The sequence below is a fragment of the Esox lucius genome, chromosome 12, assembly GCF_011004845.1.
Source record: "Esox lucius isolate fEsoLuc1 chromosome 12, fEsoLuc1.pri, whole genome shotgun sequence".
Classification (NCBI taxonomy): domain Eukaryota; kingdom Metazoa; phylum Chordata; class Actinopteri; order Esociformes; family Esocidae; genus Esox; species Esox lucius.
The window spans coordinates 1,131,931-1,384,207 of NC_047580.1; the positions used below are offsets into that span (position 1 = coordinate 1,131,931).

General features: G+C 41.8%; 2 protein-coding genes and 1 long non-coding RNA gene across 3 annotated transcripts; 1 reads left to right on the forward strand and 2 right to left on the reverse strand.

The window, feature by feature from the left end:
- The first annotated feature begins 10,486 nt into the window (after positions 1–10,486).
- Positions 10,487–183,084, forward strand: grm6a (glutamate receptor, metabotropic 6a). The gene is made up of 12 exons (XM_029124342.2): positions 10,487–10,792; positions 26,610–27,221; positions 73,915–74,131; positions 74,423–74,558; positions 102,000–102,154; positions 102,255–102,395; positions 102,534–102,734; positions 152,357–152,496; positions 152,750–153,373; positions 156,324–156,635; positions 157,455–157,696; positions 180,660–183,084. The coding sequence occupies exons 2-12, from the start codon at positions 26,658–26,660 to the stop codon at positions 180,661–180,663; spliced, it is 2,736 nt and encodes a 911-aa protein (XP_028980175.2). The 5' UTR covers positions 10,487–10,792; positions 26,610–26,657; the 3' UTR covers positions 180,664–183,084.
- On the reverse strand, positions 170,552–170,876 carry LOC114840512. Its single transcript, XR_003782705.1, has 3 exons — positions 170,855–170,876; positions 170,675–170,752; positions 170,552–170,583 (listed from the first exon to the last, which is right to left on the reverse strand). It is a non-coding gene; the product is annotated as an uncharacterized LOC114840512 (long non-coding RNA).
- An 11,508-nt stretch (positions 183,085–194,592) lies between the features above and the next one.
- Positions 194,593–202,028, reverse strand: pim2 (Pim-2 proto-oncogene, serine/threonine kinase). Its single transcript, XM_010904764.5, has 7 exons — positions 201,650–202,028; positions 197,477–197,577; positions 197,288–197,338; positions 196,630–196,844; positions 196,016–196,185; positions 195,717–195,893; positions 194,593–195,619 (listed from the first exon to the last, which is right to left on the reverse strand). The coding sequence occupies exons 1-7, from the start codon at positions 201,705–201,707 to the stop codon at positions 195,474–195,476; spliced, it is 918 nt and encodes a 305-aa protein (XP_010903066.1). The 5' UTR covers positions 201,708–202,028; the 3' UTR covers positions 194,593–195,473.
- Positions 202,029–252,277: the final 50,249 nt, after the last annotated feature.

Genomic DNA, 252,277 nt, shown 5'->3' on the forward strand with positions numbered 1-252,277 from the left:
GTTATCTACAAACTCTACCTCCTGCGACGGGCAGAACTCCGTTTTCAGCCAGCGATTGAGTTGCGCAAGTCTGCTGTAGAGCTCGTCACCACCCCTAGCTGGGAGGGGGCCAGAGACAATTACTCGATGCCGACACATCTTTCTAGCTAATTTACACGCTGATGCTATGTTCTGCTTCGTAACCTCTGACTGTTTCATCCTAACATCGTTGGTGCCAACGTGGATAACAATATCTCTGTACTCTCTATACTTGCCAGTTTTAGACTTCGCTAGCACCAACCCCAGATTTGCGGCTACGTCGGTGGCTCTGCCCCCCGGTAAACAATGTACGATCGCCGGCTGATTCTTTAGTCTAATACTGCGTGTGATGGAATCGCCAATGACTAAAGTTTTCAGTTTTTCAAGTCCACCGGTAGAACATGCCTGCCGACCATTACCCTCCGAAGACGGCTCGGGCCTTGACTCCGACTCCAGTGGGGAAAACCTGTTCAAAGTCTCAGTTGGTTTTAGCAACGATTCAGGTTTAACTGGTCGACGGCATTTCTTCCCAGTGACCAAGATAAAGTTATTGCCCGGCTGCAGGAGCTGTGCCGGGGGGCTAACAAAACTATCGTTTCTACCTGGTGGCACTGATGCAGATTTTTCTATTTCTACACTAGCATAATCCTTGCCTGGCATTTGCGTCAGAAGCCGAGCCTCTAACTCTGCTATCTTTAACTTAAGACGAACATTCTCCTCCGTGTTGTTGCTACAACAATTACAGTGAAAAGGCATTGTAATGATACTTAGCCTCGGGTGTTCAGGGGTGAGTAGTTCTGTTAATTATGTCCAAAAAGAGTCCCGATATAGAAAAGTTGGGTAAGAGGTCAACAGATAAATATTGTAAAATAGAATTTTGACCAATTAGTTTATATCGAGTAAATTCGAAAAAGTTTGGCAGGTAGCCAGGTAGGTAACAGCAGGCAGGGTACAGCACGTCAACTAAATATTTCTGTACGAAGGACACTAGGTATGAAATGTGATGCCCCATTGCTGATGGGTCCCAAACACCCTGTCGATACCACCTGTTAGGAACTGTTGTATGTGACTGTCATAGGTTGGAATACAACATACAAGGGTATTTTGTAGGATAAATCTTATGTCTGTTTAGTGGTTGGATATGAACACTGACCACCTCCTATGTGTCCTGGCATAAAAAACTGTGTTAACTTTGTAATCATTGGAGAACATGTAAGAACTATGGAAGATCAACATTTTGGACTCATGCTCATTAAAGATTCTTGTTTAAAGGCTTGGTTCATGGATCAAAGGTGGACAGAAGCTAACAGTGTTGACTCTGTTCATTCCTTTCCTCTCAACTTTTTACTTTTTTGATTGAACCAATCTGCCTCTACTTCCTCCTTTCCTGCCTCCCTCTGACGACTCTTCTCTTTCTCCTGTCTGGATTCCAGCATCTCAAGACATCCTCTGTAATAATCCGCTTTTAATCCAGGTTTCCCCTTCTCCATTTTGTCCTTTGCTGGGGTGGAAATCCCTACAAGCCTCTTTCCCTTGTCTTTTTCCACTTCTCCTTCAACTCTTACTGTCTCTGTCACCATTGTTCATTGTATCCCTTTGTGTGGTGGAGGCTTATCTGCCCATTTCACCTCTAGCTTAATCACCCCCCTCTCCTTTTCTCATTTCCAGTTCCGCTTTTCTGTTTGGTTTCCTGTCTTGTAGTTCTTTATGATGGTGTCCAACATCCTCACATAATGAGACATCAAATGTCCCCTCTTTTGGCCATTTTGTTGTAATTTTCCTAGTCCTTTTCTCTAAGGCCCCAGTAATGGCTGTAATCTCTTCTCTACAGGCTGCTCAGGAAAAATATGGTTTGGTTGTTTCAAGGAGCACAATATGATGAAACTTGAACAAACATGAGCTGCATGGTCGAGTTGCCAGAAAGAAGCCTTTACTGTGCCAATGCCACAAAAAGGCCTGATTACAATATGCCCGACAATACCTTGACACACCTGTAATTTGGAGTGAAGAGACCAAAATAGAGCTTTATGGTCACAACCATAAGCACTTTGTTTAGAGAGGGGTCAACGAGGCCTATAGTGAACAGAATACCATCCCCACTGTGAAGCATGGTGGTGGCACACTGATGTTTTTGGTGTGTGTGAGCTCTAAAGGCACGGGAAATCTTGTGAAAATTGATGGCAAGATGAATGCGGCATGTTATCAGAAAATATTGGCAGATAATTTGCATTCTTCTGTACGAAAGCTGTGCATGGGACGCTCTTGGAATTTCCAGCATGACAATGACCCTAAGCACAAGGCCAAGTTGACAATCCAGTGGTTACAGCAGAAAAATTTGAAGGTTCTGGAGTGGCCATCACAGTCTCCTGACCTTAATATCATCAAGCCACTCTGGGGAGATCTCAAACTTGCGGTTCAGGCAAGACGACCGAAGACTTTGCATGACATGGAGGCATTTTGCCAAGACAAATGGGCAGCTATACCACCTTCAAGAATTTGGGCCCTCATAGACAACTATTACAAAAGTTTGCACGTGGTCATTGATGCTAAAGGGGGAAATACACAGTATTAAGAACTAAGGGTTGCCATGATTTGTTTTATGATTGTGCCATTCTATTATGACTTACAGTTGAATGTGAATCCCATAAGAAAAAAAGAGTGTTTTGCCTGCTCACTCAATGATATAATTGTATATATACATATTATTTGATATTTGAAGCCAATACGCTTACCTCAGATACAACGTGGTGCTCACATGAACTGGCAAAATGGAGGGATACCCTTCCTTCTTCAAGATCCTTTTTACCCCATACAAAAATCTCAAATTTGTACACACCTGAAGCATCCCAAGACCATCACATTGCCACAACCATGCTTGACAGATGGTTTCACACACTCCTCTAACATCTTTTCATTTGGTCAGCGTCTCACTAATGTTTCCAGCTACAATAGTTATTTACAACATTAACAATATGTATAACTGCCATACATACATATTATTTCAGTTACTTTGTAACATGTTTTTTGTAACATTTAGTTCATCATTCATGAATACTGAGTGACAATGTTAATTAGGAACTAAAGTAAATTTTGCGTTGCACACGGACACTTTTTAGGTGCAATAGGGGAAACACACATGGAGTGAGAAGTTATTCTCCGTGTGTGATGACAAAAGTTACTCATGTTTTGAGCAGAGAAGTAAAGAAGATATTTTTAGTTTTAGTTTTTTTAACCGGTTATTTGCAAGTGAACTCATTCTCGAACCTGCTCGTGCCCGGCCCGGAAACGTAAGTGATAACTTGAAAAAGGGAGAATTATTTATGCACATTTAAGCAACCCAATACCTTTTCAGTTTTTATTTTTTATTTTATGCATGTTAACTTAAATGTGGCCATAAGCATCTTGTCAAGTGTAATTGACCATGCAATATTACCAAGCCTTTACAATGTTTGCTTTAATTGAAGGGTTGATCTAAAGGACTCTGACCTAATTTTATTAGATTTTTCACTTCAGTTTGAAAAATAAAACAAATTCTGCTGTTAACTACACAGCTAAATAAAGTGTGTACAGGCAATTCCCAGATAATGTAAGATGTCACAAACAAGTGAACAAGAACAAGTGTCAGAGAAGTCCATCATTGTACAACAAGCAGTACAGCCTGCAGAGCTTCGTAGAAGTGAAAGAGATCGAACATTAACAGAAAAGGGAAAGGAATTTCAGAAGGAAAAAGTGAAAGGATTATTACTTTGCTTTGACAGCATTTATGAACGCTGGAAAGTTTTGACTAAGGTGGCTAAAAAATCTGTAATCAAACAAGATCCTAGTGATATCCTCCAAGAACAAATTAAAGGTATTCAAAGAGAAGAATCTGAGCTGAACAGTGTTTATAATTTTTTTACCTTTTATGCAGTTGTGAGAACTTTCTATGGCTAACAATGACAGTCTCCATGTTCTCAATGATGGAATTGAGAATCAAAAACGTACTGCCAAGTTGCCTGACTGGGTAAACTCCGGATGGAACCGAAAAGCCACACACTATCAACTTGAACACGGAAGGTTCCCAAACTTCAGGTATTTTGTGATGTTCCTTTCAATGGAGGCTAGCATCGCTTGCAACCCCATTACCTCCTTCCATGCATTACAGCAAAGTGAGTCTGATAGAGCAAAGATCAAGAGCCAGAACATTATGATCTCCAAGAACCAAACCGTAGGTGCCAAGATCTTCACAACAAACACTAGTGAAAGGAAAATAGTCACGTGTGTGTTTTGAAAAATATCAGGACACAGCTTACCCAAGTGCTACAAATTAAGTGAGAAGCCAGTTGCTGACCGCGTAAAATTGACTGTGCTTCAGCTGTTTGAACCCTGGCCACCAGTCTAAGAGCTGCAGTAACCGGATGGTCTGCAATACATGCTCAAAGAGGAACCCCACATGCCTGCATGAAGAACGTTCAAAAAGGGACCAAGAACTAAAGAAAGAACAATCTAAGGAAAGAACTCAACCACAAGACATCACAAAGGAAACAACCTCTAACAGAGTTGTACAAGATAGTAATAGTACACAGACGTCGGCAATAGCTCCTGTCTATGTGTCAACGCAAAGTGATCCAGACAAGGACGTTCTCGTCTATGCTCTGCTAGATTCACAGAGTGACTTTTCATTCATTTTTGATGAAGTGGCAGATGTTCTTGATACAAACACAGAACTAGTGAAGTTAAAACTATCTACGATGTCGTCAAAGGGGAAAATCATTCACAGTAAAATACTACAAATAAGGGGCCTATTTCCCTCCAACAGTGTCAACAGTTTACACTTGTGACTTCATCCCTGCTAATCGCACACACATCCCAGTGCCTGAGACAGCAAGGGCATGGCCTCATTTGGAGCATCTTGCTGACCACATCGCCCCTCAAAAGGATTGCGAAATTGGTCTGTTGATCGGGTACAATTGCCCACAAGCTCTAATGCCACGAGAAGTTGTTTGTGGAGAAGAAAGCCAGCCATTTGCTCAGAAGACAGATTTAGGTAGGAGCATATTGAGTTATGGTGACCCAGGTGAACACTACGGTGATGCAATCGGAGTAAGTCACCGCATTATCATAAAACAAGTCATGCCTGAAGTGAATGCAATGGTCAAGCTTAAAGGAGAAGTCCACTATGTTTGCAATACCCAAGTTAGTGAAATGGTCCCTCCAGATTACATACTTAAGATGTTGGAATCTGATTTCAGTGAGAGAGGTGGAGAAGAGACAACCTTCTCTCAAGAAGATCTTCACTTCTTGGCTAAACTGAAAGACGGAATCAGACAGAAGCAAGACGGTCATTTTGAAATGCCCTTACCTTTCAAAAAAGACAGACCAAATCTAACAAATAATAAATCATGTGCTGTTCAACGCCTAATGTCCTTGGAATGAAAGCTCAGGAGAGAACAGCAATACTGCACTAACTACTTGGGGTTTATGAACGAAATTATTGCTTGTGGCGATGCAGAAAAGGTCCTGGAAGAAGAGCTTGACAATGAACCAGTCTGGTATATTCCCCACCATGGCGTATACCACCCCCAAAAGCCTGGGAAGATACGAGTGGTCTTCGATTGCTCAGCAAGGTTCCAAGAAACGTCACTGAATAACCACCTTCTTACTGGTCCAGAGCTCACAAACACCTTGGTGGGAGTCCTTTGTAGGTTTCGCAAAGGTACGATTGCCATCATGTGTGACGTGGATTTTTCCCCCCACCAATTCCAAGGAAGGCCTGAGCACCAAGTGCCACGGCTTGAGTTGTCGGCTGCAGTTGAAGCAGCAAGAATAAGTGTTATGCTCAGAAATGAGCTTGAAATAGAGGGTCTTCAAGAACATTTTTGGACCGACTGAAAGGTCGTCCTCGGCTATATAAACAATGATGCCAGGCAGTTTCATGTGTATGTAGCTAACAGAGTCCAAAGAATCAAGTCCACTACAGATCCCAAACAATGGCACTTTGTAAAGTCTGAAGATAATCCTGTGGATCATGTGTCGAGAGGTCTCTCCGCAGATCAGCTTGTTGCTACAAATTGGTTCACTGGCCCAGATTTTTTATGGGAAAGAGAGCTACCCAGAGGAGATGTTATGGTGGGAGAAGTCTATGTCCTTTTCGGAACTTCGAAAGGCCCTGGTGCTCAACAACAAAGCGAGGAAGGAGAGGTCATTGTTAGACCGCCTAACAAAGTTCTCTGACTGGAAAAGAGCTGTCAAGGCTATTGCTCTTCTAAAGCGCCATGCTAAGCAGATCAAGGGCATCAAAGATAAAGTGGAGATACAAGTATTGAGGAAAGACAGGAAGCAGAGCTGTTTATAATCAAGTTGGTTCAGAGGAAAGCATTCAGCAATGAAATCAGATGTATAAAGCAAGGCAAGGAAGTAAAACCCAAAGACAAAGTAAAAAAACTACAAAAAACTAAGTCCGTTTGTAGATGAGCATGGTGCGCTTAGAGTTGGAGGACGTTTATACAGGATCTGTTCTTCATCTGCATGTCAAGCATGCTGCCATTGTGCCAAATAAGAGTCATGTATCATTGTTGCTTATTAAGCACTACCATGAAAAGGTGCATCATCAAGGAAGAGGAATAACTGCCAACGAATTGCGATCCAATGGGGTATGGGTCATAGGATGCAGCAGTGCAGTTGCCTCACATATTTACAAGTGTACAACATGCAGAAAGTACAGAAGGAACACACAAGATCCAAAACCTCTGACAATAGAGAATTAAATGTCCCAACAAGCCTTGAACCTCCCACGCCCAATCACATTTTTATGTTGAAGTCTAACATAATATTCCCACCTCCAGGTGAGTTTGTGAGTCAGGATCTATACTTGCGCAAGATATGGTGCCAGGTGCAGTTTTTGGCATACGAATTTTGGACAAGGTGGAAGAAGGAGTATCTCAATCTTCAGCAAAGACAAATATGGCAGAAAGAGAAGAGAAATACGAAGGTTAACGACATTATCATCCTGCAGGAGGACAGTTCTCCACGTAACCAATAGAAATCGGCAAGGGTGACAGAGGTGTATCCGAGCACTGATGGAAAGGTTCGAAAGGTGAAACTGTTAATTAGTGACTCGAACTTAGACAGCCAGGGAAGATGCATTTCCAAACCAGTTTTCCTTGATAGGCCTGTACAAAAGACAGTTTTACTGCTTGAAGCAGAATAAAGGTTATGGTTGTCATTTCATGAATACAGTATTTTGTGTTACTGTAAGGCTTAAGGCATACTGTATGGTTGAAATTAAGGTGTTTAACCCTTTGGCGCGTACCAGTGTGATCAAGCTAGAGTGGTCCCTGAAGCGTACGATCACACTGGTGTGATTAGAACTGATGTTCAGAACGCACCATTAGCATGCCTAGCTACAAGTAATGTAACAATGGCTGGTCAGACCGCGCTGTTATTTACTCACATTTAGCTCAAACAGTGTTTATTTCCTGATTGTAATTGTTTCAAGACCATACTCTGATATTAACCAGGTAGAAAGCATTCAAATCGGGACAAGAAGTGTTACTTACGTACCAACAGACAGCCAACACTAATACACAAAAACGAATTATATTAGCGACTACTACCGATCAAAACCATTGCAAAAACTTTCTAGAAGTTACGTTACCCGTTGTATGCATTTTATATAGATTATTCATTTTCACTGCACTGAATTACTGGTCACGATTTGTTAGCTAGTGGGCAGCTGACGTTTGCTAGCGGTTAGCTGACGTTTTCTAGCTAGCTACAGTTATAAATCAACCAACTTTTGCAGCTCTTAGAATTCGAGTCAACGAGAGAAGCTTGCAATGCAATGCATGTAGTGTTCCTTACCTAGCAAGGTGACTGTTCAAATGCTGGCGTGAGTTCAAATGCTGGACAGTACTGAAGTCACATGCAAAAAAACTCACGCTGGGGGGTCGGTAAGGAATATTTGAAACTCACGCGTGAAAAGGTTAAAGTGTGAAGTGAAATGGCAAAATAGTCATTTGGTGGGATTATATATTTGTGGAGGCAAAAACTCGGGCCTGGGAGGAGTTCGGTGAGGCCATGGAGAAGGACTATCGGCTGGCCTCGAAGAGATTCTGGCAAACCGTCCGGCGCCTCAGGAGAGGGAATCAGTGCCCTACCAACGCTGTTTACAGTAGAGGTGGGCAGCTGTTGACCTCAATTGGGGATGTCGTTGGGCGGTGGAAGGAGTACTTCGAGGATCTCCTCAATCCCGCCGTCACGTCTTCCATTGAGGAAGCAGAGGATGAGGGCTCAGAGATGGATGTTGTGGGGCTGTCTTGGTTGACACGCCTGTGCAACATTGCGTGGCGGTCGGGGACAGTGCCTCTGGGATGGCAGACCGGGGTGGTGGTCCCTCTTATTAAGAAGGGGGACTGGAGGGTGTGTTTCAACTACAGGGGGATCACACTTCTCAGCCTCCCCGGGAAAGTCTATGCCAGGGTACTGGAGAGGAGAATACGGCCAATAGTAGAATCTCGGATTCAGGAGGAACAGTGTGGTTTTCGTCCGGGCCACTGGAACACTGGACCAGCTCTATACCCTCTACGGGGTGCTGGAGGGTCCATGGGAGTTTGCCCAACCAGTCCACATGTGTTTTGTGGATTTGGAGAAGGCAATCGACTGTGTCCCTCGTGACATCCTGTGGAGGGTGCTTCGGGAATATGGGGTCCTGGGTCCTTTGCTAAGGGCTGTCAGGTCCCTGTACGATTGAAGCAGGAGCTTGGTCCGCATTGCCGGCAGTAAGTCAGACTTGTTCCCAGTGCATGTTGGACTCCGGCAGGGCTGCCCTTTGACGCCGGTTCTGTTCGTAATTTTTATGGACAGAATTTCTAGGTGCAGCCAGGGGCCGGAGGGTGTCAGGTTTGGGGACCACACAATTTCGTCTTTGCTCTTTGCGGATGATGTTGTCGTGTTGGCCCCTTCAAACCAGGACCTTCAGCATGCACTGGGACGGTTTGCATCCGAGTGTGAAGCGGTGGGGATGAGAATCAGTACCTCCAAATCCGAGGCCATGGTCCTCAGTGGGAAAAGGGTGGCTTGCCCACTTCAGGTTGGTGGAGAGTGCCTGCCTCAAGTGGAGGAGTTTAAGTATCTAGGGGTCTTGTTCACGAGTGAGGGAAGGATGGAACGGGAGATTGACAGACGGATCGGTGCAGCTTCTGCAGTAATGCGGTCGATGTATCGGTCTGTCGTAGTGCCGCAAGGCGAAGCTCTCGATTTACCGGTCAATCTACGATCCTACTCTCACCTATGGTCATGAGCTTTGGGTCATGACCGAAAGGACAAGATCCCGGATACAGGCGGCCGAAATGAGCTTTCTCCGCAGGGTGGCTGGGCGATCCCTTAGAGATAGGGTGAGAAGCTCGGTCACCCGGGAGGAGCTCAGAGTAGAGCCGCTGCTCCTCCACATCGAGAGGGGTCAGCTGAGGTGGCTTGGGCATCTGTTTCGGATGCCTCCGGAAAGCCTTCCTGGGAAGGTGTTCCGGTCCCGTCTCACCGGGAGGAGACCCCGGGGAAGACCTAGAACACGCTGGAAAGACTATGTCTCCCGGCTGGCCTGGGAACGCCTCGGTGTCCCCCAGAAGAGCTGGAGGAAGTGTCTGGGGAGAGGGAAGTCTGGGCATCTCTGCTTAGACTGCTGCCCCCGCGACCCAGCCCCGGATGAAGCGGAGGAAGATGTATGTATGTATGTGGGAGTATAACTGCCATACATATTATTTCTGTTATTATGTAACATGTTTTTTGTTAAATTTATTTAATCATTCATGAATACTGAGTGATGATGTTAATTAGGAACTAAAGTAAATGTTGCGGGACATTTTTTAGGTGCAATAGGAGAAACACACATGGAGTGAGAAGTTGTTCTCCGTGTGTGATGACAAGAGTTACTCATGTTATGAGCAGAGAAGAAGATATTATTTGTTTTTGTTTTTTGAACCGTGTATTTGCAAGTTAACTAATTCCCTCTTGGTTATATGCAGTCAGCGATGTTTCTGTATTACGTTTGTATTTGCCGAGTGTATTTGTATTTACCTCTTTATAGTGTATGTGAACGTGTTTATCTTTTATATTGTCATACTGTAGATTGACGGTGGATTTCATTGACGGTGAATTGCCAATGACGCTGGATGTGATGGCGGAGAAAAGGATAAGAAGTGCAATAAATCCATTAGTAACCAGAACCATGGCGTTGTTTATTTCCCGGAGCGAGTCTCCACTGTATTTTTGATCACGTTATATTATTTTTATGGTCGAAACATTTGCTTTTCTTTTCGAAAAAAACAGTGACCCCAAACATTTGAACGGTACTAGTGTACTATATTTATAACCCTGGGACGGACGGGGAGACACACACACACAAACACACACACACAAACACACACACGTAATACACATATGCAACCATTAGTGTGTAGCTGAGGGAGAGCGACAGGGCGAGATGGGGAAATCCAGGCTTTTAAAAATATTTGATAGTGATTTGAAGTGTCAGTTGTAGGGAATGCTGCACATTCGAGCGCGAGACGATTTCGAAAGACTCAAAAACAAGTTATAAAACTTGAATTCAATGCCAAGTGTTTTCATAAAGTACATTCGTCTAAAGCAATTCTCGTTACGTTTTTTTAATAATGTCTTACAGATACTTCCATAACAACAGATACTTGCTTTTGTTGTAGAGGCGAGTTGCGTTTAAAGATGTTTCAATGACCGCGTGTATTTAGGAGCAAGTTTAAGAACATCAGGATGAAAATGACAGGTAAGTGATTACAGCCTACAATCACCGTCTTTGCCAGAATCATGTACATTTAATTATGTTAAAATATTACGGTGGGCGACTGTCAAAATTCTTTAGGGTGTGATTTGTAATTATGTGATGTTCATTTTCGCTTGTAAACAACATTTTCTGTCAGTATCGGTCACCCAGAGTAGTTTATTCAAATAGGCTACATCTAAGTGTTACCTAAAGTAAAAGTTCCAGTTTACAGAGATGCATATAAAACTGCTCCTATTACATGAATAGGTTACACTGCTGTGTCGTTTTGCAAGTTTTTCAAGGGTTTCAGTCAGCTTATCAAACTAATGTTTCTTCAGTTTGACAGTGTTTGCGTATTTAAATATGTTTTAGATAAAGCTACGGTACGCGACACTAACAGCCGTTTCAATTGTGGATAATTATCTTGCTCACATTGTGTACGATAGTAGCCTACTGCCTATTCAGTAAAATGTGCGGTTTTGGTTTAGATACAGGTGCATATTATCGCGCATGGTTGCTATTTATGCTGATAGCGCTAAGAAAATGGGTTCCAAAATTATTCATTGGTAGTCTATAGGATAATCTCGTGTGTGTGTATTGTGGGGGAGGAGGTTTTCAGAGATAATCTACCTGGAACCTACCATTTCTTCCTGGAAGAATCTGGGTTCCCATACGGAAAATAAATATATTTTTGCAATTCAAAATGTATGTAGAATATATGATGAATATATGTCGAATACATTTAACTTAATTAAAAATACATTTCAGCTCTCAAAATATATTTCAGCGTTTATTCCGAAATGTATTTGAGAATGTATAAATACTTTTCAGTTTTGTCCAAATGTATTTCACCGTCAACAATGCTCTCATTACAATTGTAATGTATTATAGAAAATACATTACAAAATGTATTTTGAAGCCCATATTAAAATGCATTTTTCAGATCCTGTGAAAGTAAAAAGATTAAATGTAATTACCGACGTATTGATTATATCACATTTAGGTGAAACACATTTTATAGATATACATTACCAAAACTCATTTCATTTTATAGTCACAAATATAGTCTTAACGTACTAAGGCAAACTTGGTAAGACCACTACTTGCCTCCTCTACAGGTATAATCTTGCTTGTAGTGGTTGTGCGTCTGACTGTGGAAGATCAGGTTGCAGTTTTGAAACACCTAGCTGATACTGCATTATATTTAGACATGCATTTTAAAAATGCGTTAAATAGATTTTAGCGGCCAATTTGAAAAATGTTGACATATATTTACCTATTGTATTCAGGAATATATTTTCCAAATGTGTTCGGAAATATATTTTCCAAATGTATTCATAAATACATTTAAAATACATTTATTTTCCGTATGGGTTCCAAGTCAAACCAAACAATGGATAGCGATGGTAGTCTAAATGAATCGAACCTGAGTCTTGATTTTGGTCAAACATTTGGTCACACTTACTCAATTCAAGGGTATTTCTTTACTATTTTCCAAATTGTAGAATAATAGTGAAGACACAAAAGTAGTCAAAGTATTTTATTTGTCAAGTGCACTGAATAACGTGCATCATTCTGAACAATGAAATTATTGTGACATGGCACATGACATCTATAGTAATTAAGAAATATTTAAAGCAAAAATAATGACAGAAAATACAAAATATACATTACAATTGTGACTATAAGCAATTTCAAATAATGTAGAAATGGCAATATGGAAAGTATTAATATCAATCTTTAATATTATAAATGTTAGTGGTGTAGTGCCTATAAATACAGTGACATGTGGTAATGTACATAGATAGTGACCAGAGCATATCAAGTGTACAACTGATCAATAGATCTGTGTTGCTGGTTGAAGAGCCTTATGGTCTTGGGGTAAAAACTGTGCGTCTGAAAGTGCGTGTCCTGATGCTCTGGTAATGTCTACCAGACATCAGCAGTGTGAACAGACCATAGCCTGAGTGGCTGTAATCTTTTATGATGTTCCGTGCTTCATGTATGGTACAGTATATGCCTTGCACCGAAGGGAAATGGCAGCCGATAATTCGCTCCACTGACTTCACCCTCTGGAGGTTCTTCTGATCAGCAGTGGAGCAGCAGCCGTACCTGGCAGTAATGCAGGCTGAGAGGATGCTCTCAATGATGCACCTCTAAAAGTGGGCAAGAGGTTTTGCAGACATGCCAAACATCTTGAGTCTCCTCAGAAAGTATAGCACTTTTTACAGTCAAGGCTGCTTGCCTGGACCAGGTGAGGTCCAGATCTTTGATGAACACACAGAAAAACATGAAGTCACAGGCTCTGTCTATTTCAGCTCCATCAATGTGGACCGGGCGTGTTTCAAACCCACAACCTTATGCTCCCCAGTCAGGCACAATAACCACTACTCCAAACAGAATTACCCCTTTTAGAGGGGCGATTAGGGGCCTAACCAATGTCGCTATAGAACATTAGAATATATTTGTGACCGTAAGATGAAATGTATTTTGTTTATGTATATCTATAAAATATTTCAACACCTAAAGGTGATATCATCAATATGTCAGTAATTACATTTAATCTTTTTACTTTTACAAGATCTAAAAAAATAATTTTAATATAGGCCTCAAAATACATTTTAATGTATATTCTATACAGAGGTACCTCTTGGCAACTTTGCCTAGTGTAGGAAAGTTCACACATTGAATTTTACACCATTACAGAGAATCATCCTTTCTGTCTAACACAGGGGACACCATATAGCATCTTTACATCTTGTGCTTTCTGGAGTGACACAGTGGGAGCAAATAGGGCTGAGTTTCAGTGTGCTTTCTGGAGTGACACAGTAGGAGCAAATTGGGCAGATTCTGAAAAGCTCCCCAGAGATCTTCTATAGTTCTTCCCCTCTTGTCCACTTGTGTCTTGGGATCCTGTATATAATAAAGCACAAACAATGTGCTTGCCTAATCAATGGTAATATAGTGCCAATCTATTTTTGCTGTACAGTCAGGGCATATGGAAATCAAATAAATAGATGAGTATGAGGCAAAAGTACATACAGTGGGGAGAACAAGTATTTGATACACTGCCGATTTTGCAGGTTTTCCCACTTACAAAGCATGTGGAAGTCTGTAAACATTGTATGATTTTTAAGTAATTAATTAGCATTTTATTGCATTACATAAGTATTTGATACATCAGAAAAGCAGAACTTAATATTTGGTACAGAAACCTTTGTTTGCAATTACAGAGATCATACGTTTCCTGTAGTTCTTGACCAGGTTTGCACACACAGCAGCAGAGATTTTGGCCCACTCCTCCATACAGACCTTCTCCAGATCCTTCAGGTTTCGGGGATGTCTAAGGGCAATACAGACTTTCAGCTCCCTCCAAAGATTTTCTATTGGGTTCAGGTCTGGAGACAGGCTAGGCCACTCCAGGACCTTGACATGCTTCTTACGGAGCCACTCCTTAATTGCCCTGTCTGTGTGTTTAGGGTAGTTGTCATGCTGGAAGACCCAGCCACGACCCATCTTCAATGCTCTTACTGAGGGAAGGAGGTTGTTGGCCAAGATCTCGCGATACATGGCCCCATCCATCCTCCCCTTAATTACTGTGCAGTCGTCCTGTCCCCTTTGCAGAAAAGCATCCCCAAAGAATTATGTTTCCACCTCCATGCTTCATGGTTGGGATGGTGTTCTTGGGGTTTTACTCATCCTTCTTCTTCCTCCAAACACAGCGAGTGGAGTTTAGACCAAAAAGCTCTATTTTTGGCTCATCAGACCACATGACCTTCTCCCATTCCTCCTCTGGATCATCCAGATGGTCAGTGTCCAACTTCAGACGGGCCTGGACATGCGCTGGCTTGATCAGGGGGATCTTGCATGCGCTGCAGGATTTTATTCCATGACGGCGAAGCTCTCTTCAGGTCATTGACCAGGTCCTGTCGTGTAGTTCTGGGCTGATCCCTCACCTTCCTCATGATCATTGATGCCCCACGAGGTGAGATCTTGCATGGAGCCCCAGACCGAGGGAGATTGACCGTCAAGTTCTTCCATTTTCTAATAATTGCGCCAACAGTTGTTGCCTTCTCACCAAGTTGCTTGCCTATTGTCCTGTAGCCCATCCCAGCCTTGTGCAGGTCTACAATTTTATCTCTGATGTCCTTACACAGCTCTCTGGTCTTGGCCATTGTGGAGAGGTTGGAGTCTGTTTGATTGAGTGTGTGGACAGGTGTCTTTTATACAGGTAACAAGTTCAATCAGGTGCAGTTAATACAGGTAATGAGTGGAGAACAGGGGGGCTTCTTAAAGAACAGCTAACAGGTCTGTGAGAGCCAGATTTCTTACTGGTTGGTAGGTGATCAAATACAAATACTGTCATGCAATAAAATGCAAATTAATTATTTAAAATATTTGAAAGAATCCTGATTAAAAATCAGACTAAGAGCGGTTCAAAACACCCCTTAATGATGAATATTTTCTTGAGTTCTGTGACGTCGCCCAGTATGGCGCAGCCGGGGCCCCACCCTGGAGCCAGGCCCGGGGTTGGGGCTCGTACGCGAGCGCCTGGTGGCCGGGCCTTTCGCTCGTTCGGGCTGAGCTCGGCCGGGCCCCATGGGGCCGCCTTCCTGTGGGCTCACCACCCACAGGAGGGACCATAAGGGGTCAGTGCAGAGAGGATCGGGCGGCAGTCGAAGGCGGGGGCCTAGACAACCCGATCCCTGGACACGGAAACTAGCTCTAGGGACGTGGAACGTCACTTTTTACAGTCAAAGCTGCTTGCCTGGACCAGGTGAGGTCCAGATCTTTGATGAACACACAGACCGAATGGACAAGATCCCGGATACAGGCGGCCGAAATGAGCTTTCTCCGCATGGGTGGCTGGGCGATCCCTTAGAGATAGGGTGAGAAGCTCGGTCACCCGGGAGGAGCTCGGAGTAGAGCCGCTGCTCCTCCACATCGAGAGGGGTCAGCTGAGGTGGCTTGGGCATCTGTTTCGGATGCCTCCGGAACGCCTTCCTGGGAAGGTGTTCCGGTCCCGTCCCACCGGGAGGAGACCCCGGGGAAGACCTAGGACACGCTGGAGGGATTATGTCTCCCGGCTGGCCTGGGAACGCCTCGGTGTCCCCCCGTAAGAGCAGGAGGAAGTGTCTGGGGAGAAGGAAGTCTGGGTATCTCTGCTTAGACTGCTGCCCCCGCGACCTGGCCCCGGATGAAGTGGAAGAAGATGAATGAATGATTAAAAATGTACAATTCTACAATTGATTTTTAAGTTTAATTAATTAATGCAATCCTTCTATTTTAAATACAATCGATGAAATACTGGCAAATATATCAATAAATGTGAATACAACCGTTGAAAAGTTTGCCATGCCAGCACAAAAAAGTGTTGCCATGTCTCTCTTAAATGTAGTGGATTTTTTTCAGTTAATGACCTGCAGAGCCATACTGCCACTTGATTGGTTGATAAGCGTCCAATCGCATGGACTGCAGGCTTTAAATGAGGTGAAATACTCCAGAAGCAAAAAAATGGGGCTACCATGTGATGTCCATTACAATGGGTGCAGGGTCTGAAGGGGTTTTATTATGCATTTGAGAATCCATCGCTGGTGGCCCTAATAATCACAGGTTACGTTTGTGCGGGTGTTTGTTCATGATTGCAAATGTACATTTGTGTGCCTGGGGTTTCTGCAAGATTTTGACAATGTTGGTGGTTGTGGAGCAAAACATCAGACTACTACAGATTCAGTGTAAGCGCAAAAAGTTACGTATATCTTGATTTTTATTGACAATAATGTCAATACCCTTTGAGAAATTGTGCAATACAAATCATTGATGAAACACAAATAACAGAATAGGTAAACGCATCCTTTGATTTTGGGTTATGTTCAGATTAAAAGTCCGATTCTGGAAGATCATGGGTTATTGGATTAATTGGAATGACTGAATATCTGACAGACATTTAGCTTGTATTCTAGAAATGTAGCACAATCACATTGAAGTAGAAAACAATGGTTTAATCAATCAATAAAATTTATTTATATAGCCCTTTTCACATCAGCAGTTGTCACAAAGTGCTTTTACAAAACACCCGGCCTCAAACCCCAAGGAGCAAACAACAATAGTGTTTAATTTCAGTGGTTAGGAAAAACGTACTAAGAAGGCTGAAATTTAGGAAGAAACCTAGAGAGGAATCAGGCTCAGAGGGGTGACCAGTCCTCTTTTGGCTGTGCCGGGTGAACATAATAAGAGTACAAATTGTAATAATTAATAAATGCATGTGGGCGGAGTCCAGAGTCTATTTAAGCCTAGTCCAGGTCGGAAGCATGACCAGATGGACAAGGACAGTGACAATGCTGGGGGGGTCAGCAAAGTGGCAGCTGAAATCGTTAGGTATCGTCTTGATCTGCAACACAACCAGGAGGACTTTGGACAAGGACAGCAATGAGTCTTTCAAGCCTGGTACTCTGGAGGTGTGGGCCAAGACCTCATGTCCTCCTAAGTTTAAAACAGGGCAGGAGACAGAGACATTTTAGAAAATGCATTCCTTAGATCTAAAATGATTTATAGTGGAGAAGGAGAATACGTTGCACAATAATATAGCATCGTAAAACCTTGGGGCTGAGACGGGGTCCAGTGACACTGTGGCCCTATCCGGGAAAGGCCCCGGACAGGGCCCAACAGGCAGGAAATCAATCCACTCACATTGCCAAGCATCAACCAAAGGGACACCCACCAACTGGAACCACCCTGAAATGAGGGCCAAGTATTGCCAGCAGAGTTCAGCCCCATTGCACGATGTGCGCAACAGAGACAACAACAAGCCAGTGACTCCACCCCCGAATGGCATTGGAGGGAGGGCATCCCAGTGGCGATGAGAGCCCACCTGGCAAGACAGCAAGGGTGGAGCCCACCTGGCAAGACCGCCTTTCTGGTCACCTTCACACCCCTGGGCCAGGCTACACTTAATCATAGACCATGCTAAAGAGATGAGTCTTTAGTAGACACTTGAAATTTTGTCTGCATTTCTAACCTTAATTTTCAAATTATTCCACAGTAGTGGAGCTCTATGAGAGAAAGCCCTACCTCTGGCTGTTTGTTTGTTTCTTGAGTCCTAAAACGAGCATTTCTGTTTTTCTTGAGTTCAAAAGTTCTGTCATCCACTTCCTAATATCTGAAACGCAGATTATTTTTGGGGCTTCTCCATGCTTCATCGAAATATCGAAAGATATAACCCTTTCCAACATAAGGCCTGCTGTGTAAACTCTAACATTGATTGATCCCGCGAAAGGTGTTCAGTTGGTTATAGGCTATTCCTATTTGTCTTCTAATGCTTCTTAATATTAAAGTAATCAAAAAGTAATTAAAATAATCATATTACGTTACTGAGTTTGAGTAATCAAAAAGTTACGTTACTGATTACAAATCTGGACAAGTAACTGTAACAGATTACATTTAAAAAGTAATCTACCCAACCCTGATTGTCAATATGCAACAAGAGGACCGCATTAATTTCGTACATAGGAGCATGTCTTTTCTTTTGCTTGCACCGGCAGCTTAACTCACTGAAAAGAGAAAATCTAAGTGAATGAAGCATATCGGTGGCACAAATAGCAGACAATTAAAAGCTAAATCTTTCTCAATCTTCTCAGGCTGAGGCTAAAACAAGGGGCTACAGGAATAATCAGCTTTATAAAGTCTTTATGAAATAATTTTTTGTAGAATTAACAGCGCACACAGTGATGAAAAAAGAGAAACAATGCGTGACATATTCCACAACTCTGAGAGGTGCAAAATCTGAGAGGTCTTATCCTCACCTGTGTTTCTGATCAACGTTATTATTTCCGTTTCTTCTTTCTGGTGTGCTGTCAGTCATTGTTTGAATTTCTGTTTTCTAGTTCTGTTTCGTGTCAAATACGGCCAGACCTGGATTGACAGATATTAAAGTTGGGTGAATTCAAATGTTGCATTGAGTTGTTAATAATTAGTTAACAAGTCTGAAATACATTTTTGTGAGATTTATTTGAGACTTGGCAATGGAACATAAAAACTGTATGTACTGTACTTCAAAACTCTTAAAGGAGTCTCTCATAGTGCAATCTACCAGTAGCTCGAGATTAAACAGTTTGAGATCATCGGTTTCCAGAGGTCAAGGCTTTACAGAAAGTAAATGAAAACCGCATACTGATTGTTTTATGAAGTAGATATGATGATTGATTTAGACCTTACACCCATTGCCAGCACTGGCAAGAAAAAAACACAGAAGAATAACAAACAGACTATTAACAGACAGATATTTTTCATCCTCTGTTGTACGTTTCCTTCTTTGGCACAGAGTACTTAGATTTAGCAGACACTGTTAACATGGGAGAACTTTCCTCTGTGATGATTTATATTTGTCTCTGTGACATTTCAAACTGTTGCAGTATTTCTAAGGCTTGCAAGTGCATACAGGCACATGCGGGCCATGCACACTACTGAGTCACATTAGGAGTTGCTGTGATTAAATTCATACAACAGCCTGTGATTTCAATTATTTACTTTTATTTTCCATTTGAGTTTGAATCCAGCTCTCAATCGGTTGGTGATTTTGGTTTCCATTGACTGTTGTTACGACATCAGTGAGCCAACACCATGCTTCACAGTGGGGATGGTATTTTGTTCACTATAGGCCTTGTTAACCCCTCTCCAAACATAGCGCTTATGGTTGTGACCATAAAATTATATTTTGCTCCAAATTAGAGTGTTCCAGAAGCTGTGAGGCCTGTCAAGGTGTATTGTAACCAGGCTTTTTAGTGGCATTGGGCAGTAAAGGCCTCTTTCTGGCAACTCATCAATGCAGCTTATTTTTGTTAAAATCTTGTTGTATTGTGCTCCTTGAAACAATTACACCGTTTTTTTTCATGTCAGTTTATGTTTTCGTATTCGGTGTTCATTTCAATTAAAAAATTACAATCGAACGCAAGCAAGCCTGTGCCTGGTTCCTCCACACATAAGTAATTGAACAGTACTGAATGGCATTTGCAAAGCTTTGGATATCTTTCTATATCCCTTTCCATATTTATAAAGTTCCATTACCTTGTTACGCAGGTCTTTCAACAGTTCTTTTCTGCTCCCCATGGCTCAGTATCTAGCCTGCTCAGTGCATCCATGTGAGAGGTAACAAACTCTTTGACTATTTATACACAGACACTAATTGCAATTTAAAAAGCCACAGATGTGGTTATCACCTTGTGTGTCAGTAACAAGGCCAAACATTCAAGGTTATGTAAACTTTTGATCAAGGCCATTTGAGTGATTTCTGTCATCATTATGATTTAAAAAGGAGACAAACAACTTTGTTATAATTTTTGGCTTCGTATGATCAATTCTATTCTTAAATAAAATACAGTTTTTTGCATGATCAGTCATATTTTCAAAATCAATGCCAGAATTTCACAGTTTCTGCGGGGTATGCACATTTTTGAGCACAACTGTATTCTGTTCCCGATGTGTGATTCCCTTAATTTTTTGGAGCAGTGTACATATCAGGGCTTGCTAACCCTTTTCCTAGAGTTACTGCCCAGTAGGTTCTCTCTCTAAACCCAGATGGGATTAACCTGATTAACTTTTCATCCTGCTAGGTCAGTTGTGCGACATAAGGGTTGAATATAACCTACAAGATGGTAGCTCTACATGAACAGGGTTGGGCAGACCTGCATAAGTGTCAATAGTGTTAAAAAGTATGCATAGGTTACATTGAATTAATGCAATTTTTTAAAGAAAACAATGACAATGTGCTTGGTATTGTGGAAATGTAAGTATATAAGGAACAAACATTAATATTTTACAGAGTAAGTATGTCAGCCCTTTTAGTGACATGTCTTGCTGCATGTGTCTAATATTTTTATGGTGTAGAAAAACTGTCCAAATACAGTTATGAAGGCATTGTTACAAAATGCACTGTGGGGCATCTCTACTCCACTGCACTCTTGGCCATCTACATGTAGTCATTGGTTTCAAATTCATGCCATGTAGGGTCTTTTTATTTTTAATTGGTGACTTGACAACCAGTTTACCAGAGTTCCTAACAAATTAGTGACTTTAATATTCAACCAGGTACAAGGTAGGAGTGAAAACCTGCAGACACTCAGCCCTTTACTGAATGAGTTTGACACCAATGAGTAGGTAATACAAGTGTTTATTTTCCTTCAAATGCTGGGCCTCAAGTGTTTCCAGGTACATGGCATCGGTTTGCCTCATGAACTTAAGGTACCGGCTGGTGCCCTCAGTATTGCTGGGGAAAATATAGTATACTAGACATGAGAAGGTACATGTTACAAAATGAGAAGGTACATAAAAAGTATGAAAAAAAGAGATTCATGCACATTGTTGATGCCTGACAAAGGTCTTTGTTTGAAACATTGCATTTTTCATTAAATAATAACACTTTTAAGCATCACCTATGTGCAAGATTATCTAAATGTTTCATTTCATTCCACATTGTTGTGAGTTCACCAGACCATGTAGCCTCTTCAGGCTGTAGGTTCAGGAAATACATCTGAAAAGTAAGATTATGTTAAGATAATTGGTATTCTGACTAATGCATGTTACTATGACATTGACCAGTTGTCATATGAGAATTAACCCTGAGTGGGGGTTAGCGGGGGGTTAGCCTACCTTGGTATAGTCCACAAATGCTGTGCAAAAGGTTTTAGCCTACGTGGTTAGCCCATTTTTGTGCAAAAAGACCATGGCTCATGTTTCTACCGGATCCATTTCCATACGGTACAGCTAGTTAAGTAGAATAAACTGATATCAAATCACTTGATTTGTGCTGTAGTGGTCAAGAGCGCTTTACACAAGCTTTTCATAGTATTACAATATAGAGTAGACTATGCATTTATTTATTTATCATTGTCTTTGAATCCTGACATTAATACCGAGTTTGAAAAGTTTCAAAATAAGAGCCACCTCCAAAGTGTACTACTTGCACTACTTAAATAGTAAGGGTACTACTTAAGTGTATTACTATTGTACTACAACTTTGTCTGAAAGCACTTACTAAAGTTAACTTTAGAATGTCTATCTTTTATTTTTTGTTGTTGTTTGCACATAAAATTTAGTCACTGAAAAATAAAACCGATTTTATAGGGCCTTACATATCTGATCCTCATTAATGTTTGTGGATAAACATCTCTGGCTACCTTCTCTACCTTATGCCTTTGCCTATTTAAGTTATCTACCATTTGGAAATAATTTAATAAAGACACGTATTTGGCTGTGGCCAAATATCTATCAAAAAAGCTACTTGTCAGTAGGACCTGATCTGAACCCCATTCTAACTACTTGTACTACTTGGCTATCCAGCTTGATAACATATTTAGCCTAATAATCAAATGACAATACTTTGAAAGGCATAGGTGTGATTCAGTGTTGGATAACATGCTTGCAGCCTTCCAGAGAGAGGGGCTGATGGGTATTTTAAACAGAATTCTAACAATTATTATTGTTCTTGGAGCCTTGGTTAAGAGCACAATGGTTGAAGATATAAATGACATTCCTTGACATCAGTGTTTCCCAATCCTGGTCCTCGGAACCAAAGGGGGCTCATTTCCTGCCTACATACAACCGCAACAGAATGACCGACTGAACCAGGACCAAGCAGGGCTGGACCATGTGGGAGCTCCTCAGCGGTAAAGAGCTGGTCACCGATGAGGAGTACCTCCATGGTCTAGCCTGGACCAAGCCAGGGATCCAGGGAAGCGGCAACGCCAGTGGGATCAACGTTGGCGTTCCCTGAGGCAGGCCCAGCTGAGAACAATTGTTTTGGGGGGGCTATGGAGGCTTTCGGGGGGAATGCCACCATTCTCATGGGGGCTCAGGAGAGAGACCCTGCAGCATTGGGAGCAGGAGTACACAGAGTCATCGGAGGAGGAAGACATGATACTCCTGCCACTACACTCGTGAAGTATGAGAGCCCCTGCAGCCTTGGGAGGAGGAAGGAGAGCCTCTTCTGCCTCCCACACTTGGGGACTGGGTGCCACCGATACCAGCACCAGTTCAACGCACCAGGGCTCCAGTGCCGGTCCCCTGCCCGGAGCCCCCTGCAACGTTTCCCTGTCTGGCACCCCAATGCCGTGCCCCCGCACCAGAACCCCTGTGGCGGTCCCCTGCCCTGAGCCTCCAGTGCCACCCTTGGAGGGGTGAGATGACATATTGCTGTCCATGGTCTACATCTTTGGAGTCCAACTAAAACTGTAGCCTTCTCTACCCAGCACAACGTCAACTGCAGATGCTGTCGAACAGTGTTTTCCATTCTTTTCAAATTTTGTAGTTTTGGGCCCGCTTTCCCGATAATGTGTAATTGATGACAGTTTAACGAGGCATGTATCCCTAAGATAGACTTTATTACGACGGATTTACACTTGTATCCCAAACCATCATGTATGTCGCTTTTTATAAAGTGCATTGTAAGTGCTAAATTAGGGCTGTTTGGAATGGAATTAGGCCATGAATATGTTTTAAAATATAGCCTATTGCATTTCGATAGAGCTTGATTACTTATCAGCAGCATATAATATCACTGTCGATGTATTTTGCTGCTACTTAGGCATCAATCGGAAAATGTAAAGCTCAAAGTAGTAGTGAAATTTAGCATGGACATTAGCCTACAATGCAGGGTTTCAGACCAGTGAACGTTAATTTTGAAAAACATTTCTTAATTTTAAGCATGTTTTTTTTTATCGTCATTATAACTCATTATATAATTGTTCTAAATAAAATTGTCTAAATTAAAGCTGTTGTGATAATTTTTCTATTGCCCTGTTTGCGATCACTCCTTGCATGTTGTGGGGGGCACTATTTCACAAAAACAGTGAAGTGCCTGTTACGATGGACTAACTAGTGGTCTGGCGCACTTGTCAATTAACGAGAGATGTTACGTGCCACTTAAGTAACAATGCTTTCGGGAAATGCACTGATAAGACATCTTGTAATCAGCTTTGGGAAACCAGACCCAGGTTTTTAGTTTTTGCTCTAGCGTTAAAGTTTAAAGTAATTCTGAAAAAACCTATTTACCTAACTTCTAAATAAAGAAAAATAAGTGGCAGCGTAGGAGATGGAATTGAGTTTCTACTCAGTATCAGCTTCAAACTGGGTCAGAAAATGATGACAGGCTGTAGTTCATGCCGGCTGTGAGCAAATGGAAGGATTTATGGAACTGTGAATTTCACAAAAGGAACCAGCACGTACCTACAGTGGAAAAGTGGGAAAAGTAGCCATGATCAGGGAGGTGAACAAAAACACAATGATCACTCCAATAGAGCTTGAGATATTCTCTGCAGAGATGGCACTCCATCAATCAGGCTTTTGAGGCTAGATGGAAACCACTAAAAAGTATATTAAAAGGAAAAATAATATTTGGTCTAATGAGCCCAACAAGTAATTAAACTAATAATAATAATAATAGTAGTAATAATAATAATAACACATGGGAATTAAAGCACCTCTCAAGAAATTCAAGGATGCTGTACAACAATACAAAACAAAAAGATACAGTGATAAAAATTCAACAAATAACTCAAGCTATATAGTTGTGACTGAGAACCAAGATACGCTGAGGGGAAAGACTGGCTGAACATTTTTGAGCCTTTTTCTTGAAGGTAGTTTCTGATTTGCAGGAGGGTGAAGGGACATACTGGAGCCTATCCAGGGTTTTGCCTGACACCTTGAATAGTACTCCACTGTAGTTGTCCAGACGCTACCTGATCAGTGAGTGATACAGAAAATATTACAGAGGTGGAAGAAGGCAGATTTGGTAACATTATTGATGGGACTCAAAGGGGAGAGTGGGTCTAAGATGACAAACTGATTCCATACCTCGGAAGATGGGCAAATGGGGCAGACATCAATAGATATCACAAGGTCACCTCCTTTCTAGAGAAAAGCCATGGGAGCCACCAACATGACCTCAGTTTTATTGCTGTTGAAATTGAGTAGATTAGAAGTCATGCAGTTTTTGATGTCCTCCAAACAGTAAATCAGAGATAGGGGAGGGTGGTACAAGGTGGGTTTGCTGTCGATGTAAACCTTTATGTCATTTGCATAACAGTGGATATGACCATGGTGGAGGATGATCTGGCCCAGGCATAGCATGTAGATGATGAACAGCAGGGGTCCAAGCATGAAATCTAAGGGCACACCTTGGTTGACAGGGGCTTTCAGGGATTCACAATATCCAAATGACACAAAAGCTGCTGTGAAACACTATAGCTCCAAGCATACGCTTTTTAGTTTTTTTCAACCTGGTATTTGAGGAATACATTGGAAGTCGGGCACTCTTTTATGTATGCATGTTGAAGTCAGTTGTTAACATGTTATTTGAAAAATATTGTATTTGTCATTTAATCAATGAAGTCCAAAAAAAGATTAAGCAGCTGCAGACCTTTTAAAGACATGGTGAATAAGGTTGGCCATACAGTCTGCTACCATTCTCAATAGTTTCATAGGTTACTGCATCTGGATTTCAAGTCCCGCATCTGGATTTTTCTATTTATACAGACCTTTAACTACACAGTAATCAAAAAATATTTCAAAATGACATCTTTAGTATTTACCCTTTAGTTGTTTGGCTTTTCTTATTGCTAGAATTCAATCGTCACTAAAGCAAATGGGAACTAATAATGCTTTATGGGAACTAATAATATGATCAAAACAAGGAAATGAAATGCTATACACAATCTAATAGGTCAAGTGATAACCTGGGTCTTTTAACAGGCTATTATAGGTACTGTGACAGTTAATAGTTGCAAAGTTACAGTACTGGTGGAGTGGGCTGCTAAGTATTGCAACTTAACGTAAGTAATTGTGGTTTTGAAATGTTAGTTTTGGTTTTATGTTGCAATTATAGCTGGTGGCCACTGTTGGAGGTGGCACTGCACCTATCCCGGTTCAGGGGGAGAACACACTGTTTGTGGTGGCCGACCTCTGAACTGGGAGAGGAAGTAGGCCATCTTTAAAGAGGACAGGGGTTTTGCTGAGCACATCGGTGGTGGTAGAAAGGGTGTGAGTTTGAGAAGTCTGACAGGTGTTGTAGTGTGAATCAGAAAATAAATTAGTTAATGATCAAAAAAGTGTATCTGTAGAGAACCGAACGTAAAGCTGACGGGCTACGGGCTCAGCAATCAAATTAAAGTTAATCCAAAATTAGAATTCTAGTGGATGTTGGAGTTCTTGAATGCACCCTCAACCATCTTGTCACAGTACCTAGTCAATGTTCAGGCCAACAAGAATGTTAAGTGTTAGAAGTGAAATTCTCCTTTAATCAATGCTGTCAAATAGTCAAAGCTGTTAATTGTGTATCCATTCTAATGCTGCAGCTACTGTACTATCTACTGTATACAAAGCTTAAAGTCTGTTGGGCCAGAGATTGTCACAGTCACACCAGCCGGTAATAACTAGTCAAATCCAATTTCAACAATGAAAACAAGCTACATATCTATTACACATTCTATTTTTTCTTTTACACCAAGAGGATTACTGTACTAGCTTGTATCAGGAATGTGCCCTCAGCTATTTACTGAATGGAAACTCTGCTCTGTTGAAAAGAAAACAATATTTCCTTGAGAAATATTTTATTTGCCCTTTAAAGCCATCTCACAAATAATGGCATCTCACAAATTTGTATTCAGATGTAAATCCTGGCTTGAAAGATCCTCCACTTACCTTGAATATTGTCAGCTTGAGAATAGCACAGAGTGGTCTGTGCTATTTATGTTTCAGTAATATGTTTTAACCTTGTCATAAAAATCTGAAATGTAATCCCCTAACTTCTCTCCTCCTTCTATTTTAACAGGTCCCTCAAGTAGATGTTGAAAACTTGTGCCAGTCAAGTCATTGGACCATGACATCTAAATCCCCCCCCTCTCAACTGTACCAACAGCAGTATGGCATGGTGTGGGCATTTGGAAGTGGTCGCTGTCACTCCACCACATGGTTTCACTTTCTATGGATGTTGTGGGTGGGGATGAGTCCTGGCTCCTGGGCCTCACACCAGAACTTCCATCCCCACTCCATTAAAATACCTGGAGACATCACCCTGGGGGGCCTGTTCCCCATCCATGCCAGAGGCCCTCATGGTCTGCCCTGTGGGGAGATTAAGAAGGAGAAAGGCATTCACCGCATGGAGGCCATGCTCTACGCACTGGACCAGATCAACAGTGACCCTGAGCTGCTGCCTAACATTACTCTGGGGGCTAGGATCTTGGACACCTGCTCCAGAGACACCTATGCACTGGAACAATCCCTCACCTTCGTCCAAGCCCTCATTCAGAAGGATACCTCAGACATACGATGCTCAAATGGAGAGCCACCAATCATCCGCAAGCCTGAGCGCATTGTAGGGGTAATTGGGGCTTCAGCCAGCTCTGTGTCCATAATGGTTGCCAATGTGCTGCGTCTATTTGAGGTGAGATCAATCTTAAAATGTTGTTAAACGTGAGTTGTTTGTTTCTGGTTGTATGTTATTTGTTGCTTTGGTTAGATACTAGACCAGATCAAATTAAATCAGATGTTACACTGCAAAACATTTTGCCAATAGAACAAGACAATTTAAAAAAATGTGAGGAGATATTTGCTTGAAGCATGTGAAGCGGTATATTCTAACTTGTTAAGAAAAATTTACCTTATTTTAAGGATTATTTTACCTGAAAACATGTTAAATATACAGGTGCTGGTCATAAAATTTGAATATCATCAAAAAGTTTATTTCAGTAATTCCATTCAAAAAGTGAAACTTGTATATTATATTCATTCATTACACACAGACTGATATATTTCAAATGTTTATTTCTTTTAATTGTGATGATTATAACTGACAACTAATGAAAATCCCAAATTCAGTATCTCAGAAAATTTGAATATTACTTAAGACCAATACAAAAAAAGGATTTTTAGAAATGTTGGCCAACTGAAAAGTATGAACATGAAAAGTATGAGCATGTACAGCACTCAATACTTAGTTGGGGCTACTTTTGCCTGAATTACTGCAGCAATGCGGCGTGGCATGGAGTCGATCAGTCTGTGGCACTGCTCAGGTGTTATGAGAGCCCAGGTTGCTCTGATAGTGGCCTTCAGCTCTTCTGCATTGTTGGGTCTGGCATATCGCATCTTCCTCTTCACAATACCCCATAGAATTTCTATAGGGTTAAGGACAGGCAAGTTTGCTGGCCAATTAAGAACAGGGATACCATGTTCCTTAAACCAGGTACTGGTGGCTTTGGCACTGTGTGCAAGTGCCAAGTCCTGTTGGAAAATGAAATCTGCATCTCCATAAAGTTGGTCAGCATCTGGTAGATGGCTGCGTTGACCTTGGACCTCAGAAAAAGTAAAAATGTATAGATTCATTCCACGCAGACTGATATATTTCAAGTGTTTATTTCTTTTCATTTTGATGATTATAACTGACAACTAATGAAAACCCCAAATTCAGTATCAGAATATTAGAATATTGTGAAAAGGTTCAATACTCTAATCAGCTAATTAATCCAAAACACCTGCAAAGGCCTTTAAATGGTCTCTCAGTCTAGTTCTGTAGGCAACACAATCATGGGAAGACTGCTGACTTGACAGCTGTCCAAAAGATGACCATTGACACCTTGCACAAGGAGGGCAAGACACAAAAGGTCATAGCTAAAGAGGCTGGCTGTTCACAGAGCTCTGTGTCCAAGCTCATTAATAGAGAGGCGAAGGGAAGGAAAAGATGTGGTAGAAAAAAGTGTACAAGCAATAGGGATAACCGCACCCTGGAGAGGATTGTGAAACAAAACCCATTCAAAAATGTGGGGGAGATTCACAAAGAGTGGACTGCAGCTGGAGTCAGTGCATCAACAACCACCACGCACAGACATATGCAAGACATGGGTTTCAGCTGTCGCATTCCTTGTGTCAAGCCACTCTTGAACAAGACACAGCGTCAGAAGCGTCTCGCCTGGGCTAAAGACAAAAAGGACTGGACTGCTGCTGTGTTATGTTCTCTGATGAAAGTACATTTTGTCAGTGATGGTTTGGGGTGCCATGTCATCTGCTGGTGTTGGTCCACTGTGTTTTCTGAGGTCCAAGGTCAACGCAGCCATCTACTAGGAAGTTTTAGAGCACTTCATGCTTCCTGCTGCTGACCAACTTTATGGAGATGCAGATTTCATTTTCCAACAGGACTTGGCACCTGCACACAGTGCCAAAGCTACCAGTACCTGGTTTAAGGACCATGGTATCCCTGTTCTTAATTGGCCAGCAAACTCGCCTGTCATTAACCTTATAGAAAATCTATGGGGTATTGTGAAGAGGAAGATGCAATACGCCAGACCCAACAATGCAGAAGAGCTGAAGGCCACTATCAGAGCAACCTGGGCTCTCATAACACCTGAGCAGTGCCACAGACTGATCGACTCCATGCCACGCCGCATTGCTGCAGTAATTCAGGCAAAAGTAGCCCCAACTAAGTATTGAGTGCTGTAAATGCTCATACTTTTCATGTTCATACTTTTCAGTTGGCCAACATTTCTAAAAATCCTTTTTTTGCATTGGTCTTAAGTAATATTCAAATTTTCTGAGATACTGAATTTGGGATTTTCATTAGTTGTCAGTTATAATCATTACAATTAAAAGAAATAAACATTTGAAATATATCAGTATGTGTGTAATGAATGAATATAATATACAAGTTTCACTTTTTGAATGGAATTACTGAAATAAACTTTTTGATGATATTCAAATTTTATGACCAGCACCTGTACATGGAAGCAGGGAGACCCTGATTCTTCACATGAGAAGTCTACTGATTGTACATGGTCTCCCAAAATCCCCACAGTGGGGTGGTTACATGGTTTTGCTCTGATACTGTCCATTCAGCTGACTTCTAGTTCCAGTTAATTGACAATAAGGATTTAGACAGTGGGGCTAATCATGTTTATAGCTTTGAGAAACTTAAAGGTTCTGGTATTGTATTCTCTGGAATGGATTGAGCCTACTAGAAACATTCAGGGTGGGAGATGAGCAACAACAAACTTTCCATGAAATAAAAAATAACTATTATCTATTTGCATTTCATGTCAAGGAAAGGGTAATGAATGCCAATATTCTACACACTGTAATAGTAGGACACTGAGTTTGATTAGTTTTGATTAGCAAATTGTTTAAAGCTAGAATCCTTCACTGAAGCAACAATGATCAAAATGGGCACCCCACTAACCCTTGCTCAGTTTTAGTTATAAGTATAGAGATGGGACTGCACAGATATAACCACATACATTTATAAATAAAACTATGGATGCACAGACTCCAAGATAATAGTTTGAACAGGGCCTTTTTAAATGTATATAACAACCTGGACATGAGAGTTGAAGTCTAGAGATTGTATTCTTTAAGAATAACTTGTAGCAACCGGAGTTAACCATACAAAGGTCTAACAACTGAACGCTCAGCCTATGATATTAAAAAGTTTTCATTGATCCTAAGATTGTGGTTTCTTCCTTCATTTTATTCATGAATTCTTTAAAAGTCTAGATGGCGTTACTAAGGATTAGTAATAGGTCATTTGGGAGGCTGTTAGGAACATCTGTGAAAGAGAATTTCAGTTGGCGCCCTAATTTAGAGGGCAACTACTCAAGTTTGAAAATTAAGAACTGTCGAGATGCTGGAGATGCTAAAAACTTAAACAAATATAACAAAAACCAAACAATGTGTCATTGTAATATTTATGGCATGCAGTGTACTGTAGCACAGCATGCCATGCAATCTGTATTATGTCCTCTTTGTTGGCAGTAAAGCTCAAGAGCTCTTTACTCCAGTTATATTTTGTGCCAGAAAATATGGAATCTCTGTGACTAATTGTAAGATTTCCACCTCACTGTATTTCCCTCTTTCCCTTGGCTCTAGATGTGAGAATAAAATCCCATCCTACATGGGTCTTATATAAGAAAGTGAATTGTAAAATGAAAAAAAAATGTGGGGTCCTTGTAACATTTTCAGTGCTTTTAATCTGGCAAGAGGGACATTTATTGTATGATATCTATTCATCTGTACCTAAGTAAATTTCTTTTAAGTTTTATTGTTAGTCAAGTTCATAGATTAGCTGACCTTTCAAATCCTTGTGGGACAATTGTTAGTAGATAAAATAAAAATGAAACTCTCCAAATTCAGCATATGCCAAGAAAACATTATTATATTTGTTATTTTTTAAAAGTTAAGATTGAGTGAAAACTCTGAATTTACACCAACAATAAATCGAATAAAGACATTTTAGCCAGAAAACACCATGTATTAGTAAAAAAATGTATTAGAAACATGGACAACAATCATTTTTATAGATCTTGATGTTAGGTTCTGCTCATCTGGGGTAACTCCCTGTCAACACATGATCGTGTACACAATAATACTAATAGTTCAAGTTCCAAGTTTATTTATCAAATGCACCGAATAACACAGCGTATTTCTGTACAATGAAATTCTTGTAATGTGGCACATGACATCTACATAGTGGTCACAGGTTGCGGGAGTAAGGAACCAGGCGCAGGCGGAATGCGGTCGGTTTTGGCTTTTAACAAACAAATAGCAAGCACGACCAAACAACAAAAGAAAAGGGCTGTCTAAAGCATCAGAAACAACTGTACACAATGGTTCTACGACAAATTACACGTAACGGCAACACACACGATGACATCAAACACAACATTGATCCACAAATGCGGGGAGCAGAGGGGAAACATTTAAACACTTACAAACGAGATGATAGGGACCTGGTATGCATGATTAAAGACGTGACTCAAAAGTCCGGGATGCGTTCATGAGTGAAGGGAACTGAGGGCGCTGCTGCTCACCGTACCGTGACAATAGTAAGTATTAAGAAATATATAAAGTAAAAATACAGTAATAAAATACATAAACAATTCAAACTATCAGCAATTTTAAAGAGTGTAGAATGGGGAATGTGAAAAATCGGTTTAGAAGTATTGAATATTATAAATATAACATTATGAGTGTGATATGCCTGTGAATGGTACATACAAAAGAATATTCTGATGTACATTGTACAAGGAAAGACAGAGCATTTGGAATGTTTGTGTGATCAATATGATCATAGTCAGTGTTGCTGGTTGAGGAGCCTTATCTTGTCCCTGATCCTTATGGAGTCTGGAAGATGCATGCCCCGATGCTCTGGTAGTGCCTACCAGATGGCAGCATTGTGAACAGACCATAGCCGGGGTGTCTGTAGTCTTTGATGATGTTAAGTGCTTTCCTAAGGCATTGTGTATGGTAGATGCCTTGCACAGCTGATGACGTGGCAGTTGATGATGTGTTCCACAGACTTCACCACCCTCTGGAGGGATGTGCAATACAAAGCGGAGCAGAAATGCAGCCTGAGAGGATGCTCTCAATGGTGCACCTGTAGAAGTTGGTGAGAGTGTTTTTAGACATGCCAAACTTGAGTCTCCTCAAGAAGTATATTCATTTTAGGGCAGTTTTCACTGCCAAGTTTTCTTGCCTGGACCAAGTGAAGTCATCTTTGATGAACACACAGAGGAACTTGAAATTGGAGCCTCTCTGCACTTCAGCTCCATCAATGTGTATGGGGGCATGATACAGAGCGGTAGCCATTCAGGCAAGTGATGGAAAGTTTGTTACAGGGACAATGGTGGTCTGTTTGAAGCAGTTAGGGACTAAAGATGGAGTCAGGGAGAGGTTGAATATAGAGGTGAAAACCTCCGCTAGCTGGTCTGCGCACCTCTTGAGGACACAGCCTGGAATGCCATCTGGTCCTGGTGACTTCCAAGGGTTCACCCTTTCAATAGCTCTCCTCATGTCAACTGTAGTTAGGGGGAGTGCAGCTGGCCAGGGCCTCAGCAAGCCTTTAATAGCTCCCCTTGGCTTAAACCTTGCAAAAAAGATGTTGAGCTCATTGGGGAGAGGTGGCAGGCTGGGCATCATTGCTGTTTCTTCCTTTATAGTCTGTAATGTGCCGCAGTCCACAGCACATGTGTCTCGGGTCAGAGCTGTGGTAGTTAGACTCCAATTTATCCCTGTAGTCGCTTTTGGCATCTCTGATGGCCTTTCTGGGCCTCCTCAGAGTCTCCATGTCCCCAGAACTGTAGGCAGAGGACTGTGCTCTGAGCATAGCATGGACATTGCCATTAACACATTGCCATGGGCTTTTGGTTGGGGAAACATTTACCCCCGGGTATGACATCATCGATGCACTTGGAGATATATGCTGAGACAGAGTCTGTGTATTCATCAATGTCCCCATTGGCTGCAGCACAGAACATCTGCCAAAACTCCTGGAGACTGGAATGGATTGCTCATTCCAACGTTGAACTGATTTAGGTATTTTCTATAGGATGGGAGGAGCAAAATCAATGTGTGATCCGCCTTACCAAAAGCTGGGCTGGGGAAGGGTTTGTAGCTGTTTTATATATGTGAATTGCAATGGCTGAGAGTGTGATCTCCACGGAAAAGAAAGTGAATGTGCTAGTTAATGTGCCAACAACAGTAAGGGTGAGCCTCTGTGGGAGCGCCCTCTAGTCCAGTGGTTCCCAACCAGGGGTACTTGAAAACACTCATGACACCATAGACTTACTAGTGAAATGAACATGAGGGGGTAATTCAGGGGTACTCCAAGCAGTGCAAATGATTTTTGGGGGTACAGTAACTGAAAAAGGTTGGGAGCCACTGCTCTAGTCCATTTATTACTCTGTATAGGTTCCTCCAGCATACGAATTGAATCCGCCTGTGGGGGTATGTAGACTGCTGTGATTATAGCAGAGCTGAATTCATGTGGAAGGTAGAAGGGCCATACTATTACAGTTAGTAGCTCCAGGTTTAGCATTCAATTTGCAGTGGTCTCTTAATTTTAACCCTTCTGTTCCTCACTCACAATCTTCCTTTTCAACTTTTTTGGAAAGGAAAGAAAAAGGTGCAGTGGTCTCTTAATTTTTTTCATAGCTGTGTTAGAATGTTTTGAATAGACACCGAATCATAGGAGCTAACTAGCTATGTAGAAGTTAGACCGAAGAACACCCAGTGCTGCTTACCCGAGATACCATCATCACACAGGCAGAATCTCAGATCACATACATGCAAACTACTGTATACAATGGATGTAAAATTGAAATTGAAAAACAAACTGAAATCATTGAGGGGGAAAAATTAAAAACTCTCAATAACCTGGTTGCATAAGTGTGCACACCCTCAAACTAATAATTTGTTGAAGCACCTTTTGATTTTATTACAGCACTCAGTCTTTTTGGGTAGGAGTCTTTAAGCATGGCACATCTTGACGTGGCAATATTTGCCCAATCTTCTTTACAAAAGTGCTCCAAATCTCTCAGATTGCATGGACATCTCCTGTGCACAGCCCTCTTCAGATCACCCCACAGATTTTTAATTGGATTCAGGTCTGGGCTCAGGCTGGGCCATTCCAAAACATTAATCTTCTTCTGCTGAAGCCATGCTTTTGTGGATTTGTATGTGTGCTTTGGGCCATTGTCGTGCTGAAAGGTGAACTTCCTCTTAATATTCAGCTTTCTAATGAACGCATTAATATTTTTTGCCAAAAAATTCCCTCCACCCTGACTAAGCTCCCGGTTCCAGCTGAAGAAAAACAGCCCCAAAGCATGATGCTGCCACCACCATGCTTCACTGTGTGTATGGTGTTCTTTGAGTGATGTACAGTGTTGTTTTTGCACCAAACATACCTTTTGGAATTATAGCCGAAAAGTTCAACCTTGGTTTCATCAGACCATAACACATTTTCCCACATGGTTTTGGGATACTTGATGTTTGTTTTTGCAAACTTCAGCTGTTCTTGGATGTTTTTCTTTGTAAGAAAAGGCTTCCATCTTGCCACCCTACCCCATAGCCCATTCATATGAAGAATACAGGAGATTGTTGGCACATGTAGCACACAGCCAGTACTTGCCAGAAATTCCTGCAGTTCATTTAATGTTGCTGTAGACCTCTTGGAAGCCTCCCTGACCAGTTTTCTTCTCCTCTTTTCATCAATTTTGGAGGGACGTCCAGTTCTTGGTAATGTCTCTGTTGTGCCATATTTTCTCCACTTGATGATGACTGTCTTCACTGTGTTGCATGGTATTTCTAATGCTTTGGAAATTATTTTGTTCCCTTCTCCTGACTGATATCTTTCAACAATGAGATCACTCTGATGCTTTAGAAGCTCTCTGCAGACCATGGCTTTTGCTCTGAGATGCAACTAAGAAAATGACAGGAACATCCTACAAGAACAGCTGAATTGTATTTGTTATTAATCACAGTCACTTTATATGAAGGCAGGTGTGTAATGACTTCTATTTAACATGAGTTTGAATGTGATTGGTTAATTCTGAACAAAGCAACATCCCCAGTTATAAGGGGGTGTGCACACTTATGCAACCAGGTTATTGTAAGGTTTTTATGTTTCATTTTTCCCCCTTGAAGATTTCAGTTTGTTTTTCAATTGAATTGTTCACATTATGAGTCACATTAAAAGTGGAAAAAGTTCAGACATGATTTATCTTTGACTCATTCTTTTACATCACAAGAGGTCTCTAAATGTTAACATAGGTACACTTCAACTGTGAAAGTCGGAATCTAAAACAAAAATCCAGAAAATCACATTGTATGATTTTTAAATAATGAATTTGCATTTTATTGCATGACATAAGTATTTGATCACATACCAACCAGTAAGAAATCCGGCTCTCACAGACCTGTTAGTTTTTCTTTAAGAAGCCCTCCTGTTCTCCACTCATTACCTGTATTAACTGTACCTGTTTGAACTCGTTACCTGTATAAAAGACACTTGTCCACACATTAAATTGAACAAACTCAAATCTCTCCACAATGGCCAAGACCAAAGAGCTGTGTAAGGAATTCAGGGATAAAATTGTAGACCTGCACATGGCTGGGATGGGCTACCGGACAATAAGCAAGCAGCTTGGTGAGAAGGCAACAACTGTTGGCGCAATTATTAGAAAATGGAAGAAGTTCAAGATGAAGGTCAATCTCTCTCGGTCTGGGGCTCCATGCAAGTTCTCACCTCGGGGGGCATCAATGATCATGAGGAAGGTGAGGGATCAGCCCAGAACTACACAGCAGGTCCTGGTCAATGACCTGAAGAGAGCTGGGACCACAGTCTCAAAGAAAACCATTAGTAACACACTACACCGTCACAGATTAAAATCCTGCAGTGCACGCAAGGTCCCCCTGATCAAGCCAGCGCATGTCCAGGCCTGTCTGAAGTTTGCCAATGACCATCTGAATGATCCAGAGGAGGAAATGGAGAAGGTCATGTGGTCTGATGAGACAAAAATGTAGCTTTTTGGTCTAAACTCCACTAGCCGTGTTTGGAGGAAGAAGAAGGATGAGTACAACCCCAAGAACACCATCCCAACCGTGAAGCATGGAGGTGGAAACATCATTCTTTGAGGATGCTTTTCTGCAAAGGGGACAGGACGACTGCACCGTATTGAGGGGAGGATGGATGGGCCATGTATCGCGAGATCTTGGCAAATAACCTCCTTCCCACAGTAAGAGCATTGAAGATGGGTCGTGGCTGGGTCTTCTAGCATGACAACGACCCGAAACACACTGCCAGGGCAACTAAGGAGGAGCTCCGTAAGAAGCATCTCAAGGTCCTGGAGTGGCCTAGCCAGTCTCCAGACCTGAACCCAATAGAAAATCTTTGGAGGGAGCTGAAAGTCTGTATTGCCCAGCAACAGCCCCGAAACCTGAAGGATCTGGAGAACGTCTGTATGGAGGAGTGGGCCAAAATCCCTGCTGCAGTGTGTGCAAACCTGGTCAAGAACTACATGAAACGTATGATTTCTGCAATTGCAAAAAAAGTTTCTGTACCAAATATTAAGTTCTATTTTCTGATGTATCAAATACTTATGTCATGCAATAAAATGCTAATTAATTATTTAAAAATCACACAGTGTGATTTTCTGGATTTTTGTTTTAGATTCCATCACTCACAGTTGAAGAGTACCTATGATAAAAATGACAGACATCTACATGCTTCAGTGGGAAAACCTGCAAAATCGGCAGTGTATCAAATACTTGTTCTCCCCACTATAGTTAACTATTTAATTTGTACATTTTAAGAAAATCTGAGTGCTGCCTGCATAATATCCCGTTGCTAAAAAATGCTAATGAAGCCTCGAATGGCCATCACTAATGTTCCTGATATGTTATTTTTGAATTGTGTCACTATTTGCCAGTGCAGTCTTTCATAGAGTGGTTGAACCCCTCCCCGTCATTCTGACTGCCCCATCCTCTCTGGAATGATATTTTAATAGCCAATCATGTTACTGATCTGTTGCCAATTGGCCTAATTAGATGGGTGATATTCCACCAGTTTTTTCTTTTTTTTTTGTATTACACAATGTTTCCAGTCTTTTGGTGCCTCTATCTATTTTTTTTACATTTGTTGCTGGCATCAAATTCAAAGTGAGCATGTATTTTCCAAGAAACAATAACATTTCTCAGTGCAACATTTAATGTAGGGTTTAAATGACTTGCATATCATTGCATTCTGTTTTTCATTTTTTTTCCTAACTGTTTTGGAAACAGCGTTGTATATTCAAAGTGTACATTTGATTTAACAAACAGTATCAGTTCAGGAAGATATGAATCAGGCGTCAGTGGTCTTAAGTCATGTAAGAATTGCATACACTACTTACACTTTGATCTAACTGAACATTGGCCTGTCCAGCTTCTTTTTTTCAGAGATATTAGATTGGGATAAAGCATTATGTGGGTGGTTAAACTATTGTCACTCAGCTAGGTCAGTTCAGTGACTGTCTGACAAGCTTTAGCTACCAGAGTTCCCCAGATGCACTGTCTCAGTCCCCTGTCCTTTTTTTAAACAGTAGGTTTGGTTTTTAGCAATGACTTGAGAAGGTACAACAACAATTAAAATATAGATATTTTCCGTTATACAACATACAGTACAACATTAGAATCACATTTTTAATTAACAAAAAGAAACAAAGAAATACAACATTATAAATCACCCTATCATTTATTAAAATTATTATTTTTGTATCGTTTATTTGGCTCTAATCTATCAAAGAGCCAGATAAAGAGAAGCAGACAGGTACAGCCATAGTCACTGTCATCCGCACTTACTTTGATTACACACAGTTCATTGAGTGACAGAAAAGCCTAGAAACGGTACTGTCAATTCCACTTACGCTGCTGCCGCAGTACTTCGGAGATCTGCATTACCCAAATGCAATGCTTTTCTTATGGAGATGTACAGTATCTCACAAAAGTAAGTACCCCCTTCACATTTTTGCAAATATTTGATTATATCTTTTCATGTAACAACACTGAAGAAATGACACTTTGCTACAATGTAAAGTAGTGAGTATACAGCTTGTATAACAGTGTAAATTTGCGGTCCCCTCAAAATAAGTCAACACACAGCCAATAATGTCTAAACTGCTGACATGAAAATTGAGTACACCCCTAAGTGAAAATGTCCAAATTGGGCCCAATTAGCCATTTTCCCTCCCCGGTGTCATGTGACTCATTAGTGTTACAAGGTCTCAGGTGTGAATGGTGAGCAGGTGTGTTAAATTTGTTGTTATCGCTCTCACACTCCCTCATATTGGTCCCTGGAAGTTCATGGCAAAGAACTCTCCGAGGTGCTGAAAAAGATTATTGTTGCTCTACATAAAGGCCTAGAATATAAGAAGATTGCCAAGACCCTGAAACTGAGCTGCAGCACGGTGGCCAAGACCATACAGCGGTTTAACAGAACAGGTTCCACTCAGAACAGGCCTCGCTATGGTCGACCAAAGAAGTTGAGTGCACATACTGAGCGTCATATCCAGAGGTTGTCTTTGGGAAATAGACATATAAGTGCTGCCACTATTGCTGCAGAGGTTGAAGGGGTGGGGGGTCAGCCTGTCAGTGCTCAGACCATACGCCGCACACTGCATCAAATTGTTCTGAATGGATGTCGTCCCAGAATGAAGCCTCTTCTAAAGATGATGCACAAGAAAGCCTGCAAACAGTTTGCTGAAGACACGCAGACTATGGACATGAATTACTGGAACCATGTCCTGTGGTCTGATGAGACCAAGATAAATGTATTTGGGTCAGATGGTGTCAAGCGTGTGTGGCGGCAACCAGATGAGGATTGCAAAGACAAGTGTGTCTTGTCTACAGTCAAGCATGGTGGTGGGAGTATCATGGTCTGGAGCGGCATGAGTGTTGCCGGCACTGGGTAGCTGTCACGTACGAGGTTGTGGTAGGACACAGGCGCAGAGTTGAAGTTGTTCAAATAATCCATGTTTAATAACAGAAAGAATAAAAAAAAACAAAAAGCAGCAACCAGTGACGTGGGTTATCTACAACAGGGAAAAAACCAAAATGAACCACATCAGCATGGCCAACTCAATGAACTTAAATAGGGTCCCCAATTGGAGGCAATGACCAATACCTGCCTCCAATTGGGGAGACCAAAAAGGATTAGAGGTGGCTAGATGCCACCTCCTGTCCTATCCTGGCTATGCCCCGAGCCCAGCGCAGAAATGGCTAGGGGCACAGCCAGGACGTGACAGGAGCTACAGTTCATTGAGGGAACCATGGATGCCAACATGTACTGTGAGTGGAAGAGGACTACAGTGGCAACCTGTGAAGCTCTGGTGAACTCCATGCCCAAGAGGGTTAAGTCAGTGCTGGAAAAAAATGGTGGCCACACAAAATATTGACACTTTGGGCCCGATTTGGACATTTTCACGTAGGGGTGTACTCACTTTTGTTGCCAGCGGTTTAGACATTAATGGCTATGTGTTGACTTATTTTGAGGGGACAGCAAATATACACTGTTATACAAGCTGTACACTCACTACTTTACATTGTCGCAAAGTGTCATTTCTTCAGTGTTGTCACATGAAAAGATATAATCAAATATTTGCAAAAATGTGAGGGGTGTACTCACATTTGTGAGATACTGTATTTCTGAATGGGATATAAAGGCATTTTATGTAATAGTTAAAGAGACATAGCATTTTAGTTAAAAAAAACTCTATATTCTGTACTGTCACATGGCCATGCCATATATATTGCTTTTGGACACTGGTTAAGAGAACACTTAAATCACAAGGTCTCGATGAATGAAATATATTAAAGACCAAAATCTTTACTAAACATTGTGTAATTCATTGAGAACAAAATGACATAACAACAGTCAATGGAAACCAAAATCAGCAACCGTTTGAGGGCTGGATTCAAACTCACACCAAAAAAAAAACTATTGAAATCACAGGTTGTTCCAACTTGTGTGAATTTCATCTCGGCAACTCATAATGTCACTCAGTAGTGTGTATGGCCCCCACGTGCCTGTATGCACTCTTGACAACGTCTGGGCATGCTCCAGATGAGACGATGGATGGTGTCCTGGGGGATCTCCTCCCAGAGCTGGATCAGGGCCTCAGTGAGCTCTTGGACAGTCTGTGGCACTACTTGGCAGCGTCGGATGCACCAATACATAACGTCCCAGAGGTTCTCAATTGGATTCATGTCTGGGGAATGTGAGGGCCAGTCAATGGCATCAATGCCTTCATCATCCAGGAATTGCCTACATACTCTAGCCACAAGAGGACAGGCATTGTCCTGCACCAGGAGGAACCCAGGGCCCACTGCACCAGCGTAAGGTCTGACAATGTGTCTGAGGATTTCATCCCGGTACCTAACAGCAGCCAGGGTACCGTTGGCTAGCACGTGGAGGACTGTGTGACCCTCCAAGGAAATGCCTGCCCAGACCATCACTGACCCACCGCCAAATCAGTCATGCTGGATGATTGTGCAGACAGCATCACATTCACTACGGAGTCTCCTGACTGTCTGTTTCGTGCTCAGTGTGAACCTGCTCTCATCTACGAATAGACCGGGGCGCCAATGGTGGACCTGCCAATTCTGGTGTTCTCTAGCGAATGCCAGTTGAGCTGCACGGTGCTGGGCTGTGAGCACATGTCTCAATAGAGGACTTGAGCCCTTATGCCACCCTCAAGTCTGTTTTTGACAGTTTGGTCAGAAACATGCACACCAGTAGCCCACTGGAGGTCATTTTGTGGGGTTCTGGCAGTGCTCCTCCTGTTCCACCTCACACAAAGGAGCAGATACCATATTTCAATGAAATAGAAAGATGTTCTAAAAGAAATTGCAGTATCCTTAGCTGAACTGTATGTCACAGATACATGAATGTCTACAGTGTATGCTTCTAAATGAACTTCAGAATATCTTTGTCACAAATTTACCAGAGGACCTTTTTGTCCTCCACAATCTCCCACAATATAAGCCTCTGATCCTCCCTTTCTTTATCTCCAGTAAACGGACAGTTCTAATTTCCCACTCCTTTTGGGTGCTGAGTTGATTTAGTAATTTCTGTGTCTCGGAATATCCTCACTGACTGCTTGTCACACATTGAACAGCTTAATGGCACTTTCTTCACAATAAGCCATTTAACATGAACTGAGGAGTGAGAACTCATTTGACAGTTGTTACCCTGTAAATTAGGCAAGCCTTCTGGGACAATAAGCCCTTGGCAGCCACTCAGACCCTAGGCTATATATAGAGCATGTGATGGTAATTCCATCGATCGACACTCTTTAATAAGGAATTACAGAGACGAAATTCTCTGGCCACAATTAACAGTTTTATTAATCATTTGCAAATAAGAGAGACGCGTCAAATGCTTACCAACATAATCGTCCGAGGAGTCTCTGACTCCGTACATGCACAATCCGTATTTATTACAGTGAAAAGGGTTGTGGTAAGTTGTTGCCCATCTGTCTTGTGTCACAAAGGCTTTACCCAAAGGGTGGGCTGTCCCCCCACCTTATCCTTCCTGCCATAATATTTACTGTTGTGTTTACCTAAAGGGGCCAACTAATCTTACTTCCCCCCAGAGAGGACTGACACCCTTCTTTGTCTAGGCAGGAGGACATGGCCCAAATACCTAATAATCCTCTGATATTATACAGACATGTGTCACAATCAAAGTAAAGATCTACATACCAGCCAATGGAAAGACAGACATTTCTCAAATGCACCTTAGTTAAAAAGTTCCATAACAAGCAATAGGTGGGAAGAGAAAAATACAAATTACAAAGAACTGTAGGAAGTGTTTTAACTGTGGAATTTACACAACTTTAAATGTATGGAATGTTGGCTATCAATACAAAAGATAATGTTTACCATGCTGCAGAGATTCAGATGAGCAGAGAACAGGCTCACATCAGGCACAGATTCACATACATTCTAGATGCAGGAAGACTGTATTGTACTCACTTTTGTGAGATACTGTATATATATATATAGTCTGGGTAATGATAGGCAGGTGTGAAGTTGATTAGTTCAAGTCTGTGCGTTTGCAGGACTGCATCATTGCATATCGTTGGTAGGTACCCCGGCGACATAGAACGCAGGAGAGCCTGACTATTGGTACAGCTGGAGACATTACCAGAGATGTCAAACCGGTTCCACGGAGGGCCGAGCGTCTGCAGGTCTTCGCTCTCATCTTGTACTTGATTGATTTATAAGGTTACTAATTGGTTAGGTTCTACCCTCACCTGATTGTTTAGGTCTGAACTGGGAACCAATTTAAAGGAAAGAACTAAAACCTTTAGATACTCGGCCCTCCATGGAAACAGTTTGACCCCTCTACTTTTTACAAACAAGAAGTATTCACCACTCCAAAATGTTGTATCTGTTCCGAAGTTCTTAGTGGTGTTACATGGGAAAAAATATGTACATATATCAAATAGGTGCCGTGGTCAAACAAGCATGTTTCCATGTATTTGTTGTGTGAATTGCGACCATGTTGGGATAGAAAGACGCATTGATAGAAATAGAACTGCTATGTTCATGGTTACCTGATGTAGATCTGCAAAAAAGTAAAAATGTGAGGACCTCCAATTCAAACCCCTGCATGATAAGTAGTCCATAGAGATGATAAACACGCCTTTGTTTACAAGAAACTTATGTTAGGAGAGCCTGCATGAATTTTGTTATGTTTATCTTTAGTCTACATTAATGGAACAATGCAAATAATGAAGTGTCAAAAAGTAAATATCCAATCCTACTTTCTACTTTCCTGTTGTATCTAAAATGTAAAACTGCTGGCCAGTGGATGTACAGGAGCTCAGCTCTCCCTTGGTCTAATTTCGACCATTAGAGCAGTAGCTCAGCTCCAGCTGGCTCCCACCAAATTTAAAGCCTGCCAAAATTCTGTAGTTGCAGTCGAGGCTAATGGCACGTCTATGATTCTCATTTGCTTTTTGCATAAATAATTCTTACACATTCTAGAGGCGGCACCGAATTTTAGCGAATGAATTCATGGCCTCAAGTGTTTTGTTGACAGGAAACATTTACACTACCATTCAAAACGTAGGGCCACTTAGAAATGTCCTTGTTTTTTTTTTTGATAATATAATTTTCTGTTCTTTAAAATGATATCTGATTGATCCGAAATACAGTGTTAATGTTGTAAATGACTATTGTAGCTGGAAACGGCTGATTTTTAATGCTACAGCTCTGGTGAAATTAAGAGACCAATGCACCTTTTTATTTCCTTTCCAAAGAAGTCGAAAAGGAGGGTTTTGAGTGAGAAACAGAAGGGTTAAAATTAAGAGACTGCAAATTTAACGCCTCTGTTCCTCACTCAAAACTTTCCTTTTAAACCTTTTTTCAAAGAAAAGGTGCAGTGGTCCCTTCATTTTTTCCGGAGCTGTACATAGGCATACAGATGTCAACAGTGAAGAGGCAACTCTGGGATGCTGGCCTTCTTTCCTATCTTCTGTCCAGGATCTATGTTTTTTGCCCATCTTAATCTTTTATTTTCTTTGGCCAGTCTGAGATGTTTTTTTCTTTGCCACTCTGCCTAGAAGGCCAGCATCCCAGAGTCGCCTCTTTACTGTTGATGTTGAGACTGGTGTTTTGTGGGTACTATTTAATGAAGCTGCCAGTTGAGGACCTGTACATTGGTTTCTTAAATTAGACACTCCAATGTATTTGTACTTTTGCTCAGTTGTGCACCAGGGCCTCCCACTCCTCTTTCTATTCTGGTTAGAGCCAGTTTGCCCTGTTCTGTGAAGGGAGTACTAGACATTGTTGTATGAGATCTTCAGGAGAGGAACTTCAAAAGAGGAGATGGGTGGACCTTCCAATGCCAAGTCAGAGGATGGTGTGAAGGAAAGGGCTGCTCGTGCCCCCTTCACATTCCCCCGATTCGACCCTTTGTCTTCCCCTTTTGGTTGGTCAGATGGTTGGTCAGATGGGTGCACTAGATTGAAACTGAGGCTGGCTCGTTTGGAGATGGAGCTAAAAGAGAAAAAGGTATTACATAGAGGAGTTTGATCTAGAAATCAAATGCTGCCTGTAGCTTATGGACAGCGCTTCAGGAACCACAAAAAGACCTCTCACCGTATATTTGTTGAGTTTGCAAGAGACAAAGAGTCTTGTTTGATCGGTGGTGTTCAGCCAGCAAAGCTAACACTTTTGCTGATTTTCAGAAGTTGATACTGTTTGAGGATTTAAAAAACCATCTACCTGACAGGTTTGTAGTTAATCTAAATTAACAGAAGGTTGTGACGTTGGCCCAAGCAGCCATGTTGGTAGACAAGTATGCCCCACATTTTGAAGGCCAAACGACTATACCTTCAATGCCTCGTTCGGGTCGATTTTCCACCGATGTCTCTAAGCCTTCACATGAACTTCGTGAGCGTTTTGACTGCCACAGAGTGGGTAACCTGATTGCAGATTATCTGCTTCTAAAAAGCAGAAAAGCTTCTGTAACCACCCCCTGAATCAAAAAGCATGGGTTTAGTCAACTCTATGGCTAGTTCTTTGGACCAACTTTTTGATCCAGAATTAGTGAAACCAGATTCTGTCCATGACCTGTTTGTCTGCTGGTTGTGTTTCCTTAACTGCGGAACAAGCTGATTAAAAGGTCATATCTTATGAGACACTGGGGTGGCGCAGTTAGTGATCGTTACTGATGTTTTACCCTGGTCCAATGAATTGTACAGGGGCTCGCAGGTTATATTACAGGGTATTTAAAAACTAAATTGCACCTGTACCATTACACTGGGTCCACTTAGTGTCAAACTTGGTTTCAGGATGTTTCCGGGTAGGTGTTGTGCAAATGTGGCCAGTAAAATGAGTCACATTGGAACTAGGGAATGATATCGCTGGTGGTAACGTGACAACCCAAAAACCGGTAGTAGACATCCCAAAAAACGAAACAGCAGATGAAAAATTGGTTCAAGCATTTCCCCAAGTTTCTTCTCCTTGTATGTTAACAAGGGCACAATCTCACAAGTTTGGAGCTGTGTTGGATTTGTCTAATTCAATGTTTGAGCATATTGAGAAAGAGGCAAACAAACCATTTTTCTTCTACAAAGCCCACAGTTTCTACCCCCATTGAATTGAAAGTGCACCATTTACATGAGATTCTTTTGTCAGTCACCCCCAAGAAGGTGATTAAATGTCAACAGGAAGACCCCAGTCTCCGTAAATGTTTTGCTTCAGTAATTTCTGCTGAGGAAGGTAAAGCTTGATTCAGTAATTTCCGCCTACTTATGGAAAGCGGGTGTTTTGATGCATAAGTGGGCAATGCTTAAAACAAATAGCGACTGGAGTGCAGTTTTGCAAATGATTGTTCCTACCCAGTTCTGACAGCAGGTGCTGTCACTCGCCCCAGGACCCGGAGTGTTCCAGATATCTAGGGATCACGAAGACTGTGTCCTTCAACATTTCTTCTGGCCAGGTTCCAATTTTGTAAAACATGTATTATAAATCATGTATGTCAAATCACTGGCAAAGCAAATCAAACCGTTCCTCGTGCAACGCTCTGTCCAATTCCGGTGGTGGGGGAACTTTTCGAACAAGTGGTAATTGATTGTGTGGATCCACCACCCGAAAACAAGGTCAAGTAACCAGTTTTTACCCAGAATCAAGTGCAGTGCTATTGGATACCCAGAGGATATCCCCTCTCCATACCATAATGGCTAAGACCGCAGTAAAGGCACTAGTTATGTTCTTCTCAACATTTGAGCACCCTAAAGTAATCCAAACTGATCAGGGAACCAACATTATGTCTAAACTTGGGCGACACAATATATCGTTTCAGAATCAATATTGCGATGTACAGAACGTGCCATTTAATAAGGTAAACATATCAGTCTACAATATATATTTTTTTAAAATGCAAAAACAGCATAATATCTGTCTGATATCAAGTAATTTACTCTGATTTATGGGTTATTGGTTACACAGTTCATTATTATTATTATTATTTGTTCGTTGCTGCACTTAGTTGACATGCAGTCTTGGCTTGCGTGTGACGAAATAACGAGCCAGGAACAAGCAAAAAAGACCGAAATTGAGAATTTGGTTGCAAAAAGAAATGCATCGTCAATTACATGGAAATATTTCGGCGACAGACAGGATGATGTTGACCAAAAACAGGTACTTTGTCGAGAGTCCCTGGCAATTGTTGCCACAACACAACCAATTAATCAGGACTTAATGAGGACTTCCACCAGAAAAGTTGCTGTTTGCAAACTGCATTTTACCAGAGGATCATACGTTACTATGTCCTTTGAGAACATCACAACAGGGATGAGACAAGCTTTAGGGGATTGGGGCCTAGATAAGAGTTGTCTAGTCTGTTTAACATCAGACAATGCCGTGAACATGGTGAAGGCTGCACCTGAACAAGTGGACCAGATTGCAGTGCTTTGGTCACAGACTGCATCTTGCAGTTGGTAAGTTATGCCAAATTGTGCATTCTATTTTACTACTGTTGCTATTGCAATACTATTACTGTTACATATTATTACCTAGCAACCTGTTCTGAAATATAACAATTTTCATGAGTTTCATAAATATTAATTGTAGAGGATGGGGCTGGGGGAAAATGAAGGATACATATGGGTCAGGTTGATAGCCAAAGCTCTTTCTGAAGACATCCTGTATTTTTTCATATTGCAATATAAAACAAAATAATAACAAAATATTGCAATGTCAGTTATTTCCAATATCGTGCAACCCTAGTTTAAACTGTTCTCAAATGTGTTAAAGGCCCTGTCTATTTCCAGTTATGGAACAGCATTCTTTGGACAGATGAAAGTAAGATCAACCTGTAACAGAATGATACAGGTTGAAAAAAATATGGAAAATGAAAAAGGTATGGAGAAGGCTTTGAACGGCTTATGATACAAAGCATAACACATCATCTGTAAAACACTGTTGAGGCAGTGTGATTGCAAGGCCAAGCATGACTTCCAATGGCACTGGGTCATTAGTGTTTATTGATGATGTGACAGAAGAAATAAGCAGCCGGATTAATTCTGAAGTGTATAGGGATATATTGTGCTCAGATTCAGCCATATTCAGTGAAGTTGATTGTACGGCGCTTCCCTTTACAGATGGACAATGACCCAAAACATACTACGCAAGCAACCAAGGAGTTTTTTAGGGCAAGGAAGTGGAATACTCTGCAATGTTCTATCACATGATCTCAAACTGATCAAGCATGCATTTCACTTGCTGAAGACAAAACTTAAGGCAAAAATACCCAAGAACCAACAGCGACTGAAGACAGCTGCAGTAAAGGCCTGGCAAAGCCTCACAAAAGAGGAAACCCAGCGTTGATGTCCATTTGTTCCAGACTTCAAGCAGTCATAGCCTGCAAAGGATTCTCCACAAAGTATAAAAAATTTGCATATTTTTCTATGATAGGGTTAATTCATCCAATTACATTTGAGCCCCTGAATGTGTATGAAAATGGTTGCAATTCCTAAACGTTTCGTATATTTTGTTCAACCCTTAGAATGAAAGCTGAATGTTTGCACTTCAACTGCATCTCGGTTGTTTCATTTTAAATCCCTTGTGATGGCATACGGACCTAACTGTACGTTGCAGCAGTGTGAAAGCTTGTATAATTACGAGATAAAAAAAAGTGATAAACAGTTTTTTCTAAGTGTTTTAGGCCATTCCTAGTCGCACATCCATCTTGGAACATGACGTGGATGTGGGGAACACTTTTTTTGCGCTCTCTTGACGCTCTCTGGTTGTGCTATGTTGAGTGTTGTTGCTGCCTGTGAGTAGTTTGTTTTAGGTGTCATTTCATTTGTGTATGTATACGACAGTTGGAGTGTAGTGTTGTTTGTGGTATTGGACTTACCTTCCAGCATTTTGTTACCTGTAACCTTTGTCATTTGTTCTCAGGGAAGAAGGGAAACACACCTTGGGAGTGTGTAGGCAAGAGGCCCGTGGGCATTCATTACCCATAGTTTACTTTGTCTATGCACACTATGTAAGGCCTGGGCAGACCACCCCCTGTATTTTGGTTAGTGTGCCATTTGGTGCTTGAAATTAGGTGAGTACTAGATAGGCACAAAAGATAGGACAGGGGTTCCTTTACCTACGACCCAATACCTTTTTCCTACTCCACGGGGAGCTTACGTGTAGCGTTCCCTCTTCCAAGAAGCATATGTAACATGTTGCTTCATTTGATGCCATAACTCGCAGTATTTTCTAAATTGAAAAGGTAAATACATAAGGTTTACTTTGAATATTGGGTGTTTCAGGCTCATACTCGCTTTGGGCAATAACCTTTTGACAGGTTAATCAGAGCTTAATAGTCTCCATATCTGAGGTCAACCTGATTCAACTAACCTTTTAAAGATTTGACAGCCAATTAGGATGTGTGGAGTAGGGGGTGAACTGCCGCCTGCCTTTAGGAAAAATGCCAATTTCATGAAAACGATCATCTGACTAATCGATGTAGATGTACAAAGTGTCACTCAAACCTTCAGGTCTTTAGATGCTGTTATGCATGTGTTTAGTGGGTGTGTTTATGTATAGCTGTATTGTCCATCAGGGCTGCCCCAGTTGGCTGAATTCCAGGGAGGAGGATGGAGTAAGAAACACTGTAGGCCTTCTTATGTCTGGGGTAACTCCTCACACAGAGGGCCACTCAACTGCTCCCACTAAATCATACATGACTCTTGACCTCTTTAAATAGAGCTGTATTCCATTTAGAAATCATGAGCAGCTGGCTTGTTATTTCCAAAACAGAATGGTAAGAGTCTCCAAGTTCAGAAAAACTGTTATGTCCTGACAGCAATTTAAATCTAACTAGATGTCAAATGATGTTTGAATAAAGGGTTGGTGCGGTCCAGCCAACAAAGAATGACAAGCCTACTACTTCTGTACCCCCAAGTGAACAGAAGTAAGTAGTTAGTGTAGGGTATAATGTGTCAGAATGGTGATTTATGGCCCTGGGTGGCGGGACTTCCATATTGATGTGACAGGTGGGCGGGACATCTGGTTTGTAGGGTGGGACTTCCGGTATGACGTATGTTAGGGTGGGACTTCCTGTATGACGTATGTTAGGGTGGGACTTCAGGAGTGACGTATGCATGTCCGGTGACTTTGTGATTTATGATTACATTGATGTGTCAGTGTTTGATGTTTTACAACGCCTGATGAGCAAACCAGACTAGTGTTATAACAGGTGGGTTATGTTTGATGATTAACAAATGGGTCTTAGGGTTCCGGAATGTTAAATTCCCAGGCAGTAAATAAGTGTTGTGACAGCGGTAAGGTGTTTGGTGTACAGCAAATGGTGTTCGACAAATATAAAACCCGGGTGTTTTATCTTCTGACAAGTGGTGCAACAGCTGGCATACAAACGGTGGTTGTTAACCTTTCATGTTTTATGCGTTGACTGGCTTGGTATGTGTATTTAAACCACGCAGACATCGGTGATGGTCATTCAGTCTTGCCTGAGCGAACTTACCTACACATTACAAAACATGGAGGATTGTGCTGCAATCAATGTTTTGGGTGAAACAACGGTGAAAGCTAACAGCTTAAATGCAGCTCAGCGATTTGGTAAGAAATTGCAAATGGACCGCAGAGATGCAATCAACATGCCAGCCCCGAAGAAACCGATGCAGAGTTTAACCCGAATCCATCAATTACACCAGGATATGTTGGTACAGGAGTGGAAATTGGACGATGGTCGGGGGGATACATCTTCAACCCAGAGCTACCGGAGGTTGCATTTTATGAATTACCCGAAGGCCAAGTGTTAAGGCTGGTGTGACTGATCAAATGGTTTTTAATGCCAGTTTATGGGTCACCTTTTGAAAAGTGTTTTATTTGGGGCCAAAACAAGGCCCACATAATACAGTAGATGTATTGTTTAAAGTTGTCGAGGGGCTGAAAGAGTATGACTCTGTCAGATTGGAGTTATTTCCGGAAAATATCAGCGTGTTAGTTTGTGACTGCGGACTGACGACTGACGTAAGACCCTGAAGACCCGCCTTAACCTAACACCGTCATCAGCACAGCATAAAAACCGACAGACCACCGGTGACAATCAAGCAGTCGGAAGAATTTACAAAACATGTCTCAAGATTACAACCAAGCGGTGATTGAAGAACCCAAGGCTGAGGACTGGCTGTGTGACGCCTGGGATGACAACGCTGAAGCCTTCTATGGAACCCCAGACCCAGACAGCTCGATTCCACCGGCATACCCATCAAGAAACTACCATTGGATTGACATGTTTGATGATCAACTAGGTCCTCTTAACCGGTCATACCTTTCAAGTGCTAACAAGAGTTATCACAAAATGGACAAACACCTTGCACCAAAAATTTTAAAGATCATCAAAGCAACAATGGGTATGATTCTGGAAAACGTTGTTGGGGCTATTCTACACAAAGCATGCATCGGATGCAAAGTGGACCACCCGAGCCAGACAAGACATTCATGTCTCGAACCGCCTGAGTATTTTTTTGAGGCCCATTATGATGACATTGTGGCGACAGTTTTAACACCACAACTGAAACATGTGTTGTTCAAGGCTTTGAACGCATCTGGTTTTCACGCACCGATGACTGATGTTCACGAGGCCGCTGAGAACTTTCTGCACGAGCTCAAGTTGGAGCCGAACATCACACAGAGACTGGGTGAGAACAGGGATGAGTACATGGACACATTTAATGAGGATGTTGTATGCGACGCAGCGGGTTCAAGGTGTGATGAAAGCAAAGAGTCTGTGGTCTAAGGCCCGGGTAGCTTCAGTTCTCATGTTAACATGAATATAAACAAAGACTATGAGAAATCTGAATGTTTGTGTAACTTTTCTGAATATCTTGGTTGTGTAATTTCGAAAACTCAAATAAAACATTGTTAAACATGTATTAATTCTCATTATTGCTCGAACACTCTACGATGTCTGAACAGGTTATGAAAAGTATTTGCTATGACCCGGCAAACCCTGGTGCTTATGTGGGTAGAGAGGGTTTGAAAAGGGCATACTTGGAAAAAACCGGGGAGATCCTCAAAAATGGTGAGGCCGATGACTGGCTGCTCGCCAAGGATACATACACGCTACACAGGCCTGTAGCTATACATTTTAAAAGAAATAGAGTTATTGTTCATAATATAAATTCACAATTTCAGCTGGATTTGGTTGACATGAGTGCTTACAGTGTGGAAAACGATAACATGGAATTTATGTTAACATACATAGATGTATTAAGCAAATACGCATGGATTCGCGTGCTGAGAAATAAAAGCGCTATAGAGGTAAAGCCAGCATTTGAAGACATATTAAAAGAAGGAAGAACACCACAAAAAGTCCAAACGGACAAGGGGAAGGAGTTTTTTAATTAACATTTTGAAATGTTGATGAAGAAGTACAATATAAAACATTTTGCTACAGGAAATGATGTCAAAGCGAGTATCGTTGAGAGGTTTAATAAAACAATTAAATCACGAATGTGGAGGTATCTGACAGCAGCCAACACTCACCGCTATGTTGAGGTTATTCAAGATTTAGTTTGTGGGTACAACCATAGCTACCATCGGTCTATTAAGATGAAGCCTGCTGACGTTTGTGAAGAAAATGTTAGATTAGTTCTCAATAACCTGTATGGCACAACATTAACGAGAAATGGTAATCAAAGCTACAAGTTCCAGGTTGGGGATACTGTGAGACTCTCAAAGCTGAGAGGTGCGTTTACAAAAGGCTATGAAAAAGGGTACACAGATGAATATTTTACAATAACAGAATGCATTCCTCGGGTACCTCCTGTATATAGAATAAAAGATTGCGATGGTGATGAGATAGTTGGGACCTTTTATGAACAGGAATTGCTGAAAATATTCGTGGCTAAGGATAAAACTTTTAAAGTGGAAGCAGTTTTGAATGAGAAAGTACAGAAAGGGAGGAAAATGTGTCTTTTGAAATGGCTTGGTTAGCCTGAGAAATTCAACAGCTGGATACCATCGGAACAAGTGGTTGACCTAGAAACTGGATAAAACTCCAGGATTTACAGGATCACGTCATTTACATTGACTGCGATCAGCATGGGTGACGGTGGCTTCTACATAACGCTGCCCAGTAACTCATCGAGACATGTCTATCCAAGCAACACGAGTTCGTGCTATACCACTAAATTTGCCAAAGGTATAGATTTGAAAGGCGATTGGGAAGTATCTTTGATAGAGTTCCAATACCCGCATACGTGGAAAACTTTTACACGGGGCGAAAACGCATTTGAACTACATGACTTGAAAAATGACAAAACTTGGAAATATGAACTTGACACCGGTTATTACAGCAGCATATTAAAACTAGTGATAGAGCTCAACAGTCATATAAAAACATATGGTATATCGGTGGGGTACGATATAGAGTGTTTCTAAAAGGTGAGCCCCAGTTTAGTTTGAACTTTAGTGCAAAACTGGAACAGATATTGGGGTTAAAACCAGGCGAGCGGTGGTCCGCCACATGGTATGGAACATACCCCACAGATATTCTGGCGGGGTTTAACACCCTATACATCTACACAGATATAATTGATTATCAGTGTGTTGGTGACAGTCGTGTCCCACTGCTGCGAACTGTACATATTACAGGGAGAAAGAACGAAGTTGTCACAGTGACGTACGACAAGCCACACTAAATACCTCTTTGTAAGAGACAATTTGATGAGATCTGTATTGAAGTAAAATCTGATCAAAACCAGCTGGTTTCATTTGTAGTGGGGAAGGTGATTGCAAAATTACACTTCAGACCCGTCAAACAATCTTTTAGAGTTTAAGATGCAGCCGCAGAAGCTCTATGATGATCCTCAAAGGTATGTTGAATACTACACAACACAGGCCGGTAACGGTTTACCAGGGTATCATGGTAGCTCAGCAATGTATGGGGCCGGTCTAGGGGGCCTTTTCCGAGGGCAATACCTTTGTTGAAGCGCGGGTTCTCCATAGCAAAACCACATCTGAAGAGTGCGGCTAGGAATATAGTCAGCGATGTTGTCAACAGTGTTATGTCACGACAAACAAAACAGCAGGACGGTTCTGGATTGATGGTTATGTCTCGAGGTGTTAGAAAGAGACCACCTGGTAGGCGGAGCCTACCCAAGAGTAAAAAACGGTAAGAATGAGACAAAAACAAGAGCCAAGGTTAAAAGAGGACATACACCCCGGAGGACACACAAAGGGAACACGACAAAGCTGATTAAGAATATATTTTAGAAAGATGGCACTCCTACACCGTATGTCTGGCGAATGTATGAAGACAGAGTTGGATTTATTCACAGTTCCATTCACACAGACATCTATTGAGAAAAATACATGCATTGAAATACCGACCCTATCAGCAATATCAGACGCAGCCCCTCTGGAGTTCTTTATTGCCGGGAATGGGCGAAGACTACGTTGATCTAAACAATACTTTGCTGTACCTACGTGTAAAAGTCACTAAACCGGACGGAACTAATATTGATGCCGGAGTACGTGTTGGGGTTATCAACTATCCGATAGCCACCCTATTTTCACAAGTGGATGTCTCCTTGGGTGATCGTTTAATTAGCCAGAGTAGCCGTTATAGAGAGCATTCTGAATTATGGATGTGATACATTAAAGACACAGTTTTCAGCTGGGTTGTTTTACAAGGACGCCGCAGATCACATGGATGTTACAGACCCTGCAGGCGAGAATGATGGACTTACGAAAAGGGCAGCCTATTCGGCGGATAGCACAACATTTGAAATGATCGGCCCTGTTCATAGCGATATCTTCTTTCAAGAGAAACGGCGTTGACATAAAGGTTAGGATGGTGCGCGGTAAAGATGAGTTCTGCCTTATGGGGGTCGGGGATGTGCGTTATCATTTGCATATACTATCAGCATCACTATTTGTCAAGAAAGTGTCTGTTTCGCCAGCTGTGAAACTTGGACACGCTCAAGCGCTACTCTCAACCAATGCCAATTACCCAATTGAAAGAGTGTGTATGAAGACATTTAGTTTACCGGCTGGGGGTCGTGTTTGCAACCAGGAAAACCTATTTTTAGGACCTCTGCCAAAATGTATTGTAATCAGATTGGTGGACAATGACAGTTTTACCGGAAGTTACACAAAAAATCCATTTAATTTCAAACATTATAATTTGGAGTTTATGGCTATGTATGTAGATGGTCAGCAATTTCCTAGCAAACCATTCCAACCAAATTACACAACAGGGTCAGCAGTGTGTGAATTTTACCAATTGGCCTTAGCTTCAGGAAAACACCTAAAGGACCAAGCCTTGGCTATTGACAGGTCGGACTTCTTACACGGCTATGCCCTTTATGCATTCAACTGCGCGCCAGACAAGGAATGTGGTCAGCACATATCCTTGATCAAGTCAGGGAATGTACGACTTGAGATGAGGTTCAGACAACCACTACCCCACACAATTAATTTAGTTGTTTATTCAATCTTTGACTCCATTATCGAAGTGTCAAACCGGCGACAAGTCATGGTTGACTACTATTAGGAGAACTGTGTGGAAATGAATACCGCAGAGTTGACCAGTGTGGTGAACCAATTTTCATCTAGGACCCATTTCTATGGTGTGCTGGCAAGTGACCAACACACCCAATCAATCACCCTGGGGAGCACTGGCTGGCTATTTACATAACGGATGATGGCATTGGAAGGTTTTAGGACAGTTTTGGAAACCCCCCGGATTTTACATATTTTCCCAAGTCAATCAATGGCTTTCTGAAAACCTGTGAGAATGTGGAATACAGTTCAAAACAAGTACAGGACCTGGTTTCAACCACGTGTGGACAGCATTGTGTGTTCTTTCTCTTTCTAATGACAAAAGGTCTGAGTTATAAAGATTTTATGTCTTTTTATGCTGATGATTTACGAGAAAACAATGCCCTAGTCTCAAAGTTTGTAGCTAAGATGTACCAGAGTAAGCGTGATAAGCAAATGTTTAATTGCATACAACATGCTCAATCTTGTGAAACGTTTAATTTGTGCCATGGTTGTTGAAGAAATAGAAAAGCCAATCACGTGTATGTCAACTTTATTATTCAAAAATAAAAACATTTGTAAAACCACATCAATGTTTACATATTATTTTTCATACAACATTTATTCAAGATAAAACAAACATACAATGTATCACAAATGAAATAAAAACACATTAAAATGGAAGCCATTTTGTGGGGTCCGTGGTATGAGGTTCAAAGAAAGCTTTGGTTGGTTGAAAACCAGTTGCTGGTAGTGTGGCTAAATAATCCATTGTGTCACCAGACGTTTGTTTATACAAATTGATTTTACGTCTTACATGCGCATTTGAAATAGTTGAGACACGCCATGGCCTCTAAAAACACACCCCACCCCAACGGTCTTTTATCATCAGCAATTTTATTGGTTGCTGTCACACTTTTAACAAGATCCAATAGGTGCGAGCCCTTGATTATCTCTCCTTTGAAAACAAATTCACCATTTGAATTCCATGAAGTCAAATCTTTAGACCTGTGCATTCTATTAAGATTATATTCAACATTCTTTCTACGCCTCGCAGGCACATTATCCAAAATTTCACCAACAAGGTCAACACTTCAGTCAACAGTTTGCTTATTCTCAGTCACGTTTACTACATCAGACCCTGTCTCAGACCCGGGTAGACTTAAAGTCAGTGTGTTTGTATCAAGCTCCCCCTGGCGCACAACAGTCAAAAATCTTTGTAAAATAGCAGAGTATCTTTTAGGTTTCTCATGTAAATCCATATCAGGCTTCAACAGTATATTGCGAATCGATGAGTCCAAATCATTTTCAACAGACTGTCTTACATCGGTGCTAGTCGTTTTGGATTCTCGCAGTTTTTCTAACTGATGTTGTGGCACCAGAAACATTTTCTGAGCATGCTCCATGTTGTTTAACCCTGTCTCGATGCAATTAGACTGGTTAAGAATGGAACTGCAACGCTTAGTAACGGCAGTAGAAAACCTCCAGATTGGTTGGTGGTTTTTCTTTTCCGTGCAACTGAAGTGTTCTTTCTAGACATGTATATAATTTTGGCTTTTTGTCTCTTTACTTTTCGGAGCTGCGACTCGGTTAAGGGTATATTACCGCGCCTTAGATTAAGCGCTATTTCACCGAGTGATAGAATGAGGTCGGTGGATGCTGATTCTAAAATAACTTTTCGTTGACTTGCCGGTGCCTTAAATATCATTTTCAAAAGTGGTAAATTTCTACGAATGCGTTTAGACATGGTCAAACTTTCTTAGGAACATACACGACAGGCCAATCCCCTGAAAATAACCCTGTTCTCAGACGGTAGTCTTCTGGTGTTGTAGCTTTAAAGTCAATAAGTAAATAACCAAAAGGCGGATGTGTTGCATCTTTAAAACTCTCCATGAAGAATCGAGAAAGACCGGGGTATATCTGTCTGCCTAAAATACTAATCTGCTGATTGTCGCGGGGGTTTTTAAACAAGATGAGGTAGTTTGTGTTCAAGTTAATAGTTCTACTACATTTGCCTTTAACAAACATGTTTTGGACAAGGTAAATTGCACTCAGGTTACGGTGGTGTGAATATTGTGTGAAAACTCTCTCTATCTCCAAACTCTCTGATGCACTTTTCATTAAATCGTCAATAATTAAAAGGTTGTTTTTCTGAATCGGTAACAGATTGTCATCACACAGCGATGTTGGTAGACCTTCAATAAAAGTAATCTCCCTTACCTTCAACATTTCGTCATACAGCGGTTGCCAACATGAATAAACCCAGACGATATTTTGAATTTCTTTGGAGAATACAAACTCAGCATTATCCAACAACATCTTCACAAAATGTTTTACCAGAGTTACTGGGGCCACTAATGACACAACTGAACGGGTGTTGTAGTCGCGGGTCAAAACTGCTATCCATCCTAGACTGTGGTTTAGTACCCGTAAGGCCTTGTGCTGTAATCTGGGAGCAGTACACGCTTGTTGTACACAACTCTGAAACGCTTAGACACTACTCGGTTTTTCAACGTGAATGTTCTTTTATCTCTAGCAATTGTGTCTGCATTAGCAAGGACATGATCATCATCACCTCCCTCACCCCGTACAAAGTTATCAACCAGTCGTGTCAGCGTCTCCAAATTAACAATGGTTGTGTTGTAGCTGTTGAGCGTAGCATAAGCGTTTGTGAACGCTGCAATAAAAATGTTGCCGTTATGTGGCTTGATTGGTGTATGTTTTGTGTAAGGCCACTGCACCATCACAACAGTGTCTGAGATGAACGAGAAATAACCAACATCTATTTCACTGGAAAAAAGATAGTGGCTAAACTCCTCCGGATCTGTAATTAACATTGTGTTCATAAGGTTAGTCCGCTCACCCATCTTACCCCAAAGACTATTCATTGCCAATTTAGCTAAAGATCGCCTAGCACTGTTTACAACAATGTTTTCCTTGTCAAGCTGCACACCCTCCTTTTCATGATATTCACGGTGTGATGGCAATTTCTAAAGTCCAAATAGTTCTATGAAAATGGTAGGTAAGACAGGAGAAATCAATTGCGCAATAAACAGTTTTAATTTACTTGCAAGGAGAAAGTATACAGGTTACAAGGTAACAGTGGATAGTCTCTAACTCAATATAGCTAATTCAACTGTATATATCACATAGGAAAAAGGGGTGTGGTAAGATGCTGCCATCTGTCTCATGTCAATCAAACACATTCCCTTTGTTCTATCACACAAGTCAAATGCTATCTTTCCCCACCTTATCCTTCCTGCCATAATGTTTACTGCTGTGTTTACCCAAAGGGGCCAACTGACCTTACTGCCCCCTGTTGTATCTTCTCCCATCCTGTCCTAAAACCCATTGATCTGCATCTGGACAGACAATAGATGCCCCCTATGCAAATACCAGATCCCCCACATTCATCTACCTATCTAAACAGTGGGACTCAGTCTTTTACTCAGTGAGAATACATTGTATAAAGAAATTTCCACAACAACGGATATACCGGTCTTTAGCTTCATCGTCAACCACAGATGGTGGGAAGCCACTAGCTTCCTGCTTGTGCTTCAGGAATGTTCTCATGTAATCTGCAAAAAGATCATCTGATGTCCTGGTGAAATCCCAGACAGAAACCCAGGTACCGGTTAAAGATCTTTCTGAATCAGTATGTGAACAATCAGTTACCTGATTTTCAGACTCTGCACATAATCTACACAATGGAAAGAACAGCTTACCGCCAACCCTGTGTGGTAAAACGGGGTGATAAAGGCCTTTTGGTGGACACACTGTAGCCTTAACAATACCAAAGTAGGTGTCTAGTGGTTTGAAATCTCGAAAGATTATGTCTGGATGCCCAATCGGATAAGTCTTTGTGTTGTTGCAGAATGGGTAAAGACTACAGACATCGTTATACTGAATAGTCTCCCCTTCTCGAGCCGTAAACTTCAGATGAATCGCATTAGTATGACCACCAAAAAGAGCATCCCGAGGGTCAAGGCGCTCTGGAGCACCAAAGGTCTTCAAGAAAGCTTTGACATCTGCGGATGTGTTTTTAAGCTGGTTCCACTCACACTCCCATATGTATTGAAAATGTACGTTGTGTTGTTCTTTCAAAGCCTCTAGCTTTGTCAACCATTGCTGGTGCATCAACCCATACTGAATCTTTGTCATTGGATTGATGCTTGTTGAACAATGACACTTTGGGTGACCGTGCCAGAAACAACATAGAAATTCATAGACCGTGCTAAAACCATCGCGTTCAGCATATCCATCAACGTAGTAGGCACCGATTTTCACTTCACCACTGTTCAGGGCGTGCTGTATTGATATATTCTCATCGGAGGCCACATATTCAAGCCACTGGATTGAGCTGTTTGAGAATGTCTTCTGACAACGGTTGTAGTTGTCTGAGGGGACCAATGCAATGGTGTCCTTGGTGAGGAATCTGTTGCAAAAGACTTTCATGCAAGCCGAAGCAATCGTAATTGACCGGAATGGGTCAACACCACCACACTCCAGGAACTCGAGTCTGTAGCACATACAAACCTCTCTCAAGATGACCACATCATTCACGCAGTAAGCCTTTATTTCATCCTGCATGACAAAGGGGTCTGCGGAAACAGTTGCATACCATTGCAGAAACTCATCTTTTTCTTTAGCCATCATGGTATTCACACCATAGTAATGCGGTTCCGGATGGGGGCCAACATAGTTCTCATTCTCCTTGATGTTAAACTTGTAAGGAAAGTAGCCTTTTTTAGAATCCTTAAAACCCATAGCACGTGGCAAGGCTGACAGCTTCATAGGCAGAAAGCAATGACTATCAATGTATCTCTGATTGAATGTGCTGTCTGTAAAAATCATGAGCTTGCTACCATTAGCAATAAGTGTCGTGCCAATACCATTGTTAGCAAGGTACTGCATCAAGATGTAACCATCGAAACCTTTAGAGTTGTGTGCTATAAATGTGTAGTCATTATATTTCGGTTGCCTAAACTTTTGAAAAAAAGCAGTGACACAACCATCTCCGGCTGAACACCACGTCTTGTTATCAAAGCTTATTGCACACACAACATTTGCAGTGTGTACACCATTCACCGGATTGGCAATAGTCTCAAAATCATAAAATATGTAGCGCTCACTGGGGTCCTCGGGCTTGGAGGGTTTTATAAAACACTGATGATTATTTTCAAAAGCCAGATCCACGTTACAATTGGGGCACATGTTAGCAATGCACCTGTGTGCTTTATAGTTGGTAATACTGACATTGTAATAGCGACCACAATCGACACAGTATTTCTTCTGGTCACACCTGCTAACCCAACGATCCACACTTTTGTGGTGCTTCAAGCGTTTATGCTGGCTATAACAAAAATCAGAATAACATATCCGTTTACAGTCAGGGCACTGCTTTGTGTTACGGGATTGGGTATGACAGTCTTCATGAAGACAGACACTACAGCTATGTTTACAGCCATGATCACAGAGGGTATTAAAACCTGTATAACACCAGTCACAGACATAAGACACACCCAGAAAACCCTTCAGATTTGTGATACCGTAGAAATGGTTATCGTGTAAGTACATAAAGACAGTTCTAGGGTGGATGTCCTCGCTGTTTTGAAACTTGGTAAAGTGACCATCCCTTGTTCGATGAAAGACAACAATTTTACACCCTTTTTTTTATTTCTTCAAACCTAACGATATCTGTGAATGACACACATTCATCTAACGCTAAACCAGCCCCCTTATGTAACTCACGACCACTAACCAGGGCCTCAGGATATGTGTACTGCGGGTTCAACATACCCATCAAACAAACAGAAAAACACGTAGAATCATTATTCACAGCCACATATAAATGTCTTCTTTTTTTATTGATAATCTGATCTATCAACAATGTTTGAGCTTTACGTCGCGGGGCACCACCCTCACGGTTTTTGACAATTTGTACCACCAGTTCTAGTGATTCATCAATCATAATCTCAGCATTACTCTGCATAACACTTTCAAGTAAATTACCAAACGTGCGTTCATTATATTCATCCGCTCTCATGGTCACATGTACGGGATCTATCAGAGATTCACCAATCAACTCAATCTGCAGAAGATCACCAGGCCCGTGTACAAAGTCTGAGGCTCTAACAATCAAAGTATCCAAGCCTGCCATAATACTTGCGTAGAATGTGCCAAAATCACCAACTTCACCAGTATTTTGTAAATTTATCAACTGTCGTAATTCAACATTGTCAAACGCATTACGTTGTATAACTCTAACACCGCCATCACTGCACTGAGTTTGCATCAAAGAGCTCGAAGGAGTGTCAACTAGATTGTGTGAAAAATGGGGGTTACTAAGCTCGGTTAACAAGCCTTGTATCTGGGGATTATTGTGTGCATCGCTGTGTTACAAAGTAATGGTTGGTTCATTGGTATTTTGGGGTGTGGTCGATTGATTATGTGTAGAGGTTGTTGGCTGTTCCGTGTCTGGTCTGTTGTTAGCATTATCTTTCACCATTTCTCTGGTTTAACGTGTAAATAACAATCCACTTTTCAGATTTAAATATTCTAACTCAAACATACATTTACATACAGCGCAGTTTTGAAGAGTTGGCTGTATTACCTTCAGCTTTCAAGCCTGAAAGAAAACAAAAATCCCCTCACGCAGTGCAGCCACAAGGAAGGGTGTCCGTAACTGACCCCATTGTGGTAATGTACTTTGTATCATCACCCGGCTGTCCTCAATCTGTTGGAATATAGAATGTTGTACCAAGGGTCAGTATGCATAGTCATAATTGTTAATCACACTTTAGAACAAGACTAAAAATGTCTGTAAATAATTAAACTTACACAAAGTATCTGCTCAGGTTGTGTAAGATCACAGTCTGACTGACGCAGGTGCCGGTGACTTGAACTAAATACAAATAGGATTAACAAGCGTATACAGGTAATTAAAGCTGATTAACAATAATGTCAAAAGTCTACTTACCAAGATTTGGAGGTCCAAAAAATGTGTTTACCAAACACGGTCGGTGTTCAATTCCGCTCAACCTTAACCGGAGATTTAAACAGGCAATATGAAAGACAGCTAAAAATTAATGGATCGCACAATCGTAAAATTGATTTACAAATTCTTAAAAAGTTGCATCACAATTCAAATAAATTAATTCAAATAAAATAACTTGTACTTACAACAGAAACGATATACACCACGTTTGAAACAACAGCTGACTTTTGTGGATGCTGCAGGGTTTAATTTCTGTCTTCACATCGCAGCCGGGGCGCCTCCAGCAAGTCACGCCTCTTAACTTTGTCATTGGTTACATGTCATCGTTCTTCGCTTTAGATTCAAATTGTGTTAGAAGTATACATGCTGCAATGATACAAATTCAGGATAAAACGTAACTATTTAGTTCTGATTATTGTAGCCGTTTGGCAACCAAATATATTGATACACCCTGTCTGGTAGAACCACCGTTCTCGTTAATGTTCGCAGCTCAGCCATGACATCACGTCATATAATTGTATATATTAACGATTAACTCATCTGCTTACATATAAACGCTTGCTATTGTCACCATATCGACATTAATCAGTTCAACATTTAACAAACACAGGACCATAATACAGCAATACAAAATCAGATTTCACGAGTTGGTCATTAAGAGAATGCAACACATCTTCACCCGGAAGTGACAGCATAAGCCCATACTAACACACATACTATAGTATTTTTTTTAACCAATGTTGCCTATTATTAAAAATGTCTACCAATGTGTGGAAAACAATCTTGCGTTGATCTCTGTTGTACAATTTCAAAAGACGCCTTTACGAATGTTTTAATTACCTGAAATAACCTATCCTTACCTGTCAACGATTCGCCAGTGTTCATGCAAATTTATATGCGACCTTGCTGGTAACTTTGTAACATTTTGCCTTATAATGCAACTTAGAAGTTAATGCTGACTTAAACAACAATTTTTATAACAAAACTCAACATTGCTCATACATACACTTGTTTTTATTTATAACAATATTTTAAAACCCCAACCGCGACACAATCTACCTTTGCGAAATGTGTGGTTGGCCCTGGGCCATGCATACTCCTTCAAAATAATAGCATTGCTCATGCGATTTTAGTTTGCTGTAATGCTGTGTTGGACTACAAACCGTGAGACCCGGGAATGTTTTTGTAACCTGCATGTACTACAGTTTGTATTAGTGGTTATTTAAGGACCATTACTAATGGGCAGATATAACCTTGAAGCCCATCTCTTGTTAAAATGAATGTTGGGCTGAAACTATCCAAAATCATAAGTCCCTTCCCATCCCCTTCTTTATATCTTACAGAAAAACATGTCTCTCACGTGTAACCCTGTGCTTGTGGAAAAACAACATGTTACAACCACATTGTAAAACATGGAAGTTTACATCTGTACCACATGGCATTGGAACCCTGGCACCCTTTTGTTTAACACCGCTGACACAACACTTATTTACTGCCTGGGAATTTAACATTCCGGAACCCTAAGACCCATTTGTTAATCATCAAACATAACCCACCTGTTATAACACTAGTCTGGTTTGCTCATCAGGCGTTGTAAAACATCAAACACTGACACATCAATGTAATCATAAATCACAAAGTCACCGGACATGCATACGTCACTCCTGAAGTCCCACCCTAACATACGTCATACAGGAAGTCCCACCCTAACATACGTCATACAGGAAGTCCCACCCTACAAACCGGATGTCCCGCCCACCTGTCACATCAATATGGAAGTCCCGCCCCCCAGGGCCATAAATCACCATTCTGACACATTATACCCTACACTAACTACTGAAGTATCAGCAGGTTTTGGGGCAATAAAAGCAGCCATCCAGACAACGTCTTTTTCAGGCATTGTCTTGCTGAAATGAGCAAGAAATGCCAAACCACATTCTGCACATACTGTTAGGTCCGGAAATAATTGGACAATGGTTTATTGTGTGTTTGGTTATTGTGTGTTTACCAAAACATATTCAAGTTACAGTTCAATAATGAATATGGGCTTACAGTGCAGTCTCTCAGTTTCTGTGTTCACATCTAAATTGGAGGAAGGGTTTAGGAATTATAACCCTTTAATATGTAACCCCCTCTTTTTCAAAGGACCAAAAGCAATTGGACAATTGACTCAAAAGCTGTTTCATGGACAGGTGTGGGCTATATAACCTTTGTTATTTCTTAATCAATTAAGCAGGTAAAAGTTCTGGAGTTCATTCCAGCTGTGGCATTCACATTTGCAAGTCAAAAGACATACGGTCAAAGGAGTTCTCAATGCAAGTGAGAGCATATCATTATCCAAGTCTACCATAAAGATAAGACTTCACAAGAGTAAATACAAAGGGTTCACCACAAGGTGCAAACCATTCATAAGCCTCAAGAATAGAAAGGCCAGCCCAGTTCTGGAACAGCATTCTTTGGACAGAAGAAACTCAGATCAACCTGTACCAAAATGATGGAAAGAAAAAAGTATGGAGAAGGCTTGGAACGGCTCATGATCCGAAGCATACCACACCATCTGTAAAACATGGTGAAGGTAGTGTGATGGCATGGGCATGCATGGCTTCCAATTGCACTGGGTCACTAGCAAGCAAGTTTATTTATATAGCACAATTAATACATAGAAGCAATTCAATGTGCTTTACAGTGAAAATAAAAATACAAAGTGCATTGGAGTTAAAACAGTCAGATTGTTACAATTCTCTAGCTAAGCTGTCTCCAGGGGAACTGCATGAACTTCAACACTACGGTATCTCAATCCTTGCATTCCAATGCTAGGATGAACCCGTCAGTCCCTATGTGAAATAATTATTGGACAATGTCTTACTTGTCACTCTCCAGGGGGACATTTATGCCAAGTCTGTACATGCATTTTATATTCATCCTCAATGAATTACAGTTACCATAACTGTTTACTGTACCACCCCGGTATCTCAATCCTCACACTCAACTCTTGGATAAACACGTCAGTCCTTTTGTGAGAAAATACTCTACATCGATGTCTAAACAGCAGCACAAGGTCTAGCATTATCCGTCATCCCCAGATTATGAGGGGCCGTATAAGACATTATTCATTCTGGTACTCTCACATACATACATTCTCCTTTCACATACATATATTTTCACTCTCACATCCATACATTTTCCTTTCACATACATATATTTTTACTCTCACATATATACATTCTCCTTTCACATACATATATTTTCACTCTCACACAAACATATATTGTCCTTTCACATACATATATTTTCACTCTCACATTAATACATTCTCCTTTCACATGCATATATTTTCACTCTCACAAACATACATACATTTTCCTTTTACATACATACATTTTCACCCTCACATATATACATTCTCCTTTCACATACATATATTTTCACTCTAACATACATACAGTTTTTTCTCTCATAAGAATATATTTTTAACTCACACATTCATACAGTTTACTCTTATATTTCTATATTTTAACTCACACACAAATATATATTTTTCTCATATTTCTATATTTAACATACATATTCATACATTTTTGATCTCATGCACATGCAGTCACAATTTTTTATAATATATGTATATAAGCAGAAAATGTATGCATGTTTAAAGAAAATATATGTATGTGAGAGAAGAATGTGTGTGTGTGAGAGAGAAAATTTAGTGGAAATGGAAGGAGTATAGTAGAAACGGATGGCAGAACATTTCTCACGCTGTGATTGGCTGTCAATCTCACCCTCTGATTGGCTGAGAAACTCGAGCAGGGTCATGTTCAGGTCGTGATCAGCATGGACAGAGATGAGACTAACGCTTTGCAGCAAGCCATTGGAGTTTTAAGAACTATTTTAACATCCTCTGATACTATTTCTTCAATTGAGCAGCATTTCAGGTATCAAAATGTATTTCACTTTTTATTCTGAAATGTACTTAAAAATCTATAAATATATTTAACTTTATTCAAAATACATTTCCGCTTTTATTCTAAAATGTATTTGAAAATGTATAAATACATTTAAGTTTCGTCCAAATGTATTTCACCGTCAACAATGCTCTCATTACAATTGTAATGTATTATAGAAAATGGATTTTGAAGCCCATATTAAAATGCATTTTTCAGGTCCTGTGAAAGTAAAAAGATGAAATGTAATTACCGAAGTATTGATTATATCACATTTAGGTGTTGAAACACATTTTATAGATGTGTTCATTACCAAAATAAATTAAATCTTAGTCACAAATATAGTCTAACGTACTAAGAAAAACTACTAAGAAGTTGTTGCTAAAGATTAAAGAATGTATTTCGAATAAAAAACTGTATGGATGTTAGAGGGAAAATATATATATATGTGAAAGGAGAATGTATGTATGTTTGTGAGTGTGAAAATACATGCATGTGAAAGGAGAATGTATGTATGTGTGAGAGTGAAAATATATGTATGTGAAAGGAGAATGTATGTATATGAGAGTGAAAATATATGTATGTGAAAGGAGAATGTATGTATGTGAGAATACCAGAATGAATAATGTCTTATATGGCCCCTCATACCAGATTGTTACTTTTACACAGAGGTTATTCCTCTGATAGCACCAGAACTTGCATTATGATTGGTAAAAGATAGCAAAATATAAATTTAATAACAAAATAAATCAAAAAGAGAAATATAAAATACAGCATAATAAGAAAACATAGAATAAGAAAACAGAAATAGAATAAAACAAAATAAAATGTGATAAAAACATAGGAAGCTATAAAAGCTGCAAGACTAAACAGTGCAGTTATGTTTAAGTGATAAAAACATAGGAAGCTATAAAGGCTAAACAGTGTGGTTAAGTTTAAGAGCACTAGTGTTTATTGATGACGTGACAGAAGACAGAAGCAGCCAGATGAATTCTGAAGTGTATAGGGAGGGATATATTGTCTGCTCAGATTCAGCCAAATTCAGCTAGGTTGATTGGACGGCACTTCACATTACACATAGACAATGACAATGTGACGCAAAACTCCATGAGGGTGGCTTGGAGGCCCAACGTCCTCTAGTGGGACCACATGCTCACAGCCCAGCACTGTGCAGCTCAATTGGTATTCGGCAGAGAACACCATAATGGGCAGGTCCGCCATTGGTGTCCCGTTCTCTTCACATATGAGAGCAGGTTCACACTGAGAACATGTTAATGGTGTGAAAGAATCTGGAGATGCCACAGTGAATGTTATGCTGCCTCAACATCATCCAGCATAACTGGTTTGGTGGTGGGTCAGTGATGGTCTGAGGAGGCATTTCTTTGGAGGGTCACACAGACCTCCACATGCCACCTTAGAAATCTGTATAGTGGTTGAAATGATGATTGCGTACCCGGTCGTCAAGGGAGAGAGTAAATCAGTTATTTATATCAGCATTTGATAATCTATTGTTCATGATATTACAGACTGTCTTCATACTCGGTCTTACAAACTCATCTCATCTCACTCAATATCAACTTCTGGTCTTACCTCTACTTCATAGACATTGCAACCAGAATGCACATCACAGTACTGTAAACCCACTGGCTAATTACTGTCTCGCTTGGAATTAATGTGACGTCCTGTGTACAGATAAAAATATGTTCTGTTGTAAACTAAACAAACATCAACATAGCCAACAGTACCCTGACTGCTGTTAGTTTCCTGGGATGAAATCCTCAGACCCATCTTCAGACCTTACACTGGTGCAGTGGGCCCTGGGTTCCTCCTGGTGCAGGACAATGCCCGGCCAAATGTGGACAGAGTGTGTAGGCAGTTCCTGGATGACAAAGGCATTGATGCTGTTGACTGGCCCTCACATTCCCCAGACCTAATCCAATTGAACACCTCTGGGCCCTGATCAAAAGTTTACATTCCCTTGAATGTTTGGCCTTGTTACAGACACACAAGGTGACACACACAGGTGAAAATGGCAATTAAAGGTGAATTTCCCACACATGGGGCTTTTTAAATTGCAATTAGTGTCTGTGTATAGTCAAAGACTATAGTGCACGTGGATTCACTGAGCAGACTAGATACTGAGCCATGGGGAGCAGAAAAGAACTGTCAAAAGACCTGTGTAACAAGGTAATGGAACTTTACAAAGATGGAAAAGGATATCAAAAAAATATCAAAAGCCTTGCAAATGCCAGTCAGTACTGTTCAATCACTTATTAAAAAGCGGAACATTTGGGGATCTCTTGATACCAAGTCAGGTAGACCAAGAAAGATTTCAGCCAAAACTGCCAGAAGAGTTGTTCGGAATACAAAGAAAAATCCACAGGTAACCTCAGGAGAAACATAGGCTGCTCTGGAGAAAGACAGTGTGGTTGTTTCAAGGAGCACAATACAGAAATACTTGAACAAAAATTAGCTGCATGGTTGGGTTGCCAGAAAGAAGCTATTACTGCACCAATGCCACAAAAAAAGCATTACAACATGCCCGACAATACCTTGACACACCTCAAAGAGTGACAAGACCAAAATAGAGCTTTATGGTCACAACCATAAGCGCTATGTTTGGAGAGGGGTCAACAAGGCCTATAGTGAACAATACCATCCCCACTGTGAAGCATGGTGGTGGTTCACTGATGTTTTGGGGGTGTGTGAGCTCTAAAGGCATGGGGAATATTTTGAAAATTGATTCCAAGATGAATGCAGCTTGTTATCAGAAAATACTGGCAGACAATTTGCATTCTTCTGCACGAAAGCTGTGCATGGGATACTCTTGGACTTTCCAGCAAAACAAGAATTAAAAGATGTGTTTTGCCTACTCACTCATGTTTTCTTTACAAATGGTACATATATTACCAATTCTCCAAAGGTATGCAAACTTATGAGCACAACTGTAAATGATAATCATTAACTTAGCATTTGATCTACTTTATGTAGGCCTTCGGGTTTTTAAAATATGAATGACAGTTCAGGGACGGCTGTAGCAAGCGTAACAACCGTCCCAGTATCACAGTCATGTTTTCACCTCATATGTACTAGCCAGACTTCTAGCTTGACACATGTTAGTCATCTCTATTTTTAGCTTACAAAATACTGATTCAAATAATATATGTTTGATAGATATTTGATCTCAGGACAGTATACAAAAAATACATCTGACAGAAAAGTTACATTTTGACCTAGAAAAAACACTTGGCTGGTAACATTCTCTGGGAGTTTCAAATGTCACTTTTTTGTAAGCAAGAAGACAGTCTAACTGAACATATTCAGAGTGAGTGTAATCACTCTAGCTTGGTTCTGATTGTAGGAATTAAATGTGTTACATCCGTACCATGTTACAACTGTCCCTGGTCTCCCCTACACTCGCACACTCATATGGTATGCTTAGTAAGAGGCGCGAAAATAGACAATTTGTGGTGGACAACTAGTTATTAGCAAGTAGATAGGATCGAAATGTTAAGTAACTACTCCACACTGCACTCCTGTTTTTTGTCGAGTATTGAGATAAACTGGTTGAGGTGTTGCACTTGCCATTATAATGGTGACTGGTTCAGTAAATGTTTTGACTTGTGTAATTATTCTCCAGTACAATCGATACTACCAAATGACAGAAAAATAGAGGTCAGATTTTCTTTTTTTTTACTTGGTATCGAATTGGAATTGAAGTGTCAAATCTCGTGATTTTGCAGGTTTTCCCTCTTACAAAGCATGTAGAAGTCTTTTTATCATAGGTACTCTTCAACTGTGAGTGACGGAATCTAAAACAAAAATCCAGAAAATCACATTGTATGATTTTTAAGTAATTAATTTGCATTTTATTGCATGACATAATTATTTGATACATCAGAAAAGCAGAACTTAATATTTGGTACAGATTCCTTTATTTGCAATTACAGACATCATACGTTTCCTGTAGTTCTTGACCAGGTTTGCACACACTGCAGCAGGGATTTTGGCCCACTCCTCCATACAGACCTTCTCCAGATCCTTCAGGTTTTGCGGCTGTCGCTGGCCAATACAGACTTTCAGCTCCCTCCAAAGATGTTCTATTGGGTTCAGGTCTGGAGACTGGCTAGGCCACTCCAGGACCTTGTGATGCTTCTTACGGAGCCACTCCTTAGTTGCCCTGGCTGTGTGTTTCGGGTCGTTGTCATGCTGGAAGACCCAGCCACGACCCATCTTCAATGCTCTTACTGAGGGAAGGAGGTTGTTGGCCAAGATCTCGCGATACATGGCCTCATCTATCCTCCCCTCAATACGGTGCAGTCATCCTGTCCCCTTCGCAGAAAAGCATCCCCAAAGAATGATGTTTCCACCTGCATGCTTCACGGTTGGGATAATGTTCTTGGGGTTGTACTCATCCTTCTTCTTCCTCCAAACACGGCTAGTGGAGTTTAGACCAAAAAGCTCTATTTTTGTCTCATCAGACCACTTGACCTTCTCCCATTCCTCCTCTGGATCATCCAGATGGTCATTGGCAAACTTCAGATGGGAGACCGAGGGAGATTGACCGTCATCTTGAACTTCTTCCATTTTCTAATAATTGCGCCAACAGTTGTTGCCTTCTCACCAATCAATCAAATGTATTTATAAAGCCCTTTTTACAACAGCAGTTGTTACAAAGTGCTTTACAGAGACACCCAGCCTTAAACCCCAAGGAGCAAACAACAGTAGTGTTGAATTTCAGTGGCTAGGAAAAACTCCCTAAGAAGGTTGAATTTTAGGAAGAAACCTAGAGAGGACCCAGGTTCAGAGAGGTGACCAGTCCTCTTCTGGCTGTGCCAGGTGAGATATTAAAGAGTCCAAGCCGCTTGCCTATTGTCCTGTAGCCCATCCCAGCCTTGTGCAGGTCTACAATTTTATCCCTGATGTCCCTACATAGCTCTCTGGTCTTGGCCATTGTGGAGAGGTTGGTGTCTGTTTGATTGAGTGTGTGGACAGGTGTCTTTTATACAGGAAACAAGTTCAAACAGATGCAGTTAATACAGGTATTGATTATTAGGTGATCAAATACTTGTCATGCAATAAAATGCAAATTAATTACTTAAAAATCATACAATGTGATTTTCTGGATTTTTGTTTTAGATTCCGTCTCTCACAGTTGAAGTGTACCTATGATAAAAAATTACAGACCTCTACATGCTTTAGGAAAGCCTGCAAAATCAGCAGTGTATCAAAGACTTGTTCTCCCCAATGTACATTATACAACAAGTAAAAACAATGAAAACATATCCTCCTGAAGACATTTGTGAATATAATTATCCAAAGTACACTGTAAACTGAATAACTTCCCTGAACTCAAATGTATTTTGCCTTAATATACACTCACCTAAAGGATTATTAGGAACATCTGCTCAATTTCTCATTAATGCAATTATCTAATCAACCGATCAAATGGCAGTTGCTTCAATGCATTTAGGGTTGTAGTCCTGGTCAAGACAATCTCCTGAACTCCAAACTGAATGTCAGAATGGGAAAGAAAGGTGATTTAAGCAATTTTGAGCGTGGCATGGTTGTTGGTGCCAGACGGGCCGGTCTGAGTATTTCACAATCTGCTCAGTAACTGGGATTTTCACGCACAACCATTTCTAGGGTTTACAAAGAATGTTGTGAAAAGGGAAAAACATCCAGTATGCGGCAGTCCTGTGGGCGAAAATGCCTTGTTGATGCTAGAGGACAGAGGAGAATGGGCCGACTGATTCAAGCTGATAGAAGAGCAACTTTGACTGAAATAACCACTCGTTACAACCGAGGTATGCAGCAAAGCATTTGTGAAGCCACAACACGCACAACCTTGAGGCGGATGGGCTACAACAGCAGAAGACCCCACCGGGTACCACTCATCTCCACTACAAATAGGAAGAAGAGGCTACAATTTGCACGAGCTCACCAAAATTGGACAGTTGAAGACTGGAAGAATGTTGCCTGGTCTGATGAGTCTTAATTTCTGTTGAGACATTCAGATGGTAGAGTCAGAATTTGGCGTAAACAGAATGAGAACATGGATCTATCATGCCTTGTTACTACTGTGCAGGCTGGTGGTGGTGGTGTAATGGTGTGGGGGATGTTTTCTTTGCACACTTTAGGCCCCTTAGTGCCAATTGGGCATCGTTTAAATGCCACGGCCTACCTGAGCATTGTTACTGACCATGTCCATCCCTTTAGGACCACCATGTACCCATCCTTTGATGGCTACTTCCAGCAGGATAATGCACCATGTCACAAAGCTCGAATCATTTCAAATTGGTTTCTTGAACATGACAATGAGTTCACTGTACTGAAATGGCCCCCACAGTCACCAGATCTTAACCCAAGAGAGCATCTTTGGGATGTGGTGGAATGGGAGCTTCGTGCCCTGGATGTGCATCCCACAAATCTCCATCAACTGCAAGATGCTATCCTATCAATATGGGCCAACATTTCTAAAGAATGCTTTCAACACCTTGTTGATTCAATGCCACTTAGAATTAAGGCAGTTCTGAAGGCGAAAGGGTTCAAACACAGTATTAGTATGGTGTTCCTAATAATCCTTTAGGAGAGTGTATTTAAGTTTATAAAGGTTTGCAGAACTTATATGTTTAGGGTTAGTTAAACGTATCTTTTCATTGCATAATTCTTAAATTATTGAGAAAGCACACACAAATATTTTCAGTTTATAAAACCTAAACAGTGTTTTAGATTTGAGTTGTATTTGCTTAAGGGAACTGTATAATCTACTAAACCACATCCCAATATGCATTGCCCTTTTAAAGTGTACTATAGAGTTACCACTGATGACAGTATTTGTTAACGACAGAGACATGGTTATTGAACACATTAATTTCCTATAATGTCTATTAATTGACAACTGTTGGCTCGTAGATTACTATTTTCCGAACCTCAAAATAAAATAATCCTTGCACAGCTGCCAGAAAATGTCCATGTTTTCAAAAATTAAATCAAATCTTTTCTGCTGAGATTGCTGGAAACCTGGGAATTTCATCAGAATTTTACATTACTAGCCATAAGGAAATGCATATTTCCTGTTGGAATCCATCCTAAGTTTTGACAGGAAGATTGTTACAATAATTTCAGTAGTGGGTGCAAAATATTTGTTTTACTACATGATTGGATTACTTTAGACAAATTTATGTTTTTGATGTTTGTGTAGCTAAGATTACTTAATAAGTCAGTGTAAATGCAAAAAAAGGATAATAAAACAATTGCAAAAATATCAACCTGAAGCTGAGCATGCTAGGAACATTATAATTTGAAACATAGTTTTATTTTGTAAAAGTCTGTATAACATCAATGTTTTAAGTCATTAGGAATATTTCTCTAACTGTGAGTTACACCACCTAAAGCACAGTAGAAACATTTGAGTAAAAAATAGGGTTTACAGTATACTTAGTCACAAAGCAACCACAGTAGGTTCCAGAAACCATTATGTTGATTAAAATATTGGATTTGGATCGTGGTCTCTGATGAATGAGAGTGAAATTCTCTGTCTGGTTGGCCCGTCGGTATTTCATCTGTGTGCTAGGCTGATCCCATGTGATATCATTTAGGAATTAATCTAGTTGGTTCTTACCCCTGTAGGTAATCATAGCTTTTTATTGTCGAATGAAATGTACTTTTATTTGTCCTATTGTTTATATGCCTTAATTTTGAGAGAGGGCACCCATACACGTTTTATAATAATGTGTAGAATGAGTTGAGGCTTGGGTTGGCTACAAAGCACATGTTATAGGCATTGTGTGAGGTAAAGCTGAGAAACAGCCTCTACATCTCTGTCCCTCTGTGTTTAACTTAATTTGACTAAAAACCCCTCTAATCCCAAACAGATAATCTGTCCAATGTTTACTCGCTCTTTTTCTCTCCTTCTCTTTTACATCCCTCCATCTCTGTCTACAATTTCTCTCATTTGACAGATCAACCCCTAAACCTATTTTCAGAATAACTAAAGCCTAGAAAGCACTGAAGTGAGTGACCATATACATTATCCAGTGACGTTATAGAAGCAAAGAGCCATGGGAAATAAATGAAGTAGCAATTTGTGCATTGACAGCCAAAGTTCTATTAAATTGATATGTTGAATAAAGCATTAGATTGAAAAGATTTAATGGTTGCAAAACACCTGGGGGAAAACAGGTACATATTGCAAATTATTTTAGATTTAAGAAGCATTTTGCACTCATACAGCGGATCAAATTGTGTTTTATTAGTAGTCTGTAGTATATATTTATGATAAGGAGTCTGGCTGGTTTACCATATTCTTTGTTTTGCTTCAGATTCCCCAGATCAGCTATGCATCCACTGCCCCAGAATTAAGTGACAATAACCGGTACGACTTCTTCTCTCGTGTGGTTCCACCTGATTCATACCAAGCCCAGGCTATGGTGGACATAGTCAAAGCTATGGGCTGGAACTATGTGTCTACATTGGCATCAGAGGGAAGCTATGGTGAAAGCGGAGTTGATTCCTTTCAGCAGATCTCCCGAGAGGCAGGTACAGTCATGCTACTCTCCTCTCATCTTGATACAATGGTTATTAATTATATATGTCAGTTTATATTTATAATAAACCTATAATCTGTTCTAGCTAAAAACATGAATTCTGATGTCTATTGCCTCCACTCACTGTGGTCTGAAAGTTCTTGGCACTGGCTATCACAATTTAATCACACCATCTCAGAGAACCTAAACATAGATTATTGTTGGTACTCACATGTTCTACTGTCAAATATAATTTTCAGTCAAACGGTGCAAACTTTAATGGCCATGTCTTCTCTACCAAAAGGAGGTCTGTGCATTGCACAGTCTATCAAGATACCACGGGAACCAAAGCCGGGGGAGTTTGACAAAATCATTAACAGATTGATGGAGACTTCCAATGCGCGGGGGGTCATCATCTTTGCAAATGAAGATGACATCAAGTAAGTGATAGAGAAGTTAGTCACACAGTTAGATTTAACACTGTATAAAAGTGCCACTCTAGCACTCTCAGACAACTTCTACTTATCTACCTTAAAACCATTTTCTTGCTCTCCTTTGTTAGATTCTGTCCATTTGTGATCCATGAACAAAATGAATGCAACCGGAAGTCAGGGGAGAGCCTTTATTCAGCATGAGGTTTACGATGATAACCTTCCATAGTTCTTTCCTTGTTCTCTCCAAATGCTTACAACTTAAACACAGTCATTTATACCAGGACACATAGGAGGTGGTCAGTATTCATAGCCAACCATTACACAGACTATTATAAGAAATAGTTTGTCCTACAAAATACCCTTGTATGGCGTATTCCAACCTATGACCCAAGGGTCTATTCAGAGAGTCCTATGACAGTCACATACACAGTTCCTAACAGGTGGTATGGACAGGGTGTTTGGGACCCATCAGTAATGGGACATCACATTTCCTACCTAGTGTCCTCCATACAGAGATAGTTAGTACTCTCATACATTGTGTCAAGCTTAATTCAATTACATTCATGCTCAATATCTATCACCTTGGTGCAACTGTCTTTTCATTAGTTCTACTTAACCTCTCTAGTTATATTAAAGATTGTAATGGCATTCCTTCTGGATGTCAACATAAGCCAAGAATATGCTGTAGGCACAATTACTTTAGTCTGATGCGAATGACAGGAGATGTAATTCAGTTTAACAACATTTCCTGACAAGAAGGTTTTATATTACATTGTATCACACATTAAAAAAACGATATGCTTTCGAGCCTAACGCAGCTCTCCCTCTTCCTCTCACTATCTATTGTCATTTATTACATTCTCACATTATGGCTCTTACATACAAAATCATAATATCATGAATTTGCTCCCCTCTAAAGGATGTTACCAGAATGATATGCTTAACTTTTCATCTTCATCCGCTTATCCGGTATCGGGTCACGGGGGCAGCAGCTCCAGCAGGGGACCCCAAACGTCCCTTTCCCGAGCCACATTTGCCAGCTCTGACTGGGGGATCCCGAGGCGTTCCCAAGCCAGTGTCAAAATAAAATCTCTCCACCTAGTCCTGGGCCTACCCCGAGGTCTCCTCCCAACTGGACGTGCCTGGAACACCTCCCTAGGGAGACGTCCTGGGGGCATCCTAACCAGATGCCCGAACCACCTCAACTGGCTCCTTTCGATGCTATGGAGCAGCGGCTCTACTCCGAGTTCCCTATCCCTAAGGGAGAAGCCAGCCACCCTTCTGAGAAAACCCATTTCAGCCGCTTGTAATCGCGATCTTGTTCTTTCGGTCATGACCCAGCCTTCATGACCATAGGTGAGGGTAGGAAGGAAAATTGACCGGTATATTGAGAGCTTTGCCTTTCGGCTCAGCTCTCTTTTCGTCACAACGGTGCGGTAAAGCGAATGCAATACCACCCCCGCTACTCCGATTCTCCGGCCAATCTCCCGCTCCATTGTCCCCTCACTCGCGAACAAGACTCCGAGATACTTGAACTCCTTTACTTGGGGTAACGCCTCATCCCCTACCCGGAGTTGGCACTCCATCGGTTTCCTGCTGAGAACCATTGCCTCAGATTTAGAGGTGCTCATCCCAACCGCTTCGCTCTCAGCTTCAAACCGGTCCAGTGAGTGCTGAAGTTCACAGACCGTTGGCCACATCATCCGCAAAAAGCAGCAATGAGATCCCCAGCCCACCGAACTGCAATCCCTCCCCACCCCGACTACGCCTCGATATCCTGTCCATAAAAGTTACAAACAGGATTGGTGACAAAGCGCAGCCCTGGCGGAGGCCAACCCCCACCTGGAACCAGTCTGACTTACTACCGAGTACCCCGAACACAGCTCTCACTTTGGACGTATTGGGATTGGATAGCCCTCAGAAGGGACCTCCTCACCCCATACTCCCGCAGCACCTCCCACGGGGGACCCGGTCATACGTCTTCTCCAGATCCACACAACACATGTAGACAAGATGAGCATATTCCCAGGCCCCCTCCAAGATCCTTGCAAGAGTAAAGAGCTGGTCGGTTGTTCCGCGACCAGGAAAGAATCTGCATTGATCCTCTTCAATCTGAGGTTCGACTATCTGCCGAACCCTCCTTTCCAGTACCTTTGAGTAGACTTTCCCAGGGAGGCTGAGAAGTGTGATACCCCTGTAATTGGCACACACACTCTGGTCCCCCTTTTTGAACAGGGGAACCACCACCCCGGTCTGCCACTCCTTAGGCACTTTCCCCAACTCCCACGCAATGTTAAAGAGGTGTACCAAGACATCCCTTCCACACCCAAAGCTTTCAACATTTTTGGACGGATCTCATCAATCCCCGGAGCTTTGCCACTGTGGAGTTGTTTGACTACCTCAGTGACTTCTGCCATGGAGATTGACGAAGCTTCCCCATCAGCCTCCAGCTCTGCCTCCACTATAGAGGGCGTGTTAGTGGGATTTAGGAGTTCCTCAAAGTGTTCCTTCCATTGCCCAATTACCACCTCAGTTGAGGTCAACAGTGTCCCATCCTTACTGTACACAGCTTGGATAGTTCCCCGTTTTCCCCTCCTGAGGTGGCGGACGGTTTTCCAGAAACACCTTGGTCCCGACCGAAAGTCCTTCTCCATGGCTTCCCCAAACTCCTCCCACACCTTCTGTTTTGCCTCTTTCACAGCAGAGGTCACAGCCCTTCGGGTCTGTCGGTACACTGCAACCGTCTCCGGAGTCCTCCGGGATAACATATCCCGGAAGGCCTCCTTCTTCAGTCGGACGGCTTCCCTGACCACCGGTGTCCACCAGGGTGTTCGAGGGTTACCGCCCCTTGATGCACCTAAGACTTTTAGACCACAGCTCCCCGCCGCAGCTACAGCAATGGAGGCTTTGAACATCGACCACTCAGGTTCAATGCCTCCAACCTACACAGGGATGCCAGAAAAGCTCCGCCGGAGGTGTGAGTTGAAGATCTTTCGGACAGGGGCCTCCTCCAGACGTTCCCAGTTTACCCGCACTACCCATTTGGGTTTTCCCGGTCAACCCGTAGGCGTAGGGAGGCGACCCTCTCATCCACTGGGGTAAACTCCAACATAGTGGCACTCAGCCGGGGGCTTGTGAGTATCCCAACCCCTGACCGGCGCCTCACACCCTGGTCAACTCCAGAGAAGAATGAAGTCCATCCCCTATCCAGGAGTACGGTTCCAGAACCGAGACTGTGAGTGGATGTAAGCCCCACCAGATCTAACTGATAGCGCTCATAACTTTTAGATGAACAACTAAAAAAAGCTGTAAGGGGTGCAGCATTTCCATTTGCCAACAGAGGTCAGAGCTATTTCCGTTGGCCAAAAGAATTCAGCAATTTAAGATGCACTTTTTTATGTCCCTAAAATAATTTTGGTATAGGAAATGTTGTGAAATACTACAACTACTATTATTGCAGTTATATTATTTCAAGTTGATCCAACATGCTGTAAATTTATAAAATAATGCTACCAGCAACCAGGAAAAAATTTTCATGCAGAAAAACAGTTTCTACCTTTAGGCAGACATGGGATTAAAAAAAAGTTAGTTAGGGTTAAATCAGTACCTCCAAATCCGAGGCCATGATCCTCAGTCGGAAAAGGGTGGCTTGCCCACTTCAGGTTGGTGGAGAGTGCCTGCCTCAAGTGGAGGAGTTTAAGTATCTAGGGGTCTTGTTCACGAGTGAGGGAAGGATGGAACGGGAGATTGACAGACGGATCGGTGCAGCTTCTGCAGTAATGCAGTCGATGTATCGGTCTGTCGTGGTGAAGAAAGAGCTGAGCCGCAAGGCGAAGCTCTCGATTTACCAGTCAATCTACGTTCCTACTCTCACCTATGGTCATGAGCTTTGGGTCATGACCGAAAGGACAAGATCCCGGATACAGGCGGCCGAAATGAGCTTTCTCCACAGGGTGGCCGGGCGATCCCTTAGAGATAGGGTGAGAAGCTTGGTCACCCGGGAGGAGCTCAGAGTAGAGCCGCTGCTCCTCCACATCGAGAGGGGTCAGCTGAGGTGGCTTGGGCATCTTTTTCAGGATGCCTCCGGAACGCCTTCCTGGGAAGGTGTTCCGGTCCCGTCCCACCGGGAGGAGACCCCGGGGAAGACCTAGGACACGCTGGAGGGACTATGTCTCCCGGCTGGCCTGGGAACGCCTCGGTGTCCCCCCGGAAGAGCTGGAGGAAGTGTCTGGGGAGAGGGAAGTCTGGGCATCCCTGCTTAGACTGCTGCCCCCGCGACCCGGCCCCGGATAAGCGGAAGAAGATGGTATGGTATGGTAGTTAGGGTTAGGATTAATAACAAAGTACAAATAGAAAAGTTATAATAATACATTTACCCAGTACCCTGAAGACCAATGTATTAAAACAAAATTCAATATACATTTGAACATTTTATAAATAGATACTGTATTTCCTAAATACATTTTGAAAGAAATCCATAACTCTGCAATGTGGTTGTTGCTCTACTTTAGTTAGACAAACTGGAAGTCACTCTGGGTACTAAATAAGGAAACTACAAATATAAATGTGAAAAGCATGCTGTATATAATTAGATTTACACTACAGGTCAAACGTTTGGGGTCACTTAGGCATGTTCTTGATTTCCATGAAAACATATATGAAATGACTTTGCATATGAAATGTAGCAAAATGAATAGGAATAGTAATTAACAAGGTTATACGATTATTTTTTATTGAAATAATTGTTCAAACTGTGCTTCTGTTAAAGAATCCTCCAATTACAGCCATGCAGATTTTTTGTCATTCTAGTCGTCAACTTGAGGTAATCTGAAGAGGTACCTGAAGTACCTCCTGCAAGTTAGACTGTACCAATCTACCACTGCACCCAGTACAAATCCCCACTTCATCACCAGAGGTGGAAAGTAACGAATTACATTTACTCGCGTTACTGTAATTTAGTAGTTTTTTAGTGTACTTCTACTTTTTAAAGTATTTTTTTAAATCTGTAATTTTACTTTTACTTAAGTATTTTTTGTTTGAAGTATTGTACTTCGCTACGTTTTAAATCATATCCGTTACTGAGTAAAAAAAAAATGCTAAGGAATAAAAAATGCTACTGCACTGGTTGATTGATGGGCGGGAGAACGAACGCGCTAAACAAGAATGATGGAGACGGACAAAACAGAAGCAAACCCAGCTAAAATCGAAATACCATCAACTTCTTTTGAAGCAAACCCCTGGCCATATTTTAGCGACCACTTTGACTTCAAGTGCAAGAAAGGTGACAGCTTTATCATGCAGTGTAAACTGTGTTTGCCCAAGTCGACTGAACTGGCAGCTTATAAAAACTCTACTTCAAACCTCCGTAAGCATGTTGTGGTAAGTTAATATTACTTGTATACTTGCATAATATTACTTTGTACTTTAGTTAGTTTACATAATTGTTGTAGCATACTCTTGCGTTGCATCAGTGCGTGACCTTGTTATCATGAGAGTCGGTGATTAGCTGGTGCAAAATTTTCAATGTACAATTAAGCTAGCTCTATTTCCAGTGTCATGATTTAACTGTCATATAAAATGAATTGAAGTGTTATTTGGTGTAACGTTAGATCTGCTGATTTTGCATTTTAAGCATTGCTGTAGACTATAACGTGATAACTAGCTCAAAATAAGCGCTTTAACGCAGGCGATTTATTCAATACATTTATATAGTGGTGGGCATAGATGCATTTTTTAAATCTAGATTAATCTAACTGTAATCTTGGAATTCATCTAGATTAATCTAGATTAAAATGGCTCATTTGAATTCTGCCGAAGGCATTCAGAATTATGTGTGAAGTACATGATAAGTTTTCTTCTTCAGACAAAAATGCTTATTGGTCTTAGTCACAATTCAGTCATTTTGTCTTTCATAGTTATATTCTAGTTTTAGTAGACGAAAAGTCATTGAATTTTTAGTCAAACTGCAGTTACAGAGTACCTATTTTGGTAGTCTTTAGACAAAAAATGTCTTTATAATTTTACTCTCTAGGCCAATTCAATTAAGATTATGAGAAATGAAAATGAAACAGGCTTGACATTGCAGTCTTAGCAGTAGCTTTGTGCAATTTGTGGTATTCATTTTCCTTAGTTCAGTAGTTCTCCAATTATTTAGTGCCGTACCCCCTTTCTTCTACTTAGACTGCAGTCACACCTTTTCCATTAAGGGACAATATTTTCCCCCTTTAAACAATTTTTCCAGTTCAGTTTATACCTTTATAAAATAAATAATGCTTTAAATAAAACAATGTTCAATAAATATGCAATGATAATAAAAACGGAGTGATACTAATGTTACCCTTTAGTTTGTTGAACTGTTAAAATCAATGTCACATTTGAAATCGTGTTTCATATTCAAGAAACATTGCATTCTTGCTCGTATAATAAGATAAATATTAAAAACACTGCTGGATATCAGCCTGCATTTTGATCGCAGATTTAGAAGTACAAACAGCGCAAGCGGCTCGTGACAGAACACAGACCGACTGAATGACACTTTAGTTTAAGTAGAAAATCTCAAATGAGATGGCTGAACTCCAGTTTACCGGTACTTGTCTGTGTTTTCAGATCATCCGCGATTCTTCAGCAGTGTAGAGAACGCGCGCGCGCATGGTTGCCAGATACTATTAAAAAGACCGGGTAGAAAACGTGTTCTTTTAACAGAAAAGCTCTGACTAGGGGATTAAAATATTGAAATCTGGCAACCGTAAGCATGACGGAGACCCAGCTCCCAAACCCTGGGCTAGGGGTGGGCCTATATATATAACACAATTAACCCAGCATCCGATTTTTTTTATATCATCCTTTGTCTAGCGTTATATTATGATCACGCTCCTATTCATGCAATGCTTTAAAAAACATTTCAGCGCGACAAGACGAAAGAGAACCCGCTGTCTCTTAATAATGTCCTGGTTGCGTCTCAATCAGCCCCTAGTTAACTAGGTGGTGAATCAGTATGCTATATCGTGTACATGAATGTGGCAAATCCATGATCAGTGCTTTCACTACTGCACTAGGAGGAGGTGATTGAGACGCAGACCTTGTCTGAAAGACGCGCCAGAATCGAGTTCTCTTCGCGTACAATAAAACACAGAATTATGCCAAAATGCCCATTTTGTCGAGTATTGTCTTAAATGAGTAAAAAAACAACAAAAAAACATCTTAAATGAACTTAAAAGGTGCGCGTGACAGGGCGCAGATCTTAAAGTGACAGCAGACAGACACTAACGATTTATGTAATTAAAGTTAATCAAAGAACAAAGGTAACGGAGAAAAGTGTAGCTTTAATAAGAAGTTATTCCATATTTAATTTATTATTTATAATGCAGCGCAGACAGTTTATATTTCTGTATATCCTGTTAGACTGGTAGGAACGCCACAGGGACATTTCTACTGTACTACTGTACTATCCCTTCCCTTTTAATTTAGACATTTTTTTTCATAGTCATATTCTTATCTTAAGGTTCAGTGAGCGAGAATTGTGCACTATGAAATATAAAGACAAAATGTAATGTGTGTAGAAAACCTTTTATCAATGAATGTAAATATTTAAAATTCAGCATGTTTAATGAACATGACATTGATTTAAATGATGAACATTTTTTGGTTACAGAGAAAACATCCATGAAAGCTGAAGGCCTTCAGTGACTTTGTGGCAACACGGAAGCGAACCCTGGAACCACCAGAAATCCCAGCCAAGCAAGCAAAAATAAGTGACGTATTTGCACTGGGTGCAAACAAATGTGTGTCACAGGCAAAGGTTGATAAGCTCATGATCAACTTTATTTGTGATGGTCTTCATCCATTTTCTTTGGTTGAACAACCTGCTTTTAAAGAACTTTTACTTGCACTGAATCAACAGTGCAAAGTCATATCCAGACCCACTCTCCGGACCAGAATTGATGATGCTGCCATTCAGTTGAAGAAGACTTTGCTGTCACACCCCACGACTACTGATTGCTGGACTGCGCACCAGCAAAGTTTCATAGGGGTGACAGCTCATTGGATTGATGAGGAAACCTTGGAGAGGAGATCCGCCGCACTTGCTTGCCAGAGATTGAGATGGTCACACACCTTTGATGTCCTGGCAGGCACTCTTGATGACATTCATTGTCAGTACAGAATAAAGGGAGAAGTGGTAAGAACCACAACAGACAGCGGCTCAAACTTTATCAAGGCATTTAGTGTTTTTGGTGAGAAAAGCCAAACTGAGGAAGCAGAGTCCGAATCAGAACAAGACTCTTCTGAAGAGCCCAAAGCTGAGTACCTGGACACATTTGACATCCTGGAACAAGACAGTGGTCTTGAGTACCAGCTTCCTCCACATCAAAGGTGTGCATGCCACTTGTTAAATTTAGTCGCCACAACAGATGCTGCCTTGGCAGAAAAGAACAATGACACATACAAACGGCTATCACGAGCTGCCTTTGGGAAATGCCAAGTAATGTGGAACAAGACAGGTCGGTCATACATGGCAGCAGAAACTGTTGAAGATAAATGCAAGCTCCAGCTCATCCGGCCAAATCAGACTAGGTGGAACTCTACATACATGGCTGTGGAGAGAATCTTAAGGATCATACAAGACAAAGGCGAAGACGCTATCAGAAATGTCTGTGAAGAATTCAAAGTGAAAATGTGAGTTTTTTTAATATAATTTAAACAATATAATAAAATAAGTATAAAATAACACAAATGAAAATAATTTCCCAAAGTTCCCCTTCTTATATTTTTTAAAATATTTAATCCACACCTATTCCTGCAAGAAATGTCTAAAAATTTGCATTTGTTGTATGTCCTACTGGCTGAGTCCAGCTGAAATTGTTTTCCTGACTGAGTATTGCACTGTTATGAAACCTGTTGTGAAGGCATTGAACATTCTTCAGTCTGAGACCAACACACACATGGGGTGGCTCCTGCCGGTGATCTTCCAGTTACAAGCAAAATTCAGCAGATTGGAGACATCCTCCAAAATGTGTCTGCCCCTTATATCAGAGCAGTTCAGGATGGTGTCCAAAAGCGTTTTGGTGGGATGATGCAAGACCCTGAACTGATTGCTGCAGCAATCCTTCTGCCAAAGTTCCAGAACACCTGGACTGAGAGGACTGAAATCATAGAAGCAGGAATGATTTCATTGTTTTATATCATAGTGTAATCAGTTGCTAATTATCAATCCCAGTTTTGTCTATTTTGTTACTACTCAATAATCCAGTGTTGTGTAAGTACAGTAAAATGAATCTTTGCAGTTTCTGCATTGACAGAAATATTAAATATGCATTGTTGTGTTGTCGTTCAACAGGTCTGGTCTATGTGAGACAACACATTGACCAGATGGCAGAGGCAGAAGTGGAGCAAGTTGGGCAACATTCATCAGATGAAGAAGATTTCTTCTCCTCAATGAAGGCCAGAAGGTCACAAGGGACAGGGGAGCTAGATGGGTACCTTGCTTGTATCTCAAACAAAATGGATCTGTTGAACTCATTTCCACACATCAAAAACCTCTCTCTCAAACTCAACACTGGTCTTCCTGCCTCAGCTGCCTGTGAGCATCTATTCAGCAGTGCTGGAATGTTATTCACTGCGAAGTGGGCAAGGATGAAATCCTAACTTTGAAAACCAACTGCTACTCAAACTTAACAAAAAGTTCATAGTGTAAAGATATACAGAGAAGAATAGACCACGTTGTTCATTTGATGTTTTGTTATTCGACAGGTCTGTTATCTGACAATGGCACAGTTTGGTCTTTAAATTCTTGAAGGTCCCTGACCGAATTTAGATTTAATGTTTTGTAGTCTGTCTTTTCTGTTTAAGAAAAGGATGCTCTACTGAATCCACAGTTCATGCCATATTTAGTGATTGTAGTAATGTTTAAAATGTTTTATTGGATGATCTGCACTAAAATAGACTGGTAACTTTACTTGTACTTCAGTAAAATGTCAATTAAGTAACAGTACTTTTACTTGAGTACAACATTTTGTTACTCTTTCCACCTCTGTTTACCACCCCCAACGCCCCCCCGACCATCACATTGCCTCCATCATGCTTGACAGATGGCGTGAAGAATGCTTCCAGCATCTTTTCATTTGGTCTGCATCTCACAAATATTCTTCTTTGTAATCTGAATATCTCAAATTTAGATTTTTCTGTCCATAAAACTTTCTCTAATCTTCCTCTATCCAGTGTCTGTGTTGTTTTTACCACCTTAATCATTTATTTTTATTGTCCAGTCTGAGATATGGCTTTTTCTTTACAACTCTGCCTAGAAGGCCAGCATCTCTGAGTCCTCTTTTCATTGTCAACATGGAGACTGGTGTTTTTCAGGTACTATTTAATAAAGCTGCCAGTTGGAGACCTGTGAGGCGTCTGTTTCTCATTAAACTAGACACTCAAATGTATTTGTATACAGTGTTGTACAAGATCTTTAGTTTCTTGGCAATATCTTGCATGGAATAGCCTTCAATTCTCAGAACAAAAATAGACTGATGAGTTTCAGGAGAATGTAATCGAACCCGCAATTGCTGATACTTCATACACTCAACTAGACTAAAGGAGGCCAGTTTTATTGCTTCGTTGTTCAGCACAACATAATTGCAAAAGAGTTTTCTAATAATCAATTAGCTTTTTAAAATGATATATTTGGATTAGCAAACATTCTGCCATTTGAACAAAGGACTGTTGGTTGCCGATAATGGGCCTCTGTACTTGTAAATACTTGTACATTTTCTGCCCTGTTCAATTTGCATTTCTGGTTAGATGCTAATTGCATTTCGCTGTACTCTACTTGTACTTTTTCAGTGACAATGAAGTTGAATGTAATCAAATCTAAACTATGTAGATATCCTATAAAAAATCTGCCATTTCCAGCTACAAACATCAATTTGATATTTTGTGGACAACAAATTTGCTCTCTTTTAAAAACATGTGACCTTTGAACATTTCGATTATTAAAAATAAACTAAGCATTGAGCATATGAAATTTCAATTGTTAAAATAAAGTTTGGCACTGTGTAAAACACCAATAAAAGATCTATGTTTTTGTTCCATCTTGTAAAAATGTTTAGATTTTAAATTACATTAAGCTCATTAAATTAATAAAACCAATTAAGATTTAGCAGCTCATTACGGAATGGGCAAGCTAGGTAGTGGTTTATATGTTTGACAGGTTCAGGGCCGAGATCTGACTGAAATTTTGCATGCAAGGAGGTGAGAGAGTATGAAGTAGGCTTGAAGCACTGGGCACTATGGTTTCATGCATGGTTATGTTAAGGCTATTAGTTTATATAATTGCTTCCAGAATTATACAAAACACCTACAAATAAGTGACTTCTCTGAAGGGACTTTGAACATCCTTTCAATGTCAGAGACTTAGCTCAAAGCCCTGCCTGGATCAGCTATAGCTAGGTAACACAAATTTGACAGCTAAGAAGCTTGTGCATCCGAACCAGAAAAGTCACCAGAACCAGAACACTAGAGATAATGTTACTTCCTTGTTCTCTTTCTGTTCCTTGAAAATTTCTTTTTTGGTTTTCGGTCCTGTTTTGTGAACCAGTTCTAACCCAATCTTAATTTAAAATGACAAAATACTCAAAAGTAATTACGATACGTAATACAACTAAATTAAAAGGAATACTGCACATCTCTGCCTTTCTGTGTCCATTTATGCTAGCCTGACTCAGATAACCCATTCTGCAATGGTTCATTTGGCTTGAAAATCGCAAATGGCTTGAAGATTCTCACAATACAATGCATTTCTCTCAAAATAATGTTCACTGCTGGGGCATTAAACTGTGAAGACTGTGCCACAAGGTAACAATCATTGGATCATATTTTCTGATACGTTTAATCAGTGGCTTATTTCTGGAGCCAAGCCCAGCAAGACCAATGCAAGACCACAAATAGTAAATCAGAAACATGTCTCTTTGGAAATGAATTTACATTACATATTTCTTTAACCACATTTTCTCCCATAGAAATGTATTTTTCTTGCATTTCTATGTTCAGTGTCTTTAGTTCTATTTAGTCTGTTTCTCGGTTCTGTTGTGTCAATCCCACATATTCATTGCTATTAGCGGTTTCTCGTTTTTCTCTTGATCACTTCTGTATTTAGTCTCCCCAGTTCCTTGTTCCTTTGTTGTTCATTGTGTTTCATGTGACGTCCATTTCCCATGTTGTCAAAGCATTGTTTCAAGTAAGTCTTCGTAATTAAATAAACTTTTGTTTATCCTGCCACCACAAAGACGTGACAAAGGCTTTACACTTCTCTATCACTTGAGTATTTTGTGCTTTTGAAATTCGATTTTGTCCAACAGACTTAGCTTCTGTATTTAACACTGCCACAATGAGCATGCGGCGAGCAACTTGGCTAACTGCCTTGCTGAAGGACAGACTGACAGCTGTTTTTCATCTAGCTGGCTCTGGGTTATGATCTAGCAATTGTTTTTACTGGTCAGATGCTTTTACCTCTTGGTCACCTTTGTCAACTGTATGTGTTTTCTATCCTGGTTTGATCCTTTCCCTGAAGTTTTTACAGATTTTATCCATGGATGGAACACACAAAGCCGATGCATCGAGGCTCACTTCAAAATTTCAACCCAGTTTACTCAAATCACAAGGTCAGAGGTTTGCATGGAGCAACGATTGATGACCTTTGAAGCTTCGGAAATCATGCAACCATCTGATAGAGTTTTGAATGACATGGCACATTCCAACCATTGCTTATATACATATGAAACTAGATTTGTCTACAGCCTAATTATCAAGTCTTAAATTAATGAAATTCCCAAATTAACTGGTTAATGTCAATTTGTTTGTGCTGCACGTCAATTATTATCAATAACAGGCTGTTATTAAAATACTGTAGACTATTGATAGAACTGTCTTACAACTTTTTCAAAGATACCTACTGGCTGATGACTCAACGTGTAGAGCTGTGTATACATAATAACATAATAGCTTTAGAAAGCCTGGCTCGAGTCCTAATGTTTACTTTCTTATATAATATTTGTTGAAAAACTGGGAACACAGCATTTATAATTTCTACTTCAGAATTATTTGCTTTTTAATATCACTTTTATAACAAGCATTGGAACCACCGTATGATTGTTGAACACCAGCATTTCCCTCAGAGATTTATCACTCAGATGATCAACACGGGATGAATGGTGTCCGATGCTTCATTTGAACACATGACTAGAGATGTGAAACTCCACTGACTGGCACTGGGGCTTTTGTCCATGCCAAGTTATTTACACATGGGCTCCCAATATATTGCACATAAACAATAGCTAAGTAGGTGAAGTTGGTAATTGGATAATAATCTGACATCACTGACACAGTGTTAAATCCAATCTTAGTTTGTTTTATGTTAAAGCAGACTTGTTGAAATAACATATATGAAAATAAATATAGTTATGTTCATATTTTGTCTGCTGCAGCCTCAATACCAAGGATGTAACATTTTCAATAAATCTGGAGATCTGGAGATCGAACGAGGCTTGCTTATATAAATTTCATCCCAGTCTGATCCATGTGAAAGGGCCACGGCCGGCCGAGGCTTGCGTCAGTGTAACAATACTGATTGATGATGTTTGAGGCCTTGTTTGATCACATGCTTTTTCCAAAGCAACTTGTGGAATGCAGGCTTCTATGGTTGTTCGATGCCTGAGACTTTCTAACACCGACCTCTAATGGTCACCCTGTTTAGTGTTTTAGGGTGAAAGAGTTGTTAACACTTCAATCCAGCAATGGTGCAATGGGTAGCGTCGTGGCCTCATAATCATTAATGTAGTGGTGTGAAATCAAGTCCAGATGAACTGTAGCAAACTGAGTTCTAATCTTACTGTTTTTTGTTGTTCATATAATTTGCTTTATTTAGTCTCTTATGACACTATTGCCTTTAATTCAAAACATTAGAACAGATGCACTGTTTAAAAAATGCTATCTGGAAAGGCAAGAAGAACATGGGATACGAACCCCCATTTTATTTCCTTTTAACAATGCGCACTCTTAACCATTGCACCACAAAGTCTTGAATAATTTAACGAAAGTCTTGAATTCTTCAGAAAGCCTTGATTTCCCATCACTACTGCCCACACAACCCATGAAAAATTCCAGGTCTCCATCAGCTCACAACATTTGGCTAACCACTCATTTAACTGGGCAACTTCACCCAACATGTGCCCACAATACATCCCATCTCTTTCTTTCACTCTTTCCCCCTTTTTACCTCCCCCTTTATCTCCTAAATACAACACAAGGAATGTGCCTGACCTTGTCTTCACTGAATGATGTTTATTAACTAATTTTATTGCAACCACCCACAATGTCTCCGATCACAATTTTGTCTCCATCTCTATTTTCCCCCAATTCTCTTTTCCCAATCCCTATATATAGGGATCCACATGCACCTTTGCAAACTTTGTTCTCAATCCCCTACCACTACCTCCTCTTCTATTACATCACCTTTCCCTTCTACAAAATCCCTCATACTGTTTTCCTTCTGATTCTGCCTTTTAACCCAACTCTCCTGGCTCTTCAAATCCTATGACTCTCATGCTCTCCTATTTTCCTGGCCAGCTTTCCCCTCCTACTCTGCAATTGACTCACTGCAAGCTCAAAGAACAAGGCTGTGGCCATTTGTGTGAAAATGGAGGAAAATTAAACTCCCAGAATACCTATCATTCTTTTACTTCTTCCTCGCTCTTTTCCCTTCCTCTCGGTCTGCTACTAAAGCCACTTTCAAGCATGCAAAATGTAAAGCTTCTAACCCACACATTTTTTTTCTCCACTTCTCACTCCATAATTCTCCACTTCTTCCCTCTCTATTTTTTCCCTGTCGGCAGATTACTTTTTCAACCACTATGAAAGCAAGGTTGATGAAATCAGCGTCTCATACACTCAGTGTGTGTGGGAGTCCAGTGGTCCTATTAAAGAGTATCTAAAGTAATTCCAATAATTATTAATTTTGTACTTATGTATGCGCCCGCAAAACATTAGCTTGGGAACAGCTGGATGGAGTTGAATAAGTTACAGGAAGCAAGCTCCTCGTTCATTGTCTTCCTTAGACAAATAAAAAAACATGGTTCGGCTAATAACTTGCAACATTTCATATAGAAACCTTCTAATACATTCAATACTAATAAAACCTCTTCTTCTATTCAACATGCAAGTGACAAGTTGTCACGGTCGTGGGATGAGAAGGACACAGGCGCAGAGTAAAGGTATTGAAGATAATCCATGATTTATTTGAAACAAAAAGGACTCCAACAAAACAAAAGGCAGCAACCAGTGACGTGGGTATTCCTTACACAGGAAAAACCAAAATGAACCACACCACTCTGGGCCTACAAACTGAACTTAAATAGGGTCCCCAATTGGAGGCAATAACTAACACCTGCCTCCAATTGGGGAAACCAAAAAAAGGATTAGAGGTGGCTAAAGGCCACCTCCTGTCCTGTCCTGGCAATGCCCCGAGCCCAGCGCAGAGATGGCTAGGGGCACAGCCAGGACGTGACAGTACCCCCCCCAAAGGCGCGGGCTCCCGACCGCAAGACCGGGACGACCACACCCGGACCGGCGGAGGCTCAGCGCCCGGAGCTGCCGGCACAGGCCGGGGAGGCAGAGCCACAGGGACAGGCCGGTGAGGCAGAGGGCCAGGAGACGGGAGAGCCGGCGGAGGGACAGGAGCCGGCGGGAGAGCCGACAACCGGCGGGTCGACAACCGGCGGAGGAGCAGGAGCCGGGGGAGCCGGCGGAGGGTTGACAACCGGCGGAGGAGCAGGAGCCGGGGGAGCCGGCGGAGGGTCGACAGCCGGCGGAGGAGCAGGAGCCGGGGGAGCCGGCGGAGGGTCGACAACCAGCGGAGGAGCAGGAGCCGGGGGAGCCGGCGGAGGGTCGACAGCCGGCAGCAAGGGGCGCTGGCTGCGGCTCCCGGGCAGCAGGGGGCGCTGGCGGCGCTGGCTGCGGCTCTCAGGCAGCGGGGGGCGCTGGCTGCGAGAACCGGTACGGCGGGTCCCGAAAGCCCCACCAGTCCTCACTCCGCCCTACATCTGGGAAAGCCCTCATAGGCCCCACCGGCGTTGTTGCCCGACACCTAGGAGCTGGTACCCGGCAGGGCTGGGGCACCTGGACCACCCCGCACATGAGCATGGGTGGCACGGCTGCGTCCTTCCACTCCGCTTGCCCCCACAGCACCCCCCCAAGAAATTCTTGGGGCGGACACACGGAGGTTTGCTTCCGTCGCCTCTGTCGACGTTTCCTCCGGGGTGGACGCTGTGTTGGCCCGGAGTGCCGCAGGGGACAGTTCTCCTCCTCCTCAGTGTCGCTGTCAGGCCAACCGAGGAGTTCCCCTACTGTCCATTTCTGCTGTGTCTCTTTGTGGTGGTTCATTCTGTCACGGTCGTGGGATGAGAAGCTCCTGGGCAGGTGAAGGCGCCGCGAGACGGGGCGGCGGCACCTGGGCAGGAGAAGGCGCTGCGGGACAAGGCGGCCAGTCATCCGCGGGCTCGGGCGGCGGCGGCCAGTCATCCGCGGGCTCGGGCGGCGGCGGCCAGTCATCCGCGGGCTCGGGCGGCGGCGGCCAGTCATCCGCGGCCTCGGGCGGCGGTGGCCAGTCCACGGCGGGTCCTGGCGGCGGCGAAAACAGGGCAGCGGGAGGAGCTGGCGGCTGAGGCCACTGGGCAGCGGGAGGAGCTGGCGGCTGAGGCCACTGGGCAGCGGGAGGAGCTGGCGGCTGAGGCCACTGGGCAGCGGGAGGAGCTGGCGGCTGCGGCCACTGGGCAGCGGGAGGAGCTGGCGGCGCTGGCGGCGGCGCTGGCTGCAGCTCCCAGGCCGCAGGGAGCGCTGGCGGCGCTGGCTGCGGCTCCCAGGCAGCAGGGAGCGCTGGCGGCGCTGGGGGCGCTGGCGGCGCTGGCTGCGGCTCCCAGGCAGCAGGGGGTGCTGGCTGCGGCTCCCGGGCAGCAGGGGGCGCTGGCTGCGGCTCCCGGGCAGCAGGGGGCGCTGGCTGCGGCTCCTGGGCAGCGCGGGGCGCTGGCTGCGGCTCCCGGGCAGCAGGGGGCGCTGGCGGCGCTGGCTGCGGCTCCCAGGCAGCGGGGGGCACTGGCTGCGAGAACCGGTACGGCGGGTCCCGAAAGCCCCACCAGTCCTCACTCCGCCCTACATCTGGGAAAGCACTCATAGGCCCCACCGGCGTTGTTGCCCAACACCTAGGAGCTGGTACCTGGCAGGGCTGGGGCACCTGGACCACCCCGCACGTGAGCATGGGTGGCACAGCTGCGTCCTTCCACTCCGCTTGCCCCCACAGCACCCCCCCAAGAAATTCTTGGGGCGGACACACAGAGGTTTGCTTCCGTCGCCTCTGTCGACGTTTCCTCCGGGGTGGACGCTGTGTTGGCCCGGAGTGCCGCAGGGGACAGTTCTCCTCCTCCTCAGTGACGCTGTCAGACCAGCCGAGGAGTTCCCCTACCGTCCATTTCTGCTGTGTCTCTTTGTGGTGGTTCATTCTGTCACGGCCGTGGGATGAGAAGGACACAGGCGCAGAGTAAAGGTATTGAAGATAATCCATGATTTATTTGAAACAAAAAGGACTCCAACAAAACAAAAGGCAGCAACCAGTGACGTGGGTATTCCTTACACAGGAAAAACAAAACCAAAATGAACCACACCTCTGGGCCTACAAACTGAACTTAAATAGGGTCCCCAATTGGAGGCAATAACTAACACCTGCCTCCAATTGGGGAAACCAAAAAAAGGATTAGAGGTGGCTAAAGGCCACCTCCTGTCCTGTCCTGGCTATGCCCCGAGCCCAGCGCAGAGATGGCTAGGGGCACAGCCAGGACGTGACACAAGTACTTTTTTTAAGTATAAAAAGTATCATTTTTAAGTATAATAATTCAATCAATCAATCAAATTTGTTTATAAAGCCTTTTTTACATCAGGCACAAGTCCATGTATTGCTTTATAGGTTAACAATAAAACCTTGGAATCAGCCCTAAACCTAACAGGCAGCTAGTGTAAAGAGGCTAGTACTGGAGTAATGTGTTCAATTTTTTGGGTTCTAGTTAAGATTCTAGCAGCCGTGTGCAGCACTAATTGAAGTTTATTTATTGATTTATCAGGGTAACCGGAAAGAAGAGCATTGCAGTAATCTAATCTAGAAGTAACAAAAGCATGGAATCTATGAAAATAAGCAACTCTTGTGATATATTTTATATGTTCATCAAAAGAGAGGTCAGGGTCAAGGGTAACGCTGAGGTTTCTTACAGTTTTTTGTGATACGACCATGCAGCCGTCAAGGTTCAGTGAGATCTGCCAACAAAGCTCTTTGTTTCTTGGGTCCTAAAAAGAGCATTACTGTTTTTCTTGAGTTTAAAAGCAGTAAGTTCTCTATCATCCACTTCCTAATATCTGAAATCCATACTTCCAAAGTAGCTAATTTTGGTGCTTCCCCATGCTTCATCGAAATATATAACTGTGGGTCGTCAGCATAACAGTGAAAATTGACATTGTGATTCCAGATTACATTTCCCAGAGGCAGCATATATAGTGAGAACAATAATGGGCCCAGAACTGAACCTTGAGGAACACCAAAACATACCTTTGATTTGTCAGAGGATATGCCATCCACACATACGAACTGATATCTTTCAGATAAATAAGATTTAAACCATGCTAGAACATGTCCACGTAGCCCAATATGGGTTTCCAGTCTCTCTAAGAGAAGGGAGTGATCTAGTGTCAAAAGTAGCACTAAAATCCAGAAGCAACAAGACGAATGCGGAACATGGCAACAAAGATAAAAATGACCTAACCCCTGTTCAATAGTCTGCATACCCTTAGTTCTCAATATTGTGTATTGCCCCCTTTAGCGTCAATGACAGCGTGCAGTATTTTCTAATAGTTTTCTGTGAGACCCCAAATTATTGCAGGTGGGATCTGCCCATTCGTCTTGGCAAAATGCCACCAGGTCATGCAAAGTCTTTGGTCGTCTTGTATGTTGGAGATCTCTCCAGAGTGGCTCAAAGAAATTAAGGTCAGGAGATTGTTAATGACCACTCCAGTACCTTCACTTTTTTGTGCTGTATCCAGTGGAGGGTCAACTTGGCCTTGTGCTTAGGGTCATTGTCGTGCTGGAATGTCCAAGAGCGTCCCATGAGCAGCTTTCGTGCAGAAGAATGTAAATTGTTTGCCAGTAATTTCTGATAACATGCTGCATTCAACTTGCCATTAATTTTCACAAGATTTCCTGTGCCATTAGAGCTCACACACCTCCAAAATATCAGTGAGCCTCCACCATGCTTCAGTAGGGATGTAGGGATGTTATTCTGTTCACCATAGGCCTTCTCTCCAAACATAGCACTTATGTGACCATGAAACTCTATTTTGGTCTCGTCACTCCAAATCGCAGCATGCAAGAAGCTGTGAGGTATGTCAAGGTGTTGTCAGGCATAATGTAACCAGGCTTTTTTTGCCAATGCCAAAATTCCACAATTTCTGCCAGGGTATGCAAACCTGATCACAATTGTATATTTATAGTTACCAATTACATATGTTGATTTAGAGCAAATCATGCGCATGGTAAAAAATAAAAATAAATTAGTGGTGGTGCAAAAATAAGTGAACCCCAAGTTGCATTGGTTAAATTGAATCTGTAAGAAGAACCTTGTGGGTAAATAAATGGGAATTGGCTACCAAATTAACCAATCAAGGAAAGAGACTTTAGGAAAGAGTTTGGGCGGTACTCGGATGAATCGAGACCAGAAACCTGAGGGTTGTGCTATGAAGGGTGGTCAACATACTCAGATTTAACTCTGGGTACTCAAGGAAAGTCAGGGTTGACAAACTCTGATTGCCTAAATTGGTGTTATACGGTACTACAAAGGTGATTAAGATGTTTGTTAGTTGACTGTTTGTTAACTGAATTGGAGTTTGTGCACGTTCGCCTAAAAGGGGCGCTTTCAGCAACACAGGCTGTTTTTGCACATTTTACACATTTATAATGTCAGTATATTAGGAGTTTAAAGAACGGTTAACAGCTAAATCTAACACCATGGCAGCCAACAATGCCAGGGAGATGTAAGGACAAGTAAAATATGTGAAAATATGTGAAAACAATTATGGCCAACACATGGCTACATTTCTGAAATTGACCCATTACTCATTGTTCATGTTTTAAGATCTACACCATAAAGCACCTAGGTTGTAGGGCTACCTGTATTAATTTAATGATCAAATATCTGAACATTAATGCTATGAAATTACTTCCTATTCTCATAAATCCCCTTGTTCTCCTGGGGGTGCTTTAATGGGGATATGCAGTCGATCGCACCAGTCACCCTCTGGATTCCTATGGAAAAACATTAATTCATTCATTCATCTTCTTCCGCTTCATCTGGGGCCGGGTCGCGGGGGCAGCAGTCTAAGCAGAGATGCCCAGACTTCCCTCTCCCCAGACACTTCCTCCAGCTCTTCCGGGGGGACACCGAGGCGTTCCCAGGCCAGCCGGGAGACATAGTCCCTCCAGCGTGTCCTAGGTCTTCCCCGGGGTCTCCTCCCGGTGGGACGGGACCGGAACACCTTCCCAGGAAGGCGTTCCGGAGGCATCCGAAAAAGATGCCCAAGCCACCTCAGCTGACCCCTCTCGATGTGGAGGAGCAGCGGCTCTACTCCGAGCTCCTCCCGGGTGACCAAGCTTCTCACCCTATCTCTAAGGGATCGCCCAGCCACCCTGCGGAGAAAGCTCATTTCGGCCGCCTGTATCCGGGATCTTGTCCTTTCGATCATGACCCAAAGCTCATGACCATAGGTGAGAGTAGGAACGTAGATTGACCGGTAAATCGAGAGCTTCGCCTTATGGCTCAGCTCTTTCTTCACCACGACAGACCGATACATCGACCGCATTACTGCAGAAGCTGCACCGATCCGTCTGTCAATCTCCCGTTCCATCCTTCCCTCACTCGTGAACAAGACCCCTAGATACTTAAACTCCTCCACTTGAGGCAAGCACTCTTCACCAACCTGAAGTGGGCAAGCCACCCTTTTCCGACTGAGGACCATGGCCTCGGATTTGGAGGTGCTGATTCTCATCCCCACCGCTTCACACTCGGCTGCAAACCGTCCCAGCGCATGCTGAAGGTCCTGGTTTGAAGGGGCCAACATGACAACATCATCCGCAAAGAGCAAAGACGAAATCGTGTGGTCACCAAACCTGACACCCTCCGGTCCCTGGCTGCGCCTAGAAATTCTGTCCATAAAAATTATGAACAGAACCGGTGACAAAGGGCAGCCCTGCCGGAGTCCAACATGCACTGGGAACAAGTCTGACTTACTGCCGGCAATGCGGACCAAGCTCCTACTTCGGTCGTATAGGGACCTGACAGCCCTTAGCAAAGGACCCAGGACCCCATATTCCCGAAGCACCCTCCACAGGACACCGCGAGGGACACAGTCGAATGCCTTCTCCAAATAAACAAAACACATGTGGACTGGTTGGGCAAACTCCCATGAACCCTCCAACACCCCGTAGAGGGTATAGAGCTGGTCTAGTGTTCCATGGCCCGGACGAAAACCACACTGTTCCTCCTGAATCCGAGGTTCTACTATCGGCCGTATTCTCCTCTCCAGAACCCTGGCATAGACTTTCCCGGGGAGGCTGAGAAGTGTGATCCCCCTATAGTTGGAACACACCCTCCGGTCCCCCTTCTTATAAAGAGGGACCACCACCCCGGTCTGCCATCCCAGAGGCACTGTCCCTGACCGCCACGCGATGTTGCACAGGCGTGTCAACCAAGACAGCCCCACAACATCCAGAGACTTGAGGTACTCAGGGCGGATCTCACCCACCCCCGGTGCCTTGCCACCGAGGAGTTTCTTGACCACCTCAGTGACTTCAGCCCGGGTGATGGACGAGTCCACCTCTGAGTCCTCATCCTCTGCTTCCTCAGTGGAAGACGTGACAGCGGGATTGAGGAGATCCTCGAAGTACTCCTTCCACCGCCCGACGACACCCCCTGTTGAGGTCAACAGCTGCCCACCTCTACTGTAAACAGCGAAGGGCACTGTTTCCCTCTCCTGAGGCGCCGGACGGTTTGCCAGAATCTCTTCGAGGCCAGCCGATAGTCCTTCTCCATGGCCTCACCGAACTCCTCCCAAGCCCGAGTTTTTGCCTCCACAACCACCCGGGCTGCAGTCCGCTTGGCCTGTCGGTACCACAAGCCAACCAGGCCTGATAGGACTCCTTCTTCAGCTTGACGGCATCCCTTACTTCCGGTGTCCACCACCGGGTTCGGGGATTGCCGCCTCGACAGGCACCAGAGACCTTACGGCCACAGCTCCGAGCGGCCGCTTCGACAATGGCGGTGGAGAACATGGTCCACTCGGACTCAATATCTCCAGCCTCCCTCGGGATCCAGTCGAAGCTCTATATGTGTTCTGTATATAGCCTAGACCCAGCCTATGCATATTAGAAATTGACCAAGTATTTTTTGCGAATGACTTGCGGATCGCATAAAAAGCGTATTTGATCTGTAGAACGGCTTAAATGGCCAAGGAACACAACAAATGCTTCAAGCAGTTTAGTGAGAGCGAGTACCATCTTGAGAACAGTATACTTGTTCAGATGTTCAGCCTCACCGATTGAATACATTAAATTTTCATTGGCAAAACATTGCAAAGCAAGACACTTGTTGGTTCAACAGTGAGGGCATTACTCCGGCAAGTAGCATTGGAGACGTCTGGCTCTAGAAGCCAGCAAAGATACGGAATTCTCTCAGATGAGAATCTATATATTTATTAGAGAACATCATCGGGGAAAACTAGTGTTACATGGTCTCTAAAAACCCTCAACCTTTGGAGTGAGCCTCACACAATCCGTGCACCAATGTCAATTGGGGCTTCCAAATGTGCCTGCATTTTTGTGGGCTGAGGGGCAGTGCTTATGTAGGATTACATTGAGTTAACCACGAAGATAAGTTGCAGCATTAATTGCAATGACAGCATACCTCGGGTAAAACGTATTCACCTTTCGTATTACGGGTTAACTGGGAAGTTACAACCAACGTCGCTAAGTTACTCCTGAAGTCACCTCGATAAGCCAGTTGCCTCGCTTTGTAGTACACCCCTCTGGTTAGTTTGGTGTTACACATACAGGTGAGCATTTATCATGACAGCAACTCGGTCCAGAAGAGGACGGTCTTTTAAAACATCCCCATGAGCCACAATTTTTTTTTTGTAAATGCCAGGGGCGTCACCAGAGCTTCAGGGGATTTTGGGGCTCTAGCCTGCGTCACCAGCGAGATTTTGGGGCTATAGTCCTAGATGTTTTTTGGTCAGCCTCGAGTGTTCTGTGAGCTGACATAAACACAGCGATGGAATAAACATTCACAATGCGAGCCGACAAGTGCTTCATGAATCGTGACTTCTGCATGCGCTGTGTATCATTTGCGCAGGCTAGCAGGAACGAATGCCCCCCAATCAATGAATCTCAAGAGGCACTGTTTTGTTAAAACCAGTGTTGCCTGATTTCACAAGAGAAACAAGCAACCAGGACTGTCAAAAGAAACAACTTGGAGCTGCAGACGAACCCCACAAAACCAAGCCTTTTTACAAACTATGTAACATTTCAGTCATGCCTCGGCCATATCAAATCCGCCATGCATATGAGTAACCACAGAAGTTCAGTCATTTCCAATGAACAGGTGTGTTATGATGCAAAGACGTATAGCACTATGCATACCCTTTCCGGATGCATTGCGTTTGGGGTGTTGAATGCGTTGGATTGTTCCTGCTCATGCTCCAAGATGTGTGCGTTAATCAAATTAGAATAAGTTATGCAACTAATCTTATGGAAAAATCATTGTCAGAACAGAATTGAGTGAATGTTTGTAAATATTTAAAATATTATTTGTAAAAAGTATGGCCTACATAATTATAATGTCTAAAACAAAAAAAAATGCACTGCTCTATACACACTCAAACTACCTATGCAGCTCTGGTAGCTAGAACAGACAGTTTGTAGGTAGCTAGCAAGTTATCCCCAAGTGGCAAACGTGTGAGCTGACAAAGGTACAGTTTCTAGCTTAACAAAATGTTCAGAACTTTTGTATAGCCAACAAGTTAAAGTTACTGACCTGGGGAGTATTCCATCAACTCCGCTAATGAAATGTGCGCTTAATTGAAAACACCTGGTTTGAATGAACGCCAACTTCCACTTTAGGCTCAAGCCATTCCATTGACACAATCTAGCCCTGTCACACATTGGCATGGGGAGTAGGACACAGGTGCAGAGATTTCTAAAGCAAAAGGTAATTTAATTAACTCAAAAACGAAAGGCTCAAAATGACAGGAAAAGGCACCGTCAACAGCAAACAGCAAAAAATTATCAACCAGAAACACTGGGGCAGGAGGAACATATATAGGGACACAGCAGGGGGGGCAAACAAGACAAAGGTGTAAGCAATATGGACAAGGACAGGCTGTGTGTAAGAACAAAAAAGATTACATAATGGGCTACGTTCACAAACCAAAACCAAACAGAAACTCACAAGCCCACAGAATTAGAAAATGTAATTACGCACACGCAATCCACCCAGCCCTGGGTCATCTGTCTGAGCCGAGTGTTTAGAAAGTCTGGTGATGCACCTGGTAAATGCCAACCCAAACATAGCATTTGCAGACCTCTCTTTCTGCATCTCAGATTACTGAAAAACACTAAATCGAAAATGCATTCATGAGAGGGCTGCTAGGAATAAGCCTCTGCTGACAAAAAAGAACCAAACTGCCCATCTTAACCTTGCCAGATACAATCTGGACAAACCTGAAGGTTCCTGGAAGTCCATTCGGTGGACAGGTAAGTCTAAAATTGACAGTTATGGTCACAATCAATCGTTATGTTTGGTGAAAACCCAACATTTCCTGCCGCCAAAAGAACCGGATCCCTACAGTCAAGCATGGTGCTGGGAATGGCTATATCTGGGCCTGCTTTTCTTCATCTAGACCTGGTTGACTGAATCTCATTAAGGGAACCATAATTATTGAACAGTAGGTCAGGTTATCAGGTAATCAAGGAGCAAAAGCTGAAAATGGGTAATCCAACGAGACAATGACCCAAAAAATTTAAGAGAATCAGAAAGCATCATATATGTCAAAAGTAAACTAAGGGATTGAATCCATTTTTTACCATTATGTTTTTATGAGAATGTGTATCAGCAATGGAATTGAAAACACTAGTTATTATTTATTATTTATCTTTCACTTTTTTCCATATATATAATCAATAAGTAATAGACTGCTTTAGATTAGACTGTGTTAGCTGATTTTCTGAATCATGTGGTCTAGACCAGGTTACAATCTGCAAGGATAATCATGTCCAATAAAAGTGGCTAAAACTGTATTTTGGCTACCTGGTTTAGGATACCTTTCTTAGCAGAAGGTGTATATTCACCTGTAAAGTTGTTTCCTAAGTTACAGCATAATGTTAGCAATTCAAATTGTTTTAATATAATGGAGATTTTTTTATGGAGATTTTTTTGTAAAAGGCAACACCTCCACCTTTACACACACTATCTGATCTAAATACTTTGTAACCATCAAGAGCCATATCTGCATCAACTGATGTTTTGACTACCTTTCAGAAAAGTTTAAAATATCTGGATTTGACTGAGATGCTCAAATGTTATTGAAATCCTACTTAGACAATAGACAATGTATACACGGTTCCAAAAGATTTAGGGAACACGTAATCATCACTATATAACGCCAAGTCAAGTTAAACTTCAGGGATATTAATTTTTCCAGCATAAGCGATTGTGAATCAATGTCACCTGTTTTGGTGCCAATGAAAGTGACAACAGGTGCACTGGAGAGGCAACAGCAAGACAACCCGCCAAAAGGGGAATGTTTTTGCAGTTGGTGGCCACAGACTGTTGCTCTCTCTAATCCTACGGATTCTTCTATAGTTTGGCATTTTGCTAGTGTCCTTGTCACTACTTATAGCAATATGACGGTACCTGCAGCCCATTCAGGTTGAACAGGTAGTCCAGCTCCTCAAGAATGGCATATCCATACGTACTGTTGCAAGAAGGTTTGCTATGTCTCCCAGTATAGTCTCGAGAGCATGGAGGAGATACCAGGAGATGGGCCGTTACAAGAGGAAAGCTGGGAAGGGCTGTAGAAGGCCATCAGCCCAGCAGAATGAACGGTATCTGCTCCTTTGTGTGAGGAGGAACAGGAGGAGCACTGCCAGAGCCCGACAAAATTACCTCCAACGGGCTACTGGTGTGCATGTTTCTGACCAAACTGTCAAAAACAGACTCCACAAGGGTGGCATGGGGGCCCAACATCCTCTAGTGGTACCTGTGCTCACACCCCAGCACCGTGCAGCTCGATTGGCATTCGCCAGAGAACACCAGAACTGGGAGGTCCGCCATCTCTTCACAGATGAGAGAAGGTTCACACTTGTGACAGACGTGAAATGAGACAGACGTGAAAGAGTCAGGACATGCCGTGGTGAACGTTACGCTGCCTGCAACCTCATCCAGCATGAACGGTTTTGCGGTGGGTCAGTGATGGTCTGGGGAGGCATTTCCTTGGAGGTTCGCACAGACTTCCCTGTGCTAGCCATCAGTACCTTGACTGGAATGAAATCCTCAGACCCATCATCAGACCTTATGCTGGTGCAGTGGGCCCTGGGTTCCTCCTGGTGCAGGACAATGCCAGGCCTCATGTGGCCAGAGTGTGTCGGCTGTTCCTGTATGGCGAAGGCATTGATGCCATTGACTGGCCCTCATGTTCCTCAGACCTGATCCAATTGAGAACCTCTAGGACGTTATGTATCGGTTCATCCGACACCGTCAAATAGTGCCACAGACTGTTCAGGAGCTCCCTGATGCCCTGATCCAGGTCTGGGAGGAGATCCCCCAGGGCACCATCCGCCGTCTCATCAGGAGCTTGCCCAGGTCCTGTCAGGAGTGCATACAGGCATTTGGGGGCCATACACACTACTGACTGACATTATGAGTTGCCGTGATGGAATTTACACAAATTGAAACAGCCTGTGATTTAAATGTTGTACTTTTGATTTGCATTTTGCGTTGTTATGTCATTTTGTTCTCAACGAATTACACAATGTACAGTAAAGTTTTTGGTCTTTAATATATTTTGTTCATCAAAACCCAATGTATGATTTAGGTGTTTCCTTAATTTTTTGGAGCGGTGTATTTAGGTGTAAAAACCCAAGACCCTTACCATTCTTAAAAACAAATTTACAGTTTTACAACTAATTTAATATAGGGCAAATGCAAATATTTCTTTGTGTGCAGCAATAACAAGTAGTGAAGTGTCCAGGACTAGGATTAAGAAACACTATAGCAGACCCCTTTGACAGACTAGAGTTTTACCCATATTTCTTCACATGTGCAGACGGGTTCTGGAGGCAGCGAAGAGGGCCAACCTCACAGGTCACTTCCTGTTTGTGGGTTCTGACAGCTGGGGTGCCAAGAGTTCCCCTATTGTAGACCAGGAGGACGTGGCAGAGGGCGCCGTCACCATCCTGCCCAAGAGAGCCTCTATTGAAGGTATGTCCAACATCACAACTCATCAACTCTTTCAAAAGCCATTTATTTGCAAGTAGTTTCCATTAACCTTTTTTCTTGTTGTTTTGTTTCAATTTCTCAGGCTTTGACCAGTACTTCACCTCCAGATCTTTAGAGAACAACCGCAGAAATATTTGGTTCGCTGAATTCTGGGAGGACGATTTCCGGTGTAAACTGACAAGACCAGGGATCAAAATAGACAGCGAAAAGAAAAAATGTACAGGTAAGACACACAGAATTGACTGAAACCTCAAAGATAGTTATTCTATTTTGCTGCTACAAGGACCCTGAAAATAGTGTATTTGTGTGCTTTTCAATATTGATTTACTAAACATTATAACTTCCTCCCGCCATGGGACAGGAGAGGAAAGGATAAGTCGTGATACTCCTTATGAGCAGGAGGGGAAGGTGCAGTTTGTGATCGATGCTGTCTACGCCATGGCCCATGCCTTACACAGCATGCACTTGGACCTGTGCCCTGGTGCCAAGGGGGTCTGTGACAAGATGGATCCTGTGGAGGGCAGAATGCTGCTCAACTATATTCGTTCTGTGAATTTTAATGGTGGGTTATTATGAATTACTGACAGAGCAGATGTTTGTTTTTAACTTGATTAGGAGGATTGAGCATAGCAATCTACTCAGGAGGATCTGGCTTGCTGGCCCGGTGGTTGTATATTTGATGGCAATACACTATGCCCATTTTTTGCCTCCATGCAAGCTTTTTGTCGTTCAGGTTATACATATTTTTATGATCCTGTCATCCAATGCCACTATAATTTAAACTAAAAAGGCCAGGCCTTGTTTGACCCCTTGTCCTGCCAATAAAGAGCATTTTTTATTAAAACATTCAAACTGTCTAATTAATGTTAAAAAAAAAAAATATGGAAGACTAGGGTATCATTAGAAGACAAAAAATATTATTTAAAACACCTTTCATCTCCTGATGTTTTCCGGCAGTTAATCTATTGCCCCATGCTCATGTGAAGGAGTAGTTATTCTTGCAAAAAGTGAAATCTTGAAATAGAGTTGATCTAGTACATTTTGAAAAGTATTTACAGGTTTATTTCTGCCAAAGCAGACACACACAAGAACACCATTGCACCAGATATATGAAGGATGTAGCTGCACTTTCATATTAGTTGTGCTCAAAGTTGGAATAATTAGATCTTTGACTCCTAAAGTTTCTAGCTGAGTTCCCACAACTCTATACTGAATGCATACAAGGACCTTACTAACATAGATCAGGGGGGAAATTAGCACTCAGATAAGGGCTGTCACAATATCAGATTTTCACTACATGATAACCATGGGCAAAAGAAATCACAATTATGATTATATTATGATATTAAAGTCTGAAGAAAAAAATGACAAGGCTATCAGTCAAATTCATCTTCAACATTGTTTATTGTGGGTTTTATCTCTTTTTTTGGAAATTAATTACGTACAAGAACAATCCAGATTAACTGATAAACAAAAGATCCACAAGGCCTAATTCCGAGATGAGTTTTTAGTAAATTTCTCAAAGTGAAAAGGCTACAAAACAGACCGTTTTGTGGATCTCTCCCGGGGGTTCCAGTGGGGCTAACGAGAAAAATGGATAGTTCATCCAAAATTCATATTTTGATCTACTTACCAAAAGTTATTCCTGAAGGCACATAGAGTAATTTTTTCAAACAATCTATTATTCCGCTCTGTCCCAGTCTGTAATTAGCCTTATTAGCATTGTCCAAATTCATGAATGGAAATGGTTCGTACCACTATCACAAAGCTGCTATGATGCAGAAAATTACTTCAAAACACTTCAAACTACATTCAGTAATATGTTGCAGTTTTTTAAACTTAAAATTAAAACTGGCACTAGTGAACTATTTCCTATAGCCACCATACACAGCTTCTGTTCTTCAGCAGTGATGTCATCGAGGTGAGCATGAACTTTAACCTCAACAAGCTATGTGAAAATAGGTTGCTTCGCCTAGCTGGCAGTGGACATGAGAATAATATTTGTAATTGTAGAAAATGCAGTGGTCATAAGAAAGGGACATGGGAGAGGAGACTTGAGGTTTCGCTCAATGCCATATCTGTAAGGTCTGTTCACAGTTCCATCTCTCAACCACATCACCAAGACGACATATAGCCTCCAGATCCCAAGATCATCCAGATCCCAATCACAACTAATGCAGCACTCCTCCCAGCTCCCAATCACTGAAATACTAAGCCCATTCAAGAGTTTACGATATCTTACTAACGTTCTTTGATCCTAGCATGCCTTCTGTGTTTACCATTCAGCTTATCCTAGTTTGTACCTTCACCTGAGCCTTTTTGCTATATCTATAATATTCAAAACGTCAACCCATATTGTTCATATTCCCCATCCTACTTTTTAAAATTGCTACTTGTTTACACTGTTATGCTTTATATATTTTTTAATTCTTACTGCGTAGTTGTTGTGTGCCATGTCACAAGAATTTCATTGTGCAGGAGGATGCTGTGTTATTCGGTACATTTGATGAAAACAATTTGAACTTTTTCCTTTGTTTACACTGACTTCTGCCTGTTCACGTCTGACCACACTGTTTGCCTTCTCCTGGGGTTTTGGTTGAAAATAAATTCTACCCGCTCTGCATTGGGAAAATACCTCTGCCTCTCCTGAGTTGTATTGTGGGAGAATCAATGGAGCAATGCCAATGAGACATACAAAGTTTGTGAGTAACATTTTACAGAGGATCGTGAACCACCTTCACTTAGAAGAAGACTAAAGGCGAATGCAATTTTACCAAGTTGCCCAGTTCAACCCGTGGAGACAAGACAGATTGTAAGTACTTCTTTTCCTTTCTCTCAAGCAAATAAAGTTTGACTGTCTGAGGTGAATATCAAAAACGAAATAGGTAACTTGCTTTCTAGCTAGCAAATACTAACTTTAGTTTACTGTGATGCATACACCTACTCTTCCCGAAAGAATGTATGGATTGCTACTATTGTGAAAGAAACTGACCAGTAAACACAGGAGTGATAGCTAGCTCAATTTGCCGTCACTAGCAATAAAAGTTTATTTTTTCATATAGTTGATTCCCTCGCTAGCCGCAGCTACAGGCTTCATATTCTGCCTCAGCTCCACCTACAGTCCACATCTTTTATCCGGGAGTAGCCAGTCAGAGCTGGCCAGTTGGAGCTTCACAATTGCTTTTCAGAAAGCTATAGTCGTCCTGATTTCTGCTGATCAGGGTCTGAAAAAAAATTTGTCAAGATTTTAAAAATAAAGGGGGCACCATCCTAAATATTGTTCCCCTAATGTAATCATGCTTTAAACTGCAGTCTTTTATTTGAGTGAGTAAAGTATTTTGTCATTGCATTTTAAATTAAAAAATTAAAATATGGCTACCACCAATTTCTTTCCTTAGCACTGCAATATAACAGACTGTAATACAAATAAAATATTATAAATAATCAAAGAAATGTTGAAAAAAAAATGAAGAAATAGGGTCATGAAAATGCTACCAAGTGTTCATTCATTCATTCATCTTCTTCCGCTTCATCCGGGGCCGGGTTGCGGGGGCAGCAGTCTAAGCAGAGATGCCCAGACTTCCCTCTCCCCAGACACTTCCTCCAGCTCTTCCGGGGGGACACCAAGGCGTTCCCAGGCCAGCCGGGAGACATAGTCCCTCCAGCGTGTCCTAGGTCTTCCCCGGGGTCTCCTCCCGGTGGGACAGGGAGACAGATGCCCAAGCCACCTCAGCTGACCCCTCTCGATGTGGAGGAGCAGCGGCTCTACTCCGAGCTCCTCCCAGGTGACCGAGCTTCTCACTCTATCTCTAAGGGATCGCCCAGCCACCCTGCGGAGAAAGCTCATTTCGGCCGCCTGTATCCGGGATCTTGTACTTTCGGTCATGACCCAAAGCTCATGACTATAGGTGAGAGTAGGAACGTAGATTGACCGGTAAATCGAGAGCTTCGCCTTGCGGCTCAGCTCTTTCTTCACCACGACAGACCGATACATTGAGCGCATTACTGCAGAAGCTGCACCGATCCGTCTGTCAATCTCCCGTTCCATCCTTCCCTCACTCGTGAACAAGACCCTTAGATACTTAAACTCCTCCACTTGAGGCAAGCACTCTCCACCAACCTGAAGTGGGCAAGCCACCCTTTTCCGACTGAGGACCATGGCCTCGGATTTGGAGGTACTGATTCTCATCCCCACTGCTTCACACTCGCCTGCAAACCGTCCCAGCGCATGCTGAAGGTCCTGGTTTGAAGGGGCCAACACAACAACATCATCCGCAAAGACGAAATCGTGTGGTCCCCAAACCTGACACCCTCCGGCCTCTGGCTGCGCCTAGAAATTCTGTCCATAAAAATTATGAACAGAACCGGCGACAAAGGGCAGCCCTGCCGGAGTCCAACAGGGCACTGGGAACAAGTCTGACTTACTGCCGGCAATGCGGACCAAGCTCCTGCTTCGGTCGTAAAGGGACCTGACAGCCCTTAGCAAAGGACCCAGGACCCCATATTCCCGAAGCACCCTCCACAGGATGCTACCAAGTGTAATAATGGCAAATGTTAACATTTATAAACTATAAGGTATCTCACTATCAAATGCTACAAACACCAGCAGTTGCAGTCGGATATACTCTTTCCTCTACAGTACGACAGGCTACTGGTTTGGTTGTATATGTTGAGTAGTGGGTGATTTCGGACACAGCCCTTGTTTGCCACCGTTCTATCCCATAATCGGTCGAGTAAATTTGTGGCATCTCAGGCTGCCACCAGAAATACCATATAAACGGCGAAAGATGCCGTGGCATCTCAGGAAAAATCGTTGGCATCTCAACCTGCCACCGGCATCTCAACCTGCCACTATAAATGCCACTGCTAACGGGGAAGATGCCGTGGCATCTCAACATGCCACTGCTAATTCAACCTGCCAAAATTGAGCTAGCCCCTGCTGAAACACAGGAAGTACCCGTCTATTTGAAATGAGAATTATAACGTGAAAATGGAAATTTTATTTCTAGGAATAAAACATTGTCATATTATTTGAGGTAAACAACACCACTTAGTTTGGAGTGTTTTAGAATAGTTTTCCGCTTACAATGCAGCTTTGCGATAGCGATAAAAGTCTATATGTGCCTAAAGGACAGGAACAGGGTAAGGTGATCCCTTTAATTTCAATGCCAGTGTATAGGCCCAGCCTCGTAGTTCAATCTCATGCATCGTTTGTCTACAGGTGACATGAATAAGCTATAGAAAAACTGAGAGGTGTTTTGAGAAAAATACATCGCCATTTTCGCTTAGTGAATTCAGTATTATCATATCTGTATTATTAACATGATATCAATATTTATCACTTATCATGAATACTATTATATCGCGACACCCCTAGCTTATATATGACTGCAAGTGAATTAATGAATAGCATTGATTGAATTTTAAGTTATTAATTTGTTGCTCACTTATACCTAGCCCCATTAGTTACAAAATGATGGCTGGTAAAGTTGCTGTCTAACATCATGTCCTGCCTTAACTAGCATTTGCGCCCAACCTTCCTTTCGGCACAGTGCGTACCGCAGATCGTGCCACAGGTATTACATTGTAATTACAATAGATAGCAGAGGTGGGGGACTCGAGTCACATGACTTGACTCGAGTCTGACTCGAGTCACAATTTTCAGGACTTGTGACTTGCTTGATTAAAGTATGAAAATGACTTGACCTGACTTTGACTTGAGAACAAGTTACTTGAGACTTGACTTGACTTGAAGTGGAAGACTCGACAATGACTTGAACTTATAATAAACAAACAGCAATAAAATTATTTTATATGTTGTGACATCAGCACCACTTATCAGCGTATGTGCCTTTAACGCTGCACAATTCAAACCGCGCCAAACATGGCAGACCAAGCGTGCCGCACAAGCCCTGAAAAGTGAAGCCAAAACGTCTCGATCGCCCCCTGGTGAGTGGTCCCAGTATAGGTCATAAACCCCGCCCTCCCCATGTTATTCAATGGGACGCGAGACCAACTAAACAATTAAATTACCCTTCAAATATATTTTTTCCGAAGCTGGTTTCTGTCATTTACTGTAGTTTGTATCACGCTAATGTAAATTCAAGAGTTTGTTTTTAAAATAAGTTTGTTTTTAGTTAGTTATTTAATGCTCTAAAAACGGTGGTGTGACGTCGTGATTCACAGCTGTGATTGACAGCTATCTGAGCCGAGGAGCCACTGAATCTTCGGAGGACTGAGGAGATTGGAACTTTACATTTAATCTCTAAATTTCTATAATTTCACACGGACATAATGGGTTGTTCTGCAGTACATTGTGCTAACCGATCTGGCATTTCCAATCGATCTTTGAATTTTTTTCGGTAAGTTAAATGTATAAGCTATTTAATTAGTAAATACATGTAATGGGCTAGCTAACGTTAGCTAAAAGACAACAAGCCTCGTTAATAGCCATGTTAATAGCTAGCAGGTGATCGTTAGCTAGAAGTTACCAATTATTTTTGTATTAGGCCTATTCTAAATTAAGGTTAAACATGATGTAAGTTAGGCTATAACATATCGTCTAGGTTTAACAAGCAAAGGTTGTACTGTACTTGGACTTGCGATTGATTACGGTATGCGCATTCTGCGAGGGAGAGTGAGGGCGGGGCACAGGGGTGGGGCCGTTGATTTCGCGGCTTTAGGGCTTTACTTCCTTCTCGCTACTGCGCATAACTACTGCGCAGAACTGGTCCCAAGATCGCTATCTGCGCAGACGCAAGTCCAAGATGTCAGCGTCGTATCAGGACACTGGTGGCTTCATTTTTCACCAATGGAAAAGAGCGAAAGGGCGTCGTCCATTATATATACAGTCTATGTGGCAGACAGTAACGTTAGTCGAGCTCCACAAATAGTATATTTTGGATACAAGGACTTTGAACTGGACCGTGTGAATAAAAAAAGATTTGCCAGATGCAAAATATGCAACAACGTCAAATTTCATTCGTTATTTTAAGAACCACAAGGAAAGGTAAGAATGTAATCTCTTTATATTCAGTTTCACTAAGATCTATAACGATTAAGTTACTAATGTAATGAATTAATCTTTTGTTTGTCATAATTTGGCCTTGGTTGCATTTTATATATTTTTTTTTTTCTTGTTAGAAATGTGACCATAATCATTACTGAATACGTCTGGTAAATAGATGTAAGGGAATTTGACTATAACAGTGGCATAGCCTGAATTTTAATGTTGATGGGCATCTTTAAATGAGCGGGCATGTATATTATTACACGTAGGCTATAATGTCTGTATTAAATGTGGGCATTTTCAAGTGTTTGTGGACTGCGTGTGGAAACTAAAAAGCATTGTGCTTACTCCATAACAGTTAACTTGAAAGGCTATCATGGAGGCGCCGATGTGATTACTAGCACCTAAACATTTCGAATAGTACAGCGTAATTACATATTAGGCAGTTTTTCAGTCACAATAATTAGTTTATAAGGTTGTTATTATTAGCCCTTATTACATGGATTGGCTGAATTCCAGTGCAGAATGCGTGTAATTTCTTGATAACAGACCGTTGCCATGAAAAACAGCGCGTTGCTATGGACGCAGCAGGATTCTAACCAGAGACGGAACGGACTATTTTCTTTAGAGGAAGCAATACAATCGTTTTTAAATCAATAAATTCCTTTTGAAATCAATATTTTGTGTCAAATTATAGATTTATTTGGTAGGTAGCCATGTAATAAGCGGGATAAGGTATAGCGAGGCGGTTGTTATAGCGAATACAACCCCTTCAGGCTGATTCAAGATCCCTCCGCTTCGTCCCCCCAAAAAATTGTACCGCGGAGGAGAAAAATGTTTGATTTTCAAATCGAGCTTCGCACCGAGCACACGTCAGAAACAGATGTGTGACTTGTCTCCATCTCTGATAGATAGGATTGTGTAAATCCTGCATTTGGTTATTTGTCAAAATAAATGCTAGTTTACACTTACCCTTGCCCTGACAAGCGACAACGAACAAATTACAAACATTTTCTATCGGGCTGAAATCTTGGCTTTGACTCAGACTTGATTTGCTTCAGTCAAGGTCTTGAATTGGTCTTGCTTCAGGTGGTGCTGAACACAGCTCTTGCTGTTTTTACAGGCCTATGCAATCAAAATCTCAATGTCCAATGTTATTCATTTAACTAGCATAGACGTGTTTTTGAAATCAAATTGCTTCACAATAATAGAAAAATATACAAATCTAACAACCATGCTGTACCATTGGTTTTTAAGTACGGTAGAAACACACAGATCTTAAACATCTCAAAGTAGTCCAGAAATGCTGGCCAGGTATTGGTACGCAGGCAGGTGCTAATCACTCTGAATTTTATCTGAATCCCAGAAGATTGTGCTCCTTGTTGTTGAATGTGAGTTAACTTAATGAGATGAAGGTATTGATTTATTTATTTTGATGACATAGTTGATCAGTGTTGATCACATGCAGCAGGACAAAATCTATACCTCTAAACTTAATATTGCATTCTTATTCATGAAAGTCCTTTTTATATTAGGATAGAAACAAAATATGAAACATATCAGTCTGAATATATGACATTTTGCTGATATTTTATATAACTATGAAGAAGATCAATAGATGTAATAGCCTACATGTGTGTAGACCTATACATAAATATACATTCTCAGAAATAGCATTTAATCTCTTCAAATTAAAACAATTACAAACCTGATTCCAAATCTCATAAAATATATTTAATTCACAATATAATATAGTTAACACATCAAATGTTGAAAGTGAGACATTTTGTAATGTCATGCCAAATATTGGCTCATTTTGGATTTTATGAGAGCTACAAATCCCAAAAAAGTTGGGACAGTTAGCAATAAGAGGCCGTAAAAGATAAATGTACAGATAAGGAACAGCTGGAGGACCAATTTGCAACTTATTATGTCAATTGGCAACATGATTGGGTATAAAAAGTGCCTCTCAGAGTGGCAGTGTCTCTCAGAAGTCAAGATGGGCAGAGGATCACCAATTCCCCCAATGCTGCGGCAATAAATTGTGGAGCAATATCAGAAAGGAGTTTCTCAGAGAAAAATTGCAAAGAGTTTGAAGTTATCATCATCTACAGTGCATAATATCATCCAAAGATTCAGAGAATCTGGAACAATCTCTGTGCGTAAGGGTCAAGGCCGGAAAACCATACTAGATGCCCGTGATCTTCGGGCCCTCAGACGGCAATGCATCACATACAGGAATGATACTGTAATGGAAATCACAACATGGGCTCAGGAATACTTCCAGAAAACATTGTCGGTGAACACAATCCACCGTGCCATTCGCCGTTGCCGGCTAAAACTCTATAGGTCAAAAAAGAAGCCGTATCTAAAAAAAGAAGCGTTTTCTCTGGGCCAAGGATAATTTAAAATGGACGGCAAAGTGGAAAAGTGTTCTGTGGTCAGACAAATCAAAATTTGAAGTTCATTTTGGAAAACTGGGACGCCATGTCATCCAGACTAAAGAGGACAAGGACAACCCAAGTTGTTATCAGCGCTCAGTTCAGAAGCCTGCATCTCTGATGGTATAGGGTTGCATGAGTGCGTGTGGCATGGGCAGCCTACACATCTGGAAAGGCACCATCAATGCTCACAGTTATATCCAAGTTCTAGAACAACATATGCTCCCATCCAGACATCTCTTTCAGGGAAGACCTTGCATTTTCCAACATGACAATGCCAGACCACATACTGCATCAATTAGAATGTCATGGCTGCATAGAAGAAGGATCCAGGTACTGAAATGGCCAGCCTGCAGTCCAGATCTTTCACCCATAGAAAACATTTGGCGCATCATAAAGAGGAAGGTGCGACAAAGAAGACCTAAGACAGTATTAGACATTCCTATTCATAAACTTGAGCAACTTGTCTCCTCAGACCCCAGACGTTTGCAGTCTGTTATAAAAAGAAGAGGGGATGCCACACAATGGTAAACATGGCCTTGTCCCAACTTTCTTGAGATGTGTTGATGCCACGAAATTTGATATCAACTTATTTTTCCCTTAAAGTGATACATTTTCTCAGTTTAAACATTTTATATGTTGTATTCTGAATAAAACATTGAAATTTGAAACTTCCACATTATTGCATTCTGTTTTTATTCACAATTGTACAGTGTCCCAACACTTTTGGAATCAGGTTTGTATTAAAACTTATTGCAACATTGTTTTGCCTGTGGAAATAAAATTAAAGATTAAATAATGTCTGAGGTTGCGTGACAGTTGGGAGTTTATGCAATCAAACCCAGCAACATAGCAGTCCGTGAATAGGATTATAGTAAACAATTTCCCACCGATTTTAATGTTTTATTCTGGCCATATAAAAACAAACAAAGATATAAAGAGTACAGTACATTGTTTCAATAACAGCAGTTTCAGGCAGGTGTCCACATTCTCACAGATGCCCCATCACAGATCGCCCCTTTGGAGCTGGAATTAGATGACCGAAATTTGTAGGTATAGATTATTACACATGGGGAAAAACAAGAGGTAATTACAAAACATCCTGTGGGACGTTATTCTAAGTGTGCAATTAAACATTATTTTGGTTTTATTAGGTAATATCTTGTTGCACAAGCAATGTTAAAAAGAGAGAGGGGCTTGTGTAATGTAATTCATGTAGTTCACAAACCTGTAAAACAAGACAAACAATATGACAAAACGATTGTGCCTGTTTGTTGTGGTTTGGCTTTTCCATAAGATTAGAGAAGATCGCCTGAGCCCACTCCCCAAACATAGCCGTCCTGTGCTAAGTAAAATTACTCTTACAGTAACTCCAAAATCTGGATGGCAGGCTATGTTTGAGGATCAGCATCTAGTAGTAGGAGAGGCACTTACTTTAGGATCAAACGGAAGGAGCGACAACTATGTTAGCTACAGAGACAACATCTTCAGTGTTGTTAATCATAAGGTGCAACAGAGGTGCAACTGCAAAAGTGTAATTCCAATTCGGAACAACAGGTCCTGTGTTCGACTCCCGTAACTGTCAAAACGCATTAAGCCTGAGGTTCAGGACAGACAAAAACATTGCTGGTTACAACCCTATATAGCTACATAATAGGAAGCCCAAAATAAAACAGTTCGGGTGGATATTAGGATTTGTACAGGATAGACAAACACTTCCCTGGCTACACAATTCTCTCATCTTTTCCCTTAACGAAAAATACAGTTATCGTCACCTATATTGATACAGTAGTTATTGTATCAATGTCATTCACGAATGGCTAATAAACTGTTAAAACGGCCAGTGGCAAAAGCCATAAGTTAATTGATGCTATTTGTGGTGGAGGTAAACTTAATAAGAAACGTTACTCAGTTTAACACAATGCTTAATGGCGTCTAGCGACATATTGCTAATAAGCTTTTAAAACGGCCAGTGGCAAAAGTCATACAGTTCATAGATACTATTTGTGGTGCAGGTAAACTTAATAAGAAACTTTACTCAATTTTAACACAATGGTTAATGGATGACAAAATAATTCATGACAAAATTATATAATGTCAAGAGGCTATACTGACACCCAGTAAATGTACAGCTCTGTGGCGTAGTGGTTAAAGAAATTCACATGGACAACCCGGGTTTGATTCTCGAGAAGGCAGCCATGGTTAACTAATTTTTTTGCAGGCCAGCTGAACTTGGCTTGCCTGGTTTCTTGTTTATTTACATGTGTAACAGAACATTATGTAATTACTTAAACAAATATAGTTGCAAGCAACAATGGGAGGGGGTCCTCCTATATGGCAAGGATAGTGAAATAGGTCACCAGTTATGAGATGGAACAGTCAGATATGGCCAGACACTTTGACAATAAGTATGAACACTTTATATGGATTATTCCCTAGTGAGACCACCTCACAACGTCTAGTTGATTTTGTTATATGGCAATTGGCATAGGCCAAATTCAGGTTGGAGCCAATGGAGTGGGGGGCTAAGAAAGTGCTGCTATTATAAATTATGTAGAGACAGACAGCATAGAAGTTGGTCAATAGGCTAAGCACAGGAAAATAGTCTGGCAGGAGGCATTTGTGTCTGTATGTGTGTGGTCATACAGACTTCTGACACAACAGGCCATAGACAAAAACACTGGCAATGGTGTTTGTGTATGTGTGTGTGTGTGTCTGTGTGTGTTTGTGTGTGTGACAAAGAGATACAGAGAGCATAGACGTTGGTTACTTCATTGTATCACATACCTTCTATTGTCCAATGGACTTATATTAAGTACCTTTTTACTTAGGTCATTGTTCTGCCATCTTGCAATTTTTCTCTTACTCCTTACAACTTATAGGGAGGCACATATGAGACACGTGTACACCAAAAGTCAGGTCAATCATGTCACGGGCTGTCACGTTTGTTCTGGTCTTCCTCACTCCTAGGTGTTCCCGGTTCTTTTGATTGCCTTCTGTGTATTTAACCCAAGTCCTCTGTTTGTTCTGTGCCAGTTCGTCTTGTGTTCCTATGCCAAGCGTTCCCGCATCTTCTCCCCTAGAGTTCCCCTCTTCTGTCCCTGCTCGCCTTCCCATGTCCTGATCTTTGGTCCCGATGGCATCCCCGGGCATGTGCTCAGAGCATTTGCTGGGCAGCTGGCCGAGGTCTTTCCCAACATATTCAACATGTCACTGGCCCAGACGGTTTCCTACCTTAGTATGAAATGTTTTTTGGGCAATTTCAAGAATTGTATAGCCTTAATTTCTCAAAACAATGGTTGACAGAACCGACAATGTTAAGCTTAATTAAACAAACCAAATAGCTTTCAGCTGTGTTTGATGTAATGGGAAGGGTGGCTGCTGGAAATGGGGCCTGTCTGTGATTTGATCCAAAAAAATCAAAAAAATCAGTTTTTTACATCAGTAATAATTTGACAATAGTTTGTTCAGTTGAATGCCACTTTGATGAATAAAAGTCCCAATTTCCTTCCAAAAAGCGCCTCAAGTCGATGATGGAGCGGATGGAGTACGCCGGGGCCCCATACCTCACACCCCTGAAGGCGACCAGCCACCACTGGCCTGAGGAGAGACACATGAAACGAGGGGTTAATACGGTAGTCGGGGGAAGGCGTAAGCGATATGTCACCTCGTTGACTGTCCTCAGGACTTTAAAGTGTCCCACAAACCCCGGGCCCAGCTTCCGGCAGGGCAGGTGGAGGGGCAGGTCCTTGGTCGAGAGCCAGACCCAGTCGGCCAGACGATACACCAGGGCCTCCCTGCAGTGGCGGTCCGCGAAGGTCTTCTGGCGGCAGACAGCGAGCCGGAGGCTGGGGATGGTAGCCCGAGGTCAGGCTGACCCCCAGGTGCTGCATAAACGCCTTCCACACCCTGGACGTAAACTGGGGACCCAGGTCAGACACAATGTCCTCGGGCACCCCATAGTGCTGGAAAACGTGTGTAAACAGGGCCTCCGCGGCCTGTAGGGCAGTGGGAAGGCCGGGCAGTGGCAAGAGGCAGCAGGATTTCGAGAATCAGTCCACAACGACCAGGATGGTGGTATGGCCCTGTGAAGGGGAGAGATCAGTGAGGAAATCAACAGACAGGTGGGACCATGGTCGTTGTGGAATGGGTAAGGTGTGCAACTCGGAGTGCCTTACTCTGGGCGCACACCGAGCAGGAAGAGACGTACATCTGCACGTCCTTGGCTAAAGTGGGCCACCAGTACTTACCGGCCAGGGCACGCTCCGTCGGCCCGATACCAGGATGACCGGAGGAAGGAGATGTATGCGTCCAGTAGATGAGTCGGTCATGGACTGACGGCGGCACATATGTACGAACCTCAGGGCATGCGGTCGGCTTCTCCTCCGTGTCATGCTGTTGGGACAGCACGTCGGCCCTGACGTTCTTGCTCCCCGGCCTGTATGTGAGAGCAAAAACAAACTGGGTATAGAACATAGCCCACCTTGCCTGGCGAGGGGTCAGCCTCTTCACTGCCCGCATGTACTCCAGGTTTCGGTGGTCCGTCCAGATGAGGAAAGGGTGTTTAGCCCCCTCTAACCAGTGCCACCACACCGACAGGGCTCGAACCACGGCCAACAGCTCACGATCACCTACGTTGTAGTTCCGCTCCGCCGCACTGAGCTTCTGAGAGAAGAAGGCACAGGGACGGAGCGTGTTACGACTCCCCGCCGTAGATGGAAAAGCCATTCACCTGCCTCTCTCCCCTCGTGGGTGCCCTGGGTGGGACCCTCGATGTTCCATATGGCGGTGGCCCTCTCCAGGGCTTTCCCGGACAGGCAGGAGACGAGCGAGGAGATCTTCTGGGCGTCTGTCGGCGCAGGATGGATTGCCTGGAGTGCGATGTCGACCTGCAGCAGGAAACCTTGGCAGCGGTCCGCCATCCCGTTGTAATCCCGCCCCCACACCGGGCGACACAGCCTGAGGGGGCGGCAACACGACTGGTGTTGCAGAGCTCTGCTGGCTCAGTTTTAGGCGCTGTACTGCTTTTAAAACGGTGTCCATCGTGGTGCCTAGGCTGGCCAGCAGTGTTCCTTTACTAACTCCGCAACACCGGCCTTGCCTTCGGCTCCTTGATGCTCCATATTTTCAGAAGGTGTGTTATTCTGTCAGGCTTCGAAGTGATGAGGAGCAGGAAACGTGGAGTCGTGTAGTTTAATGTCTTTTAATGACGGCGTAGCTCAAACAATTCTCACATTGGTGAGACAATAACACACAAAGACAGGGGAAGCAGAGGGAACATATATACTGGGGGGAATGATTAGAATGAGAACCAGGTGTGCTAAACAAGACAACAGGTGAAATGCATGAATGAGATGGGCGGTGGTGTCAGAAGGCCGGTGACGTCGAACGCTGGAGCCTGTCTGCTGCAGGGGGAGGAGAGGCAGCAGAGGGCGCAGTTGTCACAATTCCAAACATTTGGCCGCCAGTGTACTTTTGAGAACATTCTATTCTTGCATTGCTGTGTTGGAACTTGCAAGCAAGCATTATCACTTTAAATGTAACTATCTTCAATTGCATTCCTGTTTTTAGTAATCTGTCCCAATATTTATTTGATTTGATGGTGAGGGTGAGGATCAGTACGGTGAGGAATTTAAAAGAATATGTCACATATATTAATACAAATCATCTAAACGTTAGGAAACATTACTTAAAACAGTATTATGACTAAAGATAGTGCAAACAATCAACTTCTAAGTAAAAATTCTTACTTGCAATTTCCTGCACAGTGAAGTAACAATAGAAAATAAATAGTCAAAGTGGATAAAACCTTTACGCAATACTAACCTCACAGCAATACTAACCTCACAGCAAAAATTTTATGTAATGGACTACAAATAACTACACCCCAATTTTTTTTTTTACATTTTAAACTATATAATGTAAAGTGGAGTCTGGTAGCAGCAACTGAGACTTTAGTTGTGTGTGTGTGTGTGTGCGCACGCAAAGTAAGTCCAGTTCAAGTGTCCTACGCTGGTCAGCCAATTTGATGAGGAAACCAAAAATCCAGTTTCCACATCAGACATCATGTCCTCAGTTGCCCCAGTAAACCACAGCTTCTCTTCTCTTCTCTTTCTGAGCAATCAGTGTCCAGGGTAGGGCTGTGTAATCAGGTGTCCAGGGTAGGGCTGTAGTGGTTGTGACCAAGCAGAACGGTTTTCGTTTTGGCGACACCTCTTCTTCCCATAAGAGTGGTTGGCTCTCCTTCATCAGCTGTTTTGATAAAGTACTCAAACTCAGCAGAGCACCAGCTCTGAGTGGAAACCAAAAATCCACAGGGGTCAGTCTCCATATCAGACATCATGTCCTCAGTTGCCCCAGTATACTGAAGAATATCTTCAGCTGACAGTTCTTTCAGCCAACTAGCCAAAGCCTGTGAAAGTACAGTAGACAATAAATTAACAAAGTCAAAGTGGTACAATGTCAAACAAAAAATCTAGAGCGGTCCAAACATTACAGCAAGTCATACTCTTCACATTTAAGGAGCATGAAGGTGTTAGGATAAATTAAAATACATGTGGTCTTGTTTAATTAAATTATATAAGAAAAATGTGTCATCACTTCCAATCTAATATAAAACAAAGGTTCTTAAAACTTATTTTTTTCTTTCTACACATTTATAAGCAAACCTGTCTCTGGCGGCGCATTCTCCGCTTTTAGCTGCTCTGTCCAGGTGGTCCAGCAAACACTGTTTCTCAATGTGTCCAGTATTAGCTTGAAGCTGCATCTGAGAAGTCAAGTGTGGTGTTTTAGCAATTATAATGTGCTTTATAATCCTTAATTCAGTGTTAGAGTTTGCAGTCAGGCTGTTTCTCAACTGCAAAGTCAGTCCTGCTCCATTCTTCATCAATACATTTGAGACAAATCTGATTTACTACTAATCCAAGCACACCAGTGTTGTGTGGACTGTTCTTCCTGAGAAAAGAAAGACAAAACATTCCTATTTCAGTACAGTATTGGAGCCATCTATTGCAGTTGATGTACATATTCAACCAATGCAGTAAATGAATAAATGTGAAAATCTTTTCTTGCCATCCCCTTTCTACGCATAATAAATAAATGTGTCTACAGATAAATGGTCATTAAAAAGCTATTAACAAAGTTAAACTCCGTAACAAGGGGTTAACCAATTTATATAACTAGGTATAGTGTTTATGGCATAGTGTTATTCCCACCAAATTATTCCTGCCCCAATTATTCCTTCCCATATAATCTTGTTTAATACATTTGTATGATAAACATAGGTATGCGCATTCTCAGCATACCTTTTTAGCATACCTAGCAAATTAACTATTTCACACAGCCACCAAACACTTATTGATTTATTTGTATTTTAAATTGTATTTTTTTAAGTAATATAAATTCACATTCACCTTTCATGTGGCCTATATACTTTTCATCCTCACCACCAGTATTGTGTAGGTCCTAATCCTGAATCTAATTACAAACCGCACAAATCTAACATAGGTACTGTAGTTAAATTTTCAACTTACAGATAATATATTTTGTCTTGCTCGACAAGCAAGTTGGAATATATAGTCAATATTCTGGTTAATTTGCTAGGTATGTACTGTATGTGTATAAATATACAGTTCCGGAAAAAATTAAGAGATCACTGTACCTTTTTCTTTCCTTTCCAAAAAAGTTGAAAAGGAAAGTTTTGAATGAGGGACAATGCTGCATAGCGTACAGAAAGTGTACATAGTGCAAGGACATCTGTGGACATAAGCTAAGACAAAAGCAGAGAGGCAATCAATATAGACTGAAACTGGAGCCAGATTCTCAGAGCTATTTAAAAGAGTGAGAATAACCATCTGACCAGTGTTTAATTTGCTATTACTTCTGATATTATTTGCCCTCCCCCCTAAACGCTGTTTGTCATATTAAATGAAGTTAGATGATGGAGAGGATCTGTATATGGTTTTCAAATTATTATATGCAAACAAGGATCATCCCATTGTTCAGCTGACATTGTTTCTTGAACATTGCAACATAACATCAAACTTCTTGTGAATCTGAATCCTCAACCTGCCTTTTTAAAAAGCCTTTATTCAGTGACTTTATTTTACCTTTGTGTTCATTTTATTTATTTTATTGTTTACAAGTGTGTGGCCGTGTCAGAGAACCCAAGTTCCGAACCCAAACTCAGACCCAGACAAGGTAGGTGGTTAGGAAAATCAGTATTCATTGAGCACAGTCCGGTGATGAAGTGGGTTATGGCTGGCGTGCAGAATGGTGAGAACGGGTGGCTTGATGGAGTGGTAGCGTGTTCCAACAAGGGGTGTAGAGGGTTCCAGTAGTCCGGCAGGAGGGAAGTCCAGGTTGTGGATCCTGAAAGCAGAGGGAGACGGGAGTCAGACGAGCAGACAAAGGAAGAAACACCAAGCATATAGGCATAAACGGAGTATTCAGTCAGAAGCATGAGCACAACATACGAGTGTGGACTAACGATGTGACAGGGACTGGCTGTCAGGTCTCAGCTTAAGTGGTGGTGTAAGGCTGATCAGGAACAGATGTGCTGATTCCTAACAAGGAACAGGTGAGGGCTGACTGAGGTGCTCCTGGATTTCCCGCCTTGCACTTGTTGCCTGGCAACCAGAACGGGGCTTTGTTTTTAGATGTCATAGTGAATTTGAATTTTAGTTTTCCTCCACTTACGTTCCGCTTTCCTATATTCTCTTTTCAGGGCGCTTACCATCATGGTGGTTCTCCATAGTTTTCTTTACCTTTACCGCTGCAACACGATCCATGACATTTAATATTTGGCATTGAAATTATCCAGGAGTACAATAATTGACTCAGCACTTATTGTTGGAGAGATAGCTATGGCTTCAATAAACTGAGCATTAGTACTCTCATTAATGTACCTTTTCTTAACAGAAACAGAGTTTACTGGAACATTTGGGGTGATAAGTGAATAAAAAAAAAACACTGAAATGATCAGACAGGACCAATTCTTTAACCATGACAGAGGAAATATCAAGACCAGATCTAGAATGTGGCCTTGAGTGTGTGTACGCTCTTTCACATTTTGAGTGAGATCAAAAGTGTCAAGTAGTGAAAAAGGTTATTTGGCATTTTTGTCTGTACTATTATCTATGTTGATGTTAAAATCCCCTGTAATAATAAACAAGTTATAATCAACTGATATAACAGAGTTAAGCCAAATAATCAATAAAATCTGCAGAATATTGTGGAGGTCTGTAAATGGTTAAAAACAAAATGTTGGGGGTACCCTTTAATGTAAAACAGAGGTATTCAAAATAAAATTACCTAGTGTATTTTCTTTGCACTGGAGGCTCTAAGGCAGCCACTCCTCCTCCTTGTTGTTGTGCCCTCATTTGGGACAAGGACAACTTCTGGAAGCATTGGGTGATTTTAGTTAGAGGCTCAGGAGAGGGGTGGTGAATACTCTGCCTATGAGTACTGTCCTTCATGCGTATTTTGTTTGGGAATGGCATTCAAAGAGCGTGACGTATGTTGGCACCAAGCAGCCAGCATCCCATGATGTTTGGATGAACCCCATCAGGTCTAAAGTGGTTTTTACAGTTCAAAAAATATTGAAATTGTCAATAAACCTTATCCTGTGGTTGAGGCATGCTGATGTCAGCCATGTATTCAGCCCAAGGAGTCTGCTAAAAGATTACATTCCTTTCCCCAAGGTTGGAATGGGGCCTGAGATGCAAAGATTTTGTTGAAAGTTGTTTATTTTCTCCAGTAGCATAGACAAATCTTTTTTCAGGATCTCAGAGCCAGTTTTCCTTTGTGGAATGTATAAAGACCCAGTGTGGATAATAATCTGCATGTTGCTTGGATGTGTAGAGAGAATAACTGAGGGACCTGGGTAGGGGCACTTTGATGGTTCAGGTTCATAGATGGGGCCTGCTTGCCCTGGTGTATAGTGTGGATGACCATACTAAATCATTCTCCAGCCAACCAGAAAAAAAGGCAGGGATTAAGGATGGCACCGAGAACTTGTACCAGTAGATTCAGGAGCTAAGAGAAATCCCAAGAGGTTTTCCTTTATCTCTGGTGTTTTGCTAAGACTTACTGTGTGCACAACAGCGGACATCTGTTCTTGGTGACTGACATCAGGGGTGCAATCCAATACTATGGCATAATATTTTAGAATTTGTGATATGCTGTGCTCCACTGTCAATTCATCTCACGTGATCTCTCAAAACAGAATCAAATTAAGCCATTAGTTCCACTTCTTTTAGAAAGTTCCCATTGTTGTCCTGATGTAATGTATCAACAGATCCCCTGAGTGCCAGATTCCTTTCTGCAGAGGACTGAAAAATACTGATCAAGCGCGTGAGAACATCTCTCCAAGGATTCTTTTCTGCTTCCAGGAGGGCCAATTATGTCACATCGATAGTTTTCCCCTTTGAAAGACAAAGTGCAAAATCCTTCCATTTCACCATGTTGATGCAATGATCAAGGCTATTTTCTATATTAACCCAATACCTTTGTTTTGTGGACTTCTTGGAGAACATTTGCCGCATAAGTAGTAGACTGCATCATTTACTTTTTGTTAGATTCTGTCCAAGTTTGATCCATGAACAAAATTAATGCAACCGGAAGTCAGGGGAGAGCCATCTGTATTCAGCATGAGTCTATGATGTTGACCTTCCATTTCTCATTTCTATCTCTCCCATATTTACAGAGGCAACACAGTCTTTCATGCCAGGATACATAAGAGGTGGCCAGTGGTCATAACCAACCATTACACATTCCAATAACCCTCCAATAAGAAAGGTTTATCCTATAACAGACCCTTGTATGGTATGTTCCAACCTATGGTCAATGGACCTATCCATATAGCCTATGTCTGTCACATGGGCAACTCCTAGCAGGAAGTATGGACAGAATGTATGGACTGGATGTGTGGGGCCCATCAATAACAGGTCCTTTGTTCAGAGTTAGTCAGCACATCTGTGTTGTCTTAAGTTTCTCATGCCCATTTCCTATCATTTTGAAAAGTGAGCCAGCTCTGCTTGATTTTTTTCACCATTAATCAATTGTCTGTAGGTGTAGAGGTAGCGGAAACTTCAACCATCAGGTTTTTTATGTGAAATGTTCCTTTATTGGCAGTGGACCTCTGCTTACCAGATCAGTCCGTCATCTTGAACTTCTTCCATTTTCTAATAATTGCGCCAACAGTTGCCTTCTCACCAAGCTGCTTGCCTATTGTCCTGTAGCCCATACCAGCCTTGTGCAGGTCTACAATTTTATCCCTGATGTCCTTACACAGCTCTCTGGTCTTGGCCATTGTGGAGAGGTTGGAGTCTGAGGGTGTGGACAGGAAACGAGTTCAAACAGGTGCAGTTAATACAGGTAATGAGTGGAGAACAGGAGGGCTTCTTAAAGAAAAACTAACAGGTCTGTGAGAGAAGGAATTCTTACTGGTTGGTAGGTGATCAAATACTTATGTCATGAAATAAAATGCAAATTAATTATTTATTGATTTAGATTCCGTCTCTCACAGTTGAGTGTACCTATAATAAAAATAACAGATGCTTTGTAAGTGGGAAAACCAGCAAAATCGGCAGTGTATCAAATACTTGTTCTCCCCACTGTAGGTTTGTTGTTTTATTACTGTTTAAATGTAGGCTTTTATGTGGCTATTTAAAACATATGTCATACAATGGGTTTTTCTGGATTTCAAATTCTGTCTCTCACAGTTGAAGTGTACCTATGATAAAAACTACAGAATAACTACAAGTTGAATGGTTTTGAAAATATAAATGAATAAAATAAACATGCCATCTGTTTCTTCTCTGAAAATCACTCAAAATGACCATAATATCTGTTCCCTGAATATATTACGTTATAGTAGACATACAAAATCCACCACTAGAAGCAGCCTTCCCTTATTTTTTTAACTGAGGATTTTTTTTATGGGGTGCCTTGAATAGGGGGTGCCTTTACTGCACAAATCTTAACAACAACACATGTTTGTGAATGTTTTCATTTGAAATTTGCATCATAAAGGGAATAAACAACAAATAGCAACATAAACAACTTCTCCCTATTTGCTCACTCAAAGACCACCATAAGTGGTCATTATTGCTGAAAGTGCAATAATAGTATGCTGCAGTAAACTTCCACTATGAAATTCAATCTACATAATTTAGAGGAAATAATTTAAATACCACATTGGCTGCTGCCTAATACTCTGAAACAAAATAAAATGTACCATTATTATTTGCACATTGATCAATTAGTTTGGGCTGGTGCTGAAATCACTGGGATATAGGTCTGTTATGTCTCTGACCCACACTCCAGTACAGTAGGTGGCGTGGCAGTAGGTGGTGGATGCTAACTCCCGCTTAACACCAATGAAGAAAAAGAAGAAAACTACAAACACGCTGCCGTATTTGTCTGGTGTTCCTCCTTTGTCTCGCTCTGAAGGAATCAGCTAGTTTCCTCATACTAAAAGGTGAGTTTTGCAAGATTATGATTTGGCCAAGTATTTTAGATTATTATCTGGTGGATAAACACAAACTTACCTTTGTCATAGCGCTGACGTTAGCAACGTTGATACATTAACTCTTTGACGTTAGTTTGCACTATGTACAATAACCGACTAGCTAGCTAGTTATCACAACTTTAGGTGACCTGCGTTCGGTTTAAAACCGTTAAGAACGCTAGTTGGCGTGTGTCAAGACTCGAGTCTATGTTAAGTTTTTGTTAACATTGGATGTCAATTTTTCAGAAAAATGTCAATAAATAATTGTACCTTTATGTGTTTTAAATGGGGGGGAACACGTACAGAATTAGGCAAAAAAGCCAAAAAAAGCAGGTACTGTGGTAGCTAGCAAAGTGAATGACTATCAACACTAAAATATACAAGATCTACACTCACCTAAAGGAGTATTAGGAACACCTGTTCAATTTCTCATTAATGCAATTATCTAATCAACCAATCACATGGCAGTTGCTTCAATGCATTTAGGGGTGTGGTCCTGGTCAAGACAATCTCCTGAACTCCAAAATGAATGTCAGAATGGCAAAGAAAGGTGATTTCAGCAATTTTGAGCGTGGCATGGTTGTTGGTGCCAGACGGGCCGGTCTGAGTATTTCACAATCTGCTCAATTACTGGGATTTTCACGCACAACCATTTCTAGGGTTTACAAAGAATGGTGTGAAAAGGGAAAAACATCCAGTATGCGGCAGTCCTGTGGGCGAAAATGCCTTGTTGATGCTAGAGGTCAGAGGAGAATGGGCCGACTGATTTAAGCTGATAGAAGAGCAACTTTGACTGAAATAACCACTCGTTACAACCGAGGTATGCAGCAAAGCATTTGTGAAGCCACAACACGCACAACCTTGAGGCGGATGGGCTACAACAGCAGAAGACCCCACCGGGTACCACTCATCTCCACTACAAATAGGAAAAAGAGGCTACAATTTGCACAAGCTCACCAAAATTGGACATTTGAAGACTGGAAGAATGTTGCCTGGTCTGATGAGTCTCGATTTCTGTTGAGACATTCAGATGGTAGAGTCAGAATTTGGCGTAAACAGAATGAGAACATGGATCCATCATGCCTTGTTACCACTGTGCAGGGTGGTGGTGGTGGTGTAATGGTGTGGGGGATGTTTTCTTGGCACACTTTAGGCCCCTTAGTGCCAATTGGGCATTGTTTAAATGCCATGGCCTACCTGAGCATTGTTTCTGACCATGTCCATCCCTTTATGACCACCATGTACCAAGGTTATAATCGTTAATGAAAACAAATGAAAAAACAAAAACTAGGTGGGAAAAAACATTGTCGCTAACTGAAATAAAAATAAAAACGAGGCATTACAAAAAAACGATAACTAACTAAAACTGTAATGTGTGGTTGACAAAACTAACTAAAATAAAATAAAATTATAGAGTAAATGTTCTTAGTTTTCGTCTTTGTCAATGTCTTTCCTTTTTTAACGCTATTTAAAACACGCAGAGTATTCGCTCAGCTGTGTTTCCTTTCCCTGCTCTCCCTCCGTCTCTCTGTCACTCACATACACACACACTCACACACACACCCCTCCCCTCCGTGCACACCGCGTCTCCATGAGAGCGAGTGTTCGACGTTGAAGCAGAAAGGTTGGTATCTCGTGAACACCTTTACACAATCACACATTAAAAAGTGGTTTAAAAATATTTGTAATTCTGAATATAATTTTGTCAGTGTGTTAATGTCAACCCGAGAAGCGATTGCGCCTTCTTTAGAAAGTTAACTAGTCGCAAGTTTGAGGTAAAATGCACTTGGGTTGTCGATGTCAAAACACTATAAGCTGTGATTCAAATATTAAATAATGTTATGTCATTTTTACTTTTACACTGATTGTTTGCTGCTTCAATCCAGATAAGTAGGCAGAAGGCTATTGTATACATTTAGAATAGGTTACGAAAATTGTACAGCTGTGGTATTTGTATAGAGTGTGAATTCTGTTTAGAAGATGTGTAACGTTAGATTTTTGGTACGGCGTGTGGATTTTGTAAGAGGTAACGTTAACGTAAAAGGAATTTCCATGGGGTGTGAATTTGCGAGGCCTCTAGGGTGTTAAATGTGTATATTTTGTGAAAGTGTGAACCATATTTAATATAATAAAGTTCTGTGTAACATTATTAACAAAGGAATTATTTTAACTATCCCTTTCAGATACTTTTTTCAAAACATTAAAGCAAATCTACTAAATAGCGATCAGATGGCTAAAAACGTAATCTGCATTTTGAGTTTTATCAATTTATGCTCTTGGCAAAGGTCATAACAAAACTAGTGCTAGACATATAAATGTATGATGATTCATGGTCATCACAGGTTCTAAACAACATAGTTTTTGTTGTTATTATTACACAATACTTTTTCTGACTTTTTTGAATCTTGCCCCTGACAAATAGCCCATATTACAAAAAAAGACTAAAACTTACACTAAAACTAATAAAAACTAAACTAAAACTAAGCATTTTCAAAAATCAAAAAATAAACTAAACTAGCAAACCCACTTTAAAAACTAATTAAAACTAAACTGAATTTGAAAACAAAAAGTCAAAACTAATAAAAAATGCAAAACTATAATAACCTTGCCATGTACCCATCCTCTGATGGCTACTTCCAGCAGGATAATGCACCATGTCACAAAGCTCGAATCATTTCAAATTGTTTTCTTGAACATGACAATTTGTTCACTGTACTGAAATGGCCCCCACAGTCACCAGATCTCAACCCAATAAAGCATCTTTGGGATGTGGTGGAACGGGAGCTTCGTGCCCTGGATGTGCATCCCACAAGTCTCCATCAACTGCAAGATGCTATCCTATCATTATTGGTCATGGATCATGGATGCATATTAGTATGGTGTTCCTAACAATCCTTTAGGTGAGTGTATATAAACCATTAACTAATTTGCTATATACAGCTATTTACAAAATTATTAGTTTTAATTAATAAATATCACTGTATACTAGTTACTCTCATTCAAGATGCTTCAATGTTTTCCAAAAGTAAAAGGCTCACTAAACAAACTGTTGGAGATTGTGCTCAAGACACTATGCAGATCTCTCAAATGAACCATTCAGTCCCTAATTACACTGTTGATTTAGTAAATTGCAATACATATTTATTTTATTTGTCTAGACAGACTGTCAGTATGAGAAACACTAGAGAGAAACAATCAAAATAAGACTGTTCAGGTTATTCGTAAGTACAGTTGTTGTTGTTGTTGGCGTTGTGGTAACTGTTATTCACCTTGTGTCAAACAGATGGCTACATCTAGCTTTGGTACTCTTACCTCCCAGAGATCAGCTGTTCTGCTGGTCTCATCTTCACTGAGGACTACTTTGAGGTAAGAACTCATTGTCCTTTGTCGTAAAGATCAGATACATTTTCTCCACTTTATCTTGATCTCCAGTTGTGCTGGAGAGTTGTGCCTCTTCTTGCGAGCCAACCAAAAGACTTGCTGATTTGACATCAATATTAAGGTTACAATTGCAGAGAAGGCATATTGATCTACACTATATGAAACATCTTATGTGTTTACATTGTACAGACTTCTGTGGGTGCTGCTAACTTTTCAAAGTGTTGATGGGGAGGGGTTCAACACTCTGAAAGACTGCACGGACAAATAGGGCAACAATAGTTATCCGCGGACAGTGCAAAAGCCAGCATCCATGATGGTATGGGGGTGCATTAGTGCACATGGCATGGGTGACTGGCACTTCTGTGAAGGCAGCATTAATGCTGAACAATACAGCTCTGGAGAGACCGCTGTACCTTTTTCTTTCCTTTCCATAAACGTTGAAAAGAAAAGTTCTGTGTGAGGAACAAAAGTGTTCAATTTGCAGTGGTCTCTTCATTTTAACCCTTCTGTTCCGCACTCAAAAACCTTTTTTGGAAAGGAAAGAAAAAGGTGCAATGGTTTTGGAGTAGTGATGTGCAAATCATGAACCCAGTGAACTTGGTGTATTGAATCACTCTAGAAGATTTGTTCAATCAGTGAATCACTTTTGCGCAAGAGAATCTGAGAGCTTTAGTCTGCTGTGAAGTTGGAATGGAAACCCTTTAATCAGCAATGCTTAACACTTAGATGTCACAATCCACTGAAAAACTATAATTTCAAAAATAATTGTGGAGGCCAATTTATTAGCCTCATCTTAGGGGTCTTTATCAGATCTGAAATGTAGCCTATATCCGAGACGACCTGTATGCCTATCCCTGAACTTCCTATCCAAATCACCCACAGGATCCGACAGTTAATGTTTACTTTTGACATGCTTATGATATAGTTCGTCCAGCCCTGTAAGGACAGCTTGCACCCTGGCGTCAACACGCCACGCCAGTGTCCATAACTACAACTTTAGCCAATTCTGAAACCGGTGGAGTTCCTGTAGTAAGAATCAGACTGCCTCTGACTCCGACTTTTTCATTGCAGCCTAAGATGTGCATGCTCCTTAATTAACTACAGAAACCAAAAATGCACAGTGAATTTGATAACTTTTTTTATTACTGTTGTTCATGGCGGCATACTACATTTACTTATGATATTATTTTCTGTAGACTGAATAATTTGGGAACTGTTGAATAAAAAAGTTAATTTTGCTACATTACTATTTTTGTGCATCATTAAACAAGAGTGCTATAACAGTAAACAATAAGGTCCCATCATGATATAGAGATGGAATTATGAGTATGGGCAAAAAGATTAATTGAATGAATCAGTGATTGATTGATTCAGTTCACGTTAGTGATTCGGAATGCCCATCACTATTTTGGAGCAACATATGCTGCCATCCAGACTTCTTTTCCAGGGAAGGTCATGCTTATGTCAACATGACAATGCGAAACCACATGCAATATTCGATTTAACTCAAAATATTTTTCATCTAGACATCGTATTTTATGTTTAATAAAATTAATTACAATTATTTGTAATTATATTAGTAAGAAACTGGACAGGCTCAGAATGCCTTTATGTATGAAACAAAGACAAATAAGAGGAAGTAAGAGATGTTGTGACTTGTGTCTAATTTGAAACAAAACCTGTGACATGCAGGTAGTGCTTGAACACAAGACAGTATTGCATAACTATAGAAAATACCATTATCTAATAAATGTAAAAAAAAAGCATTTTATCCCTTTACCATGCCCAGTCAGAAAAGTAGAATTTTAGATTTTTTGATTGTGCTAATAATAATTTAAATATTAATTTTGCTCCTGCTCAGCAGTGCCCCACCACCAGTCAATGAATTTCACAGCGGCCAGCCACAGCGGACAGCCATGGCCATCATTGCCCTTCACTCTGGTCGTGATGCCCCGAAAATCATTGAATGCCCTACGGCCACTATGGCCTTTGTGCCCCAGCCACTGTGAAAAACCTGCGGTCAGCAGTTTGTTCGAAAGTTTGTTTGTAGTCCGCCATTGAGAACAACCACAAGAATGGACTACATGCAGGTAAGCGAGCAAGCTAGCTAGTTATGGATAAATAGCTGACTAATTTAGTTATTACCTGAATGAAACCTCTGTTTTGCAAGGTACGTTCATGAGCAACTGGGAGGTGGGAAAGATCTGACCTCAGAGTGTGAGAATACACCTGCACACTTTTTGGAAACTGTTGTTTTGGAAACGCATGTTTTCCTATCAACAAGTTGTTTATTTGTAAGCTCCAAATCCTCTCATTTCATTCAATGGCCTTTGTGCCTTGGCATGTCGCCTTTGTGCCTTAAAATTTTTTGTGAAACCAAAGGCTAAATGGCCTTGCCCCGGAAATGATGAAATTCCAATCCGGCCCACCACCCTCTTTCAAGCGGAAATTAAAAATGACGATTAAGAGGACATCAAGTGCGTTGTTCCTGGCTGTCAGGCAGAAAAGGTGTGCACACTGCATCCCCAAGTAACACATTTATATTACAAATGTGTTCCAAAGGTAGTAAATACATGAATAAATTGTAGAATGCCTATCCTGGTCCAGCTTATTTAGGGGAAATACTATTTGTAATGCTAGAAATTGTATAACTCAATACATGCACTTATATACCTGAGGTTTATCACTCGCTTGTTGTGGAGTTAAGACTGGAACAGAGGGTTGTGACCAGGCTGCGGTATCATACCCACAATAATCTGTTGACTTTCAGCATGGATTTGAGTGGGGAGACTGTGACCTGTAGGATGAGATTGGTGTATTAATATATTTATAAGCGACAATATTTTCCTTTAGTGCATTGATAGTGTGTAGGCTATACCCTGTGTATACGGAATGTTTACTTGCAACCATTTTCCAGACTCATAGAATAGCCTACATGTTGTGATCATGGATGCATAATAAGCGGTTATGGTAGGATGAGAGAACCATTCCAGAGCTGAGACGTCCAATCCCTAGCATGCACTATGTTGACCTAGTCTTGTTTCTATGTGGGTCACATTTTCGAAATATTGTTTCTAACCATCTTATTTTTTTTCTGTAGATCATTCTCAATTAATTCTCTCCCTCTGTTTCTCCCTTATTCTAAGTGCTCCTACCAGGGCCAGGTAGATGTTTGTGAGGTGGACTCTCCTCGTAATCGGAAGTGGGACTTTGCCCCAGCTGCTAGGTCTGAAAGGTCCCTTCCCCCGAAAGGATCTACCCAGGAAGGCATGGGACAAGAGGAAAGAAAATGATGGGACAAGAGGAAAGGACAGGAGAGGGATCTCCTGACATTGTTAGATTTGCAGACCATCTTCAGTTGTCACAGAAAGTTCTCGAATGGGAAGCATGAGATGTTATCCAGGGCACAATACGTTTGAGCATCATCACAGAGGTGGAGTAAGCCATGCATGTTATAAGTAATGTACTCTCTGCTGTACAATTTCCCAAAGAGGTCCACAAATAAAACTAGCAGGCTGTGATGGTAGTGGATGTTCACAGAGAGAAACTCTCCAGAGGATGGTCATAGCTGCACTTCGGAGCATGAAGTTTTGATATCATGGCAACTTGAACGTCTTCTTGATGAACACATCAATCAATCAAATGTATTTATAAAGCCCTTTTTACAACAGCAGTTGTCACAAAGTGCTTTACAGAGACACCCGGCCTTAAACCCCAAGGAGCAAACAACAGTAGTGTTGGATTTCAGTGGCTAGGAAAAACTCCCTAAGAAGGCCAAATTTTAGGAAGAAACCTAGAGAGGACCCAGGCTCAGAAAGGTGACCAGTCCTCTTTTGGCTGTGCCGGGTGAGATATTAAGAGTCCAATTGGAATAATTTAGAAATTTCTCTAGGCTAAATCCAGAGTCTATTTGATTTTAGACTAGGTCAAAGGTATGACCAGGTGGACAAGGACAGGGACAGCAACGGGCCCCCCAAACCAGGTACTCCGCAGGTGTGGACCAGGACCTCATCTCCTCCTAAAATGTAAAACTGGAGGAGACTGAGAAAAGTTAGAAAGTGCATTCCTCATATCCCCCAGCACAATAATATAGCAGTGTAACACCTTGGAACTGAGATGGGGGGGTCCGGCGACACTGTGGCCCTATCCGGGGGAGACCCCCCTGAATGAGGACCGAGTATTGCCAGCAGCGTACAGCCCAATTGCACAAGTGCGCAACAGAGAGTCAACAAAAGCCAGTGACTCTTCCCCCGAAAGGCATTGGAGGGAGGGCATCCCAGTGGCGACGAGAGCCCATCTGGCAAGACTGCAAGGGTGGACAGTATCAAGCCTACTGGTCACCTTCACGCCCCCGGGCCAGACTACACCTAATTATAAACCGTGCTGTAGAGATTAGTTTTTAGTAGACACTTGAAAGTTTGCACTGAGTTTGCATTTCTAACCTAAATTGGCAGATCATTCCACAGTAGTGGAGCTCTATGAGAAAAGGCCCTGCCGCCAGCTGTTTAGAAATTCTAGGTACAATTAAAAGGCCTGCATCTTGCGATCGTAGGTTACGTGTAGGTATGTATGGCTGGATCATTTCAGCAAGGTAAGTAGGAGCAAGTCCATGTATTGATTTATAGGTTAAGAGTAAAACCTTAAAATCAGCCCTAACCCTAACAGGCAGCCAGTGTAAGGACGCTAGGACAGGAGTAATGTGATAAAAAAAAAATTCTAGTTAGGATTCTAGCAGCCGTGTGCAGCACTAATTGAAGTTTATTAATTAATTTGTCTGGATCACCAGAGAGAAGAGCATTGCAGTAATCTAGTCTAGAAGTAACAAAAGCATGGATAAATGTTTCTGCATCCGTTTTTGATAAAGTTTCAAATTTTTTGCAATGTTTCGAAGATGAAAATAAGCAACTCTTGAGACATTTGATATGTTCTTCAAAGGAGAGGTCAGCGCCAAGGTTTTTTACAGTTTTTTGGGATATGACCATGCAGCCGTCGAGGTTCACAGTGATATCTGCTAACAACGCTCTTTGTTTCTTGGGTCCTAAAACGAGCATTTCTGTTTTCCTTGAGTTTAAGAGCAAGAAATTCTCTGTCATCCACTTCCTAATATCTGAAACGCATGCTTCCAAAGTAACTAATTTAGGAGCTTCTCCGTGCTTCATTGAAATATATAACTGTGTGTCATCAGCGTAACAGTGAAAGTTTACATTGTGATTTCAGATTACATCGCCCAGAGGGAGCATATATAGTGAGAACAATAATGGGCCCAGAACCGAGCCTTGAGGAACACCAAAGCATACCTTTGACTTGTCAGAGGATATGCCATCCACACTAACAAACTGATATCTTTCAGATAAATAAGATTTAAACCAGGCTAGAACATGTCCACGTAGCCCAATATGGGTTTCCAGTCTCTAAGAGAAGGTAGTGCTCAATAGTGTCAAAAGCAGCACTAAGATCAAGAAGCAACAGGACGGATGCGGAACCTTTGTCTGAGGCCATTAGAAGGTAATTTGTTACCTTCACGAGTGCAGTCTCAGTACTATGATGGGATCTGAAACCGGACTGGAGTATTTCATAAATGTTATTTGTCTTTAGGAAGGCATTCAGTTGTTGGGAAACAAATTTTTCTAAGATTGGCTTATAATTGTTTAATATGTCGGGATCCAGATTCTATTTTTTTTAGAAGAGGATTAATTTCCGCTATTTTTAGAGCGTTTGGTACACATCCGGAAGAAAGGGAACAATTTATTATGTTCAGCATTGGCTGACCTAGCACAGGAAATAGCTCCTTAAGTAATTTTGTTGGAATTGGGTCTAGCTGAGAGTTTGTGAGTTTAGACCTCATTACAAATTTAGTAAATGTGTCGAGCGATACGGTATCAAAAAATTCAAGTGTCCCCATTGACACATGGTATGGGAGGTTCAGGACATTTTTAGTTCATGTATTCATTACAACTAAAGTGAAGACCCACTTCACTTGCTAAGCTTTGCTTTTTTGTTAACTTTGCAACTGTATCAAAGAGACATTTTTAATTGTTTTTGTACACCTCAATCAGGTTGGAGAAATAAGCTGATCGAGCACATACATTTTTTTTTAAACTTGAAGCACATACATTTTTTTTTTCCACATCTCGGAGCTGCTGTACCTTAAAGGCACCTTATCCACACCAAATAATGCACCTCCCTCGGTATGACACTTACGGCAGCAGTGGAAGCCACTGTGACCTTTTTGCTTTTCTTACAAATGCATGGACTGGGGCATTGCACACAATAGCAGAAATTGCCACAGGCAGGTGTGGGTCTTGGTAATGAATGCTTTCTTTTTCCAGCTGAAGATCTTTATAATAATGTAGAAAATGAAAATAATATCCCATTGTAAAAAATTAACAAAGATTTTGCACCTTTCAAGTTTGTACCTCCATGCGTTTTGTTCAATATAAAAAAATATTTCTAAATGTTCATTTCAATATGCTATGAAAAAATTGATGGGACTAAAATGATTTCAGTAAGCTTGACTACACAATTTACAAGTCGCAATACGATTAACTTACACAGGAAAAACAAGCTTAATTTTCTGTGATGAGAGGAATTGAATGAATATATGCTTAACAAAATAGGAAGTGTTTCTGTAGCCTATTTGGTTGGATTACCATTGACAAAACTACCTGAGGTACTCAGACAAACGGGGCTGGTTGGTCAGCCGATCAGCCTCAAAGATCCATATTTTGCCCATAAGCCGTTTAAGAGCTTTCATCTCGCAGTCCGGCGCTGGACCGATAGCTATAACATAAGAGCAGTTTTGCCGCCCGTGTGTCGCTGGAGTACTCGTAACAAAACGACTGGAGGCATGCCGCTCTTCCATAGCCAGCGGACCGATAACAGTGTGCAATTTGGGATATAGCATTAACGAAAATATATATATACAATTATATATAAATAAATAAAAATATTCTGACATCACTAGGCCAGCAAAAAAGGCCTCTGGTCAGCAGCAGTTTTGAAAAATATCTTCTTGTACCAAAGAATAATTTGATCAAGTCATCAATGTTTTGTGATTATTAGCCACATACAATTTTAACTAGCGTGTCATTAATGACCATTTCTGAAATTTCCAACGTAGTTGAAAAGTAAGACCCAGTTTCCTATTGACCTCTCGCCAGCCCCTCCCGCAAAACGGACGTTGTCCAATCACACATCATAGCAACCGTTACTATGTGAGTAGGTCCGACAAACATTGACTCCAAGCAAGATGGTGAATCGGTGCGCCCATCGCGTTTGTAAATCGGACACTAGATTCCCAGAGAGATTGTCTGGAGGAGTTGTGTTTTTTCCATTCCCAAAGCCGAAAACATAACGTGAGCGGTGCTTAAAATGGATAAAACAGTGTGGACGCCCCCATTCCCAGTTAAATGTGTCGAACATTATGAAGCATACATAGGTCTGCTCAAAGGTAAGGCTAACAGCTAACTAGTTACTGTGTTGTCTAGATCTACTAACTAGAGGCAAGAACGCAAATTGGCCCAAAGTTATGATTACCATGGATATTATTACCAGAATGTTAACCTACTCTCTAAGCTAAGTTTAACGAGCCCTTTAGCTTTAGCCAACATTAGGTAACGTGTTAGCTAACGCTAGCTACATTAGCTGCTGTTGTGTTGGGTCTTTGAGCTCCCCAGCTTTATTTTTCGTCAGTTTACAACAAAGTTGAACATAGCGCCCCAACAAGCAACTTTAAATAATTTTGTTTTTATCTTTCATGTAGCATTTTATGAACGGAAAACGGCTATTCTCAAAACAACAGAGAAATGTTAGTTAGCTTTGAACGGCTTTGACGCACATGTAGATTTAGCTAGCTAACATTTCAGCTAAAGGGTTTCAAAATATAATTTTAACCAGTTGAAATCAGAATACAGCTACATATCTAAAAAGCCACATGATGTTTTAGGGGCTGCTGTAGTGGCTATTTTTGTTATGTCATGATATACAATTCTGGAATTGTCAGTGCATACTGAAATAATGTGCATTAAGAAATCATGCTGAGTGGCCTTTGGTGATATTTAAAAACGTACTTGTGAAAAGGTTTAAATCTGGCATTGGTGGTATAGAAATTGCGTTTGAAGCGTTTTTCACAAATTCTGAATTTCTGAAAAACTTTTACGCGTGACATAATGGGTCCCAATTACAAATATGTTTCTTGGGAGGAGAGACATATATACCTCTTTTCAAGATTTTATTTTGGACATGGTGAATGTGGTGTGCTTGCAAATGTGGGAAACCTCAGGACCGACATGCATGCCACTGCACCAGAATTTGCGGCCCTTGGCCCTTTACTGCCATAAACATTTTGCCACCTTTAGGCCATTTTATCTAACGGGAATTTGCAAAAAACGCCCTTTTTTGCCCTAATAATGAATCAGAAATAACACGATAGGGTTTCACCAATAATAATCTAATGAAAATAAAGGGCTCCTGAACCCCTTCGGGGTCAAGGACCCTTAACACTAGAAGCACCGGAAGGGGTCATTTTGACCCAGAGGTTCCTAAAAAAATATTGTAATAATATTTGCGGAAAACTATAAACTTACAGGAAGCTCCTTTTAGGAATGCTCTTAGATATGCATGCTTTATTTTAATGTAAAAATAACAAATGGAAAAGTGAATTTAAAGCCATTTCTGCCCGATTCATGATTACCAATGGTGACAAAGTAATGATAAAGCTGTTACTTTGTCACCAAATGTAAAATGTTTACACAATCATGCAATAGATGCATATAGAAATAGGCCTAAAAAATTATGTGTAAGTGAAATAAATGTTATGGGTAACCTTACAATATTAATATGGCGGTAACAAGATCAATTGATCCATTTGTAAATTAATGCACCTTGTGAAATCAGATTTGTTTGGTATATTTTGTTACCACTATTGCTGTCTATTAAAATATTTTGATGTATTTCTGAGGAGAAAAGATGGTTCTATATAATAACTATTATTATTATTATTAGAAGAAACAGTATAACCAACAAACTTTTTTTTCTGCAAAAACGTACTCACACAGATGTATCTAGTGAAAAACATGCATTTTACTGCATAAAACTAAAAAATAGAATTTGCCATTTATTAAAAGTGAATTCATTCATCTTCTTCCGCTTATCCGGGGCCGGGTCGCGGGGGCAGCAGTCTAAGCAGAGCCCCCTGTAGTTGGAACACACCATCCGGTCCCCCTTCTTAAAAAGAGGGACCACCACCCCGGTCTGCCATCCCAGAGGCACTGTCCCCGACCGCCACGCAATGCTGCAGAGGCGTGTCAACCAAGACAGCCCCACAACATCCAGAGACTTGAGGTACTCAGGGCGGATCTCATCCACCCCCGGTGCCTTGCCACCGAGGAGTTTCTTGACTACCTCAGTGACTTGAGCCCGGGTGATGGACGAGTCCACCTCTGAGCCCTCAGCCTCTGCTTCCTCAATGGAAGACGTGACGGCGGGATTGAGGAGATCCTTGAAGTACTCCTTCCACCGTCCGACAACATCCCCAGTTGAGGTCTACAGCTGCCCAGCTCCACTGTAAACAGCGTTGGTAGGGCACTCTTTCCCTCTCCTGAGGTGCCGGACGGTTTCCCAGAATCTCTTCGAGGCCAGCCGATAGTCCTTCTCCATGGCCTCACCGAACTCCTCCCAGGCCCAAGTTTTTGCCTCCACAACCACCCGGGCTGCAGTCCGCTTGGCCTGCCGGTACCCGTCAGCTGCCTCAGGAGTCCCACAAGCCAACCAGGCCTGATAGGACTCGTTCTTCAGCTTGACGGCATCCCTTACTTCCGGTGTCCACCACCGGGTTCGGGGATTGCCGCCTCGACAGGCACCGGAGACCTTACGGCCACAGCGCCGAGCGGCCGCTTCGACAATGGAGGTGGAGAACATGGTCCACTCGGTCTCAATATCTCCAGCCTCCCTCGGGATCCGGTCGAAGCTCTGCCAGAGGTGGGAGTTAAAGATCTCTCTGACAGGAGACTCGGCCAGACGTTCCCAGCAGACCCTTACAGTATGCTTGGGTCTGCCGAGTCTGTCCAGCTTCCTCCCCCGCCATCGGATCCAACTCACCACCAGGTGGTGATCAGTTGACAGCTCCGCCCCTCTCTTCACCCGAGTGTCCAAGACATACGGCCGCAGGTCAGATGAAACGACAACAAAGACGATCATCGACCTACGGCCTAGGGTGTCCTGGTGCCACGTGCACTGATGGACACCCTAACATGGTGTTCGTTATGGACAAACTGTGACTAGCACAGAAGTCCAATAACTGAACACCACTCTGGTTCAGATCAGGGGGGCCGTTCCTCCCAATCACGGCCCTCCAGGTGTCACTGTCGTTGCCCACGTGGGCATTGAAGTCCCCTAGTAGAACGATAGAGTCCCTAGTCGGAGCACTTTCCAGCACCCCTCCCAGAGACTCTAAGAAGGTCGGGTACTCTGCACTGCCGTTCGGCCCGTAGGCACAAACAACAGTGAGAGACCTATCCCCAACCCGTAGGCGCAGGGAAACGACCCTCTCGTTCACCGGGGTAAACACATGGCGGCAGAGCAAGGGGGAGCTATAAGCAAATCCACACCAGCCCGCCGCCTCTCACCATGGGCAACTCCAGAGTGGTGAAGAGTCCATCCTCTCTCAAGGAGTGTGGTTCCAGAGCCCAAGCCGTGCGTAGAGTTGATCCCGACTATCTCTAGTCGGAACCTCTCAACCTCACGCACAATCTCAGGCTCCTTCCCTTTTATCAACATCTCAGATATAATGTTAAATGGGATGCTTCAAGTTTCATATGGGCAAACTATTATTCTTTACAGACATTGTGAAGTGGCCATCGAGGCAAACATTAGGCAATCAATTGGATTGTACTGGCAGCAATTCTCCGTAACCCCTACTAATGACCATACATACATACATACATCTTCTTCCACTTCATCCGGGGCCGGGTCGCGGGGGCAGCAGTCTAAGCAGAGATGCCCAGACTTCCCTCTCCCCAGACACTTCCTCCAGCTCTTCTGGGGGGACACCGAGGCGTTCCCAGGCCAGCCCGGAGACATAGTCTTTCCAGCGTGTTCTAGGTCTTCCCCGGGGTCTCCTCCCGGTGGGACGGGACCGGAACACCTTCCCAGGAAGGCGTTCCGGAGGCATCCAAAACAGATGCCCAAGCCACCTCAGCTGACCCCTCTCGATGTGGAGGAGCAGCGGCTTTACTCTGAGCTCCTCCCGGGTGACCGAGCTCCTCACCCTATCTCTAAGGGATCGCCCAGCCACCCTGCGGAGAAAGTTCATTTCGGCCGCCTGTATCCGGGATCTTGTCCTTTCGGTCATGACCATAGGTAAGAGTAGGAACGTAGATTGACTGGTAAATCGAGAGCTTCGCCTTGCGGCTCAGCTCTTTCTTCACCACGACAGACCGATACATCGACCGCATTACTGCAGAAGTTGCACCGATCCGTCTGTCAATCTCCCGTTCCATCCTTCCCTCACTCGTGAACAAGACCCCTAGATACTTAAACTCCTCCACTTGAGAGGCACTCTCCACCAACCGAGGACCATGGCCTCGGATTTGGAGGTACTGATTCTCACCCTACCGCTTCACACTCGGCTGCAAACCGTCCCAGTGCATGCTGAAGGTCCTGGTTTGAAGGGGCCAACACGACAACATCATCCACAAAGAGCAGAGACGAAATTGTGTGGTCCCCACACCTGACACCCTCCGGCCCCTGGCTGCGCCTAGAAATTCTGTCCATAAAAATTACAAACAGAACCGGCGACAAAGGGCAGCCCTGCCGGAGTCCAACATCCAGTGGGAACAAGTCTGACTTACTGCCGGCAATGCGGACCAAGCTCCTGCTTCGGTCGTACAGGGACCTGACAGCCCTTAGCAAAGGACCCAGGACCCCATATTCCCGAAGCACCCTCCACAGGACTAATGACCATGCCACTAAAATAGCTCAGTCCACACTGAATGCCAGTAAACAATCCCAACCCCCAAATACCACGGTACATTGTAAGCAGTTTGTGTAGGCTTACAAGAAATACACCAGAGGTTTACTTTAAGACTTTTAATTCCTCATCTGTCAGTTCAAATCATTCCGCAATATTTAATTCCACAATACTTTAGCAAGAGTGTGGGCTAGAATCTTTTGTAAAATGTCTGTGTCAATCAAACACAGAAAAAGTGCTCAAAGGACTTTTAATATTTTTCTTTGCACTTGGTATGGGCCCACAGATTTCGGTAATGATACTGCATTGTTTAATTTTCACCAGCGGGTTCCCAGCAGTTTTTTAAACTCTGAATCCGATTCAATTTTAATGTCATCTCCTCAATCTACCCCTCACAATCCACACATGGTTCGCCCACTCCGATTCCAATTAGTCAATATTTTGTTTAATGTCTATAACTTGCTGGGCTGTATATTGTACCCTTCGGGACATTTTAAGGAAATACGCTACTGACCGAACCATGTAACTCACTGTGTAGCAGCCATCTTCACAGTGAACTATAGCCACACACTCGCTACTTTATAGCACTAAATGCAAAATAAATTGTACTGTGAATAACATTTTCCTAACAGCTCCGCCCATTCAATTGATCAATAAACTTGTCAATTTCTCTCTGTGGTTTCGATAGGCCATTGTAGCCTATTAAATAGCGTACTCAAATATTTGAAAGATAATGAATAGTTTGTTCTGCTGACTAATTAAAAAAAGAAACATTTGTTGGAAAAGTGAAAGACGAAATGAATATAGATGGCCTAACTGTATATAGTCTCCCAGCATTTTGACTGTTACAATAACTTAATTAAATAAACTAGATAAAACAAATGGGATCTTCAGAACAGTTTAGGATTACACGCATGTTGCTCTATTTTCTTCCATATATATCACTCAGTCTCTTATGTGTGGGACGAAGGCGTCCATTCAATTTCCAATCAAACACAAAGAAATGTTGTAACGCAAAAAAAGAGTAGAGTACCACATCCCAGTAAATACATGGATGGAGTATAAACATTTAACCAATTTGTTTTATTGTTCACATCTGAAGACACAAAAGCTGACACGTTTCGGCTATAAGGAGCCTTCTTCGGAGCAATTATGCTAAGCAAGGTCTAAATCTATGTTCACACATACAGTGGGGAGAACAAGTATTTGATACACTGCCGATTTTGCAGGTTTTCCTACTTACAAAGCTTGTAGAGATCTGTAATTTTTTTTCACAGGTACACGCCAACTGTGAGAGACGGAATCTAAAACAAAAATCCATTGTATGATTTTTAAATAATTAATTTGCATTTTATTGCATGACATAAGTATTTGGTCACCTACCAACCCGTAAGAATTCCGTCTCTCACAGACCTGTAAGTTTTTCTTTAAGAATCCCTCCTGTTCTCCACTCATTACCTGTATTAACTGCAAGATGACGGTCAATCTCCCTCGTTCTGGGGCTCCATGTAAAGCCTGGAGGTGGAAACATCATTCTTTGGGGATGCTTTTCTGCAAATGGGACAGGACGACTGCACCGTATTGAGGGGAGGATTGATGGGGCCATGTATCGCGAGATCTTGGCCAACAACCTCCTTCCCTCAGTAAGAGCACAGCCAGAGCAACTAAGGAGTGGCTCCGTAAGAAGCATCTTAATGTCCTGGAGTAGCCTAGCCAGTCTCCAGACATGAACCCAATAGAAAATCTTTGGAGGGAGTTGAAAGTCTGTATTGCCCAGCGACAGCCCTGAAACCTGAAGGATCTGGAGACGGTCTGTATGGAGGAGTGGGCCAAAATCCCTGCTGCAGTGTGTGCAAACCTGGTCAAGAACTATAGGAAACGTATGATCTCTGTAATTGCAAACAAAGGTTTCTGTACCAAATATTGAGTTCTGCTTTTCTGATGTATCAAATACTTGTCATGCAATAAAATGCAACTTATTTACTTAAAAATCATACAATGTGATTTTCTGGATTTTTGTTTTAGATTCACTAGAGTCACTCACATTTGAAGTGTACCTATGATAAAAATTACAGACATGCTTTGTAAGTGGGAAAACCTGTAAAATTGGCAGTGTATCAAATACTTGTTCTCACCACTGTATACAGCTACAGCTGAAATCAAATGAAGTTCATCAAGGCATCACATGTTCCCGATCAATTATAAAATCATAGAGACATAGATATAGAGAACCAGAGTTTTGTATATACTATTGTAAGTAGTAAAGAACACAGTATGCCTACAGCTTTAATAATTTTCTAGTGTTAAGCACTCATTTTGAAAATTGCTAATGTTTTTATAAATACGATTTTAGTGTGAAATCATTATTTATACCATTGGGGATCATAGTGTTCATATGGTCAATCCGGTACATCTCTCTTTGCGCCAGTCTTCTCGATGTTGCCACCCCTGTTTGAAGGGATTATCCTGTCTATGCCCATGAATCTGAGATCAAACCAGTCCAATCAAACCCTTTATCAACATCTCAGATATAATGGAAAAATTGCAGTTCTTCAAGTTAGTAAACTAATAGTCTTTGCAGACAATGTGAAAAGGCAATCAAGCTATTATAGAAACAAATTGTCCTGCCAGCAATTGGCTGTAACCCCCACCCTCCTACTAATTACCATGCCACACGTCCACACTTTTGGTGCGTTTCAAGTAAAACTGGTAAACGATCCCAACCCCCAAATACCACGGTCCAGTGTCAATGAGGAGAAGACATTTTTAGACTTTAGGCTGCATTTCTCTGTTCGCATAACCACAATATCATAAGTCCTATGTGTGCGTCACATGAATGAAAGACAAATGTGGTCTGCTTCTTTCATTGTCAATGCCCACATACAATGCAAAATGTAATGGCCATTCGAGTGCATTTACCACAAACAAGTCGCTTACATGTTTGGCAGATATAATTAGTTTTGTTCCCTGTGCATCTGGACAACGTCTCCTTTTCATTGGTGGGGAAGGAGTGTCTGTCAAAAGTCTCTTATGTGCTTCTGGACCGGCAGTCTTGCTCATTATTTGATTCGCACACTGCTCCTTAGCCAACTCAAGAATTAACCTCTTTCTGCTTATAGTTATATTAATGTACTGATTGTACAAAGTATGTGCATTGATGCCAGCCAGGTCTAAGATGTTGTAAAACACTGCAACAGGCCACTGGCGACTCCCTGCCTTTACCGAATACAACCCTGCTGTCATCTGGTCCATAACATCAATGACACACCTTTTGCTGTTGTAGTGGGCAACAGTTTCAGGCAGTTTCTTTGCGCCACTGTCAATTCCAACTGTCCGAAGCATTGTGCTCAAAATGCATGCATTTTTCTTTGCTTGGTAAATTGTAAGTGTAACGTTCCCAGCCTTCAGAACCTTTGTTTAATATTTTTCAGACTGTGCTTGTGTACAGGGTAGCATCTTTCATCTGATTTTATTCATTGTACCAACAGTTGTGGTCAATTGTGTATTTGCCAAAAGATTGCTTGCCAGTGGCAAGGAGGTGAAGAAATTGTCAGTGGTTACATTTCTTCTTTTTCCCAAGAAAGGTTCCATCAGACGCATTACAACATTGTTGGATAAACGCTGCCCAGCCAGCCTGGTATTGTCTTTTGCAAGATAGGCCAGTGCTTTCAACATATATTTAGTTTCGACCTCAGCGGCAATCCAGAACTTTATCCCAAATTTGGTTTATTAGCCATGTACTGTGGGAATTGACAGCTTGCTTCGGTAGGGAATAGCTGATCATCAACAGTTATGTTCGGACTTGCCTTGTAAGAAGCAACACTGTTTTTCACAAATGTATTTCAAATATCTCAGATATCATGGCAAACTTGTCAGTCTCAATACAGGCAGCTCTTGTGCTTTTGTCATCAAAACGCAAATAGCGCATGATATCTCTGAATTGTTGTCTAGACATTTTGTCTTTGAAAATCAAATTGCCCAAATCAGCAGACCAATAGTCTTCAAGATTCATGCTTTTGCCTCCTGTAATTCCTCTAATATAAAGCACGCTGGTGAATGCTTTTATCTGTCAGTTCAAACCTTTCCGCACAATTTCGCTCGGCTTCTGCAAGAGCGTGGGTTGGAATCTTTTGCAACATTTCTGTGTCAATCAAACACAGGAAACTGCTCAAAAGATTTTCCTTTGCATATGAAGAGGGTCCGGGGGTTTCTCTAATGATATTGCATTGTTGAATTGTCACCCGTGGGTTCCCAGCAGTATGTTGAACCCATACTGTGCCATCTCTTGTGGGCTCATGCAATGAGTCACAAGCAGGCTCGATTTAAGACTCTAACTCTGAATCAGATTAAATTTGAATGTAACCCCCGCCCGCGTCCTCATTCTCTACCTCAATATCCACACATTGTTCACCCTCCAATTCCAATTCATCAATATTTTGTATAATGTCTATAACTTGCTGAGCTGTATATTGTACCCTTCAGGACATTGTAAGGATTTACGCTACCGAACAAACCTTGCGACCACTCTTACTGTGTAGCAGCCGTCTACACAGTGAACTACAGCCTCGCTACTTTATAGCACTAAATGCTAAAGAGATTTTACTGTGAATTACATTTTCATAACCGCTCAGCCAATTTAATTGATTGATATAATTGTAAATTTCTCTCTGTGGTTTGGATATGCCATTATAACCTATTGAATAGAAAATGATTGTTGGCTTTTTCGCCCCTTCGCCTTATACAATGTTAATTTGCTTTTAGGAAAAACAATATCATGATAGAAAATGACCATATAGAACAGCTATTGGACATATTTTTTAAATAGCCACATAAAAGCCTACATTTAAACAGTAATAAAACAAAAAACCTACAGTGGGGAGAACAAGTATTTGATACACTGCCGATTTTGCTGGTTTTCCCACTTACAAAGCATCTGTTATTTTTATTATAGGTACACTCAACTGTGAGAGACGGAATCTAAATCATTAAATAATTAATTTGCATTGTATTGCATGACACAAGTATTTGATCACCTACCAACCAGTAAGAATTCCGGCTCTCACAGACCTGTTAGTTTTTCTTTAAGAAGCCCTCCTGTTCTCCACTCATTACCTGTATTAACTGCACCTGTTTGAACTTGTTACCTGTATAAGAGACACCTGTCCACACACTCAATCAAACAGACTCCAACCTCTCCACAATGGCCAAGACCAGAGAGCTGTGTAAGGACATCAGGGATAAAATTGTAGACCTGCACAAGGCTGGGATGGGCTACAGGACAATAGGCAAGCAACTTGGTGAGAAGGTGACAACTGTTGGCGCAATTATTAGAAAATGGAAGAAGTTCAAGATGACGGTCAATCTCGGTCTGGGGCTCCATCTCACCTCGTGGGGCATCAATGATCATGAAGTAGGTGAGGGATCAGCCCAGAACTACACGGCAGGACCTGGTCAATGACCTGAAGAGAGTTGGGACCACAGTCTCAAAGAAAACCATTAGTAACACACTACGCGGTCATGGATTAAAATCCTGCAGCGCACGTAAGGTCCCCCTGCTCAAGCCAGCGTATGTCCAGGCCCGTCTGAAGTTTGCCAATGACCATCTGGATGATCCAGAGGAGGAATGGGAGAAGGTCATGGCCTGATGAGACAAAAATAGAGCTTTTTTGTCTAAACTCCACTCGCCGTGGAGGAAGAAGGATGAGTACAACCCCAAGAACACCATCCCAACCACGAAGCATGGAGGTGGAAACATCATTCTTTGGGGATGCTTTTCTGCAAAGGGGACAGAACGACTGCGCCGTATTGAGGGGAGGATGGATGGGGCAAAATCGGTAGTGTATCAATTACTTGTTCTCCCCACTGTATTTTTATTTAAATAAGAAAATGTAGCCTAAAGAAGCCTAAGGAATAAAATGTAAAATGGCAAACAGTGTAAGAAAACAAAAACATAGGGATTGGGTGTAATTGGCATGATAAATTTGTCTTGATAAAAAAATTTTATTGGAATAAATACGTTTTACTTGAAAGGTTTGCCCTGGTGTGGACGGAGATATTTTGTCCACTGGGGGCTACGGCCAATTGGCAATTAGTTTGCTGACATGAAACGCAAAGCATGTCATTTTTCCATTATATCTGAGATGTTGATAAGGGTTTGATTGGAATTAAAGATATAATAATTCAAAGCATGTTTTCCGCTAGAAAATAAATCAGTGTGAGGTCTTTTTGGGGTAAAACTTTCCAGGGGTTTGTGGCTACACATTCACACATTTGAAAATATTTTAAGAGTAACATAACCTTTATTTCACTTAGGACTAAAAAACAATGTGTATCTCTATATGCACTTATTACATGATAATGTAAACATGTTACTTTTATGCCTTCTATATGCATTTGCAAGGCTATAATTCATCTTTCACTTTTCCGTTTCACTTTGCGGTGGTCTCTAATCTGCCACAGCAGTGCAATTATTAAAGCCAGATCGCAATTATTTTGATAGACAACGATCTTCTTGCACAATATTATGATTCTGAATTCAAATGTCCGTTTCCATGTTTAGCCCATGTTTGCAGAAGGGTGTTTGACATGCTCTGCGGAAAGTTATAGGCTCAGATCATTTGATTCTTAAGTTGAATTAAAACCTTGTTTACAATTGTTTTGCAATGCACTTTAATGTAGCCTAATTTCCAACATTATTATTAGACAAACACATTTGTTATTTGCCGCATCAACTCTGATCGACAAAAGAAAAACAATCAAGCCGGTTTAAAATATTTTGGCTAATATTGTAAGTTGAATTTTGTCATTTCAAACCATATTTCCTGATGCCCATTAAAATGTATGGATATAAATATGTTGTCCCATTGCATAAACAATGAAATACATCATGGTGTGAACATGTTATTTAATCTTTTAGGCCATCCACAGCTCTGGAAATAATTAAGAGACCACTGCACCTTTTTCTTTCCTTTCCAAAAATTTTTGAGTGAGGAACAGAAGCGTTCAATTTGCAGTGGTCTCTTAATGAGGCATTGTCCCTCATTCAAAACTTTCCTTTTCAACTTTTTTGGAAAGGAAAGAAAAAGGTGCAGTGGTCTCTCAATTTATTCTGGAGCTGTATATGCATTTGCAAGGTTATTATTCGCATCACGATTTTAAACAGTGGCTTGGTGCCTAACCTGACTGTGCAAATGTGCGCAAACACACCTGCACCATTTTTTTAAAAGTCTCTCTTAGTCAAATGTCCTTCTTCCGGCGCTAAGTGTCATTGGCATTGGTTAAATGCGCAGGATGCGCCATCTACCGATCTTTGTGTGTCAGAAACACCCTCCAATTCAAAACACGCATGGGTCAAAATAACCCTTGAGGGGGCTTCTAGTGTTAATAATCCTAACAAAATAATCGGGCTCCTGAGCCCCTTCGGGACAAGGAGCCCTAAATATATTTGCAAGCAGAAATTGTGGGATAATTTCGTTCCAGGACCACCATGGCACCCATTTATTCTTCATTCACTGACATTCTTTCCCCACTGACTTGCATTAATTCCCCATAGACTCCTATTGAATAACCTGACTCCCATTCATTCACCGTTGACCTCCATTAATTCTCCATTTATCTCAATTAATTCCCCATTGCCCGCCATACATTCCACATTGTGGAATGTACGGCAGTCAATGTGGAATGTATGGCAGTCATTGACCTCCCTTCAATCTCCATTTACTTCCATTTATTACCCATTGACACCTATGCATTTCCCATAGAAAGAAACTGGATCCCTTGACTTCCATTCATTCCCCATTGACCTAAATTCATTCCACATTGACCTCCATTCATTCACCATTGACCTCCATACTTTCCACATTGACCTCCATACATTCCACATTGACCTCCATACATTCCACATTGTCCTCCATTCATTCCCCATTGACATCTCTGCATTTCCCTTAGACACCAACTGGATCCCTTGACTTCCATTAATTCTCCATTGACCTCAATTAATTCCCAGCTGACCTCAATTAATTCCATATTGACTTCAATTCATTGCCCATTGACCTCAATTCCTTCCCCATTGACCTCAATTAATTTGCCAATGACCTCAATTAATTCGCCAATGACCTCAATTAATTTGCCAATGACCTCAATTAATTTGCCAATGACCTCAATTAATTTGCCAATGACCTCAATTAATTCGCCAATGACCTCAATTCATTGCCCATTGACCTCCAGTTCATTCCACATTGACTTCTATGCATTCCCCATAGACTCCCATTGAATCATCATTGACCTCCAATAATTCCCGATTGACCTCCTTTCATTCCCCATTGACTTCCTTGCGTTTACCTTAGACTCCCTTGTAATCACTACTGACTCCCATTCACTCCCCATTGCCCTCCATGTGTTTACCTTAGACTCCCATTGAATCACTACTGACTCTCATTCATTCTCCATTGCCTCCCATTCATTCTCTATAGACTTCCATTAATTTTCTTTGGGGCCCCATGCATTTGTTGATAATAGCAACACCATCAGGCCGATCAGCTTGAAATGTTGTGGAGGCCTTCCTGCCATAGGCCTGAACCCGTATATGGTTGCAGTAAGCCTCCCAATCTTGAATAAATAAGCATTTGAAGTGAACATCACATCCAAAATAATGTTAATTGGCTCATATCAGCCATTCCTTATACTGAGTCTTTAGATACTTGTCCCAAGATGACATGTACCGAGCAGCGTGAAGATCGGTGCAGAGCTCTAGTTGAAGATGTGTTTTAGACAAATATCAAAATGAAAATGGCAGACTCTAGGTCATATGGGGTGGATATGCCAGTGGAGCTTTTGGAGTGACTTAGATTGCTTATTATAGCGCCACCTAGGGTTCAATTGGACCCATAGTTTAATAGATTAATTTGGCAGATGGTATACACCTGTGGGCAAAGTGGCGTGCCTGTAGCTCATTCCATCTGTCCAAAGAAATGAATAATAATAATATTATCCTCCTACCAGAGGACCCCTAACATTAATAATACCCACAATTAGAATAGGGTTCCTTCTATCGGGGGACCTCTAAGAATGTCTATTTACAGACTTGGAATAACATCCGACAGGATGTTTTGTAATTACCTCATTTTTCCACAAGTGTAATAACCTATACCAATAAATTGTTATTCTGTTGTAATGACAATGTAATACTTGTGGTATTAGTGTTGTTAATACAGTTGTTAATATGTTTTTACATAGCAGTTACTTAGTAATAAGTGTCAACGTAAGGGAAAGTGCTACTCTGATGACTTTAAAGCAGTTTTGATCAGCATATTTCAATGATGAATAAGCCTACAGTATGTTTGAAATCAACTCAGGCATTTTTCCACTAGTCTGAATAAGAGCATCTGTTAAATTACTTGTAAATATAAATTATATCATAGTAAATTGATATCTGTAATATATCCAAAACAGTGTGACTATATTTTGCTGATGGGCTATTGTCATTTTGTTCTGTAACAATAAATACATAGGATAGCTCTCTTCTAAAATACTGAATGTGAGCAATGTTTGCATTGCCATGGTTCTCCGTATCGCCATGCTTCATGGCATGCCCCTGACCAAACCCCACACTTTGAACCTGTTTTTGATCCACAAAAATCTTATATTTTGCTCAATTCTTTTTTGGGAAACCGAATCATTTTGTTCTGAAACTGTGTAAACATCCAAACGTATCTCCTTCATGTGACTGTAGGAGGATCTGAAAAAAATCACAATAGACGTTTTTGTGAAATCTAAATCTAAGAACATCCAAGTTAAATTGACTTATATGGAAGGGGGCAAGATTGGCCTTGGTAGTGTTAATCCACTGTCAGTCCCCAAAGCCACTACCATTCTCTGGGCTCACACCCCACTGTTCATCCCTGCAGTTATCATCTGGGCTTTTCGTCTCAGAAAAGGAAATTGTATTCCGCTGCTTTGGTGGCCAGAAAGCTTTACCCCTCTGTGCCCATCTTTGTGGTCTGAAAACACTGTGAATGTAATGCCTGAAGGGACATTCCAAACAAGCAATATAAATGTGTCCAGAGAAGCTGCTAAATTCTTATTTCAGTGCAGGGATTTCAAATTTGGCTGCCCTTATCTATGAGGAGGAAGATAACTTCTTATTCACAGTTCATCTACATTTATTAAGAATGGTTTGGTACTGGTCAGAAAGCGATGCCAGAAGGGCATTTTCTTTTTCATCAGCAAACTAATGAAAATGAAACAGCTGCTCATCGTTTGGAGATAAAAGACTGCTTGGCTAATGTATCAATTGATTTTGCCACAATTTTCTAATTTACCTGCCTTTGATTCCCCAAAATTAGGGATTGTCCTTTTTGCATAGTGAGAACCCATCTGTGTTTGTATTGTTCTTATAGAATTGAAAGGAAATGTGCCTCTGTGTAATATTTGAGGGAAGGGAAGTGTTTGAATGAATAATTAATCCGTAACAGCTGGTTGGGTTGAAATACAGGACTGAAAAACCTCATAGGAATTTATAATGTGGTATAAAGTGGTTATAAGGATTTAGACAACCACCTTGGTTTTGGTCTATCCTCAATAATAAAAGGAAATTAAATATTTTATATACATTTATTCTTTGGTTGCAATTTAAGATTCATGTGAACATATTTTCTACCTTTAATGCAACTGTAGTAAATATATTTGGAACACACATTTGTTTAAAATTTTTCACATATGCTTATTGTTCTTACAATAACATCCAATTTTTTTTAAATCATCCAAGTAACACGTTTACATCAAAACCTACCACTGTATATCCACTAGTTAATTTCCTGAAATCCTATTTTCATCACCATCACTAAGACTCTTCTCCAGTCATCCATTTATATGATTAGTTGTTGTAATGGTAAAAGGCAATATGCAATATTTTTGAACCAATGATGATATGTTCAATACCTAATGTTTATGTCAGGTGGACTGGAGGCATTTATGTACAGTGACATTTATGTACAGTGAGGGGAAAAAAGTATTTGATCCCCTGCTTTTGTAAGTTTGCCCACTGACAAAGAAATTATCAGTCTATAATTTTAATTCTAGGTTTATTTGCACAATAAGAGACAGAATAACAACAAAGAAATCCAGAAAAACACATGCCAATTTTTTTTTAAATTGATTTGCAGTTTAATGAGTGAAAAAAATATTTGAACCCCTCTCAATCTGAAAGATTTCTGGCTCCCAGGTATCTTTTATTCAGGTAACGAGCTGAGATTAGGAGCACTCTCTTAAAGGGAGTGCTCCTAATCTCAGTTTGTTACCTGTATAAAAGACAATTGTCCACAGAATCAATCAATCAATCAGATTCCAAACTCTCCACCTTGGCCAAGACCAAAGAGTTGTCCAAGGATGTCAGGGACAAGCTTTTAGACCTACACAAGGCTGGGATGGGCTACAAGACCATCGCCAAGCAGCTTGGTGAGAATGTGACAACAGTTGGTGCGATTATTCGCAAATGGAAGAAACACAAAAGAACTGTCAATCGCCCTCTGTCTGGGGCTCCATGCAAGATCTCCCCTAGTGGAGTTGAAATGATCATGAGAACGGTGAGGAATCAGCCCAGAACTACACGGGAGGATCTTGTCAATGATCTCAAGGGGCCATAGTCACCAAGAAAACAATTGGTAACACACTACGCTGTGAAGGACTGAAATCCTGCAGTGGCCGCAATGTCCCCCTGCTCAAGAAAGCACATGTACAGGCCCATCTGAAGTTGGCCAATGAACATCTGAATGATTCAGAGGAGAACTGGGTGAAAATATCAGATGAGACCAAAATCGAGCTCTTTGGCATCAACTCAACTCGCCGTGTTTGTAGGAGGAGGTATGCTGCCTATGACCCCAAGAACACCATCCCCGCCGTCAAACATGGAGGTGGAAACATTATGCTTTGGGGGAGTTTTCCTGCTAAGGGGACAGGACAACTACACCGCATCAAAGGGACGATGGATGGGGCCATGTACCGTCATATCTTTGGTGAGAACCTCGTTCCCTCAGCCAGATCATTGAAAATGATGGGTATTCCAGCATGACAATGACACAAAACACACGGCCAAGGCAACAAAGGAGTGGCTCCTGAAGAAGCACATTAAGGTCCTGGAGTGGCCTAGCCAGTCTCCAGACCTCAATCCCATAGAAAATCTGTGGAGAGAGCTGAAGGTTCGAGTTGCCCAACGTCAGCCTCAAACCAAGAGGAGTGGGACAAAATCCGTCCTCAGATGTGTGCAAACCTGGTGTCCAACTACAAGAAATGTCTGACCTCTGTAATTGCTACCAAGTGATAAGTCATGTTTTGCGAGGGGTCGAATACTTATTTCACTCATTAAAATGCAAATCAATTTATAACATTTTTGACATGCGTTTTTCTGGATTTTTTTGTTGTTATTCTGTCTCTGTTCAAATAAACCAACCGTTAAAATGATAGACAATTTCATTGTCTGTGGGCAAACGTACAAAATCAGCAGGGGATCACATTTTTCCCTCACTTAGTGTTCTAATAATGCTGGATTGTATACATTGAGTGTTTTCTGTTGGCATCCTGATCATAAATGTCCTAGTACAGCTTTTGGGTAGGCCTGGACCAATGATCATAGATAAAAATCAATCATTTCACTATTAAATTACTTTGCAGACAGTACCAAACAACAATCTTACACAATCATAAAATATCAAAGTGACTTTTACATGAATCATGCATTCATGTTTCTTATGTCTGATGGACAACATGTTACTTCTCATGGTTTTTCAGCATATTCCTTACCTTCGTGTTGTTCTTTCCTTCAATAGTTTGTGTTCTGCTTTAACTTGTCACTTAATAGTATTCTGTTGTATGGATACAGGCAGTGCAGGAACAGGAGTTCTATTCAACGAGAATGGAGATGCACCAGGGCGTTACGACATCTTCCAGTATCAGATGTCAAACACTACCAGTCCTGGATACAGAGTCATAGGTCAATGGACAAACAATCTGCGACTCAATGTAACGCAACACATTTTTTATACCTTACATCAGGGCAATTCAAATCTGGTCCTAGAGGACTAAAACATTTCTGGTTTTAGGTTCACTCCCATATTAATAGTAGAGGATAAAAGCCAGAAATGTTTCAGCCCTCGAGGACCGGAATTGAATAGCCCTGCCTTACATTTTCTGCACATGTTGTTACACTATTGATGAGCAACTGCACTACAATATTTCTCTGTTTTCTTATTATCTCCATCACTGTTTCTTTCAGGTGGAGGAGATGTATTGGTCAGGTGGAGAACGACAAATCCCTGACTCAGTGTGTAGTTTTCCCTGTAACCCTGGAGAGAGGAAGAAAATGGTAAAGGGTGTACCATGCTGCTGGCACTGTGAGCTGTGTGATGGCTACCAGTACCAGCTGGATGAGATGACATGCGAGACCTGCCCCTTCGACATGCGTCCCACACCTAACCGGACAAGTTGCCTGCCCACGCCCATCATCAAGCTGGAGTGGCACTCCCCCTGGGCCATAATCCCTGTGTTCCTGGCCATTTTTGGCATCCTGGCCACTTCCTCTGTGGTCATCACCTTCATCCGCTTCAATGACACTCCCATTGTCCGGGCCTCTGGTAGAGAGCTCAGCTACGTCCTCCTGACAGGCATCTTTCTCATCTACCTCATCACCTTTCTCATGATTGCAGAACCAGGAGCCATAGTGTGTGCCTTTAGGCGGCTGTTGTTAGGCCTGGGTATGGCAATCACTTACTCTGCCATGCTCACCAAGACGAACCGCATCTATCGCATCTTTGAGCAGGGCAAGAAGTCTGTGTCGCCACCCAAGTTTATCAGCCCCACCTCCCAACTGGCAATCACATTCATCCTGATCTCTGTACAGGTGAGGGTAAGACTTATTGTACAGTAATACAATGCTAGTTTATTCGCTCAATGTAACACAAGCTCTATGTTCTCATCAAGATTCAAGACGGTCTTTCATGCTTTGCTATTAATTAGTGTGTACGGATGTTTAGAAATATGTCAAATACGGTATATCCTTTAAACTACAACATCAAGGTATCCTTTGCGCAGTTTACTAATGTATGTTCATAATGGAGCAGTAAATTCTGCAAAATTAAAACAAAATAGATAGATTGAGAGAAAGGAATGTCCATTTACTTTCTTGTCAATCAAAATTGGAATCAGAGACATTTTAAATATGTATTTTTGCTTGAAGGCCAAAAAAGTGATTAATTTATGTATCTACGTACATGCTCATAGGGTTGAAAACCAATGGTTACTCAGTGAAATCTAGTTGCATGTAATGTGCGTGCAGATGTCATTAAGGTGAGTGCTTAAAATCTCAGCTTGTTCATCATAAATTTCAGTATTTAGAACATAGTTCCCGAAACGGGATACCAAGAAGATTGCAACACATTAATTAAAAACAGTAAATACACTAGGTCACTGTTCTACACAGTTGCTATATTATGTCTATTGTTTTTCATTGCACAGACATACAGTGGATATAAAAAGTCTACACAGCCCTGTTAAAATGCCAGGTTCTTGTGATGTAAAAGAATGAGTCAAAGATAAATCAGGTCAGAACTTTTTCCACTTTTAATGTGACCCATAATGTGAACAATTCAATTGAAAAACAAACTCAAATCTTCAAGGGGGAAACATTTTAAATAAAAACCTTACAATAACCTGGTTGCATAAGTGTGCACACCCTCTTATAACTGGGGATGTGGCTGTGTTGAGAATTTACCAATATCATTCAAACTCATGTTAAATAGAAGTCATTACACATCTGCCATCATTTAAAGTGACTCTGATTAATCACAATGTTCAGCTGTTCTAGTAGGATTTTCCTGACATTTTCTTAGTTGCATCTCAGAACAAAAGCCATGGTCCGCAGAGAGATTCCAATGCATCAGAGGGATCTCATTGTTGAAAGATATCAGTCAGGAGAAGGGTACAAAATAATTTCAAAAGCATTAGATATACCATGGAACACAGTGAATTCAGTCATCATCAAGTGGAGAAAATATGGCACAACAGAGACATTACCTGGACGTCCCTCCAAAATTGATGAAAAGAGGAGAAGAAAACTGGTCAGGGAGGCTTCCAAGAGGCCTACGGCAACATTAAAGGAACTGCCGGAAGTTCTGGCAAGTACTGGCTGTGTGCTACATGTGACAACAATCTCCTGTATTCTTCATATGAATGGGCTATGTGGTAGGGTGGCAAGAAAAACATCCAAGCCCGGCTGAAGTTTGCAAAAACAAACATCAAGTCTCCCAAAACATGTGGCACAATGTGTTATGGTCTGATGAAACCAAGGTTGAACGTTTTGGCCATAATTGTAAAAGGTATGTTTGGCGCAAAAACAACACTGCACATCACCCAAACAACACCATACCCACGTTGACGCATGGTGGTGGTAGCATCATGCTTTGGGGCTGTTTTTTTCAGCAGGAACCGGGGCCTTAGTCAGGGTGGAGGGAATTATGAACAGTTTCAAATACCAGGCAATTTTGGCACAAAACCTTCAGGCGTCCATTAGACAGCTGAAGATGAAGAGGAAGTTCACCTTTCAGCACGAAAACGACTCAAAGCACACATCCAAATCCACAAAAGCATGGCCATTCCAAAATGTTAATCCAGAAGAGGATTAACATTTTGGAATGGCCCAGTCAGAGCCAAGACCTGATTCCAATTGAACATCTGTGGTTTGATCAGAAGAGGGCTGTGCACAGGAGATCTGACAGATTTCGAGCACTTTTGCAAAGAAGAGTGGACAAATATTGCCATGTCAAGATGTGCCATGCTAATAGACTCCTACCCAAAAAGACTGAGTGCTGTAATAAAATCAAAAGGTTCTTCAACAAAGTATTAGTTTTAGGGTGTTCACACTTATGCAACCAGGTTATTGTAAGGTTTTTATTTTTCCCCCTCGAAGATTTGTTTGTTTATCAATTGAATTATGATTCAGAGGAGAACTGGATGAAAGTGTTGTGGTCAGATGAGACCAAAATCAAGTTCTTTGCCATCAACTCAACTCGCCGTGTTTGGAGGAGGAGGAATGCTGCCTATGACCCCAAGAACACCCTCCCCACCGTCAAACATGGAGGTGGAAACATTATGCTTTGGGGGTGTTTTTCTGCTAAGGGGACAGGACAACTACACCGCATCAAAGGGACGATGGACGGAGCCATGTACTGTCAAATCTGGGGTGAGAACCTCGTTCCCTCAGCCAGGAGATTGAAAATGGGTCGTGGATGGGTATTCCAGCATGACAATGACGTAAAACACACAGCCAAGGCAACAAAGGAGTGGCTCAAGAAGAAGCACATTAAGGTCCTGGTGTGGCCTAGCCAGTCTCCAGACCTTAATCCCATAGAAAATCTGTGGAGGGAGCTGAAGGTTCGAGACCCATAATTAAATTATTCACAGTATGGGTCACATTAAAGGTGGAAAAAGTTCTGACATGATTTCTCTTTGTCTCATTCTTTTGCATCACAAGAACCTGGCATTTTAACAGGGGTGTGTAGACTTTTTATATCCACTCTAAATTACTCCACTTACATTGTTGGTTGTTTGAGTTTAGTGCCACCATAGTTGAATTAGTCAATTAGAATGTTGGACTGATCAAAAACATATTAGGAGTGCTGACAGCCTGGTGGAGATTGAAAGGCATTGGTGTCTCAAATAAATGAGTATCATTGCAGACTGAGACTGAGATAACTCTTATAGCACACATCTGATCTCTCTCTCTCTCTCTTTGTGTTTTAAGAGGCATTCATTATTGTGTGGCTCTATATGTGTTTGTCTGTGTGTTCTTGAAGTTGCTAGGGGTGTTTGTCTGGTTTGCTGTGGTTCCACCCCATACCATCATAGACTACGAGGAGCAGAGGCCTCCCAACCCGGAGATGGCCCGGGGGGTCCTCAAGTGTGACATGTCAGACCTGTCTTTGATCTGCTGTCTGAGCTACAGCATTGTCCTCATGGTGACCTGCACCGTCTACGCAGTCAAGAGCAGAGGGGTGCCGGAGACCTTCAACGAGGCCAAGCCCATAGGCTTCACCATGTACACCACATGTATCGTTTGGCTGGCATTTGTGCCCATCTTTTTTGGCACGGCACAGTCTACCGAGAAGGTTTATAAGATTCTACAATGACTGTAGCTTTATTAAATTGGTAGTTTTGCTAATTGATAAAATTATTAATTAATAATTAAAATCTTTAATTAATAGTTTCTTATATTCATCACTTAGGTACCCTGACTCATATACCATTTTCCTTACTAGGAAGGTATGCAGAATTAACTATTGACTAAATGAATATATTAAAGTGAAAAACAACCTGCACAGCACTTGATAACATTTTGTAGTTTCGAAGAGACAGTGTTTCTTTGGAAAGCAGCCTTTGATATGGGAATGAGCTAGAAACATACTGGGGGATGAAAAGCCAGGATTGCTACTTTATCATAAGATGACACAAACAATGGCAGGTCTTACCAAATCATGCTTTGAGGGAGTATTATGGTAGCAGTTTTTCCTAGCCACTGAAATTCAACACTACTGTTGTTTGCTCCTTGGCGTTTAAGGCCGGGTGTTTTGTAAAAGCACTTTGTGACAACTGCTGTTGTTAATAAATAAATGTGATTGATTGATTGACTGTTTGCCTAGATATGGTGGCAATTAGGAATTACTACAATAGCATGTATTACCACCTTTCAGCCATCGGAGGCATTCCACAATAGACAGATGTGTGGGGGCGGGGGTAAAAGATACATTTTTAAATGTCTAGGTATTATGAAACTATAATTAATTAGTTGTGGCAGAAGATACATTAAACCCTGTCCTGAAATTGAATAGCTAGCATTTCAAAATTTATGGTTATGTTAGTTCCAGGTTTAGTGTTACCATGTGAATAAGCAGTCTCTCAGACTTTTCACGTTTCTTTTTGTTATCTAGATGTTTATCCAGACCACCACATTGACGGTCTCAATGAGTCTGAGTGCTTCTGTGTCTCTGGGGATGCTCTACGTACCTAAGGTTTATGTCATCCTCTTTCACCCGGAGCAAAATATCCAGAAGAGAAAGCGAAGCTTCAAGGCAGTCGTGCAGGCAGCCACCATGTCAACTAGGCTCTCCCAGAAGTCCAATGACAAGCAGAATGGAGAGACGCAGAACAAGATTGAGCCAGACAGAACACAGTAAGTCACATTGGATGATTTGGTTGTTGTCCACATCGAAATGGGCTATTGAGCTTCAGTCCTGGATGGCAAAACGTTTCTTTTTTTTTTGGTAGTTAAGTGAATGGAAGGAGATTATGAAAGACTGATGTTTTTAAACCTACCAAGACCATCTAAATCTCTGTAAAACCCTTAAGGGTTTATTTTTCCCTATCACAGTAGAGCACACACCCCTTACTAAAGGACAATTCCGGAAGTTTCAGACTGCTCATCTAATCATAATTGGTTCTTTGGAACAAAATATTATGAAGTTATGAGCATGACAATATTTATAATGACAATTATTCATATGGATATTCCAGTTGTCGCAAGTATTTTCAGTGTTTTCTACATTTAACAGTTCATTGGTTAAACTGCAGCTAAATCAAGAAAATCTATTAATTTTCATTCACTTACCATTAAGTGAGGTACTTCATTCAGTTATTGTGGTGGTAAATTGGAACACTAAGTGATGTTTAGGGGTATGTCACTTAGCTTGTTGCATGTTTTTTTTTACGTTTAGCTGTAGGCATGTAGCTGTAGTAGTTAGTTATTTAACGAAAGTTGACAAAGTTCCTACTTTTTCAAAGTTCGAAATTATTCTGTATATTGTTTTGAAACTATTTACAAATATTAAGCAATGTCTGGCCCTTCTAGAGGTCAATTAGATTAGATTAAACTTTATTGTCATTGAACAGTGTATGTACAGTACAACAAAATGCAGTTAGCGTCTAACCAGAAGTGCAAATAAAAGAGGGCAGAAAATGTACTAAGTATTAAGTACATGTATATTACAAGTGAAATGTATAGATGTGCAGTGAAGGCAAATGCAGTACAAATGGCAATACAAAAGGTCCATAAGTCCCATCCAACTGATGTAAATAAAATGATGACCAGAGATTGAAAGCAAGGCTGGATAATATACTGCATCTAGAGGTTTTAGGACTGACACTGATGGATGAATGCATGTATAGCATATCACCATAGTCTAGCTGCTCCAATGCAGACTGCAAGTCCTTCCAGAAGGTGATAAAGTCTGCGGGGTGCGTCATTGGCTGCCATCTTCCCTCCGTACAAAGCACCTACTTTCTGGTTGATGCTACCGGAGCATTGGGCATGCATTTCCAGACTCATTTTTTTCCCCCTCCGGCCATAAGGTTCTTCAACCAGCAACACGGATCCATGATCATACTGATCACACTTGAACTTTCCAGTTGCTCTGATGTCCTTTCATGTACATTTAATGGGCATTAGAATACTCCTTTGCATGTACCAGTCATAAGCATATTAACACTCATATGCATGTATAATTTTCAATACTTCTACCATACTGTTCATACACCCCACCCTACTCTTTCTAAAATTGTTGCTAGTTTACATTATGTATATTATTGTCATACTTGCCATATATATAATATTCAATACAACTAACAATCTTGTTGCTAGTTTACAGTACTCTTTTAGTGCTGCTAGTGTACAGTGTTATATACATGATTGCTTTATTTTTTTGCTATATTTTTGCCGGATCGCGTAAGCGGAGCTGGCCAAAAAGAGGGAATGTATCTTACTGACTGAGTACTCCTTGTTAAATAGCATAGGGGTTAGAGAAGCGGACCTGCAAACTACAGGTCCTGTGTTCGTATCTCCTCACAGACAAAACAAAGTATGCGTTATGAATAATTGTGTAGATGAAAACTTTGCTGGCTATAACCTTCAATATCTACATTATAGTAAGCCTGAAATGAAACAGTTTACGGTTATATTGCGACTGTTCCTTTCATTTGGAATCTAGTTTGAATATAGTAAGAACAACAACTTTTATACATTTTAGTTGCAGGCCGCAATAAAACTGTATATGGTTATATTGCGACTATTTCTTCTGGATTTTCAAAGTACACATCTGGGCATGCTTTTTGGGTCAGGACAGACAGAAACTTAGCTGGCTACAACATTCAGGGTAAGTCTAAACTAAAACTGTTTATGGTTATAGAGTATTGCTAATATTTCTGGTAGATTCCACAATTCTCTCATCTTTTCACTTGATGAAAAAGTTTATTGTTATTGATAGTTATTTTGTATCAATATAATTTACAAATGAAAGAAAAAAGTATGTTGTTATGCCATGAAATGAAATACCAATTGCTAGCAATTTCCCAATTCTTATGACTATTCCAGTAAGTTAGTTGATACTGGTAAAGCCTATTACTGTCTAATACGTTGTTAAAACAGCCAGTGGCAAACACCATAGATGCTTGTGGTGAAGGTATACTTAGTAGGAAACGTTAGTTTAACAAAATGCTTAATGGTGTCTAGCCAGGTACACATCTAGTGCTGTGGCATAGTGGTAAAGACTGTGCCTCTCATGTAGGGGACCCAGGTTCAAATCTGGTGAGGGTAACAGTATTTATATATTTTTAATTGCAGGCCGGCTGAACTAGGCTTGCCTGGTTCCTTTTCTGGTTTCTGTATATGTGACAGAATTCCTCAACAGGGTCCTACTGCAACATTTTTATTTTATAAAGGTCCAGAATCATGGCTTTGTATTGGTATATAATACAATACTGTTTGACAAAGTTATGGGAAAGATATGCTGCTTGGAAGTTGATAATCTGCTCTACTTACTTCTGAGAAAGGAGGCTTGAAAGGTTCACACTTGCCAGAGAGTTGGTTCACAGTTCACATCCTCTTAGGCCTTAACCCCACCCAGCTATTTTTATTCAAATGCAGACAATCTGGCCTTGTGCTAAACTGGTCTGGTTAGTCTCTAATAAACACACACTATATCAAACCAAATAAAATTCAAGTTTTTTCAAATAGACTTGATACATCAGGTATAAACGGTACAGTGAAATGTAAAGTAGCTAAGCAGCAGGATTCATAAAACATTAACAACAATGAAGTGCAGATAGTTTGAGTGCAGGTGGACAGCCACTGAGCTGTTATAGATTAGGCATAATCCCTCACACCTGGATGAATGACCGATCAATCACATAGCTTATGTTAGAATATGCTCATGTCCTCAGTTGTGTATTATGAATATAATGTGGTACTATTTTGTATTGTAAATGTGTACGCCTCAAGGTGGCGCTAATATGCAGGCTATGTTCCAGTGAATCACCTGAATTCAATTGAGTGCTGTCTGACCGTGAGACGGATGTGTCGCAGCTAAAGAATAAATATGCCAAGAACGGCTAAAGGTGTCTCATCTCCATCGTCTAGTCTTTTCCTCCGAATGCAACGCTAGCTACAATAATAGTGCGACATATCTCAACAGGTTATGGGCCCAGGAGTTGTTTGGAAGATAAGTTTTGTAAGTTCCACCGTTTAGAAGTCGCAACGGACCGCGTGCAAGCGGACTTGCTAGCTAAGGAAAAAAAAAAAAGTAAGCTAACATAATGGAACAACAAAGAACGTGCAGGTTACCTCGGCTGACGTTCGACAGAGATGAAGCTAAGTATAAGCTTTGGGAGACCAAAATGTTGGGACATTTTCATTTATCAGGGCTAAAGAACATGGTGCTGGAAGAACCGGTGTCAGAAGCCGAGATAGCGGCAGATGCAAAGAAAAACACTGACGCATATGCAGAGTTAATTTTACTATTAGACGATAAAAGCCTCTCATTAGTTATGAGAGGTGCGCCCAACAATGGAAGAAGAGCTTTGAAAATATTAAGAGAGTATTATGCCGGGAGGGGAAAGCCCCGTATAATAAACTTGTACACCACGTTAACATCACTTTAGAAGGCAAACGATGAAGGTGTAATGGACTATATAATCAGAGCAGAAACCGCCATCACAGCACTGCGGAGCGCAGGTGAAACTTTAGGAGACGGCCTGCTAGTGGCTATGGTTTTGAAGGGATTGCCTGAGAGTTTTAAGCCATTTGCAATACACGTGGCACATACAGACGATAACATCACGTTTGCAGAATTCAAGACTACACTGCGTAATTTTGAAGAGACAGAGAAAATAAAAGCAGCAGAGTCGAGCAACAGTGTGATGAAGACTCAAGGAAAAATCTGGCGGCGGCCTACTAAGACCAGCGCACGTGGCTGGAACAAAGACGACACAGGGGTGGTGTGTTTCAAGTGTGGCACAAAAGGCCACAGAGCGAAAGGATGTTGACAGAAAACATGGTGTAACTTTTGCAGAAGTGACACACACAAAGATGTCACGTGTAGGCGTAAAGACAAAGACATTAAGGACAAAAAGGATGGTGTGAGTAAAGCCTCAGAAGACGCCGACGAGGACTACGCGTTCAAGGTGAGAGACGGAGGGACCAGTGCCCAGCAGCAGCCGGCACGCAGCATCCAGGAGAGGGGCCTGATGGTGGACACGGGGGCTACCTTTCATGTCATCACGGAAATAACTAAGTTCAAGAGCTTCGACAGCGCGTTCAGGTCAGAAACGCACAGTGTCGTGCTGGCAGACGGCACCCGGTGCAGTGGGGTCGCTCAACGGAGGGGAAATGCTGAGGTTTCCCTAATCGACAGCACAGGACAGCAACGCAAGGCGACGCTAAGAGACGCTTTGTTTGTACCGTCGTACCCCCAAAGCATCTTCTCAGTGAAGGCAGCAATTTCAAGTGGGGCAACGATCCTCTTCAAAGAAGATAAAGACGCCCTGATAACCAGAGACGGTACCAGATTTAATATTCATGTGTATGGGAAGTTGTATTATTTGCATACTGAGGCTGAGTCTAATGATAAGTGTAATGCATGTCACGACATACAGACATGGCATGAGATCTTAGGTCACTGTAACTATGATAATGTTCTTAAGTTGCAAAATGTTGTTAAAGGTATGCAAATCAAGGGCAAAACGGCTAGACCCGAACAAGAGTGTGAGGTGTGTATACAGGGAAAGTTTGCCCAGACCAGAAATAGGGACCCTGACACCAGAGCAAAGGCTCCCTTACAGATGATACACACAGACCTTGCAGGTCGTGTAGCCACAGAGTCGATAGATGGTTACAAATATGTGCAGTCATTTACTGACGATTATTCGAGCGCAGTATTTGTATATTTCCTAAAGAGGAAAAGTGACACAGTACAGGCTACGGAAAAGTTCCTAGCAGATGTATCCCCTTTTGGGAAAGTGAGGTGTATCAGATCCGACAATGGAACAGAGTTTACCTGTAGTGATTTCCAAGCACTATTGAGGCAAAACAAAATCAGACATGAAACGTCAGCTCCGTATTCCCCACACCAGAACGGGACTGCAGAAAGGGGTTGGCGTACTCTTTTTGAGATGGGCAGGTGCATGATAGTCGAAAGTATGCTACCAAAGCAGCTATGGCACTATGCAGTACAAACAGCAGCAATAGTACGCAACAGGTGTTTTAACAGACGTACAGGACAGACTCCTTATGAGCTACTAACAGATAAGCCTAATGTCTCTAAAATGCAAAAGTTTGGGTCTGTTTGCTACACATACAAACAGGACAAGGGAAAACTTGATTCCAGATGTGACCAGGGGCGTTTCGTAGGTTATGACAAGAACAGCCCAGCATATTTGGTGTATCATCCAGATACAAATAAAGTACAAAAACACAGGCTAGTTAAATTTGTGAGCAAGGCAGCTGTGGAGAAACACACACAGACAGGGGAGGCAGATCCAAGCGATGGCTGTGACAGTGGGAGACCCAAGGCTAGTGAGACCACACAGGGGGTCAGTAGGGGTACAGAAAATGCCTCAGAACCAAGTGTACAGAGTAGGAGTGCGCATAGTGAAATGCCAGGTGCAGTAACAAGGTCTAGTGGCCATAACCAAACACAACAGTGTGTGACAGGTGGTGAACCTGAGAGGAGGAGGTATCCAACTAGAGAAAGAAGAACACCGGGTTATTTAGATGATTTCATAACTGAAGACAGTGATAGTGATGGGGTTCATATCACTGTAGACTACTGCTGCAGAGCGGTGTGTGGTTTTCCACAGACATTTGAGGGGGCAATGAGGTCAACTAACTCAAAAGAATGGGTAAAAGCCATGGATGAGGAAATCAAGACATTTACCCCGACAACACTGCCAGCAGGCAAGAAAACAGTGGGGGGTAGATGGGTATACTCTATTAAGACAGATGTAGATGGGAAAGACAAATACAAAGCACGGTTTGTGGCCAAGGGTTACAGCCAGAGAATGGGAATAGACTATGGTGAGACGTTTTCACCCACAGAAGACCTGACAAGTGTGAGGGTGGTGCTACAGAAAGCAGCACAGGAGAATTTACTCCCACTTCAAATGGACGTGAAAACAGCGTATTTACACGCTCCCATAGACTATGAGATCTATATCAATCCACCAGAGGGTTACCAAGAAAAAGAGGGTTAAGTCTATAATCTGGAGAAATCACTTTACGGTCTTAAACAATCTGGGCGAAATTGGAATAAGGTTTTGCATGACTGTCTAACTGAGAATGGGTTCACACAAAACCCAGCCGACCACTGTGTTTATGCCAAAGAGTCAAAAGAGGAAAAGGTGATCATAATCACATGGGTTGATGACTTGGTCATTGCAGCAAGCAATAAAGAGTGGCTGAAAAAGGTGAAAGAGATGCTTGCAGAAAAGTTTAAGAGGAAAGATTTGGGCAAACTCAAATATTTTCTGGGTATCGATTTCTGTCAATCAGATGGATGTGTAAAGATGTCACAGGAAAGGTACACTAACAAAATACTACAGCGTTTTAATATGAAAGACTGTGAGACCAGAGAAACACCCTGTGAGAAGAAGCTGGAGTATCCTGAGGATGCAGTAAAGATGAAAGATGTCAGGATGTACAGGGAGGCTGTAGGAAGTCTTATATACCTGACTACTTGTACCAGGCCAGATTTAAGTTTTGTAGTGAGCAGGTTATCGCAGTACATGGCCGAGCCTACAGAGGAGCAGTGGGTCACTGTGAAGCACGTACTAAGGTATCTCAAAGGCACCGCAGAAAAAGGGTTAAGCTTTAAGAGAAATGACTGCGAGAATCTAGGTATACAGGCCTACAGTGATGCCGACTGGGCGGCTGATACCAGTGACAGACGCAGTACCACAGGGTACTGTGTGAGCTTTAGTCAGAACAGCTCACTAGTCTTGTGGAAGACCAGAAAGCAACCTACTGTTGCACTTTTCACATGCAAGGCAGAATACATGGCATTGTCTTCAACCATACAGGAGTGCCTATACCTAGAGCAGCTACTGGGAGGTATAGATAACTACCAGTACACACAAACTGTAGTATATGAGGACAATCAGGGAACAATTGCTCTCGCCAAAAACCCAGTAAACAGGCGAAGGTGTTGACATAAAATACCACTTTATCAGGTCTACTGTGAATGAGGGAAGAGTGATTTTGATGTACTGTTCAACTGACAATATGATTGCAGATGTAATGACCAAACCTGTAAATAAGTTGAAACTAAAGAAGTTTGCAGGTGCTCTTTTTTGAGATGTGTATGACAGGAGTCCACATTCATTCTATTTTTTGTTTGTTTTGTTTAAGAGTACAGCAACCTGAGTACAAGTGGGGGTGTTAGAATATGCTCATTATGTCCTCAGTTGTGTATTATGAATATAATGTGGTACTATTTTGTATTGTAAATGTGTACGCCTCAAGGTGGCGCTAATATGCAGGCTATGTTCCAGTGAATCACCTGAATTCAATTGAGTGCTGTCTAACCGTGAGACTGATATGTCGCAGCTAAAGAATAAATATGCCAAGAACGGCTGAAGGTGTCTCATCTCCTTCGTCTAGTCTTGTCCTCCGAATGCAACGCTAGCTACAATAATAGTGCGACATAACTCAACAGCTTATCAAACTAAGTGACTTGCTCACTTTTGTGAAAAGCTAGCTACCCAACAAACAAACTAGAAACCAGGAAATGTTAGCTATAGATAGTAAGTTGATGTTGTTACTTAGCTATCTAACGTTAACAGATAACTAGTAACAAAAAACGACTTTGAACACTTATTGAAAAGAAATTATATGTTGCTAGTTAGCCAAAGTTCAAGGTACCTGTATACATGTAGGAATGTTTCACTACAGACTGAATATCCTCCGATTACATGCAAATTCTTTGGTTGTTTGCATTTAGTCTGTTGACCTTGTTTACATCTAGGCTGGACAGACCAAACATTTTACTTATATTGTTGTGGGGGAGGAGACCCCGGGGAAGACCTAGGACACGCTGGAGGGACTATGTCTCCCGGCTGGCCTGGGAACGCCTCGGTGTCCCCCCGGAAGAGCTGCAGGAAGTGTCTGGGGAGAGGGAAGTCTGGGCATCCCTGCTTAGACTGCTGCCCCCGCGACCCGGCCCCGGATGAAGCGGAAGAAGAAGATGATGATGATGATGATGATGATGATGTTGTGTTCGTCATGAAGACCAATTTCGTAATATGACCTTATATATAAGATGCTTGCTGTAGTTTAAAAGAAGTCGCCAGAAAACAGGCCTAATTTTGGCCCTTTTTTCACCCTGGCGCTTCCTGTCAATTCTAGCGAGCACTGTGGCACCAGCTCTTCTTCAGAATGCGTTCCAAACATTCTTATTCTTGCCCATTGTTCTACGTCACAATGCCGTACTAGCCCATAGTCAATACGTTTTCAATGCACCTTAGCTTTGCCTCATTTCCTTTAACAAACAGGCTACAACCCAGATAACAATGAGTCGGCGGACTGGAGGCGGTCCTCCAGAGACAGTAGAAGCGTCAGAATGTCTTAATCGCAAACACGTTTGCCGGCTCACCACCAGCGGCAGCCGTTTTTTAAAAGCGGCAGCCGCCTTCCTACCGCCTGTGTTCTGCGGCCGGCCCGTGGGCCAACTGCCGTTCCACCGCCGTTATACAGAAGGCGGACCTTCCGCGGCAAACGCTATTTTCGAGCAATCTATTTATAGCATGCAGTTTATCGAGAATAATGATTGATCAAACCAGACAAATTTCCATTTGGTGTTTTAATTCCACAATACAGTAACTGTCATTCAAACAAGATGTATCAGATCACTGAAATAACAGGCAGAAAAAAATATACATATAAATACACACTACAGATCATGCAGGTGACAATAATAATTTCCAGTAAACATAACAAGTAATGAGGATATTTGGTACCAAAGAATGTGCAGGATACCAAAGAAGTCGAGGTATAACATCACATTTTCAAGCCATTTCTAACAATAGGAAAACTGGTAATAATTTAGAGTAAAGCTCTAGAGTAGAATAGACCATTATAATGGCATTGCAGACCTGGAGCACAAGATTTACACCGTGCTGTAATAAGATCTGTGTCTCTTGTATCTGTGATAAACAAAACTTGACATATATTTATATAAAAATACAGAGGTAAAAACAGTAGTAGAACAGACCATTATAACTGCAATGCTGACCTGTGGCACAAGGATTTACAAGCTATATTTAACAATAGAATAACAGTTAAGCACTGTGATGGAATGAAAAATGCTGATGTTAAAAACAGAGTAAGTAGAATATTTGGTACCAGGTAATGTGCAATATCAAGTATCAGAGGTATGAAATAGTATTTCCAAGCTATTATTAATAGAATAACAGTTAAGCACACTGATGAAATGAAAGTAGAATTTTGGTACTAGTTAATGTGCAATATCAAGTAACAGGTATGTAATAGGATTTACAAACTATAATAGAATCGTTAAGACGGAATGAAATAAGCCAATACTAAAGTTAAAATACAAAAGAAAACAGGGTGGATTTGGTGAGTGTAGTCTGGCAGTTCTGGCTTCTTGATGTTACTGACTGCAGGATAATGAAAGTGTTCCAGTTCAGTGATGCTGGGGTGTCAGTAGTCAGCCTAGGTTTAAGGGGTCGGCTGTGGGTCCTTCTCAGCTGTGCGGCACCTTTTTCTGTCTTCACGGTCAGATGCTCCTTTCAGGTAACGCACCTACAGGGGTTCCCAGAATAAAAGAATAACGTAGTCAGTCCTGGTCCCTCAAATACTAAACTACGACATTTATATCTAGGTCTACTACATGTACAGGTATTAAACTAACAACCACAGGTGTTGTTTGCAAGTTGTACCTGATTGCCCAGTGAGAGCAAACGTCTTCAACATTGTCCCTACTTGCTTCACCTGCTCTTTAAGTGAGCCGCTGTCATCCAAAGCTACAAAATCAAAGGCATATGGTAATTCTGAACCTACATTACACACAAAAAAGTACAATTTAAGAAAGAGTGCACGTTCTCACCTGCTTGTGCATTGCATTCCCTCAGGGCTTGGTTCTCCTCCCTCAGAGTTTGGTTTTCATTCTGGAGTCTCTGGAAATCTATCCATCCATCCATCTTCTTCCGCTTATCCGGGGCCGGGTCGCGGGGGCAGCAGTCTAAGCAGGGATGCCCAGACTTCCCTCTCCCCAGACACTTCCTCTAGCTCTTCCGGGGGGACACCGAGGCGTTCCCAGGCCAGCCGGGAGACATAGTCCCTCCAGCGTGTCCTAGGTCTTCCCCGGGGTCTCCTCCCGGTGGGACGGGACCGGAACACCTTCCCAGGAAGGCGTTCCGGATGCATCCGAAAAAGATGCCCAAGCCACCTCAGCTGACCCCTCTCGATGTGGAGGAGCAGCGGCTCTACTCTGAGCTCCTCCCGGGTGACCGAGCTTCTCACCCTATCTCTAAGGGATCGCCCGGCCACCCTGCGGAGAAAGCTCATTTCGGCCGCCTGTATCCGGGATCTTGTCCTTTCGGTCATGACCCAAAGCTCATGACCATAGGTGAGAGTAGGAACGTAGATTGACTGGTAAATCGAGAGCTTCGCCTTGCGGCTCAGCTCTTTCTTCACCACGACGGACCGATACATCGACTGCATTACTGCAGAAGCTGCACCGATCTGTCTGTCAATCTCCCGTTCCATCCTTCCCTCACTCGTGAACAAGACCCCTAGATACTTAAACTCCTCCACTTGAGGCAGGCACTCTCCACCAACCTGAAGTGGGCAAGCCACCCTTTTCCGACTGAGGACCATGGCCTCGGATTTGGAGGTACTGATTTTCATCCCCACCGCTTCACACTCGGCTGCAAACCGTCCAAGTGCATGCTGAAGGTCCTGGTTTGAAGGGGCCAACATGACAACATCATCTGCAAAGAGCAGAGACGAAATTGTGTGGTCCCCAAACCTGACACCCTCCGGCCCCTGGCTGCGCCTAGAAATTCTGTCCATAAAAATTACGAACAGAACCGGTGACAAAGGGCAGCCCTGCCGGAGTCCAACATGCACTGTGAACAAGTCTGACTTACTGCCGGCAATGCGGACCAAGCTCCTGCTTCGGTTGTACAGGGACCTGACAGCCCTTAGCAAAGGACCCAGGACCCCATATTCCCCAAGCACCCTCCACAAGATGCCGCGAGGGACACAGTAGAATGCTTTCTCCAAATCCACAAAACACATGTGGATTGGTTGGGCAAACTCCCATGAACCCTCCAACACCCCGTAGAGAGTATAGAGCTGGTCCAGTGTTCCACGGCCCGGACGAAAACCACACTGTTCCTCCTGAATCCGAGGTTCTACTATCGGCCGTATTCTCCTCTCCAGAACCCTGGCATAGACTTTCCCGGGGAGGCTGAGAAGTGTGATCCCCCTATAGTTGGAACACACCCTCCGGTCCCCCTTCTTAAAAAGAGGGACCACCACCCCGGTCTGCCATCCCAGAGGCACTGTCCCCGACCACCACGCGATGTTGCAGAGGCGTGTCAACCAAGACAGCCCCACAACATCCAGAGACTTGAGGTACTCAGGGCGGATCTCATCCACCCCCGGTGCCTTGCCACTGAGGAGTTTCTTGACCACCTCTGTGACTTCAGCCCGGGTGATGGACGAGTCCACCTCTGAGCCCTCATCCTCTGCTTCCTCAATGGAAGACGTGTCAGCGGGATTGAGGAGATCCTCGAAGTACTCCTTCCACCGCCCGACGACATCCTCAGTTGAGGTCAACAGCTGCCCACCTCTACTGTAAACAGCGTTGGTAGGGCACTGTTTCCCTCTCCTGAGGCGCCGGATGGTTTGCCAGAATCTCTTCGAGGCCAGCCGATAGTCCTTCTCCATGGCCTCACCGAACTCCTCCCAGGCCCGAGTTTTTGCCTCCACAACCACCCGGGCTGCAGCCCGCTTGGCCTGTCGGTACCCGTCAGCTGCCTCAGGAGTCCCACAAGCCAACCAGGCCTGATAGGACTCCTTCTTCAGCTTGACGGCATCCCTTACTTCCGGTGTCCACCACTGGGTTCGGGGATTGCCGCCTCGACAGGCACCGGAGACCTTACGGCCACAGCTCCGAGCGGCCGCTTCGACAATGGCGGTGGAGAACATGGTCCACTCGGACTCAATATCTCCAACCTCCCTCGGGATCCAGTCGAAGCTCTGCCGGAGGTGGGAGTTAAAGATCTCTCTGACAGGAGACTCGGCCAGACGTTCCCAGCAGACCCTTACAATACGCTTGGGCCTGCCGAGTCTGTCCAGCTTCCTCCCCCGCCATCGGATCCAACTCACCACCAGGTGGTGATCAGTTGACAGCTCCGCCCCTCTCTTCACCCGAGTGTCCAAGACATACGGCCGCAGGTCAGATGAGACGACAACAAAGTCGATCATCGACCTGCGGCCTAGGGTGTCCTGGTGCCACGTGCACTGATGGACACCCTTATGCTTGAACATGGTGTTCGTTATGGACAAACTGTGACTAGCACAGAAGTCCAATAACTGAACACCACTCTGGTTCAGATCAGGGGGGCCGTTCCTCCCAATCACGCCCCTCCAGGTGTCACTGTCGTTGCCCACGTGGGCGTTGAAGTCCCCCAGTAGAACAATAGAGTCCCCAGTCGGAGCACTTTCCAGCACCCCTCCCAGAGACTCCAAGAAGAGACTCTGGAAATCTACATAAAAAAATTAAAAAAACAACTACTAAAGGCAATATTTTCAATACTGTTAAAACACTGGACAATAAGACATAGGCCTAGAATATACCTTAATAGCTGAAAATCTTATGCTGTACACGAGATGCCAGGGGCGTCCAAGGGCCAATAACAAAGCGATGACTTTCTCCTATTGATAATCATCGACGTAAAAATATGTTTGAAGTAATTGCATACATTTAATGAATTGGACTTAAATGTAAAACTTAGTTTAGCGCAACATATTACATACCTCCAGTGTTTTCACCCATATGCTGCCAGGTTAAATTTGCTGCTGGTGGTGTAAAGCTTAGTACTTGACGAGCTGGGGGAACAAACAACAGCTTTAATTTCACTGCAGAGATTGCATATTCAGTAATGAAACAATAATTTAACTGTGCAAAGCTAATGATATGTACAACATACCTCGACACCTTTTATCCAGAAAGTCAAGTGCCCTAATGAAAACCTTATTAAAGGATTCCTAATCTTAAATAGAAGCAATAGTTTCCAATACAAAAAACGTCACAAATAACATCACTTACTTGTTCTCAAACTCTTGGCTCTGTGAAGTGGAGTCTGGATTACTGGGGAGAAACCTGGTTCTGAGAAAGAGGGAACAGAAATTTGAAAATCTAACAAAGTGTATAGTTTAGTTACAGGATCACAAATTAAGCATCACAGCAATACATTTTACATACCAGCTCTGAAGTCTACAGATGGCTCAACATTTTCCTGGTTTTCTGGAATCGATGCAACTTCTGTAGCATGTAGTGATTCAAGTGAATGTCCTGTTTGTCCCTCAACTCTTTTCAATATTATTTTCCTTTTGGCCCAGTAACTAGACATTGTGACTAACAATGCATTTACCTTTAAAGCCAAAACGATTGACCAACAGTAGGTCTCTTGGGTGAAGATAACCGGTTATGCTCTGGCCAAGGTATCTGCAAGAAAACGTGAACAAAACCGGATTGTTAACGTTAGGAATATACAGTAGCTATGCTGTGGGGTGGAAACATTATCAGCCAAATGTGGAACAGTGAAATTGTTAAAAATAAAATGTATTCACCGAGTGTTGTGATTCAAGTGAACACAGAATTTTTCTCAAACATAAAAAGTACAGCAGTTCAGAGAATTAGAAATCATAATCGCCTTAAATCCAATACAGTAATAACACAGCACAAAACTTGCTAGCCACAGTGTGTACTGTAACAAAGGCAAAACAGCATGTGCTAGCTAACACTTACTAGCCACTCTAGCTACTGGACTAGCAGCATACTTGTTCAGGCAAACAAAATAATTTAAACAACATCTATACATCGTTATTTTTGTAAGAAAACACTAAAAGTTAAACTTAGTCTTTCTAGATGTAAAGCTTTTGCTACTGATTATAGTTCGTTAAAATTCTACATGTACTAGCAACATTGCGTAAACAAGGCTACTTTAGCTAGTTAGGCAAGAACAAAGATGACTACACAGTTTAAATATATAAACTAAAAACAATGTAAACATAATATTGCGTTACACAAAAAGGAAACATGTACTTACTTAAACAATGGTAGTCGATGTCTTTGCTAGCTAGCAGGCTGCAGGCTGTAACTCGCGATTGAGCGACGAACTGATGCGAATGTGTGTCCAAACCAACATGGCCGGTCGATTTTGAGAGTAGCCTTGTATTTAAAAGCGTCTTTTAAATACCGCACCACCGCGGTCCATTAGATCGAGGCAACCGCCAGAGAAAATGAGGCAGTCAGACCGCCGGCATCTCGCAAGAAATGGGAGTGACGTATTCGGCGGCAAACGTTTCATCCCCGCCAGCAGGACGCTCCAATAGCTGACAGCTTAGGGCCGGCGGCAAAAAGAAGCCGTGCGGATATTTTTTGCAATCTGGGAACGGGCTACGGAGCAAGTGAGCTCAGTAGGCTATACATCAATACAATAATAATGGCAATCGGCTACAATGCGATACAATGCGATACAGCAGTGGCGTCGTTAGTCCTGGGCGTCCAGGGCTATAGCCCCGGGTCTTTTATGAATAGCCCCGGTTCTCAAATTGCCCAAAAAATTATAATAATAAAGAAATAGCCCCTGATGTATTAATCTATAATTCCAATCACGCATTATGACATCGTAGACGTCATCGTAGACCGCTAGCGTGTACATCGACATTTTCGCCATACACAATCAAACCCTGTACTTTCTGTCCCGGTCGGGGCAAGGGGGGATTTCGGCATGAGAAATTTCTGCATAAGAAATTGACAAATCAGCTACTACTACTATCGTTGGCCGCTTATGGCTAGTTAAACAAAATCAACCTCTCCATATTGTGTTTTCCTCTCAACCGTGAAAAAAATTTAAACAGTGGGGCTGGATAGGGGTGGTGCGATGCATTCTTCTTCACTGAATATTTGTTTGAGAATGGGAGTGAGGTGATTATGTGGAAGGTGAGCGAAAATGCTACGCATCAATGTTTTTGCTAGGCTCCCTTTTCACGGCTACCGAGCCTCACATGGGTCTTTATTTGTAATACACCAACAGATTACACGACAAAATGAAAATTGCCTCAACAATTGATCCTCATCTGCGCAGGTTTTTCTCTAATCAGGTAGGAATAAATCTGAGGATTTTAATTTGTCGTTCTTATGCTGCCATCTCTTGGAAATATAATTACCTTCATTTGGAAAATGTTTCTACAATGTCACTAAGTTTACGGAAATCCTTACTAAACTGCTAATCATAATTGTCCTATAATATCTAACCTTACCTTCACTATTTCCCAATCACTGAACCTTGCCTACATTTCCCTATAGAAAAATGCTGTACATGCGGACAACGCTGTCTACTTCAGATCTCTCAAATGTGTATTTTCAAATTTTTTTAAGTTGTGCACTTGATCAGGAGGATCTCCCATTTTAAATAAGATAAGACAGGCCAGCAGGCTTTGCTGCCATAAAACACTAGACAGGAAAACATTTCCCCTATTGAACTCTAGGCTCCACCCATTGGTTTCCTATGGAGGGACATGTCGGTCTTAAGAGGCAAATATCTCTAAATGTATATTTTCTGATTATTTTTTTTTATGTCGGACACCATTTTAACCAGGAGAACCTCCCCTTTTAAATAAGATATGTCAGTCCAGCGGGCTTTCATGTGATCACACACTATCCAAGAAAATGTTTTCCTCTTTGGAACTGTGATGGCAATTCCATCGATCGACACTCTTAAAGGAGTAAGAAACAGAGCCAAAATTATTTTGGAACAATTTAACAGTGTATAAATTATTTGCATATAAGAGAGACGCGTCAAACGCTTACAAACATAATCATCCGAGGAGTCTCTAACTCAATACATGAACAATACGTATTTATGACAGTTAAAAGGGGTGTGGTAAGTTGTTGCACATCTGTCTTGTGTCACTTAAGTTTTACCCAAAGGGCGGGCTGTCCTCCCCACCTTATCCTTCCTGCCATAATGTTTACTGTTGTGTTTACCTAAAGGGGCCAACTGACCTTACTTCCCCCCCCAAGGACCACATTCCTGAGGAACAAAAAGACTGACACCCTTCTTTGTCTAGGCAGGAGGACATGGCCCAAATACCTAATAATCCTCTGATATTATACAGCCGTCTGTCACAATCAAAGTAAAGATTTACATACCAGCCAATGGAAAGACAGACATTTCTCAAATATATCTTAGTATTTCCATAACAGAACTCTGAGCTCCGCCCATTGATTTCCTATAGAGGGGCATTTCGGTCTTTAGAGGCAAATATCCTAAAATGTATTTTAGAATCAGGAGAATCTCAGCTTTTTGGTAAGATCTGACAGTCCAGCAGGCTTTCATGTCATCAAACGCTATTCTAAAAATGGTCAGATAAAAAAAAAATACTTCCACTTAATGCAAGTTTAAGTGCAGTTAATACCACCAGATGTTTATTTCCTATATCAGTTGTTATGTTTCAGTTTCATCACGAAATTAACTTATAGTAATAAAATAAACTACGGATGGAAATTAACCAACTCACACCCAAGGCGTTCAATACTCCAATCTATGCATCTTTCATTGTCGCTATCATAACTGCCATGGTTGTCCTTCTCTTGTAAATGTAATCCGTGGACAGTTTTATAGAAGACGAGCTAACGTTTTCTTTCCACCATTGGTACTGCACTGAAATGCCAAAATTTTGCCTGAACGTTTTGAACAGTATCAAAGTCTGATTCATCTTCTGAGTCATGGCATCTTTGTACTCCAGAAAGTATCTCACAACTTAAGATTTGTTGATAACACCAGCTAAATTCAGGGCAGCGATGTGGTTCACTTTTTTTGAAAAACCTAGGGTTGCAATACAATTAAACTACTACGGGTATTATGACAGAAGTCAGTGACTTGGCAGACCAATCAGAACTCAATATGTCAGCATGTCCAGCCCTCATTATCTCATTATCCCAGCCAATCATGTCTAGCAAAAACTGTATTTTCCAATAAGGTATAACTGCAGACCGCAAGTCTGGGGAGTTACTTAATATGGGGGTTCCTAAATATTAATTTACACCCACTGATGTTCGCCATTGGTCAGTTTAAATGGGGTTCCTGAATATTAAGGTACGCCCACTGATGTTTGCCATTGGTCAATTTGGGGACATCCTGGTTTGGCACACGGTTCGACGCTAGGTGACATGTATGGGTATGATGTCGTTACCTTGAGTGTGCTAATGGAGGAAGACGAGTTAACTAACATTACAACTTTATCTCAGAGTCCATGTGATTTCATTCAACATCTTTTGTCAAGATATAATGCTAGGTTCAAGCTTGATATAGAAAACAGAAGTGTATTTGCTTTGACTACATGTTGAAAAAGCACTCTAGTCTGATTATGCTTGCACCAATTATGTAAAATTGAATGGTCCAAAACCATTTAATTGTATTTTGTTTCAGGATTAACATTTTTGATAACATACAATTTAAATATATTCATTTGAAGACTGAAGTGCCTCTAAAAATTGTTTTCAATGTTTTGGTTACAGTCAAGAATGAGACACTGGTGGTTTACAAAGCTGCTGAGTGCAGGTATAATACAAACACATGCATATATACACATTCACAGTTATACTCACTATGCCTGGCATGGTCAATTTTTCTTTGAGTAGCCATTGCTTGGTTATATGTGACAGGTAGAGGGCCTGGCATCTTTAGGAGGTTGATGGTTGAGAATGCTGCTTATTGCAGTTACAATATAGTTGATCTGAGCTCTACATGTTACAAAATGAAACAGGACTCTCTTTTGCACAAGTTAATACAGGATTACCATTTATGCATTTTGCATAGATTCAACATATTACACAAATGTGAATATGCTGTGTAAGGTACATTGTGCGGTGGACCTGTGAGCAACAACTTCAGTGTCAGCTAAACTGTTCTGAAGGTCCTTTGCCGTGACCTGTGGGTTCTGCTGTGTAAATCTGACCAGTTTTCATACAAATCACTGTAATGATTTCTACTTCCTTTGACTAGCACTGTTAAATTTCACAGCATTGGTTTAGAAAGTTGAAATTGATAACTGGAAGTGTGGAATTTTCTATAGCCTGTTGCAGAAAGGTGGCATGTTTCAATTTCCATCATGTAAAGGTCAGGTCAACATCTGTTTACAGAACTATTGATTTTTCCAAGGGTTCCTGGAACAAGCACATTTTTTATTCTAAAGTAATGACGTGGTTATGGACTTAAAACATTGTTGGGAGGAATACAAGTGTTACACGTCTTGGAATTGATTTTCTGAGGTCTAATTTAACCCTTATCTTAAAAGTTGATTCAGTAACATAAATTACAAGTCCAAAAGAGCACAACAGACATTACTGAAAGTCAATGTAGTCCAAAAGCATGAAGTTAATAGCATAACCTAAAAATAGAAAATTACATTATATGCCAGTTAGACAATTAAACATTGAATCACCCGATCAATTATTCAAAATATTACATTCCAACACTGACAAAACTAAACTGTTTCTTTATGTACTGTGTATTCAGCTTTGCCTAGATTCTGTAGGGTTTGGTTTCATCTTATCGTGTTTTATGGCCAGGTGAACAATTCCCAAAACACTGTCCATTTTACTCTTGCTAAACAACTGATGTTTCCCCTTGAATGATAAGGAAATACAGGGTGCTGTGCAGAGAAGCTCAGAGAAGCCTCAACTCTAGAGGAAGAACAAGAAGCTCCCTATTCATGTTTTTGTTTAATAATTTTGAAGACACTGAAACATTCATGGATGAAATAGATAGAGGACTTGGGGATACTTTTGAGCTTCTCTGTTAATTATTTTTGTTGATGAGGATACATATTAGCTGTCTTTAAACCATCAACTAATGCTGGTTTCCACACAACAAAAATTACAAGATCCAGAAAACACAATATAGTTTGACGAGACCGAGAGACTCATCATTCTAAACCGTGTTGGTATTTACCCTAGCAACAGCATCCACCAGGTCAACAACGCATCTTGGCAACTGAAATTAATCACAAAAATCACATAGAAGTAGAGGTGTACAAAGTAAAAGTACTCAACTGGGTTCAACTGTGTTCACCACTTTAGGGAAGTATCTAATTAAGATCTAAGTAACCAGGTAAAGGGAGTCCAAAACTAACCAGTGATCAATAAAAGTGTAAATGATCAATTAATGTATTTTGTTACTTATGAACTCTGTTTAGGTAATTTAGCTCATCCTTAGCAACTTCCCAAAACTGGTGAACACAGCCAAATACTTCAACTTTTTACACCACTGCATAGAAGATGGCCATGATCAATTATTATTTTGTTTACATTTCTAAATAATGACAACATAGTGTATATGAAGCTAAAAAATAAATGGATCTTGCCTGCTTGCATATAGTTACCGGTGCATCATGCATCTTTAGCTTATTATAATGTACCCTAATTGAATAGCGCTGGCTAACAAATAGCCAATCTCGTCGCATAGCTAGCAATCTTTAAATGTGGCTATAAGAGTTGTCGTGTTTTCTGTGTTCTCCATCCATCCATCTTCTTCCGCTTATCCGGGGCCGGGTCGCGGGGGCAGCAGTCTAAGCAGGGATGCTCAGACTTCCCTCTCCCCAGACACTTCCTCTAGCTCTTCCGGGGGGACACCGAGGCGTTCCCAGGCCAGCCGGGAGACATAGTCCCTCCAGCTCCCTCAAAAGCTTTGCCTTGCGGCTCAGCTCTTTCTTCACAACGACAGACCGATACATCGACTGCATTACTGCAGAAGCTGCAAATCCGTCTGTCAATCTCCCGTTCCATCATTCCCTCACTCGTGAACAAGACCCCTAGATACTTAAACTCCTCCACTTGAGGCAGGCACTCTCCACCAACCTGAAGTGGGCAAGCCACCCTTTTCCGACTGAGGACCATGGCCTCGGATTTGGAGGTTTTCTGTGTTCTGTCACTGGCAATTCTAATCTCAAATTCAAAGAATTTAGTAGAAAGCGATCTTAGTGAACACATTAACTATCTCTAAATACATAGCTAGAGGTTGTCATATGAAAGCACTTACCGAAATCTTCGTGATTGACCCTATAATTCTTCCTTCATATACACATGCACTAAATATAAAAAAACACACCAACATTAACCGTCAATGGGCGTAACTTAATATTAAGGAACCCCCATAAGTTATGCCCCCTACTTGCGATCTGCAGATATACCCTCCTCGTATTTTCTGCTGGTTATAAGAGGGTTTGAGTTTTTAATTTTATTCATATTTACACTTCACATAACTAGTTTGTTATTAAGTTACATGAAAGTTCACCTTCAAGAAGGCATTCCAGCAAAAAAGAAAAAATGTCCCAGGACATTTGAGGATCTGAAGAGGGCTGTGCACAGTAGATGTCCTCGCAATCTGACAGATTTGGAGCACTTTTGCAAAGAAGAGTGGGCTAATATTGCCATGTCAAGATGTGCCATGCTAATAGACTCCTACCCAAAAAGACTGAGTGCTGTAATAAAATCAAAAGGTGCTTCAACAATGTATTAGTTTAAGGGTGTGCACACGTATGCAACCAGGTTATTGTGGGTTTTTAATTTTACATTCTTCCCCCTTAGAGATTTCAGTTTGTTTTTCAATTGAATTGTTCACCTTATACAGTGGGAAGAACAAGTATTTGATACACTGCCGATTTTGCAGGTTTTCCCACTTACAAAGCATGTGGAAGGCTGTAATTTTTATCATAGTTACTCTTCAACTGGATGTGACGGAATAAAAAAAAAATCCAGAAAATCACATTGTATGATTTTTAAGGAATTAATTTGCATTTTATTGCATGACATAAGTATTTGATACATCAGAAAAGCAGAACTTAATATTTGGTACATAAACCTTTGTTTGCAATTACAGAGATCATACGTTTCCTGTAGTTCTTGACCAGGTTTGCACACACTGCAGCAGGGATTTTGGCACACTCCTCCATACAGACCTTCTCCAGATCCTTCAGGTTTCAGGCTGTCACTGGGCAATACAGACTTTCAGCTCCCTCCTTTGTTTTTTGCGTTTAGTCTGTTGACTACCTCTTTTCACTACCGTTCACATTCAAGGCGTTCAATACTTCAAGAATCTATGCATCTTTCATTGTCGCTATCATAACTGCCATGGTTGTCCTTTTCTTGTAAATGTAATCCGTGGACAGTTGTTTTATAGAAGACGAGCCAGCGTTTTCTTTCCACCATTGCATTGCAATGAAATGCCTCAATTTTGCCTGAACATTTTGAACAGTATTAAAGTCTGGGAATGGGTTTCCTCATTGTCATCCCATTCATCTTTGGAGTCATGGCACCATTGTACTCCAGAAAGTAGTATCTCACAACTCCCAAGTATGGGTATTTTGACAGAAGTCGGTGACTTGGCAGACCAATCAGAACTCAGAATGTTAGCATGTCCAGCCCCTTCATTATCTCAGCGAATCATGTCTAGCAAAAGTCCAGTATTTTCCACTGGTTAAACTAGGGTTTGAGTTTTTAATTGTATTCATATTTACATATGTTTTTCTTCTTAAAAATGGCACTCCTGGGAAGTAGTTGAAATGCAACATATGCCCCCTTTCAGTAATTCTGTCACAAATTATAAAAGATTTACAAAGACCTTGACCTGTTACCTTTCCTGAGGATAAGCTTAATTGTAGTTTAGCTGACTACTTTGGATTAACTTCCCACACACTGATTATATTGATAAGATTTAATCTCCAAAGCCATTACATACTGTTTAAGGTATACCGTAATTATTAATACTTTCAATTGATAAATAAGTAAGTCAATATCTATACAATGTTTATTGTATTGTGATTTCAAATGCAATTTTTGAAAATAAAATGTCTTTCCATATTTAGCTGGTGAAAGTTTGAGCCGGTATAGACCTTATCATACTATATAATTGCTTTTATGTAGTTTGGAATGATGAGTCAGTAGCTTTTATTGAGATTGTAAATTGCATCACTTTTATCTTGAAGCAGGATATTGAAATACTGGATAGGAAATTAAATCTGTATTTCAGTATGACAGAAAGTGACAGCTATTGCATTTTTGCCCAACTGGTCTTGGTCATGTTCATAAGTGATGAGATATCTATTTCAATATTTTGGCAATTGATCATATTCATCAATAAAAAAACATTGCAATGCCCATGAAGCAATATGTGTTGTCATGAAGCATGTTGGTGTAAATACTGTATCTAGTTTAGTCAGGGCAGGAAAACATGAATTTACCCTAATGCAGTTAATTGGCAAGCTTCAATAAATAGCGATTCCAACAAAATGAAATAGGTTTAAAGTACAGCTTTGAAGTATAGTTGGCATATATTTTCAGCCTGTATTATTGAAAGGTTTGCTAATGATACAAAAATGGTTTTCTGTTTAATGGTGTACTTCATCATCCAATTTTAAACTACTCACCTTGTCATCAGCACTTTTGGAAAGATCTGTTTCATTTTTTATTCAGTACAGTAGCTGAATTTATATACTGTGCATTCAATGCAATTTTTATGTATCATTCATACTTATTTTCCTTTTAACATACCAGGTAACAGAAGCTTGGCCAAATATTGAAAGAGGACTTAAACTACAAAGCAGAAGGCCTGACTTTGGGTACCATACCTGACTGTGGGTACCATACCCCATTTTTCCTCTGGAATTAAATGGAATGAAACAACAGGGTAATGTAAACCCACTTCAAGAAGAACTCAATTTTATTTTATTTAGTCAACATTTGAAAGACCTCCACCAAAAGCACATGGTGATGATGGTGAAGTGGACCCATCTAATTTCAACCAATTGGATTCACTTTGAAACATCTGGACAGACACAGCAGCTAGCAAGAGGAATGGACGAGGGATTAATAAGTCCCAAACATAGTTACTGTTAAATTAATGTAATTACACTTATATCTACTTGTTTTTAATGCTGTGCTGTTTTAATCCTTTTGCTCAATATTCTATTTCTTAGATTTTAGAACTTGCACTGGAGGAGATGTTATTTTTATTGGATCAGTTGTAACCAACCAACATATTAGCATGGGTTGTTTTGTGTAAAAATGTGTGTACAAAGCATCTAAAATGGAGCACTACTGGGATGCTTATAGGACGATAGAAATGACATGCACCCCAAGTTAGAAATTGACCTAAGTTACAGTTTTAGGCAAACTCCTCAGCAGTGAACAAAATGCAGCTCTACTATTTTGCTTCATTTCTAAACATATGTTGTTTTGGAGGAAGAAAAATATATTACGTGTATCTTTTTGAATAATTTCTGTATGTATGTGGAAGTGAAATGCAAAACTATAGTGTAGACTGGATCAATAGTTATTTATCAATTAATTCAATCATTCATCTTTTACATTTTTGAATAAGTCATTTTTATTTTATCTTAATATGTAATCTTCTAGAGTTTCACTTTAATTTCAAATTCTTTCCCTTTTCTTATACACTTTGTACCACATTATCCAAAGATTTACTGGAGGTTTATCTAAACGGACCCAATGTTAAAAATATATATGTATATTGTCTTCAATTTAAATTTGATACAGAATGCAAATTCATCTTTTCCTTTACCAACACCATCAATACAGCCTTATTTATTAAAAGGCATATACTAATATTATTTTCTTTTTGTATCAAGGATCCTTGGGCAGTTCTGCGTAAACAATGACAAAAATAATAAGATTTAGAAGTATTATAGACTTTTTTTTTTAAATAATCATGTTAATAGGGCATGTATAAAGGCAATGGCAGAAAACATGCCTGATGTACTTATCAGTTTTCGTTAATAATAATTGTGTGATGCATTTGAGAGCATGCATAGGATCTTCAAGCCCATTAGCTGTAAGATCTAGTGCTTAAGAATATTCCTTCACAGAAAATTCAAGAATGAAAAGTAGACATCCTGGCTCCCATGTAAAATCAAGTCATCACTGATATAGTGCAAAGCACAGCATATTTTCTGTTACAGTTGTCATTTATTCTTCAAGAAACGTTGTATCTTTGCATATACAGCACCACTCAAAAGTCCAAAGTTTTGACTGGTACTGTATATGGATGTTCACAGGTGACAATTTGCTTGAATAAGCGCATCTAACATGTCATATAATTGAAAAGGAAACAATGTTCGTTGTTTATGACAGAACTATTTATTTGAAGTTTCTCTCCTATTACCAGAAGGAACATGGTGAATTTTTTAAATGTCATTCGTGCTCACACAGGTGAAATTAGGCCTGACAACTACTTTATATTTGGGTGAATGTTCATAAGACTTTACAGTTCAGACTAGTTCACCACGTCTATGTAATGGTGGACAGAATTCATGACATTGATAGTCTATTATGGTTGTTACTTCTAGGATTAAAAATTATATTATGTATGCTAAAGAAATGTTTTTTGTTTAAACTTAAAGCATTCACCGCAGGATCATCATACTTACATCAGACAATAATTTGGTCATGCAATCAATGCATTTAGATAATTAAATGTTCAATACATATAAAGGTTCCCTGCTCTCTACATACAGTCCCAAGTATAGGAGGTTTCATTATTTATGTAAACTTTGTTTGGTGCTAACACCTATTATTTATCCATGTGCTTATTAATGTATGATAACGTACTGTACTTTATTAACTTAGACAATACTGTTTTATGTTAGTATCTATCTGACACTAGCATTGCTTTTCCTGCATTAAAGATTCCATCAAAATGATTTATTGCATATTTTGTAAGGTATAGTCTTGGGCTATAAATCTGATATAACACCATTAGTGATTCCAAATAAGGCATTGGGGAGAACCCCTTAGTTACTTAAACATGCAAAGACTGCATCGTTCAACTGTAAATGAAAGTCAGGTGTTTTATCTTAATTTTAAAGGACAATATTGTACATTTCACACTGTACCATATGGATAGTTCCTGGACAGATACTGGGATCTGGGAATAAAGGTATTATTTTCAATGTATGCGTATGGCGATGCATGTTGTAATAAATGTTTGAATATTGATTCTGCCTGAATTGAATTTATTACATATATTTTTAGTTAGTTTATATTTGACCGTAAAAGTGGAAGGACATACATAAAAAAACAACCCATTACATTCTAACAAATCCGATTGGTAAAAGAAATAATGGTGTTTATGTTTACCTGGACAGAACAGTGGCCTGCCTGCATAGTTATGTGTTCCTCTAGTTAAGAATACTGACATACAGACACAACGATACACTGTATCTACTCAAAAAATGAAGGTTGCAATTTGCATGCAGCAATTAGAGTAATTTATACTTAGAGTACTTTTAAATAAATGCTATTAGCCTATGTTGTTAAACTATCCATCCATCCATCATCTTCCGCTTATCCGGGGCCGGGTCGCAGGGGCAGCAGTCTAAGCAGGGATGCCCGGACTTCCCTCTCCCCAGACACTTCCTCCAGCTCTTCCGGGGGGACACCGAGGCGTTCCCAGGCCAGCCGGGAGACATAGTCCCTCCAGCGTGTCCTAGGTCTTCCCCTGGGTCTCCTCCCAGTGGGACGGACCCGAACACCTTCCCAGGAAGGCGTTCCGGAGGCATCCGAAACAGATGCCCAAGCCACCTCAGCTGACCCCTCTCGATGTGGAGGAGCAGCGGCTCTACTCTGAGCTCCTCCCGGGTGACCGAGCTTCTCACCCTATTTCTAAGGGATCGCCCAGCAACCCTGCGGAGAAAGCTCATTTCAGCCGTCTGGATCCGAGACCTTGTCCTTTCGGTCATGACCCAAAGCTCATGATCATAGGTGAGAGTAGGAACGTAGATTGACCGGTAAATCGAGAGCTTCGCCTTGCGGCTCAGCTCTTTCTTCACCACGACAGACCGATACATCGACCACATTACTGCAGATGCTGCACCGATCCGTCTGTCAATCTCCTGTTCCATCCTTCCCTCACTCGTGAACAAGACCCCTAGATACTTAAACTCCTCCACTTGAGGCAGGCACTCTCCACCAACCTGAAGTGGGCAAGCCACCCTTTTCCGACTGAGGACCATGTCCTCGGATTTGGACATACTGATTTTCATCCCCACCGATTCACACTCGGCTGCAAACCATCCCAGTGCATACTGAAGGTCCTGGTTTGAAGGGGCCAACACAACAACATCATCCGCAAAGAGCAGAGACGAAATTGTGTGGTCCCCAAACCCAACATGCACTGGGTCCAACGTGCACTGGGAACAAGTCTGACTTACTGCCGGCAATGCGGACCAAGCTCCTGCTTCGGTCGTACAGGGACCTGACAGCCCTTAGCAAAGGACCCAGGACCCCATATTCCCGAAGCACTCTCCACAGGATGCCGCGAGGGACACAGTCGAATGCCTTCTCCAAATCCACAAAACACATGTGGACTGGTTGGGCAAACTCCCATGAACCCTCCATCACCCTGTAGAGGGTATAGAGCTGGTCCAGTGTTCCACGGCCTGGACGAAAACCACACTGTTCCTCCTGAATCCGAGGTTCTACTATCGGCCCTATTCTCCTCTCCAGAACCCTGGCATAGACTTTCCCGGGGAGGCTGAGAAGTGTGATCCCCCTATAGTTGGAACACACCCTCCGGTCCCCCTTCTTATAAAGAGGGACCACCACCCCGGTCTGCCATCCCAGAGGCACTGTCCCCGACTGCCACGCGATGTTGCACAGGCGTGTCAGCCAAGACAGCCCCACAACATCCAGAGACTTGAGGTACTCAGGGCGGATCTCATCCACCCCCGGTGCCTTGCCACCGAGGAGTTTCTTAACCACCTCGGTGACTTCAGCCCGGGTGATGGACGAGTCCACCTCTGAGCCCTCATCCTCTGCTTCCTCAATGGAAGACGTGACGGCGGGATTGAGGAGATCCTCGAAGTACTCCTTCCACCGCCCGACGACATCCCCAGTTGAGGTCAACAGCTGCCCACCTCTACTGTAAACAGCGTTGGTAGGGCACTGTTTCCCTCTCCTGAGGCGCCGGATGGTTTGCCAGAATCTATCTAAGTAATATATTGGTAAATATATTTTCCTTTCGTAAAGGTTGGTGTGCGGGTGTGCACATGCATAGACGGGATTCAAGATGACGAACCAGACCCAGACCTTTCAACTCATCTTCTCCATCGCACCAGTGAGCAAATCTCCAACGTATGGTGACTTGCTGCCAGTGGCAGGAGTGTCAGGAATTGGTTTTGAACTGAACTGGGAACTGATTGAATTATTATTTTTGGACTGAATCGAACTGAAACTTTTCATTGAACTGAATAATTGAACTCACATTTGGACTTGAACTTGAATTTAAGGTGTTATACTTTCATTTTCATATTGAGTTCATAGTTTTGATTGTGATTCGAAATGATTATGGTCCACTTTGATTTGATTGTGTAATTGAAGGTATTCTCTTACCTGTAAAAGAAAGGAAAAAAGGAGGAACTGGTCTAACTCAGGAAGAAAAATAGGAATTCTAAAATAGGTGCAACCTAGGAAAAAGAGACTGGTCTAACTTAGATTAGTTTGACTAAAATAACTTAGGTGAACTAAAGAACAAAAAGAGAGTGAAATACCTTTTCATTTATTATACATACCTAAATATTAAGAACCTGCAGGGTATTTTTGTTTTGTGTACTATATTTTGGGTGGGTTTTGCGTTCAGTTTATTGCCGACCTTTTGTATTTAAATCAACGGTCTCTGGTGTAATAATTTTTTGCTCCCCACCCCTTAGAACCTAGAACTGGTCCAGTGGCGCAGTAAGTGGTGTGATACCGGTGCTGCATAAGGGTTACCGGAAGCGCATTTCCAACCGCAGACTACCTTTGGAGACCGGTGAAAGGTTTCCTGTGTTGTCATCATCCAGGGATAAGTTGAAAGCAAACAGGGTGTAGCCAGATGCGTAATCTTTTCTCTCAACGGGCAAGGCCAGATCTTTTAAATGTCTCCCCGTAGCCAGGTATAGATTATAAAATTCTCTAACGCATAGACCGTAACAATGTAGCGGGGTAGCGATCCCAAAAACAGGTTGTCCTGACTGGAAATATTAGAGCCTTTGGGTATGCTGAATGTTTTCATGGTAATTATTTGAATGGGGTAAAGGGCATTTCCTTTCATTAAGGCCTGAGAATGGCCTAAACGAACGGCCGGAGATACAGACACTTTCTTTTCACAAACAGCAAGGCACTCTGCAGTTTAACCTAAAATCTCCGTTGGCTGCAGCCATCAGACAAAAATTAGTATTTTGCTCTTGATAACTTGATTCTTAAATCAACGGCATTTAGGAGTAAATGCTTTTGAAAGAAAATCGTGTGATGTATTGCTCCCAAAAGATCCACCCTTTGGGAATTTCTAGTGTAACCGGATCGTGTTATCAACCCTCTATTTGCAGCCGGCGGAACGGCTGCTGGGTCGACGGACTCCATACCGCCTCCTGTATCTTGGTTAAACAAGCCGGCTGCAAATTGCTTATTTAGTGTGTTTACAGAGTAATTTAGTAAACATTCCATTATTGCCCTGTAGGGGTAGGTAGTCAATCTCCTAATGTCACGTCCACTTGTGAAAAGATGGTAGCCAGAGGATAATTAATGAGAGCCACCTTGGCATCAGCTGGAATATTACCGCCATCTTTCTTGGTCACTTTGATGCTGACGCTTAGCAGAGTGTTATTCAGGTCCAAGTATTGCTCACTGTGACCGGGGATAAAAAATTATATAGGGCTGTTGTCTGTAAGGGCCGAGATCGGCATGATCTCGACATAATTTGCACTATCTATAGAAAATGGAGTCATTGGAGCCGAAAAAAGGTTGAGCTCAGTTTTTGCTTCAGCAAAAGAGGCATTTTTTATTAAATTTATTTGGAAAATACTTTTTTCAAAAACCTTGTGTGCGCTGCAGGATTTTAATCCATCACGGCGTAGTGTGTAACTAATGATTTTCTTTGAGACTGTGGTCCCAGCTCTCTTCAGGTCATTGAACAGGTCCTGCAGTGTAGTTCTGCACTGATCCCTCAACTTCCTCATGATCATTGATGCCCCACGAGGTGAGATCTTGCATGGAGCCCCAGACCGAGGGAGACTGACCGTCATCTGGAGCTTCTTCCATTTTGTAATAATTGGGCCAACAGTTGTTGCCTTCTCACCAAGCTGCTTGCCTATTGTCATGTAGCCCATCCCAGGCTTGTGCAGGTGTACAATTTTATCCCTGATGTCCTTACACAGCTCTCTGGTCTAGGCCATTGGGGAGAGGTTGGAGTCTGTTTGATTGTGTGGACAGGTGTCTTTTATACAGGTAATGAGTTCAAACAGGTGCAGTTAATACAGGTAATGAGTGGAGAACAGGAGGGTTTCTTAAAGAATCACTAACATGTCTGTGAGAACTGGAATTCTTACTGGTTGGTAGGTGATCAAATACTTATGTCATGCAATAAAATGCAAATTCATTATTTAAAAATGATACAATGTGATTTTCTGGATTTTTGTTTTAGATTCCGTCTCTCACAGTTGAAGTGTACCTATGATAAAAATTACAGACCTCTACATGCTTTGTAAGTAAGAAAACCTGCAAAACCGGCAGTGTATCAAATACCCCACTGTAACTTCACCCACAATATTTTTCACAGCATGTTTCAGATGTGGCTTAGCCTCCCTTTATTAGTGGTAAAACCATTCCAAACAGATTACGAACTATACCGTATATTGAACCATACATAGCAGGGGTGCCATAATAACCGGGGAGTCTGTTCTGATCAACATAAAAATATATATACCGGTTAGGGTCAAATTGCGGATTCTGTAAATATGTAAAGACTGTACCAGTCAAAGTGGAGTTTAACAATCACTTCACCCCAATCGAACACAATATTTTTATTCTGATCCATCTTAATCTCAATCTGTATGTTTTCAATATACTTCTTGGTTACAGGTACATAGTGTGGCCGCGTATAATTAATTGTGATAATATCTCCGTCTGTCTCTGACCCTTTGAAAATATTTTATATCTGTGTTCACAAACGTAAAATCCTGCGTGTATGTCTACAGGCAGTGGGCTCAAATTATCTGTTGTTTCCAGCCATCTGTCAGAACGAATCCCTAAAATGTAGGCTAAACTACTTCTAGTTGATAGCTGACTGGGTTTCCTCACTCCCACTTTTTAGTCGCTTTTGAATATTGTCATAACCTAAAAACATCTTCACATTTAAGGCCTGGTTTATCCCATAGACAACCGCTTCTATGTTTTTATAGTAACCGGTTATGAGTCTGCCAGGGGGTTTACAGTCTATTTTGTAGAAAACTAAATAATTGTTCAGGATATTTGTCTGGCTATGCAGGTATATAATCTCCAGGAGACCTACCTCCCAGCTCCCCTGTAGCTCTATCGGTTTGGCAAAATTTGTTGTGAAATTAGAACTTTTGTTGTTTGGATATATTTCGGCTGAGGCATTACTGGGGAGCGTCAGATAAAAACCTGAGATTTTCATGATTGTTGAAATCACTGAACAACACACACTAGCTGTATTTTATCCCGTTGTGTCCAATTCTAGGACCCTGCTTTTGAACTTTTCAGGCCAGTTTTTCCACCTGACAAATAAGCGTGTTTCAAAATCTCATCTACGTGAAAAACTTTGTCTTTAGTTATCTTCACTTTTTGAAGCTCTTGTTTATAAAAGGTACTCTCGATAGACTCTCCATCATAATCGCTTAGCTTATAAACAGGCGGTATTCGCATTCCGTCACTGAAAATAAATTGTCTGAGTAACCTTAATTTCTTATAAAAAACACCTCGCAACTTTGAGACACGCACAATATTGATTTTTTTTTACGAAGGGGAAACCAACCGTAAAGATTTTTAATGACTTCAAGTATGTTCTCAGATGTTACTTGTAACAGTGTCATACGTATGCTCTTGTGATAACTGTTGTTTTTACCAGGTCTTGAATCACGTAGACATAGCGCCATGGGTTATGAGCTGTAAAATATCACCACTTCCTTTCCTTCAAAGGCCTGTTATAACGTTCAATAACGGAAGCTTTTAAATCTGAACCCGTAGCAAAATTGATAATATTGTAGAGTCTGGCAGGGCAGTGTCTCGAACCCGCAACCTTCAGCTCCCCAGGCAGGCACACTACCCACTGCTCGTACGATTAAAGAACTCCTTTCCATTTGGACTTTCTTGGGAATTCCACTCTTTCAAAATAGATGCAAAAGCTCTAGTCACTTATTTTTTTTAAATTTTTTAAAGCTACTTTTGAGAAAATGTCTATTACCTTTAACATGTAGCGATTTCCATCATTTTTATCAGCAAAAGCTTGCATATCACACAAGTCGGCCTGGAATTGTGATGAACGATGAGTGGTAAACACCCTATTTCGCGGGTAGGTTTTTCTCACTGGCTCATGGAGAGTATAAGCATCATTGCCGGACAACCAATCAGTTACAGGTCTGTCACTTATACTACTTCCTGTTTCTTGTGTAACTCCTCCCCGAAGTCGCTCCATTCCCCTGAAAGAACCGGGGTGAGCTGGATTAAAAAATATATTTTTCATTAGCTGCTCCATCCCCCTAATTCTCTTTATTATGGTTATTCCAAAAGTATGCATCAGACACTTATAGAAAAGTTGTGGAGAATTTATTCACAATATTAATCAAGAGCTTAAAATCAGTTTTCTCGGTTACATAATAATTAATGACTTTGAATCCTTTGATTACATTTACAGGCTTATGGCTCTGTATTTTTAAAACACACACATTGATTATATATGCATACAATCAAATTAGATGATTCACATAACATGTCATCGGTGGTTTAAAGTAAATACATAAAATTTTAGACAAATATTTTACTATCTACTTTTAACGATATCAAGTGTAACTTCATTCCTTTCGACGACTTTAATCAGTTCATCTATCATATTGTGTGTGCCCTGTTTTGGGCTCAAATAAAACACTTTTCAAAAGGTGTTCCATAAACTGTCATAAACTGGCAATCCATCATGTTTTGTAATGTGTAGGTAAGTTTACTCAGGCAATACTGAATGACCATCACCGGGTTCTGTCTGGTTTAAATACACAGACCACGCCAATCATCCCATAAAACATGAAAGGTTAACACTCATCCCATAAAACATGAAAGGTTGTAAGATATCTGTTGTAGAACTTATCGGAACATAAAATCCTGGGGGTTATAGCATTGCTGAACCTTGGCGCCCTTTTGTTAAACACCAAACACTTATTTTTTGCCTGGGAATTCAACATTCCGGAACCCTAAGACGTATTTGTTAAACATTAAACATCAGTCGTTGTAAAACATCAAACATGGATACATCAATGCAATCATAAATGACAAAGTCACTGGACATGCATACGTCATTCCGGAATCCCGGCCTAACACACGTCATACTGGAAGGCCATAAGTCACCCCGGAATTCAAACCCCAGCAAACCGGATGTCCTGCCCACCTGTCAAATCAATCTGGAAGCCCTGATCACCCAAAGTGACATAAATCACCAAAGTGACAGAATATACCCTACATAAACTACTCAGGTGGCGTTGTCAGCGTTATTTGCTCTCTCCCTCTCCGGCACTCCACCTTGCCAGTGTACTAACTGCCGGCTGAAGCAGATGGCAGCAGTGCACCCATCACACGCACACACACCTGTTTTGAGTTAGTTATTATCAAGTGTATATTAGTTTATGTTTTTCACCTGCACCTCACAGGTTATTGTGCCTGTATGTTGGACCATGTAGTGTCAAATTTTTCTACGGCTTTATTAAAAGGGACCTTGTAGGGATATTTTCAAAAAATGTTAATTCACATTAACCTGATGAAGAGTAGACAGAACGTCTCATGTGATCACTTGCATATTAATTGAGTGTTAATTGATAAAACATTTAACCAGGGCTCATATTATTTTCCCAAACAGTTTAATTGTTAAGAGAGAGTGATGAACTATTGTTCCCATGGTCAGTGCAATGAGTGGTTGTTTTTATCTCATATTGAGCATATCATATTGAGTCTTGGCAAAATCTTGGGAGGATGAGTTAGCCCATAGATAAGGAAATCTTTCCATTTCAGAGAATATGCTGAGTCATGATGAGTAGTGACTGGGGGAGCGAATCCCAGAGGGTTGTGAAAAACATGATGGAAAATTCGAGAAGGATCCATCCAGAAATTAGCATAATGGGAGGACCTAATATCATTGTATAACCATACTGTATAAAAATGTGTGTTTAATGTTTGGAAGTCGGTTGTTCTGCAGACCAACATGGCTTGGTTGCTCTGCAGATCAGCATGGCTTTATGACGTCAATAAAGTCTACTTTTGGATTCGAAGGCTCCTGAGTCTTTGCATCTTTTATTGTCTGGAAATCTGAAGTGTTTTCCACGACAACCTATTCATTTTTCTCCGTTTTGTTTTATTCCTTTCTGCCTCGCCTTTTACGAACTTGAGTCCCTCGCACCTCACTGTGAGGTATAAGATAAAGACAAACACATGGACACAAAAAGGAACAGTGATCATATACAAACACAAGATGGCGTTATACTGCAAAGAGATCATTGTGATATTCTAAAGGGACTAGTCACTGATACGTAGAAAGGTGTAAACATGCACATCTAACTCATCAGATACAGGACAAAAAATATTGGTAATAATAGAAGTCCACAACTCTGATAACGCTCCAACAAAATCCTTTAATAAGATAAAACTCACAAATTGACAATGTTTCGATCCCAGAATGAACTTTGTCAGGTCATACATCCCCGGTAAACAACACCCACAAAAATAGACAGGGTGAAACCAGATAAAACCCATCGAAATGAATTACCAACTGGTTATGCAAACAAAGTCAGCAGGTTTTTATCAAGGTCAATCACGGAATATATCCAAAACAAGACAGCTGTAACTTTCAATCAAAAACAACAATAATGACATTTCTTTATGAATTACATGTTATCGATTCTATAAAATATATGTTAAAATAATTTAGTGATGTGTGTCTAGATCTGCTACAGTATGAACAGACATTTTACATTGAAAGTGTATTAAAGTACAATGTTATAATTTTTTTTGTTAAACATACAATGGCACAACAAGGATAGCCAAAGATACCTGAATAGAAAATACCACCAAAAAACATTCACAAAAACGTTTTTTATCTAATTCCTCATTTAAACCCCTTGGAGAAAGAGTGTGGAGGAAATGTATCCGGAACGACTTTCGTCTTGAAAGGAGAATTTTGATATTGCCACTTCTGCGTGGTAAAGACACGTGTTCAATTCCCAAGTAATGTAGTGACAACAGATTGTTTTTGTATTTGGAAAAATGAAGTGCAAGCAGACTTTTGTTATCATGATTCCGTTTTCAAATCTGGTGAAGTTGTCCCTCTGCTACTTGATGAAATCTTTCATAACCATTGTGACAATGCTGCAGCCTGGTCCCTTTGCCTGTTGCATCTACAGTGTGCTGAAGTGCAGTTGCCTTCTAGATGACAAGTCCAAATCGAACAACTCAAGCTTCCTAGTAAAGGCCTCAAGTTTTTCCACCATGTCCACGACTGTTGTTCCTCTTCCTTGTAACTGCAGATTGAATTAGTTTAAGTGACAGAATATGTCAGCCAAAAGATGAACGCATTTCTCTGTCCATTCTTCGTTGAGACTTTTTCATTATCCACCTTTCTTTTGATCATTTGGAGAGCAACATTTTCTCTTTCTTTTAAATAGTGTAGCTTACAGTGATTGGTAGGTAGATTCCCCACCAATCAACGCACAGAGAAATAGAATAAAAAATTATTGAATACACACATCGGTGGTTTTATTATTCAGATCGAAATTAAGTTATTGTCACTGAATTTATTATGTACTTAAAATGTGTTTAAACATTTTTTTATGCAGGCCTACTAATTGTGCTAATATTACATGCTAATTCATTTCTGGCCCGCCAACTATTAGCTCCGAAAACAATTGTCCTGAGGTCAAACCTAGTTGCATGAACCTGCCATACAGGGAGGGTACTCTTTAATTGATTGTAAGTTGCTATGGGTGAGATGGTAACAGTTCTTTCAGGGCGAGGTTGGTATTTGTTTTGGTATAACTCAGTGATGGTTCAAAAGCTCTACTACAGCTAGGGCACATAGGCCTATCCTTCCTATTGTTTTCTAACTAATAAACATGCACTCTGAATTAATCTTTAGTAATCATCTGAAATGACAAATCAAAATGAAAACACAGAACCTTTATTTAAACAGAGAAACATATCTTAAATTAGACTTTTAGGAGAAAAATGTATTAAGAGATTTCTGTTGCAACAGCTATTGGATAAAACAAATATGCACAAATATTTACACATATAACTATGCTAACTCAACATTTTGTAAGTTTTAAATCATTAACCAGAAGTTTGCTTTGTTACATTCTCAGCTTCATAAAGATTTCAATATTTCTGTAAATTGAATAGTCCCATTGTTAAAGGAATAGTCTAACTCTGGGCCCTATGGCCAAAATACCATAATATTCCTATATGATAGAATGTAAAGAAATGGCTAAAGATTACTTTTGGTCATATGGATCCTACTTACAAAAAACAAAAGCAAATAAATACCATAAAAGTATATAATCCAGTTTTTAATGTTTATAGCCTTGAACTACAATCATTGGTTAAAAAAAATTGGATCCCCAGAATAGCAGCATTTTTTTTAACTGTTGCTAATAAAGATTCTAATAACATAGAGTTGTGCTCCTAAGTTTGTATACACTGGCAGAAATTGTGAAATCTTGGCATTGATTTTGAAAATATGACAGATCGTGCAAAAACAAAACTATTTTATTTAAAAGGATAGGGATCATATGAAGCCATTTGTTATCACATAGTTGTTTGGCTCCTTTTTAAATCATAATGATAACAGAAATCACCCAAATGGTCCTGATCAAAGCCAAGGTCAGATAGACCAAGAAAAACCTCAGTTAAAACTGCCAGAAGAATTGTTTGGGATACAAAGAAAAACCCACAGGGAACCTCAGGACAAATACAGGCTGCTCTGGAAAAAGACTGTGTGGTTGTTTCAAGAAGCACAATACGTAATACGATACTTGAACAAAAATGAGCTGCATGGTCGAGTTGCCAGAATGAAGCCTTTACTGCGCCAATACCACAAACAGGCCCGGTTACAATATGCCCCGACAACCCCTTTGTTACGCGCCATCTTCCGGCACACAGTAATTTGGAGTAATGAGACAAAAATAGAGCTTAATGGTCACCACCATAAGCGCTATGTTTGGAGAGGGGTCAACAAGGCCTATAGTGAACAGAATACCATCTGCATTGTGAAACATGGTGGTGGCTCACTGATGTTTTGGGGGTATGTGAGATCTAAAAGGCACAGGGAATCTTGTGAAAATTGATGGCAAGATGAATGCAGCATATTATCAGAAAATACTGGCAGACAATTTGCGTTCTTCTGGACAAATGCTGCGCATGGGACATTCTTGAACATGCATGACAATGACCCTACAAATGGTACATATATTACCAATTCTCTAAGGGTATGCACATTTTGAGCACAACTGCATTTAAAATACAGAGGCAGTTAAGGTTGTTTATGAACCTTCAGGAAAATATTCAAACTCCATTGGAAAAAATACATTATTCCTAGTCAGGAATTTTGAAGCACAAACAAATCCACAGACATTCTAAAAGTGAATGAACAATATTATTTGATACATCCTGGATGTACATCCTACTGCACATGCTATAGGGAGAAACTGACAAACAAATGCCTTTCTTTTTAGAAGAAAACAGTGTCAAAGTCAAATTCCCAAGACTCAGCTCTTCTCTAAGTCCACTGTATGAAGCAAGTCTGCCTTGTATGTCCATAGGGATGTTGCCAGTGTCATTACCGATGCCTCATGAGGATAATCAATGAAGTTCCCTGAATTGATCATTTACCACAGGTTATGTAGTTCTTTATTCCTCCTAATTCGAGGTACATTAACCTGTAAAACCAGGTTTTCACTTATGTCAAGTATGTGATCTCAACTAAATCCCATAAAATTATAGAATGAAATGGTATCAGAAACTTTGACGTGACTCACCCCTGAAGATAAATAAATAGTATTTGCAATAAATACCTTTAAATAATCAAAAGTCAATCATAAATATATCGTCCCAGTAGTCTATAAAACTATGGAATGTAACATTATGTAAAACATGTATTGATAATTTAGACCTATGCACATGAGTCAAAATGTTTTGAAATATTACCTGTAAAATTTAAATAAAATATTTAAACACTTAAATAATAAAATGTTTTCCCAAGGGGACCTGATTAGTTGAGCACATACAAAATGACAATGGATTCTTTAATCATACAATAGTATCTGGAACTCATAGGCTTGACAAAGAGGTGTCTTCCCCATGTATGTATCCACGGTCATCAGATGACTCCATCCAGGGATGAAGTAAAATCTCTTCTAAGCTTGGTCTATCCTCTGGTCTGTATGCTAGGCACCAACGTACCAAAGACTGGCACTCTGTGGGAGGGGTGGGGGATATTTGTTAAGGTAAATTATATTTACAAATAAATCCTGAATTGTTCCTATTTTTGCCTTTTTTGTCAAAGACAAGTACCTTTTGAAATGCGTTTGGTAAAACCTGGTGTAGCCTGCACAATTTCGCTGTCCCTCTCAAACGGGATGTCCCCACAAACCATGTCAAAGAGAAGAACTCCCAGTGACCAGACAGTCAGTGATTGGGCATGGTAGTGCTGATGTAGGATCCACTCAGGAGGACTGTACACTCTGGTGCCTAGTGAAAATAATGGTTACATAACAATAACAAAAAAGATAGTCAACAATATTTGAGGTACATCCTGTTAAATTTGGTACATCCACATACATTTGGATATCTTAAGTACTTTTTTTACTCACCCTCAAATTCTGTGTAAGCAGTGTCCTTGAGCAGGGCACCAGAGCCAAAGTCAATGATTTTAATGTCTCCTGTTCGAGTGTCTACTAAAATATTTTCATCCTTCACATCCCTATGCACAATCCCATGTGCTTGACAAAACTGCAGAGCTTCCACTATCTGGCGCATGAACCTAGAAAAACAACCTATGGTGAGAAAATCATATGACAATAATAGGCACAAAATGCCCAGCAGTGGTTGAACTATGTCTCCAAACTTTTAAGCCAGTGGTTCTGAAAGTAGCACTCAAAAGCCCAAAAGGCTCCCAAAAAGAAGGGCAGAATTGTGTCCTCGCAACATTAATTCAAGCCAGAAAACAACAACTCTGATTTGCTATGGATGGATGACTCAAGAAGGGTAGGCCCATATTTTCATATTTAAAAAAGGACGTAAATGCAGCATGCAAAATTGTAGTATTGGGTGGAAATTCGCAAACTGGATATATGGACACAGATTAATAAATGTTCAGCCTATTGAGTAATTAATTTTATAATTTAAATAAAATAACAATGGTAGCCATCTATCTTTACAAGAAGTCCAAAAAGTTTTAAATCCTCCATAATTTTATAATGGTTACCTTTGTGCAAGTGACTCATTCACTGCTCCCTGCTCTGTGATAAAGTCAAAGAGGTCCTGACACGGTAGTGGTCTTTCAAAGACAATGAGAAATCCCTGTCCTGGCACCTTGAACCAGTCTAGCATCCTGATCACGCTTTGGTGCCAGGTTCCTGCACCAGTGCCCAGCTTCAAAAGCAGGGCAATCTCCATGGGTACCAGGTTGGGTTCATCTGGCTGATGTCAAAAAGACAGATTTTAGTATCACTATGATTATGTCTGCATTAATATACTTGCTGCCTAAAGACACTGAATAGTGAACACAAAAACAGCTCCAGAAAAACTTAAAGAGTAATTTTAACCCTTTTTTGGGAAAGGAAAGAAAAGGGTGCAATGGTCTCTTAATTTTTTCCGGAGCTGTATTTTAGAATTATAGATTTTTGGTCCAGATAGAGAAACGCTGCCAGTAAGTTCCCTTGCAATATTCATTTTGTAAACCTTCCACAAAGGACACAAATGTTTATAAACAAAACATGAGGTTGAATCAATCTCCAGCAGAGGGCGCAAGTAACATTCAAATTCCCATAAATGACTATGATTATCATTAACCACAAAAGAAACCCCAAAAACTAAATGTTAATCTTAAGTTAAACTGCATTTTTAAGTTGGGTAAAACTTACCAATCGCACCCACTGCTGAACTCGGTCACTTGAAATTTGTTTAACAGCCACCTAAATTAAATGGGGGAAAAAAATCACGTTTATAATAAAATTATTTCATCCAAAAACATGTTTTTGAATTGTTTTTATTGACCACTAATTGATGTTTGACTCTGCAATTAAATTAAACAAAAAATTGAAAAAAGCTACCTGCAGACCATCTGAGATGCGTTGCCCAGCAAAGACCGACCCAAATCCTCCGCTTCCCAGAAGTGCACCAATGTGATAATGATTCTCAAATGATTCTTTACCTGTGGTGTCAAACAAAATACATTAAAACAGTTATAGGAAAATAGTAGGATTACTGTTATTTGACATGGATTTGATGTATATGGGCTCAATATGTGTATGTATGTTTTCAATCTATGATTCTATAAACTATGGTTGGAACAATGTTCAGCGACGTGTCCCAAAACACTTCTGGTCACGTGACGTCAGAGGCCTATACTATGAAGCAGAATTTGGGGTTAGAGAGCTAACCCTGTAACCTGGCATGTTCCAATTGTACTCTAAGGTCAGAATATCAGAGTTCCAAGTCGGAAGTTACAAATGGAACGCCTCCTCAAGTCGGAGCAACCCCACTAGCGCTGAGTTCGTAATCAAAGATGGCAAAACTTTGTATCAACAGTAAGTGAAAGCTGTAGTTTTACTGTTTATTTTAGCAATTCTGTTTATTTGTTTCTCGTACAATTTTAGTACTGTCCAACTGCTGTCTGTGGACATGTTGCTATGGTGTTATATGCATGAAATACCACTTAAATGCCTTTTTATCAACAGAAAGGGCAAGCGCAACAATGGCTTTCACGGGGGTGTCCATCTTGTTTTCAGACTTGGACTTTTGGAACACAACCAACTTGGATTAACTAGGGTGTGACATCATTCCGAGTTCCGAGGTAAATGGAACGCGGCATAACTCCAGGTTGAACCCTATGTTGTCAGTGTCACGACGGTGGTTCACTTGTTACCGGGTTACATGGTAATGTATGCTGCACGCCTTACCTGCTCCGGAGCAGGTTATATTCGAGAACTGATCAACACGTATAAAAGCACCGCCTACTGACCAATCAATTATCGGTTGAAAATAACAATTTATTAGAAAACTCCGCGGAGATCAGTGCGCAGATAGTAAGAGGGACTCTCAGAAAAGCAAGAATATTTAGAGACCGAAAAAACCTGTTGGCTTTCTCTGATGAACATCTTTACGAAGAATTTTGATTCTCAATGAGGGAATTACATATGTTTATCAGCTTCTTGAGCCATATGTTGCCAGTGCAACACATCGAAGTTGTACGCTTACAGTTCCACAGAATGTATGCATAGTGTTGTGATTTTTTAGTTTGCTACAGTAGTGTATGTATGCTGTGGGTGATGTGGAGAAAAAAAAACTGCTGCGCAATTCGCAAGGTGGTTCTTGCTCCAACAGAGACTTGATACATTTGTTGTGTTCCCTGGCCACTTGCCCACGCAGTCAATTAAAGAGGGCTTTGATGAAATAGCCAGTAGACCATACATTGATGTAGACGTTGACTACTTCATCTATAAATAATGTAGACCCTATGACGTTTACTGTTGAATATTAAATGCAGCATTCTCCTTTCATAGGGTTCCCCAGAGTGATCGGTGTGCCATAGATTGCACCCATATTCTGATGGCAGCATTGCTGGATGAGAATGAAGGAGATTTTTTAAAAGTAATTCCACTGCATCACCGTTTAGGTAAAGGAAAAATAAGGATACTCATTGTTTGGTCATACTGGTACATTGCCTGCACTGACACCAAGGGTTTTCAGAAAAAACAGTAGGCTGAACAATTAGAGGAAAATTCTTTTGAGCACATCTGGAAATATTCACAGAGCACAGATATCACAGTTGGACTCTCTCTCCACCATGGAGTCCTTTCAAATGCACACTGATGTTTCACTTGTTATATACATTTTTTATTTTCTCCCAAGACCGCTTAACACTGCTAGGGTTGCAACTGAAAGAATACAGCAAAAATTGTCTTAAGAATTCATTTAAGCAACACATTATTTTAATCGAGTGCACAATTGTCATTACAGTCAGCTCTAGTTGAGCCTTAAAGATAGAGCAGTGATATTGATAAGCATTATCACTTACGCTGATTTTGGCTGAAGGAACTGTTGCTTTCAGTCTGAATTATATTTTTGTTTTCTCTAAAATTATTGTTTGATCCTCTTTAATGAAATATGTGGCTCTGGTAGACTTGTCCATATTTGCGATTGGTCATATGGCGTAAACACCACCCCTTTTATGTGACAGCGCTCGTCGCTTGACTAGGAAGACCAGGGTTAATTTACTAAATTTGTAGCAAGGCCGTAGCCATGGAGTCAACAATGGGGGGGACCCAATCAGCCAGGGGTTTGCGGGTCCCCCGAGAAAAACATTCAGAAATTTAAATAATAATAAGACTCAATATTTATAAGGTTTCTAAGATTTATATTAACCATCAATATTTACACAATCTGACAACACTGTGTTGGTATTGTTCCTAAAAAATCATAACTAATGTTTCTCCAGGACCATCACTACAACTGACCTGTAGTTAGTTGGTAAACCCAGTCCAAAGACAGAATATTCCCCTGCCCCCCACGCTTTGACCCAACCCTAACCTCAGAGACACTTAAACCTAACCTTAGTGGTAACTGTGCCAACATTAATTATGATGTTGTCGGAAGAACACCATCGTGGCAATATAAGATTGGTCATCAATAATTGCTCCTTTTCTCACTCACCTCCATGCCAACAGGGCAGGAATAGCAGGTGACATCCTCATACCCTCTCTCTCTTTACTCTGAATGCACCAGAGTGAACATGAAAGAAATATCAGTAAACAAGTTTATTGCCATGATGTTCAGGAATGGATTACTAACTCTTATAAAAATAAACATTGACTCGCCTCTTGTGCTACTGCATACTTCTATCATCTGACTAGTATTTATTTTCTCACTGCTGTCAACTTTTCTTTTCTGAGGCTGCCCAAAACAAATTATGAATGTCACTGCCACCCTTACTCATGCTCATGATGACACTCACTGTGAGTGAAAGCTGACTAATAAAACAGCTTGCACTTTAATTAAACAAACACCAATAATGCTATTTATCATAAGTAATACAGCTATAAAGTATACTATATGAATATAAAATCAATGAAAAACGACTACTGTATGCATAAATAACACATGCAACGCAACATATGTTTGACACTTTATTCAAACTTCACGTGGGCTTTCTAACATTTCTAACAAAATCATTAACTTAAGACATTAACGTTAGTTTAATATGCACATGAGCACCATTGTGATGGTTGACTTAGCACTCGCAAATCGGCCCGTGTTCACCAAAAACGTTTGTTACCACTCCATGCAAGTAATGACATGTTCATGTTAAAACTATCACAATCGACAGGAAGATATACGTAACACTCATTACATTTTAGCTTTCCACTTTTTAATACATTTGAAAGAAATAAGAGAGCACAGTGTTTGTCATAGATTGTACCTACCAGCAACAATCGACCGACGGCTTCTGTTGGGGTACGGAAACAACACTTGGACAAACCACACGCAGAACTGCAGTAAACCTCAAAACTAGAACCGGTAGTAATAATAACGGCAATATGTTAAGTTTAGTAATGATTATGTTTACATTTGCTAATGATTATTTTTGGACGGCGGTGTGTGATTGACTTTCGTAGTATAGCGCATTTTTGTATTTATAATTTATATCAATATATTCAATATCGTACTCTAACGAGTACTCTAATTTTGATAAACTTTTAAAAAAAAAATTCTATTGAAATACCATTTACTGTTGCTCAAATAAGCAGTTTTTTTTAAGTGTGTCCCATGAAACAGTCCCCGTTTCATTAAAACATTATAATGAATGCATGGTTAAAACAAAAATTGGAAAGGCATAAGAAACGTGGGATGCGAACCCACAGTATCGGGAAATATGCCTGTATGCACATGCCATGACATTTATTTCTGCTAATCAGATGCCTCGACACAACTGTTGTGATTGTCTCGACACAACTGTTGTGATTGTCTCGACACAACTGTTGTGATTGTCTTAGTGTAACTGCCGTCAGTTCATAAACATGCATTAGATTTCGTTTATGTGGTGTGTAATTTCAGTACAGTTATTATATAGTAACTGTACTGAAATTACACACCACATAAATGAAATCTAATGCATGTTAATGAACTGACGGCAGTTACACTTGGTGTTTCAGAAAACCTCGTTCTGCCCATCACTACTGTGATATTGTAGTTAGATCACCATAGCAAACTTTCCAAATTCTTACCGCTTTTTCCTTTGGCATCCAGATCCAAGTGCAGGTCGATACAACGTTTATCCAACATTGTTTAATTAAATATATCCGGAGAAAAGTAAAGTGTAAATTCAGTAAAAAAGTATGCCCATCACCAATTTAATACGCAAAGAGTCGTCTGTTAGGGTAAAAATACCCAACAGTAAAACCGTGGATAATTGCCGTGGATATCTCTAGACAGATGGATTCACAAACTGACACGTCTGGTTCAACTTGCAGTTTTTAAATTAAAATTATGAATACGCCTACATGACTCATCTAACCAATAGCCTCTAAATTATAAATAGTATTTTGAATTGTGGTCCAATCACAACGTAGCATGGTTTAATTATATGAATATTAACGTTCTTCAACTACGTTTCTCAGAATTACAGCACTCGGTGTATGTTCCGGTAAACGAGCGTTCTTTTGACGGGAATAGGGGCCTTGTGGTCTTTGACTATGTTTCTGCATTCAGCAACAAATACTTAACGCAAGCATATTAAACATGTTAGTAAATTGTATAATTCTGTCGACTATTAGTAACAAATAAGCAAAATAAACCCTGTCAGTGACAGGAGAGCTGTTATAGATTATATTTCGCTGTAGATTAAGTTGAGATATTCTCTCAAAAATGTATACGTTTACTTTGGGCGGGAGTAAACAGTCCCCACCCACCAACAAGCAAGGGAAGTAAACAGTGAAGTGTCGATGTGTAGGTTCACAACCTTCTTCCTAAAAACACTGATTTTCTCCCGAGGGCGTATCCTTAAATGATTATTCACAACTGCTGCGTTCCCGTGCGTGTTCTCCGCAGCATCATCGAGCAATTTTATGGTTTGATGCCACCAACAGAAAAATAGCAGTTGTGGAGACACATCTTACATACAGCTCCGGAAAAAATTAAGAGACTACTGCACCCTTTCCTTTCCAAAAAAAAGTCGAAAAGGAAGGTTTTGAGTGAGGAATTGAAGGGTTAAAATTAAGAGACCACTGCAAATTGAACGCTTCTGTTCCTCACTCCAAATCTTCCTTTTTTGGAAAGGAAAGAAAAAGGTGCAGTGGTCTCTTAATTTTTTCCGGAGCTGTATAAACGAAATATATAGATTTATTTTGAAAGGATACAAAAACATTTCAATAGTTAGCTATCATTATTAATAATCACAGAGCAGAGGCGTTGCTAGCCGCACCCGCCACCCGGGCAGAAAGTACAGATTTCAAAGTACATGAGTAAAATGCCAGTGTACATGTTGCGGCCTACACGTCTACATTGTCATAATGCGCGATCGAAATTATTTATGAATAGATCAGGGGCTATTTTTTTGGGGGGGGGGGGGGGGGGGGATTCAATTTGAAATACGGGGCTATTCATAAAAGACCCGAGGCTGTAGCCCCGGACGCCCAGGCCTAACGACGCCACTGTCACAGAAAATGCATCTACATTTTCAAGTATCATTTCTATTCTGTCATGAGAATCTGACCAGGAAATCAAATTGCTTTCAATATGATCTGCAAAGTCTAACATTATTTGCACTAGCTCTGCAATTGCCATTGTACCCCTGATTGTAGCCTACCTATTCATAATTTTCAGTCACGCGGTCAAAACATTGTTGAAACATGGGTTAACACTGGGAATTCCATGGAGCTACTGCCCAAGCCGGTCATATGTTCTACTTTTACAGCCCATGAATGTTTAGATCACCTCACAAAACATGAAAAACAAAGGTATTTGCAGTAAGTAAAATGTACACCCTTTAATCACAGAACATTTGCCTTAATTTAAGATTGCATTAATATTATGTTTATTTAATGCCAATTTATCGTATTTGTACTGATTCAAATGTTATTTTACGTAAAATGTGAGGTAAATTTACAGATAATGAAATTATCTGTAAAATGTATTTTAAGGAAGACATTCAAAATGTCTTCCTTAAAATTGCAGGTCATTAAGCATCTGTAGTTAAAGTGATTTTATGTTTTAAAGGTAAATAATAGTATTTGTACAGACACAAAAAGTAATTTACTGTAAATTACTGTTGAAAGACAATTAAAACATTATTTTACAGATTTTGTTCTGTGAGGTAATGTGGGATCATGGGAGTTGTTGTCTTTAGCGCCACTTCAATAGTTCTATATGGTGAAGCTTTGCCCATAGGGACTTCGCTCCTATTGGTTTACCCTCTCTGCCAATCGGCAGTTACTGAAAATTTAAATATGCAAATAGCACCGCTCTAGGCCATCTGCCCCAAGGCTATAAAAGCAGTGCTCACACCCCAATCTGCCTCCCTTCTTTCTTCACGAGAAAGTTTATTTATGCGATCTGGTGATTTTCTACAAGAGTCAAGGATGACTTCACCTTCTTCCGCCGCTGGAGCGGCTTCTTCGATGACGGCACCCCGGCCGCTGGCTTCATTGTCAGCCTGCCGTTGCGACGAGCTGGACCCGGCCGTGGACACGCACACTCTGTGTTGTGCGTGTTTGGGGCCGCAGCACGCTCGCGAGGGTGCTACAGAGGAGCCCATATGCACCCTTGCCAGTGAGGATGGAGCGGCTGGCATATTTCACTGAGGAGGTTCCACTCGCTGACGTCCTCTCTCTCCTCTCCGAGGAGGACTCCTTTCAGGAGTCGGGGCGCCAGCTGAGAAGACCGGCCCGGTGACGGCTCCGCCCACCTCTGGAACTGCTCCCTCCCGCTCGGCTGAGTGGGAGCGGCGGCGTTCTAGCTCTTCCTATCCGGAGGTGGTCGCCACCCCTGTGGACAGGGGTATCGACCCCCCGGCAGTGAAAGAGGACTTTTTCACTGCCATCTCTGCCGCTGCACGGCGCCTGCGCATCCCCATGCCAGTGTCTGCGCCAGAGGAGGGGGATGACCTGTTTGAGGCTGCCCGCCGCACGGCGCCGTCGACGACGCCAGAGGTCCCCTCTCTGCGTGGAGTGCGCCTTTTACGACCAGGGGGACTGCTTTCACTGCCGTGGAGGGGAGGTTGGAGATGCTGAGTAAGGGCATTCCGCCTCTGGAAATCTCTCTGGCGTCCTCACTGGTTCCGGGCCTGAGCACCTGGTCTGACAAGCGCCCCGCCCTGCCTTCGGTGAGGCACCGTAACAGTACGCTCTCTCTGTGCAGTCTCTTGCAGCCAGCAATAATATGGGACTCCTAGCTGCGGCCGTGGCTAGGATGACGGAGGGCCGCACTTCTTTGTCCCCGGCTGAGGTCAGCGAGGTGGCACGTGCCTCGGCGGTCATCCTGAAACTGACCCAGGCCAACTCCCTGTCGGCTGGTGGGGTCGCCTACGCCGCAAGGCACAACATTGCCGTGCCAAGGCAGCGGGGTCAGCTGAACAGGACTCGGCGCGTCCTGCACAACGGGAGGTGAGAGAACCTCGCCCCCAGAGGGCGTCCCCTCCTCCTCCTCCACACCGACAAGCCGACGGGGGTCGTAAGTCTCCGCCATTCAAGAAGCGGCGTGCATGACTCTTTGAGGGGGAGTGTCCCTCGGACGCTTCCCCACCCTGTGTGCGTTTGGTGGGGTGCTCCTCTTCTCGTGTAAATAAAGCTGTGTGTTCACCTTATTTACCTTTGAGTGAGCCTTCATTGCAGACGGCCGCTGTAGGCCTGGTTAGCGAGTGGGCTTCCCGCCCTCAGTCTCTGCCTGAGGTCAGGGATGTCCGGCTCCATAAGTCTGGACTTCCCTCCCCGTCGACCCTGTAGGGGCGGGCCGTGATGGGGGTCCGGGCAGCTTTCCTTTGGACAGGGCAGGCTTCTCCGCTCATCCCTCTGTGAGTTCAGGTCAGCTATGCTTGGGTGCGCCACCTGCTGGAGCCTCTGTATCCTTGGTTACGGCTGTAACCGGTGGAGAGATGGACGGCTCGACTCAGGTGACGCGTGCGTCGTCCTCTCCCTTTCGGGGTGGCCCCGCCTTGGGCGGGTTGGCTGTTTATGGACAGCCCTCCCACGGCGGTCGGGGCGGAGGACGTGTACAATCAGTGGCTGACAACGGCCCCTCTCGCCCACTCTCTGTCCTACTCAGAGTGGCATCGGTTATGCACTCTGCCGGGGTGGCTAGACATAACGCTGAGAAAGAGGTACGCGCTGCAGTTTCACTGTCAGCCTCCCCCGTTCTTGGGGGTCGTGGTGACCGTCATGACGTCTCCTGTGAAGGTTGCGGCCCTACAGGGGGAGATTGCAGCCCTTCTGGACAAGGGGGCGGTGTCCCTGGTCCCGTTGGGGCAGAGGGAGAAGGGGCTCTACTCCCCTTACTTCCTGGTCCCCAAAAAGACGGGGGGCATGCGACCGATTCTGGACCTGTGCGTTCTGAACAAGTGCGCGTAGAAGCGACCGTTTCGCATGCTCACGATAAAACATCTCCTGGAGTGCGTGCATACCAGGGATTTCTGCGTCAGCATCAATCTGAAGGATCTGGCGCACCCGGCGGAAGAGGCCAGGGTCCACACGTTCCGGTTAGTGTGACAGCTCACTCGCCTGGACTTTGCGGTGAACTGGGTGAAGAGTGCTCCTCAGCCCAGCCGCCTAGTGGTGTTTCTGGGGCTCCAGTTATCCACGGTCTCTATGAGGGCTCGGGTGTCTGAGGCGCGGAGAGTGGCCGTCACGCATTGTGTCGGTGTACGCCATCATATCTCTCCTAGGTTTGATGTCATCAGCCCATGCTGTGGTCCCGCTGGGTTTGCTACACATGAGAGGGCTTCAACACTGGTTCGCCCGCCTCCGTTTGGACCCGGTGCGTCACCGGCGTTGTCTGGTCAAGGTCCCGGACTCTCTGGGGCGGGACCTGGCTTTTTGGAGGCACCCGCACACTCTGCTCTGGGGGGTTCCCATGGGCAGGGTGTCAGTTCGGGTCCCGGTTTTTACGGACGCATCCCTGAAGGGCTGGGGCGGGACGTGCCAGTCGAGCTCGGCAACTGGCTAGAGTTGGAAACGATTCGGCGCGTGTTGCTGCACTTCGCACCGGCCCTACAGGGACGGGAAGTGCTAGAGTGGTCAGACAACTGCACAGCAGTCGCTTACGTGAAGAGGCAGGGCGGGGTCAGGTCTCTACCCCTCCACCTGTTGGCGGTGCGGATTTGGGAATGGGCTCAAGTGCACCTCAGATCTTTGAGGGTTCTTCACATTCCCGGAGAACTCAATGTGGGCACAGACCTGTTGTCCCGGGGGGGTCCCCGGGACGACGAGTGGCGTCTTCACCCCAACATTGTGGCCAAGCTCTGGAGGCGCTTCGGGAGGGCGCAGGTGGATTTGTTCGCGTCCCAGAAGGACGCGCATTGACCCCTGTGGTACTCTCTTCGAGCGCAGGACAGGCCGTTGGGCGTGGACGCGTTGGCTCATCGGCCGTGGCCGAGAGTACTGTTGTACGCTTATCCCCCTCTACAATGCATTCTCCTCGTCATGTCTCGGGTGCGGTCGGAGGGTTTGTCACTCATTCTGATCGCCCCCTTTTCGCCCGGGTGCCCTGTGGTTTGTAGGGGCAGCCCAGATGGCGGTGGGGTCGCCGTGGCCGATCCCTTACCGCCACAGGGCGTTGTCGCAGGCGAACGGGTCGATCGGGGCGTTCCCTGTGTCAGCCACTGCGGGCTTGGCTCCTGAGAGGGCCAGGCTGCTGCGCCGGGGTCTGACGGCGGACGTGGTCGCGACCATTCAGGGCGCGAGGGCGGCCTCAACGTCGGCTAGTTACTCTAGCCAATGGGTTATCTTTCCCCGCTGATGTGAGGGCAAGGGGGTTGACCCCCTCTGTTGTGATGTGGGCAGTGTCCTGGCGTTCCTGCAGAGTCTCTTTGAGCACCAAAGGTCCCCTGGCATGCTGAAGGTGTACGCTTGTGCCATTTCAGCGTGTCATGAAGGTTTCAATGGCGTGTCTGTTTTAGTCACCCCTTGGTTAAACGGTTTCTTGCCGGGTCCCGCCGTCTCCGGCCGGTGGCCCGGCGGACGTTGCCTCAGTGGGATTTGGCGTTGGTTCTGGAGGCGCTGTGTGACGCGCCGTTCAAACCTATTGACCAGGTACCATTGAGACTGTTGTCCCTTAAGACAGCGCTTTTGTTGGCTCTGACCTCTGCTCGACGACCATTAATGGTGATGGTAGCAGGGCCGTGTTGCTTCCTAACCCGGCTTTTCTGCCCAAGGTGATCAAGGCGTCTTTTCGCTCCATGAGGATGGTGTTGTGGGCGTTCTCTCCCCCTCCCCATGCGGGTGCGGGAGAGGAGAGGTTGCTTCCTCTGTGTCTGGTCCGCGCATTGGTACAGTATGTGCAGCGCACGGCCGCGGTGCGGACCGCGCCCCAACTCTTTGTATGTCACGGTGGCCCCAAGGTGGGCCAGCCGTTGTCAAAGCAGCGTCTGTCTCATTGGTTGTGTGAGGCGATTGATCTGGCCTACAGGTCACGTGGTGTCCCTGCGCCTGGTGGGTTTGGGGCCCACTCCACGCGCGGGGTGGCGGCCTCGGCCGCACTGTTTAGGGGCGTGGGTTGGAGGACATTTGCGCTGCCGCGTCCTGGGGGAGAGTCGTCATTTGTCCGAAGAAAGCATCCCCCACACCATTACACCACCACCACCAGTCTGCACAGTGGTAACAAGGCATGATGGATCCATGTTCTCATTCTGTTTACGTCAAATTCTGACTCCACCATCTGAATGTCTCAACAGAAATAGAGACTCATCAGACCAGGCAACATTCTTCCAGTCTTCAACTGTCCAATTTTTGTAGCTCGAGCAAATTGTAGTCTCTTTTTCCTATTTGTAGTGGAGATGAGTGGTACCCGGTGGGGTCTTCTGCTGTTGTAGCCCATCCGCCTCAAAGTTGTGCGTGTTTTGGCTTCACAAATGCTTTGCTGAATACCTCGGTTGTAACGAGTGGTTATTTCAGTCAAAGTTGCTCTTCTATCAGCTTGAATCAGTTGGCCCATTCTCCTCTGACCTCTAGCATCAACAAGGCATTTTCGCCCACACGACTGTCGCATACTGGATGTTTTTCCCTTTTCACACCATTCTTTGTAAACCCTAGAAATGGTTGTGCGTGAAAATCCAAGTAACTGAACCGATTGTGAAATACTCAGACCGGCCCGCCTGGCACCAACAACCATGCCATGCTCAAAATTGCTTAAATCACCTTTCTTTCCCATTCTGACATTCAGTTTGGAGTTCAGGAGATTGTCTTGACAAGGACCACACCCCTAAATGCATTGAAGCAACTGCCATGTGATTGGTTGATTAGATAATTGGATTAATGAGAAATTGCACAGGTGTTCCTAATAATCCTTTAGGTGAGTGTATGTTGACACAGAGGGGTGCTGGGATTAACCAACAGAAAACAATGCAACCAATGTTCATTTTGGGCTTGGGCAACAAATCCATATTGGGTGAGCTTTTTCTAAAAGGAGACAGATGTGCTTGAATGGGGGGCTTGCTCTCTTCTACGTTGTCATTATTATATTTTTTATTATTATTTGTTGTCATTACAAACTAATAAGTAGTTAATATTTGGTTTTTCCATGCCGTGGTATGAAAGAAATACCTATGTGGTCCATGACAGTAAGGCCAGGGTTCATGTCGGAACTCTGGAGCTCTGGCTTAGGGCCAATCCATACACACGTTGTCTTTTGTTACATGAACAACTAAAATACATTAAAGACTGTTACTGTCTACATTGAGATTTTACACGTTTCAATTAACATTGTCCCATATCAGGGATGGCTAATGGGCTAACCACTGCTGTCAAGACCTTGGACCTGGCTGGCCCAGAGCTACGCAGAATTTTGGCAATGTTGGAAAATAACTGTTGCATAACACTAAACTAACAGGTTGTGTAACAATAAAATGTTATTGTCATGTGTTGGCATTTTGGCATAATTGTGGTTCAAAAGGAAAGGTTGTGTTTGTTGAAATGCATGAAGGTCATTTTATGGGCTAAATGAATGTAACTGTAATGTCACCATGATGTCAATCCAGCCATTAGCTTTTCATATAGGCCTACATACCTACATACTAGGGGTGGAGCCGAATACGGTATTCGGAAAGGCACAAATAACGTGGTTTTTACAAATACTTATTTCAAACAAATACTTAAAAAAATATTTGTATTCGGGAACAAGAAAACCGTTATATCAAAAAGCTGCGTTTTCTCATGAGACCACAGTACATGCCCGGATGAGTGAGTGAGTGACGTTCAGTCGGGGGAGGGGAAAATAATAAAAGTGGTAACTGACACAGGCTGCTCCACACATCTCCATTCTCCACACAGCAACAGAGAGCGCTCGGTATTTTATTAGTTGTTGGTTAACCATGGATGAGTTGGCTGTTATGTTATTTTCTTTTCAATTACGTTCCTTGTTACATGTTCATTCTGTCGGTTTAGCGTTCTCCAACAAGGACGGGTGGTGGTGGGGTTCATAATGTTCACAAATGGTATTTAGTAGTTTTTGGTTTAACCATGGATGAGGTAATGGCTGTTATGTTATTTTCTTTTCAATGACGTTCCTTGTTGCATGTTCATTGCTGGATTTATGGAAAAATATCAACCAATATTTCCATATCCATAATTATTATAATAGATTTAATTAAAGAATACTTACACAAAATATTTCTGTTTGGGTGTTCTGCTGCTGGGCTACTCGGTCGGTCCACTAGTAGCCTAAAGGCTATGACTGATAGTTACTTTCGTAACTCCAGTTCAATGAGTGGAGCATCGCCCATAGGGCATAGTTTACCCCATCTGCCCTATTGGCTATAAAATAGGTTGTCATACTCTGCTCTGTCTCCCGACATACCTTTCTTCACGAGAAAAGCAGTCAGAGACCGGTCAGAGTTTGAACCCTACGGGCGACGCTCCAAACGGCACGTCACACAGCGCCTCCAGAACCAAATCCCACAATGGCAATGTCTGCTGAGCCACCAGCCAGAGACAGCGAGACACAGACAGAAAACTTTTCACCAAGGAATGACTAAACACAGACACTCCATGGAACCCTTCATGACATGCCGAGATTGCACATGCGTATACCTTGAGCGTGCCAGGGGATCTTTGCTGATCAAACAGACGCTGCAGGAACGACAGGACATTGCCAACGTCACAACAGAGGGGGTCAACCCCTGCGTCCTCACACCAGTGGACAAAGATCCTTCAACGACTAGCATTGCTAGCTGATGTGGAGGCAGCCCTCGCACCCTGAATGGTTGGGAATACCTCCTCAGTCAGTCCCCACTGCAGCAACCTGGCTCAGTAGCCAGGCCCGCAGTGGCTGGCCCAGCACAGGGAACGCCCCGATTGACCCGACTGAGCCGTTCGCTAGTGTCAACGCCCCGTTGCACCCGGGCGAAAGGGGGCAATCAGAATGAGCGACAGCCCCTCTGACCGCACCCGAGACATGACAGGGAGAATGCACTGGAGAGGTGGAAACGCGTACATCAGCACTCTTGCCCAATGGTGGCCTGTCTTACGCTCAAAGAGAAAACCACAGGGGGCAGTGCACGTCCTCCAGGGACGCGAACAGATCCACCTGCATCTTCCCGAAATGTCTCCAGACCTCAGCGACAATGTCGGGATGAAGATGACCACTCATCGTCCCCAGCCTGTCAAGGATGCATCTGTAAACACCGGATCTCCGCATCTCAGACACGCGCGCCCTCATAGACACTGTGGATAACTGGAGCCCCAGAAATACCACCAGTTGACTGGACTGAGGGGCGCTCTTCTTCCAGTTCATCGCATACCCCAGGCGAGTGAGCTGAGTTACCAACTTGAACGTGTGAACCTGGGCCTGTTCTGTAGAGTGCGCCAGGACCAAAAGGTAATTTAAGTAGGCCAGAACTCTGAACTCTATCGAACGGAACCTGTGTGTACTTGTATGCCTGACCCTGAAAAGCAAACCGCAGGAACTTCCTGTGGCGAGGCAGTATTGGAACATGGAAGTAAGCGTCCTTCAAGTCGATGCTGACGCAAAAATCCCCGGGGTGCACGCACTCCAAGGGACGTTTTGTTGTGAGCATGCGAAACGGCCTCTTCAACATGCATTTGTTCAAAACGCGCAGGTCGAGAATCGGCCTCATGCCTCCTGTTTTCTTGGGCACCTGGAAGTAGGGTGAGTACAGCCCCCTCTACCTCTGGTCCAACGGGACTAGAGACACTGTCTCCTTGTCTAGAAGGTCCGCAATCTCCTCCTGCAGGGCAGCGACCTTGAAGGGAGACATCATGACTGTCTCTACGACCCCTAAGAATGGGGGAGGCGGGCAGTGGAACTGCAGCGCATAACCCTTCCTCAGTGTCTTATCTAACCAGCCCAGCAGTGTGCATAGCAGAGAGAGTGGGCGAGCACACAGCTGGGGAGCTGTGGCCAGCCATTGACTGTACACCTCCTCAGAGACTGAGGGCAGGAAGACCGCTCACTAAACCTACCCGGGCATGCAACAGCCTTCTACAATGAAGGCTCACTCACTGGTAAATAAGGTGCACACAGCTTTATTCAGTACAACAGAGGAGCTCCCCACCAAAGAGTCAGGTATGGCGTTTCTTGAACAGCGGAAGGAGGGGATGACTTCGGGAGGCGAGGTTCTCTCACTTCAGGCTGTACTGGTCGAACCGCCCGTTGACCTGGCACGGCGATGTTGTGTACGACGACGCAGTCAACCTCCAGGCCTCCGTGAACCTGAAGCATCGGGGGGGGGGGGGGCAGCAGACACTGAAGAAGAAGCAGGAACCGGCAAAAGGGGACCCAGCCGGAGACACTTTTCCCTGTCCTTCTGGCTCACCAGAGCCGCCGTGACTGTGGCACTGGAGAGTGCCTCTTCCTGCAGCGGGGCATTGAGGAACGGCATCTTCTCCGGCTCACAGGTGCCTGACCTGCACAACCGTCTTGGCCATCACCCGGCCGGCCGAGAGGGAGTTAGCCTGGGTGAGCTTGAGAAACAGCCGTCCCTCCACCATGGTGAAGGCGATGTGGGACTTGACCGTACCCCGGGTCATGAAGGGGGCCCCCTATGCTTCCTCAGCGTACTTGCACAGTGAAGGAAACTCTGGCGCAGCAGTCGATGTTGGGCGGCGAGCCCGCGTCCAGCGGCCTCAAAAGAGGTCCTCCCCCTCCTCCGACGTGGGCACCGGCACTGGAATGCGCAGCAGCGGAGATGTCAGCGAACAAGTCCTCTTTCACTGCCGCAGGGGGGGGGGGGGGTGGACATCCTCCTCCGAAGAGGAAGAGTCGGAAACAACTCCACACCCGCTCAGCTGAGCGGGGGAGAACAAGAGAGGGACCTCCTCGGCGAAGTATGGCAGCCTGTCAATCCTCACCTGTAAAGGGAGGACGGCGCAGGCGGTGCAAACCGGCTCGTCGATGGCGCCGTCGCGAGCATGCAGCGGTCCCAGACACGCACAGCACAGTGTGTGCACGTCAACCACCGGGTCCAGCTCGCTACACCGGCAGGCCGACAGAGAAGTCGGCAGCCAGGGCGCCGGGCTAGCAGAGACCACTCCAGCGGTCGAAGAAGGTGAAGCCATCCTTGGCTTTTATGGAGATCACCGATGACTGCATATCTAAACCTTTCTTGTGAAGAAAAAAGGGAGGCAGAGCAGAGAATGACAACCTCTTTTATAGCCATGGGGCAGATGGCCATGAGGTGAGATTTGCATACAAAAATGTTCAGTGACTGCCTATTGGGCAGAGGGGTAAACCAATAGGAGCGAAGCCCCTATGGGCAAAGCTTCACGACATAGAACTGGATTGTTTTACACCTGCCTGATACATTTTTTATTTTGAATGAATTGTGGGATGTCAATGGAGAACAAAAGACTGGTTTATGGGTTGTTTTCATATTTGGGTTAAGCCCAAATTATCCCTTCAAAAGAAAGTTCAACCTATGTAGAACAACTCCCAGCGTGGTATGTTTTGCGCGCTGTCTTTCAAGTTCTAAATGCCCCCGGGGGGAAAAAATACATCAAATTGTAAGGTTAGCAGTTGGAGAGACTTGCAACCGACCTACACAACACAATTCATGGTAAGTGAATCAGGTTTTTGATAATAAGTGGTGTAAATTCACTGAAGTTACACATCAACACAGTTTTCTAACATCTGTTTTCGTTATGTTATTGACCAATACAATTTAATTGTCTATCTGTATCTAGCTAACTGACCAGGCTAGCCTAGCTTCGGGAAAAAACACGGCTAGCTAATGAAAAGTTACTGATATACTTTTGTGAAGTCTGTCACTCTGCCAGTAATTACTCTGTGTTTTATGGCAGCTTACAATTTTTTCAAATTCTTAAACTGTCTGTAAAAAAAGAGTTTGCTACTGTAGCTACTAGCTGTTCCATTCACTTAACGTAGATAGGCAATCTGGCTAAAAGAAATATCTAATTTATATCTAGATTAATGAATATTGTATTCAATTAATGAATACCAAGCAATATACCAAAGTTGGAGTGAATCAAATTGTATGTAACGTTCCATGTATTTATATACATAATATATACATTCACTGATACGACTTATACTAATTCCAGAGACTCATCAAGGCAAGGTGATGATTGAAAGTACAAAAAAAAACATTGTTTAATTTTTTTTGTCTACACAACTCTGTGTGGAGTTGAGTAATATTTTACATGCCCATGTCTCCATCAGTAAGCCAATAGTTTATATTGTTCTTTGTGTCTGTGTGTGTATGCTTTCCCTTCATGATCGAGGTGTTTTGGGAATGAAGTCTCCTGCCACAAAATATTCAAAGGCAGTGAGTATTCATGTCATCCTGACATAAAGACAGCGAATGGATACAGTGCACAGTAGTGGCTATTCTGTTGCCATTGGGTTTATGCACATACATTTTTTAGTTTTTCCAAGAATTTACAATTACCTTTTTGTGGGAGGAAACACATGGTTAATGGACTGCACTTATAGCGCTTTTCTACCTTAACAGTACTCAAAGTGCTTTATTCTTTTGCATCTCACTTACCCATTCAAACACACTATTGGCGGAGGAACACAATATACTGTTATTTAATAAATGTTTACATGTACTTTTGTGGTACGGTTATTTACTGTAATTTAACGATATCCGTATGGAAACTTTGCTGCCAGACTTTTTGACATTTTTTACAGATTATGTTGTGCTACTAAAATGAAAGCGTACGAAAGTACAGACCGCTATCTGTACATTCAATCAGGGTGGGTTAATAATGCAGTTGTTCGGGAGGTGAAGAAATTGTTCATTGTCAAAGGGAATTTGAGTGCAAATTTACCTAAATTACCATTCGTTCTATGGGTGGTCAGTGTAGTGCAGCCAGTAAAACAGTCAGAATCTTGTGACAAATTTACCGGTAATAATATAATGGCCCACCATTCACAGCCTGGTTTGCTGCAGAGATGTTTTGATTTGTGCGATTTTCTCCTGTATTAACTTAGATAACGCTATATGTTTAACAAGAAAGGTTTAGCTAGCCTCACCATAGTTAGCTAGGCCATTGGAGTTGGTTGCATCGGTGCAGTTGAAAACAGACCATGTCATTCATTACAATGATTAATTTCAAGTTTCAAGGTTTATTTGTCAAATGCATCGAACAACAAAGTGTCATCCTGCACAATGAAATTCTTGAGACATGACACCCGACAACTACATAGTGAGAGTTAAGAAGAGGAGTATATAATCAAATAAGCAATATAGCTAGAGAGAAAATAATAAAATAAAGCAACAATATACATAGCACTTTAAACTAGCAGCAATATGGGTAGTAAAATTGAACATTTCGATATGGCAAGTATGGCAGTAATACACATAACAGTGTAAATTAGCAGCAATTGGTAGAGTTATTGATTATTATAGATACAGTTTCTAACAAAAGTGAGAAAATATTTGATTATATCTTTTCATGTGACAACACTGAAGAAATGACAGTTTGCTACAATGTAAAGTAGTGAGTGTACAGCTTGTATAACAGTGTAAATTTGCTGTCCCCTAAAAATAACAGAACACACCGCCATTCATTTCTAAACCGCTAGCAACAAAGGTGAGTACACCCCTAAGTGAGCCATTTTCCCTCCCCAGTGTCATGTGACTTGTCTCAGGTGTGAATGGGGAGCAGGTGTGTTAAATTTGGTGTTATCACTCTCACACTCCCTCATACTGGTCACTGAAAGTTCAACATGGCACCTCATGGCAAAGAACTCTCTGAGGATCTGAAAAAAATAATTGTTCCTATACATAAAGATGGACTAGGCTATAAGAAGATTGCCAAGACCCTGAAACTGAGCTGCAGCACGGTGGCCAAGACCATACAGCGGTTTAACAGGACAGGTTCCTCTCAGAACAGGCCTCGCAAAGGTCGATCAAAGAGGTTGAGTCCATGTGCTCAGCGTCATATGCAGAGGTTGCCTTTGGGAAATAGACTTATGAGTGCTGCCAGCATTGCTGCAGAGGTTGAAAGGGTGGGGAGTCGGCCTGTCAGTGCTCCGACCATACGCCGCACACTGCATCAAATTGGTCTGCATGGCTGTCGTCCTAGAAGGAAGCCTCTTCTAAAAATGATGCACAAGAAACAGTTTGCTGAAGACAAGTAAACTAAGGACATGGATTACTGGAACAATGTCCTGTAGTCTGAGGAGACCAAGATTAACTTATTTGGTTCAGATGGTGTCAAGCATGGTGGTGGGAGGCAACCAGGTGAGGAGTACAAAGACAAGTGTTGCCAGCGGTGTGTTGTGTTATTTTGAGGGGACAGCAAATTTACAGTTATACAAGCTGTACACTCACTACTTTACATTGTAGCGTGTCATTTCTTCAGTGTTGTCACATGAAAAGATGTGAGGGGTGTACTCACTTTTGTGAGATACTGTACATACGAGTACAATAAGCTTATGAATGGTGGCATAGCACACTACAACTACGTAGTGAGAATCTCACCACCAGCGGTCTGCCCGTCACTTTGTCCAGGATCCAATTGCAAAAGGAGGCGTAAAGTTTCAGTGTCCTGAGTTTAGGAACAAGCTTAGGAACAAGCTTGGCGGGCACAATAGTGTGGAATGCAGAGCTATAGTCCCACAACAGCATCCTCATGTATGTGTCGCCTTTTTCCAGGTGGGAGAAGGTGGTGTGTGTCGTCAGGGTGATGGCATCGTCCATAGATCTATTGGGGCGGTATGCAAATTGAAAGGGGTCCAAGGTGTCAGAAAGTTTGGAACAGATGTGAGTTCTGACCAGCTGCTCAAAGGTCAGTGCTACAGGGCGGTAGTTGTTCTGGCAGGTGATGGAAGGTTTCTTTGGAAAGGGGAAGATGGTGGTCTGTTTGAAGCAGGAGGGGACTACAGACAGAGACAGACAGAGGTTGAATATGGAGGTGAAAACCTCCGCTAGTTGGTCAGCGCACCCCCTGAGGACAGCCTGGAATGCCATCTGGCCCTGGGGATTTCCGAGGATTCACTTTAAAAAAAAACTCTCCTTACATCAGCTGTGGTTAGGGACAGAGTGTAGTCGTCCTGGTCCTCAGCAAGCCTCACTGAAGGAATTGTGTTGGTCCCATCAAACTGTGCATAGAAGGTATTGAGCTCGTCAGGGAGCGAAGCAGCGGGACGAGCATCATTGCTATTTCTCCCTTTGTTTCTGTGATGTGTCAGTCCTCCCCACATGTGTCTGGGATCAGACCCATGTGGGAATACAGAGAATACAACCTAACCCTGTATTCTCTATAGACGAAGGTCCGTGCTCTGAGCTTAGCGCGGACATTACCATTTACCCAAGGCTTTTGGTTGAGGGAGTCCTTACATTGACCCTTGAGACGACATTGTTGATGCATTTGGAGATATATGCTGAGACAGAGTCTGTGTATTCATCATTGGCTGCATCACAGAATATCTGCCATTACATTTAGATATGATTGCAAATACGAATATACACCGATCAGCCATAACATAATGACCACCTGCCTAATATTGTCTAGGTCCGCCTTTCGCCACCAAAACAGCCCTGACCCGTCGACTCCACTAGACCTCTGAAGGTGAGCTATGGTATCTGGCACCAAGACGTTAGCAGCAGACCCTTTAAGTCCTGCAAGTTGCAAGGTGGGGCCTCCATGGATCAAACTTGTTTGTCCAGCACATCCCACAGATATTCGATTGGATTGAGATCTGGGGAATTTGGAGGCCAAGTCAACACATTGAACTTATCATTGTGTTCCTCAAACCATTCCTGAACCATTTTTGCTTTGTGGCATGGCACATTATCCTGCTGAAAGAGGCCAATGCCATCAGGAAATACCGTTGCCATGAAAGGGTGCACATGGGGTATACAACAATGCTTAGATAGGTGGTAAGTGTCAAAGTAACATCCACATGAATGGCAGGACCCAAGGTTTCCCAACAGAACATTGCCCAAAGCATCACACTGCTTCCGCCGGCTTGCCTCCTTCCCATAGTGTATCCTGGTGCCATGTGTTCTCCAGGTAAACGATGCACAGGCGCCCAGCAATCCACGTGAGGTAAAAGGAAATGTGATTCATCAGACCAGGCCTTCTTCCACTGCTCCGTGGTCCAGTTCAGCTGTAGGCACTTTCGGCAGTGGACGGGTCTGCATGGGAACCCTGACTGGTCTGCGGCTACGCAGCTCCATACACAACAATCCGATGCACTGTGTGTTCTGACACCTTTTTATCTGTACCACCATAAACCTTTTCAGAAATCTGAGCTACAGTAGCTCGTCTGTCGGATCTGACTACACAGCCCAGCCTTTGCTCCTCACGTGCATCTGGGGAGCTTTGGCCACCCATGACCCTGTCGTTGGTTTACTGCTTTTCCTACCTTGGACCACTTTTGATAGGTACTGACCACTGCAGACTGGGAACACGCCACAAGGGCTGCAGTTATGGAGAAGCTCTGACCCAGTTGTCTAGCCATCACAGTTGGGTCCTTGTCAAAATCACTTAGATCCCTTTGCATGCCCATTTTCATGAGGACAGAATGTTCACTTGCTGCCTTATTTATCCACCCCCTGACAGGTGAGGGAAATTGAGTAACGCTTTATTTATTTGAAAAATAGCTAGTAAGGGATTACTTACTATTATTAAATAGTAGTCTGACTACTAGTACGCGTTACTTAGTAAGGCTTTACCCCCAACACTGGTCCCTACACACTCTCCTGACTATTTTATACAATACATTAACTGCGGCATGTAGAATAGTTTTGATGTATGAGGCCAAATCTAGCCCATGTACAGGTGCTGATCATAAAATTAGAATATCATCAAAAAGTTGATTTATTTCAGTAATTCCATTCAAAAAGTTAAACTTGTATATTGTATTAATTCATTACACACAGACTGATATATTTGAAATGTTGATTTCTTTTAATTGTTATGATTATAACTAATAATGAAAATCCCAAATTCAGTATCTCATAAAATTATAATATTACTTAAGACCAATACAAAAAAATATTTTTTAGAAATGTTGGCCAACTGAAAAGTATGAACATGAAAAGTATGAGCATGTACAGCACTCAATACTTAGTTGGGGCTCCTTTTGCCTAAATTACTGCAGCAATACGGCATGGCACGGAGTTGATCAGTCTGTGGCACTGCTCAGGTGTTATGAGAGCCCAGGTTGCTCTGATAGTGGTCTTCAGCTCTTCTGCATTGTTGGGTCTGGCGTATCACATCTTCCTCTTCACAATACCCCATAGATTTTCTATAGGGTTAATGTCAGGCGAGTTTGCTGGCCAATTAAGAACAGGGACCATGGTCCTTAAACCAGGTACTGGTAGCTTTGGCACTGTGTGCAGGTGCCAAGTCCTGTTGGAAAATGAAATCAGCATCTCCATGAAGTTGGTCAGCAGCAGGAAGCATGAAGTGCTCTAAAACTTCCTGGTAGACGGCTGCGTTGCTCTTGGACCTCAGAAAACACAGTGGACCAACACCAGCAGATGACATGGCACCCCAAACCATCACTGAATGTGGAAATATTCACTGGACTTCAAGCAACGTGGATTCTGTGCCTCTCCTCTCTACCTCCAGACTCTGGGACCTTGATTTCCAAAGAAAATACAAAATGTACTTTCATCGGAGAACATAACTCAGCAGCAGTCCAGTCCTTTTTGTCTTTAGCCCAGGCGAGACGCTTCTGACGCTGTGTCTTGTTCAAGAGTGGCTTGACACAAAGAATGCGACAGCTGAAACCCATGTCTTGCATACGTCTGTGTGCGGTGGTTCTTGAAGCACTGACTCCAGCTGCAGTCCACTCTTTGTGAATCTCCCCCACATTTTTGAATGGGTTTTGTTTCACAATCCTCTCCAGGGTGTGGTTATCCCTATTGCTTGTACACTTTTTTCTACCAAATATTTTCCTTCCCTTCGCCTCTCTATTAATGTGCTTGGACACAGAGCTCTGTGAACAACCAGCCTCTTTAGCTATGACCTTTTGTGTCTTGCCCTCCTTGTGCAAGGTGTCAATGGTCGTCTTTTGGACAGCTGTCAAGTCAGCAGTCTTCCCCATGATTGTGTAGCCTACAGAACTAGACTGAGAGACCATTTAAAAGCCTTTGCAGGTGTTTTGGGTTAATTTGCTGATTAGAGTGTGGCACCAGGTGTCTTCAATATTGAACCTTTTCACAATATTCAAATTTTCTGAGATACTGAATTTGGGGTTTTCATTAGTTGTCAGTTATAATCATCAAAATTAAAAGAAATAAACACTTGAAATATATGTGGAATGAATGTATAAATTATACAAGTTTCACTTTTTGAATGGAATTACTGAAATAAATCAACTTTTTGATGATATTCAAATTTTATGACCAGCACCTGTACAGTATATTACAGTGTATTCCATTGGGGGCAAAAGAGGGTGTGGAAAATATAGTGTTGGTGGATTAAGCCCACAGTGCTTGTTTAAAACTAATGAGCATCAGGATTTTCTCTAATCTCTCCTGTTGCCTGCATGACGATAATGTGAATTTCCAAAAGCAAAATAAGAGCAAAGCTGCTCTTATTGTTTAGTGCCGGGTCATTCTACTATGTCTATGGTGGGATTCTTGTCCTCACCTAAACCAGTAGGAAAAAGAGATGACACAAAATGCATGGTGTTTTATAGTTATTAATTCTGGTTGTGTTGCAGATCAAGTAGCTGACGATACCTGACGATTTTGGCGGCCACTCTGCTGACCCCTTCCCCCCGATTGTGCCTGTCCATCTGGTCATGATTCTGAATTGGATTATGTTTTACAGACAATGGACACAGACCACATGCATTTATTAATTATTACAATTTGTATTCTTAAAATGTTCACCTGACACAGCCAGAAGAAGACTGACCATGTTTCCTCTTTAGGTTTCTTCCTACGTTTCAACCCTTTTAGGGTGTTTTTCCTAGCCATTGTGCATGAACACTGTTGTTGCTTGCTTCTTGGGCTTTCAGGCTGGGTGTTTTGTAAAAGCACTTTGTGACAACTGCTGATGTTAAAAGGGCTTTATATAATACATTTGATTGATATATGACACTTATATTGCAAGCCATTTTTATATTTAATGAAACTGTTCTCTGTAGTGTTTTATTCAATGACTGTGGAATTCAGTATTTGCCATCAGTCAGGTATTTATTCCGCAAGGAAATCGGATACAAAATTCAGTGAAATCTGTCATGCAAAACAGTTGCAGTTAATCATCATCGATAGTCTACTTGTAGCACCCAGTGTACAAAATATATAAAACTCTTTGTAAGCTCTGAAGACTACAGACTCCCACATAACTAGCTAGCGTTACCTATGACCGGGATTATATTGATACAATTCTTACAAGATTTTAGCTATGGAAACACCACATCAATCACATTTATTTTACAAACACCTTTTTACATCAACATTTGTCATATAGTGCTTTTACAGATACGCAGCCTGAAACCCCAAAGAGCAAGCAACAAGAGTTAATGCACAGTCACTAGGAAAAACTCCCTTGTAGGTTCCTTCCTAGAAGGAAGAAACCTAGAGAGTAACCAGACTCAGGAGGTGTGGCCAGTCCTCTTCTGGCTGTGCCGGGGGATTGCACGATTATGAGAGTACATGTCCTTTTGGGCCATGTCAATGTTTTTGCATAATCAGAAGACAAGCACATCAATAAATGCAAGTGGACTGTGACCAGAGTCCTTAAACAGAATCCAAGTCTGCTGCATAACCAAGTGGACAAGGACAATGCAGTGGGGTGTGGGCAGTGGCCACAGGAATAATCTGGCAGCAACTTTTCTGCAACACATCCAGGAGGACTGTGTTCAGGGACATTTCCATGGGCACATATCTTCCTAAGAGAGCATTCCTAGGACTCCCAAGGATATCTAAGCATACTTTTCAGACTGCTCCTATTCCCCTATTCACATAAAGTACAGCAATGTAACAACTGGGACTTGAATTCAAAAATGGAATAAAGCTGCTCCTGAAATATATTTTATATGTTCATCGAAAGAGAGATTAGGGTCAAGGATAACACCAAAGTCTTTCAGTTTTTTCCCTGTGAGATCAGACAATAAGTTTGATTAAGATTGGAGTTAAAATTTGAAAAATTTCTGTCATTCACTTTCTTATGTCTGATACACACACTTTTCAGGTTAGGTTATTTTGGGACTTCTCTATGTTTCATCGAAATCGTAGGACTCCGGTAAGACCAGAGGAGGTGGGCTGTGCATTTATGTAAACAAATCATGGTGTACAAACACTAACTTAGTGAGGAGTCATTGCTCAACCAATCTGGAGTACTTGATGATTAGATGCAGACCTTTTTACTTGCCTTGGGAGTTTACATCTATTGTTATTATTGCATTCTACATCCACCCTGATGCTAATGCTAAACTAGCCATAAAAGAACTGCAGGCTGCCATTAGCAAACAGCAGATGGAAAACCTGGATGGTGTTTTTGTGATAGCAGGGGATTTTAACCATTCAAATGTGAAAACAGTTTTTCCCAAATTCCACCAAAATGTATCCTGCCCCACCAGAGGAGACAATACCTGACTAGACCATGTGTATACATGGCTTACAAAGCCATTCCCCTCCCCCATCCGAGATAGTCTGATCACCTTTCACTGTTCCTACTTCCCAAGTATTTAGCCCTCATTAAATGTGTGAAACTATTAGTGAGGATAGTCAAAGTGTAGCCAGAAGGGTCAGATTCACTACAACACCAGTTTCAACACACCTACTGGAGATTGTTTGCCACTCATGCCACCCTTGACTGCCATACAAAGATTGAAATATACAGCCCCGGAAAAAACGAAGACACTGCACCGTTTTCTTTCCTTTCCAAAAAAGCTGAAAATGAATGTTTTGAGGGAAGAACAGAAGCATTCAATTTGCAGTGGTCCCACCGGTCCAAGATCTTTATGAACGTTAACCGCTGCACAATTGAGAGCATTCTCTCTAACTGTGCCACAGTGTGGTTTAGCGGTTGCTCCATTACTGACCGGAAGGCCCTGTAATGGGTGGTGAAAATCGCCCAGCTCCCAGCCATCGTAGACCTCCAGCGCAAGCGGTGTCTGGCATCATCAGGGACTCTTCACATCCATGCCACAAACTCTCTTCGTTCCTGCACCAGCAGGCTCATGAACAGTTTCTTTCCATCTACTATAACCCTTCTGAACTCTGTGACCAATCACTAACCATACCCCCCCTCCTCTCAGGGACCTTGTTGCACAACTCTCTCTGTAGTATTCTGACACTGCCTGTCAGGACTCAGCCCTCCTGAGCTGTTTGTCTGTCATTACATCTCCCCGAGTACCAGTCTCCTTGTTCCCGGCACTCCACGAAGGCACCCATAATCACCACTGATCCTGAGCACCTGCACCAGTCTACACACCTGGGGGGCTGATTGCCACTCTCCCTATAAATAGGAGAGTTCTGCTTTCAGTCCCTGCTGGATTATTGTACAGCCACGTAATTATTACAGTGTTCTCTACCTAATCAAGCAAGCTATCCTATTTCCCGAGTATCCTATTTTTGTTATCTTCTGCTCACCGTGTTTTTTCCCCCGTTCGTTTCCAGCCCCTTGTTCCGAGACCCGTCCTGTACCTCCCTCCCAACCACCTTTCTGCCTTCCAGTTATCGACCTTTGCCTGGATTGACTCCCCACTCTGTTAACCGAATCCTGCCTAACCTTCTGACCATTCTTGCCTCCCGGACTTCATACCACTGCTTCCCACTATCCACCCTCCAACAATACATTCATACCCACCTACGTAATTCTTACGTATCTCTACTATCATCTCAGACTACTACAATAACCATCATCATTGTCCTTTTACCCCGGTGTCTGTATCTGCTTCTGGATCTTACCTCTGTCCTGAGTCCCGGGAGTCGTGACACTGCCTTGCAAAGTCTGATAATGAAAGTTTTCAGTTGTTACAGCCGTACTTGCATTTTAGTTTTTACAGTTCTTACATACACATGTCTACCTTGGGGACCTCATTGATGCCATCTCTGCATCTTGGTTGCACATGCAACCTTACTCCTTCAATTAGCCTTGATTGCACATCTAGAATACCATTTGCAATTTGTACCTTGCACAACTATATATCCCACTTGTAACATACACTACACTTAATACTTTCTTAATACACTTTCTGCCCTCCTCTGTTTGCCTTAATTGCACATCTAGTATTGCCATTTGTACTGCATTTCCCTTCATTGCACATCTATACATTACATTTTTATATACATATGCTTCAATTCAATTTGCACTTCTGGTTAGATGCTAACTGCATTACGTTGTACTGTACATGTTCAATGACAATAAGGTTGAATCTTATTTAATGTAATATAAAATTGTGTTTTGTTTGCATAGCATGACATCACCAAGAGGCAGCAAATACAATGAAAACAATAGTGGTCCCAGGGCTAAGCCCTGATATGATCACTAGTGTGGCCAGGAGGATAGGTCACATTTAGGGCATTAACTTAATCAGGCTTCAGCCAGGTTTCAAACAGGCCAATTATATCCTGTTTATGATGACATTAAGTAGTCCCATTTTGAGATGCTGTACAAAAGGCTCTACAATTTTTCTGTGTGAGAGCCAAAAAGACGTAAATTTTTCCATTAAGTCTACCTCCTGCAACCAGCAGAACAGTGCAAAAAATATCCGTCTTATCAAGTATATTTAACTTGTTTTCAGGTAAAAAAACATCTAACCATCCTTAAAATAAGATACATTTTTCTTAACAACCTAGAATATACCGCTTGTTTTTAGAAAATATGTGTAGTTTTTCTTGTTGCTTTGGCAGATTATTTCAAGAAAATATGTCCTCAAAAATAGTAAAAGTGTCTTTTTCCATTGGCAATTTTTTTTTGCAGTGAACTGTTTCTAGCCAGCGGTTAAGCTATGTGAGTATGTGATAGATCTCATCACTATACCTAACAAGGGAGGGGCCATTGACTCTAACTTTGTCAACACATCTTTCTATTGTATCAAACTGACAGTATGACATTATGTTCTGCTGTTAAACCTCTGACTGTTTCTTATGTCGTTGGTGTCAATGTGAATTACAATATCTCTGTACTCATGTTTGCCAGTTTCAGACAATTTCAGACTTTAGCTGGACCAGCTGGATCTTTAGTCTAATATTGCAGACAAAGGAGTTCTCAAAATATAGGGTATTCAGTTTTTCAGGTCTAGCAATAGAAACTGTCTGCCGTTGAAACCCCTAACGAGACTGCTTGGGTCTTGATTTCCGGAAGCATTGCAGGTCGGAAGCGTTTACCCCTAGTTACCGGGTGAAAGGTGTCCGGATGCATAGACTGTGCTGGGGAGCTAAAACTATTAATATAATTTCTGCCTGGTGGCATAGATGCTGTTTTTTCCTGTTCTACACTAAGGTAACACTTGATATTTCTTCTTCATGTTAAAGTTGCAACAACCACAATGAGCAGGCATAATGGTACCATATGGTGCTCATGCTCTGTACAACATTCACAAAATATTTACAAACAAATGATATCAATGATGGTTCTCATTGTAAAATATATTTTAAAAAATTTATGTACCATAGGAACCAAGGTGCATTCTTAGTTGTTACTTAGAGGGACAAGCAATATTAGTTTAATATACATGTATAACTGGCACTATTCCTAGGGGCTTGGCATTCTCTGTATTGGCATAACATATCAATTCTTCAATTTCCATGGTGGCGGATAAGGTACTAGACACAACTATCCTGGGATGTTGCTTTATAATGCAAGCAACCCTAAGGTCAGTTGTTATATGGTGGGAATCAGCAGAGAGAGAGAAATTCACCCCCATTAAAGAAGCCTAATTTATAGCCTAAAAGGACTATTCTGTGACCTATATGATCTGTGGTCAAGAAAACAGAGAACCTATGCAAGCTATTAGACTACAGTAAGACATTGGGCTACTAAGTATTTGGTTATGTGACTAAACGTGGTGCCAGATTCAAAAGCCACACAACCCCGCAGCAGCTCCAGCATACAACTCCCTAATGTCGAAGGCGAAGCTGACATCCCTGGGCTGGTTTGAAAAAAAACAAGCAATGGGGGCCACTGGCCAGCAAGACCACAGAAAAGCGTAGTTATTTGAAATAGTCTAGTTACTGGAAATAGCAAAACGTGTTTCAATGTTTAACTTCTCAGGGATAAGGCAAAAAAAAGTCAATTTCTGCCTAAAATGGTGTGCCCAAATGTAAATGCTTGTAGCTCATGACCTGAATATAGTAGAAACATTTTTGGTTCCATTTGAAAGGAGACACTCTGTAGTTTGTAGGAATTATAAATCAATGCAGGAAAGTACAACACAATAGATTTGGCAGAAGATAAAACAAACCACAAACATGCGTTTAAAAAAAAAGAAAAAATCCTCATGTTTGAATTGCAGTGGGGAAGGCCAAACATTGATTATGAACCTGGAGGAACTTTCCACTTGATTCAATAGATGTCAGCAGGATCTGGGTAAAGTTTCACGGCCATTTGATATAAAATTCAGTGATCTACTTAGTCATTTTTAAAGCCTTCATAAAGGTACTAACAGGAGGCACGACAAGCAGGCGGATCCAATGATCTAACGTGTGGTGTTTGCATTATATGTGGTGATCTAAAATATGTGATTTTTGCATCATATGTGGTGATCTAACATCATATTTGATGTTTGCATCATATGTGGTGTTTGCATCATATGTGTCGTTCGCATCATATGTTAGATCACCACATATGATGTTAGATCATATGTGGTATCTATGCCTCCTTACACACATAGATAATAAGCAAACAGTTGGCAGGCGCAGAAAGGAAAAGAGTAGAAGGGAATTGAAGAAAGTAGGGGGAGACTTATCGACTTCTGAGAAAGCTCTGAAATGGCCAGCCAGATGATGGCGTCACAGTGGGGTGGGGTTCAAGAGCCAGAGGGACCTCCTGAATCACTGTTGGGTATTCAGAGAGAAATATGGGGATGAATAGGCCATAAGAAACAGACACAAAATGGCATAGCCAAATCACATAGACAATTGGTTACATATAAGGACATTATGAACTGAAATCTACTATAATGACGTGACCCAATTGTTAGTAAGACGCTCAGAAACTATATGACATAGCCTAACATAGCCTAATATGCTAATGCTAATATACTGTATGTCTTGGGTAAGCTATCTTATTGTAGAAGGATAAACTGTGTTAAATCCTAGAGACACCAATTATGGTGTGTTGAAACCTAGTAAGGGTTTTGAATATTGTAGATGTATTGATTGTATAAGTTAGTGAACTGTTGTAAGAAATGAAACAAAATATTAAGTGTTTGTAACTGTGTTGAAACTGAAGGTGCAAGTAGGAGAATAGGAAACCCTGTTCAAGCGTTTACCGGGGAGAGAAAGATTTAGTATGTCTGTCTTTTGAGAAACAGGACATAGGTTAGAGACACACACACATAGTCGGACAGACAACACAGAAACCACAAGGGGGGCAAGGGGATACTTGCAGTTATCCTTATAAGGAATAGAACTGGGATTGGGCCAATGGCACACTTGCTTTGTAACTTAACGCCTCTATCTTTTGGGCGTAGTGGAAGTATAAAATGATGTTTTGACTGTTGATCCTTATACATTGTGCAGCAACACTTGTCTCCAAAAGCATCTGTAATAAACGGAATATGCGGTACGGTAATTGACCTGACTCCTGGTGTTTTATTCTCCTTTCCAACAAACCAACTCGGGGAAGTGTTGACTTCAACAATATCATGAATAGTTTTGTGCCGTGTTGATCAAGTTGGATTTAGCTTTGAAGAAAATGAATCGTTGTCAATTTAAAAACAGATTTTATCAAACAAAACGAGGCTTTGCTATATCTCTGGGACCATCAAGATAAGAAATCAGAAGAAAACGGCTCATTCTAATTACAAAATGTACCACCAGATCCGAAACCAGCGACCCTGGTGCCTGTTGTGTCAGCGTGGTCTCAGAAGGATGACGTAGACTATTTTACGTAAATTTTAGGCGGGGAATTTCGTAATATATATTACGTGCAGTAAAACAATGTTAATAGTCGGAATGGAGAAAGAAAAGCAGTAACCATGGTTCAAACCGGCAACTTTCCACATACTAGACAGGCGCACTACCCACTGATCCAGTGAGGAACCTGTAACCAGTCTTGGCGAGCTGCCGGTGGCTATAATGTCGTACAGCCAGCGGGCCACCAGCTTTTGCCGCTTTTCTCCTGATATTAATTTGCATAAGCTAATTTGCATCTCAGGCGGCTTTCCACCAGGCCGAAAAGAGGGCGTGCGCTTTAGTCTGCTGTATCTGCTTTGGTTGCCATTTTCTTCCAGCAGAGATGCTATTGTACCCCTTTTATTCTTGTACTGATTATTTGATTTATTTTAATATTGTTAAATCTTAGTGTACAGAATTTTGGTAAACATTGGTAGTTTATAAATAAAATAGACTTTGACTATTGCACTATTGCTTGTGTAAAGGACCTTTGTGTAGACAGTAAACACATCTCGCCATTGCTTACCATAATATTTTCCTGAACTAATGGCCATTTTCCACTGCATGGTACCGGCTCAACTACTCACCTATAGCCTCGACTTTAATGCTTCAAGGGGGACAGTTCTTTACTGTGTTTAAACACTGCCGTGTCCGTAGAAGGCGCTATAGCGAATTGAACGTGTAAAGCAAGACAATAGTCATTTGGATCCCACGCTGTAGTAGAGTCAAAACTAGTAGGTTTAGTGAGTGGGTTCTTTTTTCAGGAACAAATCTTGTTCAAAGTGTGTAAGGTATAAGCGATATAATCTGAATTGGACAATACAACATATGTATTATCACATTGTTTTACTACAATTTGATGAACTGAAAAAAATGAAGATTAAGGACATAGCTATGGGGAGTTCTGTTTTGCAATATTATAAATAACGAGGCATTAAGTGTTGTTAGGTTACTGAGTAAGAATGTAATGACTGTTTTGTATTAAACAATGACTGTTTGCAATATTATATTAACATTCAAATTCTTTAGTCAAGTTACTGGTAGCTGAACGCAAGTTCTAAACCATTGGCGGGAAAAAGTTATAGAAACTGAGCTTGAAAAAAACGTGTTGTCCTGAGATTAAATACCTACAGTAACCCTTGTTTCTTCGTGTGTCCACAAGTTTGGTTGCTTACAATTTTTTGTTTCTTTGTTTATCCGCAAGTTCAGATGTTTTGTGCTTCTTTGCATATCAACAGTTGAACAGGTATGGTAACATCGTTAGCTAACTTGTCTAAATCGTGTTATCGTAGGGTATAAACAAGTTAGAATTTTATAATATGTGCTTACACCTTGTAACTTTTATCAACTGATACGTAACGTTGGCTCAATCGTGTTTCTTTGTGTAACGTTATCCACATAATGTGGATAACGTTACTCTTGGCAGTAAATTTATTAAGACTAGCTCAACCTGGACCTGTTGCAATTCCGTTACTGAGGTGTCTGTGTATCCACATTGTTCTTAGCTAGCCTGTGTGTGTCTTATGCTGCTGGTTTTTTAAACTTATTTTCTAAACATTGCTTTCAGGTTATGATGTTTTCTGTAGTTTTGTTCACGGAGGAGGATGACTGTGTGGCAGCAAACCCACGCCAGGTATGTGAATTACATATTTTTAAGGGCAAGAAGGCAGAGGTAGGGGGTCAATTTTAGCTCGGCACATGAAGGTAAGAATGAATATTTTGGTGGACACTGCGAATTGAGTTCTGATTTTAAAATAACCAGATATTTAGGACAGAATAACTATCTGTCTTTACTTTTAGAATATTTGGAGAAGATCAAGTGGCTGACTGAAGAGAAGGTCGAGCTGAGGGCACAGCTGGCTCTACAATCAGGTAAAAACAAGACTATAGTTACATTAGCATCTTGTCTTAATGAAATTGCATTTGTCTGAACGTCAGCCCTTTACTGAAATGCAATACTGTACAGCCTTTTTGAAATTACATGTATATGGCAGTTTTGTTTATTTCAATCTTAAGCTATTGACATTTCATTGTGCTTTTTAGCTTCTGATAAACGTCTGACCAATTTCATCTTCATGAAACATTTAATTTGTCTTGAATGTCATGCAATTCTCAAAATCATGTCAGACCATATAAGTACAATATCTGATTACTGTATTACAGGAGCCATAAGGAAGAATCTTTCCAACCCGGATGCCACTGATGAGGCTGTCCAGAACCAGGTCCCCAAGTACCAGAAAGGGGCAGCTGACCGTGCAGGTGGGAGATGTCGCAGCGGTACAAGGGACCTTCCGTGAATATGAATGATATCTCCAGCACAACCAATATTGCTGCTAAGCTGCAGTACTGTATTTCTTTTTTCTTTTACTGCTGCTATGTACACTGTTAAATATGATTGCATTATCCTATACATTTTTATAGTTCTGTGTGAATGTTCTTAATTCTGACTGTAGTTGTAGTGTTATAGCACCATTCATAAGCTCATTACACTGATGTATCTATTATTCAATAACTATTGATTGCTGCTAGGTCATACTTATGTATATTACTGCCATTCTAGCCCTTGTTTATTTTGTACTGTATTATATTTATTTTGTACTTTCACATTCAAATACTGTAATTTTACTATCTGTTGCTGGACAAGTTTTCTTGCACTATTTGATTTTGTATTACAATTCATTTGCACATGTTTATTTTGTATGCTTGCTGTATAATGCATGTTTTTTTTGTATGCATCTTACACTATTTGAAATAAAATGTTTAGATTTTATTCAGTTCATTGTCATTCGTGATATGACCAAAATTTCTATAAAGGATTATTATAAATAAAACCTAATATTGTGGCGTGAGTCATCCCGCTGGGTTTATTGCATAAAAGCGGCTAGCCGCCGTGGGGCCGAGAGGTGAGCCGCTGATCAGGGTATTGTTAGAAGGCATTGTCATGAAAGCGGTCCGCTGGCCGGATGCTTTGCAGAAAGCTCGGCTGCCACAGCGGCAAAAAGCTAGTGGGCCGCCGGTGGGCCACTGGTGTTTTGCTTGCTAGGGAGTGGTGTTGTCACAACATAAATATGTTTGAAGTGATTTTCTTCTTAATCCTAACCCAATCCCTAACCCTAACCTTAACCCCAGTGCTGTGATACCTAACCCTAACACCAGAGCTTTGAGACGTAACCCAAACCAAACCTAACTTATGTTGTTTCCTAACCGTAGCCCAAACCTTAACCCTAACCTTAACCCCAGTGCTGTGAGATCTAACCTTAACCCTAACCCCAGTGCTGTGATGCCTAACATGAACGCAACGTTGACGTTGAAATGCTATTATAACATATACTACCTTGCTATTTCTGTTACTCATCAAAAATCTCCATGTCTAGTGTAAGGCGACTGCATTCTAATCCAAATGTTGCCGGTTCGAAACACAGGTCTAACATTTTCAAAAGTTCGTAAAATATCATACGTGTGTCTGGCGTTCGTATGTTATTTTACCTTTTAAATAGCGCTCGTAACATTTGATACGTTGTAATAGCGTTCATAAGATAAGACTTAGGAATTTTGGCCCACTCCTCCATACAGACCTTCTCCAGATCCTTCAGATCCTCCAATTTCTCGCGAAACATGGCCCCATCCGTCCTCCCCTCAATATGGTGCAGTTGTCCTGTCCCCTTTGCAGAAAAGCATCCCCAAAGAATGAGGTTTCCACCTCCATGCTTCACGGTTGAGATGGTGTTCTTGGGGTTGTACTCATACTTCTTCTTCCTCCAAACACGGTGAGTGGAGTTTAGATCAAAAAGCTCTATTTTTGTCTCATCAGACCACATGACCTTCTCCCATTCCTCCTCTGGATCATCCAGATGATCATTGGCAAACTTAAGACGGGCCTGGACATGCGTTGGCTTGAGCAAGGGGACTTGGGGACTGTGGTCCCAGCTTTCTTCTGGTCATTGACCAGGTCCTGCCGTGTAGTTCTGGGCTGATCCCTCACCTTCCTCATGATCATTGATGCCCCATGAGGTGAGATCTTGCATGGAGCCCCAGACCGAGGGAGACTGACCGTCATCTTGAACTTCTTCCATTTTCTAATAATTGCGCCAACAGTTGTTGCCTTCTCACCAAGCTGCTTACCTATGGTCCTGTAGCCCATCCCAGCCTTGTGCAGGTCTACAATTTAATCCCGGATGTCCTTACAGAGCTCTCTCGTCTTGGCCATAGTGGAGAGGTTGGAGTCTGTTTGATTGAGTGTGTGGACAGGTGTCTTTTATACAGGAAACAGGTGCAGTTAATACAGGTAATGAGTGGAGAACAGGAGGGCTTCTTAAAGAAAAACTAACAGGTCTGGGAGAGACAGAATTCTTACTGGTTGGTAGGTGATCAAATACTTATGTCATGCAATAAAATGCAAATTAATTATTTAAAAATCATACAATGTGATTTTCTGGATTTTACTTACAGACCTCTACATGCTTTGTAAGTAAGAAAACCTGCAAAATCAGCAGTGTATCAAATACTTATACTGTATAATATGCCTATAACAAAACAAAAAAATTCTACTTTGCACACTTTGTGACATAAAGGTTTTGGTGTCCCGGCTGGAATACACCTATTGAATATGCAATGGGACAACATATAGGCTATTTAAAGGCCATACATTTTAATGTGCATTATCTAATTAGGAATTATGGTTGGAAATGACAAAATTTGACTTACAATATTAGTCAAAATATTTTACACACGCTTTGGTCAATCAGAGTTGATGTGCCACTGAAACACATTTGTCTATTAAATAATAATGTTGCGAATTAGGCTACATTATTGTGCATTGCAAAACAATTCTAAACTAGATTTAAACAGTATACTGATATTTAGAAACAAACAAGTTTCTGTGAATGATCTGTGTTCCTATAACTTTCCGCAGAGCTGTCAAAAGCTCTGACATCCTATGAAAACGCACATAATTCAAATGGTAGGCTATTTCATTGGCTTGAAAATCCCACATTCAGATTGGAAACATGATCGTTGTGTATAAAAAAAGTATGTATGTAAGTATGTAATAATCACTCCTATGTTTTCTTAAATCAGCATATCTATTCCATTTTACTTAATGAGGTACTGATTAGGTGATTACATGATGAGGAAAAGTATAAAAACCATCCCTATCCTCTTGCAATAGGTCCAGCTAGATGACAAAAACAGTGCAAGTAGTACCGCAAATGTAATTTAAATAAAAAGATTAAAAAACTATTCAGCATGACAAAAGAGTTGAAAAGAAAAGCTTTGAGTGAGGAAAAGAAGGGTTCAATTCTGGCTTTACTTGCAGCGGGATACAGTTTTGCTTCTATCCTTAAAATTTAAAAGACAGCGGTTCATAAGAACAAGGTCAAGCAACAGACATCGGGGACAACAAAGCAACAGACTGGCAGAGGGCAGAAACGACTGTCCACTGACCAAGATGACGTCAACTCATTTGAATGTCACTCAACAACCGTAGTATGACATCAAGTGACCTACAAAAAGCAGCTGGGGGTGAAATGCACAGCGAGGAATTTCAGTAACATTGTCATTTTAGAGTCCTGTTGTCAGTAGTTTATAGAATAAAACAAAAATTTTCATTTTACTCAAACACATACCTATGAACAGTAAAACCAGAGAAACTGATTGCAGTGGTCTACATTTTTTACAGAGATGTATATACACAGATAGGTCCGGAAATAATTGGACACTGACGCACGTTTTTTTTATTTAGGCTGTTTACCTAAATATATTCAAGGTACAGTGAAATAATGAATATGGGTTTAAGGTGCAGACTTTCAGCTTTAATTTGAGTGTATTCACATCCAAGTGGTAGGAAGGGTTTAGGAATTACAGCTCTTTAATATGTAGCCCCCTAATTTTCAAGGGACCAAAAGTAATTGGATAATTGGACAGTTGTGGGCTATTCCTTCGTTATTCCATCATCAATTAAGAAGGTGAATGGTCTTGAGTTGATTCCAGGTGTGGCATTCGCATTTGGAAGCTGTTGCTGTGAACTCACGACATGCAGTCAAAGTCTCAATGCAAGTGAAACAGGCTGGAAAAAAAACATCAGAGAGATAGCAGGAACATTAGGAGTGGCTAAATCAACATGATGGTACATTCTAATAAAAAAAGAACGCACTGGTGAGCTCTGCTACACAAAAATGTCTGGACGTCCACAGAAGACAAAAGTGGTGGATGATCATAGGATCCTTTACATTGTTACAAAAAAGCCCTCCACAACTACCAGCCAAGTGAAGAACACTCTCCAGGAGGTAGGCATTTCAGTATCCAAGTCTACCATGAAGAGCAGACTTCACAAGAGCAAATACAGAGGGTTTGCCACAAGATGCAACCGTTCATAAGCCTCATGAGTAGAAAGGCCAGATTAGACTTTGCCAAAAAACATCTAAAAAAGCCAGCCCAGTTCTGGAACAGCATTCTTTGGACAGATGAAAATTAGATCAACCTGTACCAGAATGATGGGAATATTTTTTTTTATGGAGAAGGCTTGGAACGCCTCATGATCCAAAGCATACCACATCATCTGTAAAACACAGTGGAGGCAGTGTGATGGTATGGGCATGCATTGCATCCAATGGCACTGGGTCATGAGTGCTTACTGATGATGTGACAGAAGACAGAAGCAGTCTGATTAATTCTGGAGTTTATTGGGATATATTGTCTGCTCAGATTCAGCCAAATTCAGCAAAGTTGATTGGACAGCGCTTCACTTTACAGTCAATCAATCAATCAAATCTATTTATAAAGTCAATTTTATATCAGCAGTTGTCACATAGTGCTTTTACAAAACACCCAGCCTGAAACCCCAAGGAGCAAGCAACAACAATGTTGAAGCACAGTGGCTAGGAAAAACACCCTAAGAGGGGCCAGAATATAGGAAGAAACATAGAGAGGGACCAGGCTCGGAGGGGTGACCAGTCCTTTTCTGGCTGTGCCAGGTGAAATTTTAAGAGTACAAGTTGTAATAATATGTCCAGACCTAACTCTAATAAAACCTAATCCAGGTCAGAAGCATGACCAAATGGAAAAAGACAGGGACAACTGAATGAAGGGGGGGCTTGTTATCAGACTGGCAGCTCGATTTGATCTGCAACACAGCCAGGACGACTTTGGACAGTGGCAGCAACACAGTCTTTAGAGCCTGGTACGTTTAGCCTATGCCCAGTTCATATGATGAAACGTTTAATGATTTTACAGATGCTGTATCTTTTGAACCGGTCGAGCTACAGAGAAAAAACTGACTCTCATTCAAAAGTTTAGACTATCCCCAGTTCATATAATGAAACCTTTACTAATTTTACGAATGCTAATTAGCATAATTACCTTTTATTAACTAATAGGCTGTATCTTCTGAACCGTTCGAGCTACAGACATGAAACTAATTTTGTTACACTGGTTTAGGCTATCACTACTTTCAAATTAGGAAACATTTATCGATTTTACGTATGCAAATTTGCGTAATTAGCATAGATTAACTACTAGGCTGTACCTTTTGAACCGCTCAAGCTACAGACACCAAACTGACTTTGTTTCACCAGTTTAGGCTATCCACAGTTCATGCAAGCAAGCAAGTTTATTTATATAGCACAATTCATACATCGAAGCAATTCAATGTGCTTTACAAAGAAAAATATACAATAACAAAAACAAATACTCAAATGAATACATCATAATAAGAAAAAATACAATAAGAAAAATTGGATAAAAACAGGAAGCTATAAAGCTAAACAGTGTGTTTAAGTTTAAGTGCTCAGTCGTAGGCACGTGAGAAGTTTTTTTAACCTGGATTAAAAAATGGATACGTTTGGGGCACGTCTAAGATCTTCTGGTAGTTTATTCCAGTTCTGTACAGCATACGTGCTTCTCCATGTTTAGTTTGGACTCTGGGCTCTACTAGCTGACCTGTGTTCATGGATCTAAGAGCCCTGCTCAGTTCATATTCTTCAAACATCAGAAATGTATTTGGGTCCTAAACCATTCAGAGATTTAAAAACTAAAAGCACCACTTTGAAATCTATTCTGTAACTGACTGGAAGCCAATGCAAAGATTTAAGAACTGGAGTGATGTGCTCCGTTCTCTTGGTCCTGGTTAACATTCTAGCAGCAGCATTCTGAATGAGCTGCTGTTGTTTTACAGTCTTTTCGGGAGTCCAGTTAAGAGGCCATTACAGTAGTCAACCCCACTAGAGATAAAAGGATGGATGAGCTTCTCTTGGTCTTTTTGGGACACCAAGCCCCTGATTCTGGCTATATTTTTTAGATGATAGAATGCTGTTTTGGTGACCGCTTTGATATGACTGTTAAATGTGAGGTCTGAGTCTATCAGAACACCAAGATTACGCACTTGATCCCTGGTTTTGAGGGACCGAGAATCCAGCTCTTTACTAATACTTTATTTTCGTTGCCAAACACAATCATCTCAGTTTTATCTTGGTTTAATTGTAGACAATTTTGGTTCATCCAGGTATTCATGTGTTCTATACAGTCACACAGAGAGTCTATTGAGCTGTTGTCATGTGGTTGGAGAGACATATATAGTTGAGTATCAGTGGCATAGCTGTGGTAGTTAATGTTGTTGTTTTGTAGAATTTGGCTCAGTGGTAGCATATAGAGATTGAACAGAAGCGGTCTGAGAACTGATCCCTGTGGAACTCCGCATGTCATCGCCACCTTATCAAATTCATTATTACCAATGGTGACAAAGTAACTCCAGCCATCTAGATAAGATCTGAAACAATCAAGGACTGTCCCGGAGAGTCCTACCCAATTTTCCAGCCTATCTATAAGTGTTCAATGATCTATAGTGTCAAATGCTGCACTGAGATCTAATAGAACCAGAACTGTTTATCAGAATCAGTATTCAGCCGTTGTCTAAGAGACCACTTGATGTCACAAAATTGCTGAGTTGATAGAAGACAACCTTCTCAATGATCTTGGCTTCAAAAGGGAGAGTTGATACATGTCTATAGTTGTTCATTATAAATACATCCAGTGTTCTTTTTTAATAGGGGCTTAATGACAGCTGTTTTTAGAGACGTTGGGAAAATTGATATAGCAGTTAAAAGTAGTTTAAAAAAAGTCTGATGGCAGTGTGTTGAGACAGCAACTGGTGAAATCCTATTGGGTTTGTTCCGGTTCATCATTAGGGTTTCAGCAGTTCACTGGTGAAACCCTATTGTGTTTGTTTCGGTTCATTATTAGGGTTTCAGCAGTTCACTGGTGAAAGCCTATTGTGTTTGTTCTGGTTGATTATTATTATTATTATTCCGTCAAAAAAGGATGTTTTTTGCTAATTCTTGTGAGATAAAATGGCTTAAAGGTGCCCACATTTTTATGGTAGTAAAGGGCCAAGGGCCGCAACTTCTGGTGCAGTGGCATGAATGTTGGCCTCAAGGTGGCGTTGTCACAAGCCTCCAAAGTCGCACTTTTGCAAGTTCAATCTTGACAATTGGTACATAGGTGTAACTCCTCATAATTAACATGGGGAGCCATTGTTTGCCATTGGGACCCATAAAGTCCCACTATTTAGGATCTTTTGAAAAAAACTAAAAATGTACTCCTCTGGTACCAAATGTCCGATCTTCACGTAATTTGATATTTGGCAACCGGAAGCCATGGTGTTCAATAATCAGCCAGGCCAGTATTTTAAAAAACAGGGATGCCGTTGACAGATGAACTTGTGCAGGGACATGGTTTTGCACATATATAGACACATCTCCTACACGGATAATGGTATAATAATTCTACTTGGTACATATGTTGACTAGGTCCATATGAAAAAAATGACTGCAGGGACTTTTTTTTAATCAATCACACGGTAGCGCTATTGATGTTTTTCACATTAACAAGGTCATCATGCTCACCCCGTTTGAGATACAGCCTTGAAAAAAGGTAGATAAGTCCATCTCCTCCAAAGGAACATATTAGCATTTGGAACCCATCAAGTTGGGTGTAATGGTTTTTCAGCCATTCTGAATGTGAAAATTGCTTCAAACGCTACTTCTATAACATCAAATGACAGATTTAAACCTTTTCACAAGTACATTTTAAATTAAAGCTGCAAGTAGCATTTAGCTGGTTTCAGCATTAAGCTATTAGTAGCCAGATTGCAGTATTTCTAATAGGACACAAATCCAACTCATGTCCATAGCTGTAAACAATATTACGTATATGTATGGTTTTTTCCTTTTCACCAGTATCCTCTTGTGGCCAAATTGAAACATCTTTCAGAATTCAGAATTGCCAAAAAAACATTATGCCTGACTTATTGGGTCCCAATGGCAAATATGTTCCTTGTGAGGAGGTGGACTTATCTACCTCTTTTCAATGCTGTACCTCAAACGGAGTACGGTGACCTTGCTAATGTGAAAAATCTCAATAGCGGCACTGTGTGGTCAATAAAAAAATTCTTGCAGTCATTTTTTCCATATGATCCTCATCAACATTTTGTCAACATTTGTTTCATATGATCCTTGTCAACAGCTTGCAAAAGGTGCGACTTTGTAGGCTTGTGTCAGTGCCACCTTGAGGCCGACATGCGCGCCACTGCACCAGAAGTTGCAGCCCTTGGCCCTTTACTACCATAAAAATGTGGGGATCTTTAAGCCATTTTATCTCACAGAAATGTGCAAAAACACCCTTTTTGTCGGAAGTATAATAATAATTAAAGCTGTAAGCAGCATTTAGCGGGTTTCAGCATTGAAGTTACTACTAGCCAGATTGAAATTGTTTTTCAACTTATATCCAACGTTGCAAGCATTTCGACATAGACCCATGTGAACTTGAAACATAATTCATAAAGTAAAATCACAACCCTGATCATGTGTACCAAATGTACTCTCACTGAGTGACAAAGAACAACAGATAGTGTTTTGGCTATTAAGCCGCCACTGTTTGGTCAAACTGAATGTACTTGCATGTTATATGGATACTTCAAATTGCTGACACTATCAGAGCAGTATAACACCTTAAGCACTAAAAATGTAGTTAGGTAGTTGCTTGAAATTTTCAGAATGTAATAAATGTAGCCTAATTGTATGGTAAATATAACTAAATGGATGTTTATCAGTCTTCCGCAGTGCAGAGCATATTAATGAATTCACCTTTTGCTTGTTGCATGACAATGATGGGGTCAGAAGAGATAATCATTCTAATTTTCAAAGTTTACTTCCGTATGTGTATTAACATCAATGATTGGGCAAACTATTTATTTTAGAATAGTTTAATTTTGATGATCAAAAGACCATTACAGGTGGCAACAATAAAACCAATACCTTTCCAGATTTTCATTTATTTGGAAAATGCCCTCCCTATTCTTATTGTAAAAATATGTTAACTTTGGTAGGGCATGGGCATATTGCCTATGTACCATACATTGTTGTTAAATTACAACTCAGATTTCATGACAATTTAACTGCCATGTCACACACCTAATAAGTTATTAAGTAGGAATACAAAGGGTAATTATTCTCTAAATAGTTTTCAGTTTGTGAGTATAGAATTCTGACAACGGAACAATGTAATATATGCTTCACCTATTTAGGAAAAGTAATCGAAGGTGTGTGTTCAAAATGGTATCTTCGAAATCAAGTGCATTGACAAATCAAAGTTGCGTCTAAATTTCAGTATGTTTGAATCAAGTTTAGAATAGTTTTGCAATGCCGCAATGTAGCCTATTTTCACATCCTTATTATTTAATAGACAAGCGCTCTTATTTGTCTTATCAAAACTGCCAATATGGCGTTAAAATTCTAGAATTCCGGCCATACAGAAGAGCTACCGGACATGTGTTTTAAGTAGCCGTACTGTATAAAAGCCTACACTTAAACAACAATAAAACACAAACTCTGTGATCCAACAAATGTTTTTTATTGAAATTAGTCAGCAGAATGAGCTCTTCACAATCTTTGTGAGCTGAGCATAAACTCAGTTGAAATACTATATAACTATAGGGCTGTCGCAATTATTAGCTACATAATTGCCTTATCTAAAAACATTGAGACAGATTGCAATTATGTTTATAGACAACAATCTTTTTCCACAATATTATGATTCCGAAGTTGTGTTTCCAATCTGAATAAGGGATTTTTAGGTCAAAGTTTGAAAAGTCTAAAAAAAATATAGACTACCATGCAAATTATGTCGGTTTCCATAGGTTGTATAGCCCACGCATTCAAAAAAACATTCGACAGGCTCTGCAGAAAGTTATACTATTGAATGCGGTGCCAACAGCCAGATGCTGGCTTGATCACGGGTGGCACCATGCCAGTGTAGGCTACTGTAAATCATCCTTTCCTTTAATGATGAAATGTATCAAATGTATTGTGTTTATCAAGCAACTGTGCTTTAGGCACATGAATAGCCTTTTGTAAGGCTATTCATGCCGATATCCTTTGATCGTAGCAAACTGGTCGACAGTGTCTCTTATTTTAACTTGGAAATGGAAACTAAACTCTAAGATGGAAATGGAAACTAAACTCTAATGGAATTATTTTGAATAATGTAAGTGCTGTGTAATTTTCATTCAGTACATTTATAGGGCCTAATAAACAAATGAAAATATTATTTCTTGTGTTCTTAGAAATAATGCTTAGATGTGGGCTATTCTTTTTTTGAGTGGGACATTTTGTTAGGTAAAGTGGGATACTATATTATTATTTGACAAATGAGAAAATCTTTTAACCACATGTATTAATGAATTCAGGTGTACATTAAATATAAAATCCATTATTCAGATTGGAAGCATGATTTTGAAATCAAAACATTGTGCAAAATGATCATTGTCTACAAAAATAATTGCGATGTGGCTCAAATGATTTAGATCAGGCAAAGTAATAATTGCGACAGCCAGGTGGCCAGAGAGTACCCAGACAGAAGCAGATCACTCAATGTGTGATACCCCCAGATAAAGGATGACGCTCCCTGTGAATTAACTTAACAATGAGAACGAAGTGTAATGTTAGATCACATAGTTGATCACATGCAGCGCGACAAAATCCATTTTACCTCTAAATACAGGTATTGTAATCTTATTCATTAAATTCCTTTTTTTAGGATATAAACAAAATATGAAACATATAATCTGTCTGAGAAAAGAAATTATAATTATTTTATAGAACCATGAAGATGATCCAGCTTCCTATGTAATTCATTATTAGTGAAACAAACTGAAAATTATATCCTTGACCAGAGGCGTTGTTAGGATTACAATACATTCCGGGCTTAGCACTCACCCAACCCCCAACCTACAGGGGAGACTTCTTTGCCACACATTTTTCATGGATTTGTGACATCTCTCTGGAACCTGAAATATTCCCAAACAACTGAAGATGATTTATTTTCGGCACCAAATCATCCCTAGTCTTTATTTCATTGTCCTCTGGGTTCATGAACAGAACAATGTGTTGTATAGTTTGATTGACTGATTTGAGACATCTGGACATTTGAATTGTATACCTTTATTATCTTAAAATAGGAATAGGTAGGGGAAGATGTGTTGTTAGAGCGCTTGAAGATGTGTAGACTGACACAATCGTGCCGTTCACTTGCTAAACTCTAACAAACTGGAACATTTTCAAAAGCGCAGAAAGCTGTGATTTTGGCGTTTTATAAAAATGTTATGCTCAAACAAAATAATGTTTTTTACTGGTGCGATATCTCATCATCTCATCTTCAGTGTCGAAATATAATCTCTCCACCTAGTCCTGGGCCTACCCCGAGGTCTCCTCCCAGCTAAACGTGTCTGGAACACCTCCCTAGGGAGACGTCCTGGGGGCATCCTTACCAGATGCCCGAACCACCTCAACTGGCACCTTTCGATGCAAAGGAGCAACGGCTCTACTCCGAGTTCCTCACGGATGGCTGAACTTCTCACCCTATCCCTAAGGGAGAAGCCAGCCACCCTTCTGAGAAAACCCATTTCAGCCGCTTGTACTCGCGATCTTGTTCTTTCGGTCATGACCCAGCCTTCATGACCATAGGTGAGGGAAGGAATTAAAATTGACCGGTATATTGAGAGCTTTGCCTTCCGGCTCAGTTCTCTTTTCGTCACAATGGTGCGGTAAAGCGAATGCAATACCGCCCCCACTGCTCCGATTCGGCTGCGAACCGGTCCAGTGAGTGCTGAAGGTCACAGACCAATGATGCCATCAGGACCACATAATCCGCAAAAAGCAGCGATGAGATCCCCAGCCCACCGAACTGCAACCCCTCCCCACCCCGACTACTCCTCGATATCCTGTCTATAAAAGTTACAAACAGAATTGGTGACAAAGCGTAGCTCTGGCGGAGGCCAACCCCCACCTGGAACGAGTCCGACTTACTACAGAGAACCCGATACACAGCTCTCACTTTGGATGTATAGTGATTGGATAGCCCTCAGAAGGGACCTTTTCACCCCATACTCCCGCAGCACCTCCCACCGTATCTCCAGGGGGACCCGGTCATACGCCTTCTCCAGATCCACAAAACACATGTAGACTAGATGGGCATATTCCCAGGCCCCCTCCAGGATCCTTGCAAGAGTAAAGAGCTGGTCGGTTGTTCCGCAACCAGGATGGAATCTGCATTGTTCCTCTTCAATCTGAGGTTCGACAATCTGCCGAACCCTCCTTTCCAGTACCTTTGAGTAGACTTTCCCAGGGAGGCTGAGAAGTGTGATACCCCTGTAATTGGCACACACCCTCTGGTCCCCCTTTTTGAACAGGGGAACCACCACCCCGGTCCGCCACTCCTTAGGCACTTTCCCCAACTCCCGCGCAATGTTGAAGAGGCATGTCATCCAAGACATCTCCACCAAACCCAAAGCTTTCAAAATGTCTGGACAATCCCCAGAGCTTTGCCACTGTGGAGTTGTTTGACTACCTCAGTGACTTCTGCCATGGAGATTAACAATTGCAGTATATTTTTTATTGATGTTGCAAATTACATACTACAGAGTTTTAGCTACCTTACTTGCCTTCCGGTAAAGAAAAGAGACTGATCAACTTAACATTACATGATGTCTGTTCTGTCGCATATGTGGTGTTTCATGATTTGCAACTGCTAAAGATTGTTTATCAAACAAAGTCAGATACAGTTGACAAGATGAGGGACTCAGAGACAGGATGGTAATCAAGATTTGAACTTCCGGTCAGATTGATGAATTGTCTTGTTCAACCATCTTTGATCGCAGAGACATTTGGTCCCAGAATTCAGTGGAATGAAAACAAAAATGGCTGTGCACATAAACAGGTATTAGCCAAACAAGTTCAACATAACCTTCATAAAGGTGTTTTTCACTTATCGTATTTGTCCAATACTAAATATGCAAGAATATGCACCATCTTTAGTGAAATAGTGAATAATCACGTAAATAAAGGCATTATTAACACACAAACCATTGTCTGCTGGTTAGCATATGTTTTATTGATAATAGTGGAGTGATCATCAAGAAAATAACATCTCAGAAGGTTGCTCAATAAATATTCAGTATACTCTTTAACAGTACAACTGCCCTAAATAGTTTCAAAACATAATTTTAACCAGTTTAAATCAGAATACTGCTCCATATCTAATAAGCAACATGATGTTTATAGGCGGCTGTGGTGGCAATTTTTGTTGTCATAATACACGATTCTGGAATTGTCAGTGCATACTGAAATAATATCCATTAAGAAATCTCTCTGAGGGGCCTTCAGTGATATTTTAAAATGTATGATGTTTCCATTTGGCCACAAGAGGATACTAGTGAAAAGGAAAAACCATACATATACGTAATATTGTTTACATCTATGGACATGAGTTGGATTTGTGTCCTATTAGAAATACTGCAATCTGGCTACTAATAGCTTAATGCTGAAACCAGCTAAATGCTACTTGCAGCTTTAACTTAAAATGTACTTGTGAAAAGGTTTAAAACTGTCATTTGATGCTATAAATGTAGCGTGTGAAGCATTTTTCACAAATTCAGAATTGCTGAAAAACCAAAAAGCCTGACTTAATGGGTCCCAATTGCAAATATGTTCCTTTGAAGGAGATGGACTTACAGGTGCTGGTCATAAAATTAGAATATCATCAAAAAGTTGATTTATTTAAGTAATTCCATTCAAAAAGTGAAACTTGTATAATGTATACATTCATTCCACACAGACTGATATATTTCAAGTGTTTATTTCTTTTAATTTTGATGATTATAACTGACAACTAATGAAAACCCCAAATTCAGTATCTCAGAAAATTATAATATTGTGAAAAGGTTCAATATTGAAGACACCTGGTGCTACACTCTAATCAGCTAATTAACCCAAAACACCTGAAAAGGCCTTTAAATGGTCTCTCAGTCTAGTTCTGTAGGCAACACAATCATGGGGAAGACTGCTGACTTGACAGCTGTCCAAAAGACGACCATTGACACCTTGCACAAGGAGGGCAAGACACAAAAGGTCATAGCTAAAGAGGCTGGCTGTTCACATAGCTCTGTGTCCAAGCACATTAATAGAGAGACGAAGGGAAGGAAAATATGTGTTAGATAAAAGTGTACAAGCAATAGGGATAACTGCACCCTGGAGAGGATTGTGTCACAAAGAGTGGACTGCAGCTGGAGTCAGTGGTTCAAGAACCACCACGCTCAGACGTATGCAAGACATGGTTTCAGCTGTCGCATTCCTTGTGTCAAGCCACTCTTGAACAAGACACAGCGTCAGAAGTGTCTCGCCTGGGCTAAAGACAAAAAGGACTGGACTGCTGCTGAGTTATGTTCTCTGATGAAAGTAAATTTTGCATTTCCTTTGGAAATCAAGGTCCCAGAATCTGGAGGTAGAGAGGAGAGGCACAGAATCCACGTTGCTTGAAGTCCAGTGAAAAGTTTCCACAGTCAGTGATGGTTTGGGGTGCCATGTCATCTGCTGGTGTTGGTCCACTGTGTTTTCTGAGGTCCGAGGTCAACGCAGCCGTCTACCAGGAAGTTTTAGAGCACCTCATGCTTCCTGCTTCTCACCAACTTTATGGAGATGCAGATTTCATTTTCCAACAGGACTTGGCACCTGCACACAGTGCCTAAGCTACCAGTACCTGGTTTAAGGACCATGGTATCCCTGTTCTTAATTGGCCAGCAAACTTACCTGACCTTATCCCTATAGAAAATCTATGGGGTATTGTGAAGAGGAAGATGCAATACGCCAGACCCAACAATGCAGAAGAGCTGAAGGCCACTATCAGAGCAACCTTGGCTCTCATAACACCTGAGCAGTGCCACAGACTGATCGATTCCATGCCACGCCGCACTGCTGCAGTAATTCAGGCAAAAGGAGCCCCAAATAAGTATTGAGTGCTGTACATGCTCATACTTTTCATGTTCATACTTTTTAAATGAAATAAACATTTGAAATGTATCAGTCTGTGTATAATGAATGAATATAATATACAAGTTTCACTTTTTGAATGGAATTACTTTTTGATGATATTCAAATGTTATGACTAGCACCTGTATATACCTGCACATGTTCATCTGTCAATGTGGGACATGTTTTTTAAGATACTGGCCTGATTGATATAACTTTTGAAGACCATCGTCCGTAGATGCCAAATGTGAATGTACTTGATTGGTCCTTAGGTGCCAGAGGAGATGATTTTAAAGTGTTTTTCACAAATTCAAAATGGCCACCTTACAGCAAAGTTAATGAGTCCCAATGGCAAATATGTTCCTTGTGAGGAGGTGGACTAATCTACCTCTTTTCATGGCTGTATCTCAAATGGAGTGACCTTGCTAATGTGGTGGGCGTGGAGAGCTTTTAAAAAGTGCAACTGTGGAGGCTTGTGACAGCGCCACCATGAGGCCGAAATGCATGCTACGGCACCAGAAGTTGCGGCCCTTGGCCCTTTACTACCTTAAAATTTGGTCAACTTTAAGCCATTTTATCTCACAGGAATTTGCAAAAAACACCCTGTTTAGCCAGAATAATAATAATAATAACTAGACATCCACATCTCCTGAAGAAAATGTGGTGTGCTTGCTAGCTGTTTACGATTCAGTGTTTACCTATCGAAAGGTTTTGAGTCTGTATTTTTAAAGGTTCAAACAATAGTGTTGGTGAAGGAAATTAGCATAAATTAGAATACATGACAGTTAAAGCTCCTATAAGTTTTACCAATCGCAGATTTACAGTTCAAATAATACAGCCTAGTAGTTAATAAACACTATTTATGCTAATTAGGATATGTACAATCTATAATTGTTTCATAATTTCCAATGGGGATAGGTTAAATGTGTGAAACAAAGTTGGTTTAGTTTCTGTAGCACAAACGTTTCAACAGAAACAGCCTAGTAGATAAGTAATGCTAATTACGCAAATTGCACATGTAAATTAACGTGTCATTGTATGAACAGGGGATAGCTAAACTGGTGAAGAAAAGTTGGTTTCATGTCTGTAGCTTGAATTGTTTCAAAGATATAGTATAATAGTTAATTAACACTAATTAGTGCTAATTAGGATATGTAAAATCTATAAACGTTGTATCATTTCAAGTGGGTATAGCCTCAATGTGTGAAACAAAGTTGGTTTCATGTCTGTAGCTCGAACGGTTTAAAAGATACAACCTGACAGTAAATTAACAGTAATTACACTAATTAGCATTTGTAAAATCAATTACCGTTTTCGCCCTCCCGTGGGCGCACCACCCACAGGAGGGACCATAAGGGGCCGGTGCGAAGAGGATCGGGCGGCAGTCGAAGGCAGGGGCCTAGACAACCCGATCTCTGGACACGGAAACTGGCTCTAGGGACGTGGAATGTCACCTCGCTGGCGGGGAAGGAGCCTGAGTTGGTGCGTGAGGTTGAGAGGTTCCGATTAGAGGTAATCGGGATCACCTCTACACACGGCTTGGGCTCTGGAACCACACTCCTTGAGAGAGGATGGACTCTTCACCACTCTGGAGTTGCCCATGGTGAGAGGCGGCGGGCTGGTGTGGGTTTGCTCATAGCTCCCCAGCTCTGCCGCCATGTGTTGGAGTTTACCCCGGTGAACGAGAGGGTCGTTTCCCTGCGCCTACGGGTCGGGGATAGGTCTCTCACTGTTGTTTGTGCCTACGGGCCGAACGGCAGTGCAGAGTACCCGACCTTCTTGGAGTCTCTGGGAGGGGTGCTGGAAAGTGCTCCGACTGGGGACTCTATTGTTCTACTGGGGGACTTCAACGCCCACGTGGGCAACGACAGTGACACCTGGAGGGGCGTGATTGGGAGGAACGGCCCCCCGGATCTGAACCCGAGTGGTGTTCAATTATTGGACTTCTGTGCTAGTCACAGTTTGTCCATAACGAACACCATGTTCAAGCATAAGGGTGTCCATCAGTGCACGTGGCACCAGGACACCCTAGGCCGCAGGTCGATGATCGACTTTGTTGTCGTCTCATCTGACCTGCGGCCGCAAGTCTTGGACACTCGGGTGAAGAGAGGGGCGGAGCTGTCAACTGATCACCACCTGGTGGTGAGTTGGATCCGATGGCGGGGGAGGAAGCTGGACAGACTCGGCAGGCCCAAGCGTACTGTGAGGGTCTGCTGGGAACGTCTGGCCGAGTCTCCTGTCAGAGAGATCTTTAACTCCCACCTCCGGCAGAGTTTCGACTGGATCCCGAGGGAGGTTGGAGATATTGAGTCCGAGTGGACCATGTTCTCCACCGCCATTGTCGAAGCGGCCGCTCGGAGCTGTGGCCGCAAGGTCTCCGGTGCCTGTCGAGGCGGCAATCCCCGAACCCGGTGGTGGACACCGGAAGTAAGGGATGCCGTCAAGCTGAAGAAGGAGTCCTATCAGGCCTGGTTGGCTTGTGGGACTCCTGAGGCAGCTGACGGGTACCGACAGGCCAAGCGGGCTGCAGCCCGGGTGGTTGTGGAGGCAAAAACTCGGGCCTGGGAGGAGTTCGGTGAGGCCATGGAGAAGGACTATCGGCTGGCCTCGAAGAGATTCTGGCAAACCATCCGGCGCCTCAGGAGAGGGAAACAGTGCCCTACCAACGCTGTTTACAGTAGAGGTGGACAGCTGTTGACCTCAACTGAGGATGTCGTCGGGCGGTGGAAGGAGTACTTCGAGGATCTCCTCAATCCCGCTGACACGTCTTCCATTGAGGAAGCAGAGGATGAGGGCTCAGAGGTGGACTCGTCCATCACCCGGGCTGAAGTCACTGAGGTGGTCAAGAAACTCCTCGGTGGCAAGGCACCGGGGGTGGATGAGATCCGCCCTGAGTACCTCAAGTCTCTGGATGTTGTGGGGCTGTCTTGGTTGACACGCCTGTGCAACATCGCGTGGCGGTCGGGGACAGTGCCTCTTGGATGGCAGACCGGGGTGGTGGTCCCTCTTTTTAAGAAGGGGGACCGGAGGGTGTGTTCCAACTATAGGGGGATCACACTTCTTAGCCTCCCCGGGAAAGTCTATGCCAGGGTTCTGGAGAGGAGAATACGGCCGATAGTAGAACCTCGGATTCAGGAGGAACAGTGTGGTTTTCGTCCGGGCCGTGGAACACTGGACCAGCTCTATACCCTCTACGGGGTGTTGGAGGGTTCATGGGAGTTTGCCCAACCAATCCACATGTGTTTTGTGGATTTGGAGAAAGCATTCGACTGTGTCCCTCGCGGCATCTTGTGGAGGGTGCTTGGGGAATATGGGGTCCTGGGTCCTTTGCTAAGGGCTGTCAGGTCCCTGTACAACCGAAGCAGGAGCTTGGTCCGCATTGCCGGCAGTAAGTCAGACTTGTTCCCAGTGCATGTTGGACTCCGGCAGGGCTGCCCTTTGTCACCGGTTCTGTTCGTAATTTTTATGGACAGAATTTCTAGGCGCAGCCAGGGGCCGGAGGGTGTCAGGTTTGGGGACCACACAATTTCGTCTCTGCTCTTTGCAGATGATGTTGTCGTGTTGGCCCCTTCTAACCAGGACCTTCAGCATGCACTGGGACGGTTTGCAGCCGAGTGTGAAGCGGTGGGGATGAAAATCAGTACCTCCAAATCTGAGGCCATGGTCCTCAGTCGGAAAAGGGTGGCTTGCCCACTTCAGGTTGGTGGAGAGTGCCTGCCTCAAGTGGAGGAGTTTAAGTATCTAGGGGTCTTGTTCACGAGTGAGGGAAGGATGGAACGGGAGATTGACAGACGGATCGGTGCAGCTTCTGCAGTAATGCAGTCGATGTATCGGTCTGTCGTGGTGAAGAAAGAGCTGAGCCGCAAGGCGAAGCTCTCGATTTACCAGTCAATCTACGTTCCTACTCTCACCTATGGTCATGAGCTTTGGGTCATGACCGAAAGGACAAGATCCCGGATACAGGCGGCCGAAATGAGCTTTCTCCGCAGGGTGGCCGGGCGATCCCTTAGAGATAGGGTGAGAAGCTCGGTCACCCGGGAGGAGCTCAGAGTAGAGCCGCTGCTCCTCCACATCGAGAGGGGTCAGCTGAGGTGGCTTGGGCATCTTTTTCGGATGCCTCCGGAACGCCTTCCTGGGAAGGTGTTCCGGTCCCGTCCCACCGGGAAGAGACCCCGGGGAAGACCTAGGACACGCTGGAGGGACTATGTCTCCCGGCTGGCCTGGGAACGCCTCGGTGTCCCCCCGGAAGAGCTAGAGGAAGTGTCTGGGGAGAGGGAAGTCTGGGCATCCCTGCTTAGACTGCTGCCCCCGCGACCCGGCCCCAGATAAGCGGGAGAAGATGGATGGATGGAATTACCGTTTCATAATTTGCAGTGGAGATAGCCTAAACATATGAAACAAAGTTGGTTTCGTGTCTGTAGCTCAAACGGTTCAAAAGAAACTGCCTAATTGCTAATTCATGCTAATAATTCAAATTAGCATATGTAAAACCGATAAAGGTTTCCAAATTTGAAGTAGGGATAGCCTAAACTTGTGAAACAATGTCAGTTTTGTGTCTGTTGCTCGAGCAGTTCAAAAGTTACAGCCTGGTAATTAATTTATGCTAATTACACAAATTTCCACATGTAAAATCAAATAATTATTTTTAATTTAAAGGAGGGATAGCCTAAACTGGTAAAACATAAGTTGGTTTCTTGTCTGTAGCTTGAACGGTTCAAGAGTTACAGCGTAATAGTTAATTCACGCTTATTACTCAAAGTAGAATACATAAAATCAATGTGTCATTACATTAAATGGAAACTCTGGAAACATTTAATAGAAACATTAAGTCAAAACTCTTGAATAAGAATCAGTTCCATGTCTGTAGCTTGAATGGTTGAAAAGATACAGCCTAATGGCTAAGTAATGCTAATTATGTAAATTAGCATATGTAAAATCGGTAACTATTAATATTAAATATTAATATAGTAAGGATAGCCTTCAAAAGATACAGCCTAATAACAAATACACTAATCAGCATAGGTAAAGATACAGCCTAATAGCTAGTCAACACTAATTATGCTAATACGCTAATTAGCATCTGTATAATCAATAAACGTTCCATCATATGAACTGGGCATAGGCTAAACGTGTGAAAGTTGGTTTCGTGTCTGTAGCACGAACAGTTCAAGAGTCATTCTCAGTTATATCCTAACAATGTAAATTAGCAATTATACAGTCAATTGTTTATAAACATGTAATAGAATTCTTATTTAGGATAGCCTCAAACCTCAAAGTTGTTATGAAAGGTTGATTGGCCCTAAAGTGTGAACATTTTGAATTGAATCCTCTGTATTACTTTGGCTCTCATTGAAACACAATTTATGCAAGATTTGAATGTTAATTATTACAAAAGTAAACATAGTATAAAAAATCTGAATACAAGCAACTTCTTGGCATTGTTTTGGACTTAAAAAATGTAGGAGATGCGCCTAGAATTTTTTACTTTTTTACCATTCATGTCTATGGACACTTTTTTCCCATTGAAATACATTGGTGGCTCATTTAAATATTGATATAGTTTAAAAAGTATAATAGCTGCTCAAGCAACCCAAGTTCGATATATAAAAATCTGCTCCAGCAACCCGAGTTTGAGCATGTGGGACATTTTGGAGTTGGTTTTGTGTTTATAGCTTTTACCGTTTGTGCTGTAGAGATGGAGGAGTAATAATAATATGAAGAAGTAGTAGTATGGGAGAAGCCTATAGCTGTTTCTTTGCCTTTGGCAAGCACACCTAACAATAATAATAATAATAAGAAGTAGTATAGGAGAAGCTTATAGTTGTTTCTTTGCCTTTGGCAAGCTCACCTAATAAGTAGTAGTACAAGTATTTGATAAACAGACGATTTTGTATGTTTTCATACTTACAAAGCATGTAGTGGTCTGTAATTCTAAAACAAAAAATCCAGAAAATTGTATGATTTTTAAATAATTAATTTGCATTTTATTGCATGACATAAGTATTTGATCACCTACCAACCAGTAGGAATTCCGGCTTTCACAGATCTGTTAGTTATTCTTTAAGAAGCCCTCCTGTTCTCTACTCATTACCTGTATTAACTGCACCTGTCTGAACTCGTTACCTGTATAAAAGACACCTGTCTACAGTCTGGGACCACAGTCTCAAAGAAAACCATTAGTAACACACTATGCCGTCTTGGATTAAAATCCTGCAGCGCACGCAAGGTCCCCCAGCTCAAGCCAGTGCATGTCCAGGCCCGTCTGTAGTTTGCCAATGACCATCTGGATGATCCAGAGGAGGAATGGGAGAAGGTCATGTGCTCTTATGAGACAAAAATAGAGCATTTTGGTCTTAACTCCACTCGCCGTGTTTGGAGGAAGAAGAAGGATGAGTACAACCCTAAGAACACCATCTCAACCATGAAGCATGGAGTTGGAAACATCTTTCTTTGGGGATGCTTTTCTGCAAAGGGGACATGACGACTGCACCGTATTGAGGGGAGGATGGATGGGGCCATGTATCGCAAGATCTTGGGCAACAACCTCCTTTCCCTCAGTAAGAGCATTGAAGATGGGTTGTGGCTGGGTCTTCCTGCATAACAACGACCCGAAACACACAGCCAGGGCAACTAAGGAGTGGCTCCGTAAGAAGCATCTCAAGGTCCTGGAGTGGCCTAGCCAGTCTCCAGACCTGAACCCAATAGAGAATCTTTGGAGGGAGCTGAAAGTCCGTATTGCCCAGCGACAGCCCCGAAACCTGAAGGATTTGGAGAAAGTCTGTATGGAGTAGTGGGCCAAAATCCCTGCTGCAGTGTGTGCAAACCTGGTCAAGAACTAC

Coding starts and splice junctions, on each gene's coding strand:
- grm6a (XM_029124342.2), top strand. CDS start 26,658: ATGACATCTAAATCCCCCCCCTCTCAACTGTACCAACAGCAGTATGGC. Junction 27,222..73,914: donor ATGTGCTGCGTCTATTTGAG/GTGAGATCAATC, acceptor GTTTTGCTTCAG/ATTCCCCAGATCAGCTATGC. Junction 153,374..156,323: donor TCATCCTGATCTCTGTACAG/GTGAGGGTAAGA, acceptor GTGTTCTTGAAG/TTGCTAGGGGTGTTTGTCTG.
- pim2 (XM_010904764.5), bottom strand. CDS start 201,707: ATGTTGGATAAACGTTGTATCGACCTGCACTTGGATCTGGATGCCAAA. Junction 197,578..201,649: donor GGATGCCAAAGGAAAAAGCG/GTAAGAATTTGG, acceptor TTGACACCACAG/GTAAAGAATCATTTGAGAAT. Junction 196,845..197,287: donor TTCAGCAGTGGGTGCGATTG/GTAAGTTTTACC, acceptor TTTTGACATCAG/CCAGATGAACCCAACCTGGT.